Raw genomic sequence first — 243,793 nt, forward strand, 5'->3', positions numbered from 1 at the left:
CATGATCATGAACAACAACAAAAAAACAGATACTTACAATTGTGGATTTCTGCTTGTGAAGAGGACTTGTGCATCTTTATCATAGTCTCCCTCCTGATCAACACATTCTTCCTGATCTTGCCTCCATGTCACCAGCAGTGTCCCCCTCCTTTTCCTTCTCATCCTCGTAGTACAGTTCATCTGACTGAAGGCCAGGCCGGGTGTCTATGACAAACAGGCCATCAGGAGCCGAGGACTGAGCAGCAGCAGCTTGAGGTCTGGATGGGTTTGCATCCTCTTCATCCTCTATACAGACAGCTTCCTATTCACCATCAGGACCATCCCCTTCCTCCTCAGAATGCTGGCTATTGTCATCCTCTTCATCACTGCTTTCCAGTAAACTGATCACGCCAGATTTCTGTATAATGACCGTGTCTCTGGGCTCCTCTAGCTTGTCAGCGTCAGATACACTGACCTTCAGGTTCTGGATAGAGGTCACCAAAATGGGCTCTGTGGTGCCCTTATTTTCAGCCCTTTCATTCTCAGTTACTATTGTGCTGCTCACATCCATAGTCTCCTCACTAGGCACTGCCTTACATTCCTGGCTGTCTACCTCCAATGGAGGACCTGTGTGGGGGTTTACATCTATGGCCTTTTCCTCAGACACCACTATAACAGGGGACATTGCATTTTCACACGCCGTTACTTTTACTGTATGATCGAGAAAGACTTGCGCATCAGCTGGTGTTATCGACTCCTGTTCTATTATCACTGGGGCGTCCGTATCTGCTGCATCCTCAGTGGACAGCTCCCTCTGCTGGTCTTCTGATTCCACTGCAGGCTCACAGAGGGCCTCAGCCATCTCTGCATCAGCACTCTCACAGACTGCTACTCTGACTTCAGCCTCTGCTGGGATCACCTTCTCATCTTTTGGGATGTTTTGCTGAGCAGGGACATCCGCCTCAGAGGGATTCTTCTCTGGCTCTTCACGGACGGTTGTCTCAACGGACTCCTATTGAACACTAGTGACCTCTGCATCCTGAGAGACTGTCACACTCCCAGTTTGCTCCAGAGCAGATTTTGGAACATGGATGGGCTCTGGCTCATCAATCACTACATCCTGATCCTCAAGGATTATCTTTTCTTCACCCACTTCTATCACGGAGCAGTATGGATCAGAGTTGATTGCGTCCTCTAATTGATGGTCCTCTGACACACTATCCTCTGCAAACTCAGATAACCTCACCTTATCTGACTAGCATATGGATTTCTCAACTAGTATATCCAGGGCCTTGGCTGTTAGCCCGGGTAAGTGGAGCTGCCCTGGAACTGCGGTTGGATCCAGTGCGACTACTACAGGGGGTGCCCCTGCCTCTCACCGAGCTACACAGAGGGATATACACATCAGTCTGGTCAGACTCAGTGTCCATTACAGTGGTGCATGTCCGTTTAGGAACAGGCCACCTGCGAGTGGACCTCCTGGGAGTCATACTTGGCCCAGACTCAAAGCCCTGAGTCACAAGTCTGGAGGTCACAGGGAACTGCTTTAACCACACCTCTGCTTCTCCTGTGAAGTAGAGGGGACTTGGAGCCATCGGTGGTTTCCGCTAAATGCATGGGGATAGCATCAACATACCAACCCGTGCTGCTTCTGGTAGCTCTACGCACCGTGGATGTCTGAGCAGAGACAAGACTCAGGATCTAAAAACTCAGTGTCCTCAGTATGATACTTTGAAGTAGTCCTTGTGCTCCTGGTCATGCTGGTCTGGAAGTCAAGAACCTTGGACTCAAGACACCACTGAGCTGCAATAATTATTATGGTCCTGTTTGGCAGTCTTTGAGAACAGTCTTCCTCAGAGTCCTGGGGGCTCAGTGAATGTTTGGTCCTCTGTAGCCAGACACCGAGGAGGAACAAGAGTCTACCTCAGACACATTCTCTTCCTTTATTGCGTCAGGCTGCCTGTGGCTATCCTTCGGCCCCTGCGAGCTGGCTGTTTGTCGGGTATAACCTCCATATCTGATACAACAGAACAGCAGGACTCAGACTCATCAGCTTCATGGGTGGAGTCTACCTGGTTAGCAAAGTGTGACGTCGGTGGAACTCTGGGCCTCAGAGGGAACATCGTGCTGGGAGTCACTGGTCACAGACTGGGTTGCAGTCTGCCTTTAAATCAGCCATCCTCCTGGTTCTCCGAGTGGATGCTGGAGTGGCCTGTGGCGAAATGTCAATCCCAGTACTTCAGAACTATGAGACAAAACAATTTATATAAGCAAAGCAATCTCTGGCATGATGAATCTGTTGAAAACAGTAGGGTGTAGTTGTGTTGTTGACAGTGGAGCAGTGTTAAAAACAAATCAACTTATCAAGACATTGATTAGCAAGCTGGCTATTTGAGTCAGGTGTGTCAGTAACCACTTTCCCATCCAGTGTTTTTAACCTCTCTTGGGTAGGGGGTAGTATTTTGAAGTTTGGATGAGAAACGTGCCCAAAGTAAACAGCCTGTTACTCAGGCCCAGAAGCTAGGATATGCATATGCATGGTAGTATTGGATTAAAAACACAGAAGTTTCTAAAACTGTTAAAATAATGTCTGTGAGTATAACAGAACTGATATGGCAGGTGAAAACCAGAGGAAAATCCATCCAGGAAGTGGGATTTTTTTTACGTGAGTTGTTTTCCATTGAATGCCTATTGACTATGTTATGATTTACGGCCTAGATTGCAGTTCCTATGGCTTCCACTAGATGTCAGTCTTTAGACATGCTTTCAGGCTTGTATTTTGAAAATGACGAGTAAAAATACCTTTTGGTCAGAGGACAGGGGAAGAATGCAGAGCTGCTTTGCGCGCGTGACCGATAGCGTGCTGTTCGTTGTTTTTCCTTTCTATTGAAAACGCTATTGTCCGGTTGAAATGTTATTGATTATTTAGACAATAGCAACCTGAGAATTAATTATAAACAATGTTTGACATGTTTCGACAAACTTTACCAGTACTATTAGGATGTATTTGTCTGCATGTTTTGACCACCCTGGAGCAAGTGGATTACTGAACAAAACGCACCAACAAAACTGAGTTTTTGGGACAGAGGGACTTGATCGAACAAAACAAACATTTATTGTGTAACAGGGAGTCTTGTTAGTGCAACCATATGAAGATCATCAAAGGTAAGTGATTGATTTTATCGCTATTTCTGACTTTTGTGACTCCTCTATTTGGCTGGAAAATGTTTGTATGCTTTTGTAAGCGGGGCGCTGTCCTCAGATAATTGCATGGTATGCTTTCGCCGTAAAGGCTTTTTGAAATCTGACACAGCGGCTGGATTAACAAGAAGTTCATCTTTAAGCCGATGTATAACACTTGTATATTTTATGAATGATTATTATGAGTATTTCTGTATTTTGAATTTGGCGCTCTGCAATGTCACCGAATATTGGCCAGGTGGGACGGTAGCGTTCCATAAGAAGTTTTAAAGTCCTACCATTATATATATATATATATATATATATATATATATATATATATATATATATATAAAGTGTCAGTACAATTTGATAAAATGCCAACGATGTTTGAAATGGTGGGATCTTTGTGTTGGTAAAAATCATTATGAGAGAAATGGCAGTGAAAGTGCTTTTATGCCCAAATATTGATATAAGAAGAATCCTATCAAAGTAGACTTGGGAGTCAAGCGATATGTTGTGTGGGCCTCTCACTACCACACCGGAAAGCATGCAGTTTATTAGACTACAGACTAAATAAATTATGAACTTCACAGGGTGGTGAAAGTGCCTGGTGATCAGGTTGATGCTGATTTCCAATAAATATTGAGGTTCTTATTCTGGTGACACAAACGATGCTTGACTGCAGTTTGACAAATAAAAAAAATAATATCCATAATCTCAACATGTATATGAGCCTACATGCACAATTTACCCGCGAGTTGTTAACTAGAGCTTACGTGCCAAAACCAGAGTAGGCATATTTTCTATCTAATGCAATAGTTTGACAAAACTATCGGTCTGGGTTTCCATCTTCGCAGTATTTCCACCAAATTGGGATACTTTGAAAATGTATCGTCTGTGGCAGGTTTTTGGGCTACTTTAAAATTGCACCACGGCCGCCATGGCATTTCTATCCATATTAGTACCCGTCAAAAGTTTAGACACCCACTCAATCCAGGGTTGTTCTTATTATAAAATAGTGAAGAACTTCCGGGATGCCTACAAGGCCCTCCCTGCCCTTCCGTCGGCAAATCGGATCACAACTCCATTTTGCTCCTCCCATCCTAAAGGCAGAAACTCAAACAAGAAGTCCACGTGCTAAGGACTATTCAACGATGGTCTGACCAATCGGAATCGACACTTCAAGATTGTTTTGATCACGTGGACTGAGATGTTCCGGGTAGCCTCCGAGAATAACATTGACGAAGACACTGATACGGTGACCAAGTTTATCAGGAAGTATATAGGAGATGTTGTACCCACTGTGACTATTAAAACCTACTCTAACCAGAAACCATGGATAGATGGAAGTATTCGCACAAAACTGAAAGCACAAACCATTGTATTTAACTATGGCAAGGTGACTGAGAATATGGCCGAAAACAGTGTAGTTATTTCCTCCGTAAGGCAATCAATCAGGCAAAACGTCAGTAGAGACAAAGGAGTCATAATTCAACGGCTGAGACACGAGAAGTATGTGGCAGGGTTTACAGACAATCACGGACTACAAAGGGAAAACCAGCCACGTCGAACACAGAAGTCTTCCATCCAGACAAAACAAATCCCACCTTAACCCGCTTTGAGAATAACTGTGCCGCCGACACGGCCTATTACCAAGGACTGTGGGCTCTCCTCTGTGGCTGACGTAAGTAAGACATTTAAGCGTGTTAATCCTCCTAAGGCTGCCGTCCCAGACGCCATCCCCAGCCACGTCCTCAGAACACGCGCAGACCAGCTGGCCGGAGTCTTTACGGACATATTCAATCTCTCCCTATCCCAGTCTTCTGTCCCCACATGCTTCAAGATGGCCACCATTGTCCCTGCACCTAAGAAAGCAATGGTAACTGAACTAACCGACTACTAGCATGCCCCGATCCACAGACGGGACCTCGTGGAGCAGGTGAAAAGCTTCAAGTACCTCGGCGTACACGTCACTGACGATCTGAAATGGTCCACCCACACAGACAGTGTGGTGAAGGTGCAACAGCGCATCAACCTCACGACTCTGAACAAAACAACATTTTGGCACCTAAAACTTCTACAGATGCATAATTGAGCATCCTGTGGGGCTGTCTCACCGCCTGGTATGGCAAAACTGCACCACCCGCAACTGCAGGGCTCTCCAGAGGGTGGTGCGGACGGCCCAACATCACCGGGGGCAAACGACCTGCCGTCCAGGACACCTACAGCACCAGATGTCACAAGGTCAAAAAGATCATCAAGGATAACAACCACCCGAGCCACTGCCTGTGCACCCCGCTATCATCCAGAAGGCGAGGTCAGTACAGGTGCGTCAAAGCTGGGACCGAGACCAAAGCTGTTTTTCAATCTCAAGGCCATCAGACTGTTAAATAGCCATCACTAGCACATCAGAGGTGTCTGCCCTATATACATAGACTGTAAAATCACTGGCCACTTTAATAATTTTACATTTTGCACATTTCTCACTACTCATATGTAAATACTGTATTCTATCCTTAGTCTATGCCGCTCTGACATTGCTTGTCCAAATATTTATATATTCTTAATTCCATTCCTTTACTTTGATTTGTGTATGTTGTGAAATTGATAGATATTACTGCACTGTTGGAGCTAGAAACAAGCATTTCCCTACACCCGCAAAAACATCTGCTAAACACATGACAAAATTTGATAACTATAAAACAAATTCAGAATCATGTAGTAACCAAGTGTTAAATCAAAATATATTTTAGATTCTTTAACCTGTAGTGGCACCCCATCCCGTGAAGGGGACCATTGTCATCATCTGACACTAATTAGCATAACGCAACGGACATAAATCTTCCTAGAAAATATTCCTATTCATGACAATCACAAGTGAAATATATTGGAACACAGCTTAGCCTTTTGTTAATCACCCTGTCATCTCAGATTTTCAAAATATGCTTTACAGCCAACACTAGACAAGCATTTGTGTAAGTTTATCATAGCCTAGCATATCATTATGCCTTGCTAGCAGCAGGCAACCTTGTCACGTAAATCAGAAAAGCAATCAAATTAAATAATTTACCTTTGATGAACTTCGGATGTTTTCACTCACGAGACTCCCAGGTAGACAGCCAAAGTTCATTTTTTCCCCAAATATTATTTTTGTAGGCGAAATAGGGTTTGTTCTTCACGTTTGGCTGAGAAATCGCCCGAAATTGCGGTCACCACAACCCCGAAAAATATTCAAAATTAGCTCCATAATATCAACAGAAACATGGCAAACGTTGTTTAGAATCCATCCTCAAGGTGTTTTTCTAATATCTATTCGATAATATATCCGTTGGGACAATTCTCTGTATTTTACGCGAGAATCTCTCTCGGAGCCACCATGTGACCACTTACGCAATGTGGCCGCCTATGGCTATTCTTCAACAGAAATGCGTAAAACTACGTCACAATGCTGTAGACACCTTGGGGAATACGTAGAAAGCGTAAGCTCATTGATGGTACATTCACAGCTGAATAGGGAGTCATTGGAACGCAGCGCTTTCAAAACCTGGGGCACTTCCGGATTGGATTTTTTTTCTCAGGCTTTCGCCTGCAACATCAGTTCTGTTATACTCACAGACAATATCTTTACAGTTTTGGAAACATTAGAGTGTTTTCTATCCAAAGCTGTCAATTATATGCATATTTTAGCATCTTTTCCTGACAAAATATCCCGTTTAAAACGGGAACGTTTTTTTATCAAAAAATGTCAAATACTGCCCCCTAACACCAAGAGGTTTTAAAGTAGCCACCTTTTGCCTTGAAGACAGCTTTGCACACTCTTGGCATTTTCAACCAGCTTCACGAGGAATGCTTTTTCAACAGTCTTGAAGGAGTTCCCACATATGCTGAGCACTTGTTGGCTGCTTTTCCTTCACTCTGCAGTCCAACTCATCCCAAACCATCTCAATTGGGTTGAGGTCAGGTGATTGCTGGAGTGTTGCACCTTCACACTCTCCTTGGTCAAATACCCTTTACACAGCTTGGAGGTGTGTTGGGTCATTGTCCTGTCCAAATTATAGTCCCACTAAGTGCAAACCAGATGGGATGGGCGTATCACTGCAGAATGCTGTGATAGCCATATCTGGTTAAGTGTGCCTTGAATTCTAAAATCAGTGTCAGCAGCAAAGCACCCCCACACTATCACACCTCCTCCATGCTTCACGGTGGGAACCACACATGCGGAGATCCGTTCACCTACTCTGCGACTCACAAAGACAAGGCGGTTGGAACCAAAAATCCCAAATTTGAACTCAGACCAAAAGGTCAGATTTCCACCAGTCATGTCTATTGCTCGTGTTTCTTGGCCCAAGCAAGTCTCTTATTGGTGTCCTTTAGTAGTGGTTTATTTGATTTATTCAACCATGAAGGCCTGATTCACTCAATCTCATCTGAACAGTTGATGTTGAGATGTATCTGTTATTTTAACTTTGTGAGGCATTTATTTGGGCTGCAATCGGAGGCTGGTAGCGCTAATGAACTTATCCTCTGCAGCAGAGGTAACATTTCCAGATTAACTGACTTAGAATGCTTCATGTCTTAGAATGCTGTTTCTCTTTGCTTATTTGAGCTGTTCTTACTTGGTCTGTTCTTATTTGTTCTTTTACCAAATAGGGCTCTCCTTCTGTATACCCCCCAACCTTGTCACAATACAACTGATTGGCTCAAATGGATTAACCTCGGTAGCGTCCCACCTCGCCAACAGCCAGTGAAATTGCAGGGCTCCAAATTCAAAACAACAGAAATCCCATAATTAAAATTCCTCAAACATAGAAGTATTTTACATCATTTAAAATATAAACTTGTTGTAAATCCAGCCAGTGTCCGATTTCAAAAAGGCTTTACAACAAAACCACACCAAACGATTATGTTAGGTCAGTACCTAGTCACAGAAAAACACAGCCATTTTTCCAGCCAAAGAGTCACAAAAAGCAGAAAGCGATAAAAATGAATCACTAACCTTTGATGATCTTCATCAGATGACACTCATAGGACTTCATGTAACACAATACATGTATGTTTTGTTCGATAAAGTTCCTATTTATATCCAAAAATCTCAGTTTACATTGGCACATTACGTTCAGTAACATTTTGCTTCCAAAACATCCAGTGATTTTGCAGAGAGCCACATCAATTTACAGAAATACTCATCATAAATGTTCATGAAAATACAAGTGTTATGCATGGAACTTTAGATAAACTTCTCCTTAATGCAACCGCTGTGTACGATTTCAAAAAAGCTTTACCGAAAAAGCACACCATGCAATAATCTGAGTACAGCGCTCAGACAACAAAACAAGCCATACAGATATTCGCCATGTTGTGGAGTCAACAGAAGTCAGAAATAGCATTATAAATATTCACTTACCTTCGATGATCTTCATCAGAATGCAGTCCCAGGAATCCCAGTTTCACAATAAATGATTGATTTGTTCAATAAAGTCCATTATTTATGTCCAAATACCTCCTTTTCGTTTGCGTGTTTAGTACACAATCCAAACTCACGCGGGCAAGTCCAGGCAAAAGTTCAGACGAAAAGTCATATTACAGTTATGTCCAAATACCTCCAAATACCTCCTTTTCGTTTGCGTGTTTAGTACACAATCCAAACTCACGCGGGCAAGTCCAGGCAAAAGTTCAGACGAAAAGTCATATTACAGTTCGTAGAAACATGTCAAAGTTCCAACCGGAGAATTCCTTTGTCTGTAGAAATGTGATGGAACGCAGGTCGCTCTCACTCTGGCAGAGCCCTGACTCAATCAGCTCTTATTCCCCCCTCCTTCACAGTAGAAGCATCAAACAAGGTTCTAAAGACTGTTGACATCTAGTGGAAGCCTTAGGAAGTGCAATATGACTCCATAGAGACTGTATATTCGATAGGCAATGACTTGAAAAACTACAAACCACTTCCTGGTTGGATTTTTTCTCGGGTTTTTGCCTGCCATGAGTTCTGTGACACTCGCAGACATCATTCAAACAGTTTTAGAAACTTCAGAGTGTTTTCTATCCAAATCTACTAATAATATAACACTGCAATGCTCTACTTTCCGGCTAGCCGGATAAAGCACGAAATAAACTTCAGTTAGTGTTAAATACGGCTGCTAGAATCCTGACTAGAACCAAAACATTTGATCATATTACTCCAGTGCTAGCCTCCCTACACTGGCTTCCTGTCAAGGCAAGGGCTGATTTCAAGGTTTTACTGCTAATCTACAAAGCATTACATGGTCTTGCTCCTACCCATCTCTCTGATTTGGTCCTGCCGTACATACCTACATGTACGCTACGGTCAAAAGACGCAGGCCTCCTAATTGTCCCTAGAATTTCTAAGCAAACAGCTGGAGGCAGGGCTTTCTCCTACAGGGCTCCATTTTTATGGAATGGTCTGCCTACCCATGTGAGAGACGCAAACTCGGTCTCAACCCTTAAGTCTTTACTGAAGACTCATCTCTTCAGTGGGTCATATGATTGAGTTTAGCCTGGCCCAGGAGTGTGAAGGTGAACGGAAAGGCTCTGGAGCAACAAACCGCCCTTGCTGTCTCTGCCTGGCCGGTTCCCCTCTTTCCACTGGGATTCTCTGCCTCTCATCCTATTACAGGGGCTGAGTCACTGGCTTACTGGTGCTCTTTCATGCCGTCCCTAGGAGGGGTGCGTCACTTGAGTGGGTTGAGTCACTGATGTGATCTTCCTGTCTGGGTTGGCGTACCCCCCCCCACCCCTTGGGTTGTGCCGTGGCGGAGATCTTTGTGGACTATACTCGGCCTTGTCTCAAGATGGTAAGTGGTTGAAGATATCCCTCTAGTGGTGTGGGGGCTGTGCTTTGGCAAAGTGGGTGGGGTTATATCCTTCCGGGGGTACTGTCCGGGGGTATCATTGGATGGGGCCACAGTGTCTCCTGACCTCGTCTCAGCCTCCAGTATTTATGCTGCAGTAGTTTGTGTGTCGGGAGGCTAGGGTCAGTGTGTGTCGGGGGGGCTGGCCACCCCTCATAGCCTGGTTCCTCTCTAGGTTTCTTTCTAGATTTTGGCCTTTCTAGGGAGTTTTTCCTAGCCAATGTGCCTCAACACCTGCATTGCTTGCTGTTTGGGGTTTTAGGCTGGGTTTCTGTACAGCACTTTGAGATATCAGCTGATGTACGAAGGGCTATATAAATACATTTGATTTGATTGGAATATGCATATATTAGCTACTGGGCCTGAGTAGCAGGCAGGACAGGATTGTTATTTTAAAACAAGGACATTAAAGACCTAAATATACTACATGCAGATGTTTAAAATATATACTCTGGGCACCTTATTCATCCAAGCTACTCAATACTGCCCCCCAGTCCCAAAGAAGTTAAGGAAAGAAATTCCACAAATGTTCTTTAACAAGGCACATCTGTTAATCCCGCAAAGGCGGAGGTGTTGCTAACATTTACGATAGCAAATTTCAATTTACAAAAAAAAAAAGAAGACGTTTTCGTCTTTTGAGCTTCTAGTCATGAAATCTATGCAGCCTACTCAATCACTTTTTATAGCTACTGTTTACAGGCCTCCTGGGCCATATACAGCGTTCCTCACTGAGTTCCCTGAATTCCTATCGGACCTTGTAGTCATAGCAGATAATATTCTAATCTTTGGTGACTTTAATATTCACATGGAAAAGTCCACAGACCCACTCCAAAAGGCTTTCGGAGCCATCTTCGACTCAGTGGGTTTTGTCCAACATGTCTCTGGACCCACTCACTGTCACAGTCATACGCTGGACCTAGTTTTGTCCCATGGAATAAATGTTGTGGATCTTAATGTTTTTCCTCATAATCGGACCACCATTTTATGATGTTTGCAATTGCAACAAATAATCTGCTCAGACCCCAACCAAGGAACATCAAAAGGTGTGCTATAAATTCACAGACAACACAAAAGATTCCTTGATGTCCTTCCAGATTCCCTCTGTCTACCCAAGGACGCCAGAGGACAAAAATCAGTTAACCACCTAACTGAGGAACTCAATTTAACCTTGCGCAATACCCTAGATGCAGTTGCATCCTTAAAAACTAAAAACATTTCTCATAAGAAACTAGCTCCCTGGTACACAGAAAATACCCGAGCTCTGAAGCAAGCTTCCAGAAAATTGGAACGGAAATGGCGCCACACCAAACTGGAAGTCTTCTGACTAGCTTGGAAAGACAGTACCGTGCAGTACCGAAGAGCCCTTACTGCTGCTCGATCATCCTATTTTTCTAACTTAATTGAGGAAAATAAGAACAATCCGAAATTCCTTTTTGATACTGTGGCAAAGCTAACTAAAAAGCAGCATTCCCCAAGAGAGGATGACTTTCACTTTAGCAGTGATAAATTCATGAACTTCTTTGAGGAAAAGATTATGATTATTAGAAAGAAAATTACAGACTCCTCTTTAAATCTGCGTATTCCTTCAAAGCTCAGTTGTCCTGAGTCTGCACAACTCTCCCAGGACCTAGGATCAAGAGAGACGCTCAAGTGTTTTAGTAATATATTTCTTGACACAATGATGAAAATAATCATGGCCTCTAAACCTTCAAGCTGCATACTGGACCCTATTCCAACTAAACTACTGAAAGAGCTGCTTCCTGTGCTTGGCCCTCCTATGTTGAACATAATAAACGGCTCTCTATCCACCGGATGTGTACCAAACTCACTAAAAGTGGCAGTAATAAAGCCTCTCTTGAAAAAGCCAAACCTTGACCCAGAAAATATAAAAAACTAATCGGCCTATATTGAATCTTCCATTCCTCTCTAAATTTTTAGAAAAGGCTGTTGCGCAGCAACTTACTGCCTTCCTGAAGACAAACAATGTATACGAAATGCTTCAGTCTGGTTTTAGACCCCATCATAGCACTGAGACGGCACTTGTGAAGGTGGTAAATTACATTTTAATGGCATCGGACCGAAGCTCTGCATCTGTCCTCGTGCTCCTAGACCTTAGTGCTGCTTTTGATACCATCGATCACCACATTCTTTTGGAGAGATTGGAAACCCAAATTGGTCTGCACGGACAAGTTCTGGCCTGGTTTAGATCTTATCTGTCGGAAAGATATCAGTTTGTCTCTGTGAATGGTTTGTCCTCTGACAAATCAACTGTAAATTTCGGTGTTCCTCAAGGTTCCGTTTTAGGACCACTATTGTTTTCACTATATATTTTACCTCTTGGGGATCTTATTCGAAAACATAATGTTAACTTTCACTGCTATGCGGATGACACACAGCTGTACATTTCAATGAAACATGGTGAAGCCCCAAAATTGCCCTTGCTAGAAGCATGTGTTTCAGACATAAGGAAGTGGATGGCTGCAAACTTTCTACTTTTCAACTCGGACAAAACAGAGATGCTTGTTCTAGGTCCCAAGAAACAAAGAGATCTTCTGTTGAATCTGACAATTAATCTTAATGGTTGTACAGTCGTCTCAAATAAAACTGTGAAGGACCTCGGCGTTACTCTGGACCCTGATCTCTCTTTTGAAGAACATATAAAGACCATTTCAAGGACAGCTTTTTTTCCATCTACGTAACATTGCAAAAATCTGAAACTTTCTGTCCAAAAATGATGCAGAAAAATTAATCCATGCTTTTGTCACTTCTAGGTTAGACTACTGCAATGCTCTACTTTCCAGCTACCCGGATAAAGCACTAAATAAACTTCAGTTGGTGCTAAATACGGCTGCTAGAATCCTGACTAGAACCAAAAAATTTGATCACATTACTCCAGTACTAGCCTCTCTACACTGGCTTCCTGTCAAAGCAAGGGCTGATTTCAAGGTTTTACTACTAACCTACAAAGCATTACATGGGCTTGCTCCTACCTATCTCTCTGATTTGGTCCTGCCGTACATACCGACACGTACGCTACGGTCACAAGACGCAGGCCTCCTAATTGTCCCTAGAATTTCTAAGCAAACAGCTGGAGGCAGGGCTTTCTCCTACAGAGCTCCATTTTTATGGAACGGACTGCCTACCCATGTCAGAGACGCAAACTCGGTCTCAACCTTTAAGTCTTTACTGAAGACTCATCTCTTCAGTGGGTCATATGATTGAGTGTAGTCTGGCCCAGGAGTGGGAAGGTGAACGGAAAGGCTCTGGAGCAATGAACCGCCCTTGCTGTCTCTGCCTGGCCGGTTCCCCTCTTTCCACTGGGATTCTCTGCCTCTAACCCTATTACAGGGGCTGAGTTACTAGCTTACTGGGGCTCTCTCATGCCGTCCCTGGAAGGGGTGCGTCACCTGAGTGGGTTGATTCACTGATGTGGTCATCCTGTCTGAGTTGGCGCCCCCCCTTTGGTTGTGCCATGGCGGAGATCTTTGTGGGCTATACTCAGCCTTGTCTCAGGATGGTAACTTCGTGGTTGAAGATATCCCTCTAGTGGTGTGGGGGCTGTGCTTTGGCAAAGTGGGTGGGGTTATATCCTTCCTGTTTGGCCCTGTCCGGGGGTGTCCTCGGATGGGGCCACAGTGTCTCCTGACCCCTCCTGTCTCAGCCTCCAGTATTTATGCTGCAGTAGTTTATGTGTCGGGGGGCTAGGGTCAGTTTGTTATATCTGGAGTACTTCTCCTGTCCTATTCGGTGTCCTGTGTGAATCTAAGTGTGCGTTCTCTAATTATCTCCTTCTCTCTTTCTTTCTCTCTCTCGGAGGACCTGAGCCCTAGGACCATGCCCCAGGACTACCTGACATGATGACTCCTTGCTGTCCCCAGTCCACCTGGCCGTGCTGCTGCTCCAGTTTCAACTGTTCTGCCTTATTATTATTCGAACATGCTGGTCATTTATGAACATTTGAACATCTTGGCCATGTTCTGTTATAATCTCCACCCGGCACAGCCAGAAGAGGACTGGCCACCCCACATATGCTCTCTCTAATTCTCTCTTTCTTTCTCTCTCTCGGAGGACCTGAGCCCTAGGACCATGCCCCAGGACTACCTGACATGATGACTCCTTGCTGTCCCCAGTCCATCTGACCGTGCTGCTGCTCCAGTTTCAACTGTTCTGCCTTATTATTATATGACCATGCTGGTAATTTATGAACATTTGAACATATTGGCCATGTTCTGTTATAATCTCCACCCGGCACAGCCAGAAGAGGACTGGCCACCCCACATAGTCTGGTTCCTCTCTAGGTTTCTTCCTAGGTTTTGGCCTTTCTAGGGAGTTTTTCCTAGCCACCGTGCTTCTACACCTGCATTGCTTGCTGTTTGGGGTTTTAGGCTGGGTTTCTGTACAGCACTTTGAGATATCAGCTGATGTACAAAGGGCTATATAAATAAATTTAATTTGATTTGATTTAATTGAAATACATTCCTGGGGACTAACTCATGAAGCTGGTTGAGAGAATGCCAAGAGTGTGCAAAGCTGTCATCAAGGCAAAGGGTGGCTACTTTGAAGAATCTAAAATATATTGTGATTTGTTTAACATTTATTTTGGTTACTACATGATTCCATAGTTGATGTCTTCACTATTATTCTACAATATATGAAATAGTAAAAATAAAAACTCTTGAATGAGTAGTTGTGTCCAAACTTTTAACGGGTACTGGTGGAGAAAGTGCCGCAGCAGTCACAGAAACCAAGTAGCATGCGCACACATCATGATAACTTTACCAGTTGTAGGTGGGCTATTTAGATTGTAATGACCAAAGACAGTCCTTTTCCATAGAACAGAGAAAAGTCTGACTTGGGTGGCTGGAGTCTGACAATTTTATGGGTTTTCCTCTGACACCCCCTATTATATAGGTCCTGGATTGCAGGAAGCTTGGTCCCAGTGATGTACTGGGCCGTAAGCACTACCCTCTATCATTCTCCAAATGTAATGACAGTTTCATTGTGGACTTTTCCCTGAAATTAGATGTTGGCCTATAGGCTACCAGTATCTAGCTCAGCAAACCATTGGGATGTTGAATTGCAATTCTAAACCCCGATTGTATTTCTATTGAATTATGTAAACGTCGCAAATAGGCCATTTATAACCGTTTGTAGTCAACATCTGACACATCAAGACAATCGCCAGAAAATAGTCTCCATGTTTCTTGGAGAGATCCTTAAGATCCTCTGTCCAAAATTCACCACTGAAACTCTCCTGTCGGATCTATAGTCATGCACATCCAAACTGGATTTATTTACAATTATAAACTGTGTGGTTTGAGCCCTAAATGATAATTGGCTGAAAGCCATGGTATATCAGACCAAGTACAACTGGAATGACCAAAAAAAATCCTTCTTAATTCACTCGATTTGCAAGAATAGTGTAATTCCCTTACTATGGGATTGCCCTTAACCGCAAACTCTACAGGCAGGACCAATTTGTGACTACTTCGGAGCAAATGGCATTACTGTAATGATGTATACACAACTGCTTGCCTTGTAAAAGAACAAGTGCTTATATACTTGCAACTCGTGTTTCTTCTAAGATGCACTGCAAAGCAAACCAGAGCGGGACTGCTTGTTCTGCTAGCTTGCTGCCACGTGAGCATTAACGGAACTTCTGTGTGTAATGTTTACTGTTCATTTTTATTGTTTTTTCACTTTGGTATATTATCTACTTCACTGTTTGGGCAATGTTAACATATGTTTCCCATGCCAATAAAGCCCCTGGAATTGAATATACCCATAATCGCGCAATTAAAACGTACCGTAACTCCAGAGGATTCATCGGAGTTTGTTTTTGTTGGGGAACACACACGTAATCAATTTCTGGTGGCCAGCATCTTGCTCGCGCTTTTCTGTCTCACTTCCGACACGTGTTCCCAAAGTCAGCAAGACACGACCAATCGAATCGCGATGCATGCTGAGGAACGTAAACCGATTGTTTTGTTGATGAAAGTACTCAAGTGAGAATAGTCAAGTTTATCATTCATTCCTTGGGGATGTGTCAACGATACTTGTTTTTATATGATCTGAAATAAATGAATAGTGATTCTGGAGTAATCATGTTCACCCATCTCATTCAGACTTGAAATCATTGGCCACTTTAATAAATTGATCACTAGTCACTTTAATAATGCCACTTTAATAATGTTTATATATCTTGCATTACCCATCTCATATGTATATACTGTATTTTATACCATTTATTGCATCTTGCCTATGCCGCTCTGTCATTGCTCATCCATATATTTATGTTTAGACTCTTATTCCAATCCTGTTCTTAGATTTGTTTGTATTAGGTAGTTGTGTGGAATTGTTAGATTACATGTTAGATATTGCTGCACTGTCAGAACTAGAAGCCCAATAATTTCACTACACTCGCAATAATATCTGCTAACCATGTGTATGTGACCAATAAAATGTGATTTGATTTGAACAGTCCATCGCTCTCCTTCTTGGTCAAATAGCCCTTACACATCCATGGATGGCATATTGCTGCAGGATGCTGTTGTAGCCATGCTGGTTACGTGTGCATTGAATTCTAAATAAAATCACAAACAGTGTCACCAGCAAAACACTATCACACCTCCTCCTCCAAGCTTCACGTGGGAATCACACATGCAGAGATAATCTGTTCACCTACTCTGCGTCTCACAAAGACACGGTGGTTGGAACCAAAAATCTCAAAGTTGGACTCATCAGACTAAAAGAAACATTTCCACTGGTCTAATGTCCATTACTCATGGATTTCTTGGCCCAAGCAAGTCTCTTATTATTGGTGTCCTTCAGTAGTGGTTTCTTTTCAGCAATTCGACCATGAAGGCCTGATTCACTCAGTCTCCTCTGAACAGTTGATGTTGAGATGTGTCTGTTCTAATGAACTTATCCTCTGCAGCAGAGGTAACTCTGGGTCTTCCTTTCCTGCGGCGGTTCTCATGAGAACCCGTTTCATCATTAATGGTTTTTGCGACTGCACTTGAAGAACCTTTTAAAGATTTTGAAATGTTCTGCATTGAATGATGTCTTAAAGTAATGATGGACTATCGTTTCTCTTTGCTTATTTGAGCTGTTCTTGACATATGGACTTTTACCAAATAGGGCTAAATTCCACAAATTAATTTAAGGCACACCTGTTAATTGAAATCCATTCCAGGTGACCACCTCATGAAGCTGGTTGAGAGAATGCTAAGCAGGTGCAAAGCTGTCATCAAGGCAAAGGGTGGCTACTTTGAAGAATCTCAAATATGTTTGATTTGTTTAACACTTTTTTTACATTTATTATTTGAAAAAAGTGTACCCATTATTTAACTAGGTAAGTCAGTTAAGAACAAATTCTTATTTCCAGACAAATCCAGATGACACTGGGCCAATTGTGCAAATTGTGATACAGCCTGGTTTCGAACCAGGTACTATAGTGATACCTCTTGCACTGAGATGCAGTGCATTAGACCACAGCGCCATTCGGGAGCCTACATGATTCCATGTGTTATTTCATAGTTTTGATGTCTTCACTATTATTCTACCATGTAGAAAATAGTAAAAATGAAAAACCCTCAAGTAGGTGTCTCTAAACTTCTGACTGGTACTATATATATATACACACTTTTTTAAATTTTACTGCAACTGCAAACCACAGGAGCCTGCGCTCTTGCAGCTCTGTTAATCATCGGATGGGAGTATAGGAGTTAGGGGGGCCTTGGTTAGGTAACTGAATCATGGCTGGCCCTAGCCTTTGGGGGCCCTAAGTGAGATTTGGTTGAGTGGCCACCCCACCTGGCAGGGAAAACACTTTAGCCCGCCCCCTCTCGAGATTGCAGAGAGAAAGTAAATGTTTCCGTGCCCGGTCGGTAGTCGGCCATGAGTACCACAAGTTCAGATAGCGGACATTGCTAATTACGTGACTGACTCAGAAGAGAAAAACTGGCTTATACCTTAACACTGAACACATTTCGGTAATTTAGCAGACACTGATCCAGAGACACAGTTAATTCATTTTAAAATAAAACACTTAGTCTTCCATCATTTAATAAACCCAATTGTAGGACATGATATACAGAAAATAGCAACATTTTAATTACAGTACAAGAGAGAAATCAAACTTTTTGGACAATGTCTGGAAGAAAAGCCATGATGAATCCAGACACTTCAGAGCTTGTAATTCATTTTCCATGCCAATCGGGAATTTTTCAGTGCTATTAGGAATATACAATAAAGGTGTTGAGCCTACTAATTTAAACCCTAGGAGGCACACCCCACAGTTTGGGAACCACTGTCCTAGTATATTCTCAGTAAGTACAGGGCTTTAAACATATATTAAAATGTTTGACATGACAATACTAACATCCATAAAGTATCACTAGATTTGTTTAAAATAAAATGTGTACACAATCAAAAATAGTTTCAGAACTAACCATAAATGTCAATTGGAATTAGGCCTTAATCCCCCCCCATTGCCAATAGAGGGTGCCAGTATTATACAGTAGAAGCTGCTCATACACATCAGAGAGCACTAGGACTTTACATATGACTCAAGCTTTAACAACAGATGCAAATTTACAATGTAAAAATATCATAGGACATTTCCATAGTGGGTTAGAGGCTGTTTCCCCTTTAAACAGCTTTTGAATAATTCTGTCATTGTACTAAAATACAAATTCTGTGGTACCAATGCATCATTTTGTCATAATACCCCATAATCCTTGATACAGCAAAATAAAGTAGATGCGGGGAGAAAAGGAGAAATCCACTTTGAAACCATGTTGGATAAAAGTTTAGCTACCTATCAGTCTTTAAAACACAGCTTCCACTGCAATGCAGAAGGGTAAGTGGTTTCATTACTATGAATGCATTGGTCATGAATAACATCTGAACAAGTGGTTTTCAGAGGACATGCTACAGGCTGCTTCTCTTTGCGTGAACAAGGTAGCCTTTTGCTTTGATGATCCCCCTGCTTTTGACTATGATGGAGTAACGCAAAATCCACTCCAACCTCCAGTCTGCCACCTTCAGGTCCTGAGTGCTCTCCTGCACTGCCTCCTGGAAGCTGGCAGCAGTAATCAGTTCTACAGGAAGAGACAATGTGTTAATTCACTGACCCTCAGCGCACACACACATCCTGTCTGTACCCTACTCATGTAAAACATGAATCTGATTATATAGTGAAAATATCACAAATTCAAATGCAAGAGCGGAATATTCACCTTTTGGGTCATTATGAGTCAGTAGCTGAATGTCAAACTCCTTTGCAAAAGCAGTCAGGTCAGGGGGCATCACACAGCAGGAGGCCAGATTCACCTGGTTACTACTGGGTTTCACCTAGACCAGGAGAAAATAAAACAATTTAAAACCCAAAATACACCAAAGCAATCCTAGAACAATCTGAGGGTCTCATCAACATCACCACTCACCTGGGCCCAGTTGTAGAGCTGCTCCAGGAGCTCCTTGTCCAGGTCGGAGGTGCCGATGGTAGCAATCTTGTGGCTTTGCACCAGACCCTCCAGTTCACTCCAGGCAGGCTGCAGGTTGTCCAGGGTCTGGCTCACTTCCTCAGGCAGAGCAGGGGGCGCAATGATCACTGAGTCCAGCTGGGAAACAGCCAGGGCCTGGCAAGCTGTCAGAAACAGTCCATCTTATGAGCATGAAACTTAAAGCACAAAATTTGTTGAGGTTATGCAAACATTAATTGGGTGTGGTCCAGGAACAGACAGAAGTTCACTGATACTAACGTCTACTTTGGTCTGTTGAATTTTGATATGACAGCTAGGTCAGGTTTATAGACTATCGCATATGCCAAATGACTTTTGGCAGTCACCGAGTCAATATGGTTCTTTGCTTATTTGTAAAAAATGTAATACTCACCCTTATCTACTGCATCTTTGATTGAAGAGAGGTCTGCCTCGCAAATAAATAGTTTGACTGCAAAGCAAGAATATGGTCATGTTAATGACAAAAACAACCCCTCGGCAAGTTACCAGGAAAGGCATTTTTGTCATGCAATTCACATACTGAACTCAGAATTCCTCATGTCAATGCCACACTACGGTCTCATATCATCACTATGTCCATTGTCATGAAAGACATAAGTAACAGTAAAACTCACCTGAAACCTTCAGCTCCTCCCTCTCCTCAGGTGTGATTGCTTCTGTAGCTTGAGGGATGGAGCAGTCAATTGTGTCTGGTAAGTCCTAAATAAATAGGTGTAAATCAATATTAGAACATGTACTCAAACTTCAACAAAAGTTTGTCAAAAAGAAAATAATTACAAAAATGAAGCTTAAAATGACAAAGAACCAGAGAAGAAACTTCAATTGTGCCTCCACTTTGTTCAAATACGAACCCAGAATTTCTGTTTTACAATCTTGTGGGATTTCATTGCAGGGATGCTCCAATAAGCTTTGGCTTTGTGTACGTAATGCATAGTTCAGACCCCGAACTTATGGCGAGTCGAACTGAATGGAAATGAAGAGCGGGCTGGCAACCCTACAGCAGACTTCCTCGTTGGTTGGGGGGCAAAGGTTTTAAGGAATAACAATAAGCTCTCACAGAAGTCCTCCACCTGCGAATCAGAGATCATGAATGTGCTTCCGCTGTTGTGTTTGTAGCTAAGCAATTAATATTAATATGCATTACCATTTCTCCCGACAGTGGAAGAACTGCTCGCTCTGGCATGCCGCATGAAACAGAGGCGTGCTTCATTTGCACTGTGCGGCAGAGGCTGCCAAACTATCATCAAAAGTCCAACGAGGCGCACTTAATGGTTTCAGACAGCCCTCTATTCCCGCCCTTCCAAAGAGAACGTGAAATAGTTCTATCACCGCATCGAACTAAAAAGGTTTTATTTAGGGCTTAGACCCCCTCTCCCCTCTGTATTCACTGAGCGTGCTGAAGCAGATTAGCAGAAATACCACAGGGCAAAGCTACGCCAACCTCACAGCAGAAGCACATGTAGAACCTTTCGCAGGCAACTTTGCATGAACGATCAAAATGACAGTTCCCTTTCATCAGTCTGAGGAATTCTTTGCAGTCAGACAGCTATTTTGTTTTCCCAGGAGAAGAACTCCATCACGTAGAAGTAACCCATGGTTACACAAGTATTGTTCATTAATGCTAGATGATGTAAAATGTTAGCTGATCACTGATACTGTAGACACTTGGTCACCATGGGAACTTGGTAAAAAGATTATGAACACTATAATCGGTGTTTGGAAGTTGGGTTAATAGCTATGTACGTAATAAAACATGCATGGGAAATACAACTAGGCTAGGTGGTAGACACAGAAGGAGTGCTTCTTTGGTTATAGTTGTTTACCATGAGGTGCTCTTTGATCATGGGATAAAATACTATAGAACAAAAGGTAGTTGATGCTGGATAGTTAATGCCAAAAAAACCTTAGTTCAAACAAATTTTCTGAAATAATAGAAGCACTTTCATGTAGTGGATAAATTAGACTTTAAAGCGTATGCATAGCAATAATATATATTTTGTTACTACTAAAAACACAGATGCTTTGCAGCTAAAAAAAAGTCTTCATCAGCGTGGCAAACTACGATGCATTCGCAAAGTTCAGACCCCTTCAATTTTTTGTTTCAGCCTTATTCTAAAATGGATTCAATAGTTTCTCCCCCTCAATCTACACACAATAACCATGACAAAGCAAAAACAGATGCCATTTTTGCTAATTTATTAAATAAAAACAAGAATCACATTTACATAAGTATTCAGACCTTTTACTCAGTACTTTGTTGAAGCACCTTTAGCAGCTACTCCAGCCTCGGTCCTTGGGTATGACGCTACAAGCTTGGCACACCTGTATTTGGGGAGTTTCTCCCATTCTTCTCTGCAGGTCCTCTCAAGCGCTATCAGGTTGGATGGGGAGCATCACTGCACAGCTATTTTCAGGTCTCTCCAGAGATGTTCGATCGGGTTCAAGTCCGGGCTCTGGCTGGGCCACTCAAGGACATTGACACTTGTCCCGAAACCACTTCTGCGTCGTCTTGGCTGTGTGCTTAGAGTTGTCCTCCTGTTGGAAGGTTAACCTTCACCCCAGTCGGAGGTCCTGAGCAGGTTTTTATCAAGGATCTCTCTGTGCTTTGCTTTGTTCATCTTTGCCTCGATCCTGACTAGTCTCCCAGTTCCTGCTGCTGAAAAACATCCCCACAGCATGATACTGCCACCACCACCATGCCTCACCGTAGGGATGGTGCCAGGTTTCCTCCAGACATGACGCTTGGCATTCAGGCCAAAGAGTTACATTTTGGTTTCATCAGACCAGAGAAACTTGTTTCTCATGGTCAGAGCCTTTGGTGCTTGTGGCAAATTCCAAGCCGGCTGTCATGTGCCTTTTACTGAGGAGTGGCTTTGTCTGGCCTGATTGGTGAAGTGCTGCAGAGATCGTTGTCCTTCTGGAAGGTTCTCCCATCTCCACAGAGGAACTCTGGAGCTCTGTCAGTGACCATCGAGGTCTTGGTCACCTCCTTGACAAAGACCCTTCTCCCAATCGCTCAGTTTGGCCAGCTCTAGGAAGAGTCTTGGTGGTTACAAACGTCTTCTATTTAAGAATGATGGAGGCCACTGTGTTTTTGGGGCCCTTCAATGTTGCAGACATTTTTTGGTACCCTTCTCCAGATCTGTGCAGACACAATCCTGTCTCGGAGCTTCACGAACAATTCCTTCGACCTCAAGGCTTGGTATTTGCTCTGACATGCACTGTCAACTGTGGGACCTTATATAGACAGGTGTGTGCCTTTCCAAATCATGTCCAATCAATTGCATTTACCACAGGTTGACTCCAAGTTGCAGAAACATCTCAAGGATGATCAATGGAAACAGGATGCACCGGAGCTCAAATTAGAGTCACATCGCAAAGGGTCTTATGTAAATAAGGTATCCGTTTTTTAAAAATAGATTTTCAAAAATGTCTAAAAACCTGTTTTCACTTTGTTATTATGGAGTATTGGGTGTAGATTTTTTTAAATTTTAGGCAAGAACAAATTCTTATTTACAATGACAGCCTGGGAACAGTGGATTTACTGCCTTGTCCAGGGGAAGGGGTCTGAATACTTTCCCGAATGCACTGTATGTGGTATTGAGTGGGTGGATGGAGTGTGATGTCTCTCCAGTTTTTCCGCTGCAGTCATTTAGCTCTGGCACTGCGCCACGGTAAAATCATTGCCACCAGGCCAAAAAAATATCTAACATGAACAATATTTCTGCCGAGGAGCACTTTGAAGATGCTAGAGCGGTCCAGATGTAGTTTTCCTCTGCAAACAAAACAACTAATGAATAGATAAACTATTATACTATGGGTTGTCTGATTTTATCTATTTCCCTGGTCGGCTTGTTGTGTGTTCAAGTTATCAGTGCCATAGGGAGGAAAACATGCATTCCGACAAGCAGTCGATGCACAACAATTCTGGCAATCGCAGGGAAAACAGCAGTTTTAATGGCCTTTATTAAAAAAGAGGGGGATCCCAGCTTTCCATTCCTACTTTATTTCTCAACTCCTAAATATCTGTGAACGGCACCATTTTAAACCCAGAGTTTGCAGTGAGTGCATTGGGAGAGTGGGACTAAATGGAACGTGGGTCAACTGTAGGGTAACTTGGGGTAAAATGCAATAACCTCTATATATTTGTTGAGGAGTGACTTAAATTGTGGTGACAGATTACATGCTTAGTTGAACAAGAGTAGTAGCAACCAGGGAAAGGGGGGGGGGGGTAAATGGTGACATGAAGTGGTTTCGGTTACCCTGACAGGTATGCCTACATTATATTTACTGTGTTTATGCAAGTTTTTTAAATAAAGCAATAGAATGCTAACTAAATAAAAGATTAAAAGATCACATTTGGGATCTAGCTAATTATTAGTCCAATAGGTTAAATGCAGATCGGCAAACTGTGCTTCAGCCCATTCATTTATAGCAAATAGAGATCAATAAATAAACAAATAAATAAGAGAACTGCCTAACCGTTGGTGAAGTTGGTGGTGGTATCGTGGCAAACCACTCACTAAGTGTAGCTCGAACACAGTCTTGAATCTGGAATGGTAAAAAAAAAAATGTATTAAGAGTGGACTGTAAATGAATTGAAGTGTTAACATGTTTGCTATAAACAACACCTCGTAACTAGGTAGGGCTTTCAATGATGCCTACAGATCACTCAATGATGCTGTGAAAGATTGCCAGACATGGACAGTATAGGATTATTTCGTACACTGCTGGCAATTAGTGACTTGGACAGTACGAACATGTGCGCATTAAGTTCTGGTCCTGAGCTATGGCTTACTCTACAACATCAACACTATTAAACGCTAAATGGCGATTCTTAGAGTCAAATTGGGCACAGCTTCAAGGAAATCTTTTATGATTGTTCTCCATGCCGAATTAAAGCTGGCCTTCAATAATCTACACAAGACCAATCCTGGCTTTCTTAATTTAAAATGTCCTCATGCATCTTTGAATCTGATCATCAGGTGAATCATGCCCCTGACAGGTCTTGCAATACAGCCATAAACGTCAGACTACATAACGCAAACTGACGTTTTTAATGACGTAATGGGGATGGATATAGGAAAGACAACGCATGGTTGTTGAGCTACCTAAACGCGCTAATTTAAGTCGAGGCCATGGTTTTTCAAGCTAGTTAGCAACAACATTATCTAGCCAGTTAGCTGACCAGCCGTGATGCACTCTTTTCAAACGTCTTACATTAGCTAGCCAGTTATGACAAAGTCAATGGTCAGTCTTACCTCTTCACTATGTGAAGACGGACATTTTTTCTTGAGACGGCTACGGTTTACTAAATTTCCCGTGTGCAGATTCAATGTCGTAGCATGGTTGAGAAGCACTTTAGCACTGGTGGTGTGAGTGTCCATGTGGTGTCCTTGGTTGTCAGTAAATATATAGTAGTGAAACGTCCTTTTAAGCTATCCAGCAACTTATCCAGTTATTTAATTCTGCAGTTAGCGACAGGACTCACCGCGTTTCAAAAACAGTACCTCTGTGAATTGCATATGTACCGGTAGTTTATTTTGCTGGTGGAAACTAGCGCTATGAGCACGCCCACCTTGCAACTGTGCGTTGTGTGCAAAATCTGGCATGGATTTATGTGGAATTTAGCACCCTTTTGACCAATATGTTGTTACAGTTCAGTACTGTACTGACAATTGTAATGTACATTAATCATGACTCAGCTTGTTTCAAGAGAGAAGATTTCCTTTTTAATTCAACATGAAAATCACCACCAGTAACCAGGTTTCCATCCAACCTTTTTATGCTTAGTAACATACATGTCAGGTAAAAAATGTGACAGGTCTGATGGAAAAATATTTTTTTTAGGTAAACATTCAAAATGTTGGAAAAAAAATACGCCAAACTACGTGGGATCTTCTTGTTTCTGTAAAATTAATTATGAATCAGCAAACTGCTCGCCCACACAACGTCATATACGTGGTCTGCGGTTGTGAGGCTGGTTGGATGTACTGCCAAAAACTATAAAACGACATTGGAGGTGGCTTATGGTAGAGAAATTAACATTAAATTATCTGGCAACAGCTCTGGTGGACATTCCCAGAGTCAGCATGCCATTTGCACACTCCCTCAAAACTTGAGACATCTGTGGCATTGTGTTGTGTGACAAAACTGCCCATTTTAGAATGGCCTTTTATTGTCCTCGGCACAAGGTGTCCCTGTGTAATGAGCATACTGTTTAATCAGCTTCTTGATGTCCGGCACCTGTCAGGTGGATAGATTATCTTGGCAAAGCAGAAATTCTCACTAACAGGGATGTAAACAAATTTGTGCACAAAATTTGAGAGAAGCTTTTTGTGCGCATGGAACATTTCTGGTATCTTTTATTTCAGCTCATGGGACAGGCACTTTACATTTTGAGTTTATATTTTTGTACAGTGTACTTAATGACCGTTCCACAGGTGTATGTTCATTAATTGTTTATGATTCATTGAACAAGCATGGGAAACAATGTTTAAACTCTTTACAATGAAGATCTGTGAATTTATTTAGATATTTACTAATTATCTTTGAAAGACAGGGTCCTGAAAAAGGGCTGTTTCTTTTTTTTTTTGCTGAGTTTAAATTTTGGCCACTTTTGACTATTCAGGAATCTTACATTTGAATGCTAATCAGACAACTTGTGAGAGTGATTTTGATGATTTTGTGTTGTATCCCTTCAGATGCTTGAAAATCAGGATCTGGAAGCGGGATCCCAAGAAGGGAGCTGTTAAGCAGAGGACGGTGGATTTCAAAGACTATTTCAAAGGGTATGATTACAGCAAGTTTTGGAAGATGTGATAGAGCCTGTTGTAGCTACTTAACTTTACTGTTCTGCCATTATTGTGTGTGTATATATATTATTTGTAGATGTACATCTTTATCCCATATTAGTAATAAAATAATCATTTTTATTCACTTAACTACATATATAATTTTGTGACCATAGGTTTATTTATTTTTTTATTATGAACACAACATACAAATTATAGAAATATACAAACAAGAGTACATAAACCTAACAGACGGGTATTACATATCAAGACTAACACTTTTATGGTGCATATTTCTTTTTTGTTTTTACATTTACTCTTCATTTCAAAATAATATTTAAAGTATCTTAAATAATGTGAAGAGGGGTTTGTTCTCTGCCCATTACATTTTATGGATAAATAAATTAACAATGAAAGTTACGTCACTGTCGTCATAAAGAGGAGACCAAGGCGCAGCTTGGTAAGCAAACATAACTCTTTAATTAAAGAGAGAACACTGAACAGAACTAAACAACAAAACGTGAAGCAATATGGCTAGTGCAGAACAGGCAACTAAACAGAATAACAACCCACAAATTAACCAAGGAATATGGCTACCTAAATATGGTTCCCAATCAGAGACAACAATAAACAGCTGCCTCTGATTGAGAACCAATCCAGGCAGCCATAGACATATAAACACCTAGACATACAAAAACCCCTAGACATACAAAAACCCTAACCATACAAACGCCCTAGACAATACAAAAACTAAACGTCACACCCTGACCTAACCAAATAATAAAGAAAACAAAGATAACTAAGGTCAGGGCGTGACAGTCACATTCCATATCATTTGGATCAAAATAAACATTATCAGATTCTCTCAGATTAACATTAATAGTCGTTTCTTTTCAAATAAAATATTCTAACTCACTCCAAAATCTTCTGACATAAGAACAGTCCCAAAATAAATGGTCAAGAGTTTCTGGGTCACAGCTAGAAAATACACATTTGTTATCAATAGCTATTTTAAATCTGTATATAATAAAGGTCTTTACAGGATAGATTCTATGAATGAGTTTGTATGATACTTCTTTCACCTTATTAGATATACAATATTTACCAGACAACAATGAGACTTTGTTCCAGTTCACTTGGGCTGCATTCCAGTACACTTTACCAGAGGGAATAGTAACATATTGACATAGTTTCCTTATATACATGTTATTACATTTATAGTTTAAAATGTTGATTCCTTCTAATTGTATTGAGGCTACAAAATCCTCAACAGTTGCACTTGGAGTGTTGTTATATTCTCCTAAAAGAAGAATAGCACCTTTAGGGACAGCTCTAACAACAATTTGATACTCCTCAGGAGTGACTGTAACATTGTGTTCTCATGAAGTCTTGATAATCATATAGTTTGCCATCATTATAGAATAATTGTTTAACCCAGATAATGTTCTTGTCAAACCAGTTCTGGAACATAATAGTATGTTTGTTAGCTGCCCAACAGAGCATACCGCACACACATACACATCCTATGGATTTTAGGAAAATGTCACCACTGAAATCTTTCCAGGAAACATCCTTTACAATCTGATAGGTATTTCTGAAGACTTTCCGGTTTATATGTGACCAATGAATGGGGTTCCATATTGTCTTGATAAGCTGATTAATTATTGACTTGCTTCATGCTAGCCTCAAAGTTCACACGGTTTTCTATGTTTTTGTCAAAATGACTTCAACACCTAGTCTTGCGACAACGACTTCTGTGCCTGAATTAACTGAAAAGTTTGCTTTGGAAGCTCTTGATATTGTTGTGGTCGTGGTATACTTCGTCTTTGTTCTTGTTGTGGGAATATGGGTAAGTAATAAACACTCCTATTACCTGGTGGATGCTTTCATTGTATGAAGAGGGCAGACTGGTACAATGACCTAACACTGAAGTTGTACTGGAGATTAATTCATCAGAATTCTTCCTCTCACAAAATCTGTTGTTCAAATAAATGAAATATTGACTAAATAATAAGTATAAAGCAATGTCATTGAGAAGGCTTTGCTGTAACTAATATCTACAGACAGTATAGTTTGATGTATGATGTAAATGAACTCTTTATCACAGTCTTCTGTCAGGGCAAACCGTGGGACAGTGGGTGGATACTTCTTGGCTGGAAGATCCATGACATGGTGGCCTGTAAGTAGCCTGAGATTATGATGGTATTGAACTCCATGCATTGAACTCAAATAAACTCTATGCATCGAACTGAACATTAGTGAAGAAATTAGTATGTCAACTAGATAAAAAGTTCATCATGATCCAGACTAAGTATTATAATCTATTTTAAATGAGGAAAGCTGTTTCTTTTGTAACATTAAATAATTGGATGGTAATAGTTGATACTGATAATAGCTATCTGTATCCAAAGATAAAAATGGACAAAATGAAGTACATTTTGTTCTGCTGTCTCAGATTGGGGCCTCTCTGATGTCCAGTAATGTTGGCAGTGGTTTGTTCATTGGACTAGCTGGCACTGGAGCAGCAGGAGGCATCGCTGTTGGAGGGTTTGAATGGAATGTAAGTAATATGTTAAGTGCATTGTGAAAAAACACCAAGATGATAAACCATGGAGAGGATAATCGAGTTATTACAGTTTGTCAATATTTCCATCAGGAGGTGGACGCTCTTTATTATGAAGACCTATCCACAGTATTTCAGCTTAGAATAAGCTTTCATGTTTCACAGGCAGCTTGGGTCCTCATTGCTCTTGGTTGGATCTTTGTGCCTGTTTACATCTCTGCTGGTGTGGTAACTATGCCAGAGTACCTGAAGAAGCGGTTTGGGGGCCAGCGCATCCGAATCTACATGAGTGTTCTCTCCCTCATCCTCTATATTTTCACCAAGATATCAGTAAGATGCTCATATAAAAAAAAATCTACAATTTTTCATACTGCAATTCAGGGTGCTAGTTGAATATTCTTGTTACCTCTGCTGACAGACAGACATCTTCTCTGGCGCTCTGTTCATTCAAGTGTCCCTGGGCTGGGACCTCTATCTCTCCACAGTGGTGCTTCTTCTAGTAACTGCCCTCTACACTATAGCTGGTAACTTCTCAACATAATCTACCAGTCATGTATTAATTCATTACATGGCATTGTTTGTTATTGATTACCATTGGCTGTTATTGATTCCAGGGGGGCTGACAGCAGTTATCTATACAGATGCTTTACAGACGGTCATCATGGTGATAGGCGCATTTGTACTCATGTTCATAGGTACTGTTTTTATGTTTTCTATAGTATAAGTTCAACGGTATACAGTATATACCTCTAAATATGAATTTGTCTAAAACTACTTTAGTATCATAGTATATAATTATTTTATTAATTAGTGATCGGATGATTTATTGTATCCATTTTCAAACGGACCCTTGAACTTTATCTTTAGCGTTTGACAAAGTGGGTTGGTATGAGGGTCTGCTGGAGCAGTACAAGGAGGCCATCCCCACATTGACTGTGCCCAACACTACATGTCACCTACCCCGGTCCGATGCCTTCCACATCCTCAGAGACCCAGTCACGGGGGATCTGCCCTGGCCTGGTCTGCTGTTTGGCCTCACGGTGCTAGCCACCTGGGTGTGGTGCACTGACCAGGTATGAGATGGAACTTTTGTAGTTGACTTGAATTTTGCATTACAGTCAAGTCTAAGGTGTTATTTTGACTTGTTATTTAGGTATGTTACAGTAGACCATTACGAAGAATCCCACCTTTTTGGAGAGGCATGAGATTTCCTCACGTAAGTGACCTTGTCCTAACCTGCTCCAGGTGACAGTGCAGAGGTCTCTCTCAGCCAAGAACCTGTCCCATGCCAAAGGAGGCTCTGTGCTGGGAGGTTACCTGAAGGTCCTGCCCATGTTCTTTATAGTGATGCCTGGAATGATCAGCAGAGCACTTTACCCAAGTGAGTTCTCACTTTGTCTATACTAAATCCAATATACAGCAATGGACCCTCTGCCAGATATACAGCAATGGTATTGCCCTTGTTCAGAAGTTGTATAGTATGTTATTGTACTGTGTATTACTACAGTGGGGCAAAAAAGTATTTAGTCAGTTCTCCAACTTAAAAAGACGAGAGAGGCCTGTAATTTTCATCATAGGTACACTTCAACTATGACAGACAAAATGAGAAAGAAAATCTAGAAAATCACATTGTAGGATTTTTAATGAATTTATTTGCAAATTATGGTGGAAAATAAGATTTTGGTCAATAACAAAAGTTTATCTCAATAATTTGTTATATACCCTTTGTTGGCAATGAGAGAGGTCAAACGTTTTCTGTAAGTCTTCACAAGGTTTTCACACACTGTTGCTGGTATTTTGGCCCATTCCTCCATGCAGATCTCCTCTAGAGCAGTGATGTTTTGGGGCTGTTGCTGGGCAACATGGACTTTCAACTCCTCCAAAGATTTTCTATTGGGTTGAGATCTGGAGACTGGCTAGGCCACTCCTGGACCTTGAAATGCTTCTTACTAAGCCACTCCTTCGTTGCCCGGGCAGTGTGTTTGGGATCATTGTCATGCTGAACGACCCAACCACGTTTCATCTTCAATGCCCTTGCTGATGGAAGGAGGTTTTCACTCAAAATCTCACGATACATGGCCCCATTCATTCTTTCCTTTACACGGATCAGTCGTCCTGGTCCCTTTGCAGAAAAACAGCCCCAAAGCATGAGGTTTCCACCCCCATGCTTCACAGTAGGTATGGTGTTGTTTGGATGCAACTCAGCATTCTTTGTCCTCCAAACACGACGAGTTGAGTTTTTACCAAAAAGTTATATTTTGGTTTCATCTGACCATATGACATTCTCCCAATCTTCTTCTGGATCATCCAAATGCTCTCTAGCAAACTTCAGACGGGCCTGGACATGTACTGGCTTAAGCAGGGGGACACGTCTGGCACTGCAGGATTTGAGTCCATGGTGGCGTAGTGTGTTACTAATGGTAGGCTTTGTTACTTTGGTCCCAGCTCTCTGCAGGTCATTCACTAGGTCCCCCCGTGTGGTTGTGGGATTTTTGTTCACCGTTCTTGTGATAATTTTGACCCCACGGGGTGAGATCTTGCGTGGAGCCCCAGATCGAGGGAGATTATCAGTGGTCTTGTATGTCTTCCATTTCCTAATAATTGCTCCCACAGTTGATTTCTTCAAACCAAGCTGCTTACCTATTGCAGATTCAGTCTTCCCAGCCTGGTGCAGGTCTACAATTTTGTTTCTGGTGTCCTTTGACAGCTCTTTGGTCTTGGCCATAGTGGAGTTTGGAGTGTGACTGTTTTAGGTTGTGGACAGGTGTCTTTTATACAGATAACAAGTTCAAACAGGTGCCATTAATACAGGTAACGAGTGGAGGACAGAGGAGCCTCTTAAAGAAGAAGTTACAGGTCTGTGAGAGCCAGAAATCTTGCTTGTTTGTAGGTGACCAAATACTTATTTTCCACCATAATTTGCAAATAAATGTATTAAAAATCCTACAATGTGATTTTCTGGATTTTCTTTCTCATTTTGTCTGTCATAGTTGAAGTGTACCTATGATGAAAATTACAGGCCTCTCTCATCTTTTTAAGTGGGAGAACTTGCACAATTGGTGGCTGACTAAATACTTTTTTGCCCCACTGTGTATCGTCTCTTTATGTCTGCAGATGAGGTAGGATGTGTTGACCCCATTGCGTGCCAAAGAATCTGTGGAGCCACCGTGGGCTGCTCCAATATTGCCTACCCAAAACTAGTGGTAGAACTTATGCCTGTTGGTAAGACATCCGCACACACGCGTGAACACACTGAAAACACACTTACTATTGATCCTATTTTTGAAAATGTTCAAATGTGTCATCACTGTATGTGTGTCTATATAATTTTCTGAGGATGTTTGTATTTTAAATCTGACTCGCCCAATTTCACTCTTCAATCTGTTATATCTGTGTCTATCCTCTCCAGGCATGCGGGGGTTGATGATTGCAGTAATGATGGCTGCCCTCATGTCCTCTCTGACTTCCATCTTCAACAGCAGCAGCACCCTGTTCACCATGGACATCTGGCAGAGGGTCCGGCCACAGGCCTCCGAGCCAGAACTCATGGTAGTGGGCAGGTAGGTAACGCCATTAAAGAAATGTACAGCAATGTCTTCTAAACATGAGTCAAAGCCAGTTGTTTGACAATAGCTGTGTCTAAACATGCCCAACTTCCTCAGGTTCTGCTTTTGTTTACTCCAGGCACTGTTGTATTTTGTGCTACAACTCCCCTGTGAATAATAAGCTTAGTATAAAATCGCATAACTAAACCTCAGAAGACATTATACAAAATCTAGGCAGCTTAATTTTTACCCAAATAACAAGTGATATAATTATTTTCTCAAACAATAATACAAAATGGATGGAGCCAACATTTATTTGTTTTGTGGGAATTCCCTGTTGCAAACATTGCCTTGTTTAGAATGCAAGACTTAAGGTATATATCCCATTAAGATGTCTGTTTTATGGAGGCAATTTAAGTTTCCCTGTCCCATAATCCAAACCCATGACCTCTGGTCCAAAGTCCAATGCTGTATATACTCAATACGGTTACATTTACATACTAGAAAACTGATCAGGATTTTTCTAAATTAAAACTATTTTAGTAAGGCAACGATTCCTAACAAAGGTAACCTATGTACGATTCATTATACAATACTTTAAACTGAAATAATCCTCACCTCCTGTTTGTGGTCATCACCTGCAGGGTGTTCATCTTAGTAATGGTGGTGCTCAGCATTCTGTGGATCCCCATCATCCAGTCAGCCAACAGTGGACAGCTGTTTGACTACATCCAGGCCATCACCAGCTACCTGGCTCCTCCCATCACTGCTGTCTTCATCATGGCCATCTTCTGGAGGCGTGTCAATGAGCAGGTCAGATCAAGGGTTTTATGCCATTATTTGTTATTATGTCATAAAGCACAATGTTGAGATTTGATACAAAACACTGTCCCTTTGTGTGTGCGTTCAATGTGGATGACCGTTAACACAGGGAGCCTTCTGGGGTCTGATCGTGGGCCTTGCTGTTGGCTTGGTGCAGATGGTGCTGGTGTTTGTGTATGGCACCCCATCTTGTGGAGAGATAGACATACGGCCAGCCTTCATCAGGGATGTCCACTACCTGTACTTTGCTCTTATCCTCCTGGCTCTCACTGGCCTGGTCATCACTGCTGTCAGCCTCTGCACTCCGGCCATTCCAGAGCACCATGTAAGAGTGCCACATGTATTAATCATAAACATTAAACAGACTTGCAAAATATACGCTGTTACTTATGTGATTAATTTCAGTTAAAAGAAAAGAAAATGTACACATTTTGTTACATGTTATAACCTATTCATTCTTCCCCTCTTCAATCCCCCTGCAGCTCCATCGCCTGACATGGTGGACAAGACACAGCAAGGAGCCGCGCATTGACTTCAATGACCCATGGACCACAAAGCCCAGGACACCACCCAGAACTCCTGACCCCAGAGTTGGGGAGGAGGCTGCTGTGGAAGGCAGGCCATGCTGGAAGCGTACTGGAATGTGGCTGTGTGGGCTGTCTGGGCCTGAGAAGAAAAAGTTAACCCTGGAGGAGAAAAATGACTTGGAGTTAAAACTGACCAGCATTGAGGAAGAACCAATCTGGCGGAACGTGTGCAATGCGAATGCCCTCATACTACTCTCTATCAATGTCTTTATGTGGGGATACTTTGCCTGAGTTAATATAACTCATTTTGATTATAGATATTGTTGAATCACATATTGTTTATTGAATTACTGATCACACACAAAATGCTAATTGGTTTACAATTAGAATGTCAAACAATAAATGGTAATGTTGTTGGGATTTAGACTTTTTATTGCCAAAACTGTCATCTGTATGTGTACTCTTTGATCAGGGTCAGTAGTTAGGTTTCCATCTATTTGGCGACAGATTTTCATGCGAATATTCTAAAATCCGCATAAAAACAATATGCACATTTTCCTACCATAGATGAGTTTCCATCAAATGGACTTGTTACAGATAAAAGGCTGTGCGTGATTATGTATTGGACATAAAATACCTTTTGCGGTTAAATTCCCCATGTACTGAATAAAAAATGCTAAAGTTAAATGGGTTTCCATCGCATTTTCAACTCTACTGTTGGTTTTCTCACAAAAAAATATTGCATTAAATAGTGAGTGTTCACACTGGTATTGGCACGTGCGTCTAGCCAACAGCGCTATCTGTGTACAAAACATCACAACCGCAAGGCTCTCCAGAGGGTGGTGATGTCTGCACAACGCATCACCGGGGGTAAACTACCTGCCCTCCAGGACACCTACAACACCCGATGACACAGGAAGGCAAGTACAGGTGCACCAAAGCTGGGACAGAGAGAATGAAAAACAGCTTCTATATCAAGGCCATAAGATTGTTAAACAGTCACAACTAGCACAGAGGCGGCTGCCTACCATTCTTGATATCATTGGCCACTTTAATAAATGGAACACAAGTCACTTTTATAATGCCACTTTAAGAATGTTTACATGTCTTGCTTTACTCATCTGATATGTATATAATGTATACTGTATCCTTCACTATCTATTCTTTACTATCTATTGCATCTTATCTGCTCTGTCACTGCTCATCCATATGTTTTATACTTCTATATTCTTATCCCATTCCTTTACTAGATTGTGTGTATTAGTTTTGTTGTGGAATTTGTGAGATATTACCTGTTGGATACTGCTGCACTGTCGGATCTAGAAGCATAAGCATTTCGCTACACTCGCAATAACGTCTGCTAACCATGTGTATGTGACCAATAAGATTCGATTTGAGTTGCAGACCCCCTTTTGCCCTCAGAATAGCCTCAATTTAACTACAAGTTGTCACAAGCGTTCCACAGGGAAGCTGGCCCTAATTTTTAAGATACCTCAATAGAAAATGACTCACGTAAAAGTGAGTCACCCAGTAAAATACGACTTGAGTAAAAGTCTAAAAGTCTTTGGTTTTAAATATACTTAAGTATCAAAGTAAATGTAATTGCTATAATATATTGAAGTATCAAAATAAAAAGTGTAGATCAAATTCCTTAAATTTAAACTAGATGGCACCAGTTTGTGTTTTTAATTTACGGATATCCAGGAGCACACTCCAACACATAATTTACAAACGAAGCATGTGTGTTTAGTGAGTCAGATCAAAGGCCGTAGATGACCAGCGATGTTCTCTTGCTAACTGTGATAACTGGACAATTTTCATGCCCTGCTAAGAATTCAAAATGCAAAGACTACTTTTGGGTGTATGGGGTAACAATGGGGTAAGAAGTACATTTATTTTCTTTCGGATTGTAGTGTTTATTTTCTGTGTCTGTGTGTTCCACATGGAACTGTTTCGGTTTGTTATTTCACTTTGTTATTTTTGTATTTTGTCGTGTTCAGTTTGTTCTATTAAATATGGACACATACCACGCTGCGCATTGGTCCTCCTCTTCTCCTTCATACAACGACCGTTACAAGATGTAAGACGTTTAAGCACGTTAACAAGGCATGCAAGGCTGCCGGCCCAGATGGTTTCCCTAGCCGCGGCCTCAGAGCATGCACAGACCAGCTGGTTGGTCAGATATATTCAATCTCTCCCTATCCCAGTCTGTTGTCCCCACATGCTTCAAGATGGTCACCATTGTCTCTGTACCTAAGAAAGCAAAGGCAATTGAACTAAATGAATATCGCACAGTAGCACTCACCTCTGTCATCATGAAGTGCTTTGAGAGACTAGTCGAGGATCATATCACCTCCACCTAACCTGCCACCCTAGACCCACTTCAATTTGCTTACCGCCCCAATAGATCCACAGACCATGCAATCGCCACCACACTGCCCACTGCCCTGTCCCATCTGGACAAGAAGCATGCATACCTATGTAAGAATGCTGTTCATTGACTATAGCTCAGCATTCAACACCATAGTAACCTCCAAGCTCATCATTAAGTTCGAGGCCCTGGCTCATAACCCGACCCTGTGCAACTGGATCCTGGACATCCTGACGGGTCGCCCCCAGGTGGTGAAGGTAGGAAACAACTCCTCTTCGCTGATCCTCAACACTGGGGCCCCACAAGGGTGTGTGCTCAGCCCCCTCCTGTACTCCCTGTTTACCCATGACTGCGTGGCCAAGCACAGCTCCAACTCAATCATCAAAGTTGCAGACGACACAACGGTAGTAGGCTTGATTACCAACAACGATGAGACGACCATACAGGGAGGAGGAGAGGATTCTGGGAGAGTGGTGCCAGGAAAATAACTTCTCACTCAATGTCAACAAAACTAAGGAGATGATTGTGGACTTCAGGAAACAGCAGAGGGAGCACCCCCCCCCCCTATCCACATTGATGGGATCGCAGTGGAGAAGGGGGAAAGCTTCAAGTTCCTCAGCGTACACATCACTAAAAAACTGAAATGGTCCACCCACACAGACAGTGTGGTGAAGAAGGCACAACAGCGCCTCTTCAACCTCAGGAGGCTAAAGAAATTTGGCTTAACACCTAAAACCCTCACTACATTTTACAGATGCACAATCGAGAGCATCCTGTCAGGCTGTATCACCACCTGGTAAAGCAACTGCACCGCCCACAACCGCAAAGCTCTCCAGAGGGGGGTGCAGTCTGCCCAACACATCACTGGGGGAAAACGTCCCGCCCTCTTGGACACCTACAGCACCTGATGCAACATGAAGGCCAAAAGGATCATCAAGGACATCAACCACCCGAGCCACTGAGGTCTGTCTGTACAGGTGCATCAAACCTGGGACCAAGAGAATGAAAAATAGCTTCTATCTCAAGGACATCAGACTGCTAAACAAACAGCCATCACTATAGCATATGAGAGGTGGCTACCGATAGACATAGATTAGGAATCACTGGCCACTTATAGAAATGGATCACTAGCCACTTTAATAATATTTCCGTATCTAGCATTACTCATCTCACATGTATAAACTGCACTCCACACTATTCTACAGTATCTTAGTAACTTTTAAATTGTTTTTACATATTGCATTACACATCTCATATGTACAGTTGAAGTCGGAAGTTTGCATACACCTTAACCAAATACATTTAAATGCAGTTTTTCACAATTCCTGACATTTAATCTAAGTAAAAATTCCCTGTCTTAGGTCAGTTAGGATCACCACTTTATTTTAAGAATATGACATGTCAGAATAATAGTAGAGAGAATGATTTATTTCAGCTTTTATTTCTTTCATCACATTCCCAGTGGGTCAGAAGTTTACATACACTCAATTAGTATTTGGTAGCATTGCCTTTAAATTGTTTAACTTGAGTCAGACGTTCGGGTAGCCTGCCACAAGCTTCCCACAATAAGTTGGGTGAATTTTGGCCCATTCCTCCTGACACAGGAAACCCACTGGCTACAGGTTATCTACCAGTCTCTGCTAGGTAAAGCCCGGCCTTATCTCAGCTCACTGGTCACCATAGCAGCACCCACTCGCCACGCACTTCAGCAGGTATATCTCACTGGTCACCCCCAAAGCCAATTTATCCTTTGGTCGCCTTTCCTTCCAGTTCTCTGCTGCCAATGACTGGAAATAACTGCCAAAATCACTGAAGCTGGAGACTCATATCTCCCTCACTAGCTTTAAGCACCAGCTGTCTGAGCAGCTCACAGATTACTGCACCTGTACATAGCCCATCTGTAAACAGCCCATCTATCTACCTCATCCCCTTACTGTATTTATTTTATTTATCTTGCTCCTTTGCACCCCAGTATCTCTACTTGCACATTCATCTTCTGCACATCTACCATTCCAGTGTTTAATTGCTATATTGTAATTACTTTGCCACCATGGCCTATTTATTGCCTTATCCCCCTTATCTTACCTCATTTGCACTCACTGTATATAGACATTCTTTTTTTCTACTGTATTATTGACTGTATGTTTCGTTTATTCCATGTGTAATTCTGTGTTGTTGTATGTGTTGAATTGCTATGCTTTATCTTGGCCAGGTCGCAGTTGCAAATGAGAACTTGTTCTCAACTAGCCTACCTGGTTAAATAAAGGTGATATAATTTATTTTTTGCCAGCTTTGTCACCCCGGTTCTTCTGTGGGGTGTATAGGCGGTAGGCATCCAACGTTGTGGTGCATTATCGCCATCTACTGTACTGGAGCGCCACTGCCTCCTGCCTATATACTGGAGTCAAAAATGGCCAATGGAAGTATAAAGATAGGTTCCTGAAGATCCCGGAATGCCTACACCGAGGTACGCCCCGAATTGCGGGATGCAGTTGCACCCGTCTCAAATCAGCTGTAACTGAAATAGTAAAACAAAGCTTAGAACGATGTTTGAGTGAACACTGAATACTGACAATGAATGGTGAAGTCGCTTCGTCACCACTCTATAGAAATATGTAGGGCGTTGAAGAAGGCTAAAGCCGTACGTAACAACCAGGACCAGAGCTGCTAGTTAGCGAACGTGCGTCCCATTGAATCTCTTCGAAACCAACGCATAGTTTATTTAACATTACCTGTTTAAAAGTCTCGTCGACGTCCATACTTTCAGTAGGGCCATATCGGAGTCTAGCTTTTTCTATTTTTTTTATTTTTTAAAACAACGGAACATACAATTTGTTCGCGGAAAGTCATGCGCAGTTGTCCGCTAAATAAATGACGTCTGGGAACAATTACCAACCGAATGGTTCCTACTTGTGATATCCTGTGTGTGAATACAGTCACTGGTTTGAATCAAATCAAATGTCAACCTTTCACAACCATGTAATATATTTGAATTTATTAAAGAATATGAATGATCAACTTCGTGCATAAATGTATACATTATAGCTATAATTTATTCCTACTGTTTTAGCTAGCTTTCCCAATTCAACACCTGTGATTACTGCATGCCTCGCTGTATGTTTCTCTCAAATGTCAATATGCCTTGTATACTGTTGTTCAGGTTAGTTATCATTGTTTTAGTTCACAATGGAGCCCCTAGTTCCACTCTTCATGCCCCTGATAACTCCTTTGTCCCACCTCCCACACATGCGGTGACCTCACCCATTACTACCAGCATGTCCAGAGATACAACCTCTCTCATCATCACCCAGTGCCTGGGCTTACCTCCGCTGTACCCGCACCCCACCATACCCCTGTCTGCGCATTATGCCCTGAATATATTCTACCATGCCCAGAAACCTGCTCCTCTTATTCTCTGTCCCCAACGCTCTAGGCGACCAGTTTTGATAGCCTTTAGCCGCACCCTCATACTACTCCTTCTCTGTTCCGCGGGTGATGTGGAGGTAAACCCAGGCCCTGCATGTCCCCAGGCACCCTCATTTGTTGACTTCTGTGATCGAAAAAGCCTTGGTTTCATGCATGTCAACATCAGAAGCCTCCTCCCTAAGTTTGTTTTACTCACTGCTTTAGCACACTCTGCTAACCCGGATGTCCTTGCTGTGTCTGAATCCTGGCTCAGGAAGGCCACCAAAAATTCAGAGATTTCCATACCCAACTATAACATCTTTCGTCAAGATAGAACTGCCAAAGGGGGAGGAGTTGCAGTTTACTGCAGAGATAGCCTGCAAAGTAATGTCATACTTTCCAGGTCCATACCCAAACAGTTCGAACTACTAATTTTGAAAATTACTCTCTCCAGAAATAAGTCTCTCACGGTTGCCGCCTGCTACCGACCCCCCTCAGCTCCCAGCTGTGCCCTGGACACCATTTGTGAATTGATCGCCCCCCATCTAGCTTCAGAGTTTGTTCTGTTAGGTGACCTAAACTGGGATATGCTTAACACCCCGCCAGTCCTACAATCTAAGCTAGATGCCCTCAATCTCACACAAATCATCAAGGAACCCACCAGGTACAACCCTAACTCTGTAAACAAGGGCACCCTCATAGACGTCATCCTGACCAACTGGCCCTCCAAATACACCTCCGCTGTCTTCAACCAGGATCTCAGCGATCACTGCCTCATTGCCTGTATCCGCTACGGAGCCGCAGTCAAACGACCACCCCTCATCACTGTCAAACGCTCCCTAAAACACTTCTGTGAGCAGGCCTTTCTAATCGACCTGGCCCGGGTATCCTGGAAGGACATTGACCTCATCCCGTCAGTTGAGGATGCCTGGTCATTCTTTAAAAGCAACTTCCTCACCATTTTAGATAAGCATGCTCCGTTCAAAAAATGCAGAACTAAGAACAGATACAGCCCTTGGTTTACCCCAGACCTGACTGCCCTCGACCAGCACAAAAACATCCTGTGGCGGACTGCAATAGCATCGAATAGTCCCTGTGATATGCAACTGTTCAGGGAAGTCCGGAACCAATACACGCAGTCAGTCAGGAAAGCTAAGGCCAGCTTCTTCAGGCAGAAGTTTGCATCCTGTAGCTCCAACTCCAAAAAGTTCTGGGACACCGTGAAGTCCATGGAGAACAAGAGCACCTCCTCCCAGCTGCCCACTGCACTGAGGCTAGGTAACACGGTCACCACTGATAAATCCATGATTATCGAAAACTTCAATAAGCATTTCTCAACGGCTGGCCATGCCTTCCGCCTGGCTACTTCAACCTCAGCCAACAGCTCCACCCCCCCCGCAGCTCCTCGCCCAAGCCTCTCCAGGTTCTCCTTTAACCAAATCCAGATAGCAGATGTTCTGAAAGAGCTGCAAAACCTGGACCCGTACAAATCAGCTGGGCTTGACAATCTGGACCCTCTATTTCTGAAACTATCTGCCACCATTGTCGCAACCCCTATTACCAGCCTGTTCAACCTCTCTTTCATATCGTCTGAGATCCCCAAGGATTGGAAAGCTGCCGCAGTCATCCCCCTCTTCAAAGGGGGAGACACCCTGGACCCAAACTGTTACAGACCTATATCCATCCTGCCCTGCCTATCTAAGGTCTTCGAAAGCCAAGTCAACAAACAGGTCACTGACCATCTCGAATCCCACCGTACCTTCTCCGCTGTGCAATCTGGTTTCCGAGCCGGTCATGGGTGCACCTCAGCCACACTCAAGGTACTCAACGATGTCATAACCGCCATCGATAAAAGACAGTACTGTGCAGCCGTCTTTATCGACCTTGCCAAGGCCTTCGACTCTGTCAATCACCATATTCTTATCGGCAGACTCAGGAGCCTCGGTTTTTCGGATGACTGCCTTGCCTGGTTCACCAATTACTTTGCAGACAGAGTTCAGTGCGTCAAATCGGAGGGCATGCTGTCTGGTCCTCTGGCAGTCTCTATGGGGGTGCCACAGGGTTCAATTCTCGGGCCGACTCTTTTCTCTGTGTATATCAATGATGTTGCTCTTGCTGCGGGCGATTCCCTGATCCACCTCTACGCAGACGACACCATTCTATATACTTTCGGCCCGTCTTTGGACACTGTGCTATCTAACCTCCAAACAAGCTTCAATGCCATACAACACTCCTTCCGTGGCCTCCAACTGCTCTTAAACGCTAGTAAAACCAAATGCATGCTTTTCAACCGATCGCTGCCTGCACCCGCATGCCCGACTAGCATCACCACCCTGGATGGTTCCGACCTAGAATATGTGGACGTCTATAAGTACCTAGGTGTCTGGCTAGACTGCAAACTCTCCTTCCAGACTCATATCAAACATCTCCAATCGAAAATCAAATCAAGAGTCGGCTTTCTATTCCGCAACAAAGCCTTCTTCACTCACGCCGCCAAGCTTACCCTAGTAAAACTGACTATCCTACCGATCCTCGACTTCGGCGATGTCATCTACAAAATGGCTTCCAACACTCTACTCAGCAAACTGGATGCAGTTTATCACAGTGCCATCCGTTTTGTCACTAAAGCACCTTATACCACCCACCACTGCGACTTGTATGCTCTAGTCGGCTGGCCCTCGCTACATATTCGTCGCCAGACCCACTGGCTCCAGGTCATCTACAAGTCCATGCTAGGTAAAGCTCCGCCTTATCTCAGCTCACTGGTCACGATGGCAACACCCATCCGTAGCACGCGCTCCAGCAGGTGTATCTCACTGATCATCCCTAAAGCCAACACCTCATTTGGCCGCCTTTCGTTCCAGTACTCTGCTGCCTGTGACTGGAACGAATTGCAAAAATCGCTGAAGTTGGAGACTTTTATCTCCCTCACCAACTTCAAACATCAGCTATCTGAGCAGCTAACCGATCGCTGCAGCTGTACATAGTCTATTGGTAAATAGCCCACCCTTTTACACCTACCTCATCCCCATACTGTTTTTATTTATTTACTTTTCTGCTCTTTTGCACACCAATATCTCTACCTGTACATGACCATCTGATCATTCATCACTCCAGTGTTAATCTGCAAAATTGTAATTATTTGCCTACCTCCTCATGCCTTCTGCACACATTGTATATAGACTCCCCCTTTGTTTTCTACTGTGTTATTGACTTGTTAATTGTTTACTCCATGTGTAACTCTTTGTTGTCTGCTCACACTGCTATGCTTTATCTTGGCCAGGTCGCAGTTGCAAATGAGAACTTGTTCTCAACTAGCCTACCTGGTTAAATAAAGGTTAAATAAAAAAAATAAAAAATAAAAGTAATATTCTCTGTCTGTGTGTAGTTCAGTCCTGCTGGGATGTTTGTTGGCAGGGAACTACAGCCTGAGGAGCCGGCTGGTATTTCATTTAATTAACCTTTATTTAACTAGGCAAGTCAGTTAAGAACAAATTCTTATTTACAATGACGGCCCTAACCCGGACGACTCAAATAAAATAAAATAAAATAGTATTTGTCACATACAGTACACATGGTTAGCAGATGTTCATGCGAGTGTAGCGAAATGCTTCTGGTTCCGACAGTGCAGTAATATCTAACAAGTAATCTAACAGTTCCCCAACAACTACCTAATACACACAAATCTGAAAGGGGTGAATGAGAATATGTACATATAAATATACGGAATAACGATGGCCGAGCGACATAGGCAAGGTGCAATAGATGGTATAAAATACAGTATATACAGATGATAGGAGTAATGTAAGATATGTAAACATTATTAAAGTGGCATTACTTAAAGTGGCATTGCATAAAGTGATTAGTGATCCATTTGTTAAAGTGGCCAGTGATTGGGTCTCCATGTAGGCAGCAGCCTCTCTGAGTTAATGATTGCTGTTTAGCAGTCTGATGGCCTTGAGATAGAAGCTGTTCTTCAGTCTCTCTGTCCCAGCTTTGATGCACCTGTACTGACCTCACCTTCTGGTGTGACTAGGCAGTGGCTTGGGTGGTTGTTGTCTTTGATTAGCTTTTTTTCCTTCCTGTGGCATCGGGTGCTATAGGTGTCATGAAGGGCAGGTAGTTTGCTCCTGTTGATGCATTGTGCAGACTGCACCACCCTCTGGAGAGCCTTGCGGTTCTTCAGCCTCCTGAGGTTGAAGAGGCGCTTCTTCACTACACCATTTCAGTTTGTTGTTGATTTGTATGCAGAGGAACTTAAAACTTTCCACTTTCTCCACTGCTGACCCTTCAATGTGGATAGGGGGGTGTGCTCTCTGCTGTTTCCTGAAGTTCACAATCATCTCCTTTGTTTTGTTGACATTGAGTGAGAGGTTGTTTTCCTGACACCACACTCCGAGTGCCCTCACCTTGTCACGCCCTGACCATAGAGAGCTGTTTATTCTCTATGTTGGTTGGATGCTCTCGATGTTGCAGCTGTAGAACCTTTTGAGGATCTGAGGACCCATGCCAGATAGTTTTATTTTTCTGAGGAGGAATATGCTTTGTCGTTCTCTTTACGACTGTCTTAGTGTGTTTGGATCATTATAGTTTGTTGGTGATGTGGACACCAAGGAACTTGAAGCTCTCAACCTGCTCCACTACAGCCCCATCGATGAGAATGGGGGCGTGCTCGGTCTTCCATTTCCTGTAGTCCACAATCATTTCCTTAGTCTTGGTTACGTTGAGGGATAGGTTGTTATTCTGGCACCACCCGGCCAGGTCTCTGACCTCCTCCCTATAGGCTGTCTCGTCGTTATCGGTGATCAGGCCTACCACTGTTGTGTCGTCTGCAAACTTAATGATGATGTTGGAGTCGTGCCTGGCCATGCAGTCGTGGGTGAACAGGGAGTACAGGAGGGGACTGTGCATGCACCCCTAGGGGGCTCCAGTGTTGAGGATCAGCGTGGCAGATGTGTTGCTTCCTACCCTCACCACCTGGGGGCGGCCATCAGGAAGTCCAGGATCCAGTTGCAGAGGGAGATGTTTAATCCCAGGATCCTTAGCTTAGTGATGATCTTTGAGGCTACTATCGTGTTGAATGCTGAGCTATAGTCAATGAACAGCATTCTCATTTTGTCCAGGTGGGAAAGGGTATTGTGGAGTGCAACAGAGATTGCATAATCTGTGGATCTGTTTGGGCGGTATACAAATTGGAGTGGGTCTAGTGTTTCTGGGATAATGGAGTTGATGTGAGCCATTACCAGCCTTTCAAAGCACTTCATGGCTATGGACGTGAGTGCTACGGGTCTGTAGTCATTTAGACAGGTTGCCTTTGTGTTCTTGGGCACAGGGACTATGGTGGTCTGCTTGAAACATGTCCCTGATTGAGTCTGTAATACCAACATGTTGAAAATATCAGTGAAGACACCTGCCAGTTGGTCAGCACATGCCCGCAGCACATAATCCGTCTGGCCCCGCAGCCTTGTGAATATTGACCTGTTTAAAGGTCTTACTCACGTCGTCTATGGAGAGCGTGATCACACAGTCGTCCGGAACAGCTGATGCTCTCATCCATGCCTCAGTATTGCTTCCCTCGAAGCGAGCATAGAAGTGATTTAACTTGTCTGGTAGGCTCGTGTCACTGGGCAGCTCGCGGCTGTGCTTCCATTTGTAGTCTGTAATAGTTTGCAAGCCCTGCCACATAAGACGAGCTTTGTCTGTTTTATGATTCGTCGCAGGGCATAGCAGGATTTCTTGGAAGCTTCCGGGTTAGAGTCCCGCACCTTGAAACCGGCAGCTCTACCCTTTAGCTCAGTGTGAATATTGCCTGTAATCCATTGCTTCTGGTTGAGGTATGTACGTACAGTCATTGTGAGGAAGACGTCCTCGATGCACTTATTGATAAAGTCAGTGACTGATGAGGTGTACTCCTCAATACCATTGGAAGAATCCCGGAACATGTTCCAGTCTTGATAGCAAACAGCCCTGTAGCTTAGCATCTGCTTCATTTGACCACTTTTTTATAAACCGAGTCACTGGTGCTTCCTGCTTTAATTTTCCTGCTCTACCCATTTTGCAAATTCGTGTCACGTCCGTCGTATGAAGGAGGCCAAGGTGCAGCGTGGTATAGGTACATTCTTATTTATTTAAAGAATGAAACACTGAACAAACTAACAAAACAAAACATGAAGCTATACAAACGAGTGCTGACAGGCAACTACACATAGACAAGAACACAGGGAAAATGGCTACCTAAATACGATCCCCAATCAGAGACAATGATAAACAGCTGCCTCTGATTGGGAACCATATCAGGCCACCATAGACATACAAATACCTAGACTTACAAAACACCTAGACATACAAAACCCTAGACAATACAAAACTAGCATACCCACCCTCGTCACACCCTGACCATACCAAAATATAAAGAAAACAGAGATATCTAAGGTCAGAGCGTGACAATTCGTTTATATTGTACATTTTCATACTTCCTAACATATTGTAAGAATTGCAATTTGTAACTTACAGTATCATACGAGTTGTAAATCGTAACATATACGAAATGGATGATGGACATCCACAAATTAATAAACACCATACGAAATGTAACATATCATACTGAATAGGGTGTCTGGGATTTATGTACAGGATAATACAAAATGCTCTTAGACTACGTTGCAGAGCATGGGGTCTGATACCAACAGGCCCAGAGACTACATACAGTGCATACAGTGCACATCTACATACAGTGCATACAGTGCACATCTACATACAGTGTATTCGGAAAGGTTTCTGTTATGTTACAGCCTTATTCTAAAATGGATTCAATTAAATGTTGTCCTCGTCAATCTACACACAATACCCCATACTGACAAAGTGAAAACAGGTTCTTCAAATCTTTTGCAAATGTATTAAAAATAAAAACAGAAATTCCTTATTTACATACTGTGGGAAGAAAAAGTATGTGAACCCTTTAGAATTACCTGGATCTCTGCATAAATTGGTCATACAATTTTATCTGATCTTCGTCTAAACAAAAGACGAACACAGTCTGCTTAAACTAATAACAGACAAACAATTAGAATTTTTCATCTCTTTATTGATCACACCATGTAAACATTCACAGTACAGGTTGGAAAAAGTATGTGAACCCTTGGATTTAATAACAAGTTGACCCTTTGGCAATAATAAGCTCAACCAAACCTTTTCTCTAGTTTCCATCAGACCTGCACAACGGTCAGGAGGAATTTTGGACCATTCCTCTTTGCAAAACTGTTTCGGTTCCACAATATTCTTGGGATGTCTAGTGTGAACCTCTCTCTTGAGGTCATGCCACAGCATCTCAATGTGGTTGAGGTCAGGACTGACTGGGTCACTCCAGAAGTTCAGGACTCTGACTGGGCCACTCCAGAAGGTCAGGACTCTGACTGGGCCACTCCAGAAGGTCAGGACTCTGACTGGGCCACTCCAGAAGGTCAGGGCTCTGACTGGGCCACTCCAGAAGGTCAGGACTGACTGGGCCACTCCAGAAGGTCAGGACTCTGACTGGGCCACTCCAGAAGGTCAGGACTCTGACTGGGCCACTCCAGAAGGTCAGGACTCTGACTGGGCCACTCCAGAAGGTCAGGACTCTGACTGGGCCACTCCAGAAGGTCAGGACTCTGACTGGGCCACTCCAGAAGGTCAGGACTGACTGGGCCACTCCAGAAGGCGTATTTTCTTCTGTTCTAGCCATTCTGTTGATTTACATCTGTCTAATGGGTTGTTGTCCTGTTGCATCACCTAACTTCTGTTGAGCTTCAATTGGTGGACAGATAGCCTTACATTCTCCTGCAAAATGTCTCGATAAACTTGGGAATTCATTTTTCCGTTGATGATAGCAAGCTTTCCAGGCCATGAGGCAGCAAAGCAGCCCTAAACCATGATGCTCCTTCCACCATAGTTTACAGTTGGGATGAGGTTTTGATGTTGGTGTGCTGTGCCTTTTTTTCTCCACACATAGTGTTGTGTGTTCCTTCCAAACAACACAACTTTAGTTTAATCTGTCCACAGAATATTTTGCCAGTAGCGCTGTAGAACATCCAGGTGCTCTATTGCGAGCTTCAGACGTGCAGCAATGTTTTTTTTGGACAGCAGTGGCTTCTTCCATGGTGTCCTCCCATGAACACCATTCTTGTTTTACATATTGTAAACTCGTCAAAAGAGATGTTAGCATCTTCCAGAGATTTCTGTAAGTCTTTAGCTGACACTAGGATTCTTCTTAACCTCATTGAGAATTCTGCACTATGCTCTTGCAGTCATCTTTGCAGGATGGCCACTCCTAGGGAGAGTAGCAACAGTGATTAACTTTCTCCACCGTCTAGGGGTTCACATACTTTTTCCAACCTACACTGTAAATGTTTAAATGATGTATTCAATATAGACAAGAAAATACAATAATTTGTGTTATTAGTTTAAGCACACTGTGTTTGTCTATTGTTGTGACTTAGATGAAGATCAGACCATATTTTATGTCAAATTTATGCAGAAATCCAGGTAATTCCAAAGGGTTCACATACTTTTTCTTGCCACTGTAAGTATTCAGACCCTTTGAAATTGAGCTCAGGTGCATCCTGTTTCCCCTGATCATCATTGAGATGTTTCTACAACTTGATTGGAGTCCAGCTGTGGTAAATTCAATTGATTGGACATGATTTGGAAAGGCACACACCTATCATTAAGGTCCCACAGTTGACCGTGCATGTCAGAATAAAAACCAAGCCATGAGGTCGAAGAAATTGTCCGTAGAGCTCTGACACTGGATTGTGATGAGGCACAGATCTGGGGAAGGGTACCAGAACATTTCTGCAGCATTGAAGGTCCCCAAGAACACAGTGGCCTCCATCATTCTTAAATGGAAGAAGTTTGGAACCACCAAGACTGTTTCTAGAGCTGGCCTCCTGGCCAAGCTGAGCAATTGGTGGAGAAGGGCCTTGGTCAAGGAGGTGACCAGGTAAGTGATGGTCACTCTGACAGAGCTCCAGAGTTTTTCTGTGGAAATGGGAGAACCTTCCAGAAGGACAACCATCTCTGCAGCACTCCACCAATGAGGCCTTTATGGTAGAGTGCCCAGGCGGAAGCCACTCCTCAGTAAAAGGAACATGACAGCCAGCTTGGAGTTTGCCGAAAGGCACCTAAAGGACTCAGATCATGAGAAACAAGATTCTCTGGTCTAGAAACCAAGATTGAACTCTTTGGACTGAATGCCAAGCGTAATTTCTGGAGGAAACCTGGCACCATCCCTACGGTGAAGCATGGTGGTGTTCAGCGGCAGTGACAGAGAGACTATTCAGGATCATTGGAAAGATGAACGGAGCAAAGTACAGAATGATCTTTGATATAAACCTGCTCCAGAGAGCTCAGGACCTTAGCCCTGGGTGAAGGTTCACCTTCCAACAGGACAACTCCCTAAGCACACAGCCAATACAACACAGGAGTGGCTTAGGGACAAGTCTCTGAATGTCCTTGAGTGGCCCCGCCAGAGCCCGGACTTGAACCCGATCGAACATCTCTAGATAGACCTGAAAATAGCTGTGCAGCAACTCTCCCAATCCAACATGACAGAGCTTGAGAGGATCTGCGGAGAAGAATGGGAGAAACTCCCCAAATACAGGTGTGTCAAGCTTGTTGCATCATACCCAAGAAGAATCGAGCCTGTAATCGCTGCAATTCCAGTGCGTCAGAAGTTTCCATACACTAAGTTGACTGTGCCTTTAAACAGCTTGGAAAATTCCAGAAAATGATGTCATGGCTTTAGAAGCTTCTGATAGGCTGATTGACATCATTTGAGTCAATTGGAGGTGTACCTGTGGATGTATTTCAAGGCCTACCTTCAAACACAAGTGCATTTTTGCTCGACATCATGGGAAAATCAAAAGAAATCAGGCAAGACCTCCACAAGTCTGGTTCATCCTTGGGAGCAATTTCCAAATGCCTGAAGGTACCATGTTCATCTATACAAAGAATAGTATGCACATATAAACACCATGGTACCACTCACCTGTCATAGCGCTCAGGAAGGAGACGCGTTCTGTCTCCTAGAGATGAACGTACTTTGTGCAAAAAAAATAATAAGTGCAAATGAATCCCAGAACAACAGCAAAGGACCTTGTGAAGATGCTGGAGGAAACAGGCACAAAAGTATCTATATCCAGAGTAAAAGGAGTCCTATATCGACATAACCTGAAAGGCCGCTCAGCAAGGAAGGCACACTGCTCCAAAACAACCATAAAAAAAGTCAGACTATGGTTTGCAACTGCACATGGGGACAAAGATCGTACTTTTTGGAGAAATGGCCTCTGGTCTGAGGAAACAAATATATAACTGTTTGGCCATAACGACCATCGTTATGTTTGGAGGAAAAAGAGGGAAGTTTGCAAGCCGAAGAACACCATCCCAACCATGAAGCACGGGGGTGGCAGCATCATGTTGTGGGGATGCTTCGTTGCAGGAGGGACTGGTGCACTTCACAAAATAGATGGCATCATGAGGCACGAAAATTATGTGGATAATATTGAAGCAACATCTCAAGACATTAGTTAGGAAGTTAAAGCTTGGTCACAAATGGGTCTTCCAATGGACAATGACCCAAGCGTACTTCCAAATATGTGGCAAAATGGCTTAAGGACAACAAAGTCAAGGTATTGGCGTGGCCATCACAGAGCCCAGACTTCAATCCTATAGAATATTTGTGGGCAGATCTGAAAAAGCATGTGCAAGCAAGGTAGGCCTGCAATCCTGACTCAGTTACACCATCGCTCTGTACAGAGGAATGGGCCAAAATTCACCCAACTTATTGTGGGAAGCTTGTGGAAGACTACCCGAAACGTTTGTCCCAAGTTAAACAATTTAAAGGCCATGCTACCAAATACTAATTGAGTGTATGTCAACTTCTGACCCACTGGGAATGTGATGAAAGTAAATAAAAGCTTAAATAAATCATTCTCTCTACTATTATTCTGACATTTCACATTCTTAAAATAAAGTGGTGATCCTAACTGACCTAAGACAGGGAATTCTTACTATGATTAAATGTCAGGAATTGTGAAAAACTGATTTTAAATGTATTTGGCTATTTTGTATGTAAACTTCCGACTTCAACTGTAATTAGACATTTAAGGTTATTTTTATTTTTTATAAATTAGCAAACAAAAACAAGTTTTTGCTTTGTCTTAAAAACGATTTAATCAATTTAGTAATAAGGCTGTAACATAAGAAAATGTTGAAAAGATCAAGGGGTCTGAATACTCTCCTAATGCACGGTGTCTACAAGCTACAAGCTATGAACACTTGAACTGGACTGACCACCTGTTCTGATTCTCCACACCTTAGCACACACACATCACATCTGCTGCTACCAGACTCCCTCTTATTATATTGCTCAATTTATACACTTGCTCCTCATTCCTCCCTTTCCCAATATGCATTTAACTATTGAACTATAAATTGTGCCTTACAGTATTAAGTTATGCTAAAATGTTGATTCTATTCTACTGCCATTTACTTTATGTTCATATTCATATTTTTTACAATTTTTTTATGTGGTTGCATTGCCTGAGAAGGAACTTGCAAGTGAGCATTTGTTGGACGATGTATACCATGCGTAGACTATCCCGTACACACGACTAATAAAACTTGAAACTAGAGTTAACATTTGTTAACATACAGTACCAGTCAAAGGTTGGACACACCTACTCATTCAAGGGTTTCTCTTCATACTATTTTCTACATTGTAGAATAATAGTGAAGACATCAAAACTATGAAATAACACATTTGTAGTAACCAAAAAAGTGTGAAACAAATCCAAATATATAGATTTTAGATTATTCAAAGTAGCCACCCTTTGCCTTGATGACAGCTTTGCACATGCTTGGCATTCTCTCAACCAACTTCGCCTAGAAGGCTTTTCCAACAGTCTTGAAGGAGTTCCCACATATGCTGAGCACTTGTTGAGTGCTTTTCCTTCACTCTGCAGTCCAACTCATCCCAACCATCTCAATTGGGTTAAGGTCGGGTGATTGTGGAGGCCAGGTCATCTGATGCAGCACTCCATCACTCTCCTTCTTGGTAAAATAGCCCTTACACAGCCTGGAGGTGTGTTGGGTCATTGTCCTGTTGAAAAACAAATTATAGTCCAACTAAGCACAAACCAGATGGGATGGCATATTGCTGCAGAATGCTATGGAAGCCATGCTGGTTAAGTGTGCCTTAAATTCTAAACAAATCACTGACAGTGTCACCAGCAAAGCACCCCCTCACCATACACCTCCTCCATGCTTCACAGCTGGAAACACATATGCGGAGATCATCCGTTCACCTACTCTGCGTCTCACAAAGACACGGCAGTTGGAACCAAAAATCTCAATTTTGGACTCATCAGACCAAAGGACAGATTTCCACCGGTCTAATGTCGATTGCTCGTGTTTCTTGTCCCAAGCAAGTCTATTCTTCTTGTTGGTATCCTTTAGTAGTGGTTTCTTTGCAGCAATTCACCATGAAGGCCTGATTCATGCAGTCTCATCTGAACAGTTGATGTTGAGATGTATCTGTTACTTGAACTCCGTGAAGCATTTATTTGGGCTGGAATCTGAGGTGTAGTTAACTCTAATGAACTTATCCTCTGCAGCAGAGGTAACTCTGGGTCTTACTTTCCTGTGGCGGTCCTCATGAGAGCTAGTTTCATCATAGTGCTTGATGGTTTTTGCGACTGCACTTGAAGAAACTTTAAAAGTTCTTGGAATTTTCTACATTGACTGACCTTCATGTCTTAAAGTAATAATGGACTGTCATTTCCTTTTGCTTATTTGAGCAGTTCTTGTCATTATATGTACTTGGTCTTTTACCAAATGGGGCTATCTTCTGTATGCCACCCCTACCTTGCCACAACACAACTGATTGGCTGAAATGCAGGAAAGACATTCTTGGAAAGAAGGAAAGAAATTCCACAAATGTACTTTCTAACAAGACACACCTGTTAATTGAAATGTATTCCAGGTGACTACCTCATGAAGCTGGTTGAGAGAATGCCAAATGTGTGCAAAGCTGTCATCAAGGCAAAAGGTGGCTACATTGAAGAATCTCAAATATAACATTTATTTTGATTTGTTGAACACTTTTTTGGTTGCTACATGATTCCCATATGTGTTTTTCATAGTTTTGATATCTTCACTATTATTCTCCAATGTAGTAATAGTACAAATAAAGAAAACCCTGGAATGAGTAAGTGTGTCCAAACCTTTGACTGGTACTGTATATAAGCCTTTTTAGTCACTTGTGTCCTACTCTGTCATGGTTTATATTAGCCTTCTGTCAGCTTGGCCACTTCAATAGGCCACATGTGCAAAGCCATTCACATTAATATAGGTTTACTTTTTTTATTTTGCTGAGAAGAGGTAGTATTATAATATTATGTTACTGTATAAAATATCTGCAAAGCACCTGCCTTGGTCCTTACATTCTATCCACAAAGAAAAATTGTGTAATGCAATATTGTCATCATCCACTAGAGAGCACACAACAATAAGATACTGTTGAGTTTTCAACGTGTCAACCAAAAGGCTATCACCTCTATCTACACAGGTGACCATAGTCATAAACCCGATTTCTACAATTTATCTTTTTAAAATCTGATTTAAACCTAATACTAACCTTAATCCTAATCTTAACCACACTGCTAACCTTATGCCTAACACTAACCTTAAATGAAGACCAAAAAGCAAATGTTTGGTTTCATAAATGTTTACGAGAGACAATTTTGACTTTGTGGCTGTGGTAACTAGTGAAACCCTCAATTTGAGAGGGCTTATTTGATTCAACTATGGGGGGGTTTCCGATCAGACCTGTTTGTTGCTATATTTAAGTGTAAAGCCTGAAAATACTATTTGTTTATGACACAACAACAAAAAACGTTAAACGCATGGCAGGGCACATTTTGTTCCCCAGTAGATGCTGAAATAACTTATAATGCCTAGGGTATGAGCAGATGCTTGTTGTAATAAGTAACAAGTCCTCTACTTCCCTTCAAAAGCAGCTGTTAGAGATGTGGTGGGTGCATGTGTGTATGTATCTTCTTCTCATCCCTGGAGGCCAGTTGAAAAATAAACATCGTCCAACTGTATTATGATACATGCTCCTATTTACCTCTTCATATCCGGAACCAATTATTCACTTGAACAAAAGAGGATCAATTGTGAAGCAGGTATAAGTGAGTGTTGATAATGATGGAGTCTTATTCTCAGGGGGGTGCAGTTTCCAACCAAAGTGGATCACCATCAATGTTGCTATTAACAATTACCTTACCCGAAGCATTGGCACAAATGTCAGATTTGATATAGTATAGCTTTAGTGCCTGGCTTTTCCTTTTTATGGCCAATGAAAACATTGTGAGATGGCTGAAATGTTTCATGTTTATGTCAAATAAATCTAAAATAAATGTATTCATATTTACAGTCATCATGTTTGTGTTTAATTCCTAAACCATAAATGCATGACAGTGAAATTAGATTCACCAATGGGAGAGGGCAACTTTCTCCTCTTTTATCAAGCATTCCAAAGAGAGGAGTTATTGTACCAAAACGTCAGTTTTCACCCAATCGCCACGTATAGCACTGGCCTTTCAACACATACGGTGCCTTTGGAAAGTATTCACACCCCTTGACTTTTTCCACATTTTGTTACATTACAGCCTTATTCTAAAATGTTATTAAATAGTTCCCCCCCCCCCCCATCAATCTACACACTATACCACATAATGTCAAAGAAATTTAGAAATGTTTGCTCATTTATAAAACCATAAAACTCAAATGTCACATTTACATAAGTATTCAGACCTTTTACTCAGTACTTTGTTGAAGCACCTTTGGCAGCGATGACAGTCTCAAGTCTTCTTGGGTAATATGCTACAAGCTTGGCACACCTGTATTTGGGGAGTTTCTCCCATTCTTCTCTGCAGATCCTCTCAAGCTCTGTCAGGTTGGATGGGGTGCGTTGCTGCACAGATATTTTCAGGTCTCTTCAGAGATGTTTGATCAGGTTCAAGTCCGGGCTCTTGCTGGGCCAATCAAGGACATTCAGAGACTTGTCCCGAAGCCAATCTTGGTTTTCAGACACGTTCAATCTTGGTTTCCAGACCAGAAAATCTTGTTTCTCATGGTCTGAGAGTCCTTTAGGTGCCTTTCGGCAAACACAAAGAGGGCTGTCATGTGCCTTTTACTGAGGAGTTGCTTCCGTCTGGCCACTCTACCATAAAGGCCTGATTGGTGGAGTGCTGCAGAGATGGTTGTCCTTCTGGATCTCCCATTTCCACAGAGATGGTTGTCCTTCTGGATCTCTCATTTCCACAGAGGAACTCTAGAGCTCTGTCAGAGTGACCAAGAATGATGGAGGCCACTGTATTCTCTGGGATCTTCAATGCTGAAAATAAATGTTGGTACCCTTCCCCAGATCGGTGCATCGACACAATCCTGTCTCGGAGCTCTACAGACAATTCATTCGACCTCATGGCTGGGATTTTGCTCTGACATGCACTGTCAACTGTGGGACCTTATGTAGACAGGTGTGTGCCTTTCCAAATCATGTCCAAATCATGTCCAAGCCTGTTTTCGCTTTGCCATTATGGGGTATTGTGTGTAGATTGCTAAAGATTTTTATTTATTTAGGAAAAACATTTATTTAATCGATTTTAGAATAAGGCTGTAACGTAACAGAATGTGGAAAAAGTCAAGTGGTCTGAATACTTTCTGAAGGCACTGAGCATACAGCCAGGTCACTGCACAGGCAAGCCATTCACTTTCCTCACCATGAGAACTTGCCCTTTGTTCCGCTAGCCCAGATGAATCAGTGACCTTATTGTGACATGAATTTATCATCAATCTAATTTATCATCTTTCCGTTTTATTGTGCACACCGTCTCAGCTTACTGTGATCCAGGGTTCTCCCCTTCAAAGCCAGGGCTCAGATTGATGCTGAGTGAAGGTGAGTGTGGGTGATAAATTATGTCTGATGAGGAGAAAAGGCTAGCCTTGTACTCCACAGATGGCAGATGAATACCCAGACAGCAGGTCCCTTATTTCGAAGGTTGGGACAGAGAATATGGTGGATCCGTGACCATTTTGATCTATATTAATCCCAAGGGGAAGAAATGTGACCCGCTCTGCCCATTCATTCATCGCCATTTACCCATTGTTGTCTTAGCTCTGCTGATCAACACCTGTGATTGCTTTATGCCTCTCTCCAATGTCAATATGCCTTGTCTACTGCTGTCTTGGCTAGTTCTTATTGTTTTATTTCACTGTAGAGCCCTCAGTCCTGCTCAAAATACCATAGATAGCTCTTTTGTCCCACCCCACACACATGCGGAGACCTCACCTGGCTTAACTGGTGCCTCCAGAGATGGAACCTCTATCATCGTCACTCAACGCCTAGGTTTACCTCCTTTTATTCTCTGTCCCCAACTCACTAGACGACCAGTTCTTATAGCCCATGGCCGTACTCTTTTCCTACTCCGCCTCTGTTCATCTGGTGATGTAGAGGTTAACTCAGGCTCTGTAGCCCCCAGTTCCACTCCTATTCCCCAGGTGCTCTCATTTGTTGACTTCTGTAACCGTAAACGCCTTTGTTTCATGCATGTTAACATCAGAAGCCTCCTCCCTAAGTTTGTTTTATTCACTGCTTTAGCACACTCCGCCAACCCTGATGTCCTAGCCATGTCTGAATCCTGGCTTAGGAAGGCCACCATAAATTCTGACATTTCCATCTCCAACTACATTTAATGCAGAGATAGAACTGCCAAAGGGGATGAAGTTGCAATCTACTGCAGAGATAGCCTGCAGAGTTCTGTCATGCTAAACAGGTCTGTAACCAAACAGTTCAAGCTTCTACTTTTAAAAATCTCTCACTGTTGCCGCTTGTTATCGACCCTCCTCAGCCCCCAGCTGTGCCCTGGACACCATATGTGAATTAACTTCAGAGTTTGTACTGTTAGGTGACCTAAACTGGGATATGCTTAACGGCAGTCCTACAATCTAAACTAGATGCCCTCAATCTCACACAAATTATCAAGAAACCTACCAGATACAACCCTAAATCCGTAAACACGGGCACCCTCATAGATATCATCCTGACCAACTGAATAAACCTCTGCTGTCTTCATCCAGGACCTCAGCAATCACTGCCTCATTGCCTGCGTCCGTAATGGGTCCGCGGTCAAATGACCACCCCTCATCACTGTCAAACGCTCCCTAAAGCACTTCAGCGAGCAGGCCTTTCATATCAACTTGGCCCAGGTATCCTGGAAGGATATTGACCTCATTCCGTCAGTAGAGGATGCCTGGTTATTCTTTAAAAGTGCCTTCCTCACCATCTTAAATAAGCATGCCCCATTCAAAACAAGTAGAACTAAGAACAGGCTGGTTCACTCCAGACTTGACTGCCCTTGACCAGCACAAAAACATCCTGTGGCGTACTGCATTAGCATCAAATAGCTCCCGCGATATGCAACTTTTCAGGCAAATTAGGAACCAATATACATAGGCAGTTAGGAAAGCAAAGGCTAGCTTTTTCAAACAGAAATTTGCATCCTGTAGCATAAACTCCCAAAAGTTCTGGGACACTGTAACGTCCATGGAGAATAAGAGCACCTGCCACTGCATTGAGGCTAGGAAACACTGTCACCACCGATAAATCTACGATAATCGAGAATTTCAACGTTCATTAAGCATTTTTCTATGGCTGGCTATGCTTTCCACCTGGCTACCCCTACCCCGGTCAGCAGCTCTGCACCCCCCACAGCAACTTGCCCAAGCCTCCCCATTTCTCCTTCACCCAAATCCAGATAGCTGATGTTCTGAAAGAGCTGCAAAATCTGGATCCCTACAAATCAGCTGGGCTAGACAATCTGGACCCTCTCTTTCTAAAAGTATCTGCCGCAATTGTTGCAACCCCTATTACTAACCTGTTTAACCTCTCTTTTGTATCGTCTGAGATCCCCAAAGATTGGAAAGATGCTGCGGTCATCCCCCTCTTCAGCCAAGTTAACAAACAGATCACCAACCATTTCGAATCCCACTGTACCTTCTCCGCTGTGCAGTCTGGTTTCCGAGCTGGTCATTGGTGCACCTCAGCCACGCTCAAGGTCCTAAACGATAATATAACCGACATCGATAAAAGACAATACTGTGCAGCCATCTTCATCAACCTGGCCAAGGCTTTCGACTCTGCCAATCACCACATTCTTATCAGCAGACTCAATAGCCTTTCTCAAATCACTACCTCGCCTGGTTCACCAACTACTTCTCAGATAGAGTTCAGTGTGTCAAATAGGAGGGCCTGTTGTCCGGACAGCAGGTATATTTCCCTGGTCATCCCCAAAGCCAACTCCTCCTTTGGCCGCCTTTTCTTCCAGTTCTCTGCTGCCAATGACTGGAACGAATTGCAAAAATCACTGAAGCTGGAGTCTTATATCTCCCTCACTAACAGCATCAGCTGTCAGAGCAGCATGGTCACAGCTCTCTGCAGGTCATTCACCGTTCTTGTGATAATTTTGACCCCACGGGGTGAGATCTTGCGTGGAGCCCCAGATCGAGGGAGATTATCAGTGGTCTTGTATGTCTTCCATTTCCTAATAATTGCTCCCACAGTTGATTTCTTTAAACCAAGCTGCTTACCTATTGCAGATTCAGTCTTCCCAGCCTGGTGCAGGTCTACAATTTTGTTTCTGGTGTCCTGACAGCTCTTTGGTCTTGGCCATAGTGGAGTTTGGAGTGTGACTGAGATTGTGGACAGGTGTCTTTTATACTGATAACAAGTTCAAACAGGTGCCATTAATACAGATAACGAGTGGAGGACAGAGGAGCCTTTTAAAGAAGAAGTTACAGGTCTGTGAGAGCCAGAAATCTTGCTTGTTTGTAGGTGACCAAATACTTATTTTCCACCATAATTTGCAAATAAATTCTTTAAAAATCCTACAATGTGATTTTCCGGATTTTTTTTCTAATTTTGTCTGTAATAGTTGAAGTGTACCTATGATGCAAATTACAGGCCTCTCTCATCTTTTTAAGTGGGAGAACTTGCACAATTGGTGGCTGACTAAATACTTTTTTTCCCCCACTGTATTTATTCCTCTGTTCCCCCTCATGTATTTGTGTGAAATTGTTTGTGTTACGTGTTAATTGTTGACGCGCCAGATTGGTTTGCTTATACCGTGTTGTTCACGAAGATGTTTATTGTTAAACATAAATTATTGTGACCGTTTTGCACGTTTTGCACTTTTGCCTATGGGCTGGAGGTTTTGACGCAGCTGCGTCCGACTGTTGGTTCCTCCTGCCTCAATAAAGAGTGGCTTGTTCACAACTCTGCTCTCCTGCACCTGACTTCGCTACCAGTACGCACACACCTGACACACTCCAGTGTTTAATTGCAAAATTGTAATTATTTTGCAACTATGGCCTATTTATTGCCTTACCTCCCTAATCTTACTACATTTGCTCATACTGTATATAGATTTTTCTATTGTGTTACTGAATGTACATTTGTTTATCCCATGTGTAACTCTGTGTTGTTTGCGTTGCACTGCTTTGCTTTATCTTGGCCAGGTCACAGTTGTAAATGAGAACTTGTTCTCATCTGGTCTACCCAGTTAAATAAAGGTGAAATAGAATTTACAAAAATGTTTTAAAGAATGTACACACTGTTATTCAACCCTTACCTTACCGGAGGACAATTTTGTTCAAACAGTAACTGAAATAGTTTGCACAACAGGATTGTTCACAACACTGTTCACAATTGACGGACAGTCTAAAGATGTGTTTAGGGGCTGAATTTAATTACCAAGTGATCAGATGTCTCACAATGGTTTAATTTAATCTTGAGTGAGCACAGTAAATCCTGGAGAAGTAGGGAATGTATGGTAGGAGGGGGGAGTACACTAACAGTGTCATTTTTCTCAGGGTGATATTTTCCCCTTCCTACAGAGGTGACTTGTCGGGACAGGACTGTCCAGGGGCAATCGTGCAACTAATTTTAGTTTGTCTAGAGGTTCAGTGTAACGACTCTCGTGGGTTGAAGAAGGAGACCAAGGTGCAACGTGGTAGGCATTCATGATTTTTAATAAAACTGAACACAGCACAAAATAACAAAGTAGAAAAAACAAACGCAAACAGTTCTGTCAGGCAACAAAACAGCTAAACAGAAAATAACTCCCCACAAAACACAAATGGAAAATCACAACTTATATATGATCCCCAATCAGAGACAACTCTATTCCAAGGTGGCATAGCAGTTCAGACGTCTTTTGTCCTCGTCTTGTCGTGTCCTGTATATATATATATATATTTACAACTTTTTCACATACATTTTATTTTTATTTTCCATCAACTCATCTTCAAAACACTCTCCTGCAACCCGCCTCACCAATGTATATTTATAAAAAAGTATTATTTACCTCAGATCTGTAATCCTCCAAGAAGCTAGCCAGAAACTCCAAGAAGCTAGCCAGAAGCTAATCCAGAAGCTAGTTCAGAAGCTAGTTAGCTCCTTTACTGGCAAATCGTTAGTATTCAGCTAACCACGGTTTGTGGTCATCAGCTATCCTTTAGCTCGAAAATCTATCGCCAGTTCTGTATGGCGCAGCGCGGCTCGGAACGGAACATACCGGACCAATTTTTCTCTCCATGTCCCTGGATTTCGACTGCTCTCTGGACATTCATACCCGGATCTCACAGCTAGCTAGCTGCTATCCGTGTGACTATCGGCCTTCGTCGATTCCGGAGCAAACATAAATTATTCCGGAGCTAGCAAGCTCCGTCAATCACTCCTGAGTTCCATCAATCACACCTGGGCTGCAGTCACCTATCCGGACCCGTTTTACTGCCTTCGCGGAGCCCCACCGGGCCTTCACAACTGGACTGCCGACGTTATCTACCCGAAGGAGTTATTCGGCTGGCTCCTCCGTCGCGACGTTACCTGAACGCCCATCTGCGGCCTGCTAACCGTTAGCTGTCTTACCGGCTGCTATCTGAATAGACAATCGGACAATTTTATTTTTTATTTTATTTATTTATTTATTTATTTTTATTATTATTATTATTATGTTTTCTTCTTGGGCCTCTATAACTATATCTATTGTTTTTATTTTTGTTGTTGTTGTGTGATTTGGATTAATCCCCTCTACCACACGGAACCCCACTAATCTACTGACGACACGCAAGAGGTGGCTAACAACAGACCTCCATCCTATGCTAGCTTGCTACCGATGCCCTGGCTAGCTGTCTAAATCACCAACCAACCTCTCCACTCACCGGACCCTTTTGATCACTCGACTAAGCATGCCTCTCCTTAATGTCAATATGTCTTGTCCATTGCTGTTCTGGTTAGTGTTTATTGGCTTATTTCACTGTAGAGCCTCTAGTCCTGCTCACTATACCTTATCCAACCTATTAGTTCCACCACCCACACATGCAATGACATCTCCTGGTTTCAACGATGTTTCTAGAGACAATATCTCTCTCTTCATCACTCAATACCTAGGTTTACCTCCACTATATTCACATCCTACCATACATTTGTCTGTACATTATACCTTGATGCTATTTTATCGCCCCCAGAAACCTCCTTTTACTCTATGTTCCAGACGTTCTAGACGACCAATTCTCATAGCTTTTAGCCGTACCCTTATTCTACTCCTCCTATGTTCCTCTGGCGATGTAGAGGTGAATCCAGGCCCTGCAGTGCCTAGCTCCACTCCTATTCCCCAGGCGCTCTCTTTTGACGACTTCTGTAACCGTAATAGCCTTGGTTTCATGCATGTTAACATTAGAAGCCTCCTCCCTAAGTTTGTTCTATTCACTGCTTTAGCACACTCTGCCAACCCGGAAGTTCTAGCTGTGTCTGAATCCTGGTTTAGGAAGACCACCAAAAATTCAGACATTTTAATTCCAAACTACAACATTTTCAGACAAGATAGAACTGCCAAAGGGGGCGGTGTTGCAATCTACTGCAAAGATAGCATGCAGAGTTCTGTCCTACTATCCAGGTCTGTACCCAAACAATTTGAACTTCTACTTTTAAAAATCCACCTCTCTAAAAACAAGTCTCTCACCGTTGCCGCCTGCTATAGACCACCCTCTGCCCCCAGCTGTGCTCTGGACACCATATGTGAACTGATTGCCCCCCATCTATCTTCAGAGTTCGTGCTGCTAGGCGACCTAAACTGGAACATGCTTAACACCCCAGCCATCCTACAATCTAAACTTGATGCCCTCAATCTCACACAAATTATCAATGAACCTACCAGGTACCTCCCCAAAGCCTTAAACACGGGCACCCTCATAGATATCATCCTAACCAACTTCCCCTCTAAATACACCTCTGCTGTCTTCAACCAAGATCTCAGCGATCACTGCCTCATTGCCTGCATCCGTAATGGGTCAGCGGTCAAACGACCTCCACTCATCACTGTAAAACGCTCCCTGAAACACTTCTGCGAGCAGGCCTTTCTAATCGACCTGGCCGGGGTATCCTGGAAGGATATTGATCTCATCCCGTCAGTAGAGGATGCCTGGATATTTTTTTTAAATGCCTTCCTAACCATCTTAAATAAACATGCCCCATTCAAGAAATTTAGAACCAGGAACAGATATAGCCCTTGGTTCTCCCCAGACCTGACTGCCCTTAACCAACACAAAAACATCCTATGGCGTTCTGCATTAGCATCGAACAGCCCCCGTGATATGCAGCTGTTCAGGGAAGCTAGAAATCATTATACACAGGCAGTTAGAAAAGCCAAGGCTAGCTTTTTCACGCAGAAATTTGCTTCCTGCAACACTAACTCAAAAAAGTTCTGGGACACTGTAAAGTCCATGGAGAATAAGAACACCTCCTCCCAGCTGCCCACTGCACTGAAGATAGGAAACACTGTCACCACTGATAAATCCACCATAATTGAGAATTTCAATAAGCATTTTTCTACGGCTGGCCATGCTTTCCACCTGGCTACTCCTACCCCGGACAACAGCACTGCACCCCCAACAGCAACTCGCCCAAGCCTTCCCCATTTCTCCTTCTCCCAAATCCATTCAGCTGATGTTCTGAAAGAGCTGCAAAATCTGGACCCCTACAAATCAGCCGGGCTAGACAATCTGGACCCTTTCTTTCTAAAATTATCTGCCGAAATTGTTGCCACCCCTATTACTAGCCTGTTCAACCTCTCTTTCGTGTCGTCTGAGATTCCCAAAGATTGGAAAGCAGCTGCGGTCATCCCCCTCTTCAAAGGGGGGGACACTCTTGACCCAAACTGCTACAGACCTATATCTATCCTACCGTGCCTTTCTAAGGTCTTCGAAAGCCAAGTCAACAAACAGATTACCGACCATTTCGAATCTCACCATACCTTCTCTGCTATGCAATCTGGTTTCAGAGCTGGTCATGGGTGCACCTCAGCCTCGCTCAAGGTCCTAAACGATATCTTAACCGCCATCGATAAGAAACATTACTGTGCAGCCGTATTCATTGATCTGGCCAAGGCTTTCGACTCTGTCAATCACCATATCCTCATCGGCAGACTCGACAGCCTTGGTTTCTCAAATGATTGCCTCGCCTGGTTCACCAACTACTTCTCTGATAGAGTTCAGTGTGTCAAATCGGAGGGTCTGCTGTCCGGACCTCTGGCAGTCTCTATGGGGGTGCCACAGGGTTCAATTCTTGGACCGACTCTCTTCTCTGTATACATCAATGAGGTCGCTCTTGCTGCTGGTGAGTCCCTGATCCACCTCTACGCAGACGACACCATTCTGTATACTTCCGACCCTTCTTTGGACACTGTGTTAACAACCCTCCAGGCAAGCTTCAATGCCATACAACTCTCCTTCCGTGGCCTCCAATTGCTCTTAAATACAAGTAAAACTAAATGCATGCTCTTCAACCGATCGCTACCTGCACCTACCCGCCTGTCCAACATCACTACTCTGGACGGCTCTGACTTAGAATACGTGGACAACTACAAATACTTAGGTGTCTGGTTAGACCGTAAACTCTCCTTCCAGACCCATATCAAACATCTCCAATCCAAAGTTAAATCTAGAATTGGCTTCCTATTTCGCAACAAAGCATCCTTCACTCATGCTGCCAAACATACCCTTGTAAAACTGACCATCCTACCAATCCTCGACTTTGGCGATGTCATTTACAAAATAGCCTCCAATACCCTACTCAACAAATTGGATGCAGTCTATCACAGTGCAATCCGTTTTATCACCAAAGCCCCATATACTACCCACCATTGTGACCTGTACGCTCTCGTTGGCTGGCCCTCGCTTCATACTCGTCGCCAAACCCACTGGCTCCATGTCATCTACAAGACCCTGCTAGGTAAAGTCCCCCCTTATCTCAGCTCGCTGGTCACCATAGCATCTCCCACCTGTAGCACACGCTCCAGCAGGTATATCTCTCTAGTCACCCCCAAAACCAATTCTTTCTTTGGCCGCCTCTCCTTCCAGTTCTCTGCTGCCAATGACTGGAACGAACTACAAAAATCTCTGAAACTGGAAACACTTATCTCCCTCACTAGCTTTAAGCACCAACTGTCAGAGCAGCTCACAGATTACTGCACCTGTACATAGCCCACCTATAATTTAGCCCAAACAACTACCTCTTTCCCAACTGTATTTAATTTTTATTTATTTATTTATTTTGCTCCTTTGCAACCCATTATTTTTATTTCTACTTTGCGCTTTCTTCCATTGCAAAACTACCATTCCAGTATTTTACTTGCTATATTGTATTTACTTTGCCATCATGGCCTTTTTTGCCTTTACCTCCCTTCTCACCTCATTTGCTCACATTGTATATAGACTTGTTTATACTGCATTATTGACTGTATGTTTGTTTTTACTCCATGTGTAACTCTGTGTCGTTTTATCTGTCGAACTGCTTTGCTTTATCTTGGCCAGGTCGCAATTGTAAATGAGAACTTGTTCTCAACTTGCCTACCTGGTTAAATAAAGGTAAAATAAATAAATAAAAAACAACGATAGACAGCTGCCTCTGATTGGGAACCACACATGGCAAAAACAACAAAGAAATAGAAAACATAGAATACCCACCCTAATCACTGAATGTGACATTCAGTCCCTGTACACACAATGGGGACTGACTGCCTCCCTCCATGGAGTCACCATGTACTTCTCTGTCGGAGACAGGTCAGACAGGGCCTCAGGTGCCCTGGGGGGGGCTTGTTTGGCTTAAGACAGTTGAGTGGCCTACCCAGTGGGGGAAACCATACTTTTCTTTCACCTGATGTCATTAACACACCATTATAGTTCCCTTTCAACAAATTGTTGTTTCTCAAGAGATTACATGGACTGTTGAGAAGCTTTGCAACAACATATGTGAAACATAAAGCATCTGTAGAATACTTGTTTGAGGCAAATTGTTTGAAATGCTTCCAAGTGTTGACGTATGTAATACAGCTGTGGTGGTAAGTTATGCGCACCACAGATCGCTTGTGCATCACTGATCTCTGTGGGTGCTTTCTCTCCTACTCAGGAAAATTAAAATGTGTCCCAGACAATGTAACAGTTGTTGGGTGTTTCAGAGCGCTTATTGTGTTGTTTTCTTTGCATATCGTTCCTGGCTCTTCAGATGAGCAGTCTTGCATGGCTCCTGCCATTCCAACCTAACTTGATGCCCGTGCCAAGCATGTCATCTGCTACGGTTACCAACAACTGACATGTAAATATTTGTAGGCCCAATTACTGTATCACACAGAGAAAGGGCTGCTTGTAGACTCGCTCCCAAACTAAACACATCAATGATGGGTTCTGTCTGGCACTGCAGCATAAATCAAAGGGGAACCTGAGACACAATGCCAAATAGAATCTCATCTTCAAAAAGGGGAAAGGGTATTAAACTATGTTAACAGAGTGCATCACTCACCACTCCTTGGAACATTCAGTTGAATCAGTTGAATAGCCCCATGTGAAAAATGAATTCAATTAAAATGCATTTTAATGATTACAATGCTACATTAATGGCGCCAGAGAGAATGGCTGCCATTTTACAGTCTCCATACCAATTGTGTGTTTTTTCATGTTATTTTATTTTGTATATAATGTTTCTGCCACCGTCTCTTCTGACCGAAAAGAGCTTCTAGACAGCAATTACTCACCTCGTATTGAAAGACAATTTTTTTCTTTAACGAATTGGACGAGAGGGATTTACTCCAGACACCCAACAAGGCCCTCATCCCCATCATTCGCAGGAGAAAGAGACGGAGATATCGAGAACGAAGGTGAGGGTGCCTTGTCCAGCATAGAGTGGGTAATTTTTCTTTGCCATCGGTCCTATTAGCCAACGTACAATCATTGCATAATAAAATAGACTAACTCCAAGCACGTATATCCTACCAATGGGACATTAAAAACGGCAATATCTTATGTTTCACTGAGTCGTGGCCGAACGACGACATTAATAATATACAGCTGGTGGGGTTAGACACTGTATCGGCAGGATAGAACAGTAGCCTCTGGTAAGACAAGGGGTGTAGATCTATGTATATTTGTAAACAACTGGTGCATGATATCTAAGGAAGTCTCTAGGTTTTGCTCGCCTGAGGTAGAGTATATCATGATAAGCTGTAGACCACACTATTTACCAAGAGAGTTTTCATCTATATTCTTAAATCCATTTTACCTCATTTCTACCAGCGTGTTAAATGTGTAACCAGAGGGGAAAAAACTCTAGACCACCTTTACTCCACACACAGAGACACATACAAAGCTCTCCCTCGCCCTCCATTTGGCAAATCTGACCATAATACAAGTAAAAACTTAAGCACAAAGCAAAAAAAAGTGGTCAGATGCAGCAGATGCTAAGCTACAGAACTGTTTTGCTATCACAGACTGGAATATGTTCCGGGATTATTCTGATGGCATGCTCGGAGTACACCACATCAGTCACTGGCTTCATCAATAAGGGCATAAATGATATCGTTCCCCCAAGTGACTGTACGTATATATCCCAACCAGAAGCCATGATTAATGGCAACATCTGCACTAAGCTAAAGTCTAGAGGGACTCTAACCCGGTAGCTTAACAGAAATCTCTCTATGCCCTCCGACGAACCATCAAACAGTCAAAGCGTCAATATAGGACTAAGATCGAATCGTACAACACCATCTCTGATGCTCGTCAGATGTGGCAGGGCTTGCAAACTATTACAGACTAGAAAGGGAAGCACAACCGCAAGCTTCCCAGTGACATGAGCCTCCCAGACGAACTAAATTACCTCTATACTCGCTTTGAGGCAAGTAACACTGAAACATGCATGAGAGCATCAGCTCTTCCAGACGACTGTGTGGTCACACTCTCCGTAGCCAATGTGAGTAAGACTTTTAAACAGGTCAACATTCACAAGTCCAAAGGGCCAGAAGGATTACCAGGATGTGTACTCTGAGCATGCGCTAACCAACTGGCAAGTGTCTTCACTGAATGCCTGTAATGCCAACATGTTTCAAGAAGACCACCATAGTCCCTGGGTCCAAGAACACTAAGGTAACCTGCCTAAATGACTACCGACATGTAGCACTCATGTGGCCAGGCACGACTCCGACACCATCATTAAGTTTGCTGATGACACAACAGTGGTAGGCCTGATCACCAACAACGATGAGACAGCCTATAGGGAGAAGGTCAGAGACCTGGCTGTGTGGTGCCAGGAAAACAACCTCTCCCTCAACGTGATCAAGACTAAGGAGATGATTGTGGACTACAGGAAAAGGAGGACCGTGCACGCCCCCATTCTCATCGATGGGGCTGTAGTGGAGCAAGTTGAGAGCTTCAAGTTCCTTGGTGTCCACATAACCAACAAACGGTCATGTTCCAAGCACACCAAGACAGTCGTGAAGAGGGCACGACAAAACCTATTTCCCTTCGGGAGACTGAAAAGATTTGGCATGGGTCCTCAGATCCTCAAAAGTTCTCCATCTGCACCATTGAGAGCATGGTTGCATCACTGCCTGTTATTACAACTGTTCGGCCTCCGACCGCAAGGCACTACAGAGGGTAGTGCATACATCCCAGTACATCACTGGGGCCAAGCTTCCTGCCATCCAGGACTTCTATACCAGGCAGTGTCAGAGGAAGGCCCTAAACATTGTCAAAGACTCCAGCCACGCTAGTCATAGACTGTTCTCTCTACTACCACACGACAAGCGGTACCGAAGCACCAAGTCTAGGTCCAAAAGGCTTCTCAACAGCTTCTACCCCCAAGCCATAAGACTCCTGAACAGCTAATCAAATGGCTACCCAGACTATTTGCATTGCCCCCCCCCCTGCCCGTCTTTTACGCTGCTGCTATTCTCTGTTTATTATCTATGCATAGTCACTAATTCTACCTACATGTACATATTACCTCAATTACCTCGACTAACCGGTGCCCCCACACATTGACTCTGTACCGGTACCCCCTGTATATAGCCTCGCTATTGTTATTCTACTCTTTAATTATTTGTTACTTTTATTTCTTATTTTTTACTTATCTATTTAAAAAAAAACTTTTTCTTAAACTGCATTGTTGGTTAAGGGCTTGTAAGTAAGCATTTCACTGTAAGATCTACACCTGTTGTATTCGGCGCATGTAACAAATAATATTTGATTTGATTTGATAGGCGACAGTCATGGATGTCACTGTATGACACTCACCTTGTCAACTTACTCTTTTTAATCATTTTGTTTCTTTGGTTGTTTCTTTGTTTGTCTCTCCAAACAAACTGAGGATTTCTTTCTTTAAGACATAATTGACCATGATCAAATCTGGTGAATGAAACATGTTTTCATATATCCCATATTATCCCACACGTATATTTCCTATAGTAGAAACTAAACAATCATTAGGGACATCTAGAAAGCGTTTCTAAGTTATATCAGTGTGTCACAGATTACAATTGTAAATGTGTATCTACATACAGTAGTTATACAGTATTTTAAAGATGTCTCCAGAAATGGAAATATATAGAGATCCATTTTGAATATAGGCCACATACTGATAAGATAAAAGGTAAATGACACCCGAAGGTCATATCTAGGCAAGAACAATGGTCAGACTACAACAGCTGAAGTGGTTTTTGCTGCCTTCCCTGCATGAGAAAAGTTTAATTATCTAAGTGCTAATAGTGTTGTCCACGGGACCACAGATAATTTAGTGCAGAGAATAATGGTCAATAGGTAAAGCTGGAATTAAGTTTAGGCGAGGATATTTAAATCCTCCGCCTACCAATGTTCTTTGGCTGTGATTAAAGTGTCAGATTGCTTCCTAAAGGGATATGGCAGTCCTCAGTCTGTGACCATTGTAATGCATATTACAGAAACAATGACAGAATCCTCATGAATCAGATCAGATCAATATGAATATTTTGTTCACATCAATTGGACCATAGCCAGGCCCTATATCCTAGTTTGTGGAAGGTGGCAAGGATTAAGTTTACTGACAGAGGGATGTGAAATGTAAAATGATGGCATGCCATTGAAGTTATTTTGTCATCTATAGAGGGTGGCAATTGTAAAAATATAAACTGGTTCACAGAGACAGAGCACATCTGCAGAGGCAGGTCAGCGGCAGTATGAGAGGAATGTGGATGAAGCCCATCCACAGTGCAGCATCTCCATGGAGAGCTCAGAGCGCAGCGCAACAGAGAAAGTGACATCAAGCAGGATGCATTTGCTTCCTGAAGCCCATTCAGTGTAGATAAGAGTTGGCAGTTGCTGCTGTTATCTCTGCAGCAGAAAAGCGGACCTTTCATCCACTGGCGTGCATCATTGAGGTGTGTGCACTCCGCAGCTTTTCTGTCCCAAGGGACAATTTTACTGCCATGGTTATCGACCTGGCAAAGGAAGATACACCTTTCTCATCCAGAATTCAACTCTCCTCTTCAACTACTCTTTTCGAACTGCTCTTGCGTTTTGGATTGCCTTGAATTGCTCAAGTCTTGTAAGGTAAGTTGTGTGTTTAGTAACTTTATTTCTAAGGCTATCCTTCAATTGTGCATGTTGAACGTATGTCAATCAGATGGAATGTGGGACATTATGTTCCATTACATTTTTGCATGTTTGATGCTGCAACGCACTCAAAATCTACTTTTAGAAAATCTTTGTTCGAACATTATAGGACATTGTTCATTGCACATGCACCTTCTCATGTTGTAACATGGCATGCAGTTAGTTAGAAGCTACACAGGTAACATCTTGTGATTTATTGCAGGGTGATGTGTGCTCACATGCATCCCTCAAGAATGTTACCTCTGACTGCCAAATTATGTAAATGATGGGGGAACAACAAATCACAATTTCATGGGGATTTTCAGTAACTGTTATGATATACACAAACTTTAATCCTTGACATTATGTATTGTCATAATTCTGTTTATCAAGATGTCTCATGAGAAAGATCAGGGAGTCCACACAAGATACCTTCAACTTGCCATGGATAATACATAAGGTGTGTTTATGCTTGGCTGTTATTATTATATTATATTATATCTTCCTTTGGCATCACTGTGGAGAGAGTCACCTGCTGCATTAACATTAGTACCATGTCTTCTTCACAAGCCCAGTCACGCAGAGTTAGTAACCCAGAATGATCTCTGCCATAGTACCAATAAACCATCTCTGATCCCAGGGTCTCCTGTCATCTACGGGCTAATAGGTTTGGTGCAGGGACCTTGTATCAGTCCAGACATTAGAGTCAAATTAGATCTTTCTCACTGGAAGGCACGTGGATGCCAGGGGACCTGAGGAATGGGTTATTGCCATCCTGGGTGTAATTTCAGAAGGAGACAGAGACCTGAGTCCTTTCTGGCAGTGTTTATGAGCTAACCACACCACAGCGCTGCAATATGTTCAGAGCTTTTCATGTGGCCCCCTTCATCATGCCTTAGCACGATGGGGAGGCAGGCGGGCAGACGACTGAAGAGATGTTGCTCTTCCACTCTGCTCCCACAGCTTTCAAACTCCATGCTCCCCAGGACGCTGTCAACTGAACTCTCTCAACTCTCTCCACCCAAAATGGCGAGGATTTGAAGTTATGAACATGCTGTAATCAAGATATGTGTAATGATAACTGTTTGAAGCATGTTCCTACTGAACTGAACTATTTAAGGCATGCTCAGGGAGGAACAAATCACGAAGCATGGCATTTGACTTTAAACCTCTACAAGATCGGTGTGTCCCCCCACGGGACGGTTAAGCTAATGTAGGCTAGTGTGATTAGCATGAGGTTGTAAGTAACATGAACATTTCCCAGGACATAGACATATCTGATATGAGCAGAAATCTTAACTTCTTGTTAATCTAACTGCACTGTCCAATTTACAGTACCTATTACAGTGAAAGAATACCATGTTATTATTTGAGGAGAGTGCACAATAATGAACTTGAAAATGTATTAATAAACCAATTAGGCACATTTGGGCAGACTTGATGCAACATTTTCAACAGATATACAATGGTTCATTGGATCAGTCTAAAACTTTGCACATACACTGCAAATTCTAAATTACGCCTGGGCTGGAAAAATAATTTTTGGCCTTTTTCTTGCATTTCAAAGATGATGGTACCCAAAGAAGCTTGTTTTTGTCTTTGTTTTATCTTTTACCAGATCCAATGTTTTATATTCTCCTACATTAATTTCACTTTTCCACAAACTTCAAAGTGTTTCCTTTCAAATGGTATCAAGATTATGCATATCCTTGCTTCAGGTCCTGAGCTACAGGCAGTTAGATTTGGGTATGTCATTTTAGTCGAAAATTTAAAAAAAGGAGCGGATCCTTAAAACAATATATTACATAAAAAGTTTAACCAGTTGAGTCTTATTGGTCCTTTCACTTTATTTCAGATGACAGTATAGTGACTTTAGATTGTTATCCACCCACAGCTGTTCGCAAACAATTCTTTATTTTTGAACAACTCTTTTTACTGACTCGAGAGTCAATTAATTTGTCCGATTGACTTGTTCATTTTAGTCGTTCGGTTGACAATTTATGCTTTCTCCGCCAATGCGACCCAGAAGCATGTGGAGGCCAAATCGAGCTCTGTACTGCATCGCCGTGTACCTCCCAAATTCTGTAACAATTCAGAGTGCTCCGTATAGCTCCGTATTAACATGATTGATTTATGGTAGGTGGGGGAGATCCTGTATAAACACAAACTCACTTCCTTGACAACTTTCTTCACAACAGCTCTACTCTGCTCTGCGAAGAGGAAAAGTATGAATGCTTTGACTTCTGTGGAGGCCACATCACAGTAAATGTGTGACTAGGGTGGGTAATCTAGGTTGTTTTATTTCTATGTTGGCCTGGAATGGTTCCCAATCAGAGGTAGCTGTTTATCGTTGCCTCTGATTGGGGATCATATTTAGGCAGCCATTTCCCCACTGTGTTTTGTGGGATCTTGTTTATGTGTAGTTGCCTGTGAGCACTCCATAGCTTCACGTGTCGTTTGCTCTTTATTGTTTTTTTTTGTGCGTTTCACTTCTAATAAAAATGTCGAACTGATTTCACGCTGCGCTTTGGTCCGAATGTTATTACGACAATCGTGACACTTAGTCATTCAACGAGAGATGACTCGTTTTCATGCACATTTTTTCATTCAGAAATACTGCACCAAACATCTTAGATCATTTATTGAGTTATCTTAGATGAATTCTGACTATTTTTGTGGAAGTGTATACTAACTATGGTGTCTCAAAATGGACGAACAGTGGACAAACAGTAATATTCTTATTTTTCAAGTGAAGGTCTTTTAAGGGAGTATGCGAGCACACTCGCTCGGTTCGCCTAGCTGAGTTTGGCTAGCCGCCAGCCTAACTGAAGCATACTGACGCCTTTACGAGCTCCTGCACCTCATTGGCTCTGGAGATGTGCTCCGACCAGCAACTGTCTATCATGTGCGCAAGGGGAAATAGATCATGCTGCAGGCAGAATAAGGGGAAATAGATCATGCTGCAGGCAGAATAAGGGGAAATAGATCATGCTGCAGGCAGAATAAGGGGAAATAGATCATGCTGCAGGCAGAATAAGGGGAAATAGATCATGCTGCAGGCAGAATAAGGGGAAATAGATCATGCTGCAGGCAGAATAAGGGGAAATAGATCATGCTGCAGGCAGAATAAGGGGAAATAGATCATGCTGCAGGCAGAATAAGGGGAAATAGATCATGCTGCAGGCAGAATAAGGGGAAATAGATCATGCTGCAGGCAGAATAAGGGGAAATATGTTTAGAACTGATAATTGATTGCATTGTGCAATAAATTATATTAATTGATTATATTAATTGATTATTGAATGTTACTTGATGGACATAGCTTTTAGTAGAACCAAAACATACACAAACTGCCTCTGCTCAACACGCAAACTTGAGAACGAATCATTGTGGGGGGCTGTTGCAAGCAGTGTCATTCCGTCAAGAGTCCTTCACACTCTAGTCTGGTTGCAGCCGCAACAAGACCTAGTTTCAAAGGTATCAATAAAAAATGTTATTTGAATGGCTAGCAATCACAAATGTACATTGTTTGAAGCACACTTTTATAAGTCTCAATCACAAAGGACAGCTCTAATAACAAACCCCCTATGGTGAATGAGAGACTTGTAGAATCATGATTCTTTTGCATTTTTAGTTAATCATTTTCTGGTAGGGGTCCTGCGTGCTCTGGGTATTAATGAATCAAATGAACGAAATGAGTTAAAATATTTGTTCAGTAAAAAGAGATTAACTTCCCATCACTACTGCCAGGATTAACACAAAAATGGTGCTATGAGTCATGGGCAGCATTTATAATTTTTCTCTAACTTAATTCAATTTGAACAATTGATGACCTTGCACCAGCAGAGTAATCAATACCAAATGGACTTAATATATTGTGTAGGGTCACATTCATTGTGAGTTCTCTAATCCTTATCCATTGCTGCCAAGTGTATTCAGCATTTTTGTGCCCTCTGCTGTCTGTGACTGTCAATCTCATACGAGTCCAGATTTCTAATAGATGTTTTTGCCAACAACTTAAAATAGTACATCTCATGAGGATACCCAAGATTTGTGATGTTTATAGCCCAGAAGTGTTTTTAAAAAAAGGTGAATATTTCTGAATGGCTAGGTTCTTCACATGGTGCCGTTTCACTTGACTTTGGCTGGTATTGGCAGCTTATAAAAGCATTTCATGGACCCACAATTAAATAGGACATGGGAAACAGGGCTATATGACTCTGTTTTTATCATTATCTGTGGAATCCCTTAGGACCTCTATGGCCTTCAGCCTCAGTATTGACATAGAGTTGCAGAGATTACTCCGGTGTACAGTATGGTTTTGTGTGTTAGGATTAGGCTTGGGCAGTATACTGTTTATACCATATACCGTGTTACTCCATTGCTTATTACTTTAAACTAACTATCTAACTATCTTTTAGGAAGAAATAGTGCCCATTATGTGCGCTGCCAGTAATACCGTATATCCTTGTATGGTACAGGAACGGTATGAAGATGTGGATACCGCCTAAACCTAATTAGGATTGATGCTATACTGGAAAATATGCATCATATTTGTGTTTGAATGGTTAACTATGGGACCATGTCAAGGGTTGGGGTTAGGGTTAGGGTTATGCAAAGCCAGTTTAGCAGGAGTGCACTGTCCATAACTCATCAGCACAGTTACGCATACTTGTCAGATCTGTGAATAAACATAGTGTTCACACAACACCCTCCCACCTAAATGGGTGCCGACCCTCCCCTTCCCTCAGGACTAGGAGTCTTCCACTAGTGTTTACAGTACACTACACAGCTGACATACCAGCGCTATCTAACAGCATGTTAGAGGGCATGAGTCAAGCCAGAGAATGTGGTGAGTGGTCTTGGCCTGAACGCCACGGCTCAGGCATGGCACTCACTGCAGGGAGGAAACGCACCTCTGTTTGGTTCTGCAGCCTTGTGAAATGTTCCTCTATTACACAAGCATCTCCCATAGAGCTCTGAGCTGGCAGGTTACTGGTAATGGTCAGTTCTGGGTACTTTCATGTCCTGATCAAGTGCACTGATTCCAGGAGACTTGGGCCGGAACTCTCAACCGTTACAGACTGCTGATAGTAGATCTTCTGCAGTGCTCTGCACATAGATGATGTCCCTCAGCCAGGTTCAGCATGAGTACTGAGTGGGTCATGCTAAATGACTGCCAATTTCTAAATAGTCCCTCCATCCCTTCAGCCTTGATTTATATCAGGTTACTGTTGATGATACTAGCGGACCTCGTACAGTCTGTGACTAGAGGCTTGACAAGTTGCCCTTGGTCAATACTGTCTATTCAAAGAGATGGCATCACCCCTCATGTAATGGGCTAAGTTTAGTGGAGCTTTGTGCCGTCAATTATTTGTAAAAAGAAACTTAAAAGACTATGCTCTGAGCTTTTTTCCATCATGATATCCCATAATAATGGGAGAGGCTTTCAAAGCGACAGCCCAGGCCCTCACAACAGACCTTGGATCTGTTTCGTTTCGTTATTTTATGATGTCAAAATTGTATGAGATGCATGAAATGGTCTTTTTTGTTTCCCCCCCAATATTGGTGATTAATATCCTAAATTTCAGTAGATCCGAAAAGGAAAAACAAATGATACAGAGAAGACATAGTTCCAAAAAAAGAAGGATGTTGTGTCTGTACTGTTCATCAGGTCTGCAGTGCAGCAGGCAGTATGTACTGTACATATGGGGTTGTGCTTACGTCACGAAACTATTTAGTATTCCACGACTTGTCACGGATGAATGCACTCTTATCCGGCAAAAAGTTGCAATTAAACATAATGACTTCCAAATGCTTTTCACTAAGCATATAGGAAACTAAATCAGCAGTTGCTGAGAGGGGGCACATTGAGCAATAACATTCACTAGAATGTATAACGGGCTAGGTTACATCAAGTATGTGATATATAAAGTTAACTGCAAGAATCCTGTGTGGGAATACAGGTGTTTTTATCCTGTATTAGAATGTTTTCTTAGAGGTTACTTTGAACCACCAACGATGATTAGTATGCCTATCTCACTGTGTGCTGACGAACACAAAGAACAGCTGCAGAGCACACACTTACGCACGCACACACACGCACACACCCCTGCACACACGTACATACACACGCCATGTCTTTGGACTTGATGTGGATATGGAGAGTAAATGTTGGAATTCCAATCAATTCTGATTGGAGTCCTGATCTGATCAGATCTGTCTCCAGCTCTGTCCCCTCGTTGCCTCAGAAATGTTTGTCTTTCAGTGGTGGACTGCACACTCTGGTCTGACAGCATGCATACCCCCCTCCCTCCCTCCCCCCACCCACATACACACACACACACACGCATGAATGAATACACACACATGCGCACACACCACAACACACACACAAATGCGATGCTGTCATTAATCAAGAGTGCTCTGGTGGTGCTTCCCTGCATTGTACCATTCATAGAGGCTGCCGGCTGCCTGCGTGTGCCTGCCAGTCAGGGGACCTCCCACTGGTACAGTACAGCAGAGATCTGGCCCTGGGCAATCTGGAACTGTTACATCACTGAACAGAACAGGCCCATTATTTCAGAGGAGAGTCATTCTTTTCATCTAGTCTTCACATCTCTCCAGATTAGCAGAAATGCTTACCTCAGCCTGGTATATACAACGATTTGTCATATTGATATAGTCCGTATTGAGTTGTGGCTGGATGTCAGAAATAATGCTCATATCCACTGATATTGGAATTACATGCCCCATGACCAAATGATCAAACCTGCATCTGTGAAAAAGTGTTGTGGTATTGTAGTTATGTTGGAGGGATGTGTGAGTTTTTCTGTGTGTGCTGTTAGCCTCAGTCCTGAGCCAGGCTGGTAGCCTCAGTCCTGAAGGCTGGTAGACTCAGTCCTGAGCCAGGCAAGTAGCCTCAGTCCTGAAGGCTGGTAGCCTCAGTCCAGAGCCAGGCTGGTAGCCTCAGTCCTGAAGGCTGGTAGACTCAGTCCAGAGCCAGGCTAGTAGACTCAGTCCAGAGCCAGGCTGGTAGCCTCAGTCCAGAGCCAGGCTGGTAGCCTCAGTCCAGAGCCAGGCTGGTAGCCTCAGTCCAGAGCCAGGCTGGTAGCCTCAGTCCTGAAGGCTGGTAGCCTCAGTCCAGAGCCAGGCTGGTAGCCTCAGTCCTGAGCCAGGCTGGTAGCCTCAGTCCTGAGCCAGGCTGGTAGCCTCAGTCCTGAGCCAGGCTGGTAGCCTGAGTCCTGAGCCAGTCTGGTAGCTTCAGTCCTGAGCCAGGCTGGTAGCTTCAGTCCTGAGCCAGTCTGGTAGCCTCAGTCCTGAGCCAGTCTGGTAGCTTCAGTCCAAAGCCAGGCTGGTAGCCTCAGTCCTGAGCCAGTCTGGTAGCTTCAGTCCTGAGCCAGGCTGGTAGCTTCAGTCCTGAGCAGGCTGGTAGCCTCAGTCCTGAGCCAGTCTGGTAGCTTCAGTCCAGAGCCAGACTGGTAGCTTCAGTCCTGAGCCAGGCTGGTAGCCTCAGTGGAAAGGTGTTCTAACATTCCCCCACACAAGGGCTATTTAGGCCAGCTCTGAATAGAACTGTCACGCCCTGACCATAGAGAGCCTTTAGTTCTCTATGGTGTAGTAGGTCAGGGCGTGACTAGGGGGTGATCTAGTATAGATATTTATATGTGGGTGCTGATATAGTTCCAAATTAGAGGCAGCTGTTTATTGTTGCCTCTGATTGGGGATCATATTTAGGTAGGTTGTTTCCCCACCTGCATTTTGTGGGATATAATTTTGTGTTTTGTGCACCACGTAGTCACGTTTCGTTGTTAGTTTATTTGCTGTTTTTTTTTGCTAAGTTTCACTTTATAATAAATATGTGGAACTCAACATTCGCTGCGCCTTGGTCCGTCTCTCCTCACGTTCGTGACAGAATATCCCACCAACAAAGGACCAAGCAGCGTGAACATGAGGTGAGGAAGTTTTGCGAAACCCTTCCTTGGCGGCAGACGGAAGGAAGAATGGAGGACAGCAACGACGCCAGGGTTCGCGCCCACAGAAAGCCCAAGGACAACCCCAAGATTATTCTGGGGGGGTCACGAGAGGTGGTCGGTAGAGCTAGCGGTCGAGCAGTGGAGAGTGCCAGAGCCTGTGTGGGAGTCGATAGAGGAATTTAATGAAAGATACCGGAGAGAGGTTCTGGCAAGGAGTATGCTGCAGCGCAGGCGCACTGAGGAGTGCCTTCTCAGCCCGGTACCATCTGTGCCAGCTCCACGCACCAGGTCACCAGTGCGCCTCTCCAGCCCGGTTCGTCCTATGCCTGCTCCCTGCACTCGCCCTGCAGAGCCAGAGACTGTCAGGGAGGCAATGGGGAAGTTGGGAGAGGAGAGAGATGTTGTGCAAGTGTGTTCTGCTCAACATCCGACCAGAGGATCCGGTTAGCAGTCTGGTGCAACTTGGGCCAGATCCACGCTTCTGGCCTGCAGAGTGCCTCCCCAGTCCGGTTTGTCCTCGCCCTGAAGTACGTGTCCCCAGTCCGGTACGTCCTGTGCCTTCTCCCCGCACTCACCCTGAGGTGCGGGTCACCAGTCCGGTGCCACCTGTGCCAGCTCCACGCACCAGTCCTCCAGTGTGCCTTCCCTGTCCGGTACGTCCTGTACCGGCTCCACGCACTAGGCCTCCAGTGCGCACTCACAGTCCAGAGCTTCCGGCGACGGTTCATAGTCCAGAGCTTCCGGCAACGGTTCCCAGTCCAGAGCTTCCGGCGACGGTTCCCAGTCCAGAGCTTCCGGCAATGGTTCCCAGTCCAGAGTTTCCGGTGATTGTTCCCAGTCCAGAGCTTCCGGAGACGGTTCACAGTCCAGAGCTTTCGGCGACGGTTCCCAGTCCAGGAAACCTCCTACGACGGTCCGCAGTCTGGAACCTCCTGCGACGGTCCACAGTCCGGAACCTCCTGCGACGGTCCACAGTCCCGATCCAGGGCAGGAGCTCTCCCCTGCGCTGATGCCCAGTCCAGGCACGGAGTCCAGTCCCGCTCCATGGCAGGAGCCTTCCTCTGCACCGATGCCCAGTCCAGACACGGTGCCCAGTCCAGCTCCATGGCAGGAGCTTCCCTCTGCACCATTCCCCAGTCTAGGCACGGCGTCCAGTCCCACTCCATGGCAGGAGCCTTCCTCTGCACGGGTGCCCAGTCCAGGCACAGCATCCGGTCCCGCTCCAAGGCTGGAGCCTTCCTCTGCGCCGGTTCCCAGTCCAGGCACGGCGTCCAACCCAGCTCCATGGCCGGAGCCCTCCTTGGCCGGATCCGGTGTCTGGGCGGGGGATATGACCTGCACCGGAGCCGCCACCGACACTAATCACCCCCCCCTACCCTACCCATTTGGTGTCAGGTTTTGCAGCCGGAGGCCACACCTTTGGAGGGTAGGGGAGCCCTTAGTTCTCTATGGTTTCGTAGGTCAGGGCGTGACTAGGGGGTGATCTAGTATAGATATTTCTATGTGGGGGCTGATATGGTTCCCAATAAGAGGCAGCTGTTTATTGTTGCCTCTGATTGGGGGATCATATTTAGGTACTTTGTTTCCTCACCTGCATTTGTGGGATATTATTTTGTGTTTTGTGCACCACGTAGTCACGTTTCGTTGTTGGTTTATTTAATTTATTGTTTTGTTTTGCTAAGTTTCACTTTATAATAAGTATGTGGAACTCAACATCCGCTGCGCCTTGGTCCGTCTCTCCTCACGTTCGTGACAAGAACCAACTGGAGGGGCATGAATAGCCATAACTGGGGCCCTAGGACTGGGGCCTCAGTGTATGTTTAGGGATAGGGAAGGAGTGCAGGAAATGAAGGCGAGATAAAGTCCATCCCACTTGTCTGTCCACCCCACAACACATGATTAGAGTGGAGGGTAATGGCACTGTAATAGTACCAAACAATGAGGAGCTATCAAATAGTGCCCACTTGTCTATCTTCATAGCAGCATATGATGCAATGTACTGCATCATCGTGCATGAGTCATTGAACACAAGAAGGGAGGGTGCTGAGGGACACTGGACAAAGCATGTTGTCAGAATGGGTATAGATTTTAAAGTGCTAGGTCAAGAAGATGAATATAAACTCATTGATCCTCCTAAATCTACAGTAGTCTGTCTTAAAGTTTGTCTGTAAGGCAGTTACTCCCTTCTTTGTTGCAGGTTAGGAAACCTTCTATGCTTCCAACCACCTCTTAGGAGGCAGGAAGCAGGCCCACACAGGATGCAGGAGGCAGTGTAGTCAGTGCTTGGGTTCTTGTGTGGGGGAATGTTGTCTCCAGCCTCCTTATCCTTCTTATTTTTCTTCTTCTTCTCATGGTTTGATGCTACTGCTGCTGGGCAGTGGGTACTACAGTACAGATCTGGAGTTAGAAAGAATAAGGATGGGCAAAGGTGTGCTGGTGCAGTGATAAAACCACACACCAGAGCCCTCCAGGATTAGAGTTATACCCACTGTAGTGGCGTAAGCCAGTGAAAAGCCACTGGCACAGGAGAGAGCTGTCCATAACGTGTCCACAACAATCAGCTTTCCAAACGTTACTCTTTTCTGATGAAGTTCCCATTTATTGTGCGTATAAAATATAATATCTCCAATACACCTATTCCTATACAAAAGGTACAGAGAGATGCAATTCTATAAGCTGTATCTGTGATAAGGTAAGATCTGTATGCCTTCTCCTCTCACCTGTGCCAACCCTTCCTGGTCACCTGTGCCAACCCTTCCTGGTCACCTGTGCCAACCCTTCCTGGTCACCTGTGCCAACCCTTACTGGTCACCTGTGCCAACCCTTCCTGGTCACCTGTGCTAACCCTTCCTGGTCACCTGTGCTAACCCTTACTGGTCACCTGTGCCAACCCTTCCTGGTCACCTGTGCCAACCCTTCCTGGTCACCTGTGCCAACCCTTCCTGGTCACCTGTGCTAACCCTTCCTGGTCACCTGTGCTACCTATATACATGTGACCAGAGACCCATGACCCCAACATATAGTGTTCTTTAGTGTACAAAACAAGTTCAAATAACCCTTGACAGATAACATACACACAACACATAAACAGGCAAAACTGCTCCTACAGCCACCACCGACGTAGAACATTGACATGACATGAGGACAGAAAGCAGAGCTTAGGATGATCTAGAGTGAGGGGCTCGTCATTGTGAGGATAATGAAGCCAGTCGGGAGCTTGTCTTAGGTGGGGACCCTCGGGGACACATGACATTGCGTGTGTATGTGACATCACTTAGCGTGATTAAGGCGGCAGAGGCAGCGTGATTAAGGCGGCAGAGGCAACCTGATGAAGCCTGCTGCACGTGCCCACTCAGTGACTCTTAAGGGAATTGAATAATTCTGATGTGGATGTTGTGTCTAGGGCAATAGCGCTAACAGCTGAGCGTCAATCATAGGGTGGTACCTCATCAGTTATGGTTGGGTGTCAGTGGGTGTTAGTATAGATTAAATAAGCTACCTCATTACTAATTCTATTACCGTCCATTGATGTATTATTTTTAACCAAGCTCTGTTTTTATTTTCGTCCTCTGTTTAGACTGCCACTGATTTAAAATGCTGTTTTCCTGTGTATGCATTATGCAACTGCAAACAGTAGTTTATGGCATTGCTAAACAAATGACATGTTGAACAGACATCTCCTAATGGCTTGGCACAGTGCATTGTACAAACCGAAATGCTTGTGCACCTTTTGAGAAGTTTAACTTCAACTTCATAAAAAATGACTATAGTAAATGGCTATTAAGTGCCAAATAAAGTAACAGGGTTGACTGTAACAGGGTCGATGATAACATCTTAAATCAGCCATAAATATTATAGGGCACTTCATTTAATATAAAAGGCTTTTACAATTCAATATTGGTACACAATTTCTACTTAAACATCAGAGGACACAAAATGCATTATTTTCGTGGAATGACCCTAATACAGCACGACTATAATGATGGTAATGAGAGAGTGTGTGACACCATTGGATACTTCCCCAGACTCAACAATACCAGGGAAGAGCCTACTCAGCTATTCCAGACCCAGGGGTCTGAAGACATTGACATTCATGATTGAGATGAATGGGGGATGAATCTGCCCCTGATTTAAATAGTTTTACTCTGCTGATTGCTTCACGCCAGAAGCACCATCCCAGTCAGTGGGCTCAGCTGGGGGAACACACTGCAGGTTGGATTAACTAACTACAACCTCATTGTCCCCTTCTGGGTTTATGACCCTTGCTATGAGCCTCTATCTACACTTTATAGAGCGTTGTTTAAGTATGTAGAGAGGGGCATTATTTGCAGCCTGGAGACTCTCCAGTGGAGAGGCCTGCTCTCTACAGGAGTTTGGCACAAGTTTACATTGGGGAAATTAAAGATGGAATGGTGAGAGCAAGGGAACTCAATATGTTGCCTCATGTAACAGCAACAATTCTCATCAAGAAATTATACAGCTACAATATTAGGAAAACACCATAATGACTGCCAGTGACTTAAGTTAAAGTTGTCCCACTTTTTGAATTTTTTTTATTTCACCTTTATTTAACCAGGTAGGCTAGTTGAGAAAAAGTTCTCATTTACAACTGCGACCTGGCCAAGATAAAGCATAGCAGTGTGAACAGACAACAGAGTTACACATGGAGTAAACAATAAACAAGTCAATAACACAGTAGAAAAAAAAATTGAAAAAAGGAGTCTATATACATTGTGTGCAAAAGGCATGAGGAGGTAGGCGAATAATTACAATTTAGCAGATTAACACAGGAGTGATAAATGATCAGATGGTCATGTGCAGGAAGATATACTGGTGTGCAAAAGAGCAGAAAAGTAAATAAATAAAAACAGTATGGGGATGAGGAAGGTAAATTGGGTGGGCTATTTACCGATAGACTATGTACAGCTGCAGCGATCGGTTAGCTGCTCAGATAGCAGATGTTTAAAGTTGGTGAGGGATTTTTGCGATTTTTGCAATTCGTTCCAGTCACAGGCAGCAGAGAACTGTAAGGAAAGGCGGCCAAATGAGGTGTTGGCTTTAGGGATGATCAGTGAGATACACCTGCTGGAGCGCGTGCTACGGGTGGGTGTTTCCATCGTGACCAGTGAACTGAGATAAGGCGGAGCTTTACCTAGCATGGACTTGTAGATGACCTGGAGCCAGTTGGTCTGGCGACGAATATGTAGCGAGGACCAGCCGACTAGAGCATACAGGTCACAGTTGTGGGTGGTATAAGGTGCTTTAGTAACAAAATGGATGACACTGTAATAAACTGCACCCAGTTTGCTGAGTAGAGTATTGGAAGCTATTTTGTAGATGACATCGCCGAAGTCGAGGATCGGTAGGATAGTCAGTTTTACTATGGTAAGTTTGGCGGCGTGAGTGAAGGAGGTTTTGTTGCGGAATAGAAAACCGACTCTAGATTTGATTTTAGATTGGAGATGTTTGATATGAGTCTGGAAGGAGAGTTTACAGTCTAGCCAGACACCTAGGTACTTATAGATGTCCACATATTCTAGGTCGGAACCATCCAGGGTGGTGATGCTAGTCGGGCGTGCGGGTGCAAGCAGCGAACGGTTGAAAAGCATTTAAGAGCAGTTGGAGGCCACGGAAGGAGTGTTTTATGGCATTGAAGCTCGTTTGGAGGTTAGATAGCACAGTGTCCAAGGAAGGGCCAGAAGTATACAGAATGGTGTCTCCATTAGCCATATAGCCAATCGGTAGCAGCGGTGAACCGGTGCCAAGGTCCAGAGTTTACAGCAAGGATCCGGTGGATTATTGGGCTCTAGCCGTGTATGAGTGGGGTTCAGGTGAACAGCTGAGTAGGCCGAGAGGTGGGCCTCAGGGATAGCTTCGGTACTGAATGCCACGGTGAGTGTAAGCTAGCTGTGAGCTAGCTAGCTGCAAGCGGTTTACTTGATGAAAGCTAGTGTGAGCCTGGTTGTGGAGGAGAGGGCACAGTGTGAAGAGGGCACAGTTCCTAAGTCATTGCAATGAACTTTTATGACTCAAAGAAGTCTTGAACTATAAGGTGTTGTTTTTTGAGCTCTCCTAGCTGTGTTGTCGAGGAACTAGAGCAAGAACACTTGTAGTTGTTTTGTTTGGAACACAACCCTGTATCCCCACCATCACACAATTACTGTTGTTGTTTATTCAATCCAAAAATGGTCCATTATAAATCACAATCTGAGTCAGGTGGCATCATTTGAAAGCCTGTTTTATTGCCAACATGACTAGCTAAGGTCACAGTGGTAGGTGGTAGGCTTTCACAATGCAATTTAGAGTGCATTCAGGTGCGTGTGACACAGCATTTATTTCTTTACAAAAGACAAACATAGGCTAATTCTCTTCAGAACAACCCAGGGTATTCCAGCCCCAGGGTTCTGAAGACAGTGACATGCAAGCATTTTGCTACACTCGCATTAACATCTGCTAATCATGTGTATATGACAAATAAAATTAGATTTTGATTTGGGTATGACACCGCCCTGGTGGTGATGGCCCATCCCGGGGTGGTTATTCATTAAACATAGTGATCATAAACGTTGACGCTGTATATAACATGAGATTTATGATATGGAAATCTGAAGTGCACATTTAGACTCACAGGTGTTTGGTTTGCTTGTATGACATCAAAGCGGTATTTATTATAATCCTCAACATCTCATCTTTCAAAATACATAGAGTCCTCTTAACTTACAGCATTTCGCTCACTCAGACAACAAAACATATGCAAATGTTGCCCAATTAGTAGGAGGGATTGAGGCAATTGGTTGTCGCGTGTGGTGCTCAAGATCAGAATGGCTGTCAGTCAGACCCATATAATGCTGTGAAGCGCAGAGCTAGAGCTCTGACGTCATGTATAGCATGTTACTGTACAGCCACTGCGTTCCAATTTAGGCGTTTTCAACCAGTGTACGTACGGGTACGAGTGTAAAGGGCTACCATGTAATCACTATTTTTACCCGGTATTAATATAAAAAAAGGATAGACACTGAAGACAATGTTTTAGATCATGTTTAAAAAGTATCATATAAAACCCTTATTTGAGTTTTTTTTTACACATTTCTAACCATTCTGAACATTGTCTCATGAGGACAGTGTGTATGAAGTGACAGCTAAATGATTTGTTCATGGCAGGGTGTTCAGGCTGTGAGTAATAGTGCTGCACTGTAAATTCCCCATGATGCTGAGTAAAACAAGTTTGTATAGAAAATCATACAATAACCATAATCCAGTCAAACTGATCTGATGGATGTATGAATCAGGTTGGACTCATAGTGATCCTCTCCGATGCCTGAATGAAAACCTGATGACACCGTCTGATGTTGGGTCCTTTAATGTACTTTTAATGACTGATTTGCCTCTTTACCCTTCACTACAAACATATGTAGCAGCCATCCTGAGTGGGTTGTAATGGTGATGTTGTGCCTGGTCCTCTCCTCAGGTGACAAAGGCCCCAGGGGAGCCCCAGGGGAGGGAGAGGCTGGCCTGGTGGAGGGTTGGCAGCATGAAGCATCTGGCCATCTCCAAGTGGCTTAGTCAGCTGGGTCTGCCGCAGTACTGCACTCTGTTTGACGAGGAGTATGACGGCGTGGAGGTAAGAGCAGAACTCAGCCTGATTCACTATGCAGAAACGTACGCGCAAGCAAGCATGAACAGACACACTGACACGACACACACACACGCATACACACTAAAGAGAACACACATAGACACTAAAGAGAACACACATAGTCTGCTGATGAAGCAGATACGTGGAAAAGACTACCAAAGCACAGCAGTGTGTCTCAAATGACCCACTCAGCCAAAAGCAGTGAAAGTAGTTGTAGCAAAATAAAAACTAAACTCAACAGAGATGCATTTAATTAAAATCGGATTAATGAACTTTTACCCATCGTCATGGATAGGTTTTGATTTATAGATTACATTTCCTCTATGAATGCAGTCTGCAATCCTCAAATTCTTCCACAGAGTGATCGATCCAGGGAAAATAAAATCATATAGCAATATCCCTGCCCTGGGAAATCCATCAATTCAACGAGAAAAAAACACCCTCTTATCCTGGATCCCTAAACTGCAGGCCTAAAATACGATTCCTAGTATAGATTTAAAGCTGTGGCCGCCCAGAGCCTGCGGACACTATGTGAGGAATGTGTATGAGCAGGGCAGAAGTGGTTGATGGTGTGTGAGCCCTGGGCTGTCGTGGTGATGTGCATGTTGTATAAAGGATTGGAGACAGGTGCAGGAATACGTATTAGGAGGGTTTAATACTCCACCCAAAAATACAACATGCCATGAAAGGCACAGGGATGAAGCCAAAACAAACACGTATACAAAAAGAAAGGGATGTAACCCAAACAAAAAAGCGAGGTTAAACCTCTAATAAATACACGGGACGAGACCCGTTATGACAATACACGGGACAAGTGGTGATCCAAGATGGCGTAGCAGTCAGTCATGTCCTGTGTATATATATTTTTGTATCTTTTTTCTTCGCATTTATTAAAAAATATATTTTTCTTAACCTCAACTTCAACATCTCCTGCAATCCGGTTCACCCAATGTGGTATGGATCTGCTATTTTCTTTACTTTTGAACCGGAACCCCAACAGAAGCTAATCAGCTAACTAGCTACTAGCGAGTAGTCAGCTAGCCACTGATAGCGGTCATCAGCTACCTTTAGCCCGGTCAACTCTCGCTAGTCTGCACAGCGTGACTCAAACCAGAGCAAATCTGACTTATTTTTCTCCATATCTCCGGATTCCTACCGCAAGCTAGCCGCGGCCCGCTAGCCATCAAGAGCATATCGAACTGTTACCTGAAGAGGCCAATCGGCCAAATTCTTTGGCCACTATACCTATTTTACCAATTGGCCTGGACCCTTTTACCACACAGAGCCCTGCTGATCCATGACGACTGGTCTGCCGACGTAACAGCACGAGGGGTCTACAACAGACTTATAACGTCGCGACGTCCCTCTAAGGCTCTTCTGCTAGCTTGCTATCCCCGGCACACTAGCTGCCTGAATCGCCGTGTCTCACTGGACCCCTATAATCACTCGGCTACGCATGCCTCTCCCTAATATCAATATGCCTTGTCCATTACTGTTTTGGTTAGTAATTATTGCCTTATTTCACTGTAGAGCCTCTAGTCCTGCTCCTACGCCTTAGTTAACCCTTTAGTTCCACCTCCCACACATGCGGTGACCTCACCTGGTTTAAATGATGTTTCTAGAGACAATATCTCTCTCATTGTCACTCAATGCATAGGTTTACCTCCACTGTATTCACATCCTACCATATTTTTGTCTGTATATTATGCCTTGAACCTATTCTACCGTGCCCAGAAACCTGCTCATTTAACTTTCTGTTCCGAATGTACTAGACGACCAGTTCTTATAGAGTTTAGCCGTACCCTTATCCTACTCCTCATCTGTTGCTCTGGTGATGTAGAGGTTAATCCAGGCCCTGCAGTGGCTAGCTCCACTCCCATTCCCCAGGCGCTCTCATTTGTTGATTTCTGTAACCGTAAAAGCCTTGGTTTCATGCATGTTAACATTAGAAGCCTCTTCCCTAAGTTTGTTTTATTCACTGCTTTAGCACACTCTGCCATCCCGGATGTCCTAGCCGTGTCTGAATCCTCGCTTAGGAAGGCCACCAAAAACCCTGAAATTTCCATCCCTAACTATAACATTTTTGGACAAGTAAGAATTGCCAAAATGGGCGGAGTTAAAATCTACTGCAGCGATAGCCTGCATAGTTCTGTCTTATTATCCATGTCTGTGCCCAAACAATTTGAGCTTCTACTTTTAAAAATCCACCTTTCCAGAAACAAGTCTCTCACTGTTGCCGCTTTCTATAGACCACCTTCTGCCCCAGCTGTGCCCTGGACACCATATGTGAATTGATTGCCCCCCATCTATCTTCAGAGCTCATGCTGTTAGGTAACCTAAACTGGGACATGCTTAACACCCTGGCCATCCTACAATCTAAGCTTGATGCCCTCAATCTCACACAAATGATCAATGAACCTACCAGGTACAACCCCAAATCCGTAAACTCAGGCACCCTCATCTCTGCTGTCTTCAACCAGGATCTCAGCGATCACTGCCTCATTGCTTGCGTCCGTAATGGGTCTGCGGTCAAACGAGCACCCCTCATCACTGTCAAACACTCCCTAAAACACTTCAGCGAGAAGGCCTTTATAATCGACCTGGCCCGGGAATCCTGGAAGGATATTGAGCTCATTCAGTCAGTAGAGGATGCCTGGTTATTCTTTAAAAGTGCTTTCCTCACAATCTTAAATAAGCATGCACCATTATAAAAATGTAGAACCAGGAACAGATATAGCCCTTGGTTCACTCCAGACTTGACTGCCCTTGACCAGCACAAAAATATCCTGTGGTGTACTGCATTAGCATCAAATAGCCCCCGCGATATTCAACTTTTCAGGGAAGTTAGGAACCAATATACACAGGCAGTTAGGAAAGCAAAGGCTAGCTTTTTCAAACAGAAATTTGTATCCTGTAGCAAACTCCAAAAAGTTATTGGACACTGTAAAGTCCATGGAGAATAAGAGCACCTCCTCCCAGCTGCCCACTGCACCGAGGCTAGGAAACACTGTTACCACCGATGAATCCGCGATAATTGAGAATTTCAATAAGCATTTTTCTATGGCTGGCAATGCTTTCCACCTGGCTACCCCTACCCCGGTCAACAGCCATGCGCCCCCCACAGCAACTTGCCCAAGCCTCCCCCATTTCTCCTTCACCCAAATCCAGGTAGCTAATGTTCTGAAAGAGCTGCAAAATCTGGACACCTTCAAATCAGCTGGCTAGACAATCTGGACCCTCTCTTTCTAAAAATGATCTGCCAAATTTTTGCAACTCCCTATTTACTAGCCTTTTCAACCTCTCTTTCGCATCGTCTGAGATCCCCAAAGATTGGAAAGCTGCCGCGGTCATCTCCCTCTTCAAAGGGGGAGACACTCTAGACCCAAACTGCTACAGACCTATATCCACCTACCCTGCCTTTCTAAGGGCTTCGAAAGCCAAGTTAACAAACAGATGACCAAACATTTCGAATCCCATTCTCTGCTATGCAATCTGGTTTCCGAGCTGGTCATGGGTGCACCTCAGCCACGCTCAAGGTCCTAAACGATATCATAACCGCCATCGATAAGAGACAATACTATGCAGCTGTATTCATCGACCTGGCCAAGGCTTTCGACTCTGTCAATCACCACATTATTTTCGGCAGACTCAACAGTCTTGGTTTCTCTAATGACTGCCTGGCCTGGTTCACCAACTACTTCTCAGACAGAGTTTAGTGTGTCAAATCGGAGGGCCTGTTGTCCGGACCTCTGGCAGTCTCTATGGGGGTGCCACAGGATTCTATCCTCGGGCCAACTCTTTTCTCTGTATACATCAATGATGTCGCTCTTGCTGCTGATGATTCTCTGATCCACCTCTATGTAGATGACACCATTCTGTATATTTCCGTCCCTTCTTTGGACACTGTGTTAACAAACCTCCAGACGAGCTTCAATGCCATACAACTGTCCTTCCGTGGCCTCCAACTGCTCTTAAATGCAAGTAAAACTAAATGCATGCTCTTCAACCGATCGCTGCCCACACCTGCCCGCCCGTCCAGCATCACCACTCTGGACGGTTCTGACTTAGAATATGTGGACAACTACAAATACCTAGGTGTCTAGTTGGACTATAAACTCTCCTTCCAGACTCACATTAAGCATCTCCAAAATTAAATCCAGTATCGCCTTCCTATTTCGCAACAAAGCATCCTTCACTCATGCTGCCAAACATACCCTTGTTAAACTGACTATACTACCGATCCTTGACTTCGGCGATGTCATTTACAAAATAGCCTCCAACACTCTACTCAGCAAATTTGATGCAGTCTATCACAGTGCCATCCGTTTTGTCCCCAAAGCCCCATATACTACCCACCACTGTGACCTGTATGCTCTCGTTGGCTGGCCTTCGTTTCAAATTCGCCGCGAAACCCACTCGCTCCAGGTCATCCTCAAGTCTTTGCTTGGTAAAGCCCCACCTTATCTCAGCTCACTGGTCACCATAGCAGCACCCACCCGTAGCACGCGCTCCAGCAGGTATATTTCACTGGTCACCCCCAAAGCCAATTCCTCCTTCGGCCGCCTTTCCTTCCAGTTCTCTGGAAGGAAATGACTGGAACGAACTGCAAAAATCACTGAAGCTGGAGACTCATATCTCCCTCACTAGCTTTAAGCACCAGCTGACAGAGCAACTCACAGATCACTGCATCTGTACATAGCCCATCTGTAAACAGCCCATCTATCTACCTCATCCCCTTACTGTATTGATTTTTTTTATCTTGCTCCTTTGCACCTAACCCTTCTGCACATATATCACTCCCGTGTTGAATTGCTATATTGTAATTACATCGCCACTACGGCCTATTTATTGCCAAACCTCCCTTATCCTACCTCATTTGCACACACTGTACATAGACTTTTTCTATTGTATTATTGACTGTATGTTTGTTTATTCCATGTGTAACTCTGTGTTGTTGTTTGTGTTTTCTTTGCTTTATCTTGGCCAGGTCGCAGTTGTATATGAGAACTTGTTCTTAACTAGCCTACCTGGTTAATTAAAGGTGAAATATATATATATTTTTAAACAACAGTACACAGGACGAGACCCGTAATAACGAGTATACAATACACGCAGCACGAAAGCCGAAACAACAAAGCACAGGTACTCACAAGACCAACGGACATGGGAACAATAACCGACAAAACAATGGTAAACGAAGGGCACATATATACAATTACTAATCAGGGGAAATGGGAACCAGGTGTGCGTAATGAAACAGTTCAGTGACAACTAGAGGCTGGTGATGTAGACCTCCGGAGCTGGTGAACGGAATTAGCAGCAGTACCGGGGGAATCCATGACATGATGGACCTGTTTGGAGCCCTCCTTTAAATGTTGTTATTATTTATGAATTTTCAGCATTACAAATAGACAGATAATGACAGCAAACAATACATTGGGAATAGCCCCCACCCTCCATTCCCTGACAGAACACAGAAAAACAGAAAGAAAAAACAGAAGACATTGCTCTTTAGGAATCGGCACCATGCTTCATTGATATTTGACATACTGTGTAAGGAATATGCTCCATTAAAAAGAATGACTGTGGATCAGGTTGGGATGCAGGTTGTATGTTGTGTTGTCCATGTTGTTGTGTTGCTCACCACGTGAAAGATACGCCAAAAAGGGCTGCCATATCGAATGTATTAGATCTGCCAGAGGTATCGTGTCGAATCGTGTCTATATGTAGTAAACTGGTGACTTCAGCTAACCAAAAACAGGTACAGCCTCTATATTCCAAAGGCTTAAGATGTGTATTTTTGCAATAACCATGCCATATTGTACAGTCTTTTGTTCCCAGTGGGTTAAAGTTGTTATGTGATGTGACCTGTATAAAACAGCAATGTCCGTGGCTGGTGTGAGGTTACAGCTGTATACTTCTGATTGAGTAACACCACTGCGGACATTCCCTCTCCTTCTGCCTCGCCTAACCAACCCACTCACTGTCTCCCTCCCTCTAGCCCCCCCCCCCCCCCTGGCTCCATCCACCCCTCTCTCTCTCCAACTCTGTCTTCCTTCCCTAGTCTTTCTCTCACTCTCCCTGACCACTTCCCCTGGTCTCCTTCCCTCTTTCTCTCTTCTCTCGTCTCCTTCCCCTGTCTCTCCCATCCCTACCTCCCTCTATCTCATTCCACCTTGCCTTTCTCCCATTGTCTCCCGCACCCATGTCTCCCTCTTCCTCTTTCTCCCCCCGTGTCCTTTCCCATGTCTCCCCCACCCTATCTCCCTTCCCCCGTCTCCCCCTACCCACCCAGTCTTCCTTCGAGATCCTTATTAATGGGGATTTATGATACCCACTTAACTGTTAGCTTTTGGACCCAGCTGGCTGACTCTGACTGTCACCAAAAGGCTAAGGGGTTTAGAACGACCAGAGCTAACCGTTTCTCCTCAAGATCCTGATCCTATTCTGCTACACCTGTAAGTTATTTCCTCTGCAGTGATTTGACGTTATGGTAAAGGGTTAATGGACATAGGTTTGGATCAGAGCTCAAAAGAGAGAAAGTTGTACCTCATTCATGAGAACAGGGTATAAAACATGACAGTAGGGTCTGGCCTCAGGGCCTATGCCATTGATATTTTTTCCTGTAAAGAGACACTATGACCCAGAGCTGTAGACCTTAAAGTAACCACGTCAATAAGAGGTCCTTAGCTCCCTGACTCATGTCAAGTGATCCAAGGCCTCCATATTGCTGCAACTTTTTGTTTTTTGTAGTCTGTTGTCACAATTACCTCATCCCATTATTTCACTTCTATTTTGGCAATATGTTATTAGATGATGAACCCACAGTATCTGATGTCTTAGCAGCTTACAGATATACAGTATTTGGTACAAGCAAAGATGTGATTCACTGTGATGAGCTTGTTCAGAACATGCTCATCATGTACTTCAAGAGCTTACATCCGCACTAAATCACCCCAGAACCACCAGAGAAATAACCCAAATAGTTACGACAAACGAAATACACGGATCATCTTTTTTAGAATGCACATTTAAGTCCATGGCTCTGCAGTGCTGTTCAACAGACCTTTTAAACACAGGAGAGGGGATTCACCTGTTCCCTCATTATAACACATACCATCCTATGTGTGAGGACTTCAAACAGGCTTCATAAAGTTGCCGAGTTGGCCTCTAAAAGCCTTTTACAGTAAGTGACACAAAACCTTGGTAGGGTCACATGCCTATCGTCATGGATAGACAGTGTTCCCCACATTAATCAGGAAGGACAGGAAGGCTATTACAACCTTCTATCCCACCATTACAGAGAGTAGAGAGAACTCTTAAGAGTGAACTCTTTAGATCTCAACATACATGGGTGTACCTGACTTTATTATTCACTCAGATCAATGGCTGTTAGATGTTGGATGCTGCAGAAATGTAGCTATTTCAGCCATGCTAATGAAGGCCCACAATGCCTCAGTCATTTGAAACAGAGATTATGGAGCGTGCTAATGAACCTCGTTAACTGCTCCATTATTGGCAGAATTAAGTGAGAAAAGAGAGAGAGTGGGGGATACAAGTTTTTATCAAATTTCTCTAATGGACCTTCTCTTTTAGACTGAGTCTACACTGCAAAACCTAACCCTATAATGCCACACAAGTTAACTGTCCTAGGGGTAAAAACCAGTGAAAAAACTACCACAGTGTCTGTGGTGAAATATGCTACAGTTATAACACAGGAGTGCTTTAATGCCTGTCTATCAACCATTGGAGAGCATCCATCAGCCAGGAGATTGTCTGTGACGTCTCTCTGCTCCAATGCTGCCCAGACAGGTGAGAGAGATGAGGGGAGACGCATGACTGCATGGCTGCCTTCCTCTCTTCGTTTCTGCCTCTCTGGCTATGCAGCCCTGATTACCAGCCCTATAATGAGAGTAATGGGGAGATATCAGCACTTCTAACAGTCTATGCTTCTCACTCCCTGGGGACACGTTCTGCTACATCTCACCACATTCCAACGCTGGTGAGCGTCAGCGTTACATTAACAAACTGCCAGTCATTCAGACCTGCCGGTGCTCAAATATCCAGACAAGAAAACAACAACTCAGACCAAACCACAACTCCGCACACCACCACCTGACAAAGATAACTATTAAAATATCTGCTTGAGGAATGTATTGAAATGCCATGGCACGGTTGAATAATGCACTGGAGTCTTAAAGGATAGGCCAAAGGGCTCTTTTTGGCTATTAATGTCAGCTTTGTCTGCAAGTGGGTAAGAGGGTGTGTAACTACTAGGGGCCTCTATGGGTAAGCACTGCACACCTAGGAGCCGTCATCGGATAATGGACCCTTACCAGCATAGGGCTCCCATTGCCCTAGTGGAGACATTATCTGGATACCCAGACAGACACACACCAGCCCAGCTGCCCTGGGAGGCTGACTGAGGCTGGCTGGGTCTGGTGGGCCCCCCATTATAACAAAGGCAGAACAATGCAGAAGTATGCTTGGTGAACACAGAGATCCTGGCTGAGATTCCACCGCTACACAGATAACAGGGACAAAAACTCTAATGTACCGTGGTGGAAAAATAACTCTGCTGCCTTAAAACAATCTGGTCCAGATCACTGCTCCATTGCACAAGGGATGATAAAGTCAAAGCAAACAGGAGAGCTGAGAATTTGAAATCTCCATGTTGTTGTTATAATGAAAATGTTATTATCATGTGACTAAAGTGAACTTGTAACTTCACTTGCATCAAGAATATATGATATGAATGCTCTGTCATTATTTGTAAGCTAACCCTGATCTTACAGAGAAAATGAACCCATCATTTCCTCTGTTTGGATATTTCAGTATTGTTAACACAAGCTCAAAGGCATGTTCCAAACAGCAGAAAATATCTCCTAACCAAACCTATAATTAAACTGGTCTGTTTTGTCTCTCTGCGGATCAATGCATGCTGGCACTCTGAGGAAAACAAAGTGGTGTTTGTGAGCTCGCCATCAATAATGTATTGTTTTGAAACAAGCCCCTGGTTTGAAGTGTAAGAAAGGGCACCATCAGCAGCAGCAAAGTGGCAGCCCAGTAATGACAGGCAGTGTATGGTACTGGCCTGAGTAGATTAGGGAGAGGAGAGGACACACTTCTCAGTTTGGAGGTAGGGGAAGGTGTCCTTGCCTGTCTGAAAACGGTCCTGTCTTGCTCCTGAAGAAGGCTGATACAGCCAAAGTGTGTCTGCATTACGGTACAGTTTGGTACACCTTGCGGGCATTCCTTCTTCATATAGTCTAACCCTCCTCCCATCCATCTGTGTCTCTCCCTGCAGGACCTGTTGCACCTGAATGAGCTGGACCTGCTGGAGCTGGGGGTCCATAACCACCTCCACCGCATCCACATCCTCACCAGCATCCAGACACTGCAGGAGAGGGAGAGGAGGAGAGGTCAGTGGCACAACATCATCTCACTGGTAGTTGCAGGCAATGTTATCTTCCTATACCAAACCTGTTGATGAAAAATATACTTTGTTATGGTCTGTTCACATTATGAGTCACTGTTGTTGTGACTCAAATCCAGAAAAGTAATTCCCACTGAAACATTCCCAGTCCCAGTCATTCCCATTGAAAGCCTCAAGATTAAACCGTAGATTTTGAACTGTTGTTTGCTAAATGCTAAATGCTATGCAATGCCAAGCATATGCCACATAACACCCACCCAATGCACTTACACTTGTTTGGATGTGAAAGGAAAAGTGGTAGTGTTTTAACAAGAGAAGTGTCTTTCTCTTCCAACACTCACACGGCTGACCAAACAGGAGCAGGCCTCATCCGGCCCATCATACTGTTTTCACACACTGGCTCAGACCCTGTTCGTTTGGTTCCCAGCCCTCCCTCTCTGCTTCCATCCCCTCCCATCCTGGCCTCTGTTTGTGTTGGGCAGCACAGGCCATGTAATGCGTTTGGAAGGATAGAGAGGATGGCCATAGTAGGGAACAAGCCCACCGGCACTCTCTCACTGGCCACTGCCACCCTACGGCCCCACCTCACTGGGCCAGGGTTCAGAGGATAGCCCCCCTCCAGTGAAACAGTGTTGTGCTGAATAGTAGCTGATACTTTCCTTACAGTCACCAGGGAAAACGATGTGCCCTAGTTAAAGGCTAAAGACTTCCTGGTCATCTGAGTGAATAAGCTCCGGAGTCCTCAAGACTCATCAGTGATTAATTCGGATATTCAACAGATTTCATGTTTTTCTTTCTTCTTCTCTTGTTCTTATCCCTTGACGCCACCTGTAAAGACAGACGAAGGTAATAAGGTGTTCAGTTGTAAGTCATGAAAGCACCAGGAGGCTGATGGCAACATATAGGGATTACTGAGATAAGACAGACAGGCATCTTAGGCCTGGGAACAGGAGTGGAAATCAAAACACAGCCTCATTTACTGTAGACACAGGTACTGTGTCATGCATAGGCATACTTCCAGGGTTAGTGCAATCAAGGATCCTTGGATGTCCCTACCCTAAACCCTAACCTTAACCCCCACCCTGACCTTACCATAACCCTTACCTAACCTTAATCCTTACCTTAACCATTTTAAATTTCAACTTCAATGGGGTGACGTCACAACACAGCATCCTATTCCTATAACCACGGTGGAACACACGCACGCAAGCACGCGCACACACGCGCACACGCACGCACGCACACACACACACACACGCACACACACGCGCACATGCACGCACACACACACACACACACACCAGGTGATTATACAGGGTCTAGCCAGGCAGCTGTAAGAGTTGGAGCAGCGGTGGCTGCCCTGGGGCAGGTGTCCTGCTGTGTATAATTAACTCTGTAGAAAAGTGGGGATGAGGTCTCCGTATGGACCATAGACAGGCCGCTGCTTGTTTCCAATGCATTATACGCAGACTCCCTACTGGTGGTATGGTTACTACCAAGTGTATGACATTTGGTTTGGGGCAATTTGAATTCTTTATTCTAAAAGAGTGTTCATGTAGGGCAATATTCCATTCCTAACAAAATACACTTGCTTTTTTTATGTGCCTGCATTAAGTGGCTTTGGGCTGCTGATAAAGGGTCATCAAGTCTCCTGTTGCACCATCCATCCACACCAAAAGTTTAATAGCCTCTCACACTAACGATCAGAAAGACAAACTTGCAGGGAGTGTTGGCTAATGGTGTGTAGATTCAGGGATAGTGCTAAATAGATTAGCCTTCTTCTGTTCTTCTGAATGTTAACTTTTCTCTTTGAGGAGTCTTAGCACAATCAGACAAATATGACATATCCTACACTGTGACTCAGTAGTGTTTAGCAAACGGTTAAGTGGCCTCAAAGCAACGAGTAGAGTGGAATTGACACGTCTGAAAATTATTGAATATCTTTCCAAAGTACTGTACTGAGGTAGATAAACATTTTCAGTTATGCTGGGCCAGTTTCTCATATGATAAATTGAATCAAAAGATCATAATTTCTATCATTCAAGGACATTGCCATGTCATGCTTTCTGGAAACACTAGACAAGGGGCAGTCAGACATGGTTTTAACTCAAGACACAGAAAAGGTAGGATACGGGGCAACCGAGGACGAACAGCAGAGGGGCTAATGATCTTGGAGCGGGTGTAATGGGTGTGTGCTGGTGGCAGGGAAGTCAGGCGCAGGAGAGTGAACTTAGTATAAATGGAGCCGTTTAATGAATATACAAAAATACAGAAAACCAAAATATACAAAGTAAAATAAGAGGGTGAAAAACCTGTCGCACACCAGAACATAACTTGCACCAAACATACAACAGACAATCACCAACAAGGACATGATGAGAAACAGAGGGTTAAATACACAACATGTAATTGATGCGATTGGAACCAGGTGTGATGGAAGACAAGACAAAACCAATGGAAAATGAAAAATGGATCAGGTTGGTGATGTCGACCGCCGAACACTGCCCGAACAAGGAGAGGGACCGACTTCGGCGGAGTCGTGACAGCGGGGGGGAAGGTCTCGGCTTCCGGGGTAGTAGCTGTGGCACTATAGCTGTGTACCAGCGCCTTAGGCTTGACCTTCTTGGATACCGGTTGGTGCTGCGGAAGTGATGTGGCCCGGGCCTTACTGAACCCCTCCCGGAGGTCCTAGTACTCTGCGGAGCTGGCGTAGAAGTCCGGCGTGGCAATTTCCAAGCCCCCGGAAGATGTCTCAGGGCAAGCAGAGCTGACTTCAGGCAATGAGTGTGGCAGGACGGGCTCCAGCCCACGATGGCACCAGTAGCCCAGTCAATGGAGGGATTGTGTTGCTGGAGCCAATAGAATCCCAATACCACGGAACCTGCAGAGACTCAACCAGCAGGAATTGGATCGTCTCGCTGTGGTTCCCCGACACTTGTAGGTTGACGGGGGTGGTCTGGTGGGTGACCCGGCCTATAGAGCGCCCGTCCACGCTCTAACACCCATGGGAATAGAGAGGGGTTGAGTGGGGATTCCCAGCTCAGACCCCAGTGTAACGTCCATGAGACTCAGATCGGCCCCGGAGTCGATGAGTACCTGGAGAGACTTGGATTGGTCCCCCGCCGAGGGATGGCACGGAGAAGGGTGGTGAGCAAGGGAAGACAAGTGTTTTAAGGTCCACCAGAGTACTCACTCCAAAGAATGAGCTATGTCTCTTTAAGGGACAGGTAGACACATAATGACCGGCAGTACCCCAATACAGAGAACTCTGGGGACAGCCTGGCCCTGCCGAGCTGCATCGGCTCGGGAAGAGGTGAATCGGCAGTTTCCCGAGGCTCTTGAAGGGACTCGGGTAAGCTCGGATCCTCATGTGGACTACTGGAGTTCATCAGATGCAAGGTGGGTTCCCTGAGTGAGTATTTGGGGCCGCAATCGGACCTCTTCTCCCTACTATGTTCCCGTAGCCGACCATCGATCCGGATGGTTAAAGCGATGAGTTAGTTGAGATCTGTCGGTAGTTCTCGGGCTGCCAGCTCATCCTTTACCTCCTCTGATAATCCGTGCAGGAACGTGTCAAACAGCGCTTTCGTGTTCCAGGTACCCTCCGCCGCTAGCATGCGGAACTCCACCGCATAGTCTGCTACGCTGAGGGTGTCCTGCCGAAGCTGGAGTAACTTCCGAGCAGCCTCTCTCCCGGACACCGGAGCCTAAAACCTTTCTCACCTCCGCCATGAATACCTCCAGACTGAGGCTGATGGCGGATTGTTGCTCCCACACCACCGTGGCCCAGGCGAGTGCCCTCCCGGACATCAGCGTAATGATGTACACTATCTTCGAGCGGTCAAATAAGGCTGCAGCTCGCAAATGAGGGAACACTGGGAGAGAAAGGCCTGTCAGGTTATGGAATCTCCATTGTAGCGCTCTGGGAGAGATAAGCGGGGTTCCCGGGAAAACGGGGTGATGGCGCTGCTACCAGCCGGGTTACTGAGGGGCTGGGAGGTCACTGTCATGGTAGGCTGCCTGGTAGGCAACCCACAGAATTGCTCCCGCAATGCGTCCAATGCTAGGTTTTGACGTTTGGCCATGTTCTGGAACCCTTCCATTAATCCGCGAAGCAACTCCTCGTGTCTACTAATGATGGCTCCTTGGCATTGCAGAGCTGGTCTAAGTCTTCTGGGTCAGTCATGGCCAGTTCGTACTATTACGTTTCAGGTAAGACCCAAGTGCAGACTATGTTGACGTAGGTCAAGGCAGGCAGGGGTCGATAAGGGGGTCAATAATCCAGAGTAGCTGCAAACGTAAAGTCCGGCAGGCAGGCTCAGGGTTAGGGGCAGGCAGAGTGGTCAGGCAGGCGGGCTCAGAGTCAGGACAGGCAAGGAGGACGAGAAAAGCCAGGAGGACGTGAAAAAGAGAGACTGGGGAAAACAGGAGCTGAGAAAACGCTGGTTGACTTGAACAAATAAGACAAACTGGCCCAGACAGACCAAAAACACAGGTATAAATACTCAGGGGATAAGTGGGGAAGATGGCCGACACCTAGAGGTTTGGTGGAGACAAGCACAAGGACAGGTAAAACAGATCAGGGAGTGGCAGATTGTCCATGTACAGTATTTGTTCAAGTTAACCTCTAGCGTCGAGCAATCCCGTATCCGGGAGCGTAATTATAGCCTCAAGCTCATTACCATAACGCAACGTTAACTATTCATGAAAATCGCAAATGAAATGAAAGAAATATATTCACTCACAAGCTTAGCCTTTTGTTAACAACACTGTCATCACAGATTTTCAAAATATGCTTTTCAACCATAGCTACACAAGCATTTGTGTAAGAGTATTGATAGCTAGCATAGCATTAAGCCTAGCATTCAGCAGGCAACATTTTCACAAAAACAAGAAAAGCATTCAAATAAAATCATTTACCTTTGAAGAACTTCGGATGTTTTCAATGAGGAGACTCTCAGTTAGATAGCAAATGTTCAGTTTTTCCAAAAAGATTAATTGTGTAGGAGAAATCGCTCCGTTTTGTTCATCACGTTTGGCTAAGAAAAAAATCAGAAAATGCAGTCTCTATAACGCCAAACTTTTTACCAAATGAACTCCATAATATCGACAGAAGCATGGCAAACGTTGTTTAGAATCAATCCTCAAGGTGTTTTTCACATATCTATTCGATGATAAATCATTTGTGGCAGCTGTGTTTCTCCTCGAAGCAAACGAAAAATACACGCAGCTGGAGATTACGCATTAATTGCAACGGAGGACACCAAGCGGCCACCTGGTAGATGTAGTCTCTTAAGGTCAATCTTGCAATGATTTGCCTACAAATACGTCACAATGCTGTCGACACCTTGGGGAAACGACAGAAAGTCTAAGCTCATTCGTGACCCATACACAGCCATATAAGGAGACATTGGAACACAGCGCATTCAAAATCTGGGGCACTTCCTGTATGAAATTTCATCTTGGTTTCGCCTGTAGCATTAGTTCTGTGGCACTCACAGACAATATCTTTGCAGTTTTGGAAACGTCAGAGTGTTTTCTTTCCAAAGCTGTCAATTATATGCATAGTCGAGCATCTTTTCGTGACAAAATATCTTGTTTAAAATGGGAACATTTTTTTATCCATAAATTAAAAGAGCGCCCCCTATATCCAAGAAGTTAATGGCATCCTTTGGAACTCATCTTGTGAACCAGATAAGGGGCCTCATTTGTAAACGTTGCTTATGCACAAAATCTGTCCCAAAACATGCATGAGCCAGTTTTCACGCAAAAGTTGGAGTTTATAAAACTGAACTTGATGTGAGAATGTGCTTATCCTCTCTAGGGCATGTGGGACGCTAGCGTCTGACTGCGAAAGCATACCTTACGATTAGTTGAGAACATAGCCCAGCAGACAAATCATTACAAACAGTAACCAGACAAGTTGAAGAGTTACACAAGTCAGAAATAGAGATACAATTAATCATTTACCTTTGATGATCTTCATATGGTGGCACTCAGAAGACATTAATTTACTAAATAAATGTTCCTTTTGTTCGATAAAGTCTCTTTATATCCAAAAACCTCTGTTTTGTTTGCGCGTTTTCTTCAGTAATCCACAGGCTCAAACGCAGTCAAAACAGGCAGACAAAAAAATCCAAATTGTGTCCGTAAAGTTCATTGAAACATGTCAAACGATATTATATTCAATCCTCAGGTTGTTTTTAGCCTAAATGATCTATAATATTTCAACCGGACAATAACGTTGTCAATACAAAAGGTAAACAAGAAAGGCACTCTCTCGGGATTGCGCATGAAAAAGCTCTGTGTCACGGTAGGGTCCACTCATTCAGACTGGTCTTACTCCCTCATTTATCAGAATACAAGCCTAAAACTATTTCTAAAGACTGTTGACATCTAGTGGAAGGCATAGGAACTGCAATTTCAATCCTAAGTCAATGGATACTGTAATGGCATTGAATAGAAAACTACAAAACCAACAATAAAAAAACGACTTCCTGAATGGATTTTTCTCAGGTTTTCGCCTGCCAAATCAGTTCTGTTATACTCACAGACATTATTTTAACAGTTTTGGAAACTTTGGAGTGTTTTCTATCCAAATCTACCAGTTATATGCATATCATATCTTCTAGCAGTAGCAGGCCGTTTAATTTGGGCATGCTTTTCATCCAAAATGCCAAATGCTGCCCCCTACTCTAGAGATGTTATCCTCCTGCAAACTTTAGACCATGGTGGTTGAAGTATTACATGGCAAGAAGGCAAAAGTATCCTAGCCTTGTGCTGGAAAATGTGATCACACTCTTATTCATAACAAAAACAAACAGGTAGCTTAATATAATAACAAGATACAATCATTTGCCATTAGTGAGAAGAGCGAAAATCGCTTAGTTTTATCTTCGCATTCTAAAATAATTAGAAATAGTTATCTATTTCCTACTATTTTTTCATTTCCATGATCATTGCAGAATACATTTCTCATCTTTTCTGACTGTGATGGTTTCACACTTGCAAAATAGCCTATAGGCCTACAACAAGTTAGGATAGGCTACCATTCATCCCATCTCTCATTTAACTGGACCCACTTCACAGTAGTAAATATATAAGCTATTTCAAGTATTTTTCTCTATGTGGTCCGATCTGAAGTGCAGTTTAAGAGTAGACCAGACAGTTCACCTTTTCCATTGATGTTTGTAGGCTATGTCTGAATACTGTAAAAACAAATTGTTCAATTTTAAAATATTTCATTTATAAATATAATGGCAACATTTTACTTGACACCAAGCGTTATGACATGGTCATAATGTTTTGCCTTGTGTGGTAGGTTTTGTGAGTTTTGACACTCTTATGTAGGTGGTATAACCAGACATAAAATAATGCAATATATGTCAAAACAGGCGTAAATATATGGGTCATGACAGTGTTATGACCATATTATGACAGGTTATGACAAGTCATATCAGCTGTTATGACATATTATGACATGGTTATGACGCTAGGTGTCAAGTAAAGTGTTACCAACATGGGGTACATGGTACATAATACATATATCATAACCATTGAGGAATAAATTCCTCACCATTTCTGGCTATGATGAGTTCATAGTCCAGAGGTAGTAATACAACAAATTACCATGCACATCTTTCATTTAATTGGAGTTATAATGCTCGTTCACACGCACAGTTGTACCACAAGTCTGATTTATAAAGGGAGAAATGTGTATGTATGCTTGCGCAAAGTTTACTGTATGAATCTCTATATATTTATGTGTGCGATGTCACTTCAGTGCACAACGGAGCATTTGAAAGCCAAAACCGTGTCAGAATATACACTAAGTATACCAAACATTAGGACCACCTTCCTAGTATTAAGTTGTGCTCTCAGAACAGCCTCAGTTATTCGGGGCATGTGGCCTCATTTCTAACCGTTACACAATTTTACACTAAATATCTGCATGCGCTATTTCTGAAAAGACTGTGCACAAAATGCAAAGATAAAATGAATCGATTTTCGCTCTTCTCACTAACAGCCAATGATTGCATCAGGATATTTAGCTACCTACTTTTTTGTTAGGAATAAGTCGTCATATATTCTCCCTTTGCACAAGGCTACTAGGTTACTCTTGTGTCTTGCAATGCAATACTTCAACCACTAGAAACTATGTGAACGCATGGTCTAAAATTTGCCAGAGGATAAGCATATTCTCATGTCAAGTTCAGTTTTTATAAAGGACAACTTTTGTACTTTTGTCCTTGATAAAGGACAGTGTTTCCACAGTTGTGTCAAGTTGGCCGGAGGTTCTTTGGGTGGTGTACCATTCTTGATACACACGGGAAACTGTTCAGCGTGAAAAACCCAGCAGGGTTGAAGTTCTTGACACACTCAAACCGGTGTACCTGGCACTTACTACCATACCCTGTTCTAAGGCACTTTAATATTTTGTCTTGCCCAATCACCCTCTGAATGCCACACACACAATCCATGTCTCAATTGTCTCAAGGTTTAAAAATCCTTCTTTAACCTGTCTCCTCCCCTTCATCTACACGGATGTAAGTGGATTTAACAAGTGACATCAATAAGGGATCGTAGCTTTCACCTGGATTCACCTGGTCAGTATATTTTATGGAAAGAGCAGGTGTCCTTAATGTTTTGTATACTCAGTGTAGTATGTATACATATGGGGATGGCAAGCATATTTAAATATATTGCTGTTCATTGGATTCCAGCCCAGCCTACATATATATTTAAGTGTCTTCTGTAACCATGAGTGTAAAACTCTGCTTGGGTTAGCACTTTCATCCCTGAGAATTAAAAACATTGCAAGAAATATAGACAGAAGATAAATGCTATACTAATGCTAGGTCTTTGCAGTCCCACACTATGATAATTTAATTTCATCATGACATACAGCAATACTCTCTGCATTGCCCCTCGGGTCCAGAAGATGACCTGGGATGTCACAGACATTACCATACTTGATGGGATGGTTAATGAAATTATTGTGAGAGCCAGATTATGACAACATGGAGAACAAGTTTTTAGTAGCGTTGGATAGAAAGAGATTGAAGCCCCTGACGTGATAACAACACTCCCTCCTACCATGACAACACTCAGAGATGTCTATTAAAACCTTATAGGATCAAAGTGTTGTGATGAAGGAGGGCGTTTTCTCAGGGTGGTCTCCGTTTCCATTGCTCCTCTGTCACATGGGGCGGGACAGTGGTGAGAGGGTTCAGTATGTCCAGAACAGCCCTGTTCCTCACCAACAGAAAGAAAGAAAGAAAGAAAGAAAGAAAGAAAGAAGAAAGAAAGAAAGAAAGAAAGAAAGAAAGAAAGAAAGAAAGAAAGAAAGAAAGAAAGAAAGAAAAGAAAGAAAGAGAAAAGTTGCTCAGTTTGAAATAACCCTGCTAATAACACACCTAATATCTCTACCTATTTTAGTGCTGATAGCTGATAGTAAAACAGTCACAGGCCACTCCAACTAGACATCACTGGTCAGTTTTATTATCAACCAGGCTTGTGTGATACATTTCTCATTGCAATGTGAGCTCAAACAATGCTTAGGCAGCGTGTCCAATCAAAGCCCATCCACCAGCCTGCATGCATTAGTCACCATGCTACAGTACACAGCATTGTCACTGACACAGGGCCATCCATTATTTTTACAACACTCACTGCTGACTGACAGCCATAGCCTGTGGTATTGTTGGGTCACAGTGCTGTTCTCTTATCCACTGTGTGTGGACTTCCCCTTGGTGAATCGCCACGTAACACTCACTTCTGTCATCATCAAATCAAATTGATTTATATAGCCCTTCGTACATCAGCTGATATCTCAAAGTGATGTACAGAAACCCAGCCTAAACCCCCAAACAGCAAGCAATGCAGGTGTAGAAGCACGGAAAAACTCCCTAGAAAGGCCAAAACATAGGAAGAATCCTAGAGAGGAACCATGCTATGAGGGGTGGCCAGTCCTCTTCTGGCTCTGCTGGGTGGAGATTATAACAGAACATGGCCAAGATGTTCAAATGTTCATAAATGACCAGCATGGTTAAATAATAATAATCACAGTAGTTGTCAAGGGCGCAGCAAGTCAGCACCCCAGGAGTAAATGTCTGAGGCATGGTCCTAGGGCTCAGGTCCTCAGAGAGAAAGAGAGAATTAGAGAGAGCATACTTAAATTCACACAGGATACCGGATAAGACAGGAGAAGTACTCCAGATGTAACAAACTGACCCTAGCCCCCCGACACATAAACTACTGCAGCATAAATACTGGAGGCTGAGACAGGAGGGGTCAGGAGACACTGTGGCCAAACAGGAAGAATATAACCCCACCCACTTTGCCAAAGCACAGCCCCCACACCACTAGAGGGATATCTTCAACCACCAACTTACCATCCTGAGACAAGGCCGAGTATAGCCCACAAAGATCTCCGCCACGGCACAACCCAAGGGGGGGCGCCAACCCAGACAGGAAGATCAGTGATTCAACCCACTCAAGTGACGCACCCCTCCTAGGGACAGCATGAAAGAGCACCAGTAAGCCAGTGACTCAGCCCCTGTAATAGGGTTAGAGGCAGAGAATCCCAGTGGAGAGACGGGAACCGGCCAGGCAGAGACAGCAAGGGCGGTTCGTTATTCCAGAGCCTTTCCGTTCACCTTCACACTCCTGGGCCAGACTACACTCAATCATATGACCCACTGAAGAGATGAGTCTTCAGTAAAGACTTAAGGTTTGAGACCAAGTTTGCGTCTCTCACATGGGTAGGCAGACCATTCCATAAAAATGGAGCTCTATAGGAGAAAGCCCTGCCTCCAGCTGTTTGCTTAGAAATTCTAGGGACAATTAGGAGGCCTGCGTCTTGTGACCGTAGCGTACGTGTAGGTATGTACGGCAGGACCAAATCAGAAAGATAGGTAGGAGCAAGCCCATGTAATGCTTTGTGGGTTAGCAGTAAAACCTTGAAGTCAGCCCTTGCCATAACAGGAAGCCAGTGTAGGGAGGCTAGCACTGGAGTAATATGATCAAATTGTTTGGTTCTAGTCACGATTCAAGCAGCCGTATTTAGCACTAACTGAAGTTTATTTAGTGCTTTATCCGGGTAGCCGGAAAGTAGAGCATTGCAGTAGTCTAACCTAGAAGTAACAAAAGCATGGATAAATTGTTCTGCACCATGAAGTGCTTTGAGAGACTAGTCAAGGATCACATCACCTCTACCTTACCTGTCACCCTAGACGCACTTCAATTTGCTTACCGCCCCAATAGGTCAACAGACGATGCAATCGCAATCGCCATCACACTGCACACTGCCCTATCCCATCTGGACAAGAGCAATACCTATGTAAGAATGCTGTTCATTGACTACAGCTCAGCATTCAACACCATAGTACTCTCCAAGCTTATCATTAAGCTTGAGGCCCTGGGTCTGAACCCCTGCCCTGTGCAATTGGGTCTTGGACTTCGTGACGGGCCGCCCCCAGGGGGTGAAGGTAGGAAACAACACCTCCACTTCGCTGATCCTCAACACTGGGGCCCCACAAGGGTACATGCTCAGCCCACTCCTGTACTCCCTGTTCACCCATGAATGCATGGCCAAGCATGCCTCCAACTCAGTCATCAAGTTTGCAGACAACACAACAGTAGTAGGCTTGATTACCAACAACGACAAGACAGCCTACAGGGAGGAGGTGAGGGCTCTGGGAATGTGGTGCCAATAAAATAACCTCTCACTCAACGTCAACAAAACAAAGGACATGATCGTGGACTTCAGGAAACAGCAGAGTGAGCACCCCCTATCCACATTGACGGTACCACAGTGTAGAAGGCCAGTTTAAAAAATGGACCACTAGTCACTTTAAATATGCCATTTTAATAACGTTTACATATCTTGCATTACTCTTCTCATATGTATATACTCTATTCTATACTATCTACTGAATCTTAGTCTATGCCACTCTGACATTGCTCATCCATGTATTTATATATTCTTAATTCCATTCCTTTACTTAGATTTGTGTGTATTAGGTAGTTGTTGTGTAATTGTTAGATATTACTTGTTAGATATTACTGTACTATCGGAGCTAGAAGCACAAGCATTTCGCTACACCTGCAATACCATCTGCTAAACACGTGTATGTGACCAATACAATTTGATTTGATTCGATTTGAGGCTGACCGCCCTTCAGGAATGTGAGAAGGCAGATGATGGGCAGAAATGCAGCAGCATGCAGATGAACTGTTATTTGTCCCTGATGGAAAACACAAGTTACCATGTTGAGAGAATTCCACATAGTGCTCAGCTGAGACTGTGGACCAAAGATAGACCACCACTCAACTCTCAACAAAGACTGCCAGAGCAACACTCGTCTGCTAGGCTCAGCTCAGCTAGGGAAGCGAGTGGCTGTACATTCATGCAGACATGCATACATACGTGGCACAGGTACAGTATATTTGCGAGCTGCTCACATTGTTCTACAAGTTTTGACAACCATGAAAAACATTCCTCATAACTAAATCCCAGAGAATTCTATGAAGTAATGGTGTAGTTGAATCAGTTAAACCTGGTCCTACTAACATTGTTCTGTAATTAAGAGTGTTCAATGTCAAATCTTGAATGATGCAATAAAACCATGGTCGTTTATACTCTGTTAAAAAGTTATGGAATGAGGTGTTCTTTAAAACATGGATAGTTTACTTTTCAAGTGCTGACAAATTGTTCTTCCTCGCAGCCTTGGGTACTAGGCCGGAGGGGGGATGTCTTCAGGCCTACAGTACATACTGCATTTCCTCTACGCAGAACTAAACTACAGCATAGGGAAAAGACTGGTAGAGAAACAGTCTTAGTACACATCCTGTACTAGCATTTTCCTGTACAGAAACATTCCCCTTTACAGAACATAATAACTTTATTTTTCTCAGAGGGAACTTGGTTATGATTGACAGTTTATGGATATGGGATGGCTCCTGCGTAAATGTGGTAATCTATGGTCATCAACAGGCAGTACTGTGAGTAACCAACAGCAGATTGCAGATCAGGATCTTGACTCAGAGGAAATAGAGGGTGACGGAGTGATCAGAGGAGTGATTTCTTGGAAATGCCCCCCTTCCTTTACAAACATGTGAGCAATGAGATGGGATCAGGACTATTGGATCTATTCCGAGGGGAAGAAACATGGCACCTGGCATCTGAACCCCTGATGAATGCATGTGTGCTGGACTAGGAGTTTTTGTGCATGTGTGTGTGTGTGTGCGTGCATGTGCGCGTGTATGTGTATGTGTGTGTGTGTGTGTGTGCGTGTGTGCGCGTGTGTGTATGCGTATGTGCATGTGTGGTGTGTGTGTGTGTGTGCGTGCGTGCGTGCATGCGTATGTGTGTGTGTGCGTGTGTGTATGTAGCTGAGGTGCCTGAGGACACCCAGGTCATCAGATAACAGCAGGGTCACTCAGTGAGAAGCTGTGCCAAGCCAAACGGCATCAATACATAACAAATGAGAACACACAGACATTGTCTACAGAACCTACAGTTCTCTCAAACATACTAGCTTCACATCCACTGTACCACAGTCTGACCTGGTTCATTATGATTTATTGTCAAATAATATGACTATCACAACATACTATGTCATTCAAATGTGAGACATTTTCAATGTCCTGACACCTTGATGAATGAGGGGTGTTATGAGGTAGAGTGTCCTGGCAGGTGCAGTGTAACTGGAGAGGGTTTGTCTGATTCCAGATGTCTTTCAAGTGTGTGCGTGTGTCCTCCTGACAAAATACCCAGCTGGGATGCAGGGGCTGAAGGATTCTGTGGACACACACACACTCACACACACGCACACACACACACACACACACACACACACACACACACACTGAGTATATATATATATATATATATATATATATATATATATATATATATATATATATATATATATATATATCTATATATATACACACTGAGTCACCATGGCAGATTTAGCATAGCGTTACACGAAACAAACATCACCTGTCCTTTCAATCACAGGGCAACAGCACTGGTATCCTTGGCCAGAGTCTGCCAGGAAGGAACACGCACAGCAGACAATGTGAAGGATTCAGAGGACAAAGCAGGGAAAGTGTATTCTGTACCTCAGCCAAGACAAACAGCACTCCCTCTGTTTTTTTGGAGACAGTACACGTGTCTTACAAGACAGAATACTAGCTACCTTAACATTTAATAATTATTATTTTAATGTTTTCAGAGATATGATCAGATTGCACATCATAAACTCAGCAAAAAAAAGAAATGTCCTCTCACTGTCAACTGTGTTTATTTTCAGCAAACTTAACAAATATTTGTATGAACATAAGATTCAACAACTGAGACATAAACTGAACAAGTTCCACAGACATGTGACTAACAGAAATGGGATAATGTGTCCCTGAACAAAGGGGGGGATAAAAATCTAAAGTAACAGTCAGTATCTGGTGTGGCCACCAGCTGCATTAAGTACTACAGTGCATCTCCTCCTCATGGACTGCACCAGACTCATCAGTGATAAGCACGTTTTGCCAGTCCTGTCTGGTCCAGCGACGGTGGGTTTGTTTCCATAGGCGACGTTGTTGCCGGTGATGTCTGGTGAGGACCTGCCTTACAACAGGCCTACAAGCCCTCAATCCAGCCTTTCTCAGCTTATTGCGAACAGTCTGAGCACTGATGGAGGGATTGGTGTAACTCGGGCAGTTGTTGTTGCCATCCTGTACCTGTCCCGCAGATGTGATGTTCGGATCCTGTGCAGGTGTTGTTACATGTGGTCTGCCACTGCGAGGACGATCAGCTGTCCGTCCTGTCTCCTTGTAGCGCTGTGTTAGGCGTCTCACAATATGGACATTGCAATTTATTGCCGTGGCCACATCTGCAGTCCTCATGCCTCCTTGCAGCATGCCTAAGGCATGATCACGCAGATGATCAGGGACCCTGGGCATCTTCCTTTTGGTGTTTTTCAGAGACAGTAGAAAGGCCTCTTTAGTGTCCTAAGTTTTCACAACTGTGACCTTAATTGCCTACCGTCTGTAAGCTGTTAGTGTCTTAACGACCGTTCCACAGGTGCATGTTCATTAATTGTTTATGGTTCATTGAACAAGCGTTTAAACCTTTTACAATGGAGATCTGTGAAGTTATTTGGATTTTTACTAATTATCCTTGAAAGACAAGGTCCTGAAAAAGGAACTTTTTTGTTTGTTTGTTTAGTTGCACTGTCTGTATAGTGACAAGTATATACATTTTTTGTTTAAAGAACATTATTGGATTTTCAAATAACATTATCAGAGTGAAACTGGACAATAACAAAGGCTGTTGTTGGGACATTAAATGTGAGGCTGCTCTGGCCTCTCTCCTGGGATTGGTGACAGAGGAGAGGAGGGAAGAGGTGTGAAGAGAGGGACGTTTTCAGTGCTGGGGGGCAGGGGAGGATGGGGTTGAGGGTAAGTCGTAAATCACTCCCCTGTGGCTCGGTGTCTGTGTGGAGGAGTAGGGGCACGCGTGTGTGTCTGAGTGTGTGTATCAGCGAGAGAGATAGAGAACACTGTATATATACATAATATGACATTTGAAATGTCTTTATTATTTTGGAACTTTTGTAAGTGTAATGTTTACAGTACATGTTTTACAGTTTTATTGTTTATTATCTATTTCACTTGCTTTGGCAATGTAAACATATGTTTCCCATGCCAATAAAGCCCTTGAATTGAGAGAGAGAGAGAGAGAGAGCATACTACGGAGGGGAAGAGGACGGCAACACAGCCACTGTGGGAGGCCCAGAGACACACAAAGCCAGAGAGAGAGAGAGGAGGAAGGGGTTTGTTTCTGCAATCTAGCCTTGTTGTTGCCTGTTCGTGCGAGTCTCTTTGCTGGTCAGTCAGTCTACTATGCCTGGGAGTAGCGCTGCCACTCAGGAGGAACTCTACTGAAGTGAAGTGAGGAGGAAATCTCTGGCTGTGCTGTTCTTCAAAACAAGTGCAACTTTAAACAGACAGGTAAGGATTTCTAGAAACCGTAGTGGATTGGACTCTGCTTTGTATAAACGTGTTGGAATGTGTTGGTGCTGTATCCAGATACTTACAGAAGTGTGAGCAGTATCTCTCTTGTTAGTTTCTCTCTAGCAACTTTGTACAACTTCAAATAATTTTGATTTATTCAGTTGTCAACAGGAAACTCTTTGTATTGTTTTCAGTAGAATGACTTCAGTCAGTTCAGTTGATGCTTTTTCTCACTAACAAGGTCAAACCTTAACAAATGTTTCCTCAAACGCTTTACACAATAACATAAGATAAGCATGTTTTTCAAGGACTTTGTTAGTCAATGGAATAGATTTCGGAGACTTTTCCCCTGGGAAATTGGCCACCTAAGTTGCTGGTTGCTGTGTAGGAGAGAGATGACAGTAGCTGGAGTTGTTGGTGAGGAACTGAGTGGCAGCCACTGCTGTGGGCTTTAATAACTCGTGATTCATATGCCACACACAGACCAGCCATGCAGCTCACAGACGGGAAGACTCTCTCTCTCTGAGGAGGAGGAGAGGAAGGTGGGAGAGATCTGAGTTCATATCAAACACCCCCTTCTCTCAACAAAAGAAGGGCCAAAAAGTGTCATGTGACAGTTGGGCTCTTTGTTCTTTTCAGAGGTCTGGAGAAAGACTGGCCAGGGGTTGCTTTAGTAATGCACTGCTGTGTGTGTGTGCGTGCATTTGTGTGTGCATGTGTGCGTGTATGTTCATGCTAATGTCTGTGTGCAAACATGTTTGTCCGCAGTATTCCGCCCATCCACTCTCTCCAGTTTGCAGTGAGAAAGGAAGGGCAACCTCATCCGTCAGTTTCCTCTGGTTAATTCTATTCCTCTCTTCATTTCCCTGCATGTGTTTTATTTGTGGCTTTATTTTCCTGAGCCACTCATTAGTTTTCCTAGTGGGTCTGTTCTGCTGTCTGGGTAATGAGGGGCCAGGCCTGCAGCATGTGACAGAGCTGGAGCTGTGAAGTGTCTGCTAGTTGCTACTTTTAGAGCCCCAGCTGAAACACATTCTGATCTCCCTGCCCTGCCTGCTGCCTCCATGTCTTAGCTGATTGGCTGTGTGTCAGCCCCTTTCGCTAAAGCTTCCTATTCCTTCCTGTACACTACATAAGATGCAGGCTGAACGCTCTGCTGTAGAAACCCTGAGTGTCGGCTCAGAGCCTGTCTACAGCCTGATTCACTGGGATTTGTGTACTGAGTGGAGGACCGGCATTAATGGGGGAGAGATAAACTCCCAAAGCCCTGGGTATGATGGGTCTGATGGGGGTTTAGATGTATAGCCCAGCCCAGATGTCCACTGTGTAGAGCAGACTGATATTGTAGACTAGAGCAGACCAAACTGTTTTGTCTCCCATAGAACTGCACCATTGTCAGATATGGGATGGATGAGAGAAGCTGGTTGGGAATAGCAGTCAGGCTATGGTGACAGATTTATTAGAGGGTTTATTCTGAAGAGTGCTCGTGGCCCACAGCCTCTCTGGGTCTTTTGTCCACTCAAAGCAGGTTTGAATTCATTGAAGGGGACTTGCATTATTCACTAGATTCCCATGGAGGAGTGAGTGTGGGGGAAGGCTGGAGAAAACATAACACTGATAACACTGTTTAGAAATGCACTGGAGTATTCTCTTCTTCCCCTGTACATCTCTAGTAGCTTTAGTTTGGAAGCTTATAGTTTTATTTCCTTTGCATGTTGACTCTTGCGTATCTTTTTGAATCAAGGCCAGTTTTGTTCACTTTCAGATTTGTATGTGCTGTGGGACTAGTGCAGGACACAATGCTCCTACTATAGGTACAGTAAAAGAAAGACAATATTTGTGTTTGCTGACATCAGCAATGGCATGTGCCCTGTGCCCTGTGTCACGAGTCAGATACAAAGGACTTTAACGAATTTGCGAGTGTGAATGTGTGAGTGTGTGGTATTGTGTGTCTTCAGTGAAAGATGCAGAGGATGATGTAAGCAGTGGGCAGAGAGCCAGAGAAAGACCATTGTGCTTGTGAGAGGTAGAGAGACAAAAGAGAGAAAGAATGTAAAACAGTGTGAGGTAAGGAGGAGAGACATCATGAGAGACACAAAGGAGATAGATGAAAGAAGAGGTATTTTCTAGACCCACACCTCAGTTCAAATGATGGCCATAACCTTGTCACCTCTTCTAGTATTTTGCCTGAATAATTTATGTTATCAGATTAATGTCTTGAATATTCATGTTCTTAAGGAGCCCAGAGAGGGTTAACCCTTTCTCTTCCGGCACGTGCGACAGACTGTCACCACAGGGGAGTAATTGTCAAGCAACATTCCTTAAGTGGAAAGATATGTGCCTGGTTCTGGCCCCACTGCCTCACTGCTGGGCTGCTTCATTCTGCTCTCTCCGAGGTCAACAGCAGGCCTCCACACACTGACCAGCCCTCAGGCACTTTACTCACCAGCCAATTAACCCCCCGCCTCCGCACCACCAGTTTAACTGGCTTCTATAGGAATCGTCACCTGGCTACTGCAGGAAGGGATGTGTGGTTGTGACTGGTCAGTGGTCTGGCACAAAATGGCTGCTGACCCGCCCACTGTGCATCATCACCCAGGTGGGTGCTGTTAATTAAGGTTGGGTGTTTGGTTGATTTGTGTGAATAGTCGCACTTGCATAGACTGTAATGTGTTTTAGAGCTGTGAAAGGATATGTTCTTCCCACTCGCTGGCATTTGTCCAGTGGTATGATGATGCTGAGTAACTGGGACATGTACAGTGACTCAACCCACCTGATGAGTCTAACAGAGCAGGTGAATAAACATCTGTGGTGGTCTGATCCGAGGTGCTTTCAAGACAACTGGGAACATAAAAAAAACTTCAGGTCGGAAAGCTGAAGTTCTTAAAAGAGTTTCCGTATTGGAAGTTGGATGACCGTTATAAATTATTTTCCCAGTCCAAGCTACCCATTTGTCTTCAATGCACTGAAGTCTGAGATTTCCGAGTTCCCAGTAGTTTAGAATGCGGCACAAGTTCTGCATCATGTCATTCATTACATTACAGCAATTTCTGGAAACTGTTCTTATGGGGTGAGGGAGTTTTTGATTCTGGATACCTAATATGCAGTGCCGTATCACTCTGTGAAAGCCTGTTCTCTGCTCTGATTTTCAGTCCCACCATGCATCTGGAACATTAAGTACAGTACAGTAGGTGGATCAAAAGTCTTTCTGATCCTATCCCATTGGAATGTCCTTTTTCTCCTGAGATTGAAACCTGCTGGTAACCATCTCCCAATATACATAGCTAGCTAGATTACTATGTCAACCAGGAACAAGTTTCAAAGAGCATATCATCCATCGTGAAAAGGTGATACTTATTTACTACACAAACCTATTAACGTCTAGAATGTCATTGTATGCTGTACCATTTAGATTTTCCTTCACTGAAACTAAGGGGCCAAGCCCGAACCATGAAAAACAACCCCAGACCATTATTCCTCCTCCACCCAACTTTACAGGTGGCACTATAAGTTCGGGCAGGTAGCGTTCTCCTCACATCCGCCAAACCCAGAATTGTCTGCCGGACTGCCAAATGATGAAGCGTGTTTCATCACTCCAGTGAATGTATTCTACTGCTCCAGAGTCCAATAGCGGTGAGCTTTACACCATTGCATTGCGCATGGTTATCATAGGCTTGTGTGTGGCTGCTTGGCAATGGAAACCCATTTCATGAAGCTCCCAACAAACAGTTCTTGTGCTGACGTTGCTTCCACAGACCGTTTGGAACCGGGTAGTGAGGTTGCAACCGAGGACAGACGATTTTTACGCGCAATTTTCTTTGGTCCCGTTCTGTGAACTTCTATGGTCTACCACCTTGCGGCTGAGCCGTGGTTGCTCCTAGACGTTTCCACTTCACAAGAAAAGCACTTACAGTTGAACGCGGAAGCTCTAGCATGGCAGACATTTGACAAATTGACTTGTTGGAAACCCACAACCCTTTTGTTGTGACAATCCTAAATAAGTTCAGGAGTAAAAATGTGCTTAACAAATCACATAATAAGTTGCATTGACTCATTCTGTGTTTAGTAATAGCAGTGAACATTATTTTTGAATAAATACCCCATCTCTGTACCACACACATACAATTATCTGTAAGGTCCCTCAATCAAGGAATGAATTTCAAGCACAGATTCAACCACAAAGACCAGGGAGGTTTATCAATGCCTCGCAAAGAAGGGCACCAGTTGGTAGATGTGCAAAAATAGAAACGCAAACTCGGTGTGTAAAAATAGAAAAGTAGACCTAAATCGTCTTGACAATCTATGATGGCAAAAAATGGAATTGGCTTTCTAGTAATGATCAACCACCAACTTGACAGAGCTTGAGGAATGTTAAAAAGAATGATGGGTAAATATTGGTGTGCAAATCCAGGTGTGCAAAGGTCTTTGAAACGTGCCCAGAAAGACTCACAGCTGTAATCGCTGCCAAAGGTGATTCTAACATGTATTGTCTAATGGGGTGAGTACTTATCTAATGAAAATATATGCCACATCTGCTCCAGCATTCCCTCTCTGGCGCTCGAGGGCACCAGGCTGCCCTTCATTGCACACACCTGTCACCTGGACTCCTTCACGTTGTTGATTGCCCCCTCTGTATCTGTATGTTCCTCAGATGTGTTCCCCGTGTCAGCATTATTGTCATAATGTCATTTTGTTCTCCCTGTCCAGACGTTGTTCTTGTTTTTGTTATATGTCCGTTTTCCATGAAATGTTCACTCCCTGTTCTTGCTTCTCATCTCCAGTGTCTGTCCTCACAATATATTCGTGTTTTTATTTTATATAAATGTTAGCTTTTTTTTACACTTTGGCATTACAGCGTATTTTGCATAGATTGTTGACCAAAAATGACAATTAAATTCATTTTAATCCCACTTTGTAAAACAACAAAATGTGGAAAAAGTCAAGGGGTGTGAATCATTTCTGAAGGCTCTGTATGTCTTTTTGACCTGTTGCCAAGGTTGTCCTCAACATCAGAAGACTGGAGGCCGTTGTTGGTAAGATTAACATTGTTAGTCAAATGTTTTTCTTTCTGTGTTATCTAATGTGACCTCTGTTAGCACATGATTGATAATGCCTTATAATTGGTTCTCTCTTGTGCTTGTCTTTATTTTCTAAAAGGTTACATGGTGGAGACATGTGTCTGCACATTATTTTAAATCTAAAGATAGTTAAATTAAAGCTGAATGAAGATAAGGCCTTAAAAGGATTAACAAAAGCGTAAATATATCATTTAATATGTAATTAATTTAATAAAAGAATACAATTACATTTGTATAAGCATATTAATTATTGTTTGATGATATAACTACAGTTACAAACTTGGAGTGTGGCGATGAAGTGTCCACAACTAAAGAATCATTGTGGAATCTGAAAAAACACATATCTCGAAAGCCTGATGGTGTGCTTGTTATGTGCACATGCTAACAGAAAGGAATGAGGTGAGTAGCTAGCTAAGTCTGTCACTGTAGCATAGTATTTATAAACCAAAAATATCTTTAAAGTTTTGTTCATTTTCATTCTATTATCTATACAATAGGCCATCACCGATTTTGGCCCAATAGGCGTGACATATTACCTCTTTCAATTAGCTTTTTGTTTTGATAGGGTTATTTTCGCTAAAATCTTTTAGGCCTACCTACAGAAAAAGAACACTACACATCCTGCCCAGCCTGGCAAGAGTGACCCAAAGGGTGTTTAGCATCCCCAATCACAGAGTGTATTCTCCGCTGTTGGTCTGCTCTCCAGACACCATCACATGAGCCTGAAACCACAGACTCTGGCCAAACTCATGTTTCTAAAAATGAATTCAAATGCACATTAAACTGAGCCTAATAATTCATTTTTCCTAAATTGAAGTAAGTCACAGCCTTTTGTGCAATTTATAGACTATAATAATTGAATACAACAAAATGTTGTTTAAATGCTGAAGGCTTTAATGTCCCTGCCAGCCTAGTGTGTCGCACTCGCAAATGCTTCAAAATGTATTTATTGGAAGGCTATAACCTTTAAATAATTTAAATAATATAGCCTAAATAATTCATTTTCGTGCTTTCTTAGGCTACCTGTCTGGCTCTTGACCTGTTTAGAGTGTTTATATGCTGTTTAATATGACATGTAGCCTATTTGAAGTGATGTGCACTTCTTACAGTCACCTTTTCCAGTTGTTTATTAAAATACTTTTCATTCAAATCATATGATTTGGTTTCTATACTTCAAAAACCAAATTATAGGTCCAGGTAGTCACAGAAATATATTGGTGTTGGTTAAATTGTGATGTTATTGAATAAAGCGAATTTGTAGCAGCTGTTTTTTTCCTGTGAGAGGAGCGGTATTTAGCGGAGTGGTTGGAAAGGATTTCACATTGTTACACTCACTCCCCTTTTGACCTCCTCCTTTTTCCGCAGCAACCAGTGATCCGGGTCAACAGCATCAATATAACAGTTTTACCTTCCGTCCCTCTCCTCTCCTCCTGTGTAGATCTTGTGTAGTAGTGATGAGTAGTAGGTAATTGAAAGCTACTTTTCATGAGGGATGTCCGGATGTAAATACGTCCACATGCTTCCCAGCCGAAACAGTTCAGAAGAGTTTGTGCATATATTATGATGACATTTTGTGACGTTTTGGACTTCGGTGAGGGGTTTTTCGGCTGTTTGGGCACACAACATTTTTTCTGGAGGCAAGCCAAAGTTCGGAGCCGAAGTCTACGCCCCTTTGTCAGTGATTGGTCAACAGTAGGTATTCTTCAATAAAGTCTTTGTTGTCATTCAACAAGATATGACTCATTTTCATGCACATTTTTTCTTTGAGAAATACTGCACCAAACATCTTAGTTAGATGTAAAATCTCCTCTGCAAAATCGTCAGAATTAATGACAGATTTCTTGAGTTATCTTAGATTAACTCTGACTACTTTGAGAAAATGTATTTTGGCTACAGCGTCTCAAAATGGACAAACAGTACTGTTGCCGCTTTTTTCTCGTTTTTCAAGCGAAGGTCTTTTAAGGGAGCATGCGAGCAGCCTCGTTCGGTTTGCCTAGCCGACTTCCGCTAGCCGCCAGCCAAACTGAAGCATGCTGATGCCTTTAGTCTACACCCCTGGTGTTCATTACTCCTCTTACCTAATGGCGTTCTTTCATCTCCTCAATACTGCTATGTTGAGTAAGGAGACATAGCACAGAGAGAAGGGAGATATTATCATACTTTAATTACAGGACTAGATTTGACTACTCTTCATTGAATTTGCAGAATCAGAGTGAGTGTCTGTGTATTTTGAAGTGTGCTGTCATCACAAGGCAGATTATGGTACTCTCCCATCAGTCAGTAGCACCCATGATGTTGGGAAATTCCCACCAGACTCTCTAGACCCATACTGCTATAGTACAGTCCTCCCTGCTGCTGCCCTCCTGGCACTGATCCAACAGCAAAGCATCTCCTTGAAGAAGATGATATCTGGTTGCACTGCAATTACTGTGGGGTGGATCAACCATTTTAGGGACGTGAAGCAGGGCCTTAAATCGCCCCCCTCTCAGTTAGAGACATTTCACAGAGTTAATACCAGACCTAAACACTGACACCAGCCCTGGCTTAGATAAAATTTCACACAGCACCAAGAGGACAAAGGCTTTGAAAGCAACATCAGCACTGCCCTGTGTGTGTGTGTGTGTGTGTGTGTGTGTGTGTGTGTGTGTGTGTGTGTGTGTGTGTGTGTGTGTGTGTGTGTGTGTGTGTGTGTGTGTGTGTGTGTGTGTGTGTGTGTGTGTGTGTGTGTGTGTGTGTGTGTGTGTGTGTGGCGGTGTGTTTGTTGTTGAATAGCTTTAATAGAACTGGTTAACGGGGTCAGTGCGTGCGGGGTCAGTGGATTCTCTACCTCTCCTTATCCCCGTCCTCCCCAAGAAGCTGTTTCTATAGGACTGCTGCTCCCTCAACCCACCACCACGTCTTACTACACAGAGGTTTACATCCATGCATGAGTAAAACAAAGACTGCTGAGTAAGAAACTCTATCAAAGTGCCAGGACAAAGTGTTTCTTTGTCTTTCATCACCACATGATTTCATTTTAATTAAGGCAGCAGGCTTTATCCTCAGTTGACCCCTTATGATAATCCAATATCATAAATTATGGCTGCACCGCTGAGAAGAATGCCATAAATGTTTTACCAAGTTCACTTCCCTTCACATGCCAAGCCAAGTTAAGGAAATTAAACAGGTTATGAATAATCCATACGCTGTGTGGCTGCTCTGTGAGGAGCAGGTGAAGAAACAGCAGCAACAGCAAGTGATGTCAGCCTCTCTCTCTGCTAAGGCATGAGTTTTGTTTCTCTGCTCATTAGCATGCTAAAAGGCTGGCTGGGGGCAAAGGATGAAAACAGAAAGCTGAGCAGAAAATCCATTCGGCTTAGAAAGGAGTCTTGATTTCATTGCCCAATTAGTGGCGTAGTGGTTCAAAAACTGGGTGTGGAACGCTGAGGGCATGGAACAAGACGTCTCTATCTGCTGTCTTGTGGTCAGAGTCAGACTGGCTGGTGGTTCACTGATAGCCTGCAGTTATGTCATCCTGCTCCTTGCTGCTGCTATGGAGAGGGAGGGAGCATCAGTGGAACTATGACTGGGATACATGAAGCATGGTCTCTATGCCACTGGCTTCATTTCACTGTACTTACGTATATATTCCATCATTATCATAATATATCCGGTGCCAATGCAGTTGTCACTGTGCTATAGTATACCGGGTGGGCAGCTTAAGAGGAACTGTACGTACACACGTATATGTTTCCACACATTTGTCCTTTGTGAGGATGTGCATCAGCAGCACATGTTTACTTTACCGGGCACCATGTCTGTGATATTGTCAGCCTTATATAACCCCTAGTCCTCCCACTCCTCCTCCTGCCATGTGGTCTGATCTGATGTCTCTCTCTCTTTCTTCCCTCTTAGAGCTGAGGATGATGGCAGAGGGGAAGTTTGCCAGTCTGCCAAGAAATATGCACATGGGCGTGGGCAGCAGGCAGTGTTCTCTGGCCTCCTCCATGGACCTGCTGAGCTCCAGGCCTGCAGTACCGGAGCCGCCCCCAGCCGGATACCACAGTGTCTCCATCCACGGCACTCTGCCTAGGAGGAAGAAAGGGGCCCCGGTTCAGGGCCCTGCCCGCTCCTGGGACATGTACAGTCACATGGGCACTCTGCCCCACCCAGCCCGAGCCCGCCTGCCCACCTCGCCACTCATCCACAACATCATCGAGGAACACCAGCCTTACCATACAGGGATGGAAGGCCACACCTCATACAGGTACAGCCACACACATCTTTTATGCTCCAGCGCTATGCTTTTCCTTTGTTCATTTCACAGAATCCGAATCTAAAACAAATATTTATGTTTTGTCCAATAAGACACTTAGGGTGCGCTCTTTAAAGCCCCTTAAGTACTTTGCAGACTTTCAGCTGCTACCACCCCCCTGACTAACTGAGACTACTTCACTCTGAAATAGTGTCCCAGCTCAAGCCATGGTAAGCAGGTCAGCTGAGATGTAATCAGTGAGCAGCACATGTTAGCACTAGCCTCTCTGCTACCACCTCTCTGTCTGTCAGGGCAGTGGGCTGTATCCCTCAGGCCCTGTTGAGTTACTGCAGAGCAGCTTCACTGTGGCCCCCTATAGATGTTATCTGTGGGCTGGGGCTGTTTTGTCAGGGCCTCCTCTTCCCCACAGCACTTTGCGGGGCTTAACACCTCACTCACTACTGAAACACAACACTGTCAGACTGCTGATATGGCTTGCTTGATCTTAGAGAACACAAAGAAGTGACGAGAAGTTCCTCAGCATCAATCCATGTGATTAGGCCAGGAAACTGTGGATAAAGACACAACAGCACATTCACACGTATACACACACACAGACCTCAGAGAGATGCAGTGAAGGTAAGCCCTCTGTTTAGAGTGATATAAACCAACCTCCACAACAACAAAGCTTGTCTAGATGGTTGAGATATATGCGCCCAGACAACCCAGACTGTGAGTTATATCCTGTGTGACAGAGTTTTATGTGTCACTATAGACCAGAGCAACGGTGCAGTGCTGGACAGAATGAAACACAGTCCCCCTCTTTAGACACACTTTGGGCAGGCAGACAGAATATCTCTGGACTTGGGTGGAGGAAGGGGGTTGGGGTGCGAGGGGGGTGTTACTAATAACTGAAAAGGCTGTGTCTATCCCTTGACATTTGAAGGTTATCTAATATAGGTCTAGTATTTAATCTCCAATCTCTAGTGAAGGTGAAAAGTAGACAAAAGGAAGGAGAATAAATAAGCCACAACCTTCATTCTGGCAGTATGGGATACACAGTGGAGGTGTGGAGGAGCAACAGAGGAAGAGGGTTGTCTGGCTCAGCAAAGAAAGGGAAGCAAGGAGGGAGGGAAGGAGAGAGATGGGGCGGCAGGGTAGCCTAGTGGTTAGAGCGTTGGACTAGTAACCGGAAGGTTGCGAGTTCAAACCCCCGAGCTGACAAGGTACAAATCTCTCGTTCTGCCCCTGAACAGGCAGTTAACCCACTGTTCCTAGGCCGTCATTGAAAATAAGAATTTGTTCTTAACTGACTTGCCTGGTTAAATAAAGGTAAAAAAATAAAATAAAAGAGAGATAGTGAGAGAGGGATGGAGAGGAGGGTTAGAGAGGTTCTGAAGAGAGCCCTGAGGTGCATTAAGCACACGGAGACCAGAGACCAGATTCTGGCTGCTGCTGTAACTCTAGACGCTGATGTGCAGATAGATGTGTGGAGATGGTGAGGGATCAGGGCTAACAGAACACTATGACAGCTATAGTTCTGAGGGACCCATTCTGTGTGGCTGCCAGCACTGTGCTGCCTGCTACAGGACAGGACTGCAGGCCCATTGTGTCTTTCTGAAGGCCGCTGGTTGATTGGTTGGTTACCTGGCTTTGCCAGGGAGCTGGGTATGGCTGACTGATGAGGGAGATTTCAGGATTAGTCAAAGGGCTTTGTCCTCATCTCTTATGAAAATATACTTGTAACTACCAAAATAAAGGAAACCCTTGAGTAAATGAGCGATATAAACTATATTGAAAGCAGGTGCTTCCACACAGGTGTGATTTCTGGGTTAATTAACTAATTAACATCCCATCATGCTTAGGGTCATGCATAAAAATTCTGGGCAGGCCATTATTTTGGTTACGATGACTGTGACCCCATAGGAAGACAGATCGCAACTCAATTGAACACTTCTGGGAGTTTCTGGAGCAGCGCCTGAGACAGCGTTTTCCATCAATGAACACTGTTTCATTTCTACTCATTGAACTACTTAGCTTATTCTTGTTTTGTGGATATTGTACATGTTTTAAACCAACCTATGTTTCTTTGTGCTGACTTTTTAGTCTCCCTGACTGTCTGTTGACCCTTGACCCAGACAGTGCTCCATCCTTTAACCACACACTAATTAATCAGTGTTTACTCTGTATCGATGACGCTATCTGGATTGATCCAGAAAGTGAGTGATTCTTCAGGTGACCCCTAACCTCAGTCAATCTGTGTGGTATGTGTGCCTGTGTGTTTGTGTGTGTTTGTGTGTGCCTAAGCCAGATAGCCACTATAACCCAGGGCCCACTCACTCTGCCCCAGGGGGAGGCAGACAGCTCTGGCTGTGGTGTGCCTGCAAATACTTTATGAGTTGGACTCCGGTTGACTCAGGTTGAGATGGCGAGAAGATTTACAGCCTTGTATAGGAGATGAAAGGGATGATAAAAGACGGAGCTGGCCGTGAGCTCAGAATCTAGAGTGACTGATTCTCTCTGTTTGTTCTGCTGAGAAATGGTCTGCTGCTGGTCAGATCTGATGCCTGGATGGTTTCCTCCAAGGCTAGAGTGGTGAAGTGTTTTCTGGATGTCTGTCTGTCAACGTCAGTTCTCAACCACTCTGATCAAAAACCAAAACATCCCACTGGGAATCATGGTGCTACAGCTGCAGTACATGCGTTGTTAGGACCAGGTAGGTAGACGAATAGGCATCACACACACCACGTCTTTCACAGAAAGTCTTTGTTTACGCCATGCCCAGGCTGTCCTCTGTATCACAGCAGAGATAAGTAATGATGCCGTGATGTCCGGCCTCAATGTTCCCAAGGACACTGTGAACTAACCCAATCCTAAGAAAAGGATGTCATCATAACATTGCTGTTTGATCATTGGTCGCATCTCCAAATGATGCCATGCTGTGTTACTGTAAAGCTGTTGGTTAGGTACAGTAAACATTCTATTCCCATATCTTAAAAGTAATATTCCATTCCCATATCAGAAGCACAGCCACGGAACAATCAGTTTTACTGTACACTGTTATTGTCAATGATTATCTGTGGGACTCGAAGGCTTCTATTGTGTTAGCCAATCACAGTGTAAACACTATAATTCCTGTCCTAGTGTTAGTTCTGTTCATAATGTCGAGCCAGAGCAGAAGTTGCTCCCTCTCCTCCGTGAGTGCTGATCTGGTGGGTAAATAAACAGCGCTCCTTTTAGCAGCTCCTGTTTGTGTTGGACCAGGGGTGTCCTGTTTTTTCTCTCTCATTTGCTCCCTCCTCCCTCATTCTCTCGTTCTCTCCCTCTCCTCTGGGTTGGAGTAAGGAGTAGACAGAAGGCAGTATAGCCACAGCTGCTTCTGCTTTTATAAGGCCAGCCAGCAGCAGGCTGAGAGCACATGTTCGGTCTGATGGGACACACACCTGTAGCTACCCAGTAAAATAAAAAGAGAGAAAGAGAACTCAACCAGAGCAACTCATTACCACCCCCTCTCCTCTCTTCATTTTTCCCTGCATTCATTATTTCATGACCAGATGGACACTCAATGCTGTTTGGGAGAGATTAGTATATGTATGCATTTATATAAGTTATTTTGTGCACAGCAGAGCACTGATCCACTGTACTATACAGTACATGTAGAAGTTGAGGGATTTTCCAATAGAGTCAAACTGCCCCTTGAGTTAGTAGTGTGGATGTGCCTCCGCAGGCTTCGGTTGGGCTGGGCCTTGCCGAACCCGGCTAGGCGAACCGTACTAGTGTGCTCGCATACTCCCTTAAAAGACCTTCGCTTGAAAAACTAGAAAAAAGTGGCAATAGTACTGATTGTCTCTCTTGAGACACTATAATCAGTCCTCAAAATAGTCCGAATTAATCTAAGATAACTCAAGAAATCGGTCATTAATTTTAAAGTTTTTGCCAAGTCGTCCTGACGAGGATTTTTGGTGCAGTATGTCTCAAGTGAAAAAATGTGCATGAGGACAAATTGTTTCTCGTTGAACGACAGGAGGAATTGAAAAATTCCTACTGTTGACCAATCGCCGATGAGGGGGTGCAGACTTTGGCTACCAACTTCCAACTTCCGAAAATCTTGCTGTAGTCCAAAACGAACAAAAACGCCACCAAATGTTGTCATTATATATGAACAAACTGTTCCGAACTCTTTCGGCTGGGAAGCAGGCGAACGCCTTTAGGCATCCAGAACAACCTTTGACTGAGGGAGTGTTGCATGTCAAGTGCCCCTCTCTCTCAGTCAGTGAGTCAGAGAAGGGGAGGCTGTGTGCGGAAATCCAATTATAGCCAGGTCGTCTGTGTGTGACCTGCTCTGTCCTTGTCCTTGGCTTGACTGAGCTCCATTTGAACTTGAGGTTTGGGGAAAGTCAGTGGTTGAGCAGGGTACATTTCCTCACCAGGACACAATGCAGCTGTGGTCTGGCTGACACTAAACCGGTCTAAAGGAGAGGCTCTTTGGCTGGCCTGTGGCCTCACTCGTCCTCTCACTTGTCCTCTCACTCGTCCTCTCTCCAACTCTATGATGTGTCTCCCAACACCTCTGTTCTCTACCCAATATGAACAGTATGGGTGGGATATCTGTTCTCTACCCAATATGAACAGTATGGGTGGGATATCTGTTCTCTACCCAATATGAACAGTATGGGTGGGATATCTGTTCTCTACCCAATATGAACAGTATGGGTGGGATATTTGTTCTCTACCCAATATGAACAGTATGGGTGGGATATCTGTTCTCTACCCAATATGAACAGTATGGGTGGGATACCTGTTCTCTACCCAATATGAACAGTATGGGTGGGATATTTGTTCTCTACCCAATATGAACAGTATGGCTGGGATATCTGTTCTCTACCCAATATGAACAGTATGGGTGGGATATCTGTTATCTACCCAATATGAACAGTATGGGTGGGATATTTGTTCTCTACCCAATATGAACAGTATGGCTGGGATATCTGTTCTCTACCCAATATGAACACTATGGGTGGGATATCTATTCTCTTTATTAGTCTAGGCTGTCTGATGGGAGCAGGTGGAACCTGTAATGTCCTGTCCAATTCTATAGGAACATCACCATACTGTGAACTGATTGTGACGTTACCTAACACTGTAGATGTAGTTGTTGAATAACAAGGCCAGCTCTTTATTCTGATGCGGATGGAGCGGCTTCAGAGGTGAACCAGCCAGCGCAGCAGCCTGCCTGTGTTGTGTTCCTCTGAGGTGGCATGCCATACCAGTCACTCACCCTGCTGAAAGAGAAGCCAGGTTACTGTATAGGCTGACATGAAAGAATGGGCAGAGGAGAGAAAGTTCACCTCTCCTCGCAGTGAGTAGATGAGACGCGGTCGTACAGCAGCTAAATGGAGAAAGATCTGTTTAAGAGCTAGTGGCCGGTGCTGAACTTCTTGGGAAGTATTTTTCAGATTGTTATACTCTCAACCGTATTTCCTACTGCGTTCCCGCCTTTCTCTGAAAGTAGGGAAGAAAGAAAAGACCAAGGGCCATCACAGCAGTTCGGTGAGTTATTTTTAGATTGTAATTTTACACTAAATCCTTTGGTTTAGATACTAACTCGCTTATTCAACATTTTGAATGGATTAAGGGGAAACTTGAAATTCCACTGTTTTTGTTTCCTACTCCACGAAGGCTCTTAAAAGAGATGTTTGTGTTTTTTCTCTTTACAATCCCTATGGGAAAAGTGGTGAAAGGCTCAAGGAATTACTCCCCCTCTTGTCTGACTGTAAGACCCCTGCATCAAGGGCTTGGGTTCAACTTCTCTCCCCCCCCTAAAAAAAACCATTTGAGATGAGAGACAGAACTCAAAATAAACAGAATTTTTCGCAGAGATCTGGGAATGCATCCACACTTCCTCAGGGATTTGAAAATAACTAATCTTAGCTTTAAGATGTTATGTCCTCTCAAAATGCATTTCTGACATCTGAAGTGATACTGAGAATTTTGGGAGGACTAGCCCTGCTAATGATATGGCATTTTAAACCCCCTTTTTTCCCTCTGATGTAAGAGACAGGGCAGATGTGGGGGTGTGAATTTGCCAGTGGGGTCAGAAAAAGGGGACACGTGTAGCTGTGACTTGTGTGGGGGCTGGGTGAGTAGACTAAAGAGTGGGGGTGCAGTGGAGGGGTGGAGAGGAGGGAAGGCAGTGTCTGAGCATGCCACTCCTGTCAGAGAGGAGGTAGACCCACAGTCAGCAGGCAGGATAGCAGAAGCAGACGCATCACAGCACAGGGAAGGAGTGGAGGGGACCAGAAGCTGCCATTAGGAATGTGTTCACTCAACAGAACTCTGTCTCTGTTCCCCAGGGACCCCAGCAGCAGTATGGACCCCACCCTGGAGTACGTCAAGGTAGGAACCCACTCAACCCACTTACCTATTCCACTGCTGCTTGAGACACAGGGCCCAACAGGCATCACTAGTGTTTTGTTACTTCTGATTGAGAAGAGGTCAGAAAGATTGAGGGTTGGTTCAATTATCGCTAATCTGAATTGTGTTTTAGTCAGGACAGGCAAGACCAGTCCAGTCTTACAGGTTTACATTTCTATTTCCTTTGAGTGTCAGTAAAACTGTAGTAAATACTGTAAGCTTATGTAGTTCAGTTTTTGGAATTTGATATAACACTAATTCCTCTGGGATATCGGATATAGATTAGGCTTGTTTTGTAACTGTGAGGTCAGTGAAATAGGGCAGGAATGCTAGTAGCTTCTAGGGACCTCTCTCTCGGAACATTGGCACATGATGTTGATCTGACATAGAGGATGTGGAGTCTCTCAGGTAATTTTTTCCGGTATTTTAAAGGATATAGGACGAAAGATAGATGAATAGACAGTAAATATATACACATGGAGAAGACATGAGAGTACATGATGTGTTTACTGTATGTGTGGGTGTTCCTGTGTTTGACCTTTAGAAGGTCTGATGACTATTCCTTTGACTACAGTGTTTCATCTAATTTCGGTTCATAAAGTTTAGCTGTGCGACAGTGTCCTCTACAAGCTTGGTTTCCTGTGTAGATATAGTCTTGTATACCCACTTAATGGCAGAGAGAGGGGTGGGTTTGTTTGAAACGGGGTGAATATCCAGACGTAGTCCTCATGAGCCCTGAACTATTATCCCAACGCCACTGGACAACAGTAGGCAAACAGGAGACTGTGACTCACTAGATTTGTATGTTTCGTGTCAGAAGGAGCCACACTGTAACCCATCTGCATTTAAAGGGCTGAGTAACGTCTTCAGGGGACTAACGTCTCTTTGGTTAAAAAGTTGCAGATACCACTTGAGGTAGAAAGGAGTCACTCTTAGATGTAAATGATGTGGAACAATGTTAAATTTCCTCCAAGTAGACTTTTTAGCGATCTAGTGCTCTAAATAGTTGATGTATGGTACACGTTTAATAGCTGATTAACTGATGTCTCTACCTATACTTCCTCTTTACGTAAGGTTGATGTGTACCCAAATCATTCTACTCTCTCTAAGGCTGGAGGCTATCAAAAAGCCTCATAAGGAAAAGGATGAGTGAGGGGAGGAAATGTCCTCTATCTAATACACTAATCCAATTTCTCTCCAGGCTACAAGGCACTTAGTCTCAGAAGTACAGCAATGCATCAAACAAATCATATTTCCCATTACCTTCACCTGTGTCCCTGTACACTGTGATTGGGCTTGAGTGATGACTGAGGCCTGTGTGTTCTGATACCACACCACCATCACTCTCACACACCTGCCATCTCTCTCACACATGCTCATTCACCCACTCCTTCACTTTTTCCTTCACCCACTTTCTCAGTCTGTCGCTCTTTCCCTGGCCTGCTTGCCTCACGGAATAGGATGCTCTCAGGCCAGTGTGAAAAACAAACCCAGTGGTTCCTCACATGCAGTTCAGGAGAGCAAACCAAAACAGCTCTCCCCTCAGAAGCCATGGCAGCCTGTCATCAACACACAGCTACTTCACTATCTCATTAGGGTAGCAGGTAGTCCTAACCACCACTCTGCTACTTCACTATCTCACTAGGGCAGTAGGTAGTCCTAACCACCACTCTGCTACTTCACTATCTCACTAGGGCAGTAGGTAGTCCTAACCACCCCTCTGCTACTTCACTCTCTCACTAGGGTAGTAGGTAGTCCTAACCACCACTCTGCTACTTCACTATCTCACTAGGGCAGCAGGTAGTCCTAACCGCCACTCTGCTACTTCACTATCTCACTAGGGCAGTAGGTAGTCCTAACCACCACTCTGCTACTTCACTATCTCACTAGGGCAGCAGGTAGTCCTAACCACCACTCTGCTACTTCACTATCTCACTAGGGTAGTAGGTAGTCCTAACCACCACTGCTACTTCACTATCTCACTAGGTAGTCCTAACCACCACTCTACTACTTCACTATCTCACTAGGGCAGTAGGTAGTCCTAACCACCACTCTGCTACTTCACTATCTCACTAGGGCAGCAGGTAGCCCTAACCACCACTCTGCTACTTCACTATCTCACGAGGGCAGTAGGTAGTCCTAACCACCACTCTGCTACAGTGGCTTGCGAAAGTATTCACCCCCATTGGCATTTTTCCTATTTTGTTGCCTTATAACCTGGAATTAAAATAGATTTTTGGGGTGTTTGTATCATTTGATTTACATAACATGCCTGCCACTTTGAAGATGCAAAATATGTTTTAATTGTGAAACAAACAAGAAATAAGACAAAAAAAACTGAAAACTTGAGAGTGCATAACTATTCACCTCCCAAAGTCAATACTTTGTAGAGCCACCTTTTGCAGCAAATACAGTTGCAAGTCTCTTGGGGTATGTCTTTATAAGCTTGGCACATCTTGCCCATTCTTCAGGACAAAACTGCCTCCGCTCCTTCAAGTTCGATGGGTTCCGCTGGTGTACAGCAATCTTTAAGTCATACCGCAGATTCTCAATTGGATTGAGGTATGGGCTTTGACTAGGCCATTCCAATACATTTAAACATTTCCCCTTAAACCGCTCGAGTATTGTTTTAGCAGTTTGCTTAGGGTCATTGTCCTGCTGGAAGGTGAACCTCCGTCCCAGTCTCAAATCTCTGGAAGACTGAAACAGGTTACCCTCAAGAATTTCCCTGTATTTAGCGCCATCCATCATTCCTTCAATTCTGACTTGTTTCCCAGTCCCTGCTGATGAAAAACCTACCCATAGCATGATGCTGCCACCACCATGCTTCACTGTGGGGATGGTGTTCTCTGGGTGATTAGAGGTTTTGGGTTTGCACCAGACATAGCGTTTTCATTGATGGCCAAAAAGCTAAATTTTTGTCTCATCTGACCAGAGTACCTCCTTCCATTTGTTTGGGTAGTCTCCCACATGCCTTTTGGCAGATATTCCAATCTCCGCTGTGGAGCTTTGCAGCTCCTTCAGGGTTATCTTTGGTCTCTTTGTTGCCTCTCTGATTAATGCCCTCCTATCCTGGTCTGTGAATTTTGGTAGGCGGACCTCTCTTGGCAGGTTTTTTGTGGTGTCATATTCTTTTCATTTTTTAAATAATGGATTTAATGGTGCTCCGTGGGATGTTCAAAGTTTCAGATATTTTTTTAATAACCCAACCCTGATCTGTACTTCTCCACAACTTTGTCCCTGACCTGTTTGGAGAGCTCCTTGGTCTTCATGGTGCCACTTGCATGGCCCTTGCTTAGGGGTGTTGCAGACTCTGGGGCCTTTCAGAATAGGTGTATATATACTGAGATCATGTGACAGATCATGTGACACTTAGATTGCACACAGGTGGACTTTATTTAACTAATAATGTGACTTCTGAAGGTAATTGGTTGCACCAGATCTTGTTTAGGGGCATCATAGCAAAGGGTGTGAATACATATACACGCACCACTTTTCTGTTTAAAAAAAAAGAATTTAAACAAGTTATTTTTTACATTTCACTTCACCAATTTGGACTATTTTGTGTATGTCCATTACACAAAATCCCCCCAAAAAATCCATTTAAATTACAGGTTGGAATTCAACAAAATAGGAAAAGTGCCAAGGGGAGTGGATACTTTTGCAAGGCACTGTACTTCACTATCTCACTAGGATAGTAGGTAGTCCTAACCACCCCTCAGGGCACTGGCTCAATATGCCTTAGAATGAGAAGAAAAAAGAAACAAACAGTTCAGACTGTCACTCGATTGTCACGTACCCTCTCCTGCTTTCAAATATGAATTCTCTCACTTCCATCTCCAATCATTTATTCATGCCTGCTTCCCAGCCGAAACAGTTCGGAACAGTTTGTGCATATATTATGACAACATTTTGTGACGTTTTTGTTAGTTTTGGTCTTCGGCAATGGTTTTTCGTCTGTTCGTGCACACAAACGTTTTCTCTCGCTGCAAATCTACACCCATTTATCAGTGATTGGTCAACAATAGGGATTCTTCAGTAAAGTGTTTGTTGTCATTCAATGAGAAACAAAACGTTTTCATGCACATTTTCATGCACAACAGAAATATTGCACCTAACATCTTAGTTAGATGTAAAATTGTGAGACTAAGATCTCCTCTTCAAAACGTCAAAAATTATGACAGATTTATTGAGTTATCTTTGATCAATTCAGACCATATTGAGTAAGTATATACTGGCTATGGCGTTTCAAGATGGACAAACAGTACTATTGCTGTGTTTTTCTCGTTTTTCAAGTAAAGGACTTTTAAGGGAGAATGCGGACACACTTGTTCAGTTCGCCAAGCTGAACTCGGCTAGGGACCAGCTGAACCAAAGGCTTTATTCAGTCACCTCAACATGTTGGGACAGTAACAGGCAACTGCATGGACTACATCTTCCCTCATTACTAATTGTAATGTTGGAGAGAGCCACCTGCCTTGTCTGACTCCGCTTGATGAGTTGTTGTTGATACCAGGTCAGACAGTGTTATATATATGTTTTTTGAATTTGACCTTTATTTAACCAGGCAAGTCAGTTAAGAACACATTCTTATTTTCAATGACGGTCTAGGAACAGTGGGTTAACTGCCTGTTCAGGGGCAGAACGACAGATTTGTACCTTGTCAGCTCGGGGGTTTGAACTCGCAACCTTCCGGTTGCTAGTCCAACGCTCTAACCACTAGGCTACCCTGCCGCCCCAGGAAACATCACAAACGCTGTGACATCAGAGCCCTGTCCTCACCTCAGCTCACCTCAGAAGGATTAGACAGATGAGAGTGCAACTGAGATCATGCAGGGCCTCATTCTTAGGCAAGAGCCATCTGTGCCCTTTATCCTCTCCACAATGAACCTAGCTATACGCACACACACAAACACACGTCTGCATGCACACACAAACTCTGAGGTGAGTTTCACCAGATTCAGGATGGTAGATAGTGTAGAGTGGTGTTTAACTAACACTAGAGAGGCCTGACGCAGCACAGCCCGCCTCACACCGCCTCATCCCACTGTGTGCTATACTGGGTAGTCACAGTGCAGGAGGATTTCCATATGGGAAAGCCCGAAGGATGGCAGGGCTACAGCAGATTGGAGCACCTCTCCAATTGTTTTGATGGGAGATTAATCTGCTGTGTGTGGGACCTTCACTGCTGAACTGTACTGTCTGACCCAGGCCTTACATAACACCCATGATACTGTATCCACTGTTACTGTAAGCTTCACACAGCCCGTCAACACAGCCCATCCAGGTGGGTTTGTTTTTCCACTCAGCCAGGCCTTAAATTAATATGCTATTGAAGAAACAATGAATGTTTGCCACACATGAACAGGAAACATCAAAGGCTGATGTGCTAAAGTCATTTCCTGTGGGTAGGGGGCCTGTGTGTGAACAGGAAGCTGGTCAGAGTAATGTGTAACAGTATAACTTTAGACCGTCCCCTCGCCCATACCCGGGCGTGAACCAGGGACCCTCTGCACACATCAACAACAGTCACCCACGAAGCGTCGTTACCCATCGCTCCACAAAAGCCGCGGCCCTTGCAGAGCAAGGGGAACTACTACTTCAAGGTCTCAGAGCAAGTGACATCACCGATTGAAACGCTATTTAGCGAGAACACCGCTAACTAGCTAGCCATTTCACATCCGTTACAAATGCCCAATGGACACAATCCTACTGCAACCAACCACTGGGATAGTGGTTTAGATGGGTGTACTGGAGAGACAACAGATAAACCAGGGCTGGTCTGAGAATGACTGAATGTAGCCACAGTGTGGGTGGAAACTGTTGCGTGTGAAAGTCTTGTTGTTTGGCCTCTGATTTGACATGGCTACAATCTTCAAAGCCAATCTAGAAGGCGGGAGAGGGGAAATTGTTCAAGAAGGACTCAACGCCTAAAATACCCTCTTTTTCTGGGTGGAGCCCAACTTCTCCCTCTGGAAGTATGTGGTGTTTATGAGAAAAGGGTTTTAAATCATGGTTATGTAATGAGCCTCACATTGATTAGAGTGAGACTAACTGTCAGAGTGATACAGTCACAAAGACAACATGGTGGCAGATGAGGATAGAGACCAGGATGAGAGACACCTGCTACTCCAGTAGACTCCTCAGTGAAACACTAGTGTAGAAGAGAGACTGATAGAAAGTGAGATAGAGAGAGAAGAATGGAAAGAGACAGCACAAGAGAGAAAGAGTAGAGAAAGAAGAAGAGAGAGGAAGAACAGGAGGACAACAAAGACAGGATGGAGAACATCAGGCCTAGTGGATTGTCTGGTTAAAAGAAGAAAAAAAAATCCCATCAATTTTCCACGTTGATTCAACATCATCAGATTGAATTTAGGGGTTGAAATGAAGTGGAAACAACGTTGATGCAACTGGTTTTTGCCCAGTGGTAGCTAAACGCTCATGAAAGAGCTTTAAAGGGAACAATGGCTCTCTAAGCCACATGAGAGATCTGCAGCCATCGCTTAACACCAGATGAAGACCCTTTGGCCCTCCATGTGGCCTGCACAGCACAGCACAGCATAGCCTGCAGAAATACACACACAGAAATACACACACAGAAATAAATACACTCTATTTGTGGCAGGCAGGGTGAGAGCTGGGTTAGAGAGATACAAAAATTGCCAGAACTACAGAGACATTATAAGTTTGGATTTATGACAATACTTCTTAATAGGAACAGGACAGCGGATAGCTTCTCTGGACCTTTCATCTGTAGGATGAGGTCGTTCAGAAAATTGCTGTAGATTATGAGTTGCTCATCTCACCCAACTCTCCAAGCCCCACTCATACATAATGTACATGGTGTGGCTAGAATATGCAGTACAGGTACCAGTGACCCCCTCAGGACAGTTATCTTCTCTACCTCAGTTGTCCTTCATCTCTCCCTGTTGTTCCTATCTACAGTATCCATTGTACCTGTTTCCTAGACAAGTTAGAACTGCGGTATGCCCTTCAGCAGGGTCATAGTCCACAATCTACTCTACCACACGGAAGAGAAATGGCACTCTCTAGTGGTTTGACTTAAGAACTACAGTATCATTTATACAGCCGAACAGCTGAACAGACATGAACGTCCACTGATAATACTAGTAAATCTCTTGCTAATCTGTTGTTATCCTATTCTTTTCAGGAGTTGAATTAAAATACGTGCCAATATGCTTTCCATATTGTATTTTTATTATCCATTGCAGTTTTCCAAGTCTAAAAGGACAGACATTACATACTGTTCCTAGATCTTTTATCTAGAAATGACCAAGTGAAAAAACATGATGTTATATGTGATATATCAATGCAGCACACGTGGCACTGGTCAATTATGCTCTGTGGCTCTGTGCCAGCATTAGTGTTGTGTGTCTCACGTTTCATCATCAGTGTTGTCATCATCAGTGTCACACTGTGTAGAGAGGAAGCCAGCCTGCCTAACCTAATGTATTTTTCTACATTTTATGAGCGATTTGGGTGCAGCAGAATGGAACCCAGCATTTCTTAATGGCTCTTGGGTAATTACACCCCCCAGGTAGTGGCCCTCCTCGCCCTTTCCCTATCCCACTGCTGTTATCCCAACTGAGTTGGTGTTTGAGTTTTTGTTCTAAAGGTGTTGCAATAGGTTTGTTAATGGTGAAAGCAGAGGCTGCGTTTAGACAAGCAGCCCAATTCTGAACTGTTAATTTTTTTACACTAATCGGTCTTTTGACCAATCACATCAGATCAAAAGACCAATTAGTGAGAAAAAAATGTCAGAATTGGGCTGCCTGTCTAAATGCAGCCAGAGAGGCCCACTTAACAGATTATTCACTTTGCATAGTTTAAGATTGCCCAGTTTATAAGTGCAGATTGCTCCCCTTTTTAAGAAAGCACCTGCAAATAGCTGAGCTGTGCATTGCAGACATTCATTCTCACAACTCTGCATCGTTAGTCAGCCAGTTCTCTCTCTCCCTCTCCTATTGTTTAATCGTATCTCTGATTCATAGGGCTGAAGCAAGCCAGTCCTGTGAGGCTGTATTTGCTGAAGTAAAGCAGATTTCTAACATGGCTTTTTTCTACCTTCCTAAGTTTCCTTGAAGTTACAGTATTTCAACTGACAAGTGAATTAAGGAGGATTTTACACACACAATAGGATGTCTGCTGATGTCATGGTATTGGAGGACCAAGAGAAAGAGCTAAACAGCCCATCATCATCCATCCAATCAAACATTCCCGGAACAGCTGAGAGCCCAACATGATGCTAATGAAATGGGGATGGAAATTCCTGTAGTTGTTGGAGTGCTTGGTATTCCACTCTGTTGGCATTACTGGGGAGACGGACAAAAAGTGGTCGTGTGTGGCTCAGTTGGTAAGAGTGTTAGCAACGCCAAGGTCATGGGTTCAATCCCTTCAGGGATCACACATACATCATGTGATGTACAATGTGTGAAAATGATGTAAAAGGATGCATGCACTGCACTGTAAGAAACGTGGATAAATGTGTCTGCGAAGTGGCATTGCTTTGAATGAAGACATATATTTTGGTCATGCTCTGTTATACTCCAACCATCTCTCCACACCCTGGAGTGCTGACTGAAGTTAAGTGGCCTTAGCATTACGAGACACAGAGAGATACAGCTCTGACCCCAGTGAATAGTTATCCTGCCACTCATCTCTCCTGTTCCCCTCCTCGGTCCACATCTGAATGCTCTACATTCTTCTCAATGGTTGTTCCGAGAGACAAATACAGACTAATGCTTAGATTTGCTAATCCAGAAGCTAGTTCAGAAGCTAGTTAGCTCCTTTACTGGCAAATCGTTTTGTGGTCATCAGCTATCCTTTAGCTCGAAAATCTATCGCCAGTTCTGTACGGCGCAGCGCGGCTCGGAACGGAACATACCGGACCAATTTTTCTCTCCATGTCCCTGGACATTCATACCCGGATCTCACAGCTAGCTAGCTGCTATCCGTGTGACCATCGGAGCTAGCAAGCTCCGTCAATCACTCCTGAGTTCCATCAATCACACCTGGGCTGCAGTCACCTATCCGGACCCGTTTTACTGCCTTCGCGGAGCCCCACCGGGCCTTCACAACTGGACTGCCGACGTTATCTACCCGAAGGAGTTATTCGGCCGGCTCCTCCGTCGCGACGTTACCTGAACGCCCATCTGCGGCCTGCTAACCGTTAGCTGTCTTACCGGCTGCTATCTGAATAGACAATCGGACAATTTTTTTATTATTATTTTTTTTAAATTATTTTTTAAATTATTATTATTATCTTTTCTTCTTGGGCCTCTATAACTATATCTATTGTTTTTATTTTTGTTGTTGTTGTGTGATTTGGATTAATCCCCTCTACCACACGGAACCCCACTAATCTACTGACGGAACGTAAGGGGTGGCTAACAGACCTCCATCCTATGCTAGCTTGCTACCGATGCCCTGGCTAGCTGTCTAAATCACCAACCAACCTCTCCACTCACCGGACCCTTTTGATCACTCGACTAAGCATGCCTATCCTTAATGTCAATATGTCTTGTCCATTTCTGTTCTGGTTAGTGTTTATTGGCTTATTTCACTGTAGAGCCTCTAGTCCTGCTCACTATACCTTATCCAACCTATTAGTTCCACCACCCACACATGCAATGACATCTCCTGGTTTCAACGATGTTTCTAGAGACAATATCTCTCTCTTCATCACTCAATACCTAGGTTTACCTCCACTGTATTCACATCCTGCCATACATTTGTCTGTACATTATACCTTGATGCTATTTTATCGCCCCCAGAAACCTCCTTTTACTCTATGTTCCAGACGTTCTAGACGACCAATTCTCATAGCTTTTAGCCGTACCCTTATTCTACTCCTCCTATGTTCCTCTGGCGATGTAGAGGTGAATCCAGGCCCTGCAGTGCCTAGCTCCACTCCTATTCCCCAGGCGCTCTCTTTTGACGACTTCTGTAACCGTAATAGCCTTGGTTTCATGCATGTTAACATTAGAAGCCTCCTCCCTAAGTTTGTTCTATTCACTGCTTTAGCACACTCTGCCAACCCGGATGTTCTAGCTGTGTCTGAATCCTGGCTTAGGAAGACCACCAAAAATTCTGAAGTTTTAATTCCAAACTACAACATTTTCAGACAAGATAGAACTGCCAAAGGGGGCGGTGTTGCAATCTACTGCAAAGATAGCCTGCAGAGTTCTGTCCTACTATCCAGGTCTGTACCCAAACAATTTGAACTTCTACTTTTAAAAATCCACCTCTCTAAAAACAAGTCTCTCACCGTTGCCGCCTGCTATAGACCACCCTCTGCCCCCAGCTGTGCTCTGGACACCATATGTGAACTGATTGCCCCCCATCTATCTTCAGAGTTCGTGCTGCTAGGCGACCTAAACTGGAACATGCTTAACACCCCAGCCATCCTACAATCTAAACTTGATGCCCTCAATCTCACACAAATAATCAATGAACCTACCAGGTACCTCCCCAAAACCTTAAACACGGGCACCCTCATAGATATCATCCTAACCAACTTCCCCTCTAAATACACCTCTGCTGTCTTCAACCAAGATCTCAGCGATCACTGCCTCATTGCCTGCATCCGTAATGGGTCAGCGGTCAAACGACCTCCACTCATCACTGTAAAACGCTCCCTGAAACACTTCTGCGAGCAGGCCTTTCTAATCGACCTGGCCGGGGTATCCTGGAAGGATATTGATCTCATCCCGTCAGTAGAGGATGCCTGGATATTTTTTTTAAATGCCTTCCTAACCATCCTAAATAAACATGCCCCATTCAAGAAATTTAGAACCAGGAACAGATATAGCCCTTGGTTCTCCCCAGACCTGACTGCCCTTAACCAACACAAAAACATCCTATGGCGTTCTGCATTAGCATCGAACAGCCCCCGTGATATGCAGCTGTTCAGGGAAGCTAGAAATCATTATACACAGGCAGTTAGAAAAGCCAAGGCTAGCTTTTTCAAGCAGAAATTTGCTTCCTGCAACACTAACTCAAAAAAGTTCTGGGACACTGTAAAGTCCATGGAGAATAAGAACACCTCCTCCCAGCTGCCCACTGCACTGAAGATAGGAAACACTGTCACCACTGATAAATCCACCATAATTGAGAATTTCAATAAGCATTTTTCTACGGCTGGCCATGCTTTCCACCTGGCTACTCCTACCCCGGACAACAGCACTGCACCCCCAACAGCAACTCGCCCAAGCCTTCCCCATTTCTCCTTCTCCCAAATCCATTCAGCTGATGTTCTGAAAGAGCTGCAAAATCTGGACCCCTACAAATCAGCCGGGCTAGACAATCTGGACCCTTTCTTTCTAAAATTATCTGCCGAAATTGTTGCCACCCCTATTACTAGCCTGTTCAACCTCTCTTTCGTGTCGTCTGAGATTCCCAAAGATTGGAAAGCAGCTGCGGTCATCCCCCTCTTCAAAGGGGGGGACACTCTTGACCCAAACTGCTACAGACCTATATCTATCCTACCGTGCCTTTCTAAGGTCTTCGAAAGCCAAGTCAACAAACAGATTACCGACCATTTCGAATCTCACCATACCTTCTCTGCTATGCAATCTGGTTTCAGAGCTGGTCATGGGTGCACCTCAGCCACGCTCAAGGTCCTAAACGATATCTTAACCGCCATCGATAAGAAACATTACTGTGCAGCCGTATTCATTGATCTGGCCAAGGCTTTCGACTCTGTCAATCACCATATCCTCATCGGCAGACTCGACAGCCTTGGTTTCTCAAATGATTGCCTCGCCTGGTTCACCAACTACTTCTCTGATAGAGTTCAGTGTGTCAAGTCGGAGGGTCTGCTGTCCGGACCTCTGGCAGTCTCTATGGGGGTGCCACAGGGTTCAATTCTTGGACCGACTCTCTTCTCTGTATACATCAATGAGGTCGCTCTTGCTGCTGGTGAGTCCCTGATCCACCTCTACGCAGACGACACCATTCTGTATACTTCCGGCCCTTCTTTGGACACTGTGTTAACAACCCTCCAGGCAAGCTTCAATGCCATACAACTCTCCTTCCGTGGCCTCCAATTGCTCTTAAATACAAGTAAAACTAAATGCATGCTCTTCAACCGATCGCTACCTGCACCTACCCGCCTGTCCAACATCACTACTCTGGACGGCTCTGACTTAGAATACGTGGACAACTACAAATACTTAGGTGTCTGGTTAGACTGTAAACTCTCCTTCCAGACCCATATCAAACATCTCCAATCCAAAGTTAAATCTAGAATTGGCTTCCTATTTCGCAACAAAGCATCCTTCACTCATGCTGCCAAACATACCCTTGTAAAACTGACCATCCTACCAATCCTCGACTTTGGCGATGTCATTTACAAAATAGCCTCCAATACCCTACTCAACAAATTGGATGCAGTCTATCACAGTGCAATCCGTTTTATCACCAAAGCCCCATATACTACCCACCATTGCGACCTGTACGCTCTCGTTGGCTGGCCCTCGCTTCATACTCGTCGCCAAACCCACTGGCTCCATGTCATCTACAAGACCCTGCTAGGTAAAGTCCCCCCTTATCTCAGCTCGCTGGTCACCATAGCATCTCCCACCTGTAGCACACGCTCCAGCAGGTATATCTCTCTAGTCACCCCCAAGACCAATTCTTTCTTTGGCCGCCTCTCCTTCCAGTTCTCTGCTGCCAATGACTGGAACGAACTACAAAAATCTCTGAAACTGGAAACACTTATCTCCCTCACTAGCTTTAAGCACCAACTGTCAGAGCAGCTCACAGATTACTGCACCTGTACATAGCCCACCTAAAATTTAGCCCAAACAACTACCTCTTTCCCAACTGTATTTAATTTTTATTTATTTATTTATTTTGCTCCTTTGCACCCCATTATTTTTTTATTTCTACTTTGCACATTCTTCCATTGCAAAACTACCATTCCAGTATTTTACTTGCTATATTGTATTTACTTTGCCATCATGGCCTTTTTTTGCCTTTACCTCCCTTCTCACCTCATTTGCTCACATTGTATATAGACTTGTTTATACTGCATTATTGACTGTATGTTTGTTTTTACTCCATGTGTAACTCTGTGTCGTTTTATCTGTCGAACTGCTTTGCTTTATCTTGGCCAGGTCGCAATTGTAAATGAGAACTTGTTCTCAACTTGCCTACCTGGTTAAATAAAGGTAAAATAAAAAATAAATAAAAAGATTTAATCAGATCAAGCGTTAACCAGTGATAGCCCACACCCACATAGTTTATGTTTTGGCGGTGTGAGAGGTGTGACTGCTTCGGAGCTGTCAAAACGGTGAGCAGATGCTCTTGATCATTGTCACAAAGCCACAACAGTCCCATTTGCGTTAGAAGTTCAGAACAGGAAAGTTTAGGCTTTATAGAAATAATGACGCTCAAATTTTAAATCATTGAACGAAATAATGAGGATTTCGATCAGCCTAATCAAGGTGTAGATTACATCTCACATTCCAGGGTTCAAACTTGTAAAGAAGGCCGCATGGGATTTCTCTTAATGTGACTCTGTGCAGCCAATGGCAATGTCCGCTTTAGGTGTAATACCAGGAGCCGCTTGTGGATTTGACAGCTCTAAAGCAGTTCTACCTCAGACACCGCGAAACAACTTCTATATGGAGGATAAAACAGATCTGATTGAATAGAGCCTTCAGAAACCAGATTATTTCCTTATTTGTCTCTTCAACAACACAGGTTATGTCCGACCTGACTGATTTAAAGCTTAGTTTTATATCACTTTTATTCTCAACTGCAGATATTTTCACCTATTTGACCTGGATTTGGTTGCATTACACACATTTGTCTTCCTTTTGTAGAGAGTTTCCTATTTTTCTGAGATGAACAGAACAGATGCATCTTTTAATTTAAAACAAACCAAAATACCTCCACAGTTTAAAACACCAGTATGTTAAAAGAGCAGAAGAGGCTCATAGAATGTGTGTGGTGATGGTGTGTTAATCAGAGCAGCACTGTTGGTAGGGGTAGGGGGCTTCAGAAAAACACACAGCAGCTTCTCTCTTTCACTCTCTCTCTCTCTCTCTCAATCTTTTTTACCCCCTCTCTCTGATGTTGTGTTAATCAGAGCAGCACTGTTGGTAGGAGTAGGGGGCTTCAGAAAAACACACAGCAGCTTCTCTCTTTCACTCTCTCGATCGTTTTACCCCCTCTCTCTGATGTTGTGTTAATCAGAGCAGCACTGTTGGTAGGGGTAGGGGGCTTCAGAAAAACACACAGCAGCTTCTCTCTTTCACTCTCTCGATCGTTTTACCCCCTCTCTCTGATGTTGTGTTAATCAGAGCAGCACTGTTGGTAGGGGTAGGGGGCTTCAGAAAAACACACAGCAGCTTCTCTCTTTCACTCTCTCGATCTTTTTACCCCCTCTCTCTGATGGTGTGTTAATCAGAGGAGCACTGTTGGTAGGGGTAGGGGGCTTCAGAAAAACACACAGCAGCTTCTCTCTCTCAATCTTTTTACCCCCCCCCCCCCTCTCTGATGGTGTGTTAATCAGAGGAGCACTGTTGGTAGGGGTAGGGGGCTTCAGAAAAACACACAGCAGCTTCTCTCTTTCACTCTCTCGATCTTTTTACCCCCTCTCTCTGATGGTGTGTTAATCAGAGGAGCACTGTTGGTAGGGGTAGGGGGCTTCAGAAAAACACACAGCAGCTTCTCTCTTTCACTCTCTCGATCTTTTTACCCCCTCTCTCTGATGGTGTGTTAATCAGAGGAGCACTGTTGGTAGGGGTAGGGGGCTTCAGAAAAACACACAGCAGCTTCTCACTCTCTCTCTCTCTCTCTCTCCCTCTCTTTCTCTCTCTCTCGCTTTCAACCTTCTCCATCTCTCTCTCGCTCTCTCTCTCTCTCTCACTTTCTCTCTTTCTCTCTCTCGCTTTTGACCTTCCCCCTCCCCATCTCTCTCTCTCTCTCTCTCTCACTTTCTACCCCCCCCCCCCTCTCTCTTCTCTAAACTCAGCCAGTGGTGAGAGGGGGTTGCTGGGGGTTAGTCTTAGTAGAGCCAGAGGCAGTAGAGGTAGAGGTAGTTCCCTCCCAGCTGGCTGAGATTTCATTTGCGGGAGAGCAAAATCACATGGGGATTCCAAAGCTCCATACATGGAGCTCCGGGACTGAGTGAAGCAGCATGGTGTGGTGTGTTCACTGTGTAACGCACAGAGAACAGAACTGCTTCGACTGAAAAAGAGAGAGACTAGAGAGAGAGAGCCACAGAGTGAGCTGCTACCATGTTCACACCTCTGGTGCGACAGAAGTGAATGCTAACTGAGAATCTCTGTCGTTTTTGAGACAGTTTTTTGGAGTGGCTTTTACTGTGAGAGGGGTGAGAGATGTCGGAGAGATGCAATGTTCTGAGGACCTTAACTGCAGCCCTGTGCTGCTTTTACCAGAAGAGCTCCGTCATCGGGGCCAAGGTGAGTGACAGACAGACAGGCATTGTGTCACCTGTTCACACAGTAGCATTCACATGATAACATAATCAGTGTATTGCAGGTTTTAAACCCAGGTAATCTGAATGGCATGCGCTGTACTTCCTGTAATTACTTCTGTACTTTAGTGAAAGGAAAAGTCTCTGATTCGTCCCCTGTAATCTTACTCTTAAAAGCTTTGTTTTGGGCTAACAGGCTTATCCGATGGTAATTTAAATGAATCATCAGTTGCTCCTTTAAAAGGAGGCTTTATCCTTGATCCCTTACTTTAGCCTGGGTATTTGGATGTGATGAATGTGTCCTCTGTGGACTGTGGGAGTGCTTAACATGTTTTTTTTCTCACAATCTATCGTGTATTAACTTGGTCCATGTGGATTGTTTCTCTGATGTGGAATAGGGAGGACTTTTACTTTCTTTTTGTGTTTTTCTATGCTCTGTGCTGCCTGGCCCATATGTCTGAGTCAAAGCTTTAAATAGCCTAGTCAGTGGGTGCTAGTTGGTTTTTATTGTCCCAACCAAGACATACTGTTTAGATATATGACTGTTTTCATTATAGTAAGTGAAGACGTCTGCCAGACACCCCACTCCATGTGACGACTTTCTGGAGCTGGATAGTGATGCTAAGTGTGTTGGTGATTCGTTATTTTGTGTGTGTGTGTGTGTGTGTGTGTGTGTGTGTGTGTGTGTGTGTGTGTGTGTGTGTGTGTGTGTGTGTGTGTGTGTGACTGTGCCCTTGCACTCAAATAAATGTGTGAGATCTCATCTGTAAATATCAGTGTATTTGAGTTAGCATGAATTCACATTCCATTAGCTTGTGTTTTTCAACCTGGACTCAGGAATAGAGGTAACATAGTAAATATAAATATGTCTCCCTCCATTTAGTATGATAGGTTATATTAATTTGTGGATGTCCATCATCCATTTCGTATGGTAAGTTATGAATTACAATTTGTATGATATATTATGAATTGCAATTCATATCATATATTACGAATTGCGATTTGTACAATATGTTATGAATTACATTTTGTTGTAGCTAGCGTTAGCTAGGTTAAGGTTAGGGGTTTGGGGTTAGGGGTTAGGGTTAAGGGTTAAGGGTTAGCTAACATGCTAAGTAGTTGCAAAGTTGCTAAAATGCTAAAGTTGTCCGTGATGTGATTCGACCACACATTTGGGTCCTGTCCAACCTCCCCCTTAAGCAACCTTCTGTCTTATGTAACCATACCAAGTGTAACATATCATACTAGTTTGAGTGTTACAGATTCACATTTACTATGTTACGTCTTTGAGGTTAGGCTGGGTTATTTAAACGCTCTTTTCACTTTCCTTTGTCCAAAGTAGGACTTGTTTTTACTCTGTCTCACTGAAGTGTTCTGCCTTTTATGTCATCAGAGGGAATTGTTGCAGTGACATTAAGTGAATTGATGGTGAGGCTTGAAATAGTGAGGCCCTATATCTGTCCCAACCGTGTTTATGGAAGTAACGTGGGCCTGTAACTCCAGAAGGGCTAAGGGGTCATGAGATGGACCAAAATTCTGACATTATTAATAGCCATTATCAGTTCTGATAATTATTCTTGGCTGGCTGAACCCCTTGTACAACCCCCTGTACCGTACAGTACTCTGTAATAGAGCTATCCTTTGTACATGCACATTATTTAATACAGTGGGTTGTAATAATAGCTGCAACAGCTAAACTGCATATGAGTGAAAAGCTTGTAGATTGAAGTGACGTTTCCCTGGAGGCTACTGTCCCAAAGCTCATCAGTGTTAGCCACAGGGAGATCAGGCCCATCATCATCATCATCATCGTCTACGGTCTCACACTCATCTATCAGCAGGAGGTAGGGCTATTGAATTCTCTCTCTCGTTTCTTCTGTGAACCTCTCTCATCATCACCCATAGTGGAGAATGGCATGTTTTGTACAAGTCTATGATCCATCTGACTATTTATTTTATTTTATTTTATTTTACCTTTATTTAACTAGGCAAGTCAGTTAAGAACAAATTCTTATTTTCAATGATGGCCTAGGAACAGTTAACTGCCTGTTCAGGGGCAGAACGACAGATTTGTACCTTGTCAGCTCAGGGGTTTGAACTTGCAACCTTCCGGTTACTAGTCCAATGCTCTAACCACTAGGCTACCCTGCCGCCCCATCATCATCTTAAGGGGAGATATTTCCCCCCAAAATAGCCCACAATTTGTGATTCCTCGCATCTGGCCAGTTGAACCCAACGGACCCCAGAGAGTCCGGGAAGTCTGCTAGCTAAGACATGGGCTCTGTTTTGTTTGGCCCAAGCTTAAAATAGCTCTAGGGGTTGTTCGGACAGGCTGGTCTGTGTGTGGGGGTCGGAGGAGGGGGTCACGGGGGGAACACAGTGGGCAGTGTTGGGGCTCTGGGCTCTGGTGCAAGGGGTCATTGAAGAGGGAGAGAGAGAGAGAGAGAGAGAGAGAGAGAGAGAGAGAGAGAGAGAGAGAGAGAGACAGACAGAGGGAGAATTACACAGGGGCCTGTGCTATGTGAGAGGATATAGGCCAAGCTACTGTAACTACTGAAAGACATCTCACTAATTTCCTCTCCATGAAAACAACACCCAACTGCAGCTTTAGACTTAGCACTATTAAAGGACCCAGGCAGCTCAGCAGCACAGCTGGGAGTGGAGGACAACCATGTAGAGCCAAGGATCTGTATGCTGAGGGTGCAAAGCCCACACACACTCTAGAAGGCCAGTGTAGATTAACAGGCTTGCTCACTTACATACATCACTCATCTCTATTAACACCCTATACTGATGCAATATGCACTGTCCCATTATAACACACATTATGTTCTTCTATCCTCGTGGGGACCTACAATTTATTTCCGTTCAAAATCCTATTTTCCCTAACCCTACACTTAACACGTAACCCTAACCCTAAACCTAACTTCTAACCCTAAACCAATCACTAGCCCCTTACCCTAACCATGACCCTAACTGTAACCCAAACCTTAAACCAAACCCCTAAACTTAAAATGGCCTTTGTCCTCATGGGGATGTGGGAAATGTCCCCACGAGAGAGAATTTCAACTATCTTTGTGGGGACTTTGCGGGATTGTAGGTCCACACAAGGATAAAAGAACCAACCACACACACACACACACACACACACACACACACACACACACACACACACACACACACACACACACACACACACACACACACACACACACACACAGGTTTGAAGCTGTGTAGAACAGCATGGGAGTGAGGTGCAGAGTGTCATCACATCAGCCCCCTGACAGAAGCAGTCTGAGGTGCTCAAACAGCATGGCTGAAGCCCGTCCATCACTATTAGTACCTAACGTCATTACAGACAGGTGTGTGTCAAATCTCTGACAACTTACTCTCTCGCTTCAATTAAGCCTGCTGCTGTCTGACCAACAATTCCCTATCTTCTCAATCCTGTTATTTCTCTATTTTCCTGTTTATCTTTCTTTCTTTCTCTTGTTCTCTTTCTTTCTATCCCTTAGGTATTTTTTCGTTGTGTACTCCTCAGCTCTCTCTGTTTCAGCCAGGGAGCCTCCAGCTCCTCCGTACCATGGGGTTAAGCCTGTTCTCTCTGTAGTTCAACTGCTGTGCGCTTGAGGAAACATTAAAGATGACCACCCCGCGTCTCCAGTGAACCAGCTGCCTTGGTTCCCTCCCCAGGATGCCAGCGCTGAGCTGGGGCCAGAGTGGAGCCCTGAGTGGTGCGCTTTGGGGAAGTGGGGCGGAGTTAAGAGAAAAGCCCCAGGAAGGTGCTGATTTAACGCAGCTAAGGTGGACTCAAAAGCACATATTATTCTACTCTATCTAAACAATAAGGTCTTTCAAATGGCCAAAAAAACTCTGTGAAGGAAGCTTTAATCTTTTAGATAGTGATAAGTTAGACCACCGATCAGAACCATGCAGCTTCGGAGAAATGTGGGCATTAAGGATGAGTTCAAAGCAGCTCAGGGCCTCCTCCATATCCATCACTTCCCATGCTTTCCTGTGTGGTTTTGTCCTGCTACTGGGCATCATATTACCAATATGTTGATGTAGATGAACAGGGCTATGGAGCCATGGAGCCCAGTAGTCATAAACAGGAGAGGGGGATAATGGATGGTCAGTGGACTGCAGTAGGTCTCCTGAGGGGCCTCAGACAGAGATAGGATGCCCTGATGGACCTATCACTTTACCCCTACACAGGAAGGGTGAGCCCACGCATCAAATCACAGATGAGTGATAGAAAGGCCATGAAAGACCATTAACTACCCCCTATCTTCCTTAACCTCTGGGACTGATGGTGTCCTCCTCTCATCGTGTCAGTGTATAAGTCAATGTTATTTTCAGCGGCAACCCGGAACATGGCCGCGTGATCAAAAGCTTAATAGGAGCCTGACTGTAGGGTCCACTGAGCCTGGTCTGAGACCAGACTCTTTGACAACTGATGAATATTTCTGTCTGCAATAAAGCCCTTTTGTGGGAAAGAAATTCTAATTCTGATTGGCTGGCCTGGCTCACAAGTGGGTGGGCCTATGCCCTCCCAGGCCCACCCATGGCTGGCGCCCAGTCATGTGAAATACATAGATTAGGGCCTAATTAATTTATTTCAATTGACTGATTTCCTTATAGGAACTGTAACTTAATAAAATTGTTGAAATTGTTGCATGTTGCGTTTGTATTTTTCTTCTGTATATATTCTATTTTATTCTGAGAAATCATTCATACTCACAGAGATTAATATGGGGCAAGGTCATGGCGGTTCATAATCATAATCTCAAAGACAAAGCTCAGAGGTCCATAGTAAGCCAGAACCCGGTTAAAACCAGGGGTTGGAAGTGGTTCAGGGAACAGAACCCAAAAACGGAAAATAACAAACATTTTCAAGGAATAGAACGAGAACCGGGAACAAAAGTGATCTGTAAAGTTCCAGAACAGAACAGTTATTTAAAAGCATGGGAACCGGTTAATAACGTTCTTTAATGTTCCGGGCATTTTTTTCCAGTCCCACAAAAAACGCAACAAAGCGCCTATGCAAAGCCCTCCCTATGTGAATCAGAAACTTTTTCCAGCATCTGCCTGCCAGCTGAAAATCTTTTCCAGGTGTGTATGTGTAGGCTACCAGCCCCTTCCCCTCCGAAGCATAGCTGTAACCTACTCAAATAAAATTGTTTTTGTCACATGCTTCATACACAACAGGTGTAGACTAACAATGCCATGCTTACTAAAAGGCCCTTCCCTTCCCAACAATGCAGAGAAAGGAAACAGAGAAATAATAGAAAAGTAGAGCAAGTAATAATAAAAGTAATAATAAATACACAATGAGTAAAGATAACTTGGCTACATACACAGGATACCAGATTCAAGTCCCTGTGCAGGGGTACGAGGTAATTGAGGTAGATATGTACATATAACTAGGACTAAAGTGACATATAATAAACAGTAGCAGCAGCGTATGTAATGAGTCAAAAAAGTTAGTGCAAAAAAGGTCAATGCAGGTAGCCCAGGTAGCTTTTTGGTTAAATATTTGACTAACTATTTAGCAGTCATATGGCTTGGGGGTAGAAGATGATCAGGGCCCTGTTGGTTTCAGACTTTGTTTATCAGTACCGCTTGCTGTGCAGTAACAGAGAGAGAACACTATGACTTGGGTGGCTGGAGTCTTTTTAGGGTCTTTGTCTGAAATCGCCTGGTATAGAGGTCCTGGATTGTAGGGAGCTTGGCCCCAGTGATGTACTGGGCCGTATGCACTACCCTCTGTAGCGCCTTGCAGTCAGATGCCAAGCAGCTGCCATACCAAGAGGTTATGCAGCCAGTCAATATGCTCTTAATGGTGCAGCTGTATAACATTTTGAGGATCTGGGGGCCCATGCCAAATCTTTTCAGTCTCCTGAGGGGGAAGAGGCGTTGTCATGCCCTCTTCATGACTGTGTGTGTGGACCATGATAGATCCTTAGTGATGTGGACACAGAGAAACTTGAAGCTCTTGACCTACTCCACTACAGCTCTGTTAATGTATTTGGTATTTTATTAGGATCCCCATTATCTGTTGCAAAAGCAGCAGCTACTCTTCCTGGGGTCCACACAAAACACGAAACACAATACAGAATGACATAATGCAGAACATCAACAGACAAGAATAGCTCAAAGACAGAACTACATAAAACATTTTTGTAAATGCACACGTATTTATGCATACACACAAACTATCTAGGTCAAATAGGGGAGAGGCGTTGTGCCTCGAGGTGTTGCTTCATCTGTTTTTTGAAACCAGGTTTGCTGTTTATCTGAGCAATATGTGATGGAAGGAAGTTCCATGCAATTAGGGCTATATATAATACTGTATGCTTTCTTGAATTTGCTCTGGATTTGGGGACTGTGAAAATACCCCTGGTGGCATGTCTGGTGGGATAAGTGTGAATGGGGATCTGTGCTCTGCCCTTTGATTCCTGTTGTTATCGATCAGCTTCTTTGTCTTGCTGATGTTGAGGGAAAGGTTGTTGTTCTGGAACCACACTGCTAGGTCTCTGGACCTTCTCCCTATAGTCTCATTGCCGTTTGTGTTCAGGCCTACCACCGGCGTGCCGTCAGCAAACTTAATAATGGTGTTGGAGTCGTGCGTGGTCACTCAGTCATAGGTGAATAGGGACAACAGGAGGGGACTAAGCATGCACCTCTGAGGGGCCCCTGTGTTGAGGGTCAGCGTGGTGGATGTGTTGTTGCCCACCCTCACCACCTGGCAGCAGCCCATCAGGAAGTCCAGGATCCAGTTGCAGAGGGAGGTGTTCAGTCCCAGGGTCTTTATCTTAGTAAAGAGCTTGGAGGGCACTATGATGTTGAAAGCTGAGTTGTAGTCAATGAACAGCATTCTCACATAGGTGTTCCTCTGTGAGGTGGGAAAGGACAGTGTGCAATAGAGATTGTGCTATGTGTGGAACTGTTGGGGTGGTATGCAAATTGGAGTGGGTCCAGGGTGTCTGGGGTAATGGTGTTGATGTGAGCCATGACCAACCTTTCAAAGCCTTTCATCACAGATTATTCATTTAGATAGTCCCTGTGCCCATAGTAACCTATGGTGGTCTGCTTGAAACATATAGGTAACATATAGGACACTTGCCAGCTGGTCAGCACATGCTCTGAGTACGCATCCTGGTAATCTGTCTGTCCGTGCAGCCTTGTGAATTTTAACCTGTTTAAAGGTCTTACTCACACCAGCTATGGCGAGCGTGATCACACAGTCATCCGGAACAGCTGGTGCTCTCATGCATGATTCAGTGCTGCTTGCCTTGAAGTGAGAGTAGGCTTTTGTCGCTAGGCAGCTGTGGCTGGCTCAGTGTGGTTGTTTCCTGTAATTCATGGCTTCTGATTGGGATATATATGTATGGTCACTGTGGGGACGACGTCATCGATGCACTTATTAATGAAGCTGGTGACTGATGTAGTAAATTCCTTAATGCTATCGGATGAATCCCGGAACGTATTCCAGTCTGTGCTAGCGGAACAGTCCTGTAGCTTAGCATCCGCTTCACCGGATCACTTCCGTATTGGACACGTCACTGGTATTTCCTGTTTTGAGTTTTTGCTTGTAAGCAGGAATCAGGAGGATAGAGTTATGGTCAGATTTACCAAAGAGAGGACAAGGGAGAGCTTTGTATGCATTTCTGTGTGTGGAGTAAAGATTACCTAGTTTCTAGTTGCACAGGTGTCATGCTGGTAGAAATGAGATAAAATGGATTTCAGTTTCCTTTCATTAAAATCACAGGCTACTAGGAGAGCCGGCTCTGGATGAGTGTGTTCTTTTTTAGTTATGGTGTATACAGCTCATTTAGTGAGGTCTTAGTGCCAGCATTGGTTTATGGTTGTAAATAGACTACATAGAGCTACAAAAAATATAGGTGTAAACTCTCTTGGTAAATAGTTTGGCCTACACCAGTGGTTCCCAAAGTTTTCACAGTCCCGTACCCCTTCAAACATTCAACCTCCAGCTGCATACCCCCTCTAGCACCATGGTCAGCGCACTCTCAAATGTTGTTTTTGCCATCATTTTGTATAATAATTTTTCTCTTTATTTAACCCTCTTACATATAAAACCTTATTTGTTAATCGAAAATTGTGAATAATTCGCTACAGGTTAATGAGAAGGGTGTGCTTGAAAGGATGCACATAACTCTGCAATGTTTGTTGGGTTGTATTGGAGAGAGTCTGTCTTAAATCATTATACACACACATTCGGTGCCTGTATTTACTTTTCATGCTAGTGAGGACCGAGAAACCACTCTCACATAGGTATGTGGTTGCAAAGGGCATCAGTGTCTTAACTGCGCAATTTGCAGAGGCAGGATACTCTGAGCGCAGCCCAATCCAGAAATCTGGCAGTGGCTTCTGAATAAATTACATTTTCACAGAACCGCTTGTTGCAATTTCGGTGAGGATCTCTTGTTCAGATATCATTAAGTGGACTGGAGGCAAGGCATGAAATGGATAATGAATCCAGTTGTTTGTGTCATCCGTTTTGGGAAAGTACCTGCTTATTTGCACACCCAACTCACTCAGGTGCTTCACTATATCACATTTGACGTAAGCTTGAGTTCATTTGCACACAAAAAAATCATACAATGATGGAAAGACCTGTGTGTTGTCCTTGTTAATGCAGACAAAGAGCTCCAACTTCTTAATCGTAGCCTCAATAGCCTCAATTGTGTCCCGCACAATGAATATAGTTGCGGAGAGTCCCTGTAATCCTAGATTCAGATCATTCAGGAGAGAAAAAACATCGCCCAGATAAGCCAAAAAACCATCACCGAGATAGGCCAGTCGTGTGAGAAACTCATCATCATGCAAGCAGTCAGACAAGTGAAAATGATGGTCAATAAAGAAAACTTTAAGCTCGTCTCTCAATTTAAAAAAACGTGTCAATACTTTGCCCCTTGAAAACCAACAGACCTCTTTATGTTGTAAAAGCGTTCCATGGTTGCTGCCCATATCATTGCAGAGTGCAGAAATAACACAAGAGTTCAGGGGCCTTGCTTTAACCAAGTGAACCATTTTCACTGTAGTGTCCAAAACGTCTTTCAAGCTGTCAGGCATTCCCTTGGCAGCAAGAGCTTATCGATGGATGTTGCAGTGTACCCAAGTGGCATCGGGAGCAACTGCTTGCACGAGCGTTACTACTTCCCTAGGTCTCCCTGTCATGGCTTTTGAGCCATCAGTACAGAGACCAACATGAGCAGCAGCTACGTTTGGCTACTTACGGACCATTAGTGGTAGAGTGCGGGAGAGTAACAGGTAATGTGACTCTCTCCTGTGGGAGAGTAACAGGTAATGTGATTGGATGTAAATTATTTGACCAGGCTACCTTTATTTGACATTGTGTTGTTTTTTCGCTGAACACTGGTTTAATTTTATTTTTGGCAGTGAAACGAGGCTACTCAGGTGAGAAAAAAACCTGTATAGCCCCGTTGGAAAATATAAATGGACGGTTTGAAAATACTGGTATTTTTAAAATTGTGAATCACATTTTTATTTGGTGTACCCCTGATGGCACGTATCTCAGTTTGGGAATACCTGGTCTACATCTTATCCTTCATGCCGTTTTGTCCTACTGATGCATAGAAAAACCAGCTAGTTGTATATTATCCATGTCCTTTTCCAGCCACGACTCTGAGAAACATAGGATTTTACAGTTTTTCAGGTCCCGTTGATAGAATAGTCTCGAACGGAGGTCGTCCAGTTTGTTTTCCAGTGATTGTACATTCGCTAATAGAACTGAAGGTAGAGGTGGTTTATGTACTCGCCAACGTAGTTTTGTTAAGGTGCCCATACGTCGGCCTCTCTGGTCTGGGGTGAGCAGTATGTCCTGCGCCTCCGACTCGTTGAAGTAGAAATCCAGTTCATTCCAGTCGAGGTTGGTGATCACTGTTCTGATGTCCAGAACTCTTTTCTGTCACAGGAAATGATGGTGGAAACATTATGTACATACAAAAAAAAGTTAACAACAGTGCAACAAAACACAAGATAGCAGAATTGGTCAGTTGCCTGTAAAACAGCTGCTGTCCACTGCAGCGTCATTCTCAGCCCTACTGATAATACAAGCATGATTTAAAAGATATTTTTATTAGAATGTATTCACTTTTAAATTCTAGTTAGGGATACTACAGTTATCACATTTCATATTGGATTTATTAACTACAAATAGGTAAGATGTGTTTTTAATTCTGGTGCCGCTCTGCACACACAAGCTTGTTAGCTAGCTAGCCTCTCTGGTCCAGAGCTAAGTCAACGTTAAAGTTCAAAGGAATTCAAAGTCCCTCCATAGAAGCCACTCCTCCGTAGGTATAATTCCGTGGGCCTAATTCAGATAATGCATGTCATCACAAGATGCCCAGCACTTTAAGCAAAGCCTCTTCTTCCACCCTCTCGCACTCATCTTGCACCCTACACTTGTCTTTCCATCACACATGTAAGCAACTCATTGAGCTATAGCCTGCCAGCTCCATAGCAAGCTGCTACATCCGTACCGCATGATTGGTGAAGTAATTCAATGTCGAGCTAAATGTAAAAGAAAATAAATGATTTCAGAGGTTTATAAAGGAACAATTTAAACCGGTACTTTTTGGGGGATTTGAACCAGTTCAGAACTTGATTTTGCTGGTCGGAACAGTGGAACGGAACAAAAGAAAGTATGGTTCTGTTCAGAACAAAATGATTGGAAAATCATTTTGGTTACAACCCCTGGTTTTAACCCAGAGAGATTTACTTCTGACGAACCGCTGCAGTTCACATCATCTGGAGCAAGAGCTGGAGGGGCCAGCTCTCTGAGGAGAACCCACTAAACACATCCCCATTTCCTCAAGTCATTAAATCACACAATGAACCTGAACCATGTCCAGTAACTCACAGCCATGCCCTCAAAACAAACAAATGACTGTGTCCCATATTCATCTGTAAGGATGGCACTTCTGCAACTATCCCACTGTGTTTGGCTCTGTATCCTACTGGAGGTTGTGTCTTTAAGCTAGCAATTTGGATGAAGATGACAGTAACACCACTTAACTGTCTTAGGGAATGGAGGCAGGGTAATGTGATGAAGCCCAGCCAGAGATATGCACTCGATGCAGTCATGATTGAGAGTCCGTCTAACATGGATGGGTGCTTTCCACGATGATGACATGGACAGTAAAGAGAAGGTCTTTAAAAAGCCACCCCATGATCAGTCATGCAAATGTGTGAACATGCAGGCATAGGAGAGAGGGAGTGAGTTGAGCCAAAGGGGTAAGTTGAGCCACCCTTGTTTCTAGGAAACCATACACAAAATGTATCTGTGACCGGATATTTAGGAAGAGATCATAATGTTGTGTAGTCTGTGAAGGAATAAACCACATGGAGAAAGTGGTAAGCAAGTTAGGTAAAATAAAATCACTAATCACTAAGTCAAATTAATTTGTGTTATAGGTTTCATGATGCTTGTATCTAAACCAAAGTAGATCATTTTAAGATGGTTCCATACATCAGTTGGGGCCTCTATAAGCTTCAATATGAGCTCCTAAACCTAGCATGAAAGTGCATCCTTGTACCTGTGTGGGCTAATATAAACTCAGCAAAAAAAGAAATGTCCTCTCACTGTCAACTGCGTTTCTTTTCAGCAAATTTAATGTGTAAATATTTGTATGAACGTAAGATTTAACAACTGAGACATAAACTGAACAAGTTCCACAGACATGTGACTAACAGAAATGGAATCATGTAGTTACCCTGATGGAGGGATTAACTATGTCCATCGTATCATCAGGCTCCTCAGGAGTAATTATACCAGAGCTATTTTTAAACTCAGGTTAAGAGTTGATTTCCTCATTGGACAGCTATGTGAACCAGGGCCTGCTGTAATTCTTCAACGTCGTAAAGTGGTTCATCAGTGCTGTTGAAAAGCCACGAGATGCCAAGAAAATCTACTTCAGTTGCAGTGGAGGCTGCTGAGGGGAGGACAGCTTATAATAATCACTGGAACGGAGCGAATGGTATGGCAACAAACACATGGAAACCATGTGGTTGATGTATTCGATACCATTCCACTGATTCCACTCAAGCCATTACCATGAGCCCGTCCTCCCCAATTAAGATGCCACCAACCTCCTGTGTTCAGTTGGCGTCAAGTTCCCCATACCGCTATAAAACGTCCTTAATTCAACTGGGCTAAGTGTTGAGGGGAGGGAGAGAAGGATCTCTGTGAGTGTGAATGGAGGTTGAAGGTCTTTGGTAGTATTATGTCATGAATTGAAAAAAGGAAAGACAGAAGCAAAGACAAACAGCTCCTGGAAAGATACTTTTCCCAGGCTGCTGTCTGGGTATGGAGTGTCTGGTCACTGTAATTCTGTGGCTTAAGGGTGTTGGCTGGGTCTACAGACTGTTGACAACATGGAGAGAGTATGCCTGCCTGCCTGCCCTGCCTGCCTACAATGCCAGTGCCCTCAGTGGTTATTTCAGGCTGTGCTCCCCTGCTTGGGCCTGGGATTGTAAGTCTCTATATATACATGACATGTATAAATACCCAATGGGTGGAGATGGAAGGATGAGAACTTTTCCATACTGGGCAAAACTTTCACCGCTTTATGAGTTATAGCTACTTCATTTTTTATTTCAGTGAGATTTTTTAGGATTTACATTACATCATTGACATAGTGGCCATAGGCTATGTTTGCTTCCTTTTCTGTGGTATTGCAAGGCCATGTGGTGCTGTGGTATTTCAGGGCCATGTTGTGCTGTGGTATTTCAGGGCCATGTTGTGCTGTGGTATTTCAGGGCCATGTTGTGCTGTGGTATTCTATGTAATATTGCATTGCACACTATTCAGGTCTGTCCAGATGAAAGATATTTGAAGCAGTAGACTGACTGTTTTTTTTAGGCGGTCAATGTCTTATTATACTCTTCATTACTTAGTTCCTGTTGTACCATCTGGGGGTACACGCCAAAGCATCCATGGGAATAACATATATGGTACTGGGTCATGTGACAAAGACATGTTGATGCCTCAAAGCCTGTGACAGAGGCTAATGCCCGAGCCATAGATATGATTCTGGTTGGTTCTGGTAAAATACCATACTGGCCTGTATTGTTATCCTATTCTCTATTCTCACTGGATGGCATCAATATCAAATCAAAGTTTATTGGTCGCGTACACAGATTAGCAGGTGTTATAGTGAAGTGCGGGTTACATTTCCAACACTGCAGTATAATGTCACGCACATACAAGAGAAATACGTGACTAATCAAAAACATCAAAACAAGACATCAAGAAATAACAATCCAAAGGACATAAATATGCGGTGTGTATAGACAGTATATCATCTGGAAAAGAAAATAGTATGTAGAGCAGTAGGTATATTAGGATGAGCTATGTTGAGAATACAGTATATACATACACAGTGAGTAAACAACAGTATATTTACAGAATACGATGTAACCAGCGTTCAATGACTCTATATACCGAAAAACAATGTTGCTCACATGGAATGGCGTGCTTTGAGCACTACCGAAAAGTGTTATTTGCATGTGAAAAATGTATGCCATATATTGCATTTGCTATAGGCCTATTGTTTACGTTGGTGACACTTTGATATATCTATAACTTGCAACTGTTTAAGTCTATTAAAAGTGTGTGAGTTTGAACATGTGTCTGCTAGGCCTATGGACATAAAAAAAGATTGATAGGCAGCTTAAACTTCTTCAATTCCACCATTGTTGGTTTAAAATATACATATACATTTGTGAACAGACATCCACAACAACTACAATATGTAAGCCGCAAATACCTAAATGAGAGAGCAGTAGTGTGATTCACATCAATGTGCTATGTAGATATCAATAATAATATCACCACGTAGGCTAGACTACCGCGGTCGTCCTTACCTCTAGGCGTTTCTTCAAGTTGGATAATCTTTGTATACCGACATTAGTCACACCATTGGAAGACATAGCCTGGTCTGTAGCCTACAAAAGCCCATTTATGCTCTTTTCCCGCAATCCATCAAAAGCATATTGTGTGTCATCATAGTGGTCAGTGACTTCTAATCAGACTCACTCAGGCGAAGCAAACTTAAATTTGCGCCTTTATTGAATGCTGATTTGAATGTCATTGAGAAAACAAAGGTGTCAACTATTTTTTCCGCAACCATCCTTTATGAATTTAAAAGTAATCCTAGAAGTAATCTAGTTTTTCTAAAGTATCTGTAATTTGATTACAATCTTTTTGTTGGTAACGTAACAGATTACAGTTTTTTTGTAATCCATTACATGTAATCTGTTACTCGAAAACCCTGCCCATGCTATTGAGGGTGGCACAGTTGCTATACCAAACTGTAATGCAGCCCGACAGAATGCTTGCTCTCAATGGTGCATCCATAGACGTTTGCGAGGCCCCGTCGTTGTGGATGGGGTGGTGCTCCCTCTTCTGTCTCCTGCAGTCCACGATCAGCTCCTTAGTTGTTTTTTACGCTGAAAGAGAGGTTACTTCCTGGCACCACTCCGCCACAGCTCTAACCTCCTTCTTGTAGGCTGTCTCATCATTGTCAGGCCTACCACTGTCGTGTTGTCAGCAAACTTGATGACTGAGTTATAGTCTTGCGTATCCATGCAGTCATGGGTGAACAGGGAGTACAGGACGGGCTGAGCACAGGGGAGTACAGGGGGGCCCCCATGTTGAGGATCAGCGTGGCGGAGGTGTTGCTGCCTACCCTCTCCAACTGGGGTCGGCCCGTCAGGAAGTCTAGGACCCAGTTGCACAGAGTTCAGACCCAGGACCCTGAACTTAGTGACGAGTTTGGAGGGCACTATGGTGTTGAAAGCAGAGCTGTAGTCGTAGAACAGCATTCTCACATAGGTTTTCCTCTTGTCCAGGTGAACAGCGCCCCAACAGATCCACCGATGACGCAATCACCATTGCCAAGAGTATGCAAAGCTGTCATCAAGGCAAAGGGTGGCTACTTTGAAAAATATCAAATATAAAAAATACCACCTTTCGATGATGATGCGGTCATATTATTGTAGTGTGTAGCCCAAACTGTTCGGACACTAGAGACAGAAGTTGTCAGATCGGCAGTACCGACTTCATACGAGTCCCGTGATGCTTGCAAAACATAGAACGTCATCATGTTCGTGAGAGTCTCATCTTTCCATAGAGGGATCATATTAGTTTGTTGCCCAAATGGTTCGTACACTACAGAAGTTTTTGTGAGAAGACAGCTTTTAGGGGTGTCTCCTGGTCTGACAAACATCGCTGTAGCTCTGCCTCCTTCCAACGCAGAGGTGGAAAGTGGTGGATGCAGTGGATGGAGACGCAGTCCATTAAAAAAAATATATCTCTAGCTTAAACAGACTCTTCACACTGCTTTACTGCTGTGATGAGGCTAAGCTTGTTTCAACCACTATGGATAATTCTATCATTAGTTTTGACTTCTAGGCTTATAGCTTTCGAGGATATAGAATATCTGACTCTGGCTCAGCTTGAATGTGTTTGTGAGATGCCAGCTCTCTCGATCCTCAGCTTCCCCAGGGCTAGTGGGCCGTTTCTTGGGGAGCGTTGGGCCGTGCAGGAATCACACATGGCTGACAGGTTGTTGACAGCCCCCCTCTCCCAGGGTATATTTGTGTGTGTCTGTGCAAGCATGTGTACACTTCCACAGTAAAGCAGAGTGAGAGAGACGGCCTGCCAGCGAAGGATGCAGTGTAAGAAGAATATTCACTACTACTGTCATGACATTTACAAGACTTTTCCTTGCATACATTTCCCACCAATCTAAGTTTAGCATGCAGGCTATGCATATGGATAGGCTTATGCTTCAATATGAGGCTCTCTCATCTTCTCTCGTGGAGAGTCTCAGGCACAGACACCCATAGCCTCACTAGAGGAAGTTTAACCCTAGACTATCTTTTCAATAGTCTTTGAAACATATAAAACCTATTTTAATCTGATGAGCAGCAGGTCCACTGTCTCTCCAATGGAACAGACAGACTAAATATATATATATACAGATATTAAACAGTAGCAGCAGCCCATAGCTGACAGTGATTCAGTCCACTTAATTAGCTCTCTGCTAGGTCGTTCCACCTCAAAAAGCACAAGAAAGAGGATTAACACCCACCATCTCAGATTGTTCTAGAATTGTTGATGTTGTTAGAAACGGATAAGATTAGCATTCCTGTTAAAATTATATTTCAACCAAATGTTATCAGAACCTGGTGGATGTAGGATGAGACATAAACCTAACAACTTCACTGAATAATTCCTCTGAATAGGGAAAGAAAACATCACCAAATTCACTGAGAATACGTTACATAGGATGAAGAAATAATATTCTGAGCCGCAGCTCCATACTACTGGTCATACATAGGGAACTGATACTGTTTACTCTTGCTAGGGTGGAATTAGCGTGTGGGGTCTGTGGGTGGCATTTGACAATTTCTTTGGATTCTTCATCTCTTACTCATTGTTAGAAACACGTTTGGTCCAAATCAGATGTTAGGTACTATATGTATTGAATATTATATGAATCCTATAAATGGCAAATTTGGGTGCAATGAATTAGCAAAATTTCTCAGAGATCAAATTATACTTCAACAGAATAATGTTCAGGAATGCTAATCTTATCTGTTTCAAACTACAGAAATTATTTCATAGCAATCTGGGATGTTGGGTGTCATGGCTTGCTGAATTGACATGGAACAACACTGCTAAAATAAATAGCTCCATATTACCTCAAGCTTGAGTTTCCAATGCTTACCCCCTCCACCCGCAAAAATAAAACACCATTTCCTGGAGCCTTACTTCAGTTTTATTTGGCATATAATTCTGTCGGCCACAACAGAAAACTCAAATTTACAGTCCTTCCGGATGTTCTCTCTGGGGTCGAAGGTGAACGCAGTCTAACATATTTAGCCGTGGGTTAAACAGTGGAAACAAATAGCCTGTTAAGCTCGGCACAATACCGCGTCACTGCTTCTGGAAGTGGCAAAACACTGTGCATTCTGAACATTCCTAACAGTTAGCCAATGTCAAGAAGGCCTCATGCTATTTTAGAAGGGGACAAATGGGTATATGATACTATATGTTCCTGTCCTGTCCCAGTCCCTTAAAGGGAAAAATACAGCTGTGAAGAGTTTCTGTCCCGAAGGCCATTGTCATATTACATCCTTGTTGTTGATCAATGTTCATCTGTATTGTCAATATTCCCATAAAGATCATTGTTGTAGTGTGCAGGGACAAAGATGTCACTAGGCAAGTAAGGTTAATGCAGAGGTTGTACACAAACAACAATTTATTAGAAAACCAAGTATAATATTGGTCACTAGAGAAAGGTATTGAGTTGATGTAACACAATAATCCTACTGGTCATCGCTCACCCTTAGGGTCAATGCTGAATAGCCAATCAACTCCCTCCTCCCACAACCTCCTCTACCTCTCCATCTCTTTATGAACCAGGTCTTGGCAGCCCCTAGTAATCCTCAGATTGTGTTTTGGAAAGTTGCAGGTTTGGTGCCAACATCTAAAATAACACAATGGCTACAGTAATTTCCTCCAGAGTCTAATCCTGCCTGCCATCTCCAGGGGGTTTGTTTAAAGAGCAACACAATTATAAAACATTATGGAGTGTGTTGTTCTGGCTGGGTCTACTGGACCTCTAGTTAATGAAGTAGAAAACTGAAGCTCGGTTTAATCCCACGAGTGGCGCCACAGGAGGGAAATTTCAGTATTACTCTGATCATTTATCGACATAGATACTGGTATATTGCGGGCAGACAGAGGTTGCACAACAACAGACCAATCCCTTTTGTAATGTGTTTACAAAACTCAAGGCAGGACATGCAGCTAGCCTAGTGGTTGGAGCGTTGGACTAGTAACCGAAAGGTTGCCAGATTGAATCCCCGAGCTGCCAAGGTAAAAATCTGTCGTTCTGCCCCTGAATAAGGCAGTTAAACCACTGTTCCTAGGCCGTCATTGAAAATAACTGACTTGCCTAGTTAAATGAAGGTAAAAAAAGAGTGTGTAGGGGAAGTCTTATGATTGTGAAGGAGGATAGGTTTTGTAAATCATAGTGTGTCACAGCCCGGCATACTGGACTCTGTCAAATAAAATAACATTTTATTGGTTGTATACACACTGCACTCTATATGAGTGAGTGTGTCACAGCAGTCAGGTGAGGGAGGTAGAGGTAGGTGTGTTTTGTTGTGTTCTGCCCTGAGGCCTCTCGCTGGGGCGGGGCAGAGGGGCGTGGCAACGAGACCAGGATATGACACAGCAGTCAAAGCAGAGGCAGGTATAGCCCTCGCCAATTGCAGCCTTCGGCATGGTGTGGCTCTGGGAAATTACAGCCCAGAACACAAAGAGGGGAGGAGAGCCATGTATGACACATTGCTTACACAGAGAGAAGGAGAGGGAGAGAGAAAAAGAAAGAGAAAGAGAAAGAGAACGTGTGAGAGGTAGATACAGTAGAGGGAGAGTTACATTTAAAAGGTTTACCACACAGACAGGAGCAGACAGCCAGTGCAGTGCGCATCCATGTCTGTGAGGATCCCAGTACTGAAAGAAGCTGTTGTTCCTGTCTATGTGCAGTTCTCCAGGGACAAGTACATAATGGAGGGCCCGCCGGAGAAACTACGCAAAGAGTTGGAGGAAGAGCTGAAAATGGCCAGTGAGGAGCCATGCAGCCACGCCTGGTACCATGGAGCCATTCCCAGACAGGTAACACACACAGACACATACAAAAATAAATCAAATCACATTTTCTGTTACATGTTTCGTAACAAACAGATGTAAATTGACAGTGAAATGCTTACTTACGAGCCCTTCCCAACAATGCAGAGAGAAAGAAAATAGAGAAATAACAGAAAAGTAATAAAAAATACACAATAAGTAACTTGAATATATAATGTACACAGCGTCAATGTGCAGGGGTACGAGGCAGTACATCTACCTCAATATAATAAAGTGACTAGGCAACAGAATAGATAATAAACAGTAACAGCAGCATATGTGATGAGTCAAAAAAGTTCGTGCAAAAAGGGTCAATGCAGATAGTCTGGGTAGATATTTGGTTAACTATTTAACTTTTTTTTATTTTACCTTTATTTTACTAGGCAAGTCAGTTAAGAACAAATTCTTATTTTCAATGGCGGCCTAGGAACAGTGGGTTAACTGCCTGTTCAGGGGCAGAACGACAGATTTTGTACCTTGTCAGCTCGGGGATTTGAACTTGCAACCTTTCGGTTACTAGTCCAACGCTCTAACCACTAGGCTACCCTGCCGCCCCGACCGTAAACTAACCACTTAGCAATCTTATGGCTTGAGGGTAGAAGCTGTTCAGGGTCCTCTTGGTTCCAGACTTGGTGCATCGGTACTGCGTGCCATGCAGTAGCAGAAAGAACAATCTATGACTTGGGTGGCTGGAGTCTTTGACAATTTCTAAAGCTTTCCTTTGACACGGCCTGGTATAGAGGTCCTGGATGGCAGGGAGCTCGGCCCCAGTGATCTACTGGGCCGTATGCACTGCTCTCTTTAGCGCTTTGCGGTCGGATGCCGAGCAGTTGCCATACCAAGCAGTGATGCAGCCAGTGAAGATGCTCTCAATGGTGTAGCTGCAGAACTTTTTGAGGATCTGAGGGCCCATGCCAAGCCTTTTCAGCCTCCTGAGGGGGAAGAGGTGTTGTCGTACCCTCTTCACGACTGTGTTGGTGTGTTTGGACCATGATAGATCCTTAGTGATGTGGACACAGAGGAACTTGAAGCTCTCGACCCACTCCACTACAGTGCAGTTGATGTGAATGGGGGCATTCTCGGCCCTTTATCTCAGCTTCTTTGTCTTGTTGACGATCAGCTTTTTTGTCTTGCTGACATTGACGGAGAGGTTTTTGTCAGGGCACCACACTGCCAGGTCTCTGACCTTCTCCCTATAGGCTGTCTCACCACCGTCATCAGCAACTTAATGATGTTTGTTGAACAGGTAGTAAAGGAGGGGACTAGGCACACACCTCTGAATGGCCTCCGTGTTGAGGGACAGCATGGCGGATGTGGTATTGCCCTCCCTCACCACCTGGGGGTGGCCGGTCAAGAAATCCAGGATTAACTTCCAGAAGGAGGGGTTCAGTCCCAGGGTCCTTAGCTTAGTGATGAGCTTTAGTCAATGAACAGTATTCTCACATAGATGTCCCTCTTGTCAAGGTGGGAGAGAGCAGTGTGGAGTAGAGAATAGAGATTGCGTCATCTGTGGATCTGTTGGGGCGGTATGCGAACTGGATTGGGCCCAGGGTGTCTGGGATGATGGTGTTGATGTGAGCTATGACCAGCCTTTCAAAGCATTCCATGACTACAGTTGTGAGTGCTATGGGACGATAGTAATTTAGAAAGCTTACCTTGGTGTTCTTGGGCACAGGGACTACGGTGGTCTGCTTGAAACATGTACTGTAGGTATTACAGAAAGTGTCAGGGAGAGGTTGAAAATATCAGCTAAGACACTTGCCAGCTGGTCAGCGCATACTCTGAGTACACATCCTGGTTATCTGTATGGCCCTGAAGCCTTGTTAATGTTAATCTGTTTAAAGGTCTTACTCACGTCGGCTTTGGCGAGCGTGATCACACAGTTGTACAGAACATGCATGGTTCAGTGTTGAGTGCCTCGAAGCGAGCATAGAAGGCATTTAGCTCGTCTGGTAGGCTCGTGTTAACTTGGCAGCTCGTGGCTGGGTTTCCCTCTGTAATCCGTGATCACTTGCAAGCCCTGCCACATCTGACAGAGTGTCACAGCTGGCATAGTATGATTCGATCATACTCCTATATTGATGCTTTACCTGTGTGATGGCTTGTCGGAGGTCGTAGAGGGATTTCTTATAAGTGGGCCGCTTCTTGAAAGTGGCAGCTCTAGCCTTTAGTTCAGTGCGAATGTTGCCTGTAATCGGCATATGTACATATGGTCACATTGTGGGGGCGTCGTCGTAGTCATTGCACTTATTAATGAAGCCGGTGAATAATGTGGTAAACTCTTCAATGCCAGCGAATGAATCCCGGAACATATTCCAGTCTGTGAAAGTGAAACAGTCCTGTAGTTTAGCTAGTCATGTAGTTTAGCTAGACCTCTTCTGTATTGAGCGCCTCACTGGTACTTTAAGCACGAATCAGGAGGACATACTTATGGTCAGATTTGCCAAATGGATGGTGAGGGAGAGCTTTGTATGCATCTCTGTGTGTGGAGTAACGGTGATCTAGAATTTATTTGCACAGGTGACATGCTGGTAGAAATTTGGTTAAACTGATTTCAGTTTCCCTGCATTAAAATCACCGCTAGGAGTGCCGCCTCTGGATGAGCATTTTTTTGTTTGCTTATGAGCTCGTTGAGTGCGGTTTTAGTGCCAGCATAGGTTTGTGGTGGTAAATAGCCACACAAACATGCACACACACTCTCTGGAGGAACAACTCAGCTGCTGTTTAATGATTTATCATGAGCCTTATTTTAGCTTGGGTCAAAGGATTTTTGATAAGGTATTGTTTTTGCGGCCGGCGGCACACGCTGGCTCTTTGTGAAAGAGGATAGTTCAATAAAGAGATGGAGCTGAGAGAAGGGAGAGGCTTACCGTGAAACATGACTAGCCCAATGAAAGCATGCAGAGAGGGGAGGGGTTCCCGTGTTGCCAACAGCTACGACTGGGTATCCAGTTGCACACTTATTTCATTCAGGGCCCTGTCATTCCTGCTGCCTGTTGGTCACCCACCCACTCTGTGGAGGAATCACAGCACGGCCTGTTGGTCACCCACTCTGTGGAGGAATCACAGCACGGCCTGTTGGTCACCCACCCACTCTGTGGAGGAATCACAGCACGGCCTGTTGGTCACCCACCCACTCTGTGGAGGAATCACAGCACGGCCTGTTGGTCACCCACCCACCCTGTAGAGGAATCACAGCACGGCCTGTTGGTCACCCACCCACTCTGTGGAGGAATCACAGCACGGCCTGTTGGTCACCCACCCACTCTGTGGAGGAATCACAGCACGGCCTGTTGGTCACCCACCCACTCTGTGGAGGAATCACAGCACGGCCTGTTGGTCACCCACCCACTCTGTGGAGGAATCACAGCACGGCCTGTTGGTCACCCACCCACTCTGTGGAGGAATCACAGCACGGCCTGTTGGTCACCCACCCACTCTGTGGAGGAATCACAGCACGGCCTGTTGGTCACCCACCCACTCTGTGGAGGAATCACAGCACGGCCTGTTGGTCACCCACCCACTCTGTGGAGGAATCACAGCACGGCCTGTTGGTCACCCACCCACTCTGTGGAGGAATCACAGCACGGCCTGTTGGTCACCCACCCACTCTGTGGAGGAATCACAGCACGGCCTGTTGGTCACCCACCCACTCTGTGGAGGAATCACAGCACGGCCTGTTGGTCACCCACCCACTCTGTGGAGGAATCACAGCACGGCCTGTTGGTCACCCACCCACTCTGTGGAGGAATCACAGCACGGCCTGTTGGTCACCCACTCTGTGGAGGAATCACAGCACGGCCTGTTGGTCACCCACTCTGTGGAGGAATCACAGCACGGCCTGTTGGTCACCCACCCACTCTGTGGAGGAATCACAGCACGGCCTGTTGGTCACCCACCCACTCTGTGGAGGAATCACAGCACGGCCTGTTGGTCACCCACCCACTCTGTGGAGGAATCACAGCAAATAAAATAAAATAACATTTGTCACATGCTTCGTAAACAACAGGTGTAGACTGACAGTGAAATGCACTGGTGCTCTGAAAACATGACAACCATGCAAAACCTTCCGCATACCCGCGCAGGGCAGGACAGCTGGGCAGACATAACCTTTTCCAAGCTCAATCAAACGTCTCTATAATGACATCCCAAACAATGCTTTGTTTGGTCACTCTGTGGACTACTGTGTGAATGGAGATTCAGGGAGCTTAGACACTTTGTCTGGCAGTTCTTGTCATAAATATGTGAAAACTCCCTGAGTGTCTAAAGGTTTCCAGAAGGGAGCTTTCTTTTATGTGGACTGCAGAGTGAAAGCTACATGGTTGAGGTTTGGGACTTAGGAGGAGGCTATGACAGACTGTGACAGACTGTGACAGATCCCAGCACAGCAGGATCAGATCAGGGGGATGAGGAAGAACACTGATGACATCCTCACACCCAGGGCTCAGCTCAAATGAGTGCCTATGTACACAGAGCAGATTCATTCTCTGGCAGCTTGTCTGAAACTGGTTGAGCCAGATCAGAATCAGACAAATAAGGACAAGTCAACAACAGAGATAAGTATTTATCTTGTCAGGTCCGTTCTACAGCACTGGCTGTATTGAACCCATGGTGTGAGGCTGTCAGTTTGACGTGCTGTGGCTGAATGAGGCTTGACACCCGCTGCATGGTTAATTGAAATGGACTTAATTTCAACCTTGTGCTTTCATCATTATCTCACTAAGAGCTTGTCACTGAGAACTTGTCAGTGAGAACAGAGTGGCCCTGACACACACACACTGCGTCTGTGTGTGTACATACTGACATACTGTAGTACTGAGAGCTCAGACCGCAGAGCTCTTTCCATGAACCTCAGCTTCAGTGAGGATGCTCAGTCTGTCTCTCAGCACACACACAGGTCTTAATCAGATGACATGACACCATTTATTAATGACATCTTATCTTATTGCCTTCCGCTGGTTCACTGATCTGGCACTGACCACGCCTCTATAATTCTCATCACCGGCTAGCTGCACACGGTACGTTACACACTGTCATGTTTACCCACAAGACTGTGCGTCTCTCAACAAGAACTAGTAAGACCAGCTCAGTCCACTCCCATTCCACCATTAGACAATACACATCAGCAGCTCCAGGCTTCAGGTGATTGAGGAGGTTTCTCTCCATGCCAGTGCATCGAGGATAGTAAATTTCACAACAAAATTAATTCACAACAGATGTCTATTAGAAATATATAAACAACATTGCATGGCTAATGGATTTAACATGGATCTTAATATAAATGAGCAGTTTCATGAGGTATAAATCAAATGACTTTCAATGCGTCAGACTGGCTTTATAAACCCAAAGCATTGCCTTTGTGTGTAAAATCACAGATGGGACCCTGAATAAGAAATTGAACTCTTTTGAGCTTGTCCTTGCAGTCGTGACAGGGTGGCATAAGACTGGTAAACACACACAGACACACACACACACACACACACACACACACACACACACACACACACACACACACACACACACACACACAGCTTTGCTCAGTTTTACAGCTCAGCCTGCACCTCCTCAGTAGGACAGAGACTTTATGTAAGGATACTGAAAAACAGCATTCATGCTGCCAAGTGATGCTAATCAGGTTTAATAAGCTCCTTCCTGGTGTCACTGCGGCCCCATTGTGAAGAGGGCTTTTAAAAAGTCTAATTAGAAACCCTTAACCTTCCAACTCATGATTATATAAACATAAATACTTAGTTCAATACTAAGTTAATTAAATAGTAAGGTAATTAAATGTTTGGAGGAATGACATATGTGGTGGAGTGTGGACCAATTTAAAAAAAGACTATTATTTAACAAAATATTATTCAGACATTTTCAAAAACCAAACCGGTGGCCTCCTGTGTGACGTGGCAGTCTGAGTCACTGCATCGCCGTCACTACGGACCGGGTTCGACCGGCCGTGACCAGGAGTCCCATAGGGTGGCGCACAATTGGCCCAGCATCGTCCGGGTTACGGGAGGGTTTGGCTGGGTGGGCTTTCCCTGGCTCATCGCGTTCTAGCGACTCCTGGTGGTGGGCTGGGCACCTGCAGGCTGACTTCGGTCATCAGTTGAACGGTGTTTCCTCCGACACGTTGGTGCAGCTGGCTTCCGGGTTAAGCGGGCGGGTGTTAAGAAGATGAATTAGGGGGGTGTTTGGGAGGATGCATGACTCGACCTTCACCTCTCCAAAACCTGTTGGATGATTATAATGATATTATATGATTATAATGATGATATATGATTATAAAGATCAAGAGTGTGGACCAATGTATGAGAGTTTCTACACAACACTGGGGGCTTGGACACTTGACCCTTCTGACTATGAGTTCCTGTTTGGCTTTGTGTGGCCTGGGCTTAGAGAGCATGCTGGGAGGTATCAGGATGTTACAGAAAACATTCAGTGAGCCAAGCAGGTTAATGAGGCCATTCAGTGAGAGGGACTAGAACACCTGTCGCCACAAATCCAACTGTGAGACAAGTTTGACAAACGGAAAAACAGTTCCAACTGTGTGATATTGAAAATACAGCCATTTGTATGAGCTATACAGTATGCCTGTGTGTAGGTGTCTCTGTCTATATGTGCTCAACACGTGTCCTCTGGTGTCCAGGTGGCAGAGAACCTGATCCAGAGAGACGGGGACTTCCTGATCCGGGACTCTCTGTCCAACCCTGGGAACTACGTCCTGACCTGCCAGTGGAAGAACAGCCCGCAGCACTTCAAGATCAATAAGATGGTGGTGGCCATGAACGAGGCCTACTGTCGGGTGCAGTACCTGTTTGAGAAGGAGGGCTTCGACAGCGTGCCTGCCCTAGTGCGCTACTACGTGGGAAACAGGAAGCCAGTGACGGAGGTGGTGGGAGCCATCATCTTCCAGCCCATCAACAGGGCCTTACCCCTGCGCTGCCTAGAGGAGAAGTATGGGGTGGCCTGTGTTCGTGTGGAGACCGGTCTGACCCTGCCCGAGAGGAAGAGCCAGACCTCCAAACGCCTGAGCCTCAACATCATGAACGGACACACCCAGGACCAAAGCCTTGGACGGGGGAACCTGCTTAGGTTAGTAGGCTATCTAAGGAGGTTCAGGGTTGTCTGCTCTTGATATGGTGAATTGCCAGTGTGTTACAATGGTACAATGGAGATGCTTTCCTGCAGCTGATTTATTACGACATTAAAGTTCATTTTATTCTCCTCTGCACCCAGGAGCTTATATAGACACTGTACATTCCGTCATACAGGGGTCACTCCAAATGGAATTGGATCTGTATAATGTTCATGTATAGCCTGCCATGCAAACAACACATGTGCACTCCAAATTTGTCACACTAATGTCGGAGTCACAGAGATAAGTATACATCTACAATAAACCATTACTGAGGCAAAGTAAGTAAGGAGTGATGTTTAGCCTGGATGGAGAATACCAACCTCTGAGCACAATGCCAAGGCAAACCAGGATAAAAAATACCCCCTCAAATTACACAGTACCATTTTACATAAACACTGCGTCAATGTATCAGGTTTCAGTAGGGGTTAGTGGTGTGGTGTGCCCAGTGGACGTGCCTCTGTTGGTAGCTAAAGGACTCAGTCCAATTGACCTCTCTCTCTCTCTGTTTCTTTCTTTCTGTCCATCAGGAACAAAGACAAGTGTGGAAGCCAGCCGGCATGTCTGAACCACGTTCAGGAGAGAAGGTTGCCTCTCAAAACCCACCAGTCAGAGAGCTTTCTTCCTCTAGGTAGGTACCTTCTCTCGCCCTCTCTCTCTCATATCCTGTTGTCAGAGGATTTACAGCCTCGACAAGCCTTCAAAACTTTGCTTTGTACCCTCAGCTCAGAAATGAGAATTGTGACATTAGCTAAGGATGGCGATAAATATATTTCTGAAAGGATTACAGAGCAGATAAAAGTTGAAATGGAAATGGATAGATGTGCTTGATGTCTGAGTCTTTGGAATAAAAGACAGCAGCCATCACAGCAGCTCCACAGCCACACAACACAGACATGGCTATAGCTGTATGTACTAGGCTGCAGTGTGCAGGTTCAGCTAATGATGGTCCCCTGTCACTCCCCAGGCTCCAGGCCCCAGCCCCAGTCCCAGCTGATGGAGCATCAGCCTCGGTCCCAGTCTCCAGTGTTCAGGACGGGCAGTGAGCCGGCCCTCAGTCCCAATGTGCCAAGGAGGATGGCCTTTGAGACCCAGGCCGGAGAGGCCATCCGGGGCTCAGAAAGCCAGCTCTGCCCCAAGCCGCCTCCCAAGCCCAGCAAGGTGCCTGCCATGAGGATACCCCACTCCCCACACCTGCAACCCCTGGCCCCTCTGGCCAGCCCAGCCCCAGGTCCCCCTGTTCCCCCACTGAAGCCCAAGAAGCAGCATCTGACCCAGGCTCTCCAGTCTCCCCAGCCCCGCAGCCCGGAGGTGAACTACTTTGAGCTGAGCCCCTGCAGCCCAGCGGATTGGGACAGGCTCCAGGCTCCAGGCTTGGGCCCCCAGCCTAACAACAACAACAATATCAACAGCTACGTAGAGAGGCTGAGGACAGAGGAGAATGAGAAGAGCAGCCATGGCTCCAAACTGGACCGCAGCTCCTACCACCATGCCATCGAAGCCCTGGAGAATGGCAGCGAAGAGGAGGAGGTGGAACAAGAGAGGAAAGGAGAGCTGGATGAGATAGAGAAGACGGGGGAGGAGAAAGAGAGGAGCTTCCGGCGGCCGGTGTTGGAGACCGCGTCTACGTTCCGGCCGGGGGAGTTTGAATCCAGGCTACTGCCTGCAGAGAACAAACCCCTGGAGATGAGTGTGCTGAAGAGAGCCAAAGAACTGCTCGTTCAGAAAGACCACCACATCATTGCCAAGCACATCCTCATGGCAGACTGCCAGGTACTGCACTGTCCCACTACACCATACCCAGATTACCCACAGGACATTCTCTACCGCACTAGGCCTACTGTATGTCTGAGCACTCAGGGCTGAATCCCAACTTGAGATCATAAAAGAAATGTCAGTGTACATCATTAATTAATATGAATGGGAGATTTGCAGGACAGTTTGTGTTTGCGTGAAACATGTCTTATTCTTCAGCAGTATCTAATTTAGGGGCTGGACAGTCAGGCACACAGAGGGCATCAGAGACGACTGGCATTTCATTCATTTCCTCTCGTTGGTATTTTGCATTTCAGAGACAGTCAGGTGCCTTATGTCTGTCTGTGAGTGGTACACTACACAAAGGGCCAAATGAAACGAGTAAATGTTATTTAGTTAGATGTACCAAAAATGCTCTGTAGCCAAACCCATGACTGGGTGTCTAGTCTTGAGGGAAACATCTTTATGTGTTGTTAAAAACAGCTATGGCACAACGTTATGTATGGTGGCTGTGGAATTCAATAAAGATGTCTCTTGTTTAATTCAGTCAGAAGGAACTCATAATCAATGATAGGATTTCCCCAAACGTGTCCATTCTAAAACACTTCCATCCTCCTATAGCTTAACTAAAAAATGGTTATGTACCTGACAGGTTGCTAGGGTACTTGGTGTCTCTGAGGAGGTGAAAGGTCAAATGGGTGTGTCCTCTGGTCTGGAGCTGGTGACCTTACCCCACGGCAGGCAGCTGCGTCGAGACCTGATGGAAAGGTAAACACACATACACACCCAAACCCACCTGACACACGCCTCAGGTGATAGGAACCCACATGTAGACACAAGGCACTCATGACTGAACTCTCCGTTGTGTAACTCAGGCACCACACCATGGCCATCGGGGTTGCCGTGGACATCCTGGGCTGCACAGGAAGTCTGGAGGAGCGAACCGCAACGCTGAACCGCATTATCATGGTGGCTCTAGAACTGAAGGACTCCATGGGGGACTTGTACGCCTTCTCCTCCATCATGAAAGCACTGGACATGCCTCAGGTACCCCACTCAATACAGCCAGACATGGTCCCCCAACCCCACCACGTGTTCTGAGATGAGTATTTAAAGGCAGATGTCCCTATGGATATTGTGATTGTGCTGTTTGTTTCCTAACATACCGTATGTATGCCCTTGACCACAGATCACACGATTAGACCACACCTGGACCATGCTGAGGAGGAAATACACTCAGACTGCCATCATATACGAGAAGTCTCTCAAGCCCTTTTACAAGGGCCTGTATGAAGGAACAGGTAAGCACTTCAATAGAGCCTCCTTGGTGCTCTTACTGAGCTTAAGTGCAGTTGTAGTCTCTGACCGTGTCCCTGTGTGTGTGTAGTGGACATGCCCCCGACTGGCACCACGGTGCCCCTACTAATGCCCCTGCTCATCTTGATGGAGCGCCCGTCGGTGGCGTTCGAGGGCATGGAACTGTGGGAGAGCAACGACCAGGGCTGTGAGATCATGCTGCGTCACCTAGAGGAGGCCCGCAGCGTGGCACACAATGCTGACTCATACACCGCCAACACTGAACACGTCCTGAAAGGTAATACACTCCACACCTTCTGCTAGATAGTGCTCACAGCTGTTAACATTATTTGTTAAACAAATGCTCTTGTCCAAAACGTCACAGCTTTTTTCATAGTGCCCGAGATTGCTTAAGACACTATAACAGATGCATAACTAAGCTGGTATGATGTGCTACAAGGCTAACGATAGTTTATTCCTCTTTCTGTGTGCAGACTTCCAGGCTGACGAGGACCTGCTGGAGATCTTTAAAACAGACTTTCAGCTGCGTCTGCTGTGGGGCAGCAGAGGGGCGGCCGTCAACCAGACGGAGAGATACGACAAGTTCACACTCATCCTAACTGCTTTGTCCAGAAAGCTGGAGCCAGCGGTCAAACACACAGAACTCTAAACCGAGCCTGTAGTAAACAGACTGTATTAGTGAACACTGGTGGGTTGTAAAAGGACCTTCAGGCTGGTTAACAGAGAGGACAAACTGTGCCCCGTATTGACTGAGGATGAGGAAGATGGTTGCATAGCGAGACTACTGTGATTTCCCAACCTGTCCAATGGAGGGAGAGTGTCTGAGATCCAGTTGGAACGCTTCCCTGGCAGTGGCAGGATATTGAGTGTGTTCTTATGAAGGGGAAATATTTCCCTCAGTAACGCAGAAGGGGGGGGTAGCCTGGTCCAAGATCTGTTTGTGCTCCTGCCTACTCCATTGCTGTCATTGTCAAGCCAATGGAATGACAATGAGTGAAAGGGAGTTGGCATGATAGCAAAAACAGATCTGCACCATATACATTGAGTGTACAAAACATTAAGGACACCTGCTCTTTCCATGACAGACGAACCATGTGAAAGCTATGATCCCTTATTGATGTCACTTCAACCAGTGTAGATGAAGGGGAGGAGACAGGTTCAAGGATTTTTAAGCCTCAAGACATGGATTATGTAGGTGTGCTATTCAGAGGGTTAATGGGCAAGACAAAAGATTAAGTGCCTTTGAACAGGGTAATGGTATTAGGTGCCATGCGCACCGGTTTGTGTGTGTCAAGAACTGAAACTCTGCTGGGTTTTTCACACTTGTTCAGTTTCCCGTGTGCATCAAGAATGGTCCACCACCCAAAGGACATCCAGCCAACTTGACACAACTGTGGAAAACATTGGAGTCGACATGGGCCAGCATCCTTGTGGAACACTCTCGACACCTTGTAGAGTCCTGATGAATTGAGGCTGTTCTGAGGGCGAAAGGGGGTGCAGCTCAATGTTAGGCAGGTGTTCCAAATGTTTTCTACGCTCAGTGTATGTGCAGCGGAAGTCATCCTAGTGGATGTGGCAGAGAGGAGAACACACTGACCGCACTGAGACTAAGAGGAGGACCCGAGAAGACCTTCTGAAAGAAATGAGTGTATGAATGCATCACTAAAGTAGGGACTGAGATGTAACACCCTTGTTATAAGGGTTCAACAAAATGACAGAGGACATGAAATGATGAAACAGAAGTAAAGGACGACGTTTGGTCGCTATACAAGAGGCAGTTACCGTATATGGTCTAAAATACTATGGAATATATACTGCGTGTACATTAACTAGTTCTTCAACTGTCTGCTTCATGTTTAATGTTCCTCAGATGTCGCGGTATACGAGTTCATCTGGATAATCCTGAATGGTAAAAGGTGTACATATTTAATGTGAGCATATGAATGCTAGACAGTGTAATATATTTCCCTCTTAAATATTATTGACCTGTAAATAGCTGCTTATTCATTGTAATATCTTGATATGAACTCTTGTGGCAAGAAATAGACAAAGAAATGACATGCAGGTGTCTGAGTAACAACTTCGGAACACATATACGTTTCAACATACGTATTGTGATTAAAAAAAAGTTAAGTTAAGAACAAATTCTTATTAAAATTGACGGCTTACCAAAAGGCCTCATGAGGGGACGGGGACTGGGATTAAAAGTAAAGGATAAAACACACATCACTATGAGAGAGACAACACAACATAAAGACAAACCTAAGACAACAACATAGCATGGCGACAACACAACATGCCAGCAGCACAAAAACATGGTACAAACATTATTGGGCAGACAAAAGCACAAAGGGCAAGAAGGTAGACAAAAGTTCAGTCGCAGCGAACTGAAAAGACGAGTGACCCAGGGACGTGTGTGCTTTTGGGACCTTTTACTGACAAGAATGGGTGTTGTATGTGGAGGATGAGGGCTGCAGTAGATGTCTCGGATCGGGGGGAGTGAAGCCTAAGAGGGTTTTATAAAGAAGCATCAACCAGAGGGTTTTGCGACGGGTATACAGAGAAGTTAATGAAGTCTTCAAAAAGATGCCAATGTTTGTTCATGTGTTTGTTTATTAGAACAATTTGAGAGAACAGATTTTTTTTTCCACACAAAGTGTCTCACAACATTAAAAGTAAAAAGATGTGCACAACATGAAGAAATAGAAGTACTGCAATTGGTTATTACAATATATGTTAAAATAAGACAACAGCGACATTCTCATATCTACTTTTCTGTCATTAGATGAATTTGCCACCATAAGCGTGAATATTACTGAGTCTTAAAACTTATTGTTAAGTTTTGCATAATGATCAGAACTACAGCATAATGGATATGATTTAGCTCAGTTTCAGTCCAAAATGAAAATCCCTTCATGGCATAACATTTGGTTAAGGATGCTAGTGAGAAAACTACATATCCATCATCAAAAAGTGTCATCACTGAAGGCCACTTGCACTGTGGTGCCAACAATTCGGTCCAGCACCGTTTTAGGCAATTAGAGACAAGCGTGTCAAAGTCCTTGTTATTACTGATGGAGGATAGCCAGATACACACTGCAGACATGAATGGTTTAACGCACTTCATATTAAAAAACAACTACTTACACATTAACAACTTAAACCTTGACTTCCTCTTCTGATTTTGATCAACAATTACATGTCCATCAGGGATTTAACCAGTATTACTATATCGGTTGATATTGTAGAGTAGGGTCAAGGGTCAATACATGAATAGGCCTACAATAGAGGCAGGTAGCCAATATACAGCGCTTAAATATTTGCTGTGAACTCCAGATATGTTGAGTCAAGCATGTACCTTCATGCTCCTCGGTAAGCTACTCAAAGGAATGTCACTGAAACAAAGGGAAGGACCCCCCCCCCCCAGTTCTGATTTCTGATAACATACACCAGTTCAACAAAAGAGTGAACATTCAAATGAGCTCATCCAGGCAACGGAATGACATGATGAAACTAAACAGAATCGCAGGGTGTATATAACCTGCGCTGTTCCATTTTAAAACAGCATTATCTGTGTTAGTTAGTGCACATTCATCAAGGAAGAAGATCTGTTCCTCCATTGGATGTCTAAGACCTAGGGTTGTCTCTAGGAAGTTGAGAGAGATGCAGTTCAAGTAATATGAACATATGGTATAACTTTCACAGCTTTAAGTAATTTTTAGCAACTAAATCACTGATCGTATTAGCATTTCAAAGTGGGACCACCAAATGAACGGCAAAAAGGGGAATATTATATCCTGCCAGGGTAAAACCCTGTGTCAGTCTCATAAAAGATACATCTTTTCTTTGTTTTAAGCGACATGGGTGATCATGGTGATCTCTCACCATGTCAATTATGTTCATACTAATTAAAGGGAATCATGCAAGTTAAATTCACTTCCAAATTAATTAAATTAAAAATGGTTAGGACTAGGAGTATCAAAAGCAGTAAATTCCTATATTTTGTGGTAGTTCTGAACTCTACACCTATAATAACAGTGGTCACAGCTGTCTCACTTTACATTTGTACAAAAGGTAGCATACAGAGTCCATTTCATTCATTCAATCATTGATATTTCATAAAAAAATGCTATAGGGCAAAAGTGCATCATATCCCTATTCACAAGGATGTTCTGACAAACAATGCATGGTTACTATGAGCTAACGGTACGACTGATTAAAACCCTATAAAAAGTCACCATAAAAACACATTCAGTATGAAATAAAAGAGATGTTAATACAATTCAGTAATACAATTAACTACATATATACATACAGGTATATGTATACATATGTTAATATATGTATCATCACAATCAGAAATATAATATGCGCTTGAAAGAGGAACGTTAAGGTAATGCAACACTCATTCGTGTGGAGATGGCAGCACACCGAGGCCCCAGGATGCTCCACGGAGACAGAGGAGAGGAGACGTGGCGGTCAGGCCCAAGAGCAGCACCACAGCAAGCCAGCGTAGACCGAGTCGGTTGGAGTCCTTGTGTGCAGCAGAGAGTAATGGAAGAGCACTCAGTGGGTCCATCCTCACTCAGATATTATTAAGGAAAATAATGCATGGAGTGTTGTTGTTGGATGGCCTTTGTAGTTTGTTTTAGCTCAGCTTCCAGGTTTCCTGGCCTGAGCCTGAGATCCTGTGTGGTGACTGACTGGTGAGGGAGGAATGCCCTCTGCTGGTGTGCTGATGTCACTGCACTACCCCACCAGCCTTCCTCTTGTCTGGTGCTGGTGCAGGGAGGAGCGAGGAGGGGGTAGTGTGACGGGCAAGCCGGCTGTCTGTGACTAGAGTAGTCCTACACTGACCTGAGTGACTGAATGCGGTGCCACGAGTTACTGAACAACACCATGACAGAGATGACATTCATCACACACACGCACGATGAGAACAATTCCATCAACACAGAACAAAAACAAGGCACACAAAAAACTAAACGTGGAAGAATGACATACAGGAAGATTAGAAGTGAATGAATGGGCGGCGGGAGCGACCACAGAGTTACATCCAAGACGCTGCATTCATCATGGCCAGTCCTGTATGAAGGAATGACAGTTCATGTTACAGACATGCTGAAGCGCGTTAAGGTAAGGGGACCACAGGAGTGGCACAGTCAGGCAGGCATTCCCAACAATAGAATGACAATGCAACAACAAGACAGGCTGTTAGTGCTGGATGTTATCTGAGGAGCAGAAATACAGAGGTGAGTAGTAGTGTAGTAGTAGTGTAGTTCTCTCATTATAAATGATGATGTTGTAAGCTGCTAGCTCTAAGACCCCTCCCCGGTCCCGGATTCTGCTGTTATGCTGCAGTCGGATGGTTACTCTGTGCTGTGTCTAGGCAGTCTAGGAAGAATGCTCCCCTCCTACAGAGGCATAGCTCCTATCCCAAGAGTCTCTGCTGCTATGGAATCATGTTAATGGCCATGGACGTGTGCATGCAAACATGCAACCTGCCAAGCCTTTCCCCTCCCCTGTTCTGCCCGCCCAGAACAGACTCAGCATGTACCCTCCACCAAAGACCTCGCCACACTGCTCCCCTCAGGAATCTGCAGTCCAATAGGAGAGAGAGAGAGGAGAGGAGTTACTGTACCGACCTGGCTACAGAGCATCGACACCTGCCACCACCCACACCACTAGGACAGAGACAGTACAACTACTCCTGAGTGTAATATAGTCCTGACCACCAGAGGGTGCCATTGTTGTGACACACACATGAAGAGAGACAGAGTGTACGATTATCTTAAAGAGTAGTACCGTAGTGGGAGGCATGAGTCATATAGGCACAAAACAGGCCAGTCCTTACCAGGACTGTTTAACTCTATTCCGGTCTTAAATAGGTGGAGCAGATCACTTCACATATGAGACTCACAACAGATGGCTGATAACACATATAAGACCATACAAAAGTAAAACAGGTACGTTTCTTTTTCTATTTTCCAAATCTGTCACCACTGACAACTAAAAACCAGTAGAGCATTACAACATCTCCTTCTAAAAACAAAAGACACATGAACTAAAAACAAACATAACACAAATCACTTCTGAAATACAATAATCTGCCTTAAGTGGGGGAGGAGTCCCCTTGCCACAGAGCGTGGCTATGGATACGTCCTCATACAGACACACATGGCTTAATTCATTGATACAGAGCTCCTGTACAGGGAGGTCACTACACTACCAGGATGTCTGTTGTTTGTTTGTCGTGAGCTCACACAGTGAACAAAGAAGAGGGGCTGCTGTTCTGACCAGCAATCCCCAGAGGAGGAAGAGGGGATATGATATAGGAGTCCATGCAGGTGGTCAGATCAGATGTAGGTGACTGCACCTTTGCTGTTCTTCTCCATGGCGATCTCCACGTAGGACGTTGGCACATAGCCCTCCTCTCCGCTCTGCTTCCTGGCTCGCGTCCAGCCGTCACCCTTGTCCTCCTCAATGATGTACAGCACCTCGTTCTCCTTCATCAACAGCGTACCCTCGTTCTGACCTGGGGGTCAACAGCACAACACGAGGCATACTGTTTGCACACAGGGAAAGAATCACACTGTACAGGAATAGCACATATCACATTCCACTAGTCAGAACGCCCACCACTATTACTGTCACTACACACAGTGAGCCAGTGAAATGCAGAGAGCATCACTGGCTCTGCTGTGCTGTACCGTTAAAGGAGTAGAGTGCTTTGCAGTGGCCAATGACTGGGAGCGGGTCGTCATCGTCAAACTCATCATCAAACTCGTCTGGCTGGTGGGCCTGTCGGGGGTCTGGCTGGTGAGGGGGGCTGCGGTGCTCCTGGTTGGGGACGTCGGTGTAACTGCCCTCAGGGCTGGATGAAGAGAGGAGGAGAAGAGAGGGTGAAGAGAAGGGAAGGATGAGAGAGAGTCAGTTCCATCTCAGCCACTCAGGTTTAGATGGGTGAACTCATGATAACCCTGAAGAAGGCACTATGATGCCAAAACGTTGGTGGTTAACCCAATAAATTACAGGAAGATTATAAACTGAGTACCAAACATCAGAAACACTTTCCTAACATTGAGTTGCACCCCCTTTGCCCTCAGAATAGCCTAAATTCATCAGGCATGGATTACAAAGTGTTTAAAGGGTTCCACAGGGCAGGATGTCCTTTGGGTGGTGGACCATTCTTGATACAGACAGGAAACGGTTGAGTGTGAAAAACCCAGTAGCATTGCATTTCTTGACACGCTATAACCGGTGTCACGACGTGGCCTTTTGAGGGTGTATACCGTGGCTCCTACCCTCTCTCTCTCTCACTCTCCCCACCACAAGTTTTATGACTTTAAGACAGGTCATAAATACCTGGTAGAAAGAGCTTCTCTTCGTTAAAAACTCCTAATCCCCAAAATGGGAGAACTAAACAATATTGATATTTTTGAGAATCTGGGAATTGTCCGTGGACACTAAAGGGATAGTCATGCTGAGTGTGTTTCATTTGGTGATCTCATGAAGGACAGGAAACACAAATCAAATCAAATTTTATTTGTCACATACACATGGTTAGCAGATGTTAATACGAGTGTAGCGAAATGCTTGTGCTTCTAGTTCCGACAATGCAGTAATAACCAACAAGTAATCTAGCTAACAATTCCAAAACTACTACCTTATAGACACAAGTGTAAGGGGATAAAGAATATGTACATAAAGATATGAGTGAGTGATGGTACAGAGCGGCATAGGCAAGATACAGTAGATGGTATTGAGTACAGTATATACATATGAGATGAGTATGTAAACAAAGTGGCATAGTTATAGTGGCTAGTGATACATGTATTACATAAAGATGCAGTAGATGATATAGAGTACAGTATATACGTATACATATGAGATGAATAATGTAGGGTATGTAAACATTATTTTAGGTAGCATTGTTTAAAGTGGCTAGTGATATATTTTACATCATTTCCCATCAAATCCCATTATTAAAGTGGCTGGAGTTGAGTCAGTGTGTTGGCAGCAGCCACTCAATGTTAGTGGTGGCTGTTTAACAGTCTGATGGCCTTGAGATAGAAGCTGTTTTTCAGTCTCTCGGTCCCAGCTTTGATGCACCTGTACTGACCTCGCCTTCTGGATGATGGCGGGGTGAACAGGCAGTGGCTCGGGTGGTTGTTGTCCTTGATGATCTTTATGGCCTTCCTGTAGCATCGGGTGGTGTAGGTGTCCTGGAGGACAGGTAGTTTGCCCCCGGTGATGCGCTGTGCAGACCTCACTACCCTCTGGAGAGCCTTACGGTTGTGGGCGGAGCAGTTGCCGTACCAGGCAGTGATACAGCCCGACAGGATGCTCTCGATTGTGCATCTGTAGAAGTTTGTGAGTGCTTTTGGTGACAAGCCAAATTTCTTCAGCCTCCTGAGGTTGAAGAGGCGCTGCTGCGCCTTCTTCACGATGCTGTCTGTGTGGGTGGACCAATTCAGTTTGTCTGTGATGTGTACGCCGAGGAACTTAAAACTTACTACCCTCTCCACTACTGTTCCATCAATGTGGATAGGGGGGTGTTCCCTCTGCTGTATCAAATAACTGTATCTCTTAAAAGTGTAAATTTCCCAGCTGTCAGGTTTATATCTAAATATTGTGAAACGTATGTGATTAAACATAAAACTATTTGTGAAAAGATGTAATGTGATGTTAACCTTCTAAATGAGAAAATATGGGTTTTCATATAAAAAGTTAACCAGGTCAGTAAGTAGGCCCACATGAGCATAGACATTATGTCGGCGTCATGGATTGCCCTTTTCTCTGAAGTGTATAAAACCAATTCCTACGAAACATACATTAAGTAAGAGAACGCCGGGACAGAGTCCCCACGTTGGAATGGCTACAATTCTATATGCCACAGAGACCATACAGCTGTAGTTTTGGCTACATGGCTGGAAATGGTTAAACTCTTGAGACTATCGATCACTACAGAATAAGAAAAAATTCTAGACGACACCAATTACTAGTCTGCAGCTAGAAATACCGACAACCTCCGAAACATCCATCCTATGAGAACATTTCCGAATGGTACTCTGAAGTAGCCATTCCAACCACAAAAGACATTGTGACATTGTTAACCAGAGACTGATGAACTCTACAGGACGATTGAGGATTTCAAAAGAGAAAACAACAACGACATACGGGTGTAAATATATACATTGCAATTATTCTCGAAGGAGCGGCCGTTCACGTGCAAAGGATTAGCATTTCAATGAATATAATTAGACTGTGTAGTGAATCCATTTTGTCTTTCCCTATCTCTCAGTCCCCACCCCTTTCCTTTGTCTACCAAGCAGTCATATCGGCTTAGCCCAATAAGGACTTTTCTATCATTGTTAGTAACCAATATCTACTGTTTGTTTGTCATGTAATTATGTGTGATTATTTAGTTAGTAAATAAATAAGTAAGCCAATTTGTATATCGCTATATCATGATTTTGGCTAGGGTTCGTGCAGATATCCAAGGGTTTGCGACGTTCAGTAATGAGAATTGATGAAAACTGATTCATTAATAGAATACTAGTTGATCAGATATTAAAATATCTGAAGAGTTATATTCGGAAAATTATGTTGTAATCAACATTTTCGGTGGTGCCCCGACTTCCTAGTTAATTACATGATTACAGGATTAGTTTAATCACATAATAATTAAAGCTAGATAACTGATTTGACATGGATAAGTCTTCACATTTAATGATAGTCCAGACACGACCCCAGTGTGCCTTGCACCTACTGCCACACCCTGTTCAAAAGGCACTTAAATTAATCTTGCCCATTTACCCTTTTAATGGCACACATACACAATCCATGTCTTGATTGTCTCAAGGTTGAAAAATCCTTCTTTAACATGACTCCTCCCCTTCTTCTACACTGATATAAGTGGATTTAACAGGTACCTCTACTAACCTTTTTGGGTGTGTGCCAGCGAGAGTTTTTGAGAGTTGCAAGCTGTAGGATTCTGCTCCAGTCAGTCTGTGACTGAGTCATGTTCCTTTACAGAAAATGATTACGACACCACCCATGATAAGTATTCTAAGACAGACATAACTAGAATGTGTGCCATTCTATATCTATACAAAGACATCTGGTGAATGTGGATCTTTTTAACGCTATGGCCCATGGGCACCCGTTTCACTACAATGACTCCCTCTACTACGCATGATAGGATCTATACCAGTCCTCGTGTGTTTGTGTGCCCTCTGACCTCTCTCTGCCGTGGGGGGCGTGATGGTTGACATCAGCACTGGGTCTTCGGTCTCCTCTGGTGCCCACTTTCCCCTCCACCTCCGACAGCCAGCTCTGAGTATGAGAGAGTGAGAGTGGAAATTAACAGCGGGAGAATCAGTCATATAACAGTCATACTGCTGTTCACAACCCCACGGTGGATACACTCATTCCTTTCCTTGATATGCCATCATTCAGCCAGTCTTTCAATATAGTGTAGGAGATGGAACCCCCTGAAGATCCAAGCAGCCATCAGAGTATGTGAACAGAGTTGAGCGGTGAGGAAACCTGCTCATCATTCATGGAGCGGTGCTTGTGCTCATCATTCATGGAGCGGTGCTGATGCTCATCATTCATGGAGCGGTGCTGGTGCTCATCATTCATGGAGCGGTGCTGGTGCTCATCATTCATGGAGCGGTGCTGGTGCTCATCATTCATGGAGCGGTGCTGGTGCTCATCATTCATGGAGCGGTGCTGGTGCTCATCATTCATGGAGCGGTGCTTGTGCTCATCATTCATGGAGCGGTGCTTGTGCTCATCATTCATGGAGCGGTGCTTGTGCTGCTCCACGTCCTTTCCAACCGCTCATCTCACAGGAAAAAACGAAACAAACTTCCGCTCCAAATGTGCTTCATTCATTAAAATCACAATTGAAACAACACCCATCTATCTTTGTGACGACATGGACCTACCATTTGGTTTTGAAGTATTGAAACCAAACCATAAGATTTGAATGAAAAGTATTTGAATAAACATGAAAAGGTGACTGTATGAAGCACTCATCATTTCAAATAGGCTACATGTCATATTAAACAGCATAAAAACACTGAACGGGTCCGGAGCAGACAGGGAGCCTAAGAAGGAAATGTATTATTTAGGCTAGAATATTTCAAGGCTATAGCCTACAAAGGAATACATTGTGAAGCAGTTGCAAGTGCGAAACAATAGGCTGGCAGGAACATAAAGCGCTCAGCAGTTAAACATTTTGTTGTATTAAATCAGTGGGGTCTAGAAATTACTGTGACTTAGGTAGAATGAAACACAAATTAAACTGAAAATGCCTTTAGGTATAACTGACAGTGCCTTTGATTTTATTTTTAGAAACACGAGTTTGACCAGTGTGTGGCGTCAGGCTCATACGATGGTGCCTGGAGAGCAGGCAAGCAGCGGAGAATATCCTCACCGTGCTTGCAGAGCCACTGGGGATGCTAAACACCCTTTTGTCCACTCTTGCCAGGCTGAGCAGAGATGCAGAGTTGCCTTGTTTTTCTATAGGTAGGTCTAAAGGGTTTTAGGCAAAATAACCCAATCAAAAACAGAAAGCTCCTTGAAATTGGGAATATGCCAGGCCTATTGGGCCAAATTCAATTATGGCCTATTGTATAGATAAGAGAACAAAAATTCACTTTTAAGTGATCTTATTCTTAGTGTATAAATACTTTGCTACAGTGACACAGTTATCTACCCACCTCGTTCCTTTCTTTTAAACATGTGCACGTAGTATTAAGTACACCATCATGCTTTTGGGATGTGTCTTTTCAGATTCCACAATGATTCTTTAGTTCATCGCCACACTCCCTCTCTTGCTCTATCCTCATCTTTGTAAGTCACCTTGATTTTGTGTTTATTCAGTTTCTTTATGAAAATATTTAGCATACTTGATGACAATAGCTAAAGCTAGGGGCTATAGTAGCACACAAGTAGACTACAAATGCATGCTGGGACGGGCATGCCCTGAGCTCGTGAAGTGAGCGGTACTGGAGCAGGCGAGAAGGCTGACGCTCCAGCCTTCGGGAATCTAGTTCCGCGCTCCAGTCAAATTGGGCAAGCTCCGCTCACATACTGTACTCTGGCAGTCATATCCTGTTCTACTCAGTGTGCTGTTGACAAAGAGAAGCAGTGTATATAGTCATCCCCCAGAGGGGGCTAACTCAGCACTGTAAACCTCAGCCCAGTCACCATGTCTCCAGATGTGCTGTGAAGGCTCCCCTCCATTCCCCTACCCTCTGCTCTCTGGTTGGGGCTCCAGGGCTCTTGGCTGGGAAGACCTACCTCATTCTTGTGGATCTCAGAGCGCAGTTTCTCCATGTTGCACATGGTCTCTGATATCTTGGGCTGTAGACTCTGGGGGTCGCCCATCTGAGGGTTCTTCTCATACACATCCTTCATCTTGTTCAGTGCATCTCTGGATACACAGTCACAATGGGAAAACATCGTACACAAACAATTGAACAAATGCCACTGAAATACTAATGGAGCAGAAACATGAGCAATATAGAAGATAGAATGCAGCGTTAAAGTGTTCCAATGGCGTACCTTTGGTCCACCTCTTTCTGTAGTTCTTTGCTGAGCTCGTCTATCCGAGCCTGGAGCCTCTTGCGTCTCTGTTCAGGAGGCAGGTGGCTGAAGTCCTCCAGTGATGGAGCCTGAAATCACATCAGTATACTGTCTAGTCAAAATGACAGTCACTCATGGGCTCTAGAAACCTTTCCACAGCAAGAACCAAGAGAATGACAGTAGGAGAGACCAGGGAAAGAATAGGTTTGAAAATCTCACTCAAGAACTGTCTGTGCTATAGAACTCCACTAGACGGGACAAACTAGCTCTGGCAGTGGAGACATCACACCACTGACCACTGTGTTAAAAAAGGCCAATAGAAAAAAAGACCCCAAAAAAAGGTTGTCAACACGTATGTGGCTCATGTAGGTTACCATGGTAACTAACAGCACAGCATCAAACTATCACAAGGGTGTGGCTATTTTCTGTTTGGAGCAAAGTTACCCAAAAACGTTAAGGACAGAAGTAGGCACAATCTGATGAGCATGTTTAGTGTCTCAATCAGGGTGAAGTTATACTTGCCACAATGTTACATAATCTGTGTTATTTATATTCAGTGATTGAATGATTCTGCACATAATGTGTTGTATCATGTATCGGAAAGGCTATCCTCCAAGGAGAATCCACTGTTCTCAAGGTATACTAAAAACAAGTTGACATTTTAAAAGCCCCTTCTAGATGATGCGATGCAATTTAGAGCACAGAGAGAGGGTTGTTTCCAGGAAGTCTGTCTCTTTACTGCAGACACACCATGAATCACCTCAGCCATCCATTAAGGAAATTAAACCAGGTCCTTCAGCCAGAAACCAATGAGACACACAGGGGTGACACACAATCAATGGTCCGGTAATACTACCTTGTGTCATTCAGACTGTGTAGCCATCATACAGTATATTGGGTGGCTCATGACGAGGTACAATACAGTTAACCTTCATGTCACCACCACCACCACCACCACATCCATATACCACCTACAGTGTCAATATCGCTTCCTACATTTCACCACCACCACCACATCCCACCTACAGTTTCAATATCGCTTCCTGCATTTCACCACCACCACCACATCCCACCTACAGTTTCAATATCGCCTCCTGCATTTCACCACCACCACCACATCCATATACCACCCTACAGTTTCAATATCGCTTCCTGCATTTCACACTAGACACACAGACTCAATCATGACATTTGAATCCTGTGATTTCAACATACCCCTGATCGTAACTAGTGAAAAACAACCTGATTAAACATCAGAGAAGAGGTGAGAAGCGAGAGAGAGAGAAAGGTAAATCACTGCAAACCCAAACACACTGACATGCTCTTAGTCTTACCCTTCGTTTAAGACCCCTGAAAGACGCTATCCTGAGTTTGACCGTTCTCATTTCAGACAGAAAGCTATGGGGTCACTGGCAAATTTAGGAAATAGAGTGGCTGACGAGGGGCCAGGTCGGGGGGGGGGGGGGGGGGCAACAAAAAAGGGTTGATCAACCTCCCAACTTTCAAAACTTGGAGCATATTGTAATGATTGAACAGAAACTCATGGTGTTGTTTCTATATAAAAGTGATAAACATGTGGTTCAACATATTATCCCACAAAACAAATCTCAGCAGGAGAAACTCCAGTGAAGCAAGATGACATTTGAGAGAACCTCAGGTGAGAGACAAGAATGGACATGACAAAACAAGAGCAGGCAAATCAGAGGCAATATGAGCAGCAACACCTCCTTCAACAGACTAGACAAGTCATCTGAAAATGGCAAGCTACTCGAACACAAACCCCCCCCAAAAGTTATAGATTAACAGACAGACAATTTGGCCTTTGGTAGGTCAAAGTGTAGTGACTGATGTTATGGAGTAGAAAATGTTAGATCTAGGTGACTGTTACAAAACCCAGTTACCGTAAGCCAACAGAAAGGGTGTTAGACGACGGTTGTATAAACTTACCAGTGCACTCTGTTATGACAGATAAACATAGAAAGATAAATACAAGTTATTTAACACTGAAACAATGAGAGAATGTGTTAGTATTAAGTGATGACAGATCTCTCACCTTCGGCTTTTTCCCAAAGAGCCACAGTTTGTTCTTGGCTGTTTTGCTGATGGAGTGTTTGGGATCTGGCTTGACCCCCCCCTCATTCTTGGGGGTGCTGATGGTGTTGTCTGAGCCCGTCCGGGAGAGGTTCTGACTGTAGTCCTCAAACGGGTAGTCCCCCGGAGGCTCAAAGCCTGACTTAAACGACTCCACTACAATCGCTGAGTCCTGTAAGAAAGAAAGAAAGAAAGATAGTGAACATTAAACATTACCAAGTGACATTTCTTTAAAATGATGTTTTCTGGGATATCATGACAGCAGTGTACTCCACAGCCCAGCCCCTGGTAGAAACCACACGTTGAGTGCATAAATAAGAATCAAATGAAAACATGTCACACAGAGTGGGGAGCAGCTCTGCTCAGCTGCCTCCAGCAGCAGCAGCAACAGCCTGTAGGCCTGTGGGTGGGGAGGAGAGAGGAGACTGCCAGTACCAGTCATGCCACACAAACACTGGTGGAGGCTGAGGCCAGCTTTAATAGAGCCCAGGGAGCAATTGCCTCACCGCTGGCCTGGCTGCTGGGTGGATGACTAACTACTGGTCCTGGTCCTGCTCCACCCATGCCACGTGCTACCTCCGCTCCGTGCACTGTGGTAAAGGATAGTCTGGTGTACACCCTACCTCAAACTATAGGGCACAATGCTATATAATGCAGGTGTACCATCCTCCAGACCCACCTTGCGTTGGTCCACAGCCTTGGCCGCAGTCACCATACCCTCCAGACACTTGGAGATAATGGGGACGACTCTGCGCTCCACGTCGGCAAAGCTCCGGTACGTCTCTCCCAGCTTCACTGTCCGCCTCTCGTCCATGTCCTGCAGGTTCTGGAGAGGTCGGAAAACACACAATGATCTCTGACCTTCTGGTTTCCTGTTAGGCAATCACAGCTCAGATTCCCATCTGTCAGGCCAATAGGGGACAAGAGAGAAGTTGAAGCCTGGAGAAGAATGGCTGACTGTGGATTACCTTGAATATCTGTGGAATGGCCACGTTGAAATGTTTCCACTGTTCCCCGTTAAAGTTCTGCAGCTGAGCAGCGTACTCGTTCTTACTCTCGTCTGCCGAGTGTGTGCGCAGGTACAACTGGGACTTTGCCTGCAGTGGATAAGAGGGAGAATTCAGGACCACTCAATATAGACAGCAAATCCCAACCTCTGAGGTGTATGAGTGTAGGTAGTGTAGATGTCATGTCTCAAGCCAGGTCAGGACTTACCTTTTCTACCTCTGACTTGGTGGCGTTGATGTCGTTGTCTAACCGGTCATAGCTGATCTGTGATTTCTCTGCCTCCTTGCACTCCCGCTCAAATTTTTTCTTGCTCTAAGAAAGTCAAATGCGAGATTGAGATTACTAGTCAAGACCTGTTGACCTCTTCTCAAAACCGAGAGTCAATCCTGCAACCCTGTCCCATTTCTACAGGCCATAGATGGAGAGCAAAACACTTATCATGCCATGGTATTAGCAAGATAACTTTGTAAGGATTAAATGAGAGAGAGAGAGATCCATGCTGTGAGCCCCTTAGATAGCAGTGGTTAAACAGGCAGCAGTGATAACTAAAAAACTAAAAATAAATCTATCCTTTCTTCCTGCCAGAACATCTGTGTTGCATTACGTGACAAAGAGGAATACCTAAGGCATTACAACACTGCCATTCTCAATCTGAGACTCAGCTGTAGCTGGCTGCAATTATACAAGCCCTAAAAGCTGCAAAGATGATCGAGCCTCGGAGACTGAAAAGGCCTGAAATGCAGGAATGCTCCTCTCGTCAGTGTGTGTGTGTCCACTTGCTTTTTTTTATGCATGTATCTTCCTGTGTGTGTGTGTGTGTGTGTACTATTTGAAATGTGTGTGAGTGTGTGTGAGCTGTGTAGGTAAGTGGAAATCCTCTAGGCCCTCTCTTGCATGCAGCCCAGCAGAACTAGGCGCCTGGCAGTCGGCGGAGGGGAGCAGGTCCCTGCTGGAGGTGTCACACCCTCCTTTCCCTGTCCCCTTTGTGCCTTGTGCCACCGTGGCCCTCCCTCCCTCTATCCCTCCCTTCTCTCACATTGTCCATCTGTTTCCAACACTGGTCCAGATACTGCTGGGCCTTCCTGCCCTCCTGGAGGTGCTGTGGAGTCAAAAAACACAAACAAACAACTCAACAAAGGAGGATCTCAATAAACATATTTATAATAAACTCACTACAGCGTAAACAAAATAACCAAACTGTACATAATGAAGGCATGTTCTACCAGGGAGTAGTGTACCACTACTAGCAAAGCCACTCACCTGTTTCCTCTCTGACTTGAGGTCCTGTGAATACCTCATCAGCTCTCCGTACACCTTGTGTCCCATCTCCTCGGCCACCACCTCCCTCTGCCCCGCGTAGTCATTCAGCTCGTTCAGGATGGAGTAGAATGACACGCACGACGAGAACCTGAACACAAAGGACAGGTCAGGGTACTCAACACTTCATCTAAGCATACTGGCCTCAGCCCTAGGGTACAGAAAACCAGGGTATTAGCAAGATAACTTTATTAGGATAGAATGAGAGAGAGAAATCCATGCTGTGAACCCCTTAGATAGCAGTGGTTAAGGCCACATCTACAATATGGGTCGAGTCTGGATTTAGGCTCTGAGTGTACCACACAGACAGAGGAGGACGCCTAGTGGGAGCTGGAAATCCAATAACACTGGCCTCAGTGTTGAGATTGACAACAAGCCCACCTCCGCCTTAAGGACGTTACCATCTCACTTTATTAGAATTCTCCCAAGCCTCCATCCCCCACACACATCCACAGAGGAAGGACCACAGAAGGAGGGACTGTGACATATGTTATGTATCCCTTAGAGGGCCCCAGGAGCCCCACTCCCTCCCTCCAACCATCCTCTCCCTGTCCTGTTATAGCACCAGTGTTAGGAGTTAGGACACAGGGCCAAATGATGCAGGGATAATGTAATTCATTAGGGGAATGGTTTCAGAGAATTCAGAGGGTGTTGTCCCAACCATGGCCTGTCCTAAATATGTCCACTGTAAATATCAGTGCTGTGAGGCTGAGCCTAAATGCAGCTCTCTGTCTCTCAATTCAAGGGCTTTATTGGCATGGGAAACACATGTCAAGTACAAAAGGGAAAATAAATAAACATAGGATGTATTTGTGTTCTTCACTGGTTGCCCTTTTCTTGTGGTAACAGGTCACACATCTTGCTGCTGTGATGGCACACAGGTGGGGGGGTTTTTCTCCTCAAATTATTTGTGGATCTGTGTAATCCGAGGGAAATATGTCTCTCTAATATGGTCATACATTTGGCAGGAGGTTAGGAAGTGTAGCTCAATTTCGACCTAATTTTGTGGGAATTGTGCAAGTAGCCCATCTTCTCTTGAGAGTCAGGTCTGCCTACAGCGGCCTCTCTCAATAGCAAGGCTATGCTCAGAGTCTGTACAAAGTCAATGTTTTCCTTACGTTTGGGTCAGTGACAGTGGTCAGGTATTCTAACACTGTGTACTCTCTGTTTAGGGCCAAACAGCATGCTAGTTCTCCGTTTTTTGTCAATTCTTTCCAACGTGTCAAGTAATATTTTTTTTGTTTTCTCATGATTTGGTTGGGTCTAATTATGTTACTGTCCTTGGGCTCTGTGTGGTCTATTTGCTTCGTGAACAGAGCACCAGGACCAGCTTGCTTAGGGGGCTCTTCTCCAGGTTAATTTCTCTGTAGGTGATGGCTTTGTTATGGAATCGTGTCCTTTTAGGAGGTTGTAGAATTTAAAAGCTCATTTCTGGATTTTGATAATTAGTGGATATCGGCCTAATTCTGCTCTGCATGCATTATTTTGTGTTTTATGTTGTACACAGAGGATATTTTTGCAGAATTCTGCATGCAGTCTCAATTGTATTTTTAGATCCAGATCATAATTGGTATGTCTAATTTTATGTTGCTTTTGATGGCATAGGAGGCCCTTCTTGCCTTTGTTCACAGCTTTGTGGAAGTTACCTGTGGCGCTGATGTTTAGGCCGAAGGTATGTATAGTTTGTGTGCTCTAGGGCAACGGTGTCTAGATATCATTTGTAATCGTGGTCCTGGCAACTGGACCTTTTTTTGGAACACCATTATTTTTGTCTTACTGAGATTCACTGTCAGGGCCCAGGTCTGACAGAATCTGTGCAGAAAATGTAAGTGCTTCTGTAGGCCCTAATTGGTTGAGGACAGAAGCACAAGATCATCAGCAAACAGTAGACATTTGACTTCAGATTCTTGTAGGTTGTGGCCAGGTGCTGCAGAATGTTCTAGTGCCCTCGCCAATTCGTTGGTATACAGTGGGGCAAAAAAGTATTTAGTCAGCCACCAATTGTGCAAGTTCTCTACTTATTTTCCACCATAATTTGCAAATAAATTCATAAAAAATCCTACAATGTGATTTTCTGGATTTTTCTCTCTCTCATTTTATCTGTCAGTTGAAGTGTACCTATGATGAAAATTACAGGCCTCTAATCTTTTTAAGTTGGAGAACTTGCACAATTGGTGGCTGACTAAATACTTTTTTGCCCCACTGTATATGTTGAAGAGGGTTTGGGCTTAAGCTGCATCCCTGCTGTGGATTTTTTTTTTTTTTTTGCCAATTTTGACCTCACACTTATTGTTTGTGTACATGGGTTTTATAATGTCGTATGTTTTTCCCCAAACATCACTTTCCATCAATTTGTATAGCAGACCCTGATGCCAAATTGAGTTGAAAGCTTTTTTGAAATCAACAAAGCATGAGAAGACTTTGTTTTGATTTGCTTGTTTGTCAATTAGGGTGTGCAGGGTGAATATGTGGTCTGTCGTACAGTAATTTTGGCTCAGTACATTGTTTTCGCTGAGGGAACGTACGAGTCCGCTGTTAATGATAATGCAGAGCATTTCCCCAAGGTTTCTGTTGACGCATATCCCCCCGGTAGATCTTGGGGTCAAATGTGTCAACCCTTTTGTGGATTGGGGTAATCAGTCCTTGGTTCCAAATATTGTGGAAGATGCCAGAGCTGAGTATTATGTTAAACTCTAAGTATGGCCAAATTGGAATTTGTGGTCTGTATAATTTTATCATTTAATTTAGCATACTATCAACTCCACAGGCCTATTTGGGTTGGAGGGTTTGTATTTTGTCCTGTAGTTCATTCAAGAATCCAGTGGGTTCTGGTAGTCATTAATAGTTGATTCTAATATTTATATTTGAGCCTGAATATGTTTTTGCTGTTTGTTCTTGGTTAAAGAGCTAAACATATTGGAGAAGTGTTTTGAATAGATAACCCTGTGTTTGTTTCGAGTTTTCCCAGAAGATTCTATGGATTCTTATTACATTGAGCTGATTTCTGACGTGCTGTTCCTTCTTTTTCCATAGTGTATTTCTGCATTGTTTTAGTGATTCACCATAGTGAAGGTGTCATCTTAGGTTCTGGGTCTCTATGTTTTTGGTTGGATAGGTTTCTCAATTTCTTTCTGCATTCCTCATCAAATCATGGTCATGGTTGTTAATTTTCTTAGGTTGTCAGCTTTAAATTTGATAAGGAAGCCGAAAGGTCAAACATAACGTTTAGATTTTCTACTGTCAAGTTTACACCTTCACTATTTACAGTGTAACCTTTTGTCCAGGAAATTGTCTAGAAGGGATTAAATTTGTTGATGCCTGATTGTTTTTTGGTAGATTTCCACAACATCTTCTGCATTTTTTTTACATCATTAAATTGTGCATTGCGCTGTTCAAGTAGAGTGTGATTTTGCTGTGATATATGATAGGGGTCAGTGGACTGACTGAACGCTCTAAGAGACTCTGGGTTGAGGTCAATGATGAAGTAGTCTACAGTACTACTGCCAAGCGATGAGCTATAGGTGTACCTTAAAGCCTTGACTATGTACATACCCAGAGTCTGACAGAGCTCTCTCTCTGTGCGTCTCTCTCCCCCTCTCCCAGCCCTCTCCTTTGAGATCATTCCTGTTCATTAGCAGCCAATAATGTCACCGTGGAGTGGCCAAGCACTGTGACCGTACCTCAGAGCCAGATATCCTACACAGCTGTAGGACTCTCCCTAACTCTCTTACTCAATTCTATGGAAGCAATTAAATGTTTAAAAGTGCTGGGTTGTCATGGCAGCCCGTGTTTGTTGGTGACAAGGCTAGTGGGAAGGCCCTGTGTGTGGTGTAAAGCTGATACCACTCACAGGTTAACTATTTAATGAAACTGGGTCTACTCTACTCACCTAGGTTCATCGTCTTTGGAGCGTTTGGGACAGTACTTCTTCACCAGGTTCCTGTGAGGTGAGAGGAGACAGCCATTCAGAGACCGAGATTAGATAGCCCAGTTAATTTCCGTCAGTCAGATTCTCCACTGAGACAGAGAAACTAGATAAAGTAGGTCAGACACACACAGCTAAACTGGCACATTGTGATATTCCTGCAAACGCAGGAGGAGCAACACAAAGAAATGGTTCTCTTTGATAAAGTAGTCCCTCTGGAGAGATGCTCCTGTAGTAGTGTTATGCTGTGGTGCTCTTCAGGCATGCAGTACATGCAACGCTCTGGCTCCAATCGCTCTTCAGGGATGAATGGAGGAGGAATCCAGAGAGGTTTTCAGACGCGTCTGTCCCCCTCCCCGTCTCCACTGAACCAGCACTCTGTTTCCCCTGTCCTGGGGAGCAGGGGACCAGGGGAGTAGCTCCCCACACATAGACTGAGAAATATCAGCCTGGTCTGGTGCCTTTCCATGAATTACACAGAACAATACAGTCGCTAGTAAAAGTCTACACACCCCTTGCACATTTTGCTACCATAAAAAGGAGGTTGGAATAATAATGTGAAAATTATGATAGTGCCCTTTTAGTGTAAGAGCAGTTTGAGAAGATCACCTGAAATGTCAGCCTGTTTTGGTGGATGGAGTTTGTCTTCCATGGTGACATCACCATGCAGTAAATTAACAAATCAATAAGAAAGTGTTCCAAACCTCTCTGCCAATAAGAGCTCATTTTCTGTTTTCCCTTCCCCACTCAGAACACTCCCAGACAGTCCTGCTTGAAAAATTGCTGTTTGTTTTCAATTAAAACAATCAAAAACTATCAGAGAGGAACTTAAATTGTTCCCCAGAAATAAATGTGATTATTTTTCCTACCGATCTACTCCCCATTTTCAAAGTGGAAGAAAAGATAGAAAATGTTGCAAATTAATACAAAATAAAAAACAAAATGTCTTCATTGTGTATCTGTCTTCACACCCCAGAGGTAATACTTGGTGGAAGCACTTTTTGCAGCCATTAGAGCTGTGAATCGTTTTTAATAAGATGAACAACATTGATCAAAAAATATAAATAAATAATTTGCCTTTTGTATTTCATTTTAAGGCAGCAAAATGTGAAGACTGTGCAAGGGCTGTGTAGACTTTCACTAGGCACTGTACCTGAACAGAGTGACTGTCCAGGGAGTCCGGGAGAAATTCCCCAACAGAAATGGTAGGGCGATAACGAGTAGAAAAGACTCGTTCCACTCACCGTGTGTAGCCTATCAGCGTGCAATGTACATGTTTAAAGAATGCATAACGGAGAAATCAGGAGCTCCTCGTTTTCAGCCCATAATTCATAGCTGGTTAAATTATTCACTGGGTTACACGTGCTTCGTGTGCAAACCTCTCGTTGTGAGCCGTGACTAAACATACCCAGTTTAATAGGTTGGTCATCATTCACACACACGAAAAACATCTTTCGAACATCTTCCAAAACAATATGATTTCAAGTCAAAATAATCTGAACCAAACCAAAACTCTTAAAACAGTGCCCTAGGGGATTTCCTTCTTCAATAAAATCATACTTCAGCGAAGCAGGGGTCTAGTTTCTGATGTCTGGGGGTCCTGGTGCTCGTCTTACTGAGCGACTACAGTAGGTGGCTCATGACATGCTAAGGAGACTTGGTCAGCGGCAGTGTTGTATCTAGGCAACACCTCAAAGCGATGTGGGGGGTGGGGGGGTGGTAAAGCCTCCAGGGGGTTGCAGAGGCCACAGCAGGAGCCCCTCTACATTACCGTCCCACATGCCAGGCAGCAGTGATGACATAGCTTCAGGGGAATGAGGAGGAACACACCAACACACAGCCAGATGGTGTAGCACGGATGCTGGGAAATACTATGGATAATATTCAATTCCCTTGTGCATTGACAGCACATTGGGACAGCACACTGCTGAGACGTTGTAGTTTCTAAACCTTACTAACAGAGATAGTCACGGCAGGATGCCTTTTAATGTGGGATAGAATGTTAGCGTTTATGGCATCTGATATGGGATGTGGTACCAGTTACTCACAAGTAGAACATACATGAAACTAAATGTGTCAGCATTGACACCTTTTTTCCAAATGGCTTTTCTTCTGGAAAACAAACCAGCCTAATAAAAGTGACCACGTGAGAGGGAAGGAGACAGAGTCATACTCTCTCAGTCGTGGCAGTAGCTCAGAGTAGAGGGGACGATTAAGCAGGAAACAGAGGCATGAAGTTTAACCACAGCATGCCATGGTGACATCATGAGCCATGTGTGTGTGTGTGTGTGTGTGGGCAGGTTCAGTGAGTGGTCACCTATGGTTTACTAACCAGAGCCTACATCTGCCTATTCCCAGCTTACATTTTGTTAAACCAGTGGTCTCACTCTGATCCAAGAACTGGTAGAATCGTCGTCGTTTTAGAAGTCCTTGGTTTTGCTCATTTGTAGATTTGCTCCAAAAGATTACACATGGATGTCAGGCAGGATACAGAGTTGAGTAATCGAATTGCATATAGATCTGTAGACCTACTCCTCTACTGTCTAGAGACTGTCCAGGAGCCACCTCCTAGAAATCCATTTGTTCTGTGGCTAATCCTATTATATTGATTTGTGGCCTACCAAAATCAATTAATGGCAGCACAAGCATGTCTGATTGGGTGAGTTGCGCCTATTGTTCAGACAGAGTGGTCGTACTGATGTTCTCAGATATTCATTAAAACAGATCCAATCACATCATTTCATGATGATGTTTCATTATCTTTGATATAACATGAAGGTTAATATACAGAACTACTAATGTCTAATATGCATGTATAACACAGAATAGGCGTACTCATCAATTTATTATTCAGTGTACGCAACACACCTCAAAACAGTTCCATGGAATTGAAAGATTAAAACCAGTGGGCCAGGGAGTTTGAATAGGGGTTTTACCTCAACTGTTTTGCATATGTCTGTTCGATCTCCAGCCTTTCCTTGACAAACTTTGAATACCTCTCTAGGAAGTCAATCCCCCATTGAGTATGCTTGTCAAGGTTTTCAAACTGGTCCTGAGAAAGAGATGGAGAGAAGAGGGAGAAGAGGGAGGTTAGGGTTGCAGGGAGACTGACCGACAGTGTGAGCTCTTAGTGACATGCACATGACAGACTGAATTAAATGATCCATGAATGAGAACCAGTCATATTACATGGGATAACAAACATATGTTAAGTCACTACTTTATCGCTGAGTGTCAGGCTTTATTTCATCAACTGTAAGGAAAGCTACACAGACACGGTGCAGACACGGTGCAGACACGGTGCAGACACGGTGCAGACACGGTGCAGACACGGTGCAGACACGGTGCAGACACGGTGCAGACACGGTGCAGACACGGTGCAGACACGGTGCAGACACGGTGCAGACCGGTGCAGACACGGTGCAGACACGGTGCAGACACGGTGCAGACACGGTGCAGACACGGTGCAGACACGGTGCAGACACGGTGCAGACACGGTGCAGACACGGTGCAGACACGGTGCAGACACGGTGCAGACACGGTGCAGACACGGTGCAGACACGGTGCAGACACGGTGCAGACTGTACATGCAACAAAACACCAGTATTTTTCCTTCATAGCTTGGAAGCTTTGGAACATCAAATCGCAACATATAAATCGGTACCAAAGTAATGTGATAACATCGTATCGTCAGGTCCCTGGAAATTCCTGCCCTACTTGCCTATAGAGTAAAGGCAGAACAGGCCTTACTGTATATTTTGGATGGATGATAGCCTGATTTAAATATCCAGAGAAGGTCAATGTTGTATCTTTCCAAGAGATCCCGTTTAACAGCCCTGGGCTGAGAGGGAAATGTTTAAAACACACAAGAGTCAATACAGCTGACAGCACATACTTTCAGCTGCCTGCCCTCATGTTACTCTCTTCACTGTTAGCCTATGCAGTAGGCACTGTGCACATTCTGCACAGCCACACAGCGGAGGCGATCCCCATTAATTGAAGGCTTACTTGGAACAAGTCAACATCTAACCTACATGATATCAGTAGCCAGTCTGAGTCTATAGAGGAGGCTTAGAGGATGGATTAAAAATGGTGTGATCTCATTTATGACCATTGACATTCCTGTTCCCTATTCTGACTGATACTGACTCAATTTCATTCACACCACTGGTCTCCTCCTCTCCGCTTTGATGTCTGAGCTGCTGCTGACCGACAGAGACAGGATAGTGATGATTAGATCATTCTGTGCCACTGGACTCTCTCCCTCTGAAGCCAGCTTGGCTCTACGACAGTCTGGCACAGCTGGCACCACCAGCCAGAGAGACTACATTTTCCATACTTCAGCCCTGACATTCAGGCCAAAAGGCCAAGTGTCAGATTAAGTCCAACTAAGGTGAAGAGAAACAGATTGTACAGTCCAGCTAAGTCTGGGAGGGAACAGTGGAGCTGGGCTATACCAAAGTCAGTCAGACTCAGATGATTTCACCTAAGGGGGAGTTGCTCAGAGGTCACGCTTACCTTCCTACTTCAGAGACTGTCTGCAGGCTCAAAATAGATAGAAACTGTCAGGATCACCACCAGCACAGAACTATACAGAGTCCAGCCCTGAGCCTGATGAGGTGAGTCATTCTCCCATGCTGTGTTCTGGGATACAGAGGGAAAGAGAGAGGGGGATGGATTCCAGTTCCACCCAGTCTGCTCCTCTCCCCCCCTCCCCTCCCCTCCTCTCCCCCCCCTCCCGTCTGCTCCTCTCTCCCCCCCCCCCCCTACCGTCTGCTCCTCTCCCCCCCCCCCCCCTACCGTCTGCTCCTCTCTCCCCCCCCCCTCCCGTCTGCTCCTCTCTCCCCCCCCCCCCCTCCGTCTGCTCCCCTCCCCCCCCTCCGTCTGCTCCTCTCTCCCCCCCCTCCCGTCTGCTCCTCTCTCCCCCCCCCCTCCCGTCTGCTCCTCTCTCCCCCCCCCCTCCCGTCTGCTCCTCTCCCCCCCCTCCCGTCTGCTCCTCTCCCCCCCCCCCCGTCTGCTCCTCTCCCCCCCCCCCCTCCGTCTGCTCCTCTCTCCCCCCCCCCTCCGTCTGCTCCTCTCTCCCCCCCCCCCCCCCTCCGTCTGCTCCTCTCTCCCCCCCCCCCCCCGTCTGCTCCTCTCTCCCCCTCCGTCTGCTCCTCTCTCCCCCCCCGTCTGCTCCTCTCTCCCCCCCCCGTCTGCTCCTCTCTCCCCCCCCCGTCTGCTCCTCTCTCCCCCCCCCGTCTGCTCCTCTCCCCCCCCCGTCTGCTCCTCTCTCCCCCCCCCCCGTCTGCTCCTCTCTCCCCCCCCCCCCGTCTGCTCCTCTCTCCCCCCCCCCCGTCTGCTCCTCTCTCCCCCCCCCCCGTCTGCTCCTCTCCCCCCCCGTCTGCTCCTCTCTCCCCCCCCGTCTGCTCCTCTCTCCCCCCCCGTCTGCTCCTCTCTCCCCCCCCCCGTCTGCTCCTCTCTCCCCCCCCCGTCTGCTCCTCTCTCCCCCCCCCGTCTGCTCCTCTCTCCCCCCCCGTCTGCTCCTCTCTCCCCCCCCGTCTGCTCCTCTCTCCCCCCCCGTCTGCTCCTCTCTCCCCCCCCGTCTGCTCCTCTCTCCCCCCCCCCCGTCTGCTCCTCTCTCCCTGTCTGAGCTGTACTGGAGGAGAGGGAGAAAGGGAGAGAGAAGGTGAAAAGTAGAGCAAGGGGGGAAGTGAAGTCTCTTCTCTCCCATGGCTTGTGCCCTGCCTGGGAGCGAGGCAGTGTTTAGGCTTGGCTTAGGATGTAGACAGACCCAGAGGGACTGACTGGTGGACTCCAGCCAACACACTTCCTCTGCGAGAGAACAATACCCAGGCCGTCCCCATGGACCCCTCCTCACTGGCGCTTCACACAGACTCAGTCCATACGCATACAGGGAGGGAGGGAGGGAGGAGAGAGAAAGAGAGCGAGCTAGTCAATTCCACAGGCCTGTTATACCATACATGAAACCCATTCTCAGAAAATGTGTGCACAGATCATGGGCTAATAATAAGATCTACAACGGATACTGAATCGACAACCTTCCAGAAGTATATCCCTGCGATTGCGTGCCAAATGAGATACGCAAGAGAGCACATATACACAACTGTTTTACACCAAGACACACAGAGAGAGAGTGAGTGATAGAGAGAGAAGAAAGAACAGACTGACTGTGACCAGGTCTGCCTGAGCCCTAGCTGCTCGTCTGATTAAAGCTCTGTCTGTCTCTCAGCTTAGTGGACTCAGCCGTCGGCATGGAAATCATTTCTCCTCCAATAAAATGGCTTCCTTGTGGAATGACTCAGCAGCTTCTGCATTTCCATGAACATTTCAGGCCCCTCCAGCTTCAATGTTCAGCACATGTCAGGGTCCCCACACTCGTGAAAGTCTAGCGGGGGTGGAGAACAGAGAGAAAGAGAAGAGAGAAAGAGAAGAGAGAGAGCCCTTATGCCTCCAATAAAGATAAGAACCGATGCTTCTCACTTCTGCTTTACGGTCCGTCTTTGGGTCTTCCCACACAGTAAACCAACTCCTTCAGTTGAGTTAATGATTGTTGACATGTAAACGGCAGGAATAAAGCCGGGTCAGGCGGGGTGTCCCTTCTTCCATCACCGTCAGCAGGAAAACCAACTGGTCCTCACCCTCTGATACCATCCTAACCCAAACAGGTGGTTTAGATCGTTCTTTTGGATTATTATGATCCCATCCCTCCAAATGGAAATAAATACTGAAGAATTCATAAAACTATAGGAGACCGAGTTAGTTGGTGTGTGTCCGACATCTGTCATACAGACACGCAGCAGAAACACATGAGACACCCACCAGTCTAAAAATAAAAAATACAAAATCAGGCAGACAACCACCACATGGTTTGTGCCAAGACAGCAACATGAGAGGCAAGGTATTTACAGTGTGAAGGGAAGGATGAGGAGGAAATGGGAGGAAAACCACAACACCTAAATGGACTGAGCGCAGCAACCCACAGTGACTACGGGTAAGAACCATGCAATAGCACTGAATCAGACCCAGTGAGGAGGGGGGTCCATAAAATGAAAAGATGTGTTGTTACAGCAGGGCCTGTTTCACATTGCAAACTCCATGTACGACTCCCTGTGAATTTAACTTCATTCCTTGGTGCTGGTTCTCTTCTGAGACTAGCCATGACGACGACTGATGTTTTTACTAACACTGGCTCATTCTCACATGGTTCTCCTTGCGGAGCTGCATGAGGAGGCCTAATGGGTGTTTTCAATAACACAAGGCAGTTTCAGCTCATCAGTGGGCCTGGGAGTGGAGCCTCTTATCCTCAGAGGACAGCCTGCGATTTCATTATGCGCTCGCTGTTTAATCTCAAAGTGATAGCGTTCTCTTGGCCATGAACTGCTATATATTGTTGTTCCTCACTTTTGAGTGTTGTGATGATACAGGTTACTGTTGCCATCGAAGTGCAGAATACTAATACTGATTAACTCAACTACCAACTGCATAGCTGACAAATGGTGCTTGATAGGAGAGGAATTCTGCAGAACAGAGATATTCTGAGGCTCTAGTAAGGCTCTAATCAGAGGTGAGTGGCTCTATAACCATGCAAAGCTCTGCGTGCCGATGAGGGTACAACAAAAGATCTGTGTTATGTTTACCGCCTCCTACAGTCTACAACCCAAAGTAGGCCTCGACATCCAATCTCTGGGATACGGATGATAGGATCTGGAGCATCAAGGGTCGGCATCAGTTTCTTTCATTCCACTGCCGAGGATGGAATGAACCCCCATGCCCCAGCATGTTTCCTTGTGGGCAGGAGCAGATGTTCAAGTCTGTATCGGTGTCTTTCTGTCCCATCTGCCTTACGTCAGATTTCCTCCATCGCTCAATACTCATGAATAAGTAACTCCATGAGCTCCTCATCCCAGCCTCGGCCTGCTCCTCCTCTCTGGCTCGCCACAGCCATGACAGACGGCACAGCACACAGTAGCACAGTACAATACAGCACAAAGAGTCACAGTGCAGTGCAATACGAGCCAGTTAGAAGGGCTTCAGAGCTCACCTTTCAGTAACCAGACCTTCACACAGCAGTCTGTCATAACTGGGATCCCTCTATGGAAAAGCCTGAGGAACAGTAATATGTAGGCCAGAGTACAGCCCAACAGACCGTTGGATGTGCCTGGAAGTGCCTTCAAGCCAAGTCTCTCACTCTCAGCAGCTGGACTGACTGACAGGGGAATAGCCTCTGTATTTTGAAAGAGGGGGAAAACGTCTTTATGGCTAGAGATTTGGGTAGAGATTCCCAAGAGGCCAGTTCAGCAGATCAGGTTTCTCTTTTGAGTGTTTCTCCATTTCATTCTCCAAGGTTACTCTTTCCACTGTCTGTGGATGATGTCAGACACACACAGGGCAGCTTGAGACCACTGCTGAGCCCTTTAGCCTACCTGGTCTCCCTTTCACTCGCTGTATACCTCAAACAGAATCCGTTGTTTTTGTGTAGGTCTGAAGGTTGGGTTTCAATATAATTTGTGTAGCTTGGAAACGATCTTCCCATTTACATACAAAAGTATTTTTCCCTCTAGAGAAGATCCCTTGTGTCCCCAGAGTGGGAGACACTGAGCCCAGTTAGCACAGGGGCAGTGGAAGGGAAACACAGTCTAGTTTAATTTCTCTTGTGCATAGCCTGTCTTACATTTCATTTCCTCTCATATTTAAAGATACTCAGCAAACATTATGATTTGATGAAATTCAGTAGCCCCATAAGAACACTCCAGCAATGACTTTACTGACCATAAGAAACAATAATCCAACTTTCTCTGAATAAAACAAAAGGGATCATATACGTGGGCACCCCAAACCAGAAGCCACAACGATATCTGGAAAGGCATCCCCCTGGGCCAGAGGAAAACATCCTTACGAAGAATAATGTCAGGATGTGATGTCATTGCTGGAACAATAACATCAGGGACTCCCAAGGTCTCTCTAGGAGCTGTATTATGAGAGTAGCTATTAGCACCTAGCCTACATGGTATAATACTCCTAGCACTAGAAATGTGCATACAATAAATGTGCATACCATAAATATAATGGAGGGGTTTTATTTGCATACACATGGCTGCAGGGACAATACCCTCATTACACCCTGGCATTCGGGGTCAGTGTCAAAAGAAGGCAGACAGTTCCTGGGAGAGCGGGCTTCAGAGTGGGGCAGGGTGGGAAATGTCACAGTGTCTAAAACACTGGCATCACTCTGGAGGGCCTCCAGGCCCTGCCTGCACTGTGTGAGGGTGAGGTGTGGTGTGACTGTGCGTGCACATGAGTGTATGTGTGTGTGTGTGTGTGTGTGTGTGTGTGTGTGTGTGTGTGTGTATAGAGTGTGAGTGAGTGCGTGTGTGTGTGTGTATAGAGTGTGAGTGAGTGCGTGTGTGTGTAGAGTGTAAACATTGGCTTTAACAACACCCAGATAAGAGGAGATCTGGGTTGAAAAGAGGGAGGAGGTGAAACTATGCAGCCCCCCATCTTTATTTCATGAATAATGCATGGAGAATACAAGATAAATCAAGGCAGCTTTGGGGGGGTACGCAGAATAATGTAACAGCTCATTTCTTCTAGTAGAACCCTGATAAAATGTGTCCATACATTCACAATGGGACACTGGCTAAGATTCTCAAACCAGCTTGTGTTATTTAGGAAAAAGAGCTTTAACCTGCATTGGCATTAATATACAGTGAGCCCCCCCCCCTCCTTTTCCAGCAGAAAAACTGTTAAAAAAATGTCCCTGTGAGAGGGGTAGGGTAAAAAAATAAATACATGATACACTGTACTATAAGAGCTGGCTAGCTACGAAGCTAGTAAACCACATCCTCCCTGCCACCTCTAAAATCTCTCAGACCTGCTGTTCTAATGAAGCCCCCAGGGGCCCAGGGACTAGTGTTCCCCTTTGATCCCCAGCCCCACTCTACAACTCAGACAGACCCAAACCCCTGTCCTAATCCAATCTCTACCAGCCAGACCTTTTGATGTGCTGAAAAAATAGAGAAGAGAGAAAGGGAGTGGCAGGGGGGTGAAAAAACACGCCTTGTATTAAGTTGCCGGGCAGCCTGCAACATTTATGACTCTGGTTAGCCAATCCCTGGTTGTTCTGTGGACAGACAGGCAGGATAAGTTACAGTAGTCCTGGAGGCTGACCGTGTAGAGTGAAGACAGACAGGCAGAGGCTGCAGCACCATGTAGCTGGTAATCCCATTCCCATGCAGAGACGGGAACTGACTGGATCACATGGGCTGTGCACAGCAGGGGATGAGGGAGAGGGAGAGTGTTAAGTAAAACTCACACTTTCAACATGTGATAGAGTAAGGTCAACAGATTAGGGAAAATTAAAATCTGGGTGTTTTTTGGTAGTGTGGGGGGCATGGAACTAAATTTAAGTACCCCCGATATTGTCCTTTCAAATACTTGTATTAATTATAATGCATACATGGATTTCCCATCTAGTCATTTTTGAACCACCCAAGTTTAGGTTATTGTAATGGAATGGCTTTTCATGCGGTGGTTCATATCCATCACTGATCAGACACTCAAAAGGTCTAAACCAGGTCTAAACCAGGTCTAAACCAGGTCTAAACCAGGTCTAAACCAGGTCTAAACCATCTTAATACAGGGTGAGAACATTCTTACATACAAATCAAACTCAATATAACTTTTGATGACTAAAATATCAGCCTTAAATTTAACTTCTGTTGCTTTTTTCTTTCTGAGGGCTGGTCGGCAACGGTCCCTGGAAATCAGGGACAGTCCCGTCACCTTATAATAGAGACGTCATGTCTATGTCGTACTGCATTGTCTTAAAGTCCTGCACTGTTGGCTCCCTGGCTTCCACCATGGCAATTTATTTTCTAAAGCATTTTAGAAGCAGTTCCCTGTGGGCCTTGTAGCTTGAATGAGTCTGCCTTTGTGATACATGAACCATCCGGAAGGTGCTAGAGAGCAGGAGAGGACTCTGTTCTTTGGATGGAGAGTCAGTGGGCTGTTGATCAAACTAGACCCTGGAGATGAATGAGAATGTGATCATGCGTAGGAGGACTTGGGACAGGAAGAGGCTGTAGGGCCCAGGGACTAACACTACACAATGACTCTATGGTCCTGGCTGGCCTGACCAGGCGTTTCCCACTGGTGCTGCAGGCAACAGCCCCATGTACTCAGCCTGGGAGGGAAGACTCACTGTCTCCTTTATGACAGAAAGGATCACGAGTTCCAGCCGGATGGCAGTCAGGCAGTCACATCGATCACATGTAGAGTGAGAGACGGTACTTTACCCCCCTCTACTCCAGTCTCTGAGGAGGCGTCGGCCTACACCGCTGCCTGTCCACTCTGAGTGTGTGTCTGTGCCATGGTGATCTCTCATGGCTTCTCCTGGGGCTGTAGCGTAGTGGAATTGATGTGGCAGACATTAGAAGAGTCTGGCCTGTCCAGGTCTGGTGGACTCAGATTTACTGCCTCTCAGGAGTCTTCAGGAACATCAGAGTTTGCATTCAACTGCTTGAGAACTGGGCCTATTAAGCAGTTCAAGTAGTTTGAGATGTAGCGAATCGTGAGACAAGAAAAAGGGAAAGGGGGATACCTAGTCAGTTGTAAAACTGAATGCATTCAACTGAAAGGTGTCTTCCACATTGGAATCAGAGAGGTGCGGGGGGCTGCCTTAAAATCGACACCCACGTCATCAGCGCCCGGAGAACACAAGGCCCATCATCATCATCATCATCATCTGCTTTCCAGATTATGCCTACTGTATGTATACAATTCAGAAGCATGAGAGTTGTATATTATTTCATATTTGCCTGGATTTTGATAAGCAATGAATAGACCTGGATAAATGTGAGTTAATTCATGGGTCATTTGGGACAAAAGGACGAGTTAAGTCTGATAGAAACACAATGGCTACTTTGTGCATGACCCTGTGTTTCTGCAACGACTTAAGTGGAATATACACAATCTGACAAGTCAGGAACATTGTGCTGCACTCCATGCCACAGAGGCTAAATGTTTAGCATGCAGAAAAACAACATTGATGGAGAGGAAGTGGCCAATGTCTTTAGTGAGTCATTGGGGGTCAGTGAAATTTGAACCAAGCCACAGCCCTTATGAGTCCTACTACCACCAAGGGCTCCACGTGGGGCAAGAACAACAGCTTCTTGTCATACTAGTAGTGCCATGGCTAGTTCATATATTTTCATAGCCCAGCCCAGAAACAAAAGACATACTGTGGTGAATTACCAACTTACCCTCATGAAGAGGGGGCTGGGGGGACATAAACTAGGCCCCTGTTGTCTCATCAGAGCACCGGCCAGCATGTGAGACTGGTATTCATCCAGTAGCACTCTGGTCAAGCGCCAATGTGCAAGACAGATGTGCCATTAACTTTATTTGGCCAATAATTGAAGTGACCTGGCTACACACCACAATAGTTACTTCTTAGGCACTAATACTAATTCCTTTAACATGACAGAGCCCTGGAGAGACTCAGCCGGATATTATTCTATATATGGAGAGAGGAAGCAGCTCCCAAAGTCATCAGCTAGCATATATTTCTGTGGGAAAGGGGAGGGGTTTTACTCTCTAGCTCCATTTGTGGATTCTGTAAATAAAGACAATACATCTTTACTTTCATACAGACGTCTGTGTAAAACCTTTATCTCAGTCACTTGTTTATTGCAAGCCACAATCATAGGGAGTGCTTCAAAAAGTTGAATACATGTTGTGAAAAGTCTGCCTTATAAAAATAGCCAATGAAATTGAATGATAAGAGTAAGAACTCACAGTTGTACATTGCCTGCCTCAAGTCAGACAAATAAGGAAAAATCTAGGCTACAATTACTATTTTTCAGAAAGAGAGCAAATGTTCCGATTTTAAGCAGACATCTAATTTTCCTGTTTATGTGATTCTCTCTTGCCTTGTTTGGCTGTTGGCTGGAGAACAGCAGTCTAAGTACAGGGCTGACCCTGGTCTGCCTGACACCATCTGGGCCTGAGCTGGTGAGCTCATCACTGCTCCTGGGCCAGGGAATGACATCTGACAGGGTGGACCCAGCACTGTAGCCAGGCTCCCTGAAGAATCCACTACAACAACACACTACACACAAACCCATAGGACAAGGAAGGAGTGTGTACATCTACATTCAATACACATACGTGCTCACCAGCAGGCAGACACACACAAGCTCAACAGTACTGGTCTTTTCCACCTCTAGACAGTAAAACTACAATCTTTCCATTGAGTGGCCTTGTGACCCCCATGTTGTGTGCCCTGGGCATCCCATTTCCTGTTCTAATAGCGAGCTTGGGAATGCTGTTCCCTCCTCCTCCCTCATCAGCATGTTGACAGCTGGAAGCTACCTTTCACAGGACAGGACACACCACAGACAAACACATCTACTTTGGGAGAAACCTGAATCAAGGCTCAGAGAGACCTCTTCATTATTTTATTATTTACCTTATTTCAACAGGGAAGCAATATTGAGACTAAAGACTTGAAAATTTGCCATGCACAATACAAAAACATCAATAGGATAGTATAGATAAACAAATATACACAATATAGACATTAAAAATACAAAACAAACACATTCTTCATTATAAAATCCTCTGTCAGCTGTCTGAATTGCCCGAGGGACACCAAAGCAGCCAATCGAAACGTCTTTTGGAGTTTATTCCAAACACTAGAGTTAACCAACCCTGTGAACAGGTTTGATAACTTGTCATTTGAAATCTTAAACAGTGAAGTTGGGTAAGTGTGAAGCTTGTGGAGCAGGGCTTTGTAAACAAAAAGAGCATAATGATGTGATCTAGAGACTTTAAGAGAGGCCCAGACAACCCATTGGTTCAGAATACAGTGATGACTAATACAACGGTCTCCTGTGATAAAAGGAAGGGCGCAATGAGAAACGGCATCCAGGGGTTTAAGACTAGAGGCAGTTTGATAAATAGCATCGCCATAATCAAGAACGGGTAGAAAGGTTGACTGCACACATGGGATTCATGCTGACGAGAAGGGCGAGATTCGTTTCTGTTCAAAATCCTGCTTGAAATCTTAGCTCCTTAACGAGCTCATTTGGACTTTTTTAAAGGTTAAAATCATTAACAGTCAACCCAACTACCTGTCACCATTAGTAGCAGACCACTTCAACACATAGCCAATCTTCCTGAAGCCATCTATTGTGGTAGAGTTTAGGCTGTTACCATGAGACAGGCTGCTGCTTACAGACGCACAGAGATCATATAGCTGTGTTTGAACAGAGCCTGACTGAATGGAGTTGTTTTTCATATCACAGATATTTCATTACTCTAGAGTTGGCCTGCTACAGAAGGCAGGAAAAACCACTTTCATAGCTATGCCACATGTCTCTATATTTAGTCCCGAAAAAAAACCTGGTCAAGTTTCATAGCAACCCAATCTGCCTCATCGTCTGCTCTGATCCTTCTGCAAAATACACCCCGACCCTGTCACACAAGTCGAGTGGCTTTTTCTGTGGCACCCAGTCAGAAAGAGGAAGCAGGCAAGGCTGGGTGAGGGTGGCCTTTGTCACAAACAATAGCGGCCTGTGGAGTTACAAAGAAGCAAAGGAGATCAGAATATTAGAGCAATATTAGCATTTTAAACACAAACGGAGGATGTTTACGCTACCGGCTCTTCCTGTAAACTAATGCAAATAGATACGGATAAACAATTTGAATACTTGATCTTGTAAGAGACACAGGACTCCACACTGACTTAAAAAAAAAAAAAAAATTACAAGGAGCATGTGTGTGCCTAAGTTGACAAAATGTAGGCGCACAAAGAAATTTAGGAGGACAATTAAAAATATTTGAGGTAATAAAGCTAGAATCCTTAATTTTTCTAGGCACACTGATGCTCCCAAATAAAAATGACAGGTCCCACAGCTAAATAATAAGGTGCATCTGCGATTAAAACGTTCACACTGTTAAGCCCCGAGACAGCTGGTCACAGTTTGTTTCTTTAAAAACAATCAATTCAAATGATTAGTCTATTCATTTCCTGTGCATCAGTATATGATACGGGCTTGATGATAATGTTGTCCTGGCGGTACATGTGCCATCTTGTCCCAGCTTCCTTTGAGTTAGCAGGCATCACATGAAGGCTGGCAGAAGGAGCTGTGAGGAGTGGATCGGGAGGCCGCCCTGCAGAGAACCACACACGGGCACAGAACCTGGCAGAGACAGAGGAATATAATGGGGCTGAAAGGATTTGACTGCCTACGCGATCAGAGAATCCCCCTACTACTTGAAAGGATGTGACCGTCTAGGACTTTCCTTGTCATACAGCCAAACTGTTGTGATGACACACATTAGGTCCCTGACTCCCTGTTGATATGGTCAGCGCAGTGTGTGACTGTCTCAACCCATTATGCTGCATATAGGCTATCAAAGCTTTCGTGCATCTTTGTCATTGTGTGTGTGTATAGATCTTTGAACCCGGGTCTAACTACTTCTATACAGGTATATCTGGTTAGAAAAACAGGCTGAAATAGCCACTCAGAATGCTGAGGTGGCACAACGTTTGTTTGGCCAAGAGGGCAAGGCGTGGTCAGAGAGCAAACTTATGGGAGACAAAGTCCCCTGCCCGAGATGTAGCCTAAGACCACTGTTTGCGCAACACACACAAAAAGTAGAAAGGGCACCTCCACAGCTGGCTGCTAACCTGTCAGAATTCATCTATCTCAGTCAGCAGAGAGTACAGCCAGCATGACTGTAGGGAATACCGAACACCTCCAAGCCTGTCAACACCCTGGCTTGTTAGCACTGTTCTATCTAATCACTCCTAATGCCCGGACACACAGGATGAAAATAGAAAGGCCTGCCATGCCTCAAGGAAGAAGTCAGATCCCAGGTCCAGTGTTGAGGACATTGATGTGACAACAATGTGGGGATGTTGAAGTGGCTGCTGTTGGGCCATGGTGACTCATGAACTTAATAATACACACATTGACTCGGAGGTGACAGATCGTAAATGACTGTTTAATACCTATACATCATTATATCCTCTTAGTATGAATAGCGTTAGGTTCAAGCTCTGTGTGTATGAGAAGCGGACTGCAGTGGGCTGCAGGAATGTGCACTCCCAACATCTCAAGGCCTCTCCTGGCTGATAAAAAGTCCTGTGATATGCACGGAGGAGCACAGACAAATCCTGTGTGATGGAAAAGTACATCTTTGTGGAAGGGAGGGGGTGGGAGCTCAGGGTGTAAGTGGACACTGTATTGAATGTATGTATTCAGCAGGATCTTCGCTGAGTAAACATTTGAAACTCCACTGAGTTTGAGGTCTTCTGTACGATAAATATGTTTATTCCATTTTGAGATATTGGTCTTCCTATCAGTATCAAAGCACAATCAAGGAACAGCTCCACCCCCTAACAGCCACCTTATTTCCTGCCCCTTCCAAGTGCCCCTTGAACTGTGAACAAGACAGAGTGAATACATCCTCCTCCTCTCGCGGCCTGCTGGGTGATACACAAAGAAATGGCTGACATGACTAATGGCACACAGTGCAGAGGGTCCCAGTGAGTTCATAGTACTACTAAAGCCATTGGCTGCCTTTAAGGATCCCCACCCGTAAAATAGAGGCTCCAAACATCCGCTATGAATTAATCTGTAGCAGCAGGCCGGCTGGGTCTGGGGCAGGAACCAGTTTACTTCCTGACATCCTTTTTCACTTAAGAGAGGGGACAGAGCTCTATAGAGAGAAGAGAGAAAATAGGGCTAGAGAGAGAGAGAGAGAGAGAGAGAGAGAGAGAGAGAGAGAAAATAGGGCTAGAGAGAGAGAGAGAGAGAGAGAGAGAGAGAGAGAGAGAGAGAGGGACAGTGCTGTGGACAGAGAAGTGAGAGAGAAATGGGGAAGTGAGAGAGAGGACAGTGGTGTATGGAGAAAAGAGAAAAGGGGGATGAGAGAAAGGAGGACAGGGCTCTGTAAAGAGAAGAGAGGGTTGGAGAAACAAAGAGAGAATAGGGGAAGACAGGAAGAGAGAGGGTTGGAGAAACAAAGAGAGAATAGGCGAAGACAGGAAGAGAGGGGGTTGGAGAAACAAAGAGAGAATAGGGGAAGACAGGAAGAGAGAGGGTTGGAGAAACAAAGAGAGAATAGGCGAAGACAGGAAGAGAGGGGGTTGGAGAAACAAAGAGAGAATAGGGGAAGACAGGAAGAGAGAGGGTTGGAGAAACAAAGAGAGAATAGGCGAAGACAGGAAGAGAGGGGGTTGGAGAAACAAAGAGAGAATAGGCAAAGACAGGAAGAGAGAGGGTTGGAGAAACAAAGAGAGAATAGGGGAAGACAGGAAGAGAGGGGGTTGGAGAAACAAAGAGAGAATAGGGGAAGACAGGAAGAGAGGGTTAGAGAGACAGAAAGAGAGAATAGGGGAAGGGAGAAGATAGAAGACACTGTCCACATGACACGGGCACTGACATAATGTAGCACAGCAGGGCCACATCACACGTTCACAACTGTATAGGCTCCTTTAGTTTCCTGGCCAGTTAGAACCCCCATGTGGCAGGAGCCTCAGCCTCAGTCCAGCCAGGCTGTTTCCAACTCCTGTCCTGGGGCAGCAGCAGCACTGACAGGCTGACCTCAACCAGAAAACCTGCCCAAGCCACAAACATGAACCACAGGCCACCACAGCTATTCTTATCTGGACCAAAAGGAAACTCTTCTCCCTCTGCGAGTGTATTATGACAGCACATCCATTCTCACTCAGGCTCCCTGCGGAGTGAGCAGCAGGAGAGGAAAGAATGTTGAAATGTTTTCAAAGTCAGGATGGGAATGTTTGTATGTACTGCCGTCCCAGTAAATCATCTGCTGGACGAGGAGTCCAGAGAAGTTCCTGGCCCAGCTTGTTTAGAGGCTGAGGGGGCAGCCGGGCCCGAGAGCGGGGGGGGGGGGGGGGGGGGGGGGGGGGGTAAGCAAATCTGGTGGGCCCTTATATCCCTTCCTAGCTCGATCCAGAGCCTCCTGCCAAACATAATAGATGGTGTTTAATAAAAAGCCAACTAATGTGAACATAAGAAGTCCTCCGGTGCAGTCCAGCACAGCAGCTTTAGTCAGCAGAATGGACCGGAAATGGAAACCTTTCCCTGTGCAATATGACAAGGTCATTTCAATGCTCTGCAGTCCTTCATATGAGACTTGAGGATTAGTTAAAGGGAAATTTTAAAAGAAATTCAACTACAGCATCACCCCATTTTTACTACAAAACATAGAAATGCACCATTTTCACATATGTTGATGTTGGGGTAGTGCTGAAGATGAACATGAAGTTGGCATTTATTTATTTTAAATGTCCCTTTAAAAAGGTGAAGGCTCTGAACTGAAAAATGATTTGAATCTTTTATAGTAGAGTAGCCCTGTGATCCATGAGACCCTTCCAGCAAAATGAACCAGAGAAGATGTTTCCCTAACAATCTTCTAGATGTGTCCCTGCCTCCCTTCTGAAGAGAGGTGGAGAGTGAGTGTGTGTGTGTGTGTGTGTGTGTGAGCTAGCACATATGCGAGAGAGAAATCAGAACGCCACTGTTTCTGTCTGCCCCAGTCACCACACAGCGCCTGGTATATGAAGTGACAGTTAAAAGGCATTCCTTGGTAGACTCCAGCTGTGGTGTTATAGCGTGGGCCCCAACAAGGTCCTCGTCTCTGTCCCCGTCAACACCTTTGTTCCCCACGTCTCAGCCCATTAGCACAGAGGTCAACTGAAGAGAACCGAACGCTTTGAACAACTTCCCATCCCATCTTGTTTCTATGACAGGGCTGTGAAATGTTATTCTGATTTAATGCAGAACAGGACTGATTCTACACAAAATTGTAGCACGTGACATTCGGGTCTGACACACTGACCTCATTTCATTCACCATCTAGTTCAGTGTCATTTTCTGCTTTCTCTCTCTGCGAATCACAGCGTGACGTCATTAGACCAGTGATAGAATTACAGTAGGTTACATGCTTTTATTAACACAACTCTGATGAAAGGAATCAAGTGGGAGAGTGATTCCTTTGATGAATAATAGTATCATGATTTATCAACATCTGGCCCCCTTCTGCTGTCTGCTCTGTTACTGCCATTTAACAGTGGCAGTTGTTCAGCACTACAGTTTTAGTGTGTGTGGCTGGGGATCAGCAGAGGAGGATGGGGGTTCACGAGGCCTGCATGCCCCACCCACCTCTTCCTGGCCATTCAACACTGGGGCTCATACCAGCCCCAACTCATTTCAAGGTGACTGAGCAGTTAGCAGAGCTTATCATCATCTCTCTGCTGTGTGAACTGAGTAGACACCAGTGGTGCCTGTGAAAATGTGGCTCAGATTAAATATTTCACCATAAAATAACAGAAGGAAATAGGCATCTCCCTATGCATGTTGACTACACAAGTCTGCAGCCTGAGAGGTGTTGAGCCTGCTTCACTTCGTCAACTACAGTGTAGGTTAGTGAATCCCTGTCATGCTTGGCTAATCAACTACTTTGTTTAATAATTAACTTCAGAACGGTAGCCTACATTTCCTGCACTGGTAAATGGTTGTCTTGTAAAAACACAGCCTACAGCATATGGGCTGATCCTGATACTCAGGTCTAGGCTGCTCTGGGTCACCGCCAAATGTCCTGTTTTTCGTACATGAGAAACTCGATTACCTGACTTGAATATGTTCAGAAAGTCATTATTCTTTCCGAGAAAAGGGTTACCAAGCAAGCATATCGTGTAGTAAATTGTCAGCAAGCTCAGCGAAATACATTCTGGGAGAGACTCGTCCCCTTGTCTGCCTGTCCGATGGTTCCACAGCAACAACTAACCAATCAACATGTTAGTATGCAGATCACTAAAAGAAACTATAATCATTATTTTTCCTTATAGGCTATAACATGTTCTTCCTACTCGGCTCATTGTCTTGGGAAGGAAAACAGCATCCTGTGAATCAATAGGAAGTGTAAATGTCTGCAAAATACTAAATTCCTGGAATCCTGCCACACACACTACTCAATTCCCCGCTAGCTAAAGTGGTTCAGTCTGTATTTATCTGGTCGATAAGCAATACATTGCTTTGTCATCTAAACAAAAAGGTGACACAATGCGGCCCACTTTCTCATGTCTTTTTCCCCTTCATGTAAACAGACCCAAATAATTAGTCAAGCTGCAAGAGGCCCAGCAAAAATGAATGGGGAGTCAGTGAACTCTGTTACCCTCTCATACAACTCCAGCCAACACTCAGAGAGCCCACGCTAAAGAGCAATTCATTTTCCATGCTTGCAGAACAATGGCTGCCAAATGCACAAAGTTCTTAGAACAAAAGCAGAAATGAAATGAATGGACAGCAGGTCAAAGACAACCACTGCTTGTGTGGCACAAAACAACTTGCAGTGCCAGTGACAGTACTCAGTCTCCATTCAATGGTTCAAATGCATGGCCATGACTTATTTATTACGACATGTTATGCCCCGTTTATTACCGCCAATGAGGAAAGAGGATTACTGAAAATGGTGCAACACTACAGTTCAGGTGATATGCATGTTTGTAGTGTGGATGTCCAGAGAACAGATTTGAATCACAACAATATCACCTCACCTGGCTGAGGTTGCTGGTGGGCTGTTTTGTACACATTGGACAAAGGCATCAGACGGACATCAATCCCAGCAGTGTCAAAAGCCTTTAGTGCTCCAGAGCAATAAGATAACCTAGTATGAGGACCCTGTGGGTGTAAAGTTATGGGAGCGTCGGCTGACCTTCTACCTGTATGAACCCAGGACACAACACCAGTTTCTGTTCCTGACATTCAAAAAGTCTACCAAGTCATGAGTTTATAGCCTAAATTATAAGGTCAAAAGGTTATTCATTCACCTTGTGAGACATTAGCTGTGTTCCCAATGATACTTTTGTCACAGAGGGTGGAAAATGACTGTTGTAGCCACTGTTACAAACTTACATTTGGCATTCAAACCAGACATTGTGTGAGATAAATGATAATGACTGTATTGAGAGTCATTTTTGCTAAAATTCCCACACTTTCCATGTAAAATTCCTAATGCTTTGACTAATGTCTTGACTAACTGTCTGCGACAGAATGCAGAACCTGAAGCATCATCACCGAACTGGCATCCATTCAAGAGGATTTAAAAAGTCCTGAAACGTAGTGTAGTGGATTCATGCAGTGCATTTGGGGACCTAACGTAATGACTTTAGGCTACAACACTATAGCTAGTGACCATGGCAGTTAACCAGGAAAGACAATTAAGTTCTGCAATATGCTTAGTTACAACCTATGGCTAGGTTACATGTTCCGGATTAGCGAAAACTAAATCGGAATCTAAGAAAGAACACAGAAAAGGAGGTTACGTGGTCCATTAAATCCAGTCAGGGATGGGAAGAGTTGCAGAGATCAGAGTGGGGACATGTTTTCAGAGAGCACCAGCCTAACAGGAAGAGCCCAGCAGCTGTGTTTTCAATGTGACTTGTCAGAGGACAGAGACAGTGGCAGCAGAGAACATTAAACATGAATTGTGTGTAAATCTCAACTAGATTGCTCTCATTACCCTGGGGTTGTACTGTAGAGGGAAGGTGTTACAGTGTGATGAAACAAAGCTTGGCTGAGAACAAAACACCATTTAACAAATTAGTTTTAAATATTTTTTTTATCAGAATTGAGCCAGGCTTTCTTGAGAGTAATGAGCAATCAACCTCTCCTCCCTCGATGCATGATCCCAAAAACCAAAACAGGAGATTGTAATGCCACACGATGTTCACACCGCAAACGAAAAGGAGAACTCTGCATTTCAGCTGAGATTTACAGTTTGGTCAATGTCCTACTGTTTTAAATCAGTGGTGGATTTGAAATGTCCTCATTTGAAACCGTTCTCTTTGCACCTGACTGGAAATAGGTCAGAGACAAAAGAAATATGCTGGGTCATGGTGAACCATTGTCTCAGTCAGCCCTCCATTGATGTGACCAGATCTCTACAACTTGATAGGATAGAATCCCAAATACAGACCAATTATAGCCTACTCATTAGTCATCATTACCCAGTCTTCTTTCACCATGGTTGTCAGTGGAAGGAAGCAAGGGCCCCTCTGTGAAGACTAGTAGGCAGAGTGTTCAGCAGCTCTCATCTTGGCCTGCTGGCCTCACCTGACTTAACCCCATGTTGTCCAGATTAACACTAAGAAAAAAGCCTGGACAAAGGAGGTCCACCAGTCAACCCACAAATCATAGGAGGGACTGGGAGCAACACAGAATGTGAATCACCTTCCACAGACATCTATTATAGATGGGCTACATTATTCACAGGACATGGAATTAACCCATCACAGAAAATATAGTCATATCTGATGTTTCGCTCTATACAGGGGGAATGGCTTGAATTGATGCTGCAAAAATCTGCATTAGGCCTTCTGCAATAACAGAGGAGGAGGGGTTCAGGTTGTCAAAAACATGCCAGAATCCCAGGGCCAGAATGATGATCCAGTCAGCAGGATTAGCATTAATTGAACAGTCTTAAACTGAGCTCTGCTGCTTCTGCTACTCCCGTCTAAAGCTCTGACAGTCAGTGAGGCGTTACAATGCACCGTCCACATAGAAGACACACACTGTGTCTAGAGAGCATGAGCAACCCCCCCCCCATAGTAAAAACCCCTTTCAGAACTCCCTAAGAATCAGATAAGAGGCACGGGCGTTCAAATCATTCTGACAGATCATGGGTCATTTACCTTGTAAAAAGAAGAAAAAAAAAGACTAAAGACAGGCAAGTGTGTCCAGGGCAGGCTTTGTCAAGCGGAAAATTAGAGGGGCATGAAATAGCAGAAAGCAAAAACTAGGGGAATGAGGACGACTCACCAGGCTAAATAGCTGAGCACCGTCTGAAAATATATGTATGAGGACCCCACTTCTTTAAATGTTTGATATATCAACCTCATGTTGCACTGCTTGATATCAGAGAAATCCCTGACTGCATCTTTAAAAAAGTATGGTATGTCAGCTTGCCAACTCGCAACACAAGTCTCGATAAAATAGATGTAGCCACACTGTAAACCACAACCAACTCTTTCCTCCAATATTAGGTCTGATGGCCTGACATGTCTCAGCTAATAAATTAGCTTGACTTTTTTACCATAAAACTGCACAACAAACGTGACTAATGGACTAAATTCTATGCAGATAAAGCAAAGAAAAATGTACTAATGCATGCAACCCAAAGCCACAGGCACCCTGGCTATGCAGTGGGCCTCCACCCATCAAATCCCTGTTGATCTGTGATGCCTCCTGATCCACCTCCCTCTCTCGTTGATTATTTTACTGCCTCTTCTGTTTTGTCCTGTGTAATTTACCTAGGCAGGGCAGCATTTCCCCTCAATGTTCCCAGTCTGCCTCTCGGAATGCATGGGAACAAGCGTTACGCACTATTCCCCATCTGTCTCCAAAACCCTGTCTACCTCCTCCTCCGTTCACGCTCTCCCTGTTTAACACCTCCCTAAGCCATGCCTGTAGCACAGCTTCCCTTTATTAAAAGACAACATCCACACACTCCTCTACACAATCCTGTGATTCCACTCTCAGCAACCTCACTGAGGGGAAGCGACTTAAGGATGTGTGCCGGGGACTGACTGCAATAGCAGGTCTCAGGTGTGATTTAACATCTGTGACCTTAATTGATCTCTCCCCCTCGATCACTCTTCTCACACAAATTACCAACCTCACATTAACCATGATCATCATCATTCAAAGCAGTTGCAAGCAACAAAACATAAACTAGCCTAGAAGAAATCTGTTATGAAAAAGAATGCTAGAATAACTGTTGATAGCCTGTGTGCTCAGCTTGGTAACACTTAACCTCACACTGCTCTCCAGTCAGTCAGTCAGACATGTCAACACCATGTAAAAGTATGTGTTAGTCTCAGGCATTAGGTCTCAACGCCATGGATGAATGCCAGGTGGACAGAGAAATTAGAAACGTGAAAGGGCCTACAGTAATGGACCCTGAGCCCAAAATCATACTGTCAATGTGATGACACTACTAACAAACACCCGTCATACCGTGACTACAAACAGTGATAGGCTTAGTTGTAATTTGATTGCATTGTAGTTTGTTTACATTTCTGAATATTCGATTGTGAAACCAGACAGCTATTAGCATGTGTTGGGCAATCTCTGTTGTTCTAAAGTAGAAATACAGAATTACAAAACCTCAATGTGACGTTAGGTAGAAGGACCAGGCCTAAATTAATTTAATTCATAAAAAGAGACAAGGCAGATAACATCGGTGTTACTGTGCTAACGATGCAAATTCAATCTGCAAATTTTGATTTCTTTTAGCGAACCAGACACTCTGGGGAAATAACCCAATTATGTTTTGAGGGAGATTCCTGATTGAGATTTAGGAGTAAAACAATATGGAATGGGCATTTTGAATCAAGTTGGTTCCCGCATGGCACACATTTAAAATATAAGGGATAAGGGCCTAACACATGCACCCAGACAATTAGCCACATAATCCTGCAAATCTGGGGTAAATAGTCAATAGCAGTAATCCGCTGTGCAACATGAGTCCTAGAAAGCAAGGGTGGTTATTGTGTCTACACAGCAAGGAGAATGTGTTTAGCATGCAAATCAATACAATTGAATTGCACAATGCTGGAAAAATTTGGCATTTTACATCATGGTGCAGTAGGTTAGGAGTATAGCCTACTTGCTGAAACCTTTATCATACAGACAGCTCTTGCAAGCAAACAGTATGAGCCTCACAGGGCACAGACATGCTATACAGAATGTTACTTTTTTTCATGAAAAACTGTAGCAAATAGACATTTTCTCAGCAATTTTGGTTCTAAGTTTATCATACTGAAGTGAACCCATATGTGCCACATTGTCACATGTTGACTAAGGCTTCAACATATTGTTCTGTTCCCTCAAACTGCATGACAGTGCAGTTCTGTCTATCAATGTTAGCTAGCTATCAATGTAATTGGTATGAAATAGGCCAATTACTTCCTTGACTATCATTTTGGCAGGAACACTGCAGGTTTTGCAACTGTACATTTTAGAATTATAAGGGGGAGAAGCTGCACTGGTAAGCTACCGGTGATGACCAAAGCGTTTTATGGGCAACACCCTTGTCACTGGAATAGCTACATTTCATATGAGTTCAATGTCCCTGATAAGTGAAGATTATGTTCTCAATAACAAGTAACATGGTAGATGGCTACATGCACAAAGTAAATAAGACAATAAACACCTTGGACAAGCCGGATGATGTAGCCAGGGCAAGGGGCTGGCAGTCATAGACAAGCCAGACCAGACAGAACATGACAAAGACGGTACCTTGAATTAGCTCCCCAAAAGGTCTGTTCAATAGGCAGTTCATTGTTATATTGGTAAAATAATAGTCTACTATTGTTTAGCTGATTATATGAATTGCGCAATCTCTTAGAAAATTGGGCGCAATGGTTAAGCTTGACGAGTCACTCACAAAGACCCAGCGAGGAAGCAGAGCAAATAAATAACCTCGAGATTTGAGAACCAAGTTATTCTAAATGTGCACGTGTATTGTTTCATGCTGGGGTAGTAGATCCATACAAGCATCGAGAGAACAGTCCAGGGGTTTGCTTACTAGCCACCGGTGTCTCCACCTTTTTTAGGGAGAGTCTGTCTTTGAACTAAGAAACAGGGTGTGATAGGCGCCCTATTCATCTGCTAAAAATAATAAATTAAGGGTCCGAAATCAAGCCACTGTCAGAGACATGTTATGATAACAATTGAGCAAATGATCTGGCTTGCTTGGCTGATATTTGTACACGTATTGCCTATTGTTTACCGTCTCTATGGTAAAGGTGCATGTCAGGATTAGCCTGCTTAGCTGGCTAGCTTTACACAATTCTAGTAAGGTACCCGAGCACCTTCATTGAATTCGTGCCAAGTTGTGTGGCAGCTAGGTGTGTAGTCCACACAAGAACAAAGAGAGCAAAATAGTTTATACCAATAGCTAGCAAACTTACCCAAAGCTCCGTTCCCCAAGTCATTGCGGACTCCCCTTGTTAATAAACCCCCAGATTGTCAGCGTATTCCCCGCTCAAAACTCGCCAAGGTTGCGTTTCCAATCGTTTGACGTCGTCTGTGGTGTAGCTACTCCTTGCTCACTCTGGAGGAGCTGTCTGATTTAGCCTTGCCGGAGGAAGTTGGGATCTAGCAGAGGATACAGATAAACGGGAGGTTCAGGTTCTCCAATAAGATTTTCAAGGCATGCATATTATTTAGTATTATTTAGAAATCAAGCAAATAATTATATAACTTAAGTAAACACATACAATAATTGAGTTAAATCAAATTAGTTATTCTAGAACTATGGTGATGAGATAATCCCCTTCACACTATTTTTTTTATTTCCCAAATTTGGTGGGGAGGGCAAGACTTTATGAAGAAAATGTGTCAATCGATTAATTTTGTATTAGCTCCTATTAGCTCCTATGTATTAGCTCCTATCATATTAGCTCCTATCGATCATGTGATCAGTTGTCACAACAATCACTTATGGATTATTTGGTTGGAATCATTTGCCTAAAAAGTTAGCCACATTAAGTAATTCATCGTTTATTTAACTCTTAATGTTGAATGAAAAATGATGTAGGAAACAAACATTAGTGGGGAATATCAAGGGGCTTTAATGTCTCATTTTCAATGAATGACGCCGTAACCTGAGTTCTGTGGTTGACTAACATGCTTGATATTTTTTATTGATTCTTAAATACCGCCATCTAGTGGTATGTATAGGGTATGGTCTAACAAGATGTGCGCGTTGAAGGATCACTTTTGTTTCCGCCCAGACGTTAATTCGTGTAACACCTAGAAGCGAAGTCCATTTGTAATGGAAATAAACTTGAGATACGTCTAATATTTTACGCAGCTAAACAGTCATGTACAGTTGCCTTTCAAGGTAAGTACTATGGTGCATGTAGTCCAAAGTAGCTAGCTATGTCATATTGCTGAGATTGTTACAAAGCTAGGTAACGACTGCTGCTAGCTAGCTCACAGCCAAAATACTGTGATGACCTTTGGCATACTTAGCAAGCTGACATACATATTGTAGCTATGTGTTACTTTGCGACACTGAATGGTGCAAAATAGTTTGATACACAGGACGTTGGTGGCACATTTAATTGGGGAGGAATGGCTGGAGAAGAATTGGTGGAATGGTATCAAATACATGGTTCCCATGTGTTTGATGCCATTCCATTTGCTCCGTTCCTGCTGTTATGAGCCGTACTCACTCACTGGTCTTCTACGATGTTTAAAAATTAGCTACATTGTCAACAAATTAGAAATAACAAGGCGTGTTGTCAATTAGCTAGATTTCCCCATTAAAACATTCTCTACATTGTCATTCATTCATTGCTTTTCAGGGGTTTGAGGACCAAAGGCAGACTATGTCCAGGTTATGTCTCCTCTCAGTCACCTCTATGGAACGTTGACCCGTGCACACACATGCGTCCAGAATGCTGTTTACACTTAAGGACATCAGCAGGTAACCTATGGCAACCTTTGGCACACATTCTCTCAGGCCAAGCTAAGCACCTGCCAGTGGCAGCCTACTTGATGAGCACCAGTGTGCACAGAAGACGATTGCCAAGTGCCTTTCCAGTTTTAGATGAAGCCCTTCAGCCAATTCACAATGACGTATTTGAGGCTAACCTACGAAACAGCCAGGCATGCCAAGAAAGGTAGGTCGAAACTCCATACACCTCAGCAATCACAGTGTATCAACTAGTTTTCTATTTCTGCTGTATAGTATTAGCCTTCTGACCATGGTGGCACTTCCAGGTATATTGAATACATGGAGAAGGTGAAGAAGGGGGGTGGGGAGAATGCAGTAAAGAGGCACACCCAGAGAAACAAGAAGATGTTGGTTACGGACCGTCTTCGCATGCTGTTTGATGACGGATACTACTTTGAGCTGTCTCCCTTCGCTGGAATGGGCCTACCCTATGGAGACATCCCCTCAGCAGGCTGTCTCACTGGTAGAGGGTTCTCTGCTCTGTCAGTGACGGATGTTCTTAATGCATGCTTATCACTCAGAAACTTGAAATATCCAACCTGGAATTTGGCAGCAAGGGAAATGTCTTGTTCCAGTGCATTGTAAAACAATATGTATAAGTAAGAATGAGTTATACTCAGCCTTATTGCTTCCTTGTGCACTTCTTCACTGTTGCAGGTATAGGTAAAATCAACGGGTTGTGGTGTGTGTTTATTGCCAATGATGCTACTGTGAGTGGTGGTACAGCCTATCCCATAACCGTCAAGAAGCAGCTCAGAGCCCAGGATGTAGCTATCCAGAACCGACTTCCTTGTGTCTACTTGGTGGATAGTGGAGGTGCATTCCTTCCTCTTCAGGTATGAACTCAACTCATTGAGATTAATACCACTGATGAATGACTCAATACGTGATTGCTAAGTTTACTCCATCCACAGTCTGAGATTTTCCCTGATAAAAACCAAGGAGGACGTACTTTCTACAATGAAGCCATCATGTCTGCCATGAAGATCCCTCAGGTGGGACAGAAATGCTAAACATCCCATTGAAGACAATCCAAATGATATGATATGATATTTTCTACCCATGAATGTTGTATCTTACTCCCTCTAGGTATCTGTGGTTTGTGGTTCATGTACAGCTGGCGGTGCATACATCCCCACTATGGCAGAAGAGACTGTGATGGTGCACCGGATCGGGACGATATTCCTGGGCGGACCGCCCTTGGTGAAAGCTGCCACAGGGGAAGAAGTCTCCCCAGAGAATCTGGGTGGGGCCACACTCCATGCAGAGTGAGTGAGTGAGTGGAAAGCCGACAAACTCTCAAGTTCTCTGTGCGATTCACTATACTACTATATCTGCACTAATAGGCTCAAACTTCACCTCCCCTTCACCGTGCTGTTTCAGAGTGAGCGGCTGTGTGGACCACTTTGCCTCTGTGGAGAAGGAGGCCTATGAAACCACACGTAACATAATCTCTACCCTCAACTTTGAGCTGCCCGAGGAGGACGAGGCAGGGGTGGAGGAGCCTCTACATAGTGTGGAGGAGTTGATGGGTCTGGCCCCACGGGACTATGAACACAGCCTGGAGGTCAAGCTGGTCAGCTCAACACACACTTAAACCAACAGTCACATCTCATGGGGATGTTTTAGAATTACAATTATTCTGTAACTTTTTTTTCTGGTCTTTTTTTCTGGTCAGATCCTGAGTCGGCTGACTGATGGCAGTAAGTTCCAGGAATTCAAGGCTCGATATGGAACAACCCTTGTGACTGGTTTTGCCAGAATTAGCAGGTAAGAGTTGTTGATTGACAGTCTTTAGTCTTGAAGTATTTACCTGTCCTCCTTCAATGGTTTAGTAGATTTTATCTTAGAGGTCAGACTTTTACATCTCCCTTCATTATGCATACATTTTAATGTATTTTATTTGCTTCAGAAAGTTGCTGTATATTGGAACCTCTTAAAACCTCTATCCTTCGATAACATTAATTAACTGACACATTTTTGAAGCTGACTGTTTAACAAAAGAGCATCAGGAGATTAACGGTTAACCCTGTTAATTTGCAAATTAGATTAGTGTGCTTCTGTGTTCCAACCAGTCAAATCTTTCCCTACCCCAACAAGAGTCAGATTAAGATGGGCAATGTTTTTGAATGAGAATGGAGAACACAAGGGAAAACAAGTCACTTCAGCCAGCTTTCATCTGCTTTTACAAAGAACTTCTCTGAGAGCAACTCGTTGCCATGGCAGCGGAATGTTTTAGATGCAGGTTAGCGTTGTTCGTCATTAATCTTGTTCTGGAGGCAGCGCTGCAGAGTGGTCACAAGCTGACACAGTCATAAAATCTGATTTTTAAACCTAACCCTAACCACACTGCTAAACCTAATGCCTAACCAAAACATTTACAATATAGCCATGGCAATCAACGTCAACCTGCATTCTAGATCCCAGAGGGTATTTTGATTTTAATCAGGGTATGGTGCTCAAACAATTCATCAAGAAATTACTAATGAAAATCCATATAAATCTTGATGAAAAGTTTATTTCACTTTGTGTTCTTAAACTCCACTAAAAGTACTAAAATACAATTTGCACAACTGCTGTATGAGGGCAATACATTTTATTCAAGTTTAATGCCTAACTTGCAGTATGTATTTTTTCTTCAGGCATCAGGTTGGCATTGTGGCGAGCAATGGGGCGCTGACGCACAACGCATCATTAAAAGGCAGCCACTTTGTCCAGCTGTGTGACCAGCGAGACATCCCCCTGATATTCCTACAGAACACCGTCCCAATGCCAGAGCTGACCCTCTCCCAAACCCAGGTATGGCACTGCAGCCAACCCTGAGCACTCACCACAGAATAAAACCACATTTCTCAAACAGGAATACCAACTCTCCAAAGAGAAAATAAGGACTCCATTACTCCGAATGTAAAACAAAGCCTGGCGAGGAGGAGCACGGAGAGGCCTCTCAATATTTTTTTGTAGATGGACACTCCTGTGGAACTCAGTCAGCCATGTTAAATAGGACTATGATTAAAATCAGGTCTCAAAATCAATACAGCCATGTCATCAGGATGTTATGCTCTGTTCTTGAACATGGTTGTGGAATTTCATGTCGGTGTGTTAACAAGTTTCTGCTGGTGTTACTCATGGACCAATCTGTTAACTATGTGTGTGTATGTATCCTCTCTCTACTCTAGGCAGAGACCAACGCCAACAGACTGAAGGCTCAGGGTTCCATGATGTCAGCTGTGGCATGTGCCTCTGTTCCAAAAATCACCATCGTCATTGGGGGATGCCATGGCGCTGAAAGTTATGCTATGGTTTGTGCAATAGTGCCAGCAGTAGTCGCTGTATGAATTTGCCCAGTGCTTACACATCAATTCCCTTATACACTCAGTGGACAGTTTTAGGTTCACCGCCCCATTCGCAAAAATGTTTTGCTCCTATAGACTGAGTCACGTGGCTTGTTCTATAAAGCTGGCAGACGGACATCGAGTCATTCAGTTACAGTTCGATTGAACATTAGAATGGACAAAACGAGTGACCTAAGCGACTTTGAGTGTGGTATGATCGCTGGTGCCAGGCGTGTCAGTTCCTGTATCTCAAAAACATCTAGCCTCCGGGGATTTTCACGATGAATCCTGGTTCCTGTTATGTCATACTGATGGCAGAGTCAGGATTTGGCGTGAGTGGCATGAGTCTATGGCACCATCCTGCCTGATGTCAATGGCACAGACTGGTGGCGGTGGTGTAATGGTGTGAGGAATGTTTTCCTGACACACGTTAGGTCCCTTCATACCACTTGAGCAACGTTTCAATTCCCAAACTATTCAGGCTATTCTGGAGGCAAAGGGGTGTCTGACCCAGTACTAGACATGTGTACCTAATAAACTGGCCACTGAGTGTATTTTGAAAATACTAACTAAACGGGTCTCTTTTCTGTGTTTTTCTTTATCTAGTGTGGCAGGTCATTTGACCCAAACTTCCTATTCCTTTGGCCCAATGCCAGAGTGTCCCTGGTGGCCCCTGGTCACTCTGCAGCTCTGGCACAAGACGAGGAGGATGTTGAGAAGATCAATAAGAGGTAAGTCACCCATAGGACCAGTGGCAGTCGGTGCCGTTTAAGATGAGGGAAGACGCACTTTTTTTTATTTTATGAGCATGGCCTTATCTATTACAGCATATTGGATGACAGTTATTCATATTCCATTCACCCAGTTCAATGTAACGTCGATAGGTTTAGGCTAATACATGATACTTTAATTTTCCCTATACCCATCATGTGGTTGCTACTACCTAGCCTATGAATGAAAGTTTACTAGCCTATGAATGAAAGTTTACAATGTAGGTGCACAGGTTGAGAGAAATTTAAGACATTGACACATTCAGTACCGTCTTGCACACTATTGCTGGCATCTAGCTGATCTAGGGTGTAAGCATTAGTCCAACAGTTGCAAACAGGAGCTTCTAATAGACAGATGCAGGTATGTTTATCCCCGTTTCATTCCGTTTGCTTTCATTTAAGATTGTTGAAAAAATAATCGTCCGAATGAATGCACCCCTGCTCGCACGCAAACAGTTCTATTTCATTGCAGCCACATAGATTCAGCATGATCACTTTGATTGTTGTAGTATTCCTTATCGCATCTATGCACTCTCCTCTCACCTTTTCCCTTTGCTTGTGGACTTAAGTGCACAACACATCAGCTGTCTGTGACCAGGCTGAAAAAAACTTTCCAAGCCAAACCATCATATCATAACCGCTACACACAGACCATATGTTATATTTAACATAGCTACTAAAACTAATGCATTAGTAAACTCGCTACATTCATGCAGTACAGTTTAGCAGTTGCATCGGCAGGCCCCAGTGGCAATAAATGAAAAAAATACAAACGCTTACCTTGACTTGGAACATTTCCAGTGTTGGATAGCCAGCTATCTAACATAGCATCCCTCTGTTTGAACAGGCTGAACTAGCTAGCTGCATTTGCTAGCTAAATGAAAGTGGAAACAAATATTTTTGATTAAATTCATATGTTCAACTGTTAAACTATTGTCTTTCTCTCCCTTTTGAGTCATCTACTCACTACATTTTATGCACTGCCATGCTTTAAATACTAGATTCATCCTTTGATTGGGTGTACTAGAACTCTGACAGGTTGGAAGACATCATAATTACTGTGTAAGTCTATGAAAGGAGTTGAGAACCACAAGCCTCCTAGGTTTTGTATTGAATTTAATGTACCCAGAGGAAAACGGAAACTAGCTGTCCTCCGACTACACCATGGTGCTACCCTACAGAGTTGATTATTTATTTAACTAGGCAAGTCAGTTAAGAACAAATTCTTATTTACAATGACGGCCAAACCCAGACCAATTGTGAGCTGCCCTATGGGGCTCCCAATCACGGCCGGATGTGACAGAGGCTACTGCAGAACTTAATTTCAAAAGTGTTTCAATTAACTATTGGTGACATGAATTTATTTAGTATAGTTTTACCTAAAAGCGATCACTTTAAAACATTTCTGAAATTCACTGAGGAGCCTGCACTGCATAGTAAAGTCTTTCATACAGGAATATGATTGGTAGTGGATGTTAACAGGAGTGTTTATTCTTCTAGGTTGGAGAAGGAGAGCTCTGCATTCTTCTCGTCTGGCAGACTTTGGGACGATGGAGTGATTCTTCCCCAGGACACGAGGAAGGTAAATGACAAGCATTTAGCAGCTTTTATACAAAGCAACTAAGGCACACAGGACCAGGATTGATTTTAAATCTCTGTAGAATCACAACTGCCACTTAAGGTCACACAGTCCTGGCTTGTCCTCACTGACTGGAAGCAGATTTTGTGGTTTACCATGCACATGTGGAAAAACCAAAACACTTACGTAATGGCATAGTTTAGTTGGCTGTGGCCATCACAAGTTGTTATTCTTGAGAATCTCTTCGCCTTTTGAAAGAAGTAGGGTTATTGAATACTTGGTAGGTTATTAATTTTTTTAAATACAGAAAGTGTTGCAAGTCCTTTATCTGTGAATCGTTATCAGTTTACACATGACCATTACATTTTCTTTCTCATTAGGTTTTGAGTGATTGTCTGAAAATCATCAAACAACAGGAATACCAACTCTCCAAAGAGAAAATAAGGACTCCAGTACTCCGAATGTAAAACTTTTTTTACAATTGTCTTTTAGAAAAAGGTCTTAAATCTGACAAAATGCCTTTTGGCCCTAATTACCTTAATGAAGTGCTGATCACAGAAAAAACATTGGAGATGTAATAACATACGTTTATTTGTAATGGCATTGAATAAAAGAATGTGTAAATACAACTTGAAACATAGAAGGAAAAACAATTGTCGTGTGTTAATTCTTACATAGTGCCTTCATACCCCTTGACTTTACACATTTTGTTACAGCCTGAATTCAAAATGTATTAAATACCCATCTACACACAATACTCAAAGGGAAAACATGTTTTAAATAAAATACAGATCTCATTTACATAAAGTTCACACTCCCGAGTCAATACATGTTTGAATAACTTTGGGCAACGATTACAGCCGAGTCTCTGTATACATCAAGAGTTTTGCTCTCCTAGATTATACAATATTTGCACATTTTAAATATTCAAGTTCTGTCAAGTTGGTCGTTAATCATTGCTAGACAGCCATTAGTCTTGCCAAAGATTTAAGGCGAAACTGTAATTAGGTCACTCAGGAACATTCCATGTCATCTTGGTTAGCAACTCGTGTTTATTTGGCCTTGTTTTAGGTTATTGTCCTGCTGAAATGTGAATTTGTCTCAGTCTCTTGGAAAGCAGACAACCAGGTTTCTATAAAAAAAAAAAAACTCCCTAGTCCTTGCCGATAAGCATACCCATAACAAGATGCAGCCAGCACCATGCTTGAAAATATGGAGTGTTACTGATGTTGGATTTGCCCCAAACACAACACTTTGTATTCAGGATTAAGTTAATTTCTTTGCCACATCTTTTGCAGTTTTACTTTGTTTTGGATTAATTTGGATTCTGCCCAGGCTTCCTTTTCACTCATTTAGGTTAATGTTTCTCCATCGGTTTTAAAGTTGCCATTGGCCTCATGCTGAAATCCTGAGCAGTTTCCTTCCTCTACGGCAACTGAGTTAGGAAGGACACTTGTATCTTTGTATGACTGGTTGTATTGATACACCATCCAAAGTGTAATTAATAACTTTACCATGCTCAAAAGGATATTCAATGTCTGCTTTTGTTTTACCCATCTACCAATAGATGCCCTTGGAAAACCTCCCTGGTCTTTTGATTGTGTTTGAAATGCAAGTGCTCGACTGAGAAACCTTAAATGTTACACTATTGCACACAAGATGAGTACATGCAACTTGTGACACATTCTGGGTTAACATTTCAATATAATCTATTTTAAATTCAAGCAGTAACAAAATGTGGAAAAAGTCAAGGGGTGTGAATACTTTGAAGCCATCGTACATGGTTCCATTAAAGCTAATGAGCACTAGGCCTTTAGGTCTGAGTTTATGACAGATACAACACTTGACCAAAAGTATGCGGAGACCTGCTTGTGGAACATATATGGAGTTGGTCACCACCATGCTGCTATATCAGCCTCCAGTCTTCTGGGAAGGTATTGCACTAGATGTTGGGGACTTGCTTCAATTAAGCCACAAGAGCATTAGTATGGTCTGGCACTGATGTTGGGCAATTAGGCCTGGTTTGCAGTCAACATTCCAATTAATCCCAAAGGTCTTCAATGGGGTTGAGGTCAGGGCTTTGTGCAGGCCCGGCAAGTTCTTCCACACCAATCTTGACAAACCATTTCTGTATAGACCTCGCTTTGTGCACAGGGGTGTTGTCATACTGAAACGGGAAAGGGCCTGTCAAAGTTGGAAGCACGGAATCATCTAGAATGTAATTTTATGCTGTAACTAAGGGGAACTAGGCCAAACCATGAAAAATAACCACCGACCATTATTCCTCCTCCACCAAACTATGAATTGGGGCAGGTATAGAGTTCTCCTGGCATCCTCCAAACCCAGATTCGTCCATCGGACTGCCAGATGGGGGAGGCGTGATTCATCACTCCAGAGAATGCAGTTCTTGTGCTGACGTTGCTTCCAGAGGGTGTTTGGAACTTGGTAGTGAATGTTGCAACAGGTGATTGTGTAACCTACCACTTCACGGCTGAGCCGTTGTTGCGCCTAGACATTTCCACTTCACAATAACAGCAGTTCACCGGGGCAGCTCATAACAGGGCAGATATTTGACTGACTTGTTGGAAAGGTGGCATCCTATGATGGTAGGATGCCCCATTGAAAGACACTCAGCTCTTCAGTAAGGCCATTCTGCCAATGTTTGTCTTTGGAGATTGCATGGCTGTGTGCGATTTTATATACCTTTCAGCAACAGATGTGGCTGAAATAGCCGAATCCACAAATTTTAAGGGCTGTCCACATACTTTTGTACAGTGTATATCACAACATTGATTTTGAAACTAAGCCACAAACAGGTTACATCAGTGATTATATATATATTTTTACATTCCCAACAAAGGTTTTAGTATTATTATTATTGTCCCTTTCTCCTGTGGAGTGGTATTGTAGATGTGTTTGAGAATGTAGTCCTAAGGCTTGTACATTCCATGGAAGGTGACAGGGATGATGACCTCCACCTCAGCCCGTGCAATCTCTGTCAGGTCTCTGGCATTGAGGATGAGGAGATACCCTGGCCTCTGGTCTGCTCCAGGGTTCACCACGATGCTCAACAACACCCCTAGGAAGAGGGAAAAGAGCAGTGTCACATCTACAAAGAGAGTCCTCCCACCTCAACTCGTATCACACCTCAAGTTGTATAGTATTGGTATGTCGGACTTTTACATCACACTAAGGTGGATCCTGCTTAGGTAAGTCATGCTACCTGATCAGTTAAATGTTAAAGACCACATAATTGTGCCTCCTGTCTATCATATTATAGAATCGCCTAAAATCCATCTGTTTACCGTCATCTTCCTCCACAGAATCTGGGGTCTGCACAAAGATGGGCTCTGAGGGGTAAGAGTCTGGCTCCTGCCACACCCACGTATCCTTAGTCTTCACATTCAGTTTGCAGATCTAGAGCATGACACAATCAAAAACGTACTTCCAGAATGACTATTAGCAGATTAGTCTAATCATAAACCTCAGACTTGGCTAATGCATCACCAGCGTTCCTGTCTGCATGCTATACTCACCCTGTCAGGGATGAAGTGGTTCAGGCCCAGTCCATAGGCATAGCTGTAGTTCTTCCCAGAGAACTTACTGTAGTTGATCTGAGGGAACTCGAAAGCTGCAATGATAAAGGAATTCAAATGACTGATTTAATCGAATGAAGAAAATCTTTTGACTGATGACAGATGAACAGATATTTAGTGGCATTAGATGGTATAAGAATAGGGGAGCCCTCAAGGTTTAATGAAACAAGCTGCGTGTGTGTTACCTTGTCGTGGTCCAGAAAACAGAACCTCAGGCTCCAGCCAGATGGTTCCATCGCTGCGCATCACTGCAGTGGCTGTGGTGTATGGAAGGGATATCAGATTCTTCCCCTGTTCCTCCTGCAAGTTCAAGTACAAACAGGAAAAACGTAACTGATTTAGTCCTCCTCTATCCTGAGAGGATAACATCAAAGCAGTGATAACACCTTACTCCAGAAATGACTAAGATTAAGGCCACAACACTTACCTTGTGGACGTCCATGGGCAGAACGTATCGCCGGACCTCTGGCTGAGGTGCCCTCATAGCAGCTTTCTTCACTTCCTCCCAGTTCTCCCGCAGGTTGGCCAGATATAGGTAGTTGTAGACAAACTCATGGCTAAAATTGAACAAGAGAAAGAGGCACTGGATAAGTGTCTTGTACACATGTTCTTCTCAAGTCACTACAACTGGTCAGTATTCACCCTTTCCAAGTACACAGGTCAACAACGATGAAGCCATCGTCCTCATAGCTGTTGATGTGATGGAAGAGATTGAAGGCAGAAGTCCTGAATTTATGCTCTATGTATTCAGCTGGGTCCTTTGTAGCCAGATGGAACCATGTCTAGATGAAAAGGGATACTGTTAGCTAGTGTTGAAGACAGATTATTTTAGTATCAATAAACATTGGAATGCTAACAGCCCTTGAATACAGTTTGTTAATAGTGGTCTAGGTGTTCCTTTACTTACGCCCATGGTTTCGTTTGACTCAAAGCAATCCATGTAATTTGTGCCCCAGATGCTCCAAGCGGTCAAGAATTTTAGAAGGTTTATCTTCACTGGAGTCTCAACGAAGACAAAGTAGTTTTCTGTCATTCCAAAGCTGATGGAGGATGCAGGAAAAGTATTTTAATACATTTAAATGTGCAATAATGTTACAAGCCAGAATGTGAACTCCAGGGGCCTAGTTATCCAAAAGTTAACAATCAAGTAAATTATTTGTCTGTTCTATTCCTATTCCTTGAAAACAGTATCCTGACAATCAGCAATGTCACCAACCTGTGAACATAGGAGGGCTTGAATCGCTCACTGCTGGGGAGCTGCACAAGAACCTTGGACTTTGCAATGGGATCTGACTTGTCTGAAAACAAGAATCACAACCAGATGTCCCTAAATCAAATGGCTCTCTCACTTCCAGAATATAGTATCAATGCTGTATACAGAACTAACCTTTTGGTGTGGGAGGAATTTTGACAATGTTGTAGGCCAGTGACATATTCTTCCCAAAACAGTTCCCAATGTTGTACACCGTTCCATCACTTTCAATGTGTGGATGAGCCGTCACTCCATTGACCGAGAGGTAGTCACACAGGTCCACCTGGAGAAAGAGACATTCTTTGTGACTAGAGTTCTTATGTTCACTCAATCTGATGTCAGCCAGAGGAAGCAGCACATACCCTTTTCAGAGTCTCCAGTGTGTCTGGGTCGACTTTGGTGATGTAGTTGGTTTCTGTGCAGGCATAGAAATCCTCACCAACAGGGTACACGTTCACTAAGCAATTATCTGTCACCTCAATCCCTTTGAAGTAGGTGAAAAACCTACAAAGACAAGAATGGACCATTTGAATGTTGCGTCTAATAACTAAGTCATGACACAGTGTTTAACTTGATTATCATAACATGATAGCAAATCACCGTGAGAATATATTTTTGCAAGGATCTGGGTAGGCTGCTGTTCCAAACTCCGTGATGACCACTCTTTTCTCCGTCATGGCTCGCACATAGGCATCTGTTTTGACAAATCTTTAGAGAAACAGTAATTAAAAACAATAATTACAACCAATATTCAAACATGTAGCTTGGAACATACAGATTGGGAATCGATAGGCCCACTTCTGTTTCAGCTCTTTCCAAAGCTTTTGAGAGCAGCAGTAGGTCACTGTTTTAGTATTCACTGTTTTAATGAGAAACAGTCCTCACTGAGGTTTCTCAAAACATTCCAGTCAAATTTATGGGCCGAGGGGAACATTTCACAAAACTACACAACTACCACCAGTGTGTAGTGTAAAATTATTGCATGCCCTCATAAAATATATATTTTACTACCTCACAGTTGTAAAGTGTTACACATCACTGAAGTCAACATCAACACAGAGGGGCTTACTTCCGATAGTATGTCACATGGCCGTCCTTTAGGTCAAACTTGTGCATGAGGGCCTGGCCATCAAAGAGGTGGTAGAAAGGCTCAGCCCCCACCTCAAACAGGCCGGGTCCAAGACGCAACAGACTGCCGCTCAGCCATTCTGGGATCACACCTGAACACAGCATGAAATGATCCATGTTACCCTGTTGTGCTCATTCCGCTCTTAACCGTCATAAAACCCCAAACCTTCTCGCTTGTAAACCAAAGGGTAGTGGAGTCTCAGACCTGTTCCTCACATACCTACAACCACAGCAGGAATAGGCTCATTCAACTCTTCACATGTCTCAAAGATTTTCTTGTAGCCACCAGCCGGATGCTCAATTCTGAAAACCAAACAAAATTACTCCATCAAATAGAAACATCTATTCACATGAAATCCTAGGCGGCTGATCCAACTAATCTTTTCAGACCTAAAAACACTATTACATACACTATTACCTAAATTAAGTTTTAGTTCAAAACAAAAATAATACAATCTGAGACCAGAACACACATGTTCAACTGCTTTACACTAGCATGCAGCAAAAAAGTCATGTGAGAAAAATGCTTTGATCTAAAAGCTTTGCACAAGAGCAGTTACTCAACTTAATACTCCTGTCAGTTATGAAAAGTATGCAAAAAAGTGGTAGTTTACTCACCAACTTATATTCTTGTATGGGGGAAAAGTTGAAGCTAAGGAAAATGTATAAAAGGAGTTACTCACCGACTAACCATTTTCCTATTGACAGTGTGTAGGAAATCAGTCTGAACTGTGGAGTGATCAGCAGCCTTTATAGACACTGTTAGATTCCCAGGCAGAGCGCCGGGAGTTTGAGAACCTCCCCCCAAACCAATCAGAGGTCTCTGAAACAAGAATCCCTTTGTACCCAGACCATTCACTTTTCCATGTACTTTTAACCCACCGCCCCAATACTCCTCCTTCAGGAATTTCTCAGCGTAATTAAGACCAGAACCACATTTGCTAACCTGAGCCCACCAGCATACCTAAATCAAGATAAAAAAACAGGAAAGTAATGTACCTCATTATGCAATAGCTTTCTAGCTTGTATCAAATGTTTTACACGTCAGAGAAAGATGTTCCCACAGTATTTAGAACTAATTGGATGGATTTCAGATTAATTTAACTAAAATGTTTTACAATAATCTGTGTAGGCACCCACACAGAGGGTGTTTGTTGTGCACATGTATGATTAACTGGGGGTCTTCCTTTTCTTTATCCCAATCTAGAGGGATGAAGGTCAGAATCAGAGGGACATGCAAGTCATCATCTTCAGTTGCAATGAGCTTAGAATTCAGAGCTCTGCCACATGCACCATGTGTAGTGCAAAGATACATGGAATTCTGTGGTCAGAGTTAACACTGTCTCTCCCTTCTGGGGCCAGACAGACAGTACAAGGACACGGAGGTAAACAAATAGGATTAAATAAACACCATCCTAGAACACTAATAAAGGCAAGTACATTTGCACAGTTCGTAAAGAGGATTTTGTTTTACAGTTGAACACTTTATTTTCAAGAACGTTGCATAGTAAACAGATGTTTTGCGGGGAAATAACAATACAAGTCAAAGGGTAAACTTATGTCATTGATGGCTCTTCCTTTGAGGTTAGGTATCCAGCTATAAAGAGGTATTGAGAAAATGCATCTAAATAAGTCCAAAAGTCTCCCTTTTAGGTTTAATACTTCATAAATGGCAGTAAAAATACATTTGTCAAGTATATATATAAACCACTGTATTGACTGGTCTAAACTACTGTTTGTTTAAAAAATGACAGAAAATAGTGCAAAACTTCATTATCCCAAATGGCTGAACATAACTAGCCAGGAAAGAAAGAGAAAAACATCCCACACCAAAAATATACAATTAAGTATTTGAGCTCAACTTAGAGAATGTTAATGGAATAAAAATACAGAGAAGTGACAAGACAGAAAAACAAAGTTCAATTATAAGCATTTCATACAACCCTATGAAAAAATAAAATTAAATCTTAACAATAAAATTCATCCCTGGAAAACACAAATGCTTGAAGGTTTAAATTCCGTACATTGATGTCAATCGGAGTCTATAAATCTGGATCAACTTCAAAAAATAAAGAAAATAAAGAATCGAATCCCAAATTGTCATTTGCTTACAGCTTATACTCCCATACGAGGGCATCATCAATCCCGAATAAATTATTTGGTGCACTAAAGATATACTGCAGTATTTAGAAATAACACACACAAAAACATGACTTAACATAAAACATGCATAATTCAACCCTAAAGAGAAATGTTATAGTTGTGGTGGTCCCCCATAGTAGTTTCCTCCCACCTTCCTACATTTAGCTGCCAGGTCTAGTTTCAAGCAACAAAAATATTCCACACAAACAGTTGCATCCCAATTGTACCTTCAATTTCTAATTCCAAAAGCTTTTGGTTTTTTCATACTTATCAGCATTGGAGGTTTGATCTTTGGTTTATCTTCAAAAAGCTGCGCCTCGCTCGCAGTCGTTGGAAATCGGCGAGCGTAAATGTCTGTATACTGCCTCTGAAACTGATGATACAAAAATGTATTAGCTTGGGGGGGGGGTAAATTGTACACAAATGTGCAGTGAGATTACATTTGTACATTTTAGTCATTTAGCAGAGTCTTGAGTGATTTACAAATGAGTGCATCCATTTTCGTACTGTGTAGTGAGATAAGAGAATACTAAGAAAGTGTTCACACAACATGCCGTCTAACTTGTTACCTGCTTGAGCTTCTTCTTCTTATCCTTCACAGACATGTTCTTGTCTTTGACCAGGCTCTCCAGCAGGTCAGCGATGGCAGCCTGGGACACACTCAGCTTCTGCTCCTCAAACTCCTCGGTACTGATCTGTCTGCAGAAGGAGTAGATGGGCATGGGGGCCTCCACACCACCACTACCTGGGTAGGTTATCTAGAGGAGGAGAGGATAGTCACACTTTTAACACGTCACGGTCTACTTTCTTTATTGAAGCGCGAGGCTAAATTTCACCGCTGTTTTGGTCCTGTAGCTACTACATTGAAAACAGCGTGAAGGGGACACCTTGCACATGCACAGATACTGTGTGACCAGGAAGTCTTGCATCTTGCTCATCGCAATAGCTAGTGTTGCTCATGGCAACGTAATTTCATTGAGTCTACCTTTAAAATCAATGAAAATTCTATTTCATGACAACTCATGTAACCAACTACGGTATATAATAGATACCTTATAAGAGTGACAGTATTATACCTGTACTTTTCTGAGGTATACCAGGTGGTCTCGGACAGCGTTCTGCAGATAGACTGGCACCTGGAGTATCTCCTGGTGGTGATCCATGAGGAAGGAGACCAGTCTGGTGGCCAGAAGCTCATCCAGGTCCACCTCTTCCTCACAGCCCAGCACGCAGCGGGAGAAGGTATGGACCATCTGGAAACACAATGGGATTGAATAATGGAGTTATGGGATATGTTCAAATCATCACGCAGAATTGAAAAACCCGTGTTTCTCTCAGCCCTCACCAATGTGCGTGTTCCTATGGCGTCATGGAGCCGAGGCATGTCCACATTCTGACTCATCCGGGAGATCATTCTCATCAGCAGCTGGAGCTTCCTCCGGCTGGCAGGGGGCAGCAACAGGGTGCAGAGCTGCAGAGCCTCAATGGCCACCCGCTCCAACTGAGGCTGGAGGAGACCTTCACACATATACACAATCACACGACTGTACACTGGAATGGCATGTATTCAACCCTTGATATGCATCAGATCAAAACGATGCATACACACCACTAGGACTTGAGGCTAATGAAATGCATTGAAGCGTGTGTGATTTCACTTGGAAGATTAAATCAATGTTATATCTCAACGGCAAAAAGCCCTTGCTTCTCTACAGCAAGAACTGCATTAACTATGTTACATTTAAAAACTTGTACATGTCATCATTAAATGTAATTGTATAGGCATAATACTTTAAACAGGGCAGTTTAAAGTTCTGGAAAGTATCCAGATGATTACAATTGAAATGCTTGCAGTGATAACCTTCTCTTAAAGGACAATTAGAGTCTCACCCCATATTAGTGCAAGCCCAATGAGCAATGTTAGGCCAGGTGTTAAGACATGCAAAAGCACAAACACAAGCATGCAGATGTAGGCTTACTTTGCTCGGAACTCAGACGGCGTGCATAAGTGAACACAGAGGGCAGAGCAAGGGTTGGCCTGGACAGGTCCAGAGAGCTCTGACAGCGCCTGCTAACAGAAGGCCCAGCTCTGAGGTCTCGGAGGTCCATGCTGCTGGCCCTCAGGTTAAGCAGACTGGGACCCCTCAGGCCAACAGTGGAGGAGGAGTCTGGCTTCACGGTGATCTCTGCTACAGGGGCGTTAATACTGAAACAGCTGGCAGACATCCCTCTGTGCTCAACTATATCCAGACAGGTACCAATGCTCCTAGGGCGCTTGGGCTTCCGACTGACTGAGAGGTTGTCCATTGGTAGCGAGATGCTGCTTCTGGCACCCTCGCTTTTGGAGCTGTGAGTGCTACCCTCTACAGACATCACACCTGAACTGCTGTTGCAACTGGGAGTTGCCATGGTGACAAAGACTTGGGGTTCAGAGTAAGGGTAGCTGTCTAAAACAGACAGAGAGTCAGTTTTATTCTGAGGTTGGGTGCTGTACTTGCTGCCACTGTTACTTTTGCAGGACACCAGACTCTCTGTAGACTGGAACAACTTGTGTTGGGCGTATGAGTCAGACTTAGCTGACTCATTCAGGATTCTCTCCAGGGAACAACTACTGGGTCTTCTGAGCCTAACTGAGGAGGTGCCACTGCTCTCTGACCGTACAAGACTCGGAGAGTTGCCTCCCAGGACATCCCCAGAACTGGCCCGTCGGCCTGTCAGACCCATCTGGGGGACCCTCCCGGCACAGTCCGTCTTCAGAGCTGCAAACGTGGACTGGGCCTTTGAGCTGAACACCTCTCTCATTGGTGAGTCGCCCTCTTCAAAAGCCTCTTTCCGAATTAAGCTCAACAACAGACATTCCGTTGATTTGAACAGGTTAACAGCACCGTTCATGTGAGGGTTTTTTGCAGGCTGGAGGTAGCTGGGATCCTCTTGGTTTTTTCGCTTTCCTCTTTGAGTTTTAGGAGCCACAATGTAGCCACATAAAACTAGCAAGAGACCAGACAAAAACAAAAACAACACTTGTGAAGCCGGCAGGACATAAACAAGGGAGTTGGCACATTGTGGGGAAAGGGAATAGCTAATTGGACATACATGAGTTAGTTATAACAAATGTCACAGTCACAGAGCAGTCGAGTCACATCCTCTGTTAGGAGGGAAATAACACAAACCAGTTGCAGTTTCATGCTGCTTGTATTGGATCTGGTCAATCTTTGTTCAGTTGTAGAGTGGAGACAAGACAAACTAAATCTTATCAAATAGAGCTCTTATTAAAAAAAAATGAAATTTCATATAGAAGGATGAATACTAGTCCAGTAAACTTTAAAACATTTGCCTGAATTCAATAACCGCACCTGAGATTTGTCCTCTACTTTAACTTATAAATGACTGCAAATGTTGATAGCTAAGTTGCAAAAGATGGGAAGATTACATTATAGGTTAATTCAATCCAGGTTTTAGTAACACTTTAGGTTAGAGAGGAACAGGGAAACCCCAAAAATTAAGTTTGTCAAACCATTTCACCTCATGGTCATTTATGCATTCAATTTTAAAGGTGGCAAAATGCATACATACCCAAGATGTTGACAAACAACTCATAGTACTCAAATGTAAGAAGTGGCTGAGGGAGGCTGTAGAAGTAGTCAGAGACGGTTTTAAACACATCCCTCTCAAACCCAGGATAGGATGGCTGGTTGGAATCATACTTCGGCCCTAGAAAGGGTTCAGTGACATTTTTTAGATGTTGGTCTGAAAACATAGCTCTCCTATTGAGAGCCTAGTCTTGTTGTGTGTGTGAGGTGAAATCTATTTCTCAATACAATATGCCACTAAAACTTTTGAGTAAAATCTTACTTACAGTTTGCAAGACATTTCATTGCAGACAAGACCCAGTGTGGGAGGTCATCTGTGGAGAAACGGCTAATAAATGACCATGCATCTTACATTTTGCGTACATTGTGTACAGAGTGCAGATATAAATCAGAGAAAGAATAGGCTATACCAGTCTTGTCCTCAAGTGTAACAACCCCATGCTTGTTCACATTGGTCATGTTGTACACAATGTTTTGAGAATTGATGTGTCTTGGATCCAAAACATCTTCAAGCGCAGTCAATCCCAATGTTTTCTGAAGGCTGAAGGAATAAAGAGGCAATGGAATAAGGATCTACTCATTAAAATGAGTAAGAATGATTTTAAATAAATGAAGAGTGAATCTTACTGTGTGAGAGTGATGCCTCTCCAAACATCCTGAATATCTTCCTCCGTTAGTGCTCTGGCCTGGACCACTTCAATCACAGGCTCAGTCTCCATATCTTGTTTCGATGGATCCACATTTTCCTGTGAGAAACAATTTCTCAGTCAATTATGCGGGCAAATCATACCGGGGGCAAAATAGGGGAACATTTTCTAAAATATCAACAATACTTACTGTAGTCTCCTTGCCAGGTTTCTTGGAAGTCCTACATTTGAAGAAGCCTTCCTTTTCTTTCATTGAGAAACTCTTCTTTACTGATGCAGGCCCTGACACAGGTGGGCGATGGGGAATTGGTTTCAAAGGAGATGTTGAAGCAAACCTAGGACAGCAAAGGTGAAATACTACAATTATTTCAATGAAACACCCTAAAAGATTACTTAGGCCAGAGATGGTAGAGAAAGCGAGACATCCCACTCCCTCATTCTTTCGGGGTGGGATCGCACTGGTCTGCTTATTGCCCCCACCCCGTGGAGGGGGTGCCCCAGAGATTGTAGAGAAAGGAGTCATCTCCCTGGCTCAATTTCTGGTGGGCAGGGATAATACACATACGACATGGCTTAACGTGACCACACCCCCGAGTAAGGTACAGCCGTAGGGCACTCCCATGTTAAATTGCCTACTTTAAGCATAAGCCGACAATGTCTACTCTTTTATTGTATCATTCTATAAAAATTGTGGAAATTCTTGGTTGGTCATCTAACATACTTCCATGTCGTCTTAATCAACAAACTACATCATACCTAAAAACACTTTCATTCTAGATGTAAAAATGTTAGCATGAACAGAGACTGTTGCATGGAATGTATGTCACAATTATCAGCCAAAGAGCAAATTCCAACAGACTTTCTTCAATTAGCTAACTAGCCCTGCTTTTAAGATGCTGAAAAGCTATTGTGTCCTGTTTTGTTTGAATGGAAAAAAAGACCATCTAATTCAGTTTAATCAACTGCCCAAGGACCAGGTTAGACAAACCTTATTGTTTCAGGCTATTGATGATGGAAAGCTGTGGGCTCCGGTTACTCGGTACATTTGTGTGTTCAAGCACTTAATCACCGGTGAGTCGCTTTGCATAAAGCTTGCTAGTTAGCTTGTAGTATGGACTGGTGAGCTGTATCTGTCCAAAAACAGCTATAATATTCTTCTGTATTTTAATATTTGTGCAAGCCTGGAGAGTCCACCAAGTAGGTGTAAACATCACCATAGGCTACTTTTGTTAGGGCCATTTGTTAAGGTTGTATGCCCAGCTGGACTCCGGCAAGTTGAAAGGACATACAGTGGAGCAAAAACTATTTAGTCAGCCACCAATTGTGCAAGTTCTCCCACTTAAAAATATGAGAGAGGCCTGTAATTTTCATCATAGGTACACTTCAACTATGACCGACAAAATGAGGGGAAAAAAAAAAAATATATCATAAAATCACATTGTAGGATTTTTTATGATTTTATTTGCAAATTATGGTGGAAAATAAGTATTTGGTCACCTACAAACAAGCAAGATTTCTGGCTCTCACAGACCTGTAATTTCTTCTTTAAGAGGCTCCTCTATCCTCCACTCGTTATCTGTATTAACGGCACCTGTTTGAACTTGTTATCAGTATAAAAGACCTGTCCACAACCTCAAACAGTCACACTCCAAACTCCACTATGGCCAAGACCAAAGAGCTGTCAAAGGACACCAGAAACAAAATTGTAGACCTGCACCAGGCTGGGAAGACTGAATCTGCAATAGGTAAGCAGCTTGGTTTGAAGAAATCAACTGTGGGAGCAATTATTAGGAAATGGAAGACATACAAGACCACTGATAATCTCCCTCGATCTGGGACTCCACACAAGATCTCACCCCGTGGGGTCAAAATGATCACAAGAACGGGGAGCAAAAACCCCAGGACCACAAGGGGGGACCTAGTGAATGACCTACAGAGAGCTGGGACCAAAGTAACAAAGCCTACCATCAGTAACACACTACGCCGCCAGGGACTCAAGATCCTGCAGTGCCAGACGTGTCCCCCTACTTAAGCCAGTACATGTCCAGGCCCGTCTGAAGTTTGCTAGAGAGCATTTGGATGATCTAGAAGAAGATTGGGAGAATGTCATATGGTCAGATGAAACGAAAATAGGACGAGTTGAGTTTACCAAAAAGTTGTGTTTGGAGGACAAAGAATGCTGAGTTGGATCCAAAGAACACCATACCTACTGTTTATTTTTTAAATAATTTTTAAACCTTTATTTAACTGTTCAGGGGCACAACAGATTTTGTAGCTTGTCAGCTCGGGGATTTAAACTTGCAACCTTTCGGTTACTAGTCCAATGCTCTAACCACTAGGCTACCCTGCCGCTGTGAGGCATGGTGGTTTACACATCATGCTTTGGGGCTGTTTTTCTGCAAAGGGACCAGGACGACTGATCCGTGTAAATGAATGGGGCCATGTATCGTGAGATTTTGGGTGAAAACCTCCTTCCAGCAGCAAGGGTATTGAAGATGAAACGTGGCTGGGTCTTTCAGCATGACAATGATCCCAAACACACCGCCCGAGCAACGAAGGAGTGGCTTCGTAAGACGCATTTCAAGGTCCTGTAGTGGCCTAGCCAGTCTCCAGATCTCAACCCCATAGAAAATCTTTGGAGGGAGTTGAAAGTCCGTGTTGCCCAGCAACAGCCCCAAAACATCACTGCTCTAGAGGAGATCTGCATGGAGGAATGGGCCAAAATACCAGCAACAGTGTGAAAACCTTGTTTAGACTTACAGAAAACGTTTGACCTCTGTTATTGCCAACAAAGGGTATATAAAGTATTGAGATAAATAAGTATTTGGTCAATAAAAGTTTCCACCATAATTTGCAAATAAATTCATTAAAAATCCTACAATGTGATTTTTCTCCTCATTTTGTCTGTCATAGTTGAAGTATACCTATGATAAATTACAGGCCTCTCATCTTTAAGTGGGAGAACTTGCACAATTGGTGGCTGACTAAATACTTTTTTGCCCCACTGTATAGGCAAGCCAACAATAAGCAACTCTTTCAAATAACTACAGGTAGGCAAAAAGTGGAAGTAGTTACGCGACTAGCGAATTAGAGCGAGACTAACTTCTCACTAGCCAGACAGCTAACCAACGGGCGAAAAAAACTAGGTGTTAACAAACAATGACAAATATAATGTGACATCTTTTCTGTAAGTGTTATTAACAGGTCAGGTAACAAGTTGAAGAATAAGTATCATGCAAATCATTTGTTGTGACAGCCAAATATGTTAATATCGACAAGATTGATTTTTTTTTTTTTTTTTTAAGTGTCAGTTTGCTTAGGATGATGCCAAAGTTAGGCTAATTACATGGGAGTAACCTACTCGGGCGTGGTCACCTTAAGCCACACCTTGCAGGGTGTCTATAAATAGACCAAATCCAGCTCCAGCCCCCCCCCTCCTGTGTGAGAATATGAAAGATTATGGAGGAATCGTGAGCTTATGCAGGAAAGTATGTTCACACGAGAGAGGGAATGCCCATTTATATGCTGGCTTTGGTCTACATTTTTTACAATGGTAAACAAACAGCCTGATTGAACTATTTATCCACCATCTAGGATTTAGGCTACCTGTAGAGATGGCTGTTGTCTTCCAAATCTTCTGAACCCCATCTGCCCTTCACATCCTCGATCACATGATTTTTGAGGAACTTCTTCAGCAGTTGGATAGTCTGTTGTCTGGTGACATCTGGTCCAAAGTTACTATTGTACCTGAGCAGTTCGTGTAGCCAGTCGACAGCTGCTATGGCAGTAAAACAGTTCCCATATACTCTGAAGTGTTGTCGATGTTTCCGCAGAGGCATCCCTGCCTTGAATAGCTTTGTGACTTCATTCCACTGCAAATTAAATTGTACTTACAAATTAAATTGTACTTACTCTACCGGCTGTCTGTGAGGTTTGTCCAATTTTGTTTTCAGATTTCAATATATAAAAAGTTGATTTTTCCTCCACCCTCCCCTGATTCAGAATATACCATTTTTATTGTCATGGCATGCTTGGTTCAATAGCTACTGACGAGCAAAAACCGAATATCTTATGTTAAACTGACTTTACCTTGGTGCCAAACCGAACCATATACATACCACCTCTAAAAAGTATTTCATAAGTATATTTTGTCTCAAATTTCGAGCCGCTGAAGTACAAACCCCACAAACAACCTGTAGAGTATGTTAAAATGGTATTGAATTCAACATTCTTACTCTTACTAAGGAACATTTACACGATTTCACACCAATGTTTTCAGAATGTATATGAACTGTATCCCAGCCGGACTAGTTTTACGCCAGTGTTTGTAAACAAAATAACACTCCAGAACTATAAATGTAACACTATATAGCCCCAAAAAAAAATTGTTAAACGATCAGTTTGGTATAATAGATAGTCTTTGCATCCATTGCTTTCAAACTCTAGGCTGTGAACGTTTAGAAACGTCAATCATCGCTTGAGATTTTGGATTTCGAAACACATCTTTCAGCAGAAATAAATAATCATTCAAATAAAACAGATACACTTACTGTAGCAGTTGTGCACACTTCCATACAGCTATGGTGACTCCATCCCAACAAAACTACCCTCCTGCTACACTTCCAGAATTACGCATACACACAGGTGGTGGACTCGTCTTCCACAAGTGCTGTAACATTTAGATATGGCCATGTGGGAACAACTTCTATTTTCATGATTTATCGCTGAAATTGAAGTTACGGTCCTAGCTTCCAAAACCATACCTCGTGTTAATTTTCTGATTGTTAAGAGCCCCAGCGTTCAAATGTCCCCCATACAGAAGGACATCTTCATCCAATGACTCGTAACGTTATGTGTAATGGAACTGAGAGTCGTGATCAAGGGCTACCATAGTTTTGTCTATTCATTTGAGAGTGATTACAATTCTCCAGCACCATCTCTCATATTTCTACCGAAACAGGGGCGGGGAGTGTTTCAACTACTAATTGCTGATGTGATATCATCCTGACGTCAAATCAGAATAGGAAAACGATCAGGGATTTGTCACTAACTAGCTAATCCTCGGTAACATATTGCTGGACTAAAATATGTAGGGCTGTCCGACTCTGGAAAAAACACCGTTACATTGTGAGTGATCTGCACAGTTCTAGCCAGTTTGCAGCATAGCTAACGTTAGCTAGTCAGACAGCCAACCAACCCACCAAAGTTGCAACATACTAACGTTAGCTAACTAGCCAGCCTATTTGCCCAAATTACAGGATAGGTAACTAGGTTGCCCAATTTACACCATAACTAGTTCGCTCGTTTGCCCAAATTGCAGCATAGCTAGCATCGTAACACTAGTTAACGGTTTAACGTTAGCTAGCTAACTTCACAACAAGAACAAGTGTACAAGAAAAGCTTACCAGTTTTGTCGCCCTATAAGGCCCAGGAGTGACAATATGAGAACTCATCATATTGACGCTAGAATCAACGTGCAAACAACCCAAATTATTGTAGTTTGTTGGTTATCGGTGCCACATAGTCGATGCAGCGACCAGTGGCATTCCACACTGTTTAAAATTACGAGCTTTCTTCTGGAGGCAGCTGATTGGACAACATCTTTGTCATGTGACTATTCATAAGGCTGGTGGACAAACGACACAAAAGAGTCCTGTGAGATCAAAACAAATAGGCGATACTTTTGGCGAGTCATGAATGATTACGCAAACTCAGGCAACAATCTATGTAATTTTTATCAGAGATTGTCAAAATGATATCATGTAGCAGTAAATTCTGAGAAGCATAACCTTTGAGTGAAACATTGAATGTAGACTGCCACCTGGTGCATGCAGTATGACCCCACAACAAACAGAGCAGTACAGTAGCCTACAAAACTAAAATACGTTAATACAGTTTGTTTTGTTTACTTAACAACATTTAACTATAAATACAGTGATCCGATACTGTAAACATGAACATATATAAAACAGGGATTATATCCATTCATGAGAGGTAAAGTAGCCATTCATGAACAGGCATGTACTGTTCTTTGATGTGATTGGCATCAAACTTTGTGATGGAGTTTTTCGTTTTCTAAACGGTCTACAACAAAGATGTTCATTAAACGCTGGTGACTAAATTGTGCAAATGGTCCTAAATATTGAAATGAAAATGAAAACAGGATTGAAAGAGGGAAGAAAATTAGTTTTTTTGGGGAAGCTGACAGAAGGAAGCAAACTAGTGTGGTTTCTGCTCAGATCTTCAGGGGAGGAGGATGCAGCTTCAGTACACACAGTCCCTCCTGCTGAGCTCTGCAGGACAGGAAGCTCTAATACTATCATCTCATCACCAAGGGCCTCCACTGTCCAGGGTTACTGCCTGCCCCGGGCCCATTGTTCCACACACTCATT

The 243,793-nt window shown here is 43.9% G+C and overlaps 7 protein-coding genes, 1 long non-coding RNA gene and 1 pseudogene across 18 annotated transcripts; 3 read left to right on the top strand and 6 right to left on the bottom strand.

Annotated features, from left to right (window-relative positions):
* The window catches only part of LOC116376710 (deoxynucleotidyltransferase terminal-interacting protein 2-like), a 5,333-nt pseudogene extending 2,229 nt beyond the window's left edge, over nt 1–3,104 (bottom strand).
* Nucleotides 3,105–18,081: 14,977 nt separating this feature from the next.
* LOC109902612 (glutamate--cysteine ligase regulatory subunit) lies at nt 18,082–25,151 on the bottom strand. Of its 4 annotated transcripts, none has more exons than XM_020499109.2 (8): nt 25,050–25,147; nt 24,041–24,109; nt 20,410–20,628; nt 20,173–20,257; nt 19,932–19,988; nt 19,481–19,683; nt 19,274–19,388; nt 18,082–19,135 (listed from the first exon to the last, which is right to left on the bottom strand). In XM_020499109.2, the coding sequence occupies exons 3-8, from the start codon at nt 20,488–20,490 to the stop codon at nt 18,966–18,968; spliced, it is 711 nt and encodes a 236-aa protein (XP_020354698.1). In that variant the 5' UTR covers nt 20,491–20,628; nt 24,041–24,109; nt 25,050–25,147; the 3' UTR covers nt 18,082–18,965. The 4 variants fall into 4 exon arrangements, with proteins under 4 accessions (XP_020354698.1, XP_031641872.1, XP_020354697.1 ...); XM_031786012.1 differs by having other exon boundaries at nt 24,820–25,147; XM_020499108.2 differs by lacking the exon at nt 20,410–20,628 and having other exon boundaries at nt 24,820–25,151.
* Nucleotides 25,152–26,511: 1,360 nt separating this feature from the next.
* Nucleotides 26,512–39,044, bottom strand: LOC116353059 (uncharacterized). 3 transcript variants are annotated; one of them, XR_004202370.1, is made up of 4 exons: nt 38,913–39,044; nt 35,837–36,062; nt 33,079–33,968; nt 26,512–28,889 (listed from the first exon to the last, which is right to left on the bottom strand). It is a non-coding gene; the product is annotated as an uncharacterized LOC116353059 (long non-coding RNA). The 3 variants fall into 3 exon arrangements; XR_004202368.1 differs by lacking the exon at nt 35,837–36,062 and having other exon boundaries at nt 38,913–39,037; XR_004202369.1 differs by lacking the exon at nt 38,913–39,044 and having other exon boundaries at nt 35,837–36,174.
* slc5a9 (solute carrier family 5 member 9) lies at nt 28,049–34,496 on the top strand. The gene is made up of 13 exons (XM_020499107.2): nt 28,049–28,201; nt 28,460–28,531; nt 28,808–28,912; nt 29,081–29,245; nt 29,334–29,439; nt 29,530–29,610; nt 29,783–29,988; nt 30,161–30,296; nt 32,030–32,137; nt 32,325–32,475; nt 33,105–33,273; nt 33,392–33,607; nt 33,765–34,496. The coding sequence occupies exons 1-13, from the start codon at nt 28,073–28,075 to the stop codon at nt 34,098–34,100; spliced, it is 1,980 nt and encodes a 659-aa protein (XP_020354696.1). The 5' UTR covers nt 28,049–28,072; the 3' UTR covers nt 34,101–34,496.
* A 71,126-nt stretch (nt 39,045–110,170) lies between the features above and the next one.
* Nucleotides 110,171–173,429, top strand: bcar3 (BCAR3 adaptor protein, NSP family member). Of its 2 annotated transcripts, XM_020499105.2 has the most exons (12): nt 110,171–110,698; nt 119,674–120,025; nt 126,367–126,409; nt 160,507–160,635; nt 167,294–167,739; nt 168,313–168,413; nt 168,750–169,555; nt 170,190–170,305; nt 170,413–170,584; nt 170,727–170,838; nt 170,925–171,131; nt 171,328–173,429. In XM_020499105.2, exons 2-12 carry the CDS (start codon nt 119,682–119,684, stop codon nt 171,501–171,503), a joined length of 2,652 nt encoding a protein of 883 aa, XP_020354694.1. In that variant the 5' UTR covers nt 110,171–110,698; nt 119,674–119,681; the 3' UTR covers nt 171,504–173,429. The 2 variants fall into 2 exon arrangements, with proteins under 2 accessions (XP_020354694.1, XP_020354695.1); XM_020499106.2 differs by lacking the exons at nt 110,171–110,698; nt 119,674–120,025; nt 126,367–126,409 and adding an exon at nt 141,571–141,882.
* LOC109902609 (formin-binding protein 1-like) lies at nt 173,226–217,993 on the bottom strand. Of its 4 annotated transcripts, XM_031786017.1 has the most exons (16): nt 217,810–217,993; nt 194,732–194,847; nt 191,760–191,810; nt 187,814–187,961; nt 187,590–187,652; nt 186,761–186,865; nt 186,514–186,642; nt 186,225–186,371; nt 185,508–185,717; nt 185,402–185,410; nt 183,434–183,543; nt 183,170–183,302; nt 181,098–181,192; nt 177,565–177,728; nt 177,231–177,389; nt 173,450–176,451 (listed from the first exon to the last, which is right to left on the bottom strand). In XM_031786017.1, the coding sequence occupies exons 1-16, from the start codon at nt 217,831–217,833 to the stop codon at nt 176,444–176,446; spliced, it is 1,671 nt and encodes a 556-aa protein (XP_031641877.1). In that variant the 5' UTR covers nt 217,834–217,993; the 3' UTR covers nt 173,450–176,443. The 4 variants fall into 4 exon arrangements, with proteins under 4 accessions (XP_031641874.1, XP_031641875.1, XP_031641877.1 ...); XM_031786014.1 differs by having other exon boundaries at nt 173,226–177,389; XM_031786018.1 differs by lacking the exon at nt 185,402–185,410 and having other exon boundaries at nt 217,810–217,967.
* Nucleotides 217,994–218,584: 591 nt separating this feature from the next.
* Nucleotides 218,585–225,699, top strand: si:ch211-198n5.11 (methylcrotonoyl-coenzyme A carboxylase 2). The gene is made up of 13 exons (XM_020499099.2): nt 218,585–218,744; nt 219,211–219,528; nt 219,629–219,825; nt 220,020–220,198; nt 220,277–220,357; nt 220,452–220,630; nt 220,746–220,938; nt 221,041–221,132; nt 222,005–222,161; nt 222,542–222,664; nt 223,304–223,428; nt 224,968–225,049; nt 225,427–225,699. The coding sequence occupies exons 1-13, from the start codon at nt 218,725–218,727 to the stop codon at nt 225,511–225,513; spliced, it is 1,833 nt and encodes a 610-aa protein (XP_020354688.1). The 5' UTR covers nt 218,585–218,724; the 3' UTR covers nt 225,514–225,699.
* LOC109902606 (retinal Mueller cells isomerohydrolase) lies at nt 225,618–232,382 on the bottom strand. The gene is made up of 14 exons (XM_020499098.2): nt 231,706–232,382; nt 231,243–231,325; nt 230,964–231,114; nt 230,495–230,602; nt 230,257–230,398; nt 230,030–230,177; nt 229,859–229,940; nt 229,550–229,682; nt 229,285–229,424; nt 229,070–229,199; nt 228,828–228,942; nt 228,583–228,677; nt 228,352–228,463; nt 225,618–228,125 (listed from the first exon to the last, which is right to left on the bottom strand). Exons 1-14 carry the CDS (start codon nt 231,714–231,716, stop codon nt 227,977–227,979), a joined length of 1,599 nt encoding a protein of 532 aa, XP_020354687.1. The 5' UTR covers nt 231,717–232,382; the 3' UTR covers nt 225,618–227,976.
* A 103-nt stretch (nt 232,383–232,485) lies between these two features.
* Nucleotides 232,486–242,995, bottom strand: depdc1a (DEP domain containing 1a). 2 transcript variants are annotated; one of them, XM_020499094.2, is made up of 12 exons: nt 242,807–242,995; nt 241,008–241,273; nt 237,592–237,736; nt 237,382–237,500; nt 237,165–237,295; nt 237,021–237,068; nt 236,738–236,875; nt 235,144–236,151; nt 234,510–234,682; nt 234,241–234,417; nt 233,734–233,922; nt 232,486–233,537 (listed from the first exon to the last, which is right to left on the bottom strand). In XM_020499094.2, the coding sequence occupies exons 1-12, from the start codon at nt 242,855–242,857 to the stop codon at nt 233,394–233,396; spliced, it is 2,589 nt and encodes an 862-aa protein (XP_020354683.1). In that variant the 5' UTR covers nt 242,858–242,995; the 3' UTR covers nt 232,486–233,393. The 2 variants fall into 2 exon arrangements, with proteins under 2 accessions (XP_020354683.1, XP_020354686.1); XM_020499097.2 differs by lacking the exon at nt 235,144–236,151 and having other exon boundaries at nt 242,807–242,977.
* Between the last annotated feature and the right edge of the window lie 798 nt (nt 242,996–243,793).

Source organism: Oncorhynchus kisutch, linkage group LG13, assembly GCF_002021735.2.
Source record: "Oncorhynchus kisutch isolate 150728-3 linkage group LG13, Okis_V2, whole genome shotgun sequence".
NCBI lineage: Eukaryota > Metazoa > Chordata > Actinopteri > Salmoniformes > Salmonidae > Oncorhynchus > Oncorhynchus kisutch.

Excerpts from the sequence above, each read along its gene's own strand:
- LOC109902612 (XM_020499108.2), bottom strand. The coding sequence starts at position 24,945 with ATGGACACTCACACCACCAGTGCTAAAGTGCTTCTCAACCATGCTACG. Across the intron at positions 24,110-24,819 it reads CGTCTTCACATAGTGAAGAG|ATTCAAGACTGTGTTCGAGC; the intron begins GTAAGACTGACC and ends TTACCATTCCAG. Across the intron at positions 19,136-19,273 it reads GACTCATAATGACCCAAAAG|AACTGATTACTGCTGCCAGC; the intron begins GTGAATATTCCG and ends CTCTTCCTGTAG.
- LOC109902609 (XM_031786014.1), bottom strand. The coding sequence starts at position 217,833 with ATGACTTGGGGAACGGAGCTTTGG. Across the intron at positions 185,718-186,224 it reads AGGCTGTGGACCAACGCAAG|GACTCAGCGATTGTAGTGGA; the intron begins GTGGGTCTGGAG and ends TCTTTCTTACAG. Across the intron at positions 177,729-181,097 it reads GCCCCCCACGGCAGAGAGAG|CCCTGAGGGCAGTTACACCG; the intron begins GTCAGAGGGCAC and ends CTCTTCATCCAG.
- si:ch211-198n5.11 (XM_020499099.2), top strand. The coding sequence starts at position 218,725 with ATGTACAGTTGCCTTTCAAG. Across the intron at positions 218,745-219,210 it reads ATGTACAGTTGCCTTTCAAG|GGGTTTGAGGACCAAAGGCA; the intron begins GTAAGTACTATG and ends ATTGCTTTTCAG. Across the intron at positions 222,665-223,303 it reads GCGCTGAAAGTTATGCTATG|TGTGGCAGGTCATTTGACCC; the intron begins GTTTGTGCAATA and ends TTCTTTATCTAG.
- LOC109902606 (XM_020499098.2), bottom strand. Across the intron at positions 230,399-230,494 it reads TGCAAAAATATATTCTCACG|GTTTTTCACCTACTTCAAAG; the intron begins GTGATTTGCTAT and ends TTGTCTTTGTAG. Across the intron at positions 230,178-230,256 it reads CACTGGAGACTCTGAAAAGG|GTGGACCTGTGTGACTACCT; the intron begins GTATGTGCTGCT and ends CTCTTTCTCCAG.
- depdc1a (XM_020499094.2), bottom strand. The coding sequence starts at position 242,857 with ATGATGAGTTCTCATATTGTCACTCCTGGGCCTTATAGGGCGACAAAA. Across the intron at positions 237,501-237,591 it reads AACCTGGCAAGGAGACTACA|GAAAATGTGGATCCATCGAA; the intron begins GTAAGTATTGTT and ends TGTTTCTCACAG. Across the intron at positions 234,418-234,509 it reads CCATAGGAACACGCACATTG|ATGGTCCATACCTTCTCCCG; the intron begins GTGAGGGCTGAG and ends TTGTGTTTCCAG.
- slc5a9 (XM_020499107.2), top strand. The coding sequence starts at position 28,073 with ATGACTTCAACACCTAGTCTTGCGACAACGACTTCTGTGCCTGAATTA. Across the intron at positions 30,297-32,029 it reads CAGCAGAGCACTTTACCCAA|ATGAGGTAGGATGTGTTGAC; the intron begins GTGAGTTCTCAC and ends TTATGTCTGCAG. Across the intron at positions 33,274-33,391 it reads GGAGGCGTGTCAATGAGCAG|GGAGCCTTCTGGGGTCTGAT; the intron begins GTCAGATCAAGG and ends CCGTTAACACAG.
- bcar3 (XM_020499105.2), top strand. The coding sequence starts at position 119,682 with ATGATGGCAGAGGGGAAGTTTGCCAGTCTGCCAAGAAATATGCACATG. Across the intron at positions 120,026-126,366 it reads GAAGGCCACACCTCATACAG|GGACCCCAGCAGCAGTATGG; the intron begins GTACAGCCACAC and ends TCTGTTCCCCAG. Across the intron at positions 171,132-171,327 it reads CACTGAACACGTCCTGAAAG|ACTTCCAGGCTGACGAGGAC; the intron begins GTAATACACTCC and ends TTCTGTGTGCAG.